Source organism: Heterodontus francisci, chromosome 1, assembly GCF_036365525.1.
Source record: "Heterodontus francisci isolate sHetFra1 chromosome 1, sHetFra1.hap1, whole genome shotgun sequence".
Taxonomy (NCBI): Eukaryota; Metazoa; Chordata; class Chondrichthyes; order Heterodontiformes; family Heterodontidae; genus Heterodontus; species Heterodontus francisci.
The window spans coordinates 209,874,244-210,162,601 of record NC_090371.1 but is presented as its reverse complement, the minus strand read 5'-3'; the positions used below and the strand labels follow the sequence as shown (position 1 = coordinate 210,162,601).

At 44.4% G+C, this 288,358-nt stretch overlaps 1 protein-coding gene and 1 pseudogene across 1 annotated transcript; both read right to left on the bottom strand.

Annotated features, from left to right (window-relative positions):
- Positions 1-55,523: 55,523 nt before the first annotated feature.
- On the bottom strand, positions 55,524-55,644 carry LOC137377799 (U2 spliceosomal RNA; annotated as a pseudogene).
- A 40,888-nt stretch (positions 55,645-96,532) lies between these two features.
- Positions 96,533-281,414, bottom strand: LOC137370988 (uncharacterized). Its single transcript, XM_068032923.1, has 7 exons — positions 281,329-281,414; positions 266,802-266,859; positions 265,345-265,442; positions 242,625-242,696; positions 182,039-182,120; positions 98,560-98,655; positions 96,533-96,739 (listed from the first exon to the last, which is right to left on the bottom strand). Exons 2-7 carry the CDS (start codon positions 266,856-266,858, stop codon positions 96,533-96,535), a joined length of 612 nt encoding a protein of 203 aa, XP_067889024.1. The 5' UTR covers position 266,859; positions 281,329-281,414.
- Between the last annotated feature and the right edge of the window lie 6,944 nt (positions 281,415-288,358).

Sequence of the window (288,358 nt, the reverse complement as noted above, 5' to 3'; positions counted from 1 at the left end):
CCAGAATAGCCAGGCCTCCTCCTAACACAGAGTGTTAAAATCCTGTTCCAATATTGTTGACATCCCCCCTGCCCTTTGGGTGAATGCCCAGGAAGTGTCATACATGGCATGGTTCCCACCCCCCGCCCGCACTATCTTTATGTAAATGATTCCTTCCCCAGGTTTTAGTACTGGATTACTACGGAGGTAATTTGGCAACCAGAGGTTCTATTTTGTGGCAGAATGGAATTCAAACCAATTCAGGGCCTGTGGCAGGCTTTTGGACACATTTATATTTCTATTGTTAATGTAAATTTGAAGTAGCAGTGTAGTCAATAGTATGAGTGTCATACTAAACTGACACTATATTACTTGACAGTTGTTCTGGAGAGCTACCATTATTAATTTTGGTTCAAAAGTTGCACAATGAATCAATCATCATATAATTTTGTGACGCCTTTAATACTATCTGAAACATTATTGAACTTTGTACTCTACGTTCTAAGAAACTGAAACTTGCATGTTTTAATTTGTTCATCACAGCAGTAGCGATGGGAACATGGTAACACTTAATACTTAGATCCAATATGTGCAACACTGGTCCTGGTGTTGCTTATAACACACGGCTGGATCCCCTTCCATCCCAATCTGTAGACACTGAGTATTTTTAGGTGTTATATGGACTTGTTATTTGGTGCCTGAGCGTAAAAGAAACCCATGTAGATGGATGGTGTGGGTTGATGCACATCAAATTGCAGTATAAAGTCTAGAGAGCAGCAGAAGGTCTCCAACTGAACCAGAGCCAAACATAAAGTGATTATTTCCTCCTCCAGTTCAATGCAAAGTGAAAACTTTGTGAAGCTCTGTTTTCATTTTGCAGTTAAGGAAATAAAAAAATCCTTTAACCCAACCAAGACTTTGGGTGAGGTAAACTCTAATGAATTGGCGATGCTTGAATGAATACATGGTAGTTTATTCCAGGAGTGAGGACAACTTCACAGGGGTGATTTTCAATTGTTATGCGCAAAGTGGGTGGGGCGTCCACCCAAATCAGATTAGAACATGATTGCTGCCAGGGTGCCCTATTCTGAAATGGTGCTGTGGAGGAGGTAACCAGGAAGAAGTCCTCTTCCCCGCAGACAGACAGAGTGCCCATCAAACAGTGGTTTCAAAGAAAGCCAATGGCAGAAGCATTACAGCTCGGCAGGAATGGCAGAAGAAATTCAATGGCTTGATCAATATTACTAATGTAACCGATCAGAATCTAGAATGACTCCAAGGCATTAAAATTCAGGACTTCATCAGAGCCACAAGCAAGAATGAGCCCAACATGGTGCCAAGCTGCAGTTGCTGTTGAAACAGGTGACTTAGCTCTGCGGCAGTCTCCCCAGTAAAGTGGCATCTGCTCACACACTGCTCCTCATTGAATTGCAGCTATGAAGCCTTTGACCTGTAAACTAGTGGGGTCAGGCCTCCTGTGAAACCCCTTCTCGCCTCATCTTTCAACAGCTTCTGAGGGTTTGGCTGCTACTGTTCCTCCTCCTTCTACCCTTCCAGCCACAATGACTTCCCAATGACCACATGCTTAATGTAAACAAGCTGTTTCAACAGAAGCCTATAGTTAAAATTCCACTCTAGACTCAGCAAAATAACTTTCTGCAAAGTTTAAATTCAGCTGCAACAACCAAAACAGCTCACTAGCAGTCAAAATGTACAAACTAGTGACATACAGGAGAACCACTGAGGATCACTTTAAACAATACAAATACAGCACCCTCCCAATTGGTCCCATCCATAATTTGTGGGTCTGTTGAAAATAACATTGGATGCACTACCTATTGTGAGGTTGTGATCCAATTTTCAGGGTCTTTACACGATTATTTCCATTGTGAAATCACTCAGAGTGAAGAAAGAAACAATTTGGATTTATATAGCACCTTTCAAATCCTCAGAGAATCACAAAGCATTTCATAGCCAATTAATTACTTTTGAAGGATGAACATTTTATTATCAGCAAAGATGGTAGTCCATTTACACACAGTAAAAGGTTCCACAAATATGGCAAATCAGCAGTTAACCTGCATCTTTTGGTGGTGGCCATGAAACCAGGTAACCTCCCCCATTCTTGAAATAGTGCCATGAGATCTTCTGTCTCCCTCTGAACAGGTAGACAGAGCATTTACTTCCCACCCGACAAAGGAACAATCCCTCAGTACTACAATGAACTGCCAGCCCAGATATTGTGCTCAAGCTCTGAGAGCTTCTAACTCAGAGTAACTCAAGTCATGAAGCTCTAATCTTACCCCTTGTGTATTCTGTTCATAAATATTTGAGGGTATTCATAGCTACAAGTAAATAATGAATATCTTACGCACCGATGGTGAAATTCACCTTTGGCAGCAGCACCGAATGGGCGATAGCGAACTGTAGCCCACTTTACTCCCCACATGATTTTCTTTTCCATTGGCTTTGATTGAAAAGAAGATCAGTTAGGCTGTAAGCACTACTGCCTAAATTGAATATCACCTTCATACAGTGGAATTTGTGCACAGTCAGCAAATGTCATGATGAACATTAATCCACCATGATTATGGATTAATCTTCAAACAATAACTTATAGAATTATACAGCACAGAAGGAAGCCATTTAGCCCATCGTGCCTGTGCTGGCTCTGAAAGAACTATCTAATTAGTCCCACTCCCCTGCTCTTTCCACGCAGCCCTGCAAGTTGTTCCCTTCAAGCACTGCTATCTGAGTTTGGATGGCCACATACACAATGCTGCATCATTATTGGTTATATTGTACTGTTGCTACTGTCAGGGTGGTTGACAATTCCTATCCAGTTCTTTATATCACATAACTGTTTTAACCTTGGTCTTCCTCTTGATCTTTGTCCTTTCATTTCAGCCACATGATCACCTTTCAATCTCATTGAAATTGTTAGCCACGCCTTGTTTAACTGAACTCAACTTCCCCGATGCTTTCTTTCCTAGATTTTCCCTCCATAAGCTCCAAACTGTCCAAAACACAAAGCTCCATTATTTGCAGCCTGTTCTGCATTAAGCTCTGCTCATCTTCATCCCCATTCTTCCTGACCTACACTAGTTCCCCCATTCACAATGGTTTGTATTTAAAATTCGAGTCCTTTTCTATAAATACTTCCACCGCCCATCCCATCCTACCCCTGCAACCTTCTCCTGCCTTACGTGGGATCTTGCTTACTTCAGTCCTATGACTGTGGCCTTAGTAAATCCCCCTGCCCTCTACTCCACCTTCAGTGGCAAATCTTTCTGTGTATGCATCCTCAAAATCCTTTGCATCTCTATCTTCCTTGATTCCTATTGAAAGCTATCTCAAAACTCATCTCTTTGACCATGTTTGAGGTTAGTTATCCGAAACTACAGCAAAGCATAATAGCTATTTATTTTCTCCCATGTTTCGTGTCTTAGAACAATTTCCACACCATCCGCCGTGGTCCATAATTCTTAATACTCTTGCCCAACAAAAATCTGTTAACCTCACTTTTTAAATTTTTAATATACCTAGCCTCAACAGCTTTTAGGGGAGAGTTCCAGATTTCTGTTACTCTTTGGGTGACATAACTCCTGCATGGTCCAGTTCTAAATTTAAGGTTATGCTCCCTTGTTCTGGACTCCCCCACCAGAGGAAATAGTTTTTCTCCATGTACCCGATGAACTCCTTTGATCATCTTAAACACCTCAGCTAAATTGCCCCTTAATCTTTTATATTCAATGGCATATAAACCTCATCCATGCAACCTGCCCCTTTAGGCCCAATAACATGCTAGTGAATGCACCCACTCCATGCCAATATATCCATCCTGAGGTACATGCCCAGAACTGAATGCAGTACTCTAAATGGGATCTAACCAATGCTCTGTACAACTATAACATAACTTTCACCCCTTTGTATTTCAGCTCCCATGAGATAAAGGTCGTATTGGTAGGAGTGACCACCACACAGTCCTTGTGGAGATGAAGTCCCGCCTTCACATTGAGGATACCATACATCGTGTTGTGTGGCACTACCACCGTGCTAAATGGGATAGATTTCGAACAGATCTAGCAAGGCAAAACTCGGCATCTATGAGGCGCTGTGGGCCATCAGCAGCAGCAGAATTGTACTCAACCACAACCTGTGACCTCATGGCCCGGCATATCCCCCACTCTACCATTACCATCAAGCCAGGAGACCAACCCTGGTTCAATGAAGAGTGCAGGAGGGCATCCCAGGAGCAGCACCACACATACCTCAAAATGAGGTGTCAACCTGGTGAAGCGACAACACAGGACTATCTGCATGCCAAACTGCATAAGCAGCATGCAATAGACAGAGCTAAGCAATCCCATAACCAATGGATCGGATCTAAGCTCTGCAGTCCTGCCACATCCAGTCGTGAATGGTGGTCGACAATTAAACAAATAACTGGAGGGGGTGGCTCCACAAATATCCCCATCCTCAATGATGGGGAGTCCAGCACATCAGTGCGAAAGGTAAGGCTGAAGCATTTGCAACAATCTTCAGCCAGAAGTGTCGAGTTGATGATCCATCTCGGCCCCCTCCTGAAGTCCCCAGCATTACAGATGCCAGACTTCAGCCAATTCAATTCACTCCACGTGATATCAAGAAACGACTGAAGGCACTGGATACTGCAAAGGCTATGGCTCCTGACAATATTCCAGCAATAGTACTGAAGACCTGGACTCCAGAACTTGCCGCATCCCTAGACAAGCTGTTCCAGTATAGCTACAGCACTGGCATCTACCCGGCAATGTGGAAAATTGCCCAGGTATGTCCTGTACACAAAAAGCAGGACAAGTCCAACCCGGCCAATTACTGCTCCATCAGTCTACTCTTAATCATCAGTAAAGTGATGGAAAGTGTCATCAACAGTGTCATCAAGCAGCACTTGCTTAGCAATAACCTGCTCAGTGATGCTCAGTTTGGGTTCCGCCAGGGCCACTCAGCTCCAGACCTCATTACAGCCTTGGTCCAAACATGGACAAAACAGCTGAACTCCAGATGTGAGGTGAGAGTGACTGCCCTTGACATCAAGGCAGCATTTGACTGAGTATGGCATCAAGGAGCCCGAGCAAAACTGGAGTCAATGGGAATCAGGGGGAAAACTCTCTGCTGGTTGGAATCATACCTAGCACCAAAGGAAGATGGTTGTGGTTGTTGGAGGTCAACCATCTGAGCTCCAGGACATCACTGCAGGAGTTCTTCAGGGTAGTGTCCTAGGCCCAACCATCTTCAGCTGCTTCATCAATGACTTTCCTTCAATCATAAGGTCAGAAGTGGGGATGTTCGCTGATGATTGCACAGTGTTCAGCACCATTCTCAACTCCCCAAATACTGAAGCTGTCCATGTAGAAATGCAGCAAGACCTGGACAATATCCAGGCTCGGGCTGATAAGTGGCAAGTAACATTTGCACCACACAAGTGCCAGGCAATGACCATCTCCAACAAGAGAGAATCTAACCATCTCCCCATGACATTCAATGGCATTACCATCGCTGAATCCCCCACTATCAACATCCTAGGGGCTACCATGAACCAGAAACTGAACTGGAGTAGTCATATAAATACTGTGGCTAAAAGAGCAGGTCAGAGGCTAGGAATCCTGCGGCAAGTAACTCACCTCCTGATTCCCCAAAGCCTGTCCACCATCTACAAGGCACAAGTCAGGAGTGTGATGGAATACTCTCCACTTGCCTGGATGGGTGCAGCTCCAACAACACTCAAGAAGCTCGACACCATCCAGGACAAAGCAGCCCGTTTGATTGGCACACCATCCACAAACATTCACTCCCTCCACCACCGACGCACAGTAGCAGCAGTGTGTACCATCTACAAGATGCACTGCAGCAATGCACCACAGCTCCTTAGACAGCACCTTCCAAACCCGTGACCTCTACCACCTCGAAGGACAATAGCAGCAGCATGGGATCACCACCACCTGCAAGTTCTCGTCCAAGTCACACACCATCCTGACTTGGAACTATATCGCCATTCCTTCACTGTCGCTGGGTCAAAATCCTGGAACTCCCTTCCTAACAGCTCTGTGGGTGTACCTACCTCACATGGACTGCAGCGGTTCAAGAAGGCAGCTCCCCACCACCTTCTCACGGGCAGTTAGGGATGGGCAATAAATGCTGTCCTCGCCAGTGATGCCCACATCCCATGAATGAATAAAAAAAAAAATTCCATTAGAATTTTGAATTATTTTTTGTATCTGATCACCAGCTTTGAGTGATTTCTGTTCTTGAACCCCTAAATTTCTTTACTCATCCATAGTTCCTTGTTTCTCACCATTAGGAAATACTCTGATTGACCTTTCCTAGATCTAAAGTGGATGACCTCATACTTACCCATATTAAACGCCATCTGCCACACTTTTGCCTACATACTTAATCTATCAATATCCTTTGCAACTTTCTGCTCTCATCTACACTATTTACTGTGCCACCTTAGTGTTATCAGCAAACTTAGATAAATGGCTCTCTATTCCTTCATCCAAGACATTTATAAATATAGTGAGCAGTTGAGGCCCGAGTACAGATTCCAGACACCACTATTTACATCCTGCCAACCTGAGTACATATACATTACCCCTACTCTCTGTCTCTCCTACCTCATAACCAATTCCCTATACAAGCCAATAGGTTGCCTCCAATTCCATCTGCTCTCATTTTTATTAAGAGTCTCTTATGTGGAACCTTGACAAATGCCTTTTGGAAGTCCATATAAGTAACATCCATAGACATTCTCTTTCATACCACATTTGTTACCTCCTCAAAAATTCAATTAGGTTTGTTAGACATTACTTAACCTTTACAAATTCATGCTAGCTCTCTCCGATCAGCTCATATTTGTCCAAATGCTCAGTCATTCTGTCCCTAATAACAAATTCTAAAAACTCTCCACAACTGATGTTAGACTAATAGACCTATAACTTCCTAGTTTATCTCGTCTATGCTTCCTAAATAATGGAGTGACATTGGTAGTTTTGCAAACCAAGGCAAAACTTCCTGAATCAAAAGAGTTTTGGAAGATTATAGCTAAAGCATGACTAACGTACCAACAATTTCCTCAACTACTTCTTTTAATACTGTCACGCGTACAAGAAGTGCAAAGATGAAAAATTATGGACTAAAACTGAAGAGTTATAAAAATGGACAATGCCCTCCAAAATGGCCACTGAAGGTTAAAAGACTTGGCCTTTGTATATTCAAACTGTCTGACAGGAACAAAGGAATATCTTCAAAGATAAGAGGTGTCAATTGCACCCATCTAACATTCATCCTGAAATATTCCCAAATTGAATGGACTCTTCTGAAACAAAGAAGGTGTAAAGTGGAAACAGCATAACTGGATTATTCTCATCCTGAAACCATCAAGAAACGCTTTTGAATTGAATGGGTTCTTCTGAAACAAAGGTGGTGTGAAATAGCCATATCCTAGGCCATTGTCGGACACTACAGGGAAAAAAATACTTGTCCTCCAGCAGAAATGAGATGTAACAAATTTTTTACCTTTAGAGAGTGAGAGATATCCAGAAAGAGAGAGAGGGGAGGGGCAGAGAAAGAGAAAAAGGGAGAGAGAATGATCAAGATCACTCCTGACAGATGGACATCTATCCGGAATACTCCGCATCGCTTCAAGAAAGTAGCGCCTACTTGTGCAAGCAATAAAATGCCAGGGTATATCACTAAATCAGTGTCCAACATAGGGATGAGAAAGTAAGTCAATAAATTAATCTTCTCATTTAAAGCTGCTTCACAAAAATGCACATTTGTTGTTTTGATTAATAGATAAATTTTTAATGCCTTTCTCTTTCTGAAATTGTCTCACTGGCCTCCTACATAAGCCAAAAATTGTAATGTGGCCCCCCACACACAAAAAGGTTGGACAACCCTGTGTTAAACCCTCAGCAGGACCTTTTCCCTATTCTTTCCTATGTTTTTCATCCTGACAAGGACCACAACAATTGGATTTTTTCTTTTGTTCATGAGATGAGGGTGTCGAAGGCAAGGCCAGTATTTATTACCAATCCCTAATTTCCCTTGAGAAGCTGGGGGTGAGCTGCCTTCCTGAACTGCGGCAGTCCTTGTGGTGTTAAGTGGAGAGTTCCAGGAATTTGACCAAGCGACAACAAAGGAACGGCGATATATTTCCAAGTTAGAATAGCATGAGACTTGGAGGGAAACTTATAGGTGATGGAGTTCCCATGTGCCTACCGCTCTTGTTCTTTTAGGCGGTTGAGGTTGCAGATTTGGAAGGTGCTTCTGGTGAGTTCTTGCAGTGCATCTTGTCGATGGTACACAATGTAGCCTTAGTGCGCTGGTAGTGAAAGGAATCAATGTTCAAAGTGGTGAATATTTTGCCAATCAAGTGGGCTGCTTTATCCTGGATGGTGTCGAGCTTCTTGAGTGTTGTTGGAGTTACACTCATCCAGGAAAGTGGCGAGTAGGTCATTCACTCCTGACTTGTGCCTTGTAGAGGGTCGACAGGCTTTGGGGAGTCATGAGGTGAGTTACTTGCTGCAAAGTACCCAGCCTCTGACCTGCTCTTGAAGTCACAGTATTTATGTGACTGGTCCATTTAAGTTTCAGGTCAATGATGACCCCCAGGATGTTGATGATGGGGGGATTCAGCAATGGTAACATTATTGCATATCAAGAGGGGAATGGTTAGAGGCACTCTTGTTGGAGGTGGTCATTGCCTGGCACTTGTGTGACACGAATGTTGCTTGCCACTTATCAGCCCAAGCCTGAATGTTGCCCAGGTCTTGCGGCATGCAGGCACTGACTCATTATCCGAGGAGTTGAAAATGGAACTGAACATTACGCAATCATCAGCAAACATCCCCACTTCTGACCTTATGATGAAGGGAAGGTCATTGATGAATCTGTTGAAGATGGTTGGTCCCTGTGGAACACCTACAGCAAGGTTCTGGGGCAGAGATGATTGGTCTCCAACAACCACAACCATTTTCCTTTGTGCTAGGTATGACTCCAGCTAGTGGAGAATTTTCCCTGATTTCCATTGATTTCAATATCACTGGGGCTCCTTCTCCATCAAATGCTGCATTAATGTCAAGGGTAGTCACTCTCACCTCACCTCTGGAATTCAGCTCTTTGTCCATATTTGCACCAAAGCTGTAATGAGTTTGGAATTGAGTGATCCTGGCAAAACCCAAGCTGAGCATCAGTAAACAAGTTATTGGTGAGTAAGTGCCACTTGTTAGCACTGTCATCAACACATTCCATTGTACTGAAAGGTATTGCAGGCTCAAGGGGCCATATGGTGTACTCTTGCTCCTATTTCTTATGTTCTCGCGTTCCATCACTTTGCTGATGATTCCTCTTCCCTTTTCAAATTCTTTTCCAGCCACATCGAGATATCCCTTAGCCTGGCACCAGGTAGGCAACATTCAGGGTTCTCATTTGTGGCTGCAGAGAATGTTATCTATCTCCCAATTATTGAATCCCCTATAACTACTGCATCGCTATTCTGCTTTTCTCACCTTTGCACAACCCTCGGTGCACAGGTCAGCATTGTGGTTGTCCACCCCACAGTTTTTCTCCTTATCCTCACAGGTATTAAGTGCATTGTACCTGTTGGACAGGACCAATATCTGCAGGATCTCCTCCTCTATCGCCCCTTGGTTCACTTACCCTGCTGACTGACAGTCACATCCACACCTTTCTGCTTTTCTCTGGCATGTGACTGTCCTCTGAACTAAATTGTCCAGAAATTTCTCCCCCTCCCTTATGTATCACAGTGTCTCTAACTCACATTCCAGTCAATGACTCTGAACCGTACTGTCTCAAGGTACAGACATTTCCTGCAGATGTGGAAATGTGGGACAGTACTGCTGTCCATAAACTCCCTCACAGTACAATCCTGACACTGTGCCTGTGCTGCCGTTTCTATTTATTCATTTATTGTTCATAGTAATTTAATTCTAGATATGATAATTCTATTTAGTAGATAGAGTTAGCTTGATTTCATTTAATTTGAAATTCATTAGTCTTTTTTTTTACTTAATTATTTAAGGTTGATTGATTAGTTTATAGTTAAAATTGGATTGTGTAAATTAGGATTGATTAGTTTATAGTTAAATGTGTAACTTAAGCATCTATCTCAAATTCCTTGGGTTATACAAGGTCAAGGTCTGATGGCCTGATTATCTATTGCTCATCAAAGTCAAGCTACATCTTTTGAAGTTATAACTCCAGATGCAAGAAGCAATTAGAAGTCAAAGCTTTGATTTTAATTAACTCCTAGGTGTGCTACCAAAAGCTAATCTCGGTTTTGAGGCAATGATAGACATTTTCAATGGTAGTTGAAACTTGCCCATGAGTGTGATCCAAGATCCAAGAATGAAAATAATCTAGATTAAGACGGGTAGATAAGACCCAAAATGTAATAACACTATATAAATGAAGATTGTTACATTTGAAAGTATAGTTGGTTTTGGTAAGCATTGTCCTCAAGGCTAGCCTTTTAAAGGCCCAATCATGGCTCCTTTTTACAGTCCATGAGACTCAGAATATGTTTCTGTACCTTCATCTACCAAAGATTTGCAGCATTTCCGTCTCCCTTTTTTAATGCTGTGCTTTGCTTAAATGGTGAGATACAGGTCAGTTTTTCAGCAATCCCGTCTTCATTTTACAAGACATATTTAATTCTTTCAAATCTGATGAAACATTTCAGCTGTCTTGTTTGCTAGCCCAATCTATTTCTTCTGAACATGTGCTCTATGATCCAGGATCCCAAATAGCAGAAACCATCAACTTGTTCTATCCTCTTCACATTTATTTGCAATAACTCCTGGTAATCCCTCATCATATGCAACTGTACAAGGTATTAGTGAGACCGCACCTGGAGTACTGCGTACAGTTTTGGTCCGCTTACTTGAGGAGAGATGTAGTTGCATTGGAGGCAGTTCAGAGGTGGTTCATTAGATTGATTCCAGAGATGAGGGGTTTGTCTTATGAAGAGAGATTGAGCAGTTTAGGCCTTTACTCTCTAGAGTTTAGAAGAATGAGAGGAGATCTAATTGAGGAATATAAGATGATTAAGGGGATTGACAAAGTAGACGTAGGAGGATGTTTCCTCGAGTGGGGCAATCTAGAATGAGAGGTCATAGTTTTAGGATAAGGGGTAGCATATTTAAAACCGAGATGAGGAGAAATTACTTCTCACAAAGAGTCATGAGTCTCTGGAATTCACCACTCCAGAGTGCGGTGGATGCTGAGACATTGAGTAAATTTAAGGAGGAGATAGACAGATTTTTAATTAGTAATGGGTTGAAGGGTTATGGAGAATGGGCAGGAAAGTGGAGTTGAGAGCGAGATGAGATCAGCCATGATAGTATTGAATGGCGGAGCAGGCTTGAGGGGCTGAATTGCCTACTCCTGTTCCTAGTTCTTCTGTTCCTATATATCAATTTTGTTTACTAAAACTTAACTGATAACCCTGGGCAACTGCCCTTGACATCAAGGCAGCATTTGGCCAAGTGTGGCTTTAAGGAGCCCTTGCAAAACTGGAGTCAATGGGAATCAGGGGGAAAACTCTCCACTGGTTGGAGTCATACCTAGCACAAAGGAAGATGGTTGTGGTTGTGGTTGTTCGAGGTCAATCATCTCAGTCCCAGGACATCACTGCAGGAGCTCCTCAGTTCTCAGCCCAACCATCTTCATCTGCTCCAGCAATGGCCTTCTCCCCGTCGTAATGTCAGAAGTGGGGATGTTGTCCATGTCCATATGCAGAAGACCTGGACAACAATCAGGCTTGGGCAGATAAGTAGCAAGTTACATTTGCACCACACAAGTGCCACCAATGACCATATCCAACTAGAGAGAATCCAACCATCTCCCCCTGACATTCAATGGAATTACCATCGCTGAATCCCCCACTATTAACATCCTGGGGGGGTTACCATTGACCACAAACTGAACTGGACCAGCCATATAAGTACTGTGGCTAAAAGAGTAGGCCAGAGGTTGGGAATTCTGTGACTCACTTCTTGAGTCCCAAAGCCTGTCCACCATCTACAAGGCACAAGTCAGGAGTGCAATGGAATACTCTCCACATGCCTGGATGTGTGCAGCTCCAACAACACTCAAGAAGCTCGACACCATCCAGGACAAAGCAGCCCACTTGAGTGGCACCTCATCCACCACCTTCTTCACTCCCTCCATCACCAACGCACAGTGGCAGCAGTGTGTACCATCTGCAAGATGCACTGCAGCAACTCACCAAGGCTCCTTGGACAGTACCTTCCAAACATGTGACCTCTACCACCTAGTAGAACAAGGGCAGCAAATGCATGGGAACAACAACACCTGCAAGTTCCTCTCTAATTCACACACCATCCTGACTTGGAACTATATCACCATTCCTTTACTGTCACTGAGTCAGAATCCTGGAACTCCCTTCCTAACAACACTGTGGGTGTAGCTACCTCACATGGACTGCAGCTATTCAAGTAGGTGGCTCACCACCACCTTCTCAAGGGCAATTAGGGATGGGCAATAAATGATGGCCTAGGCAGTGACACCCACATCCCATGAAAGAATTTAAAAAAGCTATTTATGGTTGCCAGGTTTGTCTATTAATCTTAGTTCATTTTCAGTTATGACTACATCGTCTACTTAATTCAAATTATCAAACTTTCTGTTTTGAGGGCTAACCTTTTCTCTATCCTAAATTCGGTGCATGTCCTCTGGGTATTGTCACAGTCAGATTCTCGTACAGACTGAGAAATCTTATGATGTGTTTGGGGAATCCCATAGTTTCCAGGACCTCCTTTGGTACCTTGTGTTTAACCAATTATAATAATCACCATGTTCATTCAGTGTTGGTCAATAATTGATAGCTTCGAAAAAACACTAGAGGAAAAACGGACAGCTGGGTTGATGCCAAGGAAAACCTGATCAATGAGCTCAAACTATATTATAAATCACAAGAGCAAAGCTCCAGTAGCTTATTTCTTAGCTGTAAATGACTCTATGACTCTATCTGGTCCCCTAAATTAGATCAAAATACTGTCACTGCTGGAACTCTGAAATAAAAATAGAAAATTTAGATTTGCAATTTTTTTGCTTTTCAAACTCTCAGCACATCAGGTACATCTGTGGGCAGATGATGGGGTCGGGGTTGGGGTGGGGGGGTGGGGGGGAGATGTGGTGTGGCATACAAAGAACAAATGCTGGTGATAAGGGGACAGCAGGAATGATTAAATAACAAAAAAAGATTATGGTATAATGATAAAGGATTAGTAATGGTGCTAGTAAAGAAACAAAAGATGGGCCTAGAGGAGATGTAAATGGTTACAACAGAATAGTGGAGAGGAAAAGAGGCATGAAAAATCTGTCAAAGAGGAGAAGACTCCCATGCTCCAAGAATGTGATGGGAGAGGTAGGTAGACCATAAAGATACAGACCATCCCAACAGCCATGTAACAATGGGAAATTCCCACCCCACACCTCCATAACGTCCCTGGCACTGGTGCAACTGTCCTCCATTACCAACATCTGCTTTCTGAGAGGAAATGGGAGAGGTGGTTAAGAGCTTAAGTTGTTAACCTCAATGTTAGGGCCAAAAAGCAATAAAGTGTCTGATAGAAAGATGAAGTGCTTACATTGAACTTCATTAGAACAGTGTAGGAGGCCAATGACAAAGAGGTCAGAGTGGGAGCAGGATGGAGAGTTCAAGTGGCAAGCAACCAGAAGCTCAAGGGTCACGCTAACAGAAAGAACAGGGCTGCTCAGCAAAGTGATTACCCATTTGTTACAACCAGGTGAGAAAGAGGTCTAGGGTTCCCTTTCGGCCTTCACCTGGTCTTACTGTAACAGGGTTTAATTTTAAACACACCGTGTTTTAGCTCCTCCCTGCTGAATCCTTGTTCACCGCTTTCCAATTATAAGGCAAAGAAACCAGCACAAACAGGCTTTCTTAGGTTTAAAGAAGAAAAGTTGAAATTTCTTAAACTTAAACTCTAATTCGGTTGATGCCTACGTACGGATACACGACACGCCCACGCTAGCATGCATATGCGATACACACATGCAAATAGAGACAGAAAAGAGCTGAAGAAAAATAAAGTGGAAAAGTTTGAGGCAATATCTGAAGAGTTGTTGTTACAGTTCTTCGAGCTCACTGTAGAGTCCTTGATTGTAGGTAGAGCTTGCTTTTCGTTGGGGCCCAGTATTCGTCTTAAACCTCGTTCGCTACAGGAGACTTTTCTCTCTTGGGGTTCATGTGACTTTGGTGGATTCAGAAGCTTATAAGAGATAGGAGCAGACAGAAGAGATCTTCTCAGTCCAGGAGCAAACAGACACTCTGCCTTCAAACTCTCTGTGGCCAGTTCAAAAGAAAACCCTGGAACAGCCAGGTAGTCATATGACCAGCTGGTCTAACCAGTCCTGGCCCTTGTGGATTGTATCCTCCTTAGCAGTCCCTGGAATGCTCTTCCTCACCTTCGATGTCTGTTAGTATGTAAATGTTATTTTCCAGCCACGGCTGATCTGTTTAACAAGCCATTTCCTCACTCCAACAATAGTTAAAAATCAATGTTCATGATAAAATTGATGTGCCTCATTCTTGGCAGGTGGGGGCCTACCAATTTTCATTTGGTCTCCAGAACATAGAGATGATTGCAGCGTGAGCAGCAAATATAAAAGATTACGTTGAAAGAAGTACAAGTTAATGTCACTGGAGTGGCCTAGTGATCCGAGTAAAAGTGATCCAAGTAGAGAGCCTGCAAGAAGGTAATAATGAGATCTGCTAAAACTCATTGGTCTGGATTTTCTTCTTGGAGGACATCTTCAGCAGAAATAGGACCGAGCATGAATCACATTCAGCTATTGTCGAGTGAAGCAAAGCAGAATGTACTCTGACGCACAAAACATGATTGAGTAGGAGCAGTTGGTGATGAAAAATTAGGGAAAATATGTTGTCGACAGAAAGTCAGGATAAGTTGCCTGTTGGCTGAAGAACCTTGAATTCCAGATCTCACAGGTACTGCTTTTAAAAGGATTTGTGCAGAGCATCAAATCAATGTGCCAACACTGGGAACCTTATCAAACAATCTGTTGAAAGTGATGGCTCACATGTAGGAGCTGTCCATTACCCACAAGTTCCATTTGCAGTACAGCGTTGGAGTTCACTCTGGAGCACAAAACAACTTCAGAGACAGCTGCAGGGGAGGGCTTCACAACAAAGGCATTAAGGCATCCTGTGCTTATTCCACGGATGCTAAGTCTGCTGCCATAGAACGTCATGTATCAGAGCAGTACCTTCCAACCTCCAAACAATTGGGACTGAGATACAGACAATTTTCTCAAGTAGGCCCACTGATCTTATTGCTACCGTTTGATCTGTTTTCCTACAGATCATTACATATGTATAGACTGCCCACTACTTGAGACATGGCAGAAACAAGCATGTATGGTGCTTTCTTTCTTTCAGGGTGGCAGAATGTTCAGGCTGTTCCACCAGCAGACTCTAATATCAGTATATGTAACTAAAAAAATTCAGGGCTCGGCAGCTCATACACTAGTTTTCGACAGGTTCACCTCAGGACTCTGCTCATGTGAGACGACGGCTACCACAATTCCCAAAAAGCTCCTTCTGACAGATGCAGCCAGCTGTCTCATACACTCCTACCACTCTGATAGTACTTAAGAAAAATAAGAGGTTAGGTTTAAGTGTTTACACATCACACATTTCCACCAAGGGGAAGCACGGTGTTAAGAAGCACTAGGTACACATAAATTAGATTGTCATTAAAATTATGATGACACTAATGTTGTTGGGTATGGAATCTTTGTTCCTGGCCAATTTGTAAATTTCATTCATCAGGTCAGGTGTTTAGGAACTATGTGAATTGATGCATGCAGAGAAGGGTGACGTATGATGACATAGTTGTGATGGGATAGGGAAAATGTACCACCGACTGTTCATGCAGCAGTCCAATACAATAATCAAGAGGAGATTTCCCATATCAAATGGCATGAGTGTCTCTTGCAGCTGACAATGGTTTGTCCTTCACATATTCTTAAGAAGGATACTCTTGTTAATCACTTTCCTTTTAGGGACCATCATCCTCCAGACCTCCATAAGGAGATCTGGTGTAAGGTCAAGTTATGCAGCATGCAGCATATCAACATAATTCTTAAGTCCCTTGCCAGACTAAACTGCAGGATGCCTCCAGATCAGTCCAGACACCTGAAATGCAGGTTTAACATTCTTATAGTATGGTCAGTAATGACTCTGGTACATTATAATGTTGTTCAGCTGAGATCCTGAGAAAGTACACAGGTGTCACCAGCAATGGCTGTGGAGAAAAACCTTGATTTTTTGACATCCACACGAAGGCATGTCTTTCTGGGTTAAAGAGTTGTGGTTACTTTAAAATAAAGGTATTGTGGCAGCTGCCAGGGAAGTGAGCATTCACTTGTGTGGCGGTGTGCTGCTGCTCACAAACAAGCTGCGTATTATAAGGGCTGGATTTTGTTCTCTCCCAGGCGTCGGGTTCCGTGGTGAGGGGCGCCTGAAGATGGCTCTGGACTTGGTCTGCCATGAGGGCTTGACCCGATCCTGCCAGCGGAGTCAAGGCTCCGTGGCAGCACCCCTGCTGCTGGGCGACGAGATCACAATTAAAATGTTCAAATCAATAAAATGAATACATTTAAATATTTACCTGCGATCTTGAGGGCCCGCTGTGATCTTTGGAGCGGTGACTGGCTCTCCCGCGCCTTCAATCCCCGTCTGGGGAAATGCAGTACCATACTGGTGGAGAGGGGGAGCAGGTAGGACTTTCAACGTGGGTTGGGGGACAAATAAACGTAATTGATGTAGGGGATGGTGGGAAGAGTTGACCGTTAAACTTTGTGCAGTTTGTGGGGAAGAAAGTCAGATGTAAAAGGTGTTTTGGGGAAGGAAAGGGCAAATAGTTACTCTAATTATTACTGGGGAGTGGGAAAGCTGTATTATAAATTTATTTCTTTAATTTTGGGGGGTTACTTTAAAAATTTAAATGTGCCAGCAGGGCTGGCTGCCATTTAATAATGGTGCCACGATGCTGATTATCCTCAATGTGAAGACGGGACTTCGTCTTCACAAGGACAGTGCGATGGTCATTCCTCCTAATACTGTCATGGACAGATGTATCTATGACAGGTAGATTGGTGAGGTTGAGGTCAAGAAGTTTTTTTCCCTCTTGTTGGCTCTGTCACCACCTGCCGCAGGCCCAGTCTGGCAGCTATGTCCTTTAGGACTCGACCGGCTTGGTCAGTTATGGTGCTACTGAGCCACTCTTTGTGATGGACATTGAAATCCCCCACCCAGAGTACATTCTGTGCCATTGCTACTCTCAGTGCTTCTTCCAAATGGCATTCAACATGGAGAAGCACTGATTCATCAGCCTTGGGGCACTGGGGGGTAGGTGCGGTAGGTGATAATCAGCAGGAGGGTTCCTTTCCCATGTTTGACTTGATGCCATGAGACTTATGGGGTCTGGAATCAATGCTGAGGACTCCCTCCAAACTGTATACCACTGTGCCGCCACCTCTGCTGGGTCTGTCCTGCTGGTGCGACAGGGCATACCCAGGGATGATGATGGTGGTGTCTGGGACATTGTCTGTAAGGTATGATTCTGTGAATATGACTATATCAGGCTGTTGCTTGACTAGGCTGTGGGACAGCTCTCCATACATTGGCACAAGCCCTTAGATGTTAATAAGGAGGACTTTGCAAGGTCGAAAGGGCTGGGTTTGCCATTGTCGTTTCCAGTGCCTAGGTCGATGCCATGAGGTCCCTCTGGTTTCATTCCTTTTCTTAGACACAGGAAAATGGGACAAACCACCATTATACCATATCTCCATTCATTTTTAAGCCTGACCCATTTTCTAGGTTCACCAATGGGATTTTCCCTAGTTGAGGTATTTGAAAAAAGCGAATCAATGGAGGGTGATTAGGTAGGCCAGGCTGCACGTCAAGTGTTGTGTGTCCACCGACTGGCCCCCACACACCCACACATCAGTAGGCAGAAATCATTATACCTCACTTTGGCAGATTACTTACACAGGCACATGTCTCCATTCCCAAAGAAGGCTGAGATAGCAAAGCCAATGGTACCGATAGGATATGTGATTGCCTGACATGTGGAAATGTTGGATGCTTCCTTGTAAGCCCTCCGATCTCGTGACACAAACGGTAGGATGACATCATATGATTTTTTTTCTCAACTGCACTTTAGCAACACTGGACATCGAGAGCGCTAGTGTGTTTCAATAAGAACTGTAAGAGGTAAAATAGTTACATTGTAAAGGCTGCTGAGGCAGTTGATCGCAAAAAGGTTCATAGTTCCAGCTAAAGGGCTGGGATAAATCCAGCAAGCCAGAAGGGATACTCCCTGCTATAGAATTCTACATCTATGCTTATACAGCAGTGAATTAGAATAGATCCACTGTAAAGGTCTGCTCAAGTCACAAAAAAAAACCCAACCCAAACCCAACAGAACCACATCGGACCCGAGCCCGACCCAGCCCGAGTCCCTTCATTTTCTCCCCGAGCCCGACCCAACCCGACCCGACCACCGCAATGTTCCCTTTACTTACCTTCCGACTCCCAATCTTCAGGAAGCTGCAGCATGAGCCTGATGACGTCATAGAGATGCTCACTGCGCAGACTCAGAGTTTCCCTGCTTGATGCCCCGGACTCGCAGACCAGATAAGTTTTTAACTTTTAACACTTACCTGCAATTCTTGCTGTGTGTCCCTGACCCAGACCCGGTCCGACCCAGACCTGGCCCAACTTGGACCCGGCCCGGCCCCACCCGAGCCCGAAGGCCAGACCCGGAAAAGCGGCTCGACCTGACCCAAACCCAACACATGTTGTCAGGTCCCATCAGATTCGGGTAGGGTGGCAGGCCTTTAATTCACTGTCTTTAACTGAACTTTCAACCAAGAGAGAAACCTACAAACATCTCAGGCCTGCATTCAATGAGAACTTGACTTCTGAGAGAATTCAACAGGTTTACTGTGACCCCTGAAACCCACCCCTGCTTACAACCGCTTACCCCTTTTCCTCTCTATCTGTCTCTTCTTGTGTGTGTGTGTATGTGTGTGTGCGCGAGTGAATGAGTGAGTGGATACTATTACATAAACATAGAAAATAGGAGCAGGAGTAGGCCATTCGGCCCTTCCTTGCTCCTGTACTCAAATCCTCTTGCAATGAAGGCCAACATATCATTCGCCTTCCTAATTGCTTGCAGCACCTGAATGCTTGCTTTTGGCGACTGGTATACAAGGACACCCAGGTCTCATTGCACCTCTCCCTTTCCCATCTATCACCAGACCAGGTTATGACCAGGTGTGAAGGGGTCTAGGGCTTCCCTCTCAGCCTTTGCCTGGCTTAACCGTAACAGGGTTTAATTTTAGAAACACCATGTTTTTAGCTCCCCCTTAGTGAACTGCTCCAATTGTAAGGAAAAGAAATCAAACAGGTTTCCTTAGATTTAAAAGAGAAAGGTAGAAGTTTATTAATCTTAAACTCTAATCCGGTTAACGACTACGAATATGCAACATGACTATGCTAGCATGCATATGCGATAAACACACATGCAGTTAGAGACAGAAAAAGTAGAAAGAATAAAGGGGAAAAGTTTGAGGTAATATTTGGTAGTTACAGTCCATTAAGTTCAATGTGGAATCTTTGGTTGCCAGTAAGTCTTGCAATTCGTTGGGGCCCAGTGAATGCTTCAACTTGTTGCGATGTAGGAGTCTTTTCTCTCTTGAGGTTTACATGTCTTCGGTGGGTTGCCAAGCAGGTTAGTCATGTGACTCGCTCCTTATTTGGAACAGTCTCTCCTACGAGGTTTGTGGATTGTACCATAGCGGTCTCTGGAATGCGTTTCCTTACACCTTCAATGTCTGCTGAGCAAAATCCATTTGGGTTAATTGGAGCAGGGAATAGTCCTTTATCTCCACAAGCAGCGTCTCTTAGTATGCAAATGTCCATCCGGCCCAGTGATCTTCAAACAAGTCATTTCTTCACTCCAGCAACAGTTTAAAATCAATGTTCATATGACAAAATTAATATGCCTCAATCTTGGCAGGTGGGGATCTGCATGACAATACGGTTGCAACAATTTTTGATAAAGCATATTGATCAATAAATAATTGATTTTCTCTTTTAAAACTACAAGAAAAACCTACCGCTGTGACAAATAAAACATAGAAGGGATAAACCCTAATAACAAAAAACTTGCTGCGGTCAAGTGGGCGTTGAACAGTGGGAACCACCCAAACCCCTCACCACATGGTTGTAATAATAGAGAGCACCATATGTAACAACGCACATACCCGCAAAAATGTTCCAATTCACTGCCCTATAAACGCTCCAAATGATACTAATGTTTGGCAATGCAACAAGAATCATTCTGAATTTATATAGCAGGATATCCCCAAGGGCTTCACTCAATAAAATACTTTTTAAAGTGCAGTCACAGTTATTTTGCAGATAATCGCTGTGGTCAATTTGTACACAATGTCCCACAAATAGTATTAAGATGAAGGACTGATTAATCTGTTTTGGTAGTGTTGCTTGAATGTTCGCCAGCACACCAGAACACCCTGCATTTTTTCAAATAATTCCATTTGAACTATCATCTAACCAGTAACTTTGGAGTGTAGATAACAGATTAAAACCATGAAAATGACATCCAGTGCAGACCTTTGTAAGAGATCATATTTATCCATCTTATGAAAAGATTTTTGAATAATAAACTTCTAATATGTCTCCCATGTTGGTTAATTAAAAAGTTCTCATCACTAAAATGCATGGTGACTGACTGGCACATTGGCAGCCCCACCGGCCGAGGTGGGAGTTGCCGATGCAGGTGAAAGAGAGAGGGTGCCACAACATGGAGGCACCCCCTGAAGATAAGGTAGTTTTTTAAAATAAAAAAGGTCACAGCTGCCTAGCTTTGATTGTGGAGGGGCAACCCCTCGACGCGACGGCCAGCGGACACAGCTATGGCCCGGTGGCCATGAACAATATAGGAGGGGTTTCCCTCATGGGATTAATCAGGCCGCCCCACCCCCACGAGACTGCCTTGTTGCACTGGCTGTGTTTCGGCCACTACAGCCACTATACATAGCCTATCTGCTGAGTGGAAAATCCCAGTTGGCATGGAAAAGGGGCCTAATTGGTCTCAATTGGCTACCCTCTGCCTGCGGAAGGGCAGCCGTTCCATAGCCAACCTGGCCATTTTAAAAATGGCTTGGGGTCAGGATCTTGGTGCCAATTTGGCACAATGGTTGGTAGCATGAGCTTCTGGGCCCGCCTGGCTCCGATCCCGACATTGTTGGGATTTAAAAATTCAGCCCCACTATTTCATTGTGTTCCCTTTTTTACTTTCAATGTTGTATGGTATGACAGAACCAGGGACCTTACAGCATAAAGTACAAGCCCTAATTGGCAACGGTGAAATTAAGTTGTACTAACAGTGTAAATCCAGTCATTTCATGACACACAATGGAGAGGCTCAAGGTGAAATGGTAATATTATCAGTTTTGGCAAGGGTAATAGTGGAGCAGCGCAAATTTTCCAGCAATTTATGGTGAATTGGAACTCATGGCATATCTCTTCTCCACCACAAATTGCTGGGTTTTTTTACACAATAATAATGCTGGAAGCCAGGAACTCGCCATTATTCTTCCCGCAATTTCCGGACTAATATGCTTTGTTTAGTGAGTTACATCAGTCCCGCCAAAGATTAGCGTGAACACTGAGTAAAAACCTTTAGAAAGGCAATGAAACGAGTTTGATCTTTTGATTTTTTAATATTTTCAATGCATCCAACTTCATTGTAGTCCTGGACACATTGGTGAAACTGACAGACTTGAAGCCACAGCAAGCACAATGACATTGAAGAATCAAGATCACTTCAGCTACTCATCTTAGCACTTTGTACCACCACTGATTTTACCTCTGCCAGACATCAAAAGAAGGCTTGTTACTTCATCAAGTTTTCTCTCTGAGAGAGTCCATGTTTATGTGGCATTTTTCATTTGTAATAATTTTAAAAAATTAAATAAGGAAATGAGATAAATCCTTAACATTTCAAAGTATGTACAATTTTAGATGATTTGGTACTTAACATGATCAGTCACTGAATCAATGAAACAAAATCCTGCTTTGTATTAAAAGGTCAGTAGCTTCACAACAACAATTTGCATTTACATAACACTCTTAACATAGAAAAGCATCCCAAGTTGCTTTACAAAAGTACCAATTGGCAAAAGTCAATGCTGAGCCAAAGAAGGAAATATTAGAAAGTGTGACTAAAAGCTTGGTCAGAGGTGGATTTAGGAGGCAAGGTGGAGAGGTTTAGGTCTGGAATTTCAAAGTGTTCAGTCTGCACAGCTGAAGGTACAGCTGACAATAGAGGGGCAAAGGATGGGGGCTGTACAAGAGGCCAGAGCTAGAGGAATTCAGAGTTCTTGCAGGAATGTAGGGCTGGAGTTAGGAAAGGGTAAGGTTAGAATTTTAAATTTATGGTGTTGGGTGACCAGGAGCCAATGTAGGTCAGCAAGTACAGAAGTGATGGGTGAGTGGGGGACTTGGTGTCAAATAAGATACAACCAACAGTGTTCTGGATGACCTGAAATTTATAGAAAATGGAGGATGGGAGGCTGGTCAGGAGAACATTGGGGAACAGATGAGTCTGGAGGGGACAAAGGTATTGATCAATGTTTTGTCAGAAGACCGGCTGATACAGGGGCGGAGGTGGGTGATGTTACAGAGAGATTATGGAGTCAGGAGCTCAGATCAGTGTCAAATAGGATAGGGGTTCCCCCCCACCTCACATTATAAAAATTCCACAAACGCCTGTGACTGAGCACAAGTATTTTTACTGTATAAAAATTCTCTCAGTGCTGCTCCCACGCACTGTTACTGCTGCTGCTATCCCTGCACCACAGAGAATGCTGATCCGCACGCCCACCTCACTCCTTTTTCCCTCCACATAAGCCCCAAACACATGGCACCCAGTCTCCCTTTTTCCCCCTCAACCGCAACTCCCTCACTGACTGTTCTCGGCACATTATCTGATTCCTGTTCTCTGCTTGATTGTCATTCAAACAACCTTTCTCCCCCATCTCCAATACTATTAGACAAATCAACAAAAATGTACAATGAAAATGAAAAAAAGCACATTGTTAGGGCACATATGAGTTCACCCCAAATTGCTCACAGTGGCATACCAATTAAGTTTTCATTCCTGCCGACTCCAGCACAATCCTAGATGATTGAAATCCCAGCTGGAGGCCGACATTGCCTGTAAACAATCCAGTCTACCTGTGATGCCTTCTTGGTACAGCAAGACTGCTAATGTTCAAGTTTAGGCTCACAGGTAAAGAATGCATGAGGTTAGGCACCAAAGGGCAACCAGCACCCTTGAACTACAGTGTGACTCAAGACTTTGAAGACAGCAGCAGAGGAAATTGGGGGGGGGGGGGGGAATTAGACAGTGCAGAATATTTAAAGAAGTTTGCAAACTGTTTCAGTTTTGCTGGTAGTCAATCCTAATAGTTTCCTAATGTTGTCATACTCCATTCTTCTTCCTCCATGAAGGATTGACCCCAGGAGCTCCTTTTTTCCTTGCAGCTACTGCCTATTTGCTTGTCTCTTCTTCATTTGATTGACAATCTCAACAGCGCAAATAAGAAAAATAGGATCAAATAAATTCAAATCTGAAACAGGACTGAAATATATGTACATGTGTGTGTGTGGAGTCGCCATTGACCGATTTCAATAATCACGGGATACTTGAAATGAATAGGTTACAGCTGCTGCTGGTATGGCAGGGAGAGGATTCAGGTACCGAGAGGTGAAAGTAGAAGAGCAACAGCCCAATCAACTGCAGGAGGGGAAACCATACCAATACACAAAGTGTGGCATTGGGACAAATGTGGGAGACAGAATATACAGCTGCTCCTGGCAAGAGAAGAGCGGAGGATGGAAAGCTTGAGACAGGAGGTCTACGTTCAGCAACCAACCTTGTGGGGGAATTGGTTTAGCATTGGGAAACCCAGAACAAGAGTTTCCCAAAGGTCCTTCTGAATTAAACGGCAGGACCTGATTAGCAATTTTTATCTCTGTTTACCAGCCACAGCCAGCCGAGGAGGCCTTCAGCACCAGGCCACAACAGGGGAGGCCAGAGCATGGGGGGAGATTGAGGCATGCAGCCAGGGAGATCGAGGAGGGGGAAAGATCTGGGTACTGAAACAGGGAAGATCAGGGAGGCCAAAGTTGAAGAGGAGTGTGGGGGGGGGGGGGGAAGAGGTAAATCAGAATACAGTGCCGGTGAAGGTAAGGGAAGCTGGAGCCAGGATTGATTGGAGAATGGAGTCAGGAAACATAAGGGAGGCCAGAATCAGAGGGGTCAAAGGCCTGAGGCAGATAGGAAGCCTAGGTTGCAGAGATCTAAAGGGTTGTGGGGAGGGGGGAGTTGGAGACCTCTTGGAGGAGATTCGGAGGCAGACACTATGGGCTTGATTTTATGCTCTCCCCCATGGCGAGTTTGAAGGCAGGGAAAGCATTTAATTGGGCAGGATGATGGCGAGTGGGGGCCCCCACCCCAATTAGGTCCATGGCAGGAAGGCCCGTGGACGGCCTTCCCACCCCATCGCTAACTGAGTCCCTTAAATGGGAAATTAATTCCCAATTAAGGACCTCACCCCACTGCCGTCACCGATATTATCCTAGCAGCAGGCGGGCCTATCACCACACGGGGAGCACGTCAAGCAAACCCTTGCAGGTTGCTTGCCGGCTCCTGGGAGGCGGGGAGTGGGTCCCTCGTTCAAAGGTGCTTAGTGCCTGATTTTAGGGACCCAGCATCGCAAAGGGGGACCCACAGAAAGCCACCCCCCCCTGCCCTTGCTGCTGACCCCCCACATGCCCCCCCTCTGCGACCCCTATCCCACGAAACCCCTCTCGCGATGACTCATCTGTGATGTAGGATCCTTGATGATCCTAGGCCTCTGGTGGGCACTCTACTGGCAGCGGTCACCGCCTCTGCGGTGGCGCTGCTCAGTAAAAGAGCTGGCAGCCAATCAGGGGGCAGGACTTCTGTCGCCAGTGTCCTTAATCCTGGGGAAGGCCTGCTCTTGCCCAGTTAAGAGTCTGATTGACACGTGTTGTGGCAGGCCTTCCCAAAAAGAGGTGTCACGGGGCTCTCACCGGCTCTTCAGCTGGTGGCCAAGAATCCGATTCTGAAATAAAATAATGCCCAGTTAGTTTAAGGACGGTATCTGATTGTAGGGGTTTGGTAAAGCAGGTATACTGGATCTAGCAGGTTAGTGGAAAGGCACTTACCTCCTTGGTCCAGAAGTCCCCGCCTCCCTTTATCTACCTTGTTTCCCGAGGCCTGAAAAACTTGGCTGGCCAGGGTTAAATTTCAAACCGTGGTTAAATAGGAGGCGCATAGACTCATTATAATATTTAAATTGCCTACCAGCTTCCTGCGAGCAGATTGGTTGGATTGCCTGCCCCCATCCCGTCTCCATTAAAACCAGAAGTATTCAGGTTGGAGGTAGGTTGGGGTACAGATTCAGCTTTTTAACATTTTAACTTTCCACCCAATCCAAACCTGCCCATTTTCGGAAGTTAAAACTCCCCCGATGAGTTTGTCTTTCCAATATTTAACTGGAGGTAACTGAGGTGTTCCAGGATTGGATATCGGACAATCAGTCTGACAACAAAGAATTGGGTTGAGAGCTGGTGGAGAGGTAGAGCTGGATGTCATCCGCGTGTATGTGAAACCTGACACCATTTCTTTGCATGATATCACCACAGTGAGATATGTACATGAGGAAGAGGAAGGGTGCAAGGATAGATTTTTGTGGGGACTCCAGGTGTAAGAGTGCAGGGGTGGGATGAGAAGCCATAGCTGGAGATGTGATGGGATAGGCACAAGTGAAGCCAAGAGAGGGCAGTTCCACTCAGCTGGGGAACAGAGGAGAGATGTTGGAGGAGAATAGTATGGTTAACCATGTCAAAGGATAAAAAGCAGTGCACTATGGTTATAGTCATAGAGAATATCATTTGTGACTTTGACTAGGGTCATCAGAGGATGCAGAAACTGTACAATGCCTTATTCAGACTGCCCTTGGCTATACCCAGTTTTTGATATTCAAACAGAAATATCCAAGCTCTGGAGACAGTACAGAAAAGAGCCATCAAACTTATCCCCAGATAAGAGGATAAGGTTATGAGAAAGGACTTTATAGAGGTAAATGAGATGATAAGTTGTATACAAAACACAAAACTGTCACAGGTTCAACCTTGTCAAATGTAAATTTAGAACTGATCGTAGGAGGTCCTTCACGCAAAGAGTGATTGCCATATGATGTGGATGTCCAGGTTGAATAATGGAGCCAAACCCTTGGAAACATTTGAGAAACAATTGGATGCTACAGTGGGGACTGAACTTTTGTTTTCTAATATGCTGAAATGGCCTTCCTCATCTATATTTATCTTGTGATTTTGTGAAATGGAACTTTGCCACTTTTTGCCTCCCTCTCTCCTATTCAACCCTTTGGTTTACATCCAATGCATTTTTTCTTACCTGTAGTAGAATGAGGTACAGTTTTTCGTTGAGGATTTTTTTCATTAACCTTTGCTACAACTCGAGACTGGTAAGGAGGTACGCTTAAAAACATTAAAATAGAACATTTCAATTAAAGAAATGAAACACTCTGGTCTGGCATAATTTGTTTCACTTATTTTTCATTTATCCATTTTCATCTTAAAATCTTTTTTTAAATTTCAAAATCTATGATATATAGTATTTATATAGCATATATACCATACTTATGTAGTACATTTAGCATTTTGAGGTATGAAGGAAGAAGTATCTTAACATGTGGAGCAAAACAGAACATAGAGATTCTTTTGTTTTATATCCAGTTAATCAGTTCATTACTATGCAGAAAACAGCCTTTTTTTTCATGACTGTCTCTGAGTTTGAAACAAAGTATTGAAAATATTTTGCCATTTACCTCTGTGCTCGTTTTTCTCTTGCTAGTTCAATTTGTGTACTGATGGCATTGGCTGCACTTAACACATCACCTAAATTTAGAGTACCTGCATAAAATGGATATTAAATTTTTAAAAAGTTGAACGAATTGTTAAGTAAAAGCTAACCTTGAATTGTATCTGGTGAAACAGATCATTTTTGGCTTCAATAACTATGTAGATTAATATATCCAATTGATCAAATCAGTTGGGAGGCTAAAGCTGCAGACATAGTTCAGGATTACAGATGCACAACTGAAAATGCAATCTCAGCTCCCTTAATGGCTTAGATGATTCGATGAGTAAGCCAATGAGTAGCTGAGCCATATAGAGCATGAAGTACCAAGTTCATATTCTGGTCTACAGTGGGCCAGGGTTCCCTTTCCTGATAATTATCTGATAATACTGGCTGGAAGTATATGGAGGTAGACATTGGGTGAGGCTAGGATCAGGATAAAGAAGTCATGGCCAAAATCCAACCTCAGGCCACTTGATGTCTGATTTTTTTCTACATCTTTGTTGGGAAGGATCTGGCATCAATTTTCTCGCTGCCGCAAAAGAATTTATAATTCATAATGAGATGAATTATGAGCTCTCAACTGATGAATTTGATACTTCAAGCAAGTAATGTATGCACCAAAAATAAATAAATTAAAACAAACATACTTTAGAATGTTCAGTGTTTAAATTGTGTTACGACCAGGTGAGAAAGGTGTCCAGGGGTCCCTCTCAGCCTTCATCTGGTCTTACTGTAACAGGGTTTAATTTTTAAACACACTGTTTTTAGCTCCCCCTTGGTGAATCCTTATTCACCGCTTTTCAATTATAAGGCACAGAAACCAGCACAAACAGGTTTTCTTAGGTTTAAAGAAGAAAAGTTGAAATTTATTAAACTTGAACTTAAACTCTAATTCGGTTAACGCCTACGGATACACGATGCACCCAGCTAGCATGCACACACGATACATACATGCAAACAGAGACAGAAAAGAGAAGAAAAATAAAGTGAAAAATTTTGAGGCAATATCTGAAGTGTTTTTGTTACGGTTCTTCAAGCTCACAATAGAGTCCTTGATTGGCGGTAGATCTTGCTTTTCTTTGGGGCCCAGTATTCTTCTTAAACCTTGTTCGCTGTAGGAAACGTTTCTCTCTTGGGGTTCATGTGTCCTCAGTGGATTCAGAGGCTTGTGAGAAAGAGATGGGAGCAGACAAGGGAGACCTTCTCAGTTCCGGGGCAAACAGTCTTTCTCAGTTCAAACTCTCTGTGGATAGTTCAAAAGACTCTGGAACAGCCGGTTAGTCGTGTGACCAGCTGGTCCAACCAGTCCTGGCCCCTGTGGATTGCATCACCCCAGCAGGCCCTGGAATGCGCTTCCCCACCCACCTCACTGTCTGGTGGTCAACATCCATTGTGGGTTGAATGTGTCAGGGAATGGTCCTTTGTCTACACAAGCACCATCTGTTAGTATGCAAATGTTTTCCATCCAAGTCTGGCAGCCCCTGTAACAGGTCTTCTCTTCTTCCCAGCAACAATTTGAAATGTAATGTCCATATGGCGAAATTAATATGCCTCATTCATGACAGGTGGGGGCCCAGCATGACAATTGATACAATAGTTTGAACCAACTATGGTGCCAACCAATAACACAATCAAATGAACATCCTCCCCCATCATTGGAAATTTCAACTGTAAGCTTAGAACCACTTCCAGTTGTGTGTCAACATTTTGTGACCAACAGAATAACCCAAATTTTCAAGATTTGATAAACAAGCATAAATTCAACAAAGCCAACTACAAAAAGAGTTAGGTTAATTCTGCTATCATTAAGTATACTATCTAATGTTTGCATTTGGAGTTCATTTTGCAGCTGGTTTGCAGATTGAAATTTTAAAATATGACTACAATGATACTTGTGTAGTTTCTTAATGTAACTGCCAGAATATCGTTGATTCATATCTGCTCATATAAAAAGGACATCCAGGGAGGGCAGTGGCTTTACAGAGACTTATGTGAATATTATTATGAGCATCATGAACTATTATTTTGCTCTTAACTAGCCTGGTAAGTTTGCAGCAATTATTGAGTCATTGCCTTTTTTCACCTTGAAAGTAATAGTACTGCAATAGGTTTTTCGATGGAAATCCTCCTGTAGTTGTCTTTTTTGGAGCAGGAAGAGGAGAGCCAGGCTGGGCAGACTGCAACAGAGGCTTTCTGTGTCCACCCACCATCCTTGCGCTTGAATCTACAGGCAGAGGTGTATTTACTTGTTTTGACAAATCATCAGACCCTGCAGAAGTGGCCCCTCAGATGAAGAATGGCCTCACCTAGATATTTTGCACGTGAGGATCTGCACTGAGAGCTGCTGAGTCTGGTAAGTCTGCTGAGAAGGTGTTTTAAGGGTTAATTTCTATCAAAAGTCTAGTTTTTTCTTCAATTTATCAGTTCACTTAAATTACTTCTTAAATTAAGAGAAGTTAAGTTTTATTCCAGCCTTAAAACAGGGGTATACAAGCTCTCTGGGAGCAGCTGCTGCTAGTTAATTAGGTCGCTGGCTTAAATTCGTTTTCAGAAGGTTAAATCAGTTTCTATTCAGAAAGTAGAAAATCTACCTCAGTGCGGCTTCGTCTGCATGGAGTGCTACTTTGAGTGCAGAGTGTAAAGTGGGATTTCGTGAGGGAGGGGTTCCTTTCTTTCTTTTTCTACCTATTTTCAGCCTCTAGTAGCTGGCTCTTACTTCAGTACAGGGGAAGAAGCTGATTGTTGAGTACCTGGTAAGTTAATCTTCTTATTCTAATTGTAATAGTTTTTAAAGCTATGGTATGGCAGGTCAGTTCCGCCAAGTGGAATGTCCATCCTGCGGTATGTGGTAAGTCATGGATGCACCACTTGTCCTAGACAAACACATCTGCAGGAAGTGTCACCGGTTGCAGAAGCTTGAGCTCCGTATTTTGGAACTCGAGCGGCAGCTGGAGTCACTGTTGTGCATCCGCGAGGCGGAGGACTACGTGGATAGCACATTTAGGGAGGTGGTCACACCGCAGGTTATGAGCATGCAGGCAAAGTGGGAATAGGTGACTGCCAGGCAGTCTAAGAGAACCAGGCAAGCAGGGCAGGAGTCGCCTGAGTCTAACTTGCTTGCTAATCGGTTTTCCATTTTGGATACTGGTGAGGGCAATGGTTCCTCAGGGGAGTGCAGCCAGAGTAAAGTCTGTGGCACCACGGGTGGCTCAGCTGCACAGGAGGGGAGGAAGAAGAGTGAAAGAGCAATAGTGATAGGGGATTCAATAGTCAGGGGATCAGACAGGCACTTCTGCGGCAGTAAACGTGACTCAAGGATGGTGTGTTGTCTCTCTGGTGCCATGGTCAAGGATGTCACGGAACGGCTAGAGGACATACTTCTGGGAGAGGGTAAACAGCCAGAGTCTACGTTGATACCAGTGACATAGGTAGGAAGAGGGATGAGGTCCTGAAAGCAAATTTTAGGGAGTTAGGAAGAAAATTAAAAAGCAGGACCTCAAGAGCAGTAATCCCAAAATTACTCCCAATGCCTCGCGCTAATGAGCACAGGAATAGGAGAATTGATCGATTGAACACGTGGCTGGAGAATTTGAGTAGGAGAGAGGGCATCGGATTTCTGGGACCGGTTCTGCGGCAGGTGGGACCTGTACAAAATGGACGGGCTACACCTTAACAGGACCGGAACTAATATCCTCGCAGGGAGATTTGCTAGTGCTGTTGGGGAGGGTTTAAACCAGCTTGACAGGGGGATGGGAACCTGAGGGGTCGCTCAAATTGGAAGGAAGTAAAGCTGGTACCAGGAGGTAGAAAAGTAGCAAGCGATATTAGAAGGCAAGCGAAACGAAGCATCAACTAGGCTTAGAATGCAGAATAATGTCAAGAAGGCAAAGTTAAGGGCACTCTACCTGAATGCATGCAGCATTTGCAACAAGGCCGATGATTTAAAGGCAAAATAGAGGTAAATGGATATGATCTAATTGCCATTATGGAAACATGGCTACAGGGTGACCATCCATTACCGAACGCATCTTCCCCTCCCCTGCCCTGTCAGGGAACTCAAGGGAACGTTCTCTCCGTAACACCCTGGTCCACTCCTCCATTACCCCCAACACCTTGTCCCCTTCCCACAGCACCTTGCCATGCAATCGCAGGAGGTGTAATCCCTGCATTTTTACCTCCTCTTTCCTCACTGTCCAAGGCCCCAAACACTCCTTTCAGGTGAAGCAGCGATTTACTTGTACTTCTTTCAAATTAGTATACTGTATTCGTTGCTCACTATGTGGTCTCCTCCACAATGGGGAGACCAAACGCAGATTGGGTGACCGCTTTGCGAAACATCTCCGCTCAGTCCGAAAGCATGACCCCGAGCTTCCAGTTGCTTGCCATTTCAACACACACCCCATGCTCTCAGGTCCACACATCTGTTCTGGGCTTGCTGCAGTGTTCCAGTGAACATCAACGCAAGCTCGAGGAACAGCATCTCATTTACCAATTAGGCACGCTACAGCCTGCCGGACTGAACATTGAGTTCAATAATTTCAGAGCATGACAGGCCTCCCTTTTTATTTTCAGTTATTTTTTTCTTTTTTCTTTTTATTTTATTTTATTTTAGTTTGTTTCATCATTCATTTTTCTTATAATCTGCCTGCCCACTGTTTTTTTTCATGTTTGTGCATTGAGCCAGGGCTGTTCATGTTTCTGCCCATTAACACCTTCTCTGCACTAAAGCTTTGTCTTTCAACACACTATTAACATACCGTTTGCCTTTGCTCCATGACCTTCTGGTCAGTTATGCTCTGTGACCTTGTCCTATCAACACATTGCCTTTTGTTACTCTTGCCTCACCCCCACTTTATTTGCTTAAAACCTATTACATTTCTAACCTTTGCCAGTTCTGATGAAGAGTCACTGACCTGAAACATTAACTCTGCTTCTCTTTCCACAGATGCTGCTGGACCTGCTGAGTATTTCCAGCATTTCTTGTTTTTGTTACAGGGTGACCAAGACTGGGAACTGAATATTCAAGGATATTCAACATTTAGGAATGACAGGCAAAAAGGAAAAGGAGGTGGTGTTGTGCAGATAATAAGGGATGGGATCAGTACATTAGGAAAGGAGGATCTCAGATCAGAAGAACAAAATGTGCAATATGTTTAGGTGGAGCTAAGAAACAGCAAGGGGCAACAAATATTTGTAGGAGTTGTTTATAGGCCACCAAACAGTAGTGGTAGTGTGAGGCATGGTATTAATCAGAAGATTAGAGAAGCATGTAGCATGGGTAATACAGTAATTACGGGTGACTTCAATCTGCATATAGACTGCTAAACCTAATGAGCCCTAATGCTGTGGAGGACGAGTTTCTGGAATGTGTTAGGGATGGTTTTCCAGAGCAGTATGTCGAAGAACCGATTAGAGAACAGGCTATTTTAGATCGAGTATTATGTAATGAAAAAGGGTTAATTAATAATCTCGTTGTAAAAGAACCTTTAGGGATGAATGACCATGATATGATAGAATTTTACATTATGTTTGAAAGTGAGGTAGTTCAATCCGAAACCAGGGTGTTAAATTTGAACAAAGGAAATTATGAAGATATGAGGGGCAAATTGGCTGAGGTGGATTGGGGAAATACATTCAAAGGTATGACAGTACATAGGCAATGGATAGTCTTCAAAGAATTTTTACATAGGTTACAGCAACTATACATTCCTTCAAGGCACAAAAACCCCAAAAGAAAAGACAGTCAACCGTGGCTGACAAAGGAAGTTAAGGATTGTATAGGATTAAAAGAAAAGGCCTATAAAGTTGCCAGAAAGAGGAGTAAACCTGAGGATTGAGAAGACTTTAGAATACAGCAAAGGAGGATCAAGAAACTGATAAAGAAAGGGAGAATAGAATATGAATGCAAACTAGCAAATAACATAAACAAAGTAATTCTTGACAACGCAGCCGGCGGGGACGTCATCCGACTGCGCCAACCTTCGCCCATGCGCAATCGGGCTCCTGCTTTCTGCGCGTGCACTGCGTTCTGTATTGCCAGGACCAGTTGGCACATGCGCGGATGATGTCATCACGTAAATTGCCAGGACTGGTACACGCATGCCCAAATGATGTCATTGCATAACGTGGGAGAGAGAACAAGCGGAGAAGTGGGGAGAGAGCAGGGGGTAGAAGCGGCGGTGGGGGGGGGGGGTGGAGAGAGAGTGGAGGAGGAGCAGACAAAGACCTTGGTGGCGGCAGGTATGCTCTCCTCCTGTCCCCCACCCACTCTCTCCAGCAAATCCCCCCACTCTCCCGCCCGGTCTCCGGACATTCCCCCTCCACCCGCTCTCTCCGGCCATTGGGTGCTGCCATGTGTTTACGTTGCCTTTGTGTGATTATTTGAGCAGCACCATCTTTAGTCCTGGCAGCTTACAGAATGTCGCAGACTGTGACATTTTAGTTGAATAGGCTGCACTGCGCATGTGCCAGTGCAGCGCCACCTAGTGGCTGCATTGTCAGCAAACGCAGCGTAACATAAAAACACACTTTAAAAGCTTCTATACGTATGTAAAAAGGAAACGTTTGGCTAAGCTAAATATGGGTCCATTACTGGCAGAGTCAGGAGAATTAATAATGGGGGATAGAGAAATGGCAGAGAAGCTAAATGTTTACTTTGTGTCTGTCTTCACTGAGGAAAATACAAGAAATCTCCCAGAATTAGAGATCCAAGGGACTAGGAGGAATGAGGGATTTAAGGAAATTAGCATTAGTAAGAAGGTTGTATTGGAGAAATTAATGAGGTTGAAGGTTGATAAGTCCCCAGGAGCTGATACTCTACATCCCAGAGTATTGAAAGACACAGCTATGGAGATTGTGGATGCACTGGTGATCATCTTCCTAAATTCTATAGATTCTGGAACAGTTCCTGCAGATTGAAAGGTAGCAAATGTCACCCCACTATTTAAAAAGGGAAGGAGAGAGAAAATAGGTAACTACAGACCTGTTAGCCTTACATTAGTAGTAGGAGAAATGCTAGAATCTATTCTAAAGGGTGTGATTAATGATCTGATTAGGCAAAGTCAACATGGATTTATGAATGGGAAATCATGTTTGACGAACCTGTTGATGTTTTTTGAAGATGTTACTAACAGATGTATACTTGGATTTGCAGAAGGCTTTTGATAAAGTCCCCTACAGGAGGTTGGTTAGCAAAATTAAAGCACATGGGATAGGAGGTAATATACCGGTAGGGATTAAGGATTGGTTAACAGGCAGAAAACAGAGAGCAGGAATAAACGGGTCATTCTCACATTGGCAGGCTGTGACTAATGGGGTACTGCAGGGATCAGTACTTGGGTCTCAGCTGTTCACAATATATATCAATGATCTGGATGTGAGGTCCAAATGTAATATTTCCAAATTTACGGATGACACAAATCTAGGTGGCTGATCTCATCTCGGCCTCAACTCCACTTTCCTGCCCGTTCTCCATAACCCTTCAACCCATTACAAATTAAAAATCTGTCTTTCTCATCCTTAAATTTACTCAATGTCCTGGCATCCACCGCACTCTGGGGTAGTGAATTCCACAGACTCACGACCCTTTGAGAGAACTAATTTCTCCTCATCTCTGTTTTAAATCTGCTACCCCTTATCCTAAAACTATGACTTCCCATTCTAGATTGCCCCACAAGAGGAAACATCCTCTCTACGTCTACTTTGCTAATTAGATCTCCTCTCATTCTTCTAGACTCCAGAGAGTAAAGGACTAAACTGCTCAATCTCTCTTCATAAGTCAAACCCCTCTTCTCTGGAATCAATCTAGTGAACCTCCTCTGAACTGCCTCCAGTGCAACTACATCCTTCCTCAAGTAAGGGGACTAAAACTGTACACAATACTCCAGGTGCGGTCTCATTAATGCCTTGTACAGTTGCAGCAACACTTCCCTACTTTTATACTCTATTCCTTCAGCAATAAATGCCAACATTCCATTTGCCTTCCTTATTACCTGCTGTACCTGCATACTAGTTTTCAGCGAATCATGCACGAGGACACCCAGATCCCTCTGCACTGAAACACTCTGAAGTTTCTCTCCAGTTAAATAATAATTTGCCTTTCTGTTCTTCCGACCAAAATGGATAACCTCACATTTATCCACGTTAAACTGCATCTGCCAAATTTTGGCCCATTCACCTAACCTATCCATATCCATTTATAAATTTCTTAATTCTTTATTGCAACTTACAATCCCACCTATTTTAGTATCATCTGCAAATTTGGCTATAGTACCTTCCATCCCTGCATCCAAGTCATTAATATAGATTGTAAATAGTTGGGTCCCGAGGACTGAACCCTGTGGCACCCCACTAGTTACATCTTGCCATCCAGAAAAGGACCCATTTATCCCGACTTTCTGTTTTCTGTTGGTTAGCCAATCCTCTATCCAAGCTAATAAATTGCCCCTAACCCCATGGGATCTTACCTTGTGTATTCACCTTTTGTGCGGCACCTTATCAAATGCCTTCTGGAAGTCCAGATATACTACATCTACAGGATCCCCATTATCCACTCTGTTTGTTACAGCTTCGAAGAACTCTAGCAAATTAGTCATACACTATTTACCCTTCATAAAACCATGCTGAGTCTGATGGATTGCGTTTTAACTTTCTAAATGTCCTGTTATTACTTCCTTAATAATGGATTCTAACAATTTCCCAACGACAAATGTTAAACTAACTGGTCTATAATTTCCCACTTTCTGCCTCCCTCCCTTTTTGAATAAGGGTGTTATATTAACTGTTCTCCAATCCACTAGAACCTTTCCCGCATCCAGGGAATTTTGGAATATTATAACCAATGGATCCACTATCTCCGCTGCCACTTCCTTTCAGACCCTAGGATGTAGGCCATCAGGCCCTGGGGACTTGTCTGCCTTCAATCCCAATAGTTTGCTCAGTACTTTTTCCCAGTCATGATGATTGTTCTAAGTTCCTCCCTTTCTTTAACCTCTGCATTTCCTGTTACTATTGGGATGGTACTGGTGTCCTCCACCGTGAAAACTGAGGCAAAATACTGATTTAGTGCCTCTGCGATTTCTGTGTTCCCCTCTAGTAACTCCCCTGTCTCCAAAGGACCAACATTCACTTTAGCTACTCTCTTCCCTTTCATATACTTATAGCAGCTTTTGCTATCCATTTTTATATTTTGCGCTAGTTTTCTTTCATAATTTACTTTTTCTCATTTTATTACTTTTTTAGTAATCCTTTGTTGATCTTTAAAAGTTTCCCAATCTTCCAGCCCGCCACTAGCCTTTGCAATACGTTATGCCTTAGTTTTTGTCTTTATGTTATCCTTAACTTCCTTGTTTAGCCATGGATGTTTTTTCCCACTCTTACAATCTTCCTCTCTGGAATATATTTTAGTTGGGAGGAATTGAATATCTCCTTAAACATCTGCCTCTGTTCATCAACTGTCCTACCTTTTAGTCTTCCTGCCCAGTCCACTCGGGCCAAATCTGTCCTCATGCCTATGTAATCACCTTTGTTTAACTCCAGAAAGCTAGTGTGGGACTCCAGTTTCTGCCCTCAAACTGAATTTGAAATTCTAGCATGCTATGATCACTCTTCCCTAGAGGATCCTTAACTATGAGATCATTAATCAATCCCACCTCATTTCACAATACCAAATCTAGAATAGCCTGTTCCCTGGTTCGTTCCACAACATATTGCTCCAAAAAGCAATCTCTAATACATTCAATGAACTCTTCCTCTAGGCTACCCTTGCCAATTTGATTAATCCAGTCTATATGCATATTAAAATCACCCATGATTATTGCTGTACCTTTCTTACGTGCCCCCAGTATTTCCTGGTTTATACTGTGCCCCACTGCGAAACTACTGTTTGCGAACCTATAGATTACTCCCACCAGGGACTTCTTTCCCTTGCTATTTCTTATTTCTGCCCAGACTTATTCTACGTCTTGATCTCCAGTGCCTCTATCATTTCTCACTACAGCACTGATCTCTTCCTTTACTAACAAAGCTACACCACCTCCTTTTCCTTCCTGCCTATCCTTCCGAAATACTGAGTACCCTTGGATATTCAATTCCCAAACCTGGTTTCCCTGCAACCACGTCTCAGTAATCGCCACTAAATATCATACCCATTCCTCTCTATTTGCGCTGTTAACTCATTTGTTTTATTCCGAATGCTTCGTGCGTTCAGATACAAAGCCTTTAAGTTTGTTCTATTACCAAATTTCCCGACTCTTGTACGATTTCTTGGTGCAATATGATGTTCACACGTTCTGTCCCTACCTTTTATTTTCTGGTAACAATCAGCCTCATCACTAACCTGCACTCCTACTTTCTCCTTTAACTTTGACTTCCCAATTTTCCATGCAACTGAACCATCCCCCCAACTATTTAGTTTAAAGCCCTATCTACAGCCCTAGTTATGCGATTCACCAGGACTCTGGTCCCAGCATGATTTAGGTGGAGCCCGTCTCATCGGAACAGCTCCCTCCTTCCCCAGTACTGGTGCCAATGTCCCATGAATTCAAACCCATTTCTCCCACACCAATCTTTGAGCCACGCATTTACCTCTTTAATCTTATTGACCCTGTGCCAATTTGCTCGTGGCTCAGGTAGTAATCCAGAGATTATTACCTTTTTGGTTCTGCTTTTTACCTATATCGTTGGTACCTACGTGGACCACGACAACTGGATCTTTTCCCTCCCACTCCAAGTTCCTCTGCAGCCCAGATGAGATATCCTGAACCCTGGCACCAGGTAGGCAACACAGCCTTTTGGACTCTCGATCCTGGCCACAGAGAACAGTGTCTATGCCCCTAACAATACCATCCCCGATTACGACTACATTTCTCTTTTCTCCCCCCACCACCTGAATGGCTCCCTGTACCACGGTGCTATGGTCAGTTTGCTCATCCTCCCTATAGTCCCTGCTCTCACCTACACAGGGAGCAAGAACCTAGGAACCTGTTGGACAAGGTCAAGGGCTGAGGCTCCTGAACACTACCTCCTGGATCCCTCTACCTGCCTCACTCATAGTTACACCCTCCTGCCCCTGACCATTGGCCGAATTCAAGGTAGTTAATCTAAGGGGTGTGACTGTCTCCTGAAACACAGCATCCAGGTGACTCTCCCCCTCCTTGCTGTGTCGCAGTATCTGAAGCTCCGACTCCAGCTCATCAACTCTGAGCCTGAGTTCCTCGAACAACCAACATTTGCTACCGATGTGGTCACTAGGAACCACAATGGGGTCCACCAGCTCCCACATCATGCAGGTATAACACATTGCCTGGCCCTGCATCTCTATTTTATTTAATTAGATTTTAATTTGTTTTTTAAATTTCCTACTGGTCTTTAGTTCTTTAATCTACTTTAGTTTTTAGTTCATATACTAATAAATCGATTAAGTCTTACTCTATATTTGATTTCAATTTAAATTAAAAGCTTACCTGAATACTCACCCCAGCTCCTCAGGCTGCACTCCTCTCTCTGTCTCTCCGACTGCGGTTTGGCGCGCTTTTTGAACCCTCCGCTCCTCGGGCAGCGCTCCTCTCTCTCTGTCTCTCCGACTGGTTTTGTGCGCATTTTGAACCCTCCACTCCTCGGGCTGTGCTCCTCTCTCTCTGTCTCTCTGACTGTGGTTTGGCGCGCTTTTTGAACCCTCCGCTCCTCGGGCTGCACTCCTCTCTCTCTTTCTCTGAATGTGTGTTGTGAGGAAGATGCAAAGCGGCTTCAAGGGAATTTGGACAGTCTTCTGAGTGGGCAAGAACATGCCAGATGGAATATAATGTGGAAAAATGTGAAGTTATCCCCATTGGTAGGAGGAACAGATGTGCAGAGTATTTCTTAAATGGTATGAGATTAGAAAGTATAGATGTACAAAAGGACCTGGGTGCCCTCGTCAATAAGTAATTTGAAAGCTAACATGCAGGTGTAGCAAGCGATTAGAAAGGCTAATGGTATGTTAGCCTTATCTCAAGAGGATTTGAGTACAGGAGTAGTGAAGTCTTGCTTCAAGTGTATAGAATCTTGGTTAGATTGCACCTGGAGTACTGTGTGCAATTTTGGTCCCCTTACCTTAGGAAGGATATTATTGCCATAGAGGGAGTGCAACAAAGGTTCATCAGACTTGTTCCCGGACTGGCAGGACTGTCCTAAGAAGAGAGATTGGGGAAATTCAGTCTGTATTCTCTCGAGTTTCGAAGAATGAGAGGTGATCTCATTGAAACCTACAAAATACTTAAAGGGATACACAGGGTAGATGCAGGTAAGATGTTTCCCCTGCTTGGGGAGTCTAGAACCAGGGGACACAATTTCAACATAAGGGGGAAGCCATTTAGGACCAAGATGAGGAGAAATTTCTTTACTCACAGGGTTGTGAATCTTTGGAATTCTCTACCCCAGAGGGCTGTGGAAGCTCAGTCATAGAGTATGTTTAAAGCAGAGATTGACAGATTTCTAAATGCCAATAAAGGGATATGAGGATAGTGTGGGAAAAAGGCATTGTTGTGGATGATCAACCATGATTGTATTGAATGGCCTACTCCTGCTCCTATGTTCCTATGTTGCGAGCAGGGAATCAACAGTTGTCGGCAGGTAATTGCCAAGATCTGAGCCACAATATTAGCTTATGGCCATGGAATTGGATAGGAACCTGTTGCCAAAAACCAGTAATGCTGTCCTCAACCCTCTATCACCATATGCCTTACTGCACATAATATTGCCTTTAATTAAGAATAAAAACATCGAAGGGGAACGTGGCTAAACATTCGAACATACGAATTAGGAGCAGGAGTAGGCCCATCAGCCCTTCAAGCCTGCTCCACCATTCAATAAGTTCATGGCTGAACTGATTACTCCACATTTCCACCTACCCCCAATAACCTTTCATCCCCTTGCTTATCAAGAATCTATCTACCTCTGCCTTAAAAATATTCAAAGACTCTGCTTCCACCACCTTTTGAGGAAGAAAATTCCAAAGACTCATGACCCTCTGAGAGAAAAAATTTCTCCTGATCTCTCTCTTAAATGGGCGACCCCTTATGCACCTTTGCATAATGCATTTACTTGGACTCTTTCAAACATATTGTGTTAGATTACAAAATAAAAATGTTAAGGTTGGATTGGAATTCCACTGGAAGGGCCTGTAGCCAATGGCAACATCCAAAGCAGTCTCCCATCAGCAATTTAGAGCAGCTGCCTGGCACACTTCATTGGCCAGCCAGCTTGAAAACCAAGGGAAAACCTACCCCCATATCTGTAATCTCCTCCAACCCTACAGTGCCTTCTATGTGCTCTGTTCATCTGATTGACTTTCAGTTCATTCACCCACCAATAGTAGCAGAATATTGAGTCATCTCAGCACTATGGAATTCCCTCCCTACATAGCTCCCTTTGCGCCTTCACAAATCCTCTCAAAACCTTGATTTTAAATCAAGCTTTTGGTCACCCTTCTTAATGGATCATTGAACAATTGCCCTTTCCCTTAATTAACTCTCTGTGAAGTGCCTCATGGCCTTTTGTACACTGGAAGGTGCCATATAAATTCAAGTTGCTGTTATGCCAATGTTTATATGCTGAAAGCCACTGAGCATTAATCGACAATAAATTGCCAACTTTGGGCCAGATATTGCTGGAGTGGGCAGTAGACATTTTTTGAACCCTTCTGCTCAAAATTTATTTGCATCATACATTGCTGCAAGTGCGAGCTGCTAACCGTGTGGCGAGGTCAATGGGGAATTGGGACCTCACTGTACAATGGGACTAACAGTGCATTTGCTTAACCAATGAGTTTTAAGGATTAAGAAAGAAATAGGGTCAATGGAGGAGAGTGAACTGGTCAAATCAGGTACAAAAGCGGGAAAAAAGATGATTGCAACAATAGAAAAAAAAGACAGAAAGGAAAAGGAAAAAAATGACATTTTTAAATCTCTAACAACAATTGGCTCCAATGAGATTGAAACAGTATAAATTATTCCTTTTCTGGATCAGCGAGTTTGATTGGCATTTCATTAGCAATTATCACATTGTTAAAAAGGTTGTCAGACAAACCCCCCACCTGCCAAGACTGAGGCACACATTATTTCGCCACATGAACATTAAAACTTAAAAATTGCAAGTTCCTGACTGCATAGTGCCAGACATTGTGGAAACAAAGGGAGCCAGTCCCTGCCCCCAATGCACAGAAAGAGACCTGGTCAAACCAGTAGGTCACGTGACCACCTGCTGGCCAACTAGGGGAGTTTTAAACTGGAAAAACTGATTCTGAACTCAGAAGGCAGTGCTCCTGGAACTGAAGCAGAACCCTCTCTGCCTTCCTCCATCTCTTTCCCACGGAACTGAATCTTGTGAAGACACGTAAACTCAGAGAGAGAAAAATCTCCTAATTGAACAAGGTTTACGAAGAACACTGGGCCCCAACAAAACGCAAGACCATATCTTTAATCAAGGACTACAGAGAGTTTGAGAAACAGTAACAAGATATTGCCTCAAATCTTTTCTTCTGCTCTTTTCTGTCCCTATTTGCACGTGTGTATCGCGTGTGCATGCTGGTGTGGGCACGTTGTATATCCAAAGGCGTGAACCGTATTAGAGTTTAAGTTTAAGGTTTAATAAATTTCATCTTTCTTCTTTGAACCACAGAAAGCCTGTTTGTGCTCATTTCTTTGCCTTACAATTGGAAAGTTGTGAACAAGGATTCACAAAGGGGAGTTCAAAACACAGTATGTTTAAAATTAAACCATGTTACAATAAGACCAGGTGAAGATAGTAACAGACCCCGAGACACCTTTCGCAACTGGCCGTAACAAAGTACTTAGGCTTTTAAGCTCCAGCCCTAACTTTCTGTGGTGACTTTAATGTGCAATTAATGTGCAAATCCAGCAAATTCTTAAAAGCAACAGGAAGGCTAAGGGTGAGATGTTGTTTGTGTGAAGAAAATAGTGGAGCTGCATATATCAACAGCAAGTTTTAGAGATTCCCATCCCATGGTATAGCTCTTAATCTCCTGAACCTTGCTGGCCGATTTGCACATTAATAACAGTATGCGTCATTAACACACTGTCATTGTTGCAGCAAGATCCAGCCTATTATGGAATGCTGGTCTTCTGAGAACTGATCAGAGTATGCTGTAGCACGCATAGTGGCAAATTAGAAGCAGAACAGCCAATGCCCAATTCGGGGACAGCGGCGGTAAAACGAAGATGGCCTCACATGTCTCTTTGATGCTTCTTGTTCACTACATAACTTTATGCATTTGTATCCAGGCTGTCATGAAAACGTGCTAGGTCGAATGATGATTTTTTTTAATCCACCAACTGGAAACCTGAATATTAAATTAGTGGAGATGAACCACTCAAACCTTGCAAGCTTCAAACTCTGTCAGCTGATCATGAGCAACAAGGCATATTCCCTGCTGCAGGTGGTAATGTTCAGTGGTTTAACTGATCTGTGTTTGACAGTGTTAGTCTGTTCACTGATCGATGCTCACTATGCTTAATGACTTAAGCTTGATGGGGGAGATAGAGAGTAGAGAACTTTCCGGAAAGAACAGACAGAGATCTCCCTTGAAAGAATTCAGTCATGTTGTTGTCTCCCGGAGAACCACTGAATCAGTGTCTACCTCTTCAAACCAGAAAGCGAAAGACCACCAAATCAGCATCCACAACTTCAAACCAGAAGCCTCAGGACCATCAAAGCAAAGTCGAGCGACCACCAAATTCAGCCTGAAGCTAGCCAAGTCACCAACCTCCACAGACTGTATATCTTTCTTATTTCTCTGGACTCTAATTCAACCAAACTATCGTTCCCCACTCTGTAACCTGTGTGTGTGTGCGTGTGAAAGTTGAAACGTATTTTGTTATTTTTACTTAGATCAGTTTCAGTTCAATAAAGTTAACCTCTTTCTTTGGTTAAACACAAGAAAAACTGTTATTTTATGATCACAGCACATAAACAAGTAAACACTCACTGAATTGGCAAATATATCCACTTAAAAAAGAAATAAATCTGTGGTCAAACAAGGAGAAGGAAAAGAGGGGAAACATTCAACCCCTCCTCACTTGATCATAACAAGCCCCACAAAAAAATAAGTTAAGTGATGTGCTTTGAAGAGATAGTTAAGCTTCAAGTTGTTAAAAAAAAGTACAATGTGACTTTGCATATGTCAACATCAAGGCTAACTGAGCATTGTTGAAGTAGAGAAATATATAAAGTATAGATAACTCCCACCTTTTTACATTTTTAAACTGTCAATTATATTTAATAATGTTGAATGTTGTAAAATTTCATAACAATATTCAGAGTTATTAAAATAATATAACATAAAAGGTTGAAATAAAAGGTACATTATCCCTTTTACTGCTAGCGGATTGTTTACATCACTGCCAAGAACTGGATGTTGCTAATTCTGAATTTGTCTTATGCCTTGTATATATCGTTCTTACTTTTCTCTGAAATAATGCAACATATATCTACATCATGAAAAGATATGCCTTTAAATATACCATTTTCATTTAGACAAAATTTAAATTTCACAAAACAATTATGTGTTTAAAAACATTGCTGCTAGTCATGTCTTTTTTTAAAGCAGAAACTTTTAATTTTAAATTGGCCAACTCAGCAAGGCTGGCAGGGAGGATAAAAGAGCAGCCCAGAGAGCAAGAGTACAGCCAGACCAGTGAGGAGGATAAAAGAGCAGCCCAGACAGCGAGAGCACAGCTAGACGGGCGGGGAGAATAAAAGAGTAGCCCAGACTGCGCGAGCACAGTCAGACCAGCGGGGAGGATAAAAGAGCAGCCCAGAGAGTGAGAGCACAGCCAGATCGGCAGAGAGAATAAAACCGCAGCCCAGAGAGCAAGAGTACAGTCAGACCAGTGGGGAGGATAAAAGAGTATTTCTCTTCTCTCCCTAAAATAGGACTTCCTTTCAAATTAGGAGCTGGGAAATTAATAACCTCAATCAGGGTGAGTATAACAGTGACTGAATTAATAAGACAAGTACCACAGAGCAGGTTTAGAGGCATTGATTAAAATTAATAGTTTAAACAAAATACCAAATACATTCTAAAAGAGGGAATAAAGTTTTTTTATATTATGGATGGGCAGCTGCGACCTGGTGTTTGCAGTTCCTGCTTTTTATGTCTTGGGTGATCACATCTGTAGGAAGTGTTTTCAGCTCCTTTCGCTCGAGCTCAGGATTTCCGAACTTAAGGGGCTGCTGCAGTCACCACAAAGCATTAGGGAGTAGGAGAGTTTACTGGATCATACATTTCAGGAGGTGGTCATCCCACAGGCAGTAAGAGTTCAGGATAGTATATGGGTGGCCATCTGGATGAGTAGAAAGAGGCAAGAAATACAGAGGTCTTCAGGGTGTGTGTCACTCTCAAACTGGCACACAGCTTTGGAGACCGCTGGGAGTGACGACATCTTGAAGGAGTGCAGTTCACATCACGGCACAAATAGGTAAGGGACTGCACAGGAGGAAGCAGCAAAGAGTAGAAATGCATTCGTTATAGGAGATTCCATAGTTCGAGGGACAGACAGGCATTTCTGTAACCGTCATCATGTGTCCTGCATGTGGCATGTTGCCTCCTCATGCCAGGATAAAGGACTTCACTGAGAGGGTGTTGAATATTCTGCAGGGGGAAGGGAGGGAGCCAGAAGTTGTTGTACACATCGGTACCAACGATAAAGCAAGGGCAGGTATTGAGATCCTATGGTCAGTTTTCAGAAGTTAGGGAGGAATTTAAAAAGTAGGACCTCGAAGGTAGTAATCTCTGGATTACTCTCAGTGCTGTGTGCTAATGAAAGTAGAAATAGGAAGATAGGGAGGATCAATGCGTGGCTTGAGGCGTGCTGTAGGAGAGAGAGTTTCAAATTCTTGGGGCATTGGGACTAGTTTTGGTGCAGAAGGCAACTATTCAAAAGAAACGGGATGCACCTCAACAAGACTGGGACCATTGCCCTCACGAGGAGGTTCATGAGTGTGGTTCGGGAGGATTTAGACTAAATTGGAGGCAGGATGGGAACCAACATAAAAAAAAGAGGAATAAGCTGCACAAAGTGGGCTGAATCTAGTCATACCGGCGGGACTCCCAGCACCAGGCTGAAACGACTGTGCCTGGCGCTGGGATCCCCATCCCTTGAAGGACGGTGTTACGACCGAAGCGGGAAGAGTGCACTGTTTATTCTAATTCCATTCTCCACAGGCCACAACATATATTTAAATTTTCCCACTTACCAAGATAGTCAATCATATACTCCATTTTCCCTGAAATAAAGCACACCAACCAGTTTTCTTTAATGAACAACAAAATTATCAGTTTATTATAAACCAATTTTTAACCAATAATGAAGTAAAACATACACAGATTGAAATAGTAAAGCCCCTTATTTATCCTAGACCTTCACACACACACACATACATACACAACCAGTTAACCAGGGAAAAAAATAAAAAGGATTTGTGTTTACAGCTGTTACAAAGAAACAGAAGAAATAAAAAAACACACGCTGAAAAGAAGGTATGGAAAGATGTCCACTGTGTTGGTTAGGTGTCCCCAAAGTGAATAGGTGGCTGTCACTAGGATCTTCCCAGAACAGTTCCTTCCAGGCGATGTTGAAGATCAGTTTGGATAGGCTTTCCAATATATGTAGCGACAGAGGCCAAATAGGTCTTATAGCAGGAATGCAGCAACAAGGTTTTAATTCCCACACAATCGACCTGCAAAGTTCCTTCAACATGCAGGATTTCTTCAAATACTGGAGGAAACAGAACACTGCCACACAGGAAATATAGCGTTTCTTTTCAAGAGAAAAATATGAGCTGTCTTATCGTGGCAGTCAGGAACCAACAGGCTTTATTCCAACAGTTCAAATTGAAACTAATACTTTGTCCAGAAACAAATCTCTTGACAACCATAAATCTTGGTTTGTCACTTCTTGATCAACATCTCCCCAAGTCAAAAACATCCCCTGCTGCGTTATTTGAAAGCAGGTGTTTTTCAGTAACTGTTTACACTTCAAACTCAGTCCAAACCTTCTGGTGACCTTCCTTAAAAAAAAACAAAATTCCAGCATTTATGGAATCCCTTTTTCAGTTTTAAAACCCAAATTCTCAAAATTTAACAAAAAAATGGAAACACTCATAACAGGGATCCCGCCTCCAAGAGCTGCCAGCCTATCAGATAGCCGGCAGCTCAGTAATATTGGCAACACCACTGGGAGCGGTGGTCACTGCAGATACTGCACCAGGCCTGGGAGCAGGCCCAGAGCTGGAGACCTGGACTTGACATAGGTGAGGTGGGGTTGCCGGGGCCAGTTCGGTAGGCCCCAGTGATGTGGGGGGAGGGGGAGGTGGTGACAGCAGGGAGGGGGGTGTCACACAAGGGAGGCTGTTTGGCGCCGGGGGCCCTTCTCTGTGAGCCACTAATTGCCTAGCCCACCCACCCCCCCACCCAAGCCCACAGTCCGGTCACCTCATTTCACTGGGTAACCTCCTCGCTTGGGGGAGGCCCACCCACCACTGCTTAATTCCAGCGGTGACAAGAAGAGGGCCGTAAGTGGCTAATAATAGGCCAGTTAAGGGCCTCAACTGGCCTCTGGGTGGGAAGGTGACAGGAAAGAGACAGGCCTCCGACCTCACCTCCCGTCACAATTCTATGGCCCCTCCCCCTCTCTGCTGGCCTGTCTCCAGCGGGTCTATTAAATCCAGCCCAGTGAGCACTGGAAAGTACTACAGAAGGGGGTAGTACCATATTAGACAGCAGCAGACTAAGAAGGAATTCTAGGAATACAAAGACAGGCTTACAATGCATGTATGTAAACACACAAAGTGTGGTGAATATGGCTGGTGAGCAACATGCACAAATAACAATGTGGGAATATGATGTAGTGGTAAGAATGGAAACATGCCTTAAAAATGATGAGGCCTGGGTGCTTAATATTCAAGGAGGCAAAGTTCAGAAAAGATAGAGAAGGAAAAAAGGAAGGTGAGTTGCAGTACTGGTTAGGGAAGACATTGTGGTGTTGGAAAGAGCAGATGTCCTTGAGGGGGCAAGGACAGAATCCACTTGGTTAGAGTTGAGAAGCAAAAAAGGGATAATCATGTTTCTGGGGGCATTCTATAGTCCTCCAAATAGTGAGAGAGAGAGAGGAGCTAATATGCAGGGAAATCACAGAGATGTGCAAGTACTATAGAGTGGCGATATTGGGGGACTTTAATTACCCAAATATCGTTTGGGATAATTTTTGAGTAAAGGGAAAGAAGGAGAAGGAGTTTCTGCAATGTGTTCAAGAGAACTTCCTTGACCAGTATGTTCTCAGTCCAACTAGGAAGGAGGCATTGCTGGATCTAGTGCTGGGGAACGAGGTGGGCCAAGGCGAACAAGTGTCTGTGGGGGAACACTTGGGTAAGAGTATTCATCGTATCATAAGGTTTAGACTAGTAATGCAGAAAAGCAAGGAACAATCTAAATTAGAACATCTAAATTAGAAGAGGGCTAACTTCAATGGGATGAGAAGGGATCTAAGTCAGGGTAAAATGAAACCAAAGACTGACAGGAAAAACTGTAATGGGACAATGGGTGATCTTTAAGGAGGAGATGCTTCAAATATAGGCAAGGTACATTTCAACAAGGGTGAAAGGTAAATGAACCAGAGCCAGGGCTTCTTAGATGAGGGAAATAGAGAATATGATGAAACAATAAAATATGATGGATGTCAGGTGAATTCTTCAAGTGAGAACCAGGTCAAATGTAATAAGTTGAGAGGGAAGGTGAAGAGGAAAATAAGTCTGGCAAAGAGAGAATATAAGAATAGAATGGCAGTCAACATAAAAGGGAACGCAAAAATCTTCTACCAGCATGTAAATAGTAAGCGGGTAGAGTAAGAGGCTGGGTGAGGCATATTAGGGGAAAAGTGGGTGATATATACTTAGAGGTGCAAGACAGGGCGAGAATAATAAGTACTTTGTATAGGTGTTTACAAAGAAAGAGTTTGCTGACAAAGTATCGGTAGAAGCGGAGATGGTAGAGGTAATGGATGGGGTGAAAATTGAAAGGCACGGGATACTGGGAAGGCTGGCTATGCTTGGAGTAGATAAGTCACCTGGTCTGGATGGCCTACATCCAAGATTGCTAAAGGAAGCGGGGGTGGAGATAGCGGAAGGACTTACTATAAGCTTCCAGTCATTGCTAGAGATAGGGGACGTGCCAGAGGATAGGAGAGTGGCAAATGTGACCCCTTTATTCAAGACAATCTTAGTAACTACAGACCAGTCAGTTTAACATCAGTGATGGGAAAGGTTTTAGAAACAATGACCGGAATTTAACAAAACCCAGTGAGGTCACGGGCACAGAAATGGAAGCGGGCGGCAAAGGCCCTGCTGCTCCGATCTCTGCTCCCGCCGCGATAGCGTGCCAGCCAGCCAATTAGCGCACAGCCAGCGGAGTTGACAACGAAAAGACATGCGGGGCGGGAGGGTCAGCAGCAGTGGGGGTGCGAAGAAGGTGCTGGCCTGTTTACAGGTCTGCCATCACTCAAAATGGCTCTGAGACTTGGCATGTCATGACTGGATAGTTTTATACATGAATGTCAAACACCTTTGAGCACCAATCATCACTTAAAACAACCCTCCAACCTACTTGGACCACACATTCATTTGCCAGTGACCACATGGGTGCCCCACCAGATCCACAGCATCCCACAGGAAGACGTTGAAGCCTGTGTAACCCGTTTGTGGCATGGTACAGACAAGAGCCCAGGTGGCCTCACAGTTCAGCGATGACTCCCTGCATGTCCTCCTCCAGGCTGCTGAAGCAAGGTGGAAGCTCTACTTCCCTTGAGACCAAAGAAGGAAACCTCCTCAGACCTGGATGAAGATGGCAGAGAAGGTCAGCAGCCGTGTGGGGTCGTACAGAGAAAGTGGACCCAGTGCCACAAGCAGGTCAACGACCTTCTCTGCTTTGCCATGGTGATTGGCAAACTTCAGTCTACCTTGGGTTGGAATCAAATGGGTGGGTGTGTGGGTGCAGATGTTAGAACATGGAACCCCACCAGATGGAATGGCTGCAGCTCTGTCAGGGGATGGGTGCCTGGCACAGCTACCTGCACAAGGGTGTAGCCGAGTGTCAGACTAACACTTGCACGACACTGGCCCCGAGGCTGCAGCAAGCGTGCAGAGCGGGTGGTCTCTAAAGTATGAGCATTTAAATGGTTCTCATGTGTCTGCACAGGAGATGAGGGCCCAGAATGCCAGAGAATAGGCACATGCAGGTGCTGGTGTACCCCTATTGGCCATTTTGATGCCAATGGAGGAAGAGGCGCTGCAACTGGCTGGTGACCAGGAACGCCAATCCATCGCAGATGGTGACGCCAGAGCACCTGTTGATGACAGTGAGTCAGGTGATGAGTTTGGGGGGAGTAACAGACGAGCATGAGGAATGCTCATGCATTCTAAGTTATAGACATGCAACCAAGCTGCAGCCAACTCTGTATGCTTCCATCTGGATTGTCGCATGGGCCTGATTTTTCTGTTTTCTCCCACAGTGAATCCGAACAACTGCCAGGCAACATCTCTGGGGAATCATCCGTCCACCTCTGAGAAGGAGCAGTGGGGGACCTCAAAGGATGCAGTGACACATCCTTGCCCCCTACCCTCCACCAGCTCAGACTATTTCACCTTGGTGAGCCAACACACATATAGAGATTCAGGGTCACAACCTGGTAGTAGCATCGCAAAAGTGCCGGACCAGCTGTCATAACCTGTGACAACTGAGGCCTCTGACACTTGGAGGACTGTGGAAGACCAGGCCCATGCTGAGACCCAGGCTGATGATGGGCCTCTTGAGTCATCCACAAGGCAGCAGATGCTGCAAGTGCAGCGTGAGGCGCATGAAGATATAGTGGAGGTTCCAGAGGGTAAGAGGATATGAGCACCCTGGCTTGGGCAGTGGGGGAGTCCATCAAGACCATCAGTGTTGTCTTTTCCCTCTCATCTGCGGTGTGGCCTCCGCCATCAAGAGATTGGCGACGCTCATGGAGAGCCAGATCCAGCAGACCAATCAGTGGCTGCCGGAGTTGCACGCAGACCTGCATACCATCGCATTGTCCATGAGCTCTATGCAGCTTTGCCAAGGAAAGAGGGGGATGAGGCACCTGGAGTCTCCGCCAGGTTCTTTTTTTTAATTTCCAAAATATACTTTATTCATAAAAATCTGTAAAAAAATACATTACCAAACAGTTTCAAACAGCACCAAGTCAAAAAATACGAACAGTGCAAAGGAGATCAGTTTCCTTCAATACAGGAGTACAGGAGTGAGTTGCCTCACAGCCCTTCCATTTCATTTGTCATGCCATATACATTTTTACATTTTAAAGCAAACGAAAATTTTCCCGATACAGTTCGAGGGGTTTTCCATGGATCCAGCCCCTCCGTTCAGCCTGATGGGGGGACCTTACACAGTGGTCTTTCCCCATTAAGCCTTTGCTGCGATGCCCCAAGCTTTAGCACGTCCCTCAGCACATAGTCCTGGACCTTGGAATGTGCCAGTCTGCAACATTCGGTCGTGGACAACTCATTGCGCTGGAAGACCAGCAAGTTTCGGGAAGACCAAAGGGCGTCTTTCACCGAATTGATAGTCCTCCAGCAGCAGGTGATGTTTATCTCAGTGTGCGTCCCTGGGAACAGCCCGTAGAGCACAGACTCCTGTGTTACAGAGCTGCTTGGGATGAACCTCGACAAAAACCACTGCATCTCTTTCCACACCTGCTTTGCAAAGACACATTCCAGAAGGAGGTGGGCAACCATCTCTTCCCCACCACAGCAACCGCGAGGGCATTGCGCGGAGGGGATGAGACTTCGGGCGTGCAGGAAGGATCTGACGGGGAGGGCTCTTCTCACCACGAGCCAAGCTACATCTTGGTGCTTGTTTGAAAGTTCTGGTGGAGGCATTCCACCAAATGACTTTGGCGGTCTGCTCGGGGAACCATCCGACAGGATCTGCCATCTACTTTTCCCGCAGGGCCTTGAGGACATTCTGTGCAGACCACTGCCTGATGGATCGGTGGTCAAAGGTGTTTTTCCGCAGAAACTGCTCCATGAAGGATAGGTGGTACGGCACAGTCCAACTGGATGGAGCATTCCGCGACAATGTGACCAGGCCCATCCTTCGCAACACCGGGGACAGATAGAACCTCAGCACGTAGTGACACTTGGAGTTTGCGTACTGGAGGTCTACACACAGCTTGATGCAGCCGCACACGAAGGTGGTCATCAGGATGAGGGCGACGTTGGGTACATTTTTCCCGCCCTTATTCAGAGGTTTGAACATCGTGTCCCTCCAGACCCGGTCCATTTTGGATCCCCGGATGAAGCGGAAAATGGCTCGGGTGACCGCCAAAGCGGAGTGCAGGAGTGGGTTATGGGCCAAATCTGCGCCATGTACAGCAACAACGTGAGCGCCTCGCACCTGATGACCAGGTTCTTACCCACAATGGAGAGAGATCGCTGCCCCCACATGCTCATCTGGTGTTGTACCTTGGCTACTTGCTCCTCCCAGGTTTTGGTGCACGCCCCAGCCCTTCCGAACCATATCCCCAGCACCTTCAGGTAGTCTGACCTGACGGTGAAGGGAACAAAGGATCGGTCAGCTCAGTTCCCAAAGAACATGGCCTCGCTCTTGCCGTGGTTAACTTTGGCTCCCGAGGCCAGTTCGAACTGGTCGCAGATGCTCATCAGTCTGCGCACAGACAGCGGATCCAAGCAGAAGACGGCGACGTCATCCATGTACAGGGAGGTTTTAACCTGCGTGCCTCCACTGCCTGGGATTGTCACCCCTCTTATGCTCGCATCCTTCCTAACAGACTCAGCAAAGGGTTCAATACGGCAAACAAACAAGACCGGGGAGAGAGGACAGCCCTGTCTGACTCCAGATTGGATCGGGAAACTTTCCAATTCCCACCCATTGATTGAGACTGCGCTACTGATGTTTGTGTAGAGCAGTTTGATCCAATTGCAGATTTCCTCCCCAGACCCCATTTTGGAAAGCACGTCCATCATGTAGGCGTGCGATATCCTGTCGAAAGCCTTCTCCTGGTCCAGGCTGATGAGGCAGGTGTCCACCCTCCTGTCCCGTACATAGGCGATTGTACCCCTGAGTAGCGCGAGGCTATCGGAGATCTTCATGCCGGGTACAGTACAGGTCTGATCAGGGTGGATCACCAACTCCAGGGCAGACTTGACTCGACTGGCTATGACTTTGGATAGAATCTTGTAGTCAACATTAAGCAGTGAGATGAGCCGCCAATTTCTGATTTCTGCCCTCTCCCCCTTCCGCTTGTAGATGAGGGTAATGATGCCTTTCCTCATGGATTCTGACATGCTGCCGGCCAGGAACATACTCTCGTATACTTCCAGCAGGTCCGGGCTGACCCAGTCCCACAGGGCCGAATACAACTCAACCGGTAAGCCATCACTTCCGGGAGTTTTACTCGCCTCGAAGGACTCGACGGCCTTTGTCAGCTCGTCCAGAGTTAGCGGCTTCTCCCTCGTGCTGTCATCTAAGACCTCTGTGATAGATGACAGGAAGGACTGGGAGGGTCTGCTGTCTGTGAGCTTCGCGTCATACAACCCAGCATAAAAGGATTTGCTGATCCTTAGTATGTCGGACTGCGAAGATGTTACCGAGCCATCCTCTTCCTTCAGGCTGCTGATAACAGAGCTCTCTGTGTACCTTTTGGAAGAAGTAACGCGAACACATCTCATCCTGCTCAATGGAGCGGACTCTGGACCGGAAGATGATCTTGGAGTCCTCCGTGGCAAAGATCGAGGCCTGCTGGCTCTTCATCTCTTGGAGGTCCTCCTTAACCTCGACCCCCATCGGCTGCAGCCAGAGCAGATTTTGCATACTTTTCTGGAGTCGGGACATTTCCCTCTGTCTCTCTCTCGCCCTCTGAACACCTTTGAGGATAAAGAACCTCTTGATGATCTCCTTGGTCGCTTCCCACCAGTGAACTGGAGAGTCAAAGAGGGGTTTCACGGTCCTCCAACCTTTGTAATCCCTTTTGAGTTCCTCAACGTTCTCTGGGTTAGCAGTGTAGCATTGAGCTTCCATGTCCCCCTGCCAACCCGCTGGTCGTCCTGTAAATGACAGTCAGCCAGTAAGAGGCAGTGGTTGGAGAAGAACACCGGCTTGACGTCGGTGGATCCGACCGTGACAGCATGGGACACAAACAGGAAGTCAATCCTGGAACGGGCAGACCCGTCCGATCTTGACCATGTGTATCTACGCTGCGCTCCATCTGCAGGTTTGCTGAAGACATCGTGCAGTTTGGCATCTTTAACTGTTTCTATTAGGAATCTGGATGTAGCGTCCAGTTTGCTGTCGTCTTTGCCGGATCATCCAGCTGCATCGATGATGCAGTTGAAGTCAACACCTAGGATGACCAGCCTGGACATCGCCAGCAGCAGTGGGAGCTGCTGGAAGACGGTCAGCCGCTCGCTGCATTGAACTGGGGCGTACACGTTGATCAACCGGAGCGGAGCGTTGTTGTACATTACATCTGCTACGAGGTGGCGATCGCCCACCACCTCCTTAACTTCGGAGATGGTGAAGTTACCTCCCCGCAGCAGAATACCCAGGCTGGAGGAACGGCAATCATTACCCCCTGACCAGATCGATGGCCCGTGGGACCACCATCGCAACCACTGCCTGCAGGTGCTGAGATGTGGTATTCCACACTCCTGCAGAAACAGTAGGTCGGCTTTGACCTTGGCGAGGTAATCCAAGGTTGAAACACATCACGTAGTGGATTCAATGCTACGCACATTAATTGAAGCAATTCTTATACCCATTTTTAAAAAGTTAGTTGTTGCTTCCCATACCATTTGTCCTTGCTAGTCCCAGTTCTTCGGGATGTTCCTGCATACCCATAGTGTGCGCAAGCTGTTTCACGTTCGTTGAGCTCAGAAACACCTCCTGGTTTGTCATGCAGGGTTTGTTCCTCTGGTGTGACATCGGGGGGAGGGGGGGGGGTCTTGTAGGCAGCAAGGATTGGGTTGTCCTCTGCTGTTCCCCTCTGTTCCTCCTCGAAAACATCACTGCTCCCGGCTTCCCGGAGCTGAGGTGCGCCAGACGTGTCTTTGCTCTCGGTGTCCCGGAGCTGGGATGCGCTGGCCATGTCGTTAGGTATGGCGCTTTGGGGTTGGGGCACGCCGGGCCCCTCACAGCTTCCAGTGCCCAGGGGCTGGGGGGTTTATCTTCCAGCTCCTTTGAGTTCTGCCGCCTCTTTTGAAGGGGCATCGTTCCAGGACTTCCTCGTCCAGTGAAGAGGAGCTGCTGTAGGCTGTCTCAGATGGTAGCCTCCTCTTGCCACTGGTTTGGGTGGTGGCCTGTTCCGCTTTTGGAGGTCTTTTCTTTGTGGTTTTCCTTTGTACCACTTGCCACTGACCTGTTTGTCTATCTGCTGCCTCCTCCTCCATTGATTCTGTCTGTGGAGGAGGGGTTTCCGAATGCAGGGTAGGTGCTGGGTCGCTGGTTTCAGCTGCCTCCCCTTTATTCTCCTTCTCAGGTATACTTTCTTCGCTGCGGAGAAGGTTGCTTGTCTCCTTTCGAGCACCAGACGCCTTCGTCATACCTTCTCCCAGCCTTTCCTTGGACCTTGCCGCCTGAGCATAACTGAGGCAGCGTTTGGGGCAGGTTTTGTAGAGGTGGCCTGCCACACCGCACAAGTTGCAACACTTAGTCTGCTTATAGTCCTTGGTATGATGGCCTTCCTCCTTGCAGTTCTTGCAGACAACCGTGCTGCAGTTAGCTGCCACGTGACCAGATTTGCCACAGGTGCGACAAACTCTGGGCTGCCTAGCGTAGACCAAGAAGCCTCGACTTCCCCCCGATAGCGAAGCTGGAGGGAGGGTGGATAATGGCTCCATTGGCATCGACCTTCAAGGTCACTTTGACCTGCCGCTTGCTGGTCCAAATCCCAAAGGGGTCCTTGACATCAGTGCTGCTGCCGGCCACCTCGACGTACCTGGCGAGAAAGGTGAGTACATCCACCACAGGGACATGGGGGTTGTAGAGGTGAATTGTCACCACCCGGTCACGTTGTGACAGAAGCGTGAAGAGTGGCTCCACTCTGAGGATCGACAGCAGCGCCCGGTCCCCTTTCTCCTTGAACGCCTTCAGGAACTTGATGCATCCCGCCACATTCTTGAATGTCACGTCGAAATATCCACTGCTGGGGAAATCCTGCAGGCAGAAGATGTCCATAACTTGAAATCCACAGCAATCGATGAGGATTTTCTTGATGAAGTAGGTGCGATCGACCGGTGCATCTCCTTCCTTGTCCTTCACGACCACCCCAACGGTGTTCCGCACTGCCTGGCCTGAAGCTCGAAGATTGGTTATAGCCATTTCACTCAAAACCTACCCAGGATCATGGTTTCTCCTCTTGCAAGTAAGTACTGATAAGAACAGATACTACACTTGATCTTAACCAAAAGGCCGAGAAGCGATCTTGTCCTCCTCAAATCAGCAGGGAGGTATATGTGTGCCTCACGATGGCAGAGGAGAAACAGCAGTTTGCATCTGGGGGCTCCTCTCAGAGTGCACCTGATGCGAATAGTGGCTTCTCAGCCCCTCTGCTGGTGGCACTGGTACCTCAAGTTGCCAGTGGACAGAGGAGGCTCTTGCAACTCTTCAGGAACCCCTCAGTGTGCCAGGGACCTCTCTGCCTCTGGCAACTAGAGAATGGCCATCAAGGTCACTCCAAGTCACGGGGCAGATTGGTCAGCAGCCTGCCTCCACCACAGCCGGTTGCGAAGGAGCAACAACTTGTAGGAGCACTCGATAAAAGATTTAAGAAATCACTATAACTGCACTTTGGCTTCATGGGTGTGAGTTCAATTTATATGGCATGTTGAATGGCGTAGTGAACCTTTATTAAATGTCACTTTTTGCTTATGACTGTCTCAATGCAGTGATGGTGGTCATGGTTTTATTTATTCATTTATGGGATGTGGGCGTCGCTGGCCAGGCCAGCATTTATTGCCCATTCCTAATTGCCCTTGAGAAAGTGGTGGTGAGCTGCCTTTTTGAACCGCTGCAGTCCATGTGAGGTAGGTACACCAACAGTGCTGTTAGGAAGGGAGTTCCAGGATTTTGACCCAGCGACAGTGAAGAAACAGCGATATAGTTCCAAGTCAGGATGGTGTGTGACTTGGAGGGGAACTTGCAGATGGTGGTGTTCCCATGCATTTGCTGCCCTTGTCCTTCTAGTTGGTAGAGGTCGCGGGTTTGGAAGGTGCTGTCTAAGGAGCCTTGGTGCATTGCTGCAGTGCATCTTGTAGATGGTACACACTGCTGCTACTGTGCGTCAGTGGTGGAGGGAGTGAATGTTTGTAGATGGGGTGCCAATCAAGCAGGCTGCTTTGTCCTGGATGGTGTCGAGCTTCTTGATTGTTGTTGGAGCTGCACCCATCCAGGCAAGTGGAGAGATTCCATCACACTCCTGACTTGTGCCTTATATGGTGGACAGGCTTTGGGGAGTCAGGAGTTACTCACCGCAGGAGTCCTAGTCTCTGATATGCATGTGATGAGGTGGCAACTCAGGGGCTGGTTGGGGTTGACCATGGTGTGTGTGCTGATCAGATGGATCATCGCCAAAGCGCTATGCGCTGATGAGAGAGTGGTTCTGGGCTTCCAGCACACGAGTAGCTGCAGTGAGCCTGGGATGTGTCTTCTTGGTGGACTAGATGATTGACGTGCTGCAGTTCAGGAGAAACACCTGAGTATTAGAGCTTCCCAAGCCACCCTGGCAACCAACTCTTGACACCCTCCAAGTGGTCCCTCAGGCCGGTCAGGTTGCTGCGGTTCCTCTTCAGCAACCCCCTCCTCCGCCTCATCTGAGGATACCTCGTGCTCTACCATGTCTTCAGCAGCCAGGGCCTCCCCCCTCTGCTGTGCCAGGTTGTGCAAGGTGCCGCAGACAATCTCCATTCCGGGAGACCCTTGCTGGGGCATACTGAAGAGTGCCACCCGATCGGTCCAGCCACCCAAATCTCAATTTGAGCAGATGGTCTGCCCAGTATTCACTCTAGTCATTGCGTGGCTTGCGTTGTAGTATTCCTCTGCCTCGGTCCATGGGTTTCTGACTGGTGTTATCAGTCATTTTTCAGCGAGTAACCCCTTTCGCCAAGTGTCCATTCCTGCAGGTGCACAGCTGGGAGTGCAGGAGAATGTAAGCATCGTGACTGTTCCCAGGATAGCATGCAACCCTCTTGTGGTGTTCACAGATGAGTTGGACGTTGAGGGAGTGAAATTCCTTCTGAAGGCCCTGGCTGGCCTGCGGGAGCCCTAATACCCATATGCGTACAGTCAATGACCCCTTGAACTGGGCGAATCCAACCATGGTGCTGAAGCCTCGGGCTCTCTCAGCCTGACTGTCCAGATCAGTTGAAAACTTGATGAATTGATTGGCCCTCTTGAAGAGGGCATCAAACAAACCTTCATGCCTTAATGTGTAGTTGATTGGGAGATATCACAGTCACAGTTTGTCGGGACAGGTGCAGTCGTCGAAGACACTGGCACTCTGACATCACGAGGAAGGACATCTGTTGCTGGTACACCCTACCTACCGGGTAGCCTTGTCTCCCTGCAGGGCGGCACAGTGGTGCAGTGGTTAGCACCGCAGCCCCACAGCTCCAGCGACCCGGGTTCAATTCTGGGTACTGCCTGTGTGGAGTTTGCAAGTTCTCCCTGTGTGTGCGTGGGTTTCCTCCGGGTGCTCCGGTTTCCTCCCACAGCCAAAAGACTTGCAGGTTGATAGGTAAATTGGCCATTATAAATTGCCGCTAGTATAGATAGGTGGTAGGGGAATATAGGGACAGGTGAGGATGTGGTAGGAACATGGGATTAGTGTAAGATTAGTATAAATGGGTGGTTAATGGTCGGCACAGACTCGGTGGGCTGAAGGGCCTGTTTCAGTGCTGTATCTCTCAATCAAATCAAATCAAGGTCTTTGTACGCAGTCCACTCTGTAGCCTTCTGCCCCTTGCACATCAGGAGCCTGTACCTGCAGGTGCCAACAGGTCACTGTTGTCATTGGCTGCCTGTCTGCCTCTTTCTCCTTCTCCAGATCACCTCCTCACTGGAGGAGCATCCTCTGGAGTGGACGATGCCCATGGGACCTGCACGCTGAATATATCATGGGGGCACCTTTCCAGTGATTGCTGAGAGGAACTGCAATCCCAACCTCCTTTTCGAAATCTCCAAGATGGTCCTGCCAGGAGGATCACTTGCTCAAGTAGGCCTTAGTGAGCCAACGATTTCTGCCCATCAACTTTCACTCCCCTTTAACTTGAAGCCGCAACTTCACTAGCCCGAGTCTTTCAGTCCCTTCATCTGCCGTCCCCTTGCCGCTGATTTAAAGCTGCCAAGGCTCTAACCAACCTCCCCCACCACCACCCCCCCCCCCACCCCTGTTGCCTGTGTGCATCCCAAAAATTCAGTGGAAGTCAAATAGATTTCCAATTATCTCAATTGACTTTAATTGGCTTTTATCGGATGGCAAGCGGAGTCCCCATCTTGTTTGCCATCCACCACACGTAAAACGGCGTTCAAATGTCATGCCATCGGGGGCCCAAGCTGGCGTCATGACATGCCATTTTTTGTTCCCCCCGCCTCCAACAACATCTGCATTTCAAAGGTAAAATTCCAGCCAATAATCAGGGAAAAAAATCAACTCGCATTTGAGCTAATTAAGGATAGCCAGCACAGATTTGTGAAAGGCAGATCATCCTTGACTAATCTAATTAAATTTTGTCGTGAAGTAACAGAGAAGGTTGCTGAGGGAAAAGCAATAAATGTTGCCGATATGGATTTTAAGAAAGTGTTTGACAAAATACCATATAAAAGGCTGGTTAACAAAATTGAGGCTCATGGAATAGGAGGGTCAGTGATATATTGGATTAAAAATTGGCTTAAGGACAGAAAACAGCAAGTTGTGGTAAATGGTTGTTTTTCAGACTGGAGGGTGGTCGACAGTGGTGTTCCTCAAGGGTCAGTGCTAAGGCCACTGCTATTTTTGATATGTATAAATGAATTGGATTTTGGACTCGGGAGCAATATTTCAAAATGTGCCCATGATACCAAACTTGGAGGAGTGGCAAACAGTGAGTATGATACAAATCGACTGCAACAGGACATAAAGAGGCCAGCAGAATATACAGACATCTGGCAAATGGAATTTAACACAGAGAAATGTGAGATGATGTATTTTGGCAGAAGGGATGGGGAGAGGTCATATAGACTTAATGTCACAGTTCCAAAGAGTGTGCAAGAGAGCGAGTTGGGGGTGCATATGCATCGATCTTTGAAGGTGGCAAGACATATTGAGTGAATGGTCAGCAATGCATATAGGATCTTGAGCTTCACAAATAGAGGTATTCAGTACAAAAGCCGGAACATTGTACTGAACATTTATAAAGATCTGGTTAGGCCACAACTAGAGTACTGCGTCCAGTTCCGGTCACCTCACTTTAGGAAGGATGTGAGGGTCCTTGAGTGGGTGCAGAGGTTTACCAAAATGGCGCCAGAGATGAGGGATTTTAACTACAAGGTTCGGTTGGAGAAGCTGGGTTGTTCTCCTTGGAGCAAAGGAGATTGAGGGGAGATTTGATAGAGGTGTATAAGATTATGACAGGTTTAGATAAGGTATTCAAAGAAATTAAGCCAGTTAATTCAAATGTAGGTATATTTACATAACCAATATTCTACATTTCAAAACCAAAATGTTCATGATGTTTCCTATTCTTGTGATTATATCGAACATAATGAGCCCACCAGCGCCATTCTGTGATGGTCTAAGTTGCAACGGCAATCAAAGTAGCATTAATTTAGCAAATCTGTGATCGCCAGTAATTTTAATAGGGCAAAGCTACTGTAATTAGCTTTCAATTGTATGGCCAAGGGTCTTGGCATAGCAGCTCAGAAGGTGCAGGAAATTATAGTCTGGCACAAATTACTTGCAGCATGATTTGCTGTGAATTTTATGCCATAAAATGGATCCAGAACATAGATGAACGATTGCAATGGTATAAGTCTACAGGAAATCCTGGGCAACCTCATCACAAATGCACTTCCCAGCAAGTCATGAGATCAAAAGTGGAAGTCTGGGTCATTTCTTGCTCCTCGCCAGCCCAGGACACCAAGGCTATTCATATTAGAAAAAGCAAAATACTGCAAATGCTGGAAATCTGAAATAAAAACAAGAAATGCTGGAAATACTCAGCGGGTCAGGCAGCATCTGTGGAGAGAGAAGTAGAGTTAACGTTTCGGGTCAGTGACCCTTCATTAGAACAGTTCTGATGGAGGATCACTGACCTGAAACATTAACGCTGCTTCTCTCTCCACAGATGCTGCCAGACCTGCTGAGTATTTCCAGAATTTCTTGTTTTTATTTATTATTATTCACATTAGTGCATTGCCACCTCATCTGAAATCAGCTTACAGCACAGAGCAAATCAGTATCACCCCGTGTGATAAAGTTAACAACAGGAACATTTTATTTGGCTCAAGAAAGTAGACGAAATAACAAAGTGATACTTCATTCACACAGTTCTCCTCAAAAAACTGAGTGCAGCAACTAGCTGGGTGGTACGGTGCAGTTCCAAACCCACATCTGTATTTGCGCACAATGCAGCAGCCACAATGATCATTCATTGATGTACCTTTATTTGTACATGTATGGAATATGCATTAGAAATGGTAAAAGTGATTTTTTAGCATTTAAATATATAATTATCAAGGAATATTTCAATATAAGACTGAACTCTTGCATCAATGAAATTACAGGACATCAAATATATATCTTACCTTTTCTTTTGAAAGATGGATTCTGTAGACACTTCTGCAGTGATGCTTCTTGGAGATTCAAGTTCCTCTCACAGAATGATCTAAAGCTCTCTGTGCGTTGGCGGACAAGAGGCTTGTATTGTTGAGTTAGCTGGTAAAACGCATTCAGAGACTTCATGTTTTCCAAAGCAAAATGAATTCTGTTCTGTAAATTCCAACATTCTACTACAGGATGACTTTTGCTTTTTATCTGACTTGTCTTATTGTACGTAACAGAATATTCAGGAGTATCTGTTCCTTGATGCTAAATCAATGTATTGGTTAGCCTCTATCAATTAAATTACATTATAATAAATAATATATTTATATGCTATTAAATGATTTGTGCATGACATGGACTTCCTGTCAACATAACCTTACCTCCTGTGCTCAATTGAAAATTCGAGATGATGGTGTTTTAATCTCATACTGAATTCCAGTGCTGGACCTCAGGGGGAGGCTCTTTTTGGTAGAATTTCAGGAGATTTTTGTCTAATATTACATTATTTCCAATAACTGACTTTTATATTTTAAACAATCCACAGTTTTAATTTTACAGCACTTGTTCAATTCCAATTCTACTGTCATGTTATGGTAAGTTAAGATAAACCAAGCATGTGGCAAGTGTGAAGATGGCAATAGTGACTTATTGAAAGTTAAAGTTTATTGAAAAATAAGCAAAATGTTATCACATTTTGATAACGTGATATCAAGAAACAGCTGAAGGCACGGGATACAGCAAGGGCTATAGGCCCTAACAACATCTTGGCTGTAGTACTGAAGACTTGTGCTCCAGAATTAGCCATGCCCCTAACCAAGCTGTTCCAGTAGAGCTACAAATCTGGCATCTACCTTCCAGTACAGCTACAATACTGGCATCTACCCTACAATGTGGAAAAGTACCCAAGTATGTCCTGTTCACAAGAAGCAGGACAAGTCCAACGCAACCAATTACTGCCCCATCAGTCTACTCTCAATCATTAGGTGAGGTGCGAGTGACTGCCCTTGACATCAAGGCAGTACTTGACTGAGTATGGCATCAAGGAGCCCTAGCAAAACTGAGGTCAATGGGAATCAGGGGGAAAACCCTCCACTGGCTGGAGTCATACCTAGTGCAAAGGAAGATGGTTGTGGTTGTTGGAGGTCAATCATCTGAGCTCCAGGACATCACTGCAGGAGTTCCTCAGGGTAGTGTCCTAGGCCCAACTATCTTCAGCTGCTTCATCAATGACCTACCATCAATCATAAGGTCAGAAGTGGGGATGTTCGCTGATGATTGCACAGTGTTCAGCACCATTCGTGACTCCTCAGATACTGAAGCAGTCCGTGTAAAAATGCAGCAAGACCTAGACAATATCCAGGCTTGGGCTGATAAGTGGCAAGCAACATTCGTGCCACACAAGTGCCAAGCAATGACCATCTCCAACATCTCCCCTTGACATTCAATGGCATTACCATCGCTGAACCCCCCTACTATCAACATCCTAGGGGCTACCATTGACCAGAAACTGAACTGGATTAGCCATATAAATACCGTGGCTACAAGAGCAGGTCAAAGGCTAGGAATCCTGAGGCGAGTAACTCACCTCCTGACTCCCCAAAGCCTGTCCACCACCTACAAGGCACAAGTCAGGAGTGCAATGGAATACTCTCCACTTGCCTGGATGGGTGCAGCTCCAACAATACTCAAGAAGCTCGACACCATCCAGGACGAAGCAGCCCGCTTGATTGGCACCCCATCTACAAATATTCACTCCCTCCACCACCGATGCACAGTGGCAGCAGTGTGTACCATCTACAAGATGCACTGCAGCAATGCACCAAGGCTCCTTAGACAGCACCTTCCAAACCCGCGACCTCTACCAACTAGAAGGACAAGGGCAGCAAATGCATGGGAACACCGCCACCTGCAAGTTCCCCTCCAAGTCACACACCATCCTGACTTGGAACTATATCGCCGTTCCTTCACTGTCGCTGGGTCAAAATCCTGGAACTCCCTTCCTAACAGCACTGTGGGTATACCTACCCCAAATGGACTGCAGCGGTTCAAGAAGGCAGCTCACCACCACCTTCTCAAGAGCAATTAGGAATGGGCAATAAATGCTGGCCTAGCCAACGACGCCCACATCCCTGAATGAATTTTTAAAAATTAGAAAAGTGATGGGAGATGTCATCGACAATGCAATCAAGTGGCACTTGCTCAGCAACAACCTGCTCACCAATGCTTAATTTGGGTTTTGCCAGGGCCACTCGGCTCCAGACATGATTACAGCTTAGTCCAAACATGAGCAGAGGAGCTGAGCTCCAGAGGTGAGGTGAGAGTGACTGTCCTTGACATCAAGGCAGCATTTGACCGAATGTGCCATCAAGGAGCCCTGGCAAAACTGAAGGCTATGGAAATCAAGAGGAACGCTCTCCACTGGTTGGAGTCATGCCTAGCACAAAGGAAGGTGGTTGTGGTTGTTGGAGGCCAATCATCTCAGTCCCAGGACATCACTGCAGGAGTTCCTCAGAGTCGTGTCCTTAGCCCAATCATCTTTTCAGATGCTTCATCAATGACCTTCGCTCTATCATAAGGTCAGGAGTGGGGAAAGTGTGTATCAAAATTCAGGCATGCACTGTGCATGATGTTTCAAACATTAGAAAACCATGAGAAGCGTGCACTGGATTTTCAAAACGTAGCACAAGTGGGCTCAATCTTCACTTCCTTCACTTAGCCTCAAAATGAGGTCAGAAGCCTATCCCATTCGTTTACACTGGCGATGTGGACGGATCTATTTTGAAACAGACCCACACATGGGAATCCCAAGCGCCCACCTGTTTCAAGCAAAGACCCCCTTTTAATATAGATGTCAGGATCCTTTGTCATAAATAGGGCCCGACTGTCAATTCAGGCAGCAATTGATCACAGCTTCCATTGTGCACACTCTGAGCAGTTCCATGAGTGATGGAATCGCAGAAGCATAACAAAGTTGAAGTGCTGAATTATTTTTGTGGGCCCCAGAGGTGCAGAATTGCTTATGCAAAGCTCACAAAAATTTGGGCCACTGCCACCGTGGGACCGCACCCCACCCCCCCATCACCCCTCTCCCCATCATGACCACAACTTACCTTATCATATTGGCAGATATTCCAGCCGCATCTTGAAGCCTCAATGCAGTATGCTATATCAGGTCATAAGAGCAAAATACTGTGGATGCTGGAACTCTGAAATGAGAGCAGGAAGTGCCGGAAATACTCAGCCAGTCACAGACCTGAAACGTTATCTCTGTTTCTCTCTCCAGAGATGCTGCCAGACCTGCTGAGCATTTCCGCACTTTCTTCTCATGCTATATCAGGTTGCCTGTTTTATACCTTTGGACCTATAAACGTAGGCGCACATACTAGAATCCCTAGGTCAATAGGGGCGGCACAGTGGCGCAGTGGTTAGCACCGCAGCCTCACAGCTCCAGCGACTCTGGGTTCGATTCTGGGTGTACTGCCTGTGCAGAGTTTACAAGTTCTCCCTGTGACCATGTGGGTTTTCGCCGGGTGCTCCGGTTTCCTCCCACAGCCAAAGACTTGCAGGTTGATAGGGAAATTGGCCATTATAAATTGCCCCGAGTATAGGTAGGTGGTAGGGGAAGGTGGGGATGTGAGAGGGTAATGGGATTAATGTAGGATTAGTATAAATGGGTGGTTGATGGTCGGCACAGACTCGAAGGGTCTGTTTCAGTGCTGTATCTCTAAATAAATATATCTGAAAACTCATCTTCAAAGGTTTGTGGTAACTGTTGATCGGTAGTGGCTGGAAACATGATATTGTAACCAGAATAGCATCTCAAGTGACATCACAGAGCAGTTTCAACTGATCTTTCTTGGGCTACAAAAATGGGGAGAAATTCAATATCATTGCGCCCATTTCAGTGTTCAAATGGGGTTCCTGCTCCAGTTTCAGGACCCTTTTGTGAAACTCGGGAAGACTAGTTGAAGCTTACATTATGTAAACTCAGACTTGTTTTTCCAGAACTACAGCGGCCTAACTAGCACTTTTGGTCACATAACTGGCAATGTGTTTTTGGTGCACACCTGAACTGTGAGGCCCAAGATGCAATAGAAATTGGGCCTCCAGCTTTATTGTAATAATTGTATCAAGATGGTGCTGCCTGTTACGCCTTCAGAGGCAGCTCAACTGTAAAATGAACACAAGATTGTATTTCTCCCCCAAAATTGCTTCAAAAATGTATTACCAAGGTCATAAAACAAAAATTGAGAGGTCAATTTTCAACACTGTCTTCTGATTTATCAGAAAAATAACTGATAAATGTGCAATGCAAGCAGACACACTCAAGCTGTGCATTCTAAGGGCCTGGAAAATCATGCTTGCATGGGGGACAGCAAGAGACTAAGAGGCAGAGGAACACTCAGGTTCCACATATGTGACAACCTGAAAAGTATGAGACCTAGGGTCCAGCTGAATGATCCAAGAACAGGAACAGAGGCAAAGAAAAACCTGAAGCCCCAGAACATGGAAAAGCCTGTGAGTTGAAAAAATTGTTCTACTGGAAGATGGAATTGAGTTTGTTGCTAACTGTAGGGCTTTTTGCCATTATTGTTGAACTCCTTATGCATTTTTGTTAGTAATTTATTTCAGGAGAACATAGGATATGATTCCACAGGTGCCAGGAGTCCTTTGGTACTTTATCCAAGCATTAAATATTCATAAGTGAGCTTTACAAATGTGTTTGTAGGCTGTTAAACCACAGGGTAGCTCTGTGGCTTTGCGTGACCCTGTCCTTATCCATCAGCCAGACAAGCACATTTCCGACAAGCCAGCAAACAGGAGTAAGAACCCTGGCAATTTTCCCCTATTTAACCCAGTAATGTCCAGGCCACCTACAGCACGTCTACCACTGTTCCAGCTGAAATCAGCCAACTTAACATAAGGCCAAGAGTGAGTCTAGGGTCCTCCTGGACTCTATAGCTCAACTGCTCAGTTTAAATAAGGGATCTTGTCTGTGGCCAGTTGCCTAACATTTCCAACTTCAATGATCCATTTAAATTTGCTCTGCCAGATTGGTCATTATCTGTATTGAATAGAATATGTTAGTAGCATAATATACCTGGCATATGTTAATGTGTTCATGTAGGTGAATGTGTGTACATTTGGGGAGGAAGGATTTATTTGCTGTGTGATAGTTAAAGCAGCTTTCATTAGCTGAAACCATCTGCAACTATTCTGGCAAATATTTTGAGGAGAAAAAAATGTTGGTGTTATAGTCACACACTAACAAACCTGACTATCATCACACACTGGCAAAGTGTTGTTCTTACATCAAAAGCATGCAGATACGTTCTATTTTCATGCTGTTGTCAAAGTACGGTATTGAAGTATTTTGGCATTGATCTCCTTAGTTTCATACTTCATCAAATTGGATTTTATCAATTCACATTACTTTCACCATTAATTATTCCCAGTCCATTTTAAGACAATTCTCATAGTCTATAAATATCACTGATATTGCATATTGTGATAATTTCTTCCGCATATACCTAAATAATTACAGATGTGATGTATAACAACTTAAATGCACAAGTTTTTATAATACTTGTATAAATTCCTTCAAAAAAAAAAACTCCCAAGTAACATTTAAGATCAAAGTTGCTATTAGAATTACATACCAACCATAAAGCATAGCAAAATATTGTTCTTACAGCAGTTAAGTTAGCTTAACCCACATGCAGTATCATTTTCTTTTCTGCATTAAGGCTGGCAGCTAGCTATGATTTGAGCATGCTGGCACCAGGTCTCAACTGGAGCTGCCTGGTTACACATACAATGGTTACGCATAGGGGGCAAAATTGGACTGCGCACGAAAATTAGCATGGAGATCACGAAGAGCAATTAATCTGTGTCTGTTGCTTCCAATGCAGGCAGCACACAAACTTTATGTTGTCTGCTCATTTAATTGATCATAGCATGCAGCTCTGTGCTAAACATGTTGTTGAGTGGCTGCATGCCTCAGCAGGGGTCCTAAGTTCGGAAGAGGCTTGTATCACTTAAAACTGCCCTGTACAACTTATAGCCAGCCTACACCTCTTTAAAGGGTAGGTGCATTCTGCCTGGAGCAAGTATTGGAATAGGCTTGGGAAGAAAGTCTGCGCTGCAAGAAAAGTGACTAAGGGCAGAGCAGGAGACAGAGTGGGCTCCAAGGTTCTCAGACACTATACAGGAGACCTTAATGCAGGAGGCGGATAGGACGGGTGATGTCCTCCAGGAGGCCCTCCAGACAGACATAGCTAATGGAGTGGGACCAGATAGCTGGCGCAGTCAATGCCAGCAGTACAGCCCCAAGAACCTGGACTGCCACAAGAAGTTCAATGACCTCACACAAGTGGTTAAGATCAGTGAATGCATCGTCAAATGCCACATCCTACCAACTGCACCACCAGCCTCACATACTGCTCAATTCACCACACTCGCATCACTCACCTACCAACAATCTCTAACAATCAAGACTCATACCTAACATTCATAGCTTCACCCTCACACAAATAACATTGAGGCAAGCCTCACAGCTTGTGCACACTGCCAACTATTCAACCATGACAGCCACATCACCCAAACACATTGCACCACACTCACTGACACCCTTACCTCTCTCTTGCAGGACAAAGTGGCACATAACTGGAGGCAGCAGCACCTGACCAGCGGGGTAAGGCACGGCTGCACGTCTTTACTCCCCTGGAGAAGACAGTGTTCACCATTATTGGACCGACCATTACTGAGGCCATGGTCAGTGGTGGGGCTGAAACTATTGAAGATGACAGGATACTCATACGAACATACGAATTAGGAGCAGGAGTAGGCCACTCAGCCCCTCGAGCCTGCTCCGCCATTCAATAAGTTCATAGCTGAACTGATTACTCCACATTTCCACCTACCCCCAATAAGCTTTCACCCCCTTGCTTATAAAGAATCTATCTACCTCTGCCGTAAAAATATTTGAGGAAGAGAATTCCAAAGACTCACGACCCTCTGAGAGAAAAAACTTCTCCTCATCTCTGTCTTAAATGGGCGACCCTTTATTTTTAAACAGTGACCCCTAGTTCGAGATTCTCCGACAAGGGAAACATCCTTTCCACATCCACCCTGTCAAGACCCCTCAGGATCTTATATGTTTCAATCAAGTTGCCTCTTACTCTTCAAAATTCCAACGGATACAAGCCTGTCTAATCTTTCCTCGTAAGACAGCCCACCCATTCCAGGTATTAGTCCAGTAAACCTTTTCTGTACTAACTCCAACGCAATTACATACTTAATCCTCCTTCTCACTTCCTCGCCATCCCACAATCTCTTCTGATTTATCAGCTGTAAATGGTGTAATCATGCGCTTCTTGCTTAACCCCTTCCCTCACCACAATTCTAATCCTTGTGCTTTTCTCCTTTCAGGTACCCAAGACCAACAATCTGGCCAGGCAGTGATGGAAGAGAAAGAGATTCAAGAGCAGAATGACAGTGATGAAGAAAAAACAGCACCACTCGCTCCCCACACTCACTGCTACCAGCTCAGATACTATCACTGCATCTACATCAGAAAATAGTTTAGATCGGCAAAATCTGCATGAGGTGAGACAACGGGCACAAGTGGCCTGCAGCTGCGTCAGATGACAAGGGTAGCACAAGTGCCAGCTTGCCGGAAGGTGAGGTCACATGGGTTCTACTGCAGGGGACTCTGATGCGGACTTTGATGGGCAGCATATAGAAGATGGCTGATGGGTATGCACACTGAAATGCTATGTGCATTGGCATGCCTGTCAGAAAGCCTATGGTCAATGTAGGGGGCATGCAGAAATCCAGCATCAGCTTCACACAGGGTTCCTCCACAGCAGTCCAGGCAGCAGAAGCATTGCTTAATCACCCCAATGATCTGCTCAATCAAATTTTGTGTGGCGGCATGCCTTTTATTATAGACATGCTGCCCACATGTGCATGGGCTGCACACCAGTGCCTTAATTGCCTGGCAGAACAACCCAAGGTTGCAACTCAAGAAGGCAGTATGCCAACAGTTCAAGGATCACGTCTAAAAGTAAATCTGGAAGATAAAGGGCATGTGGTGGGAAGAGAAAGCCGGAGAGATCCAACAGTATGCTGATCATCACAACATGCAAAGCTTTTCTGAAGCCACCAGGGCCATCTGGACACCGAAGTCAAGTGGACAAAATGTCCTTTGTTTACAGGATGGCATTTCTCTAACAATGTTATCCGTAAATGCTGGAAAGAACATTTTGAACAACTCCTCAACCATGACTCGACATTGTGATAGCCTCCAGGCTATCCCCTTATGCCCTGTGTTAGAATCCATGGGTGAATCACCATCGATGGGAGAGCTGCAACAAGCAATCGAACAGATGGAAAACAACAAAACAAAACATGATATTCCAGCTGAGGTCTTCAAAGCCGGCGGACTTTTGCTCACATCAAGACTCCATGTCCTCCTCATCCTACAGATTTGGGAGGTGTTACAACCAGATGTGAAAGGTGTTGAGGGGTCTGTTACGATCTTCATCTGGTCTTATTGTAACAGCGTTTAATTTTAAACACGCTGTGTTTTGAGCTCCCCTTTTTGTGAACCCTTGTTCACAGTTTTCCAATTATAAGACAAAGAAACCAATTCACACAGGCTTTCTCAGGTTGAAAGAAGAAAGATGAAATTTTACGAAAAAAAACTCTAATGCGGTTCACGCCTTCGGATATATGACACGGCCACGCTAGCATGCACACGCGATATCACATGCAGATAGGGACAGAAAAAAGAAGAAAATATAGTAGAGAGGTGTTTGAGGCAATATCTTGATACGGTGCTTCGAGCTCACTGTAGTCCTTTTGTAAGTAGTCTTGCTTTTCATTGGGGCCCAGTAGTCTTCTTAAAACCTTGTTCATGTAGGAAACCTTTCTCTCTTTGAGTTTCATGTGTTTTCACAAGATTCAGTTCCATGGGAAGGAGATGGAAGCAAGCAGACAGGAGAGACTGTAATTCTTGCTTCAGTTCCAGGAGAGATCTTTACTCCATGATCACACAGCTTTGTCTCTTTTCAAAATCTGCTTTTCCAGTTTAAAACTCTCCTAGTTGGCCAGCAGGTGGTCACGTGACTGACTGGTTTGACCAGGACTCTTCTGTGTATTATATTCTGTTCCCTTTGTTTCCACATTGTCGGGTACGATGCAAAAATATCTTTCCAGTCAGAGGCTTGCAATTTTTAAGTTTTAATGTTCATATGGTGAAATAATGTGTGCCTCAGTCTTGGCAGGTGGGGGGTTTGCCTGACAGGGGAAAAAGAACTCCACCCCCAACTTTAGCAATGTGACAATTATACCTATCTTCAAGAAGGGAGATAAATCATGCTGTGGAAACAATCAAGGGACTTACCTCTTGTCCATAATAGGGAAAATCCTGACACGCATTCTCCTGAATTGCATACTTCGTGCGGCTGAGGAAATCCTCCCAGACGAACAATGTAGCTTTAGGCCTACCAGAAGAACATCTGACATGGGGCTGGATTTAGGCCTGTCGTTGGGGATCCCGGTACTGGGCCAAAACGGCGAGGGGAACTCCACCTTGGTCTATCGGAGCACCCCCTCCCCCCTATCACCACCCCCCTACCCCCAGCGCCCTGGCGTGATTCAATGGTGCTCAGGCACTTAAGTGTCCAGCGCTGGGATCCCCATCCCTTTAAAGACAGGGATCCTGCCTCCAAGAGCAGCTGGCCAATCAGAGGGATCGTGGCCAGTATTGCAGGAGGCCTGGGAGCAGGCCCAGTGCTGGAAACCAGGACAGGTGGTAAGTGAGGTACTGATGCCGCGGCCAGTACAACAGGCCCTGGCGATGTGCGGGGAGGGGAATGGGGACAAAGGGTGTGCAATGAGTCCGGGATGGGGTGTGTTAGGAAAGGTGGGGTGTTTGCCCATTGGAACACTCCGTGGGCCACAGATTGCCCATTGAGGGCACCCCCCCCACCCTTCCAACACCCCTAGCCTGCAGAGAAGTTACCTCGTTTCACTGGGCGACCTCCCGGCATGGGGGAGGAACCCGCCACTGGCTTAATTCCAGTGGTGGCAGGAAGAGGCCTTAAGTGGCTACAGAGTGGCCACTTAAGGGCCTCAACTGACCTCTGGGCGCGAAGGCCATCATCGGCCTTTTCCGTCCCGGACTTTATCACGGTGAAAGGGGAAGACAATGGGCCCTCCGCCCCCTGCTGCAATTCTATAGCCCCCCCGCCCCACCTCCTAGCCTATTTCTGGGGGGGTATTGACATGTGTGAAGTCAATGGCACCCTACACAATGGGGGAGCATGCAATCATCGTGAAGCAGTGTGCAATCTTCGTGAAGCAGCCTGCTTGCTCCATACAAAGCGTCAGTGACCTCTCTTTTGCAACAATGGGTTGTTACGCCAATATGTTTTGTTGAATGATCATTTTTTTCGTCCACTGACTGGAGATCTGAATTTATGTTTTTTTAAAAGATGTTTTTTAAAAGACAAGCTGCCAGCAAAGTCATCCTTTCAGTTTAAGATGATCACCTAATTTGCAGCACTGTATCCTACACTGGAGAGAGACGAAATGTCTGCTAATTTCCCAGCAAGAACCAAGACCCAGGAAGTTTAAACGAACGATCCATTCTTTCAGCAAGTAGAGAAATACTGTTAACTGCTATGTTTTGAATCACTGAGTGACTGTTAAGTAACAAGTCCCTCTCCATCTATAGTTTTAAGCTGTTTTTTGCAGGGTACTTGCAGGTGGTGGTGTTCCCTTACATTTGCTGCCCTTGTTCTTCTAGCTGGTAAGAGGTCGTGGGTTTGGAAGGTGCTGTCTAAGGAGCCTTGGCGCGTTGCTGCAGTGCATCTTGTAGATGGTACACACTGCTGCCATTGTGCAGCGCTAGTGGAGGAAGTGAATGTTTGTCAATGGGGCGCCAATCAAGCGGGCTGCTTTGTCCTGGATGGTGTCAAGCTTCTTGAGTGTTGTTGGAGCTGCCAACCATCCAGGCAAGTGGAGAGTATTCCATCACACTCCTGACTTGTGCCTTGTAGATGGTAGACAGGATTTGAGGAGTCAGGAGGTGAGTTACTCACCGCAGGATTCCTAGCCTCTGATATGCTTATGTAGCCATGGTATTTATATGGCTACTCCAGTTCAGTTTCTGGTCAATGGTAATCCCGAGGATGTTGATATTGGGAGATTCAACGATTGTAATGCCATTGAATGTCAAGGGGAGATGGTTAGATTGTCTCTTGTTGGAGATGGTCATTGCCTGGCACTTGTGTGGCACGAATGTTACTTGCCAATTATCAACCCAAGCCTGAATACTGTTCCAGGTCTTGCTGCATTTCTACAGGGACTGCTTCAATATCTGTGGAATCGCGAATGGTGCTGAACATTGTGCAATCATCAGCGAACATCCCTACCTCTGACCTTATGATTGAAGGAACGTCATTGATGAAGCAGCAGTTGGGCCTAGGACACTACACGGAGGAACTCCTGCAGTGATGTGCTGGAGCTCAGATGATTGACCTCCAACAACCATCTTCCTTTGCGCTAGGTATGACTCCAATCAGCAGAGAGTTTTCCCCAGATTCCCATTGACTTCAGTTTTACTAGGGCTCCTTGATGCCAAAATCGCTCAAATGCTGCTTTGATGTCACGAGCAGTCACTCTCACCTCACCTCTGGAGTTCAGCTCTTTTGTCCATGTTTGAACCAAGGCTGTAATGAAGTCAGGAGCTGAGTGGCTCTGGCGGAACTCAAACTGAGCATCACTGAGCAGGTTACTGCTAAGCAAGTGCCGCTTGATAGCACTGTCGACGACACTTTCCATCACTTTACTGATGATTGAAAGTCGACTGATGGGGCGGTAATTGGCCGGGTTGAATTTCTCCTGCTTTTTGTGTCCAGGACATACCTAGACAATTTTCCACATTGCCGGGTAGATGCCGGTGTTGTAGCTGTACTGGAACAGCATGGCTAGGGGCGCGGCAAGTTCTGGAGCACAGGTCGTCAGTACTATTGCCGGAATATGGTCAGGGCCCATAGCCTTTGTAGTATCCAGTGCCTTCAGTCGTTTCTTGATACCTCGCTAGTGAATCGAATTGGCTGAAGTCTGGCATCTGTGATGCTGGGGACTTCAGGAGGATGCTGAGATGGATCATCAACTCAGCACTTCTCGCTGAAGATTGTTGCAAATGCTTCAGTCTTATCTTTCGCACTGATGTGCTGGGTTCCCCCATCATTGAGGATGGGGATATTTGTGGAGCCACCTCCTCCAATTAGTTGTTTAATTGTCGACCACCATTTACGACTGGATGTGGCAGGACTGCAGAGCTTAGATCTGATCCGTTGTTTGTGGGATTGCTGAGCTCTGTCTATTGCATGCTGCTTACGCAGTTTGGCACGCATGTAGTCCTGTGCTGTAGTTTCACTAGGTTGACACCTCATTTTGAGGTATGCCTGATGCTGCTCTTGGCATGCCCTCCCGCACTCTTCATTGAACCAGGGTTGGTCTCCAGGCTTGATTGTAGCGATAGAGTGGGGAATATGCCGGGCCATGAGGTTACAGAGATTGTGGTTGAGTACAATTTTGCTGCTGCTGAAGGCCCACAGCATCTCTTGGATGCCCAGTTTTGCATTGCTAGATCTTTTCAAAGTCTATCCCATTTAGCATGGTGGTAGTGCCACAAAACACGATGGAGGGTATCCTCAATGTGAAGGCAGGACTTTGTCTCCACAAGGACTGTGCGGTGGTCACTCCTACCAATATTGCGACAGGCAGATTGGTGAGGACGAGGTCAAGTATGTTTTTCCCTCTTGTTGGTTCCCTCATCATCTGCCGCAGACCCAGTCTAGCAGCTATGTCCTTTAGGACTCGGCCAGCTCGGTCAGTAGTAGTGCTACCGAGCCACTCTTGGTGATGGACATTGAAGTCCCCCACCCAGAGTACATTCTGCACCCTTGCCACCCTCAGTGCTTCCTCCGTGGTGATCAACATGGAGGAGTACTGATTCATCAGCTGAGGGAGGATGGTAGGTGGTAATTAGCAGGAGGTTTCCTTGCCCATGTTTGATCTGATGCCATGAGACTTCATGGGTCCAGAGTCGATGTTGAGGACTCCCAGGTTAACTCCTTCCTGCCTGTATACCACTGTGCCACCGCCTCTGGTGGGTCTGTCCTGCTGATGGGAGAGGACATACCCGGGCATGGTGATGGCAGTGTCTGGGACATTGTCTGTAAGGTATGATTCCATGAGTATGACTATGTCAGGCTGTTGCTTGACTAGTCCATGGGACAGCTCTCTCAACTTTGGCACAAGCCCCCAGATGTTAGTCAGGAGGACTTTGCAGGATCAACAGGGCTGGGTTTGCAGTTGTCATTTTCGGTGCCTAGGTCGATGCCAGGTGGTCCGTCCGGTTTCATTCTGTTTTATTGACTTCGTAGCAGTTAGATACAACTGAGTGGCCATTTCAGAGGGCACTTAAGAGTCAACCACATTGCTATGGGTCTGGAGTCACATGTAGGCCAGACCAGGTAAGGACAGCAGATTTCTGTCCCTAAAGGACATTAGTGAACCAGATAGGTTTTTACAACAATCGACAGTGGTTTCACGGACATCATTAGACTAGCTTTTAATTCCAGATTTATTAATTGAATTCAAATTCCACCTTCTGCTGTGGTAGGATTCGAACCCATGTCCCCAGAGAAATACCCTGGGTCTCTGGGTTACTAGTCCAGTAACAATACCACTACACCACCACCTCCCATGCTCCCTGAATGGCCTGGGTGAATATGGCCTCCTGTTTAGAGCCCTTTTCCTCTTCCGTCATCTTCCAGCAGCTTGTCCCCCTCTGTGTAGCCTCTGCTTATTTGCCCTGTCATGCTGTAGTCCAAGGAGATGCAAGCTATTGTACCCATCAGTTTTGTGCAGAACCCTTGAAGTCAGGACTACGTCCTTCAGCAAGAGCAAAATACTGCGGATGCTGGAAATCTGAAATGAAGACAGAAAATGCTGGAAAGACTGGCGAGAGAAACAGAATTAACATTTCAGGTTGATGACCTTTGATCAGAGGGAAGATAATATTTGGGACTGTCGGTGAGGGGGATCTGGGGTTGCGCTTACTGGTACTGCAGTTGGCTGAGTCAATCACAGACAGAAAAGGGATGTGTTCATTGACTCCTCCCTGCGTCCTCAGAATGTTTCTGATGCAAGGTTATCGACATGAAACATTAACTTCCTTTCTCTCTCCACAGATGCTGCCAGACCTCATAAATATTTCCCGCATTTTCTGTATTTATTTCAGAGTCCTTCAGCACATGCCACACCCTTCCCTGTAGACTTCAGCAATCATGGTTTTCAAAAGGGTATTGAATAACTATCTGTAGAAAAAAAAATTGCAGGGTTATCGGGAAAAGGTATGGGAGTGGGACTAGCTGCATTGGTTCTGCAGAGAGCTGGCATGGGCAAAATGGCCTCCTTCTGTGCTGTAACCATTCTATGATTCTATTTATAACAGTACAAACCACCAAACACTTCTACAGACCTAGCAACCGTGAGTAGAAAGCAATCAGCAACGAACCTGTCAGAAGCTCCATCGAAAGAGGGGTGATGAGGTGGTGATGGATTCCTTCGTGCTGCTTTTTTTTCTTTCATGAGATGTGAGTGTCACTGGCAAGATCAGCATTTGTTGCCCATCCCTAATTGCCCTCGAAAGGGTGGTGGTGAGCTGCATTCTCGAACTGTTGCAGTCCATGTGGTGTAGGTACACCCATAGTGCTGTCAGGAAGGGAGTTCCAGGATTTTGACCCAGTGACGGTTAAGGAACAGCAGGGGAATCGATCCAAGTCAGGATGCTGTGTGAGTTGGAGGGGAACTTGCAGGTGCTGGTCTTCCCCTGCATCTGTTGCCCTTTTCCTTGTAGTGCAATCGGCCATTTCTTGATATCACGTGGAGTGAATTGAATTGGCTTAAGACATCTGTGATGCTGGGGACCCCAGGAAGATGGCTTGCTCAGCCATATCAGAGGGCAGTTAAAAGTCAACCACATTGCTATGGGTCTGGAGTCACACATAGGTCAGACCAGGTAAGGATGGCAGCTTTCCTTCCCTAAAGAACATTAGTAAACCACATGGGCTTTTATGACAATCAGATAGTTTCATGGTCACCATTAGTGAGACTAGTTTCTTATTCCACCAGCTGCAGTGGTGGGATTTGAACTCGTGTCCCCAGAGCTGAACACATGTTTCGCTGTGCAAGGTTAGGAGAGGGCATTAGCTGGAGTGGTGAGCTCTGATATGGTATCGATGGCATCAAATCAGCTTTATATGCTGATTGACATCACAATCTGTCTACTCTATATGCCTTCATCAAAATGGCATCCAGCGTGGCTGGCACCAGTCATGTGCAAGCATGCACTCGCCATGGATGCCATTCTGGAATAAAAATGGCACCCATACTGTGATAATTGGGATGTTATGCAAACAAATTTCATGGCCATATTGTGCACACTGTGTATGTTTGCTTATTAGATATCATGGGCTGGATTTTACAAGCCCTCTGGGGACCAGCTGGGAGGCGGGGTCCAATAAAATGGAACAGGAAGGCAAGGGGTGGCATGCCTGTCTTCTTCCCACTGCCATGCCATCTAGCTAGTGGAGGGGAAGGTGCCAGTCGGTCCTCCGACCACAGGTCAATTGAGCCACTAAATTGGCCAATTAAGGACCTATTCCCACCACTGCTGGCATTTTAAAAGCAGCAGGGGGCCCTCCATTGTGTGGGGAGACCACCAGGTAAACCATGGTGGCCTTCCAGCAGGTTCGGGGGGTGGAGGCCCTCCCATTCAGGAACTCTTTGGCTCATGGAGGGGCCCCCAGCAGCAATGGCCACACCCGCGGCAACCACACCACCTGCCCTCACCAACCGGCCTCCTCCCCTTGTCTGGATCTGCCTGACTGGCCCTGAGCCACCAGACTCCACTTACCTGATAGTGAGGGCACCATCCATTCCATTGTATCCTCTTCTTCCAGGTGCTGTCCCAACAGAGACAACTGCTCCCGGTGGCTCCAATTGGCCTGCAGCTGCTGGAGTGGGTGGCCGCCCCAGTCTGCCACCGGGCAAGATGCAGCCCAGAGTTCCACAAATCACCAAAGATAGGTCGCCCCCATCCCTACAACCCACCACCTGCTTTCAGGCCGATTGGCAGGCCCCACTCCACGATGACTAAATCGAGCCCCATGTGTATGACACTTTTGGCCATTTATTTTACATTTTTACACATTTGTTATGTTAAAGCAGTAATAAGCAGGCTGAAGAAAAGTGGATCTAAGACTAGTATTTTAAACTTAAATAAGGGCAACTATGTGGGCATGAAAGCTGAGCTAGCTGAAGTGAACTAGGTTACCAGGCTAGGAGATAGATTAATAGAGAAGCAGTGACAGACATTTAAGGGGATATTTCAGAATACTCAGAATAAGTATATTCCTCCTATAAAGAAAATTTCTAAGGGGAGGACCCACCATCATTGGTTAACTAAAGAAGTTAAGGAAAGCATCAAACTTAAGGAAAAAGCATATAATTGCGCAAAGATGAGTGGCAGGTCAGACGATTGGTCGGAATACAAAGAACAGGAGAGAATGACCAAAAGGTTAATCAGGAGAAAGAAATTAGAGTACGAGAGGAAGCTAGCTAGAAATGTAAAAACAGATAGCAAGAGTTTCTACAGGTATTTAAAAAGAAGAGTAAGTAAAGTGAGTGTTGGTCCTCTACAGAGTGAGAATGGGGAGTCAATAGTAGATAATAAGGAAATGATGGATGAAATTAACAAATATTCTGCTTCTGTCTTCACTATAGAGGACACAAAAACATTCCAGTGATAGCTGTAAATCAGGAGGTGGAAGGAAGAGAGGAACTTGGCGAAATTACAATCACCAAAGAAGCAGTACTGAGCAAACTCATGGAGCTGCAGGCTGACAAGTCCCTGGGTCCTGATGGACATCATCCTAGGGTCTTGAAAGAGGTGGCTAATGAGGCAGTAGATACATTGGTGTTAATTTTTCAAAATTCACTAGATTCTGGAAAGGTTCTATCAGACTGAAAGTAGCAAATATAACCCCTCTATTCAAGAAGGGGGGGAGGCAGAAAACATGTAACGAGGGGCCAGTTAGCTTGATGTCTGTCGTGGGGAAGATGTTAGAATCGATCATTAAGGCAGTTATAGCTGGGCACTTAGAAAACCTCAATGTAATTGGGAATAGTCAGCATGGCTTTGTGAAAGGGAAATCATGTTTCACCACTTTATTTGAGTTCTTTGAAGAGTAACATGCGCTGTGAATAAAGGGGACCGTACTGTACTTGGATTTCCAGAAGGCATTTGACAAGCTGCCACATAAAAGGTTATTGCACAAAGTAGAAGCTCATGGTGTAAGGGGTAACAAAGCATGGATAGAAGATTGGCTGCCTGGCAGAAAACAGAGTATAAATGGGTCCTTTTCTGATTGGCAGAATGTGACGAGTGGCATCCCGCAGGGGTCTGTGCTGGAGCCCCAATTTTTTACAACTTATATCAATGACTTCGATGAGGGGAGCGATGGCATGGTAGCTAAATTTGCAGATGACACAAAGTTAGGTAGGAAAGTACGTTGTGAAGAGGAAATAAGGAGGTTGTAGATGATATAGGTAGGTTGAGTGAGTGGGCTAAAATCTGGCAGATGGAGTACAATGTGGGAAAATGTGAAGTTTTTCACTTTGGTAGGAAGAATAAAAAAGCAGAGTATTACTTAAACGGAGAACAACTGCAGAATTCCGAGGTGTAGAGGGATCTAGATGTTCTAGTGCATGAGTCACAAAAAATTAGTATGCAGGTACAGCAAGTAATAAAGAAGGCTAATGGAATGCTATCCCTTATTACAAGAGGAATTGAAAATAAAAGTAAGGATGTTATGCTTCAGTTACACAGGGCATTGGTGAGACCACATCTCAAATACTGTGTGCAGTTTTGGTCTCCTTATTTAAGGAAGGATGTAAATGTGTTGGAGGCAGTTCAGAGGAGGTTTACTAAATTGATGCCTGGAATGAACGCATTGTCTTATGAGGAAAGGTTGGACAGACTGGGTTTGTTTACACTGGAGTTTCGGAGAGTGAGGGGAGACTTGATTGAAGTATATAAGATCCTGAACGGTCGTTACAAGGTGGATGTGGAAAGGATGTTTCCTCTTGTGGGTGAGTCCATAACTAGGGGGCACTGTTTTAAAATTAGGGTCACCCTTTTAGGATAGAGATGAGGAGAATTTTTTTCTCTCAAGAGGGTTGTGCGACTTTGGAACTCTCTGCCTCAGAAAGTGGTAGAGGGTTATTGAATATTTTTAAGGCGGAGGTAGATAGATTCTTGTTAGGCAAGGGAATCAAAGGTTACTGCAGGTAGATGGGAATCTGGAATTCAAAACACAAACAGATCGGCCATGGTCTTATTGAATGGCAGAGCGGGCTCGAGGGACCGAATGGCCTACTTCTATTCCTAATTTGTATATTCGTATGTTTATATGTTTGGTTAAAAAAAAAATCTGAGTGACTTGAGGTTTTTATTGATAGTTTTACTCATGCTTAGTTATAGAATTTGATTTGCTGCTGCTTTTGAAATATGAAATTTGAGCCAAAGGGGTGAAAGTGTGACACAGAAAGTTGGATATATCCATGTAATAGGAATAGTGTGAGGGCTAAAGTGTGGCAGATAAAATGTATATCAAACATAGCACTATTATAATCTTATTAGCACAACCCTCTTCCTGTCAGCTCCAGGTCATAAGCATCCAGCCTTAATTATGCTGATGTGTCATTTTAGATGTAAACCATGGCTCAGTGGTAACACTCTCACTTCTGAGTCAGAGGCTGTGCTTTCTAGTCCCACCCCAAAGACTGGAGCGCATAATCTAGACTGACATTTCAGTACAGTGCTAAGGATTGCTTTTCTGTCACAAGTATCATCTTTCAGACGGCATGTTAAACTGACACCCTGTCAGCCCTCTCATGTGGCTAGAAAAGATCTCATGGCACTATTTCAAAGAAAAGCATGTGAATTTTCCCAGTGTCTTGGTCAATATTTATTCCTCAATCAACATCACTAAAAAACAGATTATCTGGCCATTTGTTTCATTGCTGTTTGTGAGACCTTGCTATGTGCAAGTTGGCTGCCGCGTTTCCTACATTACGACAGTGACTAAACTTCAAAAGCACTGAATTGACTGTGAAGCGCTTTGAGGCTTCCGAGGTCATGGAAGGTACTATATATGCAAGCTCTTTGCCATTATTTTTAATGTATTCATACTGGATCTCTTGTGATATTGCTCATAGAAAGTCAGGTAATGCAGTTCTATACCATCCAATGCACAATGTATTAATCTGCTGGTAAGGTGCAACTGTAATATAGAATGATACAGCACAGGAAGAGGCCATTTGACCCATCATGCAAGTTCCGGTTCTTTTAAGAGCTATACAACTAGCCCCAAATTTCCCACTGCCCTGCAAATTTTTCCTGTTCAAGTGTATACCCATTTCAATCTTGAAAGTTACAATTGATTGTCCTGCCGCACCCTTTCGGGTAGTGCATTCCAGATCATAACAACTCGCTACATAAAAATATTCTCCTCAGCTCTCCTCAGATTCTTTTGCTAATTACCTGCCAGTGGAAATAATTTCTCCTTATTTACTTTATCAAAACACTTCATAATTTTGAACACCTCTATTAAATCTGCCCTTAATCTTTTCTTCTATAAGGAGAACCAACCCAGATTCTCTAGTTTCTCCACATAACTGAAGCCCCTCATCCCTTTAAGGTTACAAAATCTTACGTTAAACAAAAAAGTCCTAGCTCGTTCAGAGGTTAATTGTTATTTGGTTGAGGAACTTTGAAAATTGGGATATGCTTATCAGTTTTAGGTTTCTGCTCAGATGAATGCAACATTTTAAGGTATTTTGCATCTGTAATAAAGTGTGCTCTCTGCGGTGTACCATTCCCATGTGCAGACTTACATTTTATTTGAATGTGCTAGCTGATAACCTATGGTACTGCTCATGGAAAGTCAGAGATGATAATCTTTTGTCCACTCATCCAACAGTTTGTGGTATTAAACCCTCTCTCTATTACTTTTATCTTGTACATCACTTTGTGTTGTTCCAATCCTCCATGTTCTGACTTCTCCCTAATCACCTGTGCATGACTGGGTATGTCACAGGCTAAATGAGTGTAGGAAATGGTGAGTACTGGCAACACACCAGGACAAAGCTGTGTTGTCAGAAGCTTTAGGCCCCAAATTTGAATGGGGCAACTAAGTGCATGTGTCAGGCAAGCCTCCACCTGCCAAGACTGAGGCACACATTATTTGCCACATGAACATCAAAACTTAAAATTGCAAGCCCCTGACTGGGAATACATTTGCATAGTAACAGACAGTGCTGGAACAATGGGGACCCAGTCGTTGCTTCCCCAATACACAAAAGAAGTAGTCAGACCAGTTTTGGTCACATAACTGACTGATTGTTGGAATGTTTGAATTTGAACTTCCAACAAAAGATTTGAACTGAGAAAGCGTGTGCTCCTGGAACTGAAGCAGAACTTCCTCTCCTGCCTGCCTACTTCTATCTTTTTTCTCACGAAACTGAAGAATCTTGTGAAGAAACGTGAACCTCAAAGACAGAAAAGTCTCCTACGTGGAACAAGGTTTAAGAAGAATACTGGGCCCCAACGAAAAGCAAGACTATTTACAAAAGGACTACAGTGAGCTCGAAGCACAGTGAACACGAAACTCTTCTGATATTGCCTCAAACCCCTCTCTACTATATTTTCCTCTCTTCTTTTCTGTCCCTATTTGCATGTGTGTATCGCGTGTGCATGCTAGCATGGGCATTAACCCTATTAGAGTTTAAGGTTTAATAAATTTCATTTTTCTTCTTTAAACCGAAGAAAGCCTGTTTATGCTCATTTCTTTGTCTTATTATTGGAAAGCTGTGAACAAGGATTCACAAAGGGGGAGCTCAAAACATAGTGTGTTTAAAATTAAATCCTGTTATAACAAGACCAGGTGAAGACAGCAAAAGACCCCTAGACACCTTTCTCACCTGGTCGTAACAGAAATTTGGGTGCTAGCATCCGGATTTTTACCCACAGACGAACTGCTACCTCTAATGGTTTACACAGGGATGCTGCAGATGTAGACTAGTGCACAGCAGGTGAGCGAGGGTGATGTGTTGCTTGCAGAGCTCATGTCGGTTCCTATGGAGCAGACAGCCTTTGTCTGATAAGCCACTTCCGTACGACCCTAGCTCACTGCTAGCCCTATGTGCATAGCCTGGGTGCCATCTGCCCTCCCATGCATCTTTCATGTTGTAGGTCTTCAGCGTCCTCATATTCCGAGGAGGAATCTTGTTGACGTCTCTCCTCATCATGCCAGGCCTGGCCCCTATTTGTGCAAAGCAGCAAAGAAAGGAGCTGGCCTTTTCGTCCCGTAGTACAGGGCACCACCCTATCCATACAAGCACTGGAGACGCTCTGTCAGCATGCCGATCTCCTGCTCAATGGTGGCTCATGTAGCTCAGTGGCTGACATTGTATCTCTCCTCTGCAGCAGTGGTGAAGTCTCTCATTGGTGTCGGGAGCCATGTCTGCAAAGGATAGCCCTTATCTCCAAGAAGCCACCCCTCCGTCTGAGCCAGTTCAGTGAACAGCGGTGGCAGCCGGGACTGGCACAAGACCCAGGTGGCATGGCAGCTGCCTGAGAAGTGGTCACACATTCGCTGCAAGCAGCCGCGGTGTTCACATACCAGCTTCACCTAGATTGAGAGAGCTCCTTTAATGGTGATGTCTGTAGGTGGTAGCCTGGCAGTAGGCCTGATGGACACATGAGTGCAATCTATGAACATTATAACCTATGGTTCTCCGGCAATGGTGCCAGAACCACTGGCCCTCTTGGCCTGGCTGTGAGAGTCCGTCCTGAAGCAGACATCCTTATTGGCCCTCCGGTGCAAGGCACTGGTGACCTCCCTGATGCAGCGGTGCACTGCTGACTGTGTGACCGCACAAAGGTCTCTGGTGGGCCCCTAGAAGGCTGCAGAGGCATCAGGCGTGAGAACCGCAACTACTAAGAGGAACAAAGGTATGGGATGTCCACCGGAGCTCATGGGCTGCAGGTCATCCTTGAGCAGGGGAGAGATACGTTAGAGGCCTGCTACCTGACCCGAACCTAGTGGGACCCGACACATGGTTCGGGTTGGGTCGGGCCCATCTTCAGGGTACGACGTTCGGGCTTGGGTCGGGTCGGGCCGAGTCCAAGTCGAGTCGGGTTGGGTCGGGCCGGACACACATGGTAAGTGCTCTGCCGGTAAGTATTGAAATTAAAAAAACTTACCTGAGCTGGGAGTCCAGGACGAAACTGAGTCTGCGCAGTGAGCGAGTGACATCATGATGATGTCATCGCGCAGGCGCTGCAGGGTCGTGGAGATTCCGAGTTTGAAGCTAAGTAAAGGGATGGTCGGGTCGGGCTCAGGTCGGGTCGAGTCGGGGCAGGTTTGGGTCGGGGTGGGCTTGGGGCAAAATCAGAGGGATTCAGGCTGGGTTGGGCTCAGGTCTGTGGTGTTTCGATCGGGTTCAGGTTGGGTTCTTTTTTCCCGAGCTGAGCGGGCCTCTAAGATAAGTGTCACCACCTTCTCTATATGCGCAATCTCCTCTAACACTGGTGCTTTAACATCCGATGGCATGTCATGTGGGGCCTGTAGATGCACGGCAACCGTAATGGCGGACTCCCTTTGGGGGCTGCTGTTTGCAACCGGGGGCCTCTACATGGATCGCACCTGCCTGTTGGGATTGCCTCTGGCACATACGGATCTTCACATGCAGAGGATCACACAATGTAGGATGAGCAATACCTATTTCCATGTGATAAGGAAAGTTGAACCCTGCATGTAGTCGACGGGTACATCAGCTGCTTTCCTGGATCAACAATGTGGCGTGCCATGGCATTGCCCATCTTGGCCAACATTCAGTGGCACAGCATGACCACATCAAGATCCTATCAGCTGAATCGACTGCCCCACCATCCATAAAACCTTAATGCTCCTGCCCTTTCTGGCACCCTCCCCACACAGGGTGCCGAGTGTGCTATTGCCCCCTCACAAACACAAAGCGTACACTGTTGACGGAGGGATGGTACACGGTACCTCCCTTCATGCCAGCACAGTTTTCCCTCCAGTAATCCCAGACCCCCTACCTTTCAGAATGCAGAGTGAGACCTTTGTATATCCCCCCTCCCTCCTCCCTTCCAGAATGCAGAGTTAGACCCCTGTGTATCCCCTCTCCCTCTTCCCTTTAAGAAAGCAGAGTTAGACCCCTGTGTATCCCCTCTCCCTCTTCCCTTTAAGAAAGCAGAGTTAGACCCCTGTGTATCCCCCCTCCCCCCTCCCTTCCATAACGCAGAGTGAGGACCTTTCAGATCGTGAATGGGACGGCACATAACGGCCGCCCGTTCAACGAAAAATCCGGCAGTGTTGGTGGAGAGGCGGAGGGGTGCATAATCAGCATAAGCATTACCATATGCTAATTGTGGTGCCGCCGGCGTGCGGCGGGGGCGCACCAAGGTCCCGCCGCCGCCAGTAAAATGCGGCGGGCCCATCTTGATGCCGCGGGTCGAGGCGGGCCTCTCCCTGCAGTATTCTACCGGTCCCCACGCCGCGATCCGTGGCGTTGAGGGGCCAGTAAAATTCAGCCCAGTGTGTTTCAAATTAAACCCTGTTACAATAAGATCAGGTGAAGACAGCAAAAAACCCCGAGACAGCTTTATCACCTGGTCATAACAGAGAGTCACTGGGTATCAACCAACAAGAAGCAGCTAACTTAAATGGCAGGTTACAGCGCAGAAAACAAAAATGGTGCATGAACCCATAAGATTTGGGAGAATGCTATCTTGACCATCCAGCCAATTAGAAGTATAAGTAATGCAGTACTCCCACAGTACTATCGAGCTTGGAGATTCAACAGGTGGACTAAATATCACAATCAATAAGCACCACTGAAATTAACACTAAAATTTAAGCATTACAACAAAAGCATGATGGAAATAGACTGCCACTATGGTACAACAAAATATAACAATGTCATGCCACAGGAAGGGTGACGTAAATAGGAAGTGCATGAGATGCGCAAAACTTTTAAAATACTTTAAAATATAGGATAGATATATCGATAGATAATTACAGTTCTTGATTCTGGAGAGGTTTTTGGCCTTGCAGCACTTTCAGGTATTACAGGTTTTTTCCTCTGATTAGACTCTATGGCTGCAAAACAATAATAAACAAAAATTAAAAGCAATTTCTTCTTATCCCAGGTAGGTTGTCACAAGGTGTTTATAATGGACATGAATGTTCCACTAACGACACAATTTTAAAAAAACCAAAATGGGTAGTTGAAAGGGTAATGTCATTTTCACTCAATCCTTTCAAACATATATTTATTCACTCATTCGCATGCATACACTCACTCTGCGCTACACAATGAAATAAACTGTATATGTTCAGGATAATATTTTCATAGCTTACAAACATGTAAAGAGATAACAGTTATTTTGACACAACTTTCAAAAAATATTTACAAGTCTTCCAACCCCCTGTGGCACTGAACCATACAGTCCTGGAAAGTCCCAGGTTTGATCCCTATTCTGTGGCAAGTTAGGTGATTTCAGCCAAGTCTGGAGAGACGATTAATGGACTTAGCACATTCAAGTGAATCACAGAATCATGGAGCATAGAAGGAGGCCATTCAGTCCCGCCTGCCTACGCCGATTCTTTGATAGAGCTGTGCAAGTTAGCCGCACACCGCACCTTTATCTGCATAATCCTGCAACTTAGTCCTCTTTGAAATTTTCTATAGAATCTGCTTCCAACACCCTTTCAGATAGTGCTCGCCATTGTTAACAACCCTCTCTGTGATGAAAAAAAAACTCTCCTCATTTTCCCTCTACTTCTTTTGCCAATTATTTTAAAGCTATAACCTCTGGTTGCTGACCCACTTTCCAGAGAAAACAGTTTCTCCCTACTTAATCTTTCTAAACCCCTCATGATTACAATATTAGAACTCCCCTTAACCTTCTCTGCTCAAAGCAGAACAATTCCAGCTTCTCTAATCTCTCCATGTAACTTAAGTCCCTCATCCCTGGTATCATCCTGGTAATCCTCCTTATCAGCACCCTCTCAAGACGCTGACATCCTTTCAAAAGTGTGGCACCCAGAATTGTAGACAATATTCCAGCTAAGGCCTAACCAGTAATTTGTGCAGGTTTAACATGACAACTTTGTTTGTGTATTCAAAATGGCACTTTCTTGAGCACCTTTTCAACTTTGCCCTTCCACCTTCAAAGAAATGTGAATATGCCCAAGTCCCTCTGTTCTTGCACTGACCTCAAAAAAGTACCATTTAGATTATACTGCTACTCCTTGCTGTTCCTCCCAAAGTGCATAATTTAACACTTCTTCGCATCTGCATTTTTCACCAGTCTTTCTATGCACTCCTGAAATCTGCTACTATCATGTTCACTATATACTACACTGCCGAAGAACATCTGCAAACTGCAAAATTGTACTCCCTTTTTGTAAGTCCTGGTCATTTGTTTTGTATATATAAAAACAAACGCTGGTCCTAATACTGACCCCTGGGGAACCCCTCTGCATGACTTTTTTCAGTCAGAAAAACATCTGTACACCACTAGTCTCTGACTCCTATCTCTTAGTCAATTATGCACCCAAGTTACCACCATCCCTTTAGTACCATGTGCTTCTATTTTCCAATTAAATCTGTTATGTGGTACTTTAGCCAATGCCTTTTGTAGTTCTAAAATAAAAGCAAACTACTCTGAATGCAGGAATTCTGAAATAAAAACAGAAAGTGCTGGAAATGCTCAGCAGGTCTGGCAGCATCTGTGCAGAGAGAAACAGAGTTAACGTTTCAGGTCGATGACCTTTCACCAGAACTGGCAAAGGTTAGAAATGTAATAGTTTTGAGCAAGTGAAAGGGGGGAGGGTTTGAAGAAGAACAAAAGGGAAGGTCTGTGATAGGACAGAGGGCAGGAGAGAGTAAATGATAAAGATGTCATGGCGAAAAGACAAAGGGAGCAGCAATGTGGTTGAATTTTAAATGGCTTCTGAAATGGCATAGCAAGCCACTCAGTTGTATCAAACTGCGAGAAAAAAGTCTAAAAGGAAAGAAACCAGATGGACCACCCGACATCGCCCTAGGGCACCGGAATTGACAACGGCAAACCCAGCACTGTCAATCCTGCAAAATCCTCCTTATTAACGTCTGGGGGCTTGTGCCAAAATTGGGAGCGCTGTCCCATAGACTAGTCAAGCAACAGCCTGACATAGTCATACTCATGGAATCATATCTTACAGCCAATGCCCCTGAAACCACAATCATCCTCCCTGGGTATGTCTTGACCTACCGACAGGACTGACCCAGCAGAGGAGGAAGCACAGTGGTATAAAGTCGGGAGGGAGTGGCCCTTGGAATCCTCAACATTGACTCCAGACCCCACGAAGTCTCTTGGCATCAGGTCAAACATGGGCAAGGAAACCTCCTGCTGATTACCACCTACTGTCCTCCCTCAGCTGATGAATCAGTACTCCTCCATGTTGAACACCAACTGGAAGAAGCATTGAGGGTGGCAAGGGCACAGCATGTACTCTGGGTGGGGACTTCAATTGTCCATCACCAAGAGTGGCTCGGCAGCACCACAACTGACAGAGCTGGCCGAGTCCAAAAGGTCATAGCTGCCAGACTGGGCCTGCAGCAGGTGGTGACAGAGCCAACAAGAGGGAAAAACCTACTTGACCTCGCCCTCACCAACTTACCTGTCGCAGATGCATCTGTCCATGACAGTATTGGTAGGAGTGACCATCGCACAGTCCTTGTGAAGACGAAATCCTGTCTTCCCATTGAGGTAACCCACCATCATGTTGTGAACCACTACCACCATGCTAAATGGGATAGATTTTGAATATACCTAGCAACTTAAAACTGGCATCCATGAAGCGCTGTGGGCCATCAGCAGTAGAATTGTATCAGCACTATTTCCTTCCTTGTTAGGCCAGAAACATACCGGTTGAGGAAATTCTCTTGTGCACATTTTAGAGATTCTTCAACCTCCTTGCCCTTTACTGTTTTATCCCCAGTCTAATTGAAGTTCCTTGCTATTACATTTACATTTCCCTGAAATTGCCTACAGATTTGTTCCTCTATCCCCTTCTCACAATGTGGGGGTCTGTAGTAAACATCCAGCAATGTAACAATTCCTTTTCTGTTCCATAACTCTAGCCAAATAGATTCAGTCTTTAAACCCTCGAGTTACTTGTTGTTCTGTAGAACTGTACCCCCACACCCCCTCCCTCACCTCAACTCCTTTCTTTATTTCCTTTCTTATCCATCCTGAATACATTGCAACCAGGAATGTTTAGTTCTCATTCATGCTCATGACTCTCATAGCCTCTATATCAAAACCCCTAGTGGCAACGTGTGCCTGCAGCTCAATCAACCTTATTTTGTTACACTACTCACATTAACACACATGACTTCCAATATCATGTTAGTCAGCTTTGCTTTTCTCCTCCATCTAATTTCTGCTATTTCTACATTATTCCTTATAAGAACATAAGAAATAGGAGCAGCAGTAGGCAATTCAGCCCCTCGAGCCTGCTCCGCCATTCAATACGATCATGGCTGATCTCATTTCAGCCTTAACTCCACTTTCCTACCCGTTCTCCATAACCCTTCAACCCATTACTAATTAAAAATCTGTCTATCTCCTCCTTAAATTTACTCAATGTCCCGGCATCCTCCGCACTCTGGGGTAGTGAATTCCACAGACTCACGACCATTTGAGAGAAGTAATTTCTCTTCATCTCTGTTTTAAATCTGCTACCCCTTATCCTAAAACTATGACCTCTCGCTCTAGATTGCCCCACCAGAGGAAACATCCACTTTATGTCTACTTAGTCAATCCCCTTAACCTCAATTAGATCTCCTCTCATTCTTCTAAACTCCAGAGAGTAAAGGCCTAAACTGCTCAATCTCTCTTCATAAGACAAACCCCTCATCTCTGGAATCAATCGAGTGAACCTCCTCTGAACTGCCTCCAATGCAACTACATCCCTCCTCAAGTAAGGAGACCAAAACTGAATGCAATACTCCAGGTGCGGTCTCACTAATGCTTTGTACAGTTGCAGCAACACTTCCCTACTTTTATACTCTATTCCTTTAGCAATAAATACCAAAATTCCATTTGCCTTCCTTATTACTTGCTGCACCTGCATAGTAGTTTTCTGCGATTCATACACGAGGACACCCAGATCCCTCTGCACCAAAGAACTCTGAGGTTTCTCTCCATTTAGATAATAATTTGCCTTTCTGTTCTTCCGACCAAAATGGATAACCTCACACTTATCCACGTTAAACTCCATCTGCCAAATTTTGGCCCATTCACCTAACCTATCCATATCCATTTGTAAATTTCTTAATTCTTTATTGCAACTTACTATCCCACCTATTTTAGTGTCATCTGCAAATTTGGCTATAATACCTCTATCCCTGCATCCAAGTCATTAATAGGTTGTAAACAGTTGGGGCCCGAGGACTGAACCCTGTGGCACCCCACTAGTTACATCTTGCCAACCAGAAAAGGACCCATTTATCCCAACTCTCTGTTTTCTGTTGGTTAGCCAATCCTCTATCCAAGCTAATAAATTGCCCTTAACCCCAAGTGATCTTACCATGTGTATTCACCTTTTGTGCAGCATCTTATCAAATGCCTTCTGGAAGTCCAGATATACTACATCTACAGGATCCCCATTATCCACTTTGCTTGTTACAGCTTCGAAGAACTCTAGCAAATTAGTCAAACACGATTTACCCTTCATAAAACCATGCTGACTCTGATGGTTTGCATTTTAACTTCATAAATGTCCTGTTATTACTTCCTTAATAGTGGATTCTAACAATGACAGATGTTAAACTAACTGGTCTATAGTTTCCCACTTTCTGCCTCCCTCCCTTTTTGAATAAGGGCGTTATATTAACTGTTCTCCAATCCACTGGAACCTTTCCCACATCCAGGGAATTTTGGAATATTATAACCAATGGATCCACTATCTCCACTGCCACTTCCTTTCAGACCCTAGGATGCAGGCCATCAGGCCCTGGGGACTTGTCTGCCTTCAATCCCAATAGTTTGCTCAGTACTTTTTCCCAGTGATGATGACTGTTCTAAGTTCCTCCCTTTCTATAACCTCTGTGTTACCTGTTACTATTGGGATGGTACTGGTGTCCTCCACCGTGAAAACTGAGGCAAAATACTGATTTAGTGTCTCTGCCATTTCTCGTAACTCCCCAGTCACATCCTCCAAAGGACCAACATTCACTTTAGCTACTCTCTTCCCTTTTATATACTTATAGAAGCTTTTTTGTCCCTCCTAGTTTTCTATGCACCTTGGCTCTCTTCTCTGCTGCTGTGTACTACAAAATAGGAGAAAATTGATCAAGACTTCTGCTATTTGGTAGTTCCTATTGGAAAGTGCCCACTTGTGCCTTGGGCGAGAACAGAATCAGGACTGGCTGTTGTTGTCATCATGAGAAAACAGCCTGCTCACTCTACTGGTCCTCACTTGCACATAAAGAATTCCCCTGATCAAGATACAGGAGCAGCCCAACCTGCTCTTGCACTGCAGCCATGAGTTAACACTGGAAGAGGAGGGGAAAAAATTGAAGGATAAACAAAAACACTATTGGTCCTTAAGATCCTACTAACACAAATATTTATTTGATAAAAATATATTCGGAAGGGTTAAATACAGAAAACTGTTCTGCTCAGATATTATGAAGGAGGGAAAAGGGAGAGATGGAGGGATGGATTGATAGAGAGATAGGAAGGAAGGAAGAGAGACAGACTTGCATTTATATATCACTTTTTACCTCCACTGGACGTTTCAAAGCGTTTTCCAGTCATCAAAGTACATTTTCTTTTGGAAGTGTAGTCACTGTTACAATGTAAGTAACATGGCAGCCACTTTGCAGATAGCAAGCTCCCACAAACAGGAATGTGATAATGACCAGATAATATGTTTTTTGTGATGTTGATTGAGGGATAAATATTGGTCAGGACACCCCTATTCAAGAAAGGAGGAAGACAGAAAGCAGGAATCTATAGGCCAGTTAGCCTAACATCTGCCATTGGGTAAGTACTAGAATCCATTATTAAGGAGGTAGTAGCAGGACATTAAGAAAACAATAATACAATCAGGCAGAGTTAATGTTTTATGAAAGGCAAATCGTGTTTGACAAATTTATTAGTGTTCTTTGAGGATGTTACAAGCACGATGGATAGAGGGGAACCAGTCGATGTTGTGTATTTGGTTTTCCAAAAAGCATTCAATAAGATGCCACAATCAGATCAGCCATGATCTTATTGAATGGTGGGGAGCAGGCTCGAGTAGCCATATGTCCGACTCTTGCTCCTATTTCTATGATCTTCAAAATAATGCCATGAGATCTTTTACATCCACTGATCATCACATCTGATCCGTACAACGACACCTTCAACAGTGCAGCGCTCCTTCCATACTGCACTGGAGTGTCAGCCTTGATTTTTGTGCTCAAGTCCTGGAGTGGAGCTTGAACTCAGAACCTTGTGGCTCAGAGGCGAGAGAGTGCTACCAACTGAACCATGGCTGACAAATAGATTAAAAACTCTGATCTCTCCATTGAAAAGGAATATTGAGCACAGCACAGTTTTGCCAGGATCAATTTATTCAGTTCAAGTCTTCAAAATATGAAGTAATAAATGGCTGATATTGTAGTTCCATTTGGCTTCAGTGGAAGTCTATAAATTGTAGGTTAACTATTGTAGTGCCTTTTTGAAATTGCTCTTTTTATATTGCCTTGGCTAGTAATGAGCAAATGTATTAGTGTAATGAGAAAAGTTCTGGAGAAATGAATGAAGGATTCAATCCTGCTTATCATTCCATATAAAGTGCGTCAAAAATGTGTTACATAAAATTGAATTTTTTTTCTATGTACCCAAATTGCACAAAATCAGCTGATGGGTTTTATCTGAAATTAAGTAGGAAATTATTTTCCTGCTCTTCCAACTCCATAATGAGCCAAATGCTGTTAGGGGCAAGTTTGAGAATCCTATCTTCTACTACAGGCTCACTATATAATTATTGGACCAAACACACAGTGGCGCAGTGGTTAGCACCGCAGCCTCACAGCTCCAGCGACCTGGGTTCAATTCTGGGTACTGCCTGTGTGGAGTTTGCAAGTTCTCCCTGTGTCTGCGTGGGTTTCCTCCGGGTGCTCCGGTTTCCTCCCACATGCCAAAGACTTGCAGGTTGATAGGTTAATTGGCCATTATAAATTGCCCCTAGTATAGGTAGGTGGTAGGGAAATATAGGGACAGGGTGGGGATGTGGTAGGAATATGGAATTAGTGTAGGATTAGAACAAATGGGTGGTTGATGGTCGGCACAGACTCGGTGGGCCGAAGGGCCTGTTTCAGTGCTGTATCTCTAAACTAAACTAAACAGTCTATGCACAGAAGTTGGCAAATCGATAGACACCTGAACCAGAAAACAGGTACACAGGGATATTCTCCACTGGGAAAAATAGAGGGATTATCCACCAACACAGCAAGTGTAAAATTTGGGGAATCTGAAGATTTAAACCATGTTTGCTGGGAGAAAATTCTCCAAGCACATATTGCAAACACCTGTGAAGTACAGAAAATGCTGTGTACATGCACAACCATATAGGCCAAGGTCTTTACAAAGTAAGTAAACTTGGTGACATTGCCTTTATTTCTTTATAAATGGGACTCATTTTATTAGCCTATTCAAAATTATATTAAAATGGAAAACCTAAAAAGGTGAATCCCTTCAAAAATAACTCATTTTACCATCATTATCATCAGAGTAAAGGTCTTAGTTTTCAGGAAGTTAAAATGGAGCATCAAAAAATAATGATATGGAAGGAATTGTCTCTCAAAAACATGGAAAGCTTAGGCCATAACTGCTTATTAAGTTGCTGGTTTTAACTGATGTTGGATGGAGAATATTTAAACCAGGCAACAGAAGGAAACAACTGCACTCAGAAAATAATTGTGTCATTGTTGACTTGGGAAGACATTATTTGGCCTCAGCAGATAAGACACTATTGTGTCAATTATGGGCAATAAGAAGGAAAGTGGGCAAGACTAATAGTATAAAAGCAAAATACTGCGGATGCTGGAAATCTGAAACAAAAACAAGAAATGCTGGATTCACTCAGCAGGTCTGGCAGCATCTGTGGAAAGAGAAGCAGAGTTAACGTTTCGGGTCAGTGACCCTTCGACTAATAGTGGATTGTGTCATGTATTGATAAGGAAACCTGATGTAATAATAATCCTTATAATTACCTTAAACGTTACAGTTTTGAAGTATATTTTCGGACAAGATTAATGGTTTGTGCTATCACTTTTTCTACTTCTACAGAACTAATTGTGGACAGTTTCATATATTTTCCCATTAGACTGATATTTTCTTCTCCTGGAACAAGTTATATTTTTTCCACCATTGATTTGGAACAAAAATGCTTCAAACATGTACTTACATTTCAGTGTAGTAATTGATGGACAGGCTGCATTTTCATCAGTACAAATGTGATCAGAAGACTGTAATGTACTAACTTCTCCACCAGAACTTTTATGATCACTTGCACTGCCCTTTAAAATGGCAAAAATGATAATTTCAACAAACCTATTCTCACAAATGTAGATTAATGTACCAAAAATGTTACTATAAATAGTCGGACTCAATAAAATAAAAAATGCACTCAATGTACTCTTTTACCTAACTTTCGAATGAAAGCCTCCTCATGGGGAAATAAGTACTACTTCATTGTAAGTGTTATTACTTTAATGAATAGGGGTTTTAAATTATGGTTTCTAATTAATATTCTCCAATTTCAGTTAATCAGTTCCAAAAACAAATACTTGGCTACAACTATAATGTATTGTTTTCCTTTAATGTTAAAAACATGTTTCATTTACAAACTCAATTAATTGTACGGATCCTCACAATATTATTCTGAAATAACATGATGGACCCTCACTACACATCACTTTCCCAAGAAAGCTCACAATTATCATGTTTGATAAATTTGAATAGTTTTTTGAAGAAGTGACCAATTGGAGAGATAGAGGAAATGTTGTAGATTGTAATGCTTATGGATTTCCAGAAGGCATTCAATAAGATGTCTCACAAAAGGCTTGTTAGATAATTCAAGTGCATGGTGCAAGAGGAAATGTAGCATCATGAACAGAAAGTAGGTAGTCAAAAACAGCATGAGAAATTCCAACATTTTAGGTTTTATAAAAAGAGTACATGTGCAATCAATTGATCATCAATTTCTACAAATCAAAGTTCAGGCCATGGTTTTAGAGTACTATGTGTGCTTAGACCATCTCACTATAGAAAGGACACAACATATGTTCACCAGGATGCTGACAGGGATGGGAAACTATATTTACCCATATTTGAGCTACCTTGACTATTCCCACGAGAGAAGGCTAAGAAGAGAAATAAAAACAGAAAATGTTGAAAATACTCAGCAGGTTAGGCACCATCTGTGGAGAGAGAAACGAAGTTAACAGGCAAAATTTTCAAGTCTCAGTCCCTGGAGAAACAGCAGCACCTGTAGTGGATCAGAAACCTGTTTGCCGCTGGAGCAAACTTTGCCGTGGCTCTTTAGCTCAGTCGTAGCAGGAGAGATTAAGTGACAAAAGGGATGATGGTGCACAGCAAAAGGAGATGATAATGGAACAAGTAAAGAAACAAAAGATGAGTCTACAGGAGTTTTAAATGGGAATAGTAGAAGCATCACCAATAGCTACCGCCCATTTGCTGCCAATTTTCCCCCCATTCCTCGCCTTCATATGGCCCATTTTCAACTCTTCCCTTCCCTTCCTCAACTTCTCTGTCTCCATTTCTGGGGACAGGCTATTGAGTAACATCCACTAAAAGCCCACTGACACCCACAGATAACATGACTACACTTCCTCCCACTCCGCTTCCTGTAAGGACTCTATTCCATTCTCCTTGGTTCGTTATCTCTGTTGCATCTGTTCTGATAATGCCACCTTGCATACCAGTGCTTCCGAAATGTCTTGCTTTTTCCTTACCTGATGATTCCCCTCCACCGTAGTTGACAAGGCCCTCGACCTTGTCCATCCCATTTACTGCACTTCTGCTTGTGCCCCTGCCTCTCCCTCCCAGAATGATAGGGTTCCCCTTATCTTCAGCTTCCACCTCACCGGCATCCACATTCAATGGATCATCCTCTACCATTTTTGCCACGTCCAGCATGATGCTGCCACCAAACACATCTTCCCCTCCCCTCTCCATTTAGCATGCTGAAGGGACTGTTCACTCTGCGTCACCATGGTCCACTCCTCAATAACCCTTCCGTGCAGGAGATGCAACACCTTCCCTTTCATCGCCTCCCTTCTCACCATACAGGACCCCAAACAATCCTTCCAGATGAAACAGTGATTTACTTGTACTTCTTTCAATTTAGTATACTGTATTCACTGCTCAGGATGCAGTCTTTTCTACATTGGGGAGGCCAAATGCAGATTGTGTGACTGCTTTATGGTTCACCTTCATTCAGTCCACAACTGTGACCCTGAGCTTCCAGTCACCTGTCATTTTAATTCTCCACCCGATACCACTTGATCGCTCTGTCCTCAGCCTGTTTTAGTGAAGCTCAATGTCATCTTGAGGAACAGCATCTCATCTTTCAATTAGACATTTTACAGCTTTCCCGGCTCAACGTGGAGATCAACGATTTCACATCATAGCCTCTGCCCCCATTTTTCAGTTGGCAGCTGTTGGTGGTGATTCTGCTATTCCGATTTAAACCTCCTCTAGACTCATCTTTTGTTTCTCTACTTGCCCCATTACCATTTCCTTTTGCTTTGCACCATCATCCCTTTTGTCATTTAATCTCTCCTGCCTTCCACCCTATCACAGACCTTACCTTTTGTTCTTTCCCCCCTCCCCTTTCCTTGCCTCTGTACTTGCTTAAAACCTATTACATCTCTAACTTTTTCTAGTTCTGTTGAAAGATAAACGACCTGAAACGTTAACCTGTTTCTCTCTACAGATGCTGCCAGACCTGCTGAGAATTTCCAGTATTTTTTTTCAGATTTCCAGCAATCGCAGTATTTTGCTTTTATTTTAGACTAAGAGATCAATTTAAATTTTTAAAGCTACAAAGCGTTTTGAAAGATTGAACAGGGAAAGATTATAGCCCTGAAATTGACAGGGGCAGGTTTAGGAGGTGGGGAGCAAAGTTTCTGTCAGGAAACCTGGAAGTCCTGGTTTACCCATATGCTGTAGAATTCTAACCCATAGCATGCATATTGTTTTTTTTAAGCAGCATGACCTCCCAGAAGTTGGTCTGATTGACAGGCTTGGCTTCCAGTCGGACAAGGAGCAATGCGGAGCAGACCGTAGCAGATGGCAAGGAGCCTGGGAAACACTAGTAGAAGGATGATATGAGTCCAATCCGTGATCCCAGGGGTTGGGGAGTCCAATTTCCAATCCCGGAAGGAGGCAGGTCCAATCCCAGAGGAAATCTGGGGGGGGAAAATCGATGGGATGTATGGGGCCCAATCTGCAGGAGGAGGTGGGGTGGAGGATCTGATCCCAAGGAAGGAGATACGATTGGGGAAGCACTCCTGCTCGTCCTGTCCATAAGCAGTGCTGTAAGGGTGCTCACCTTTACTCCAGATCTGCCCTTACCTCCCTTGAGTTGCTCAGTTTCCCGAGGCCGAAACCAAGCTGGCGCCACACTTTCGGAAAGATGTGAAAGCATTGGAGAGAGTGCAGAAAAGGTTCCCAAGAATGGTTCCAGGGATGAGAAACTTCAGTTATGTGGATAGAATGGAGAAGTTGAGACTGTTTTCTTTGGAGAAGAGAAGGTTGGGAGGAGATTTGATAGAGGCATTCAAAATCATGAGCGGTCTAGACAGGGTAGATAGGGAAAAGCTGTTCCCATTGGCGGAGGGATCGAGAACAAGAGGGCACAGATATAAGGTAGTTCGTAAAAGAAGCAATAGCGACATGAGGAAAATCTTTTTCATGCAGCGAACGGTTAGGTTCTGGAATGCACTACCTGAGAGTGTGGTGGAGGCAGGTTCAATCGAGGCATTCAAGAGGGAATTGGATTGTTATCTGAAAAGGAAGAAAGGCCGGGGAGTGGCACTAGGTAAACTGCTCTTTTGGAGAGCTAGTGCAGATACGAAGGGCTGAATGGCCTCCTTCTGTGCTGTAGCAATTCTGTGATTCTGAGCTGCCATGGTGGGATTTGAACTTGTGTCACTGCAGCATTAGTCCAGGCCTCTGTATTACTAGTCCAGTAACATTCCACTACCATTCCCTGCACAGAAACAATGGCCTGTGAGGGGCAGGAGCATCTATCTCAATGAAAGGTAGCAGCATCTCTGTGATCAGTCGGAGCCTCCTGGAGGTGGTTTTAGAGATAGGAAGCAGCAAAACCGTGGTGGGATTTAAAAACAAGGCTGAGACTTTTAAATTCAAGACTTTATTAGGAGCTAATGCAGGTCAGCAAGTACAGGGATAATAAGTGAATGGAACTTTGTGTGAATTAGGATGCGACCAGAGGAGATTTGGATGACCTCAAGCCTATGGCGGGTTGAACATAGGCCAGCCAGGAGTACTTTGGAATAATCAAGTCTGGGGCTAACAAAGGCATGGATGAGGCTTTCAGCAATAGATGAGCTGAGGCAGGGGCGGAGTTGGGTGATGCTACTGAGGTAGAAATAGACGGTCTTAGTGATGGATCCAAGATATCAGTGCTCCTCCAATTCTGGAGTATTGAGCATCCCCAATTTGAATTTCTGAACCACTAGCAGCCATGTCTTCATCTGTCAAGGTCCTAAGCTCTGGAATTCTCTCCCAAAACCTCTCTGTCTCTCTTTCCTCCTCTAAGACGCTCCCAAAAACCTATCCAAACACGTTTTGGCCATTTCCCTTAATATCCTTATGTGGCTTGGTGCCAAATTTTGTTTGATAATGCTCCTGTGAAGTGCATTGGGATGTTTTAGCATTTTAAAGATACTATATTAAGGAAAACTGTTGTTGAAGGGAAAGATTGTCTTTGATGGGAAGGAGCATCTGTGAAGGGAAAGAGCATCTGTGAAGGGAAAGAGCATCTGTGAAGGGAAAGAGCATCTGTGAAGGGAAGGAGTGTTTCAGTGCAGGGAAAGAGGGTCTGTGTGAAGGGACAGAGTGTCTATGTGAGCTGAGAGAACTTATTATAATTTAGTCAATCATGGGCACATTACTGTTATGGGGAAAAGGAAGCAGCAACATTATTTAAATTTGCAAAAGTGTTCCCAATTTAAAGTCTATTTGTTATTTATCTAATACTTACTTTTGGACTAACCTCATCCCTTTGTTGAATGACTTGCTGTATATTTTTACATTCCAATAACTGAGCAACAGAATTTCCTTTAGGGGCTTCATTCCTCTATAAAACAGAGAAATGCAAGAGATTAACAGAATTTTATTTGAAATACATTAAAAGTAGGATAACAGTGTATCTTTAAAGTCAGTAATGATTAGACTAAATTCCAGGTCAAAATATGCTGTTTGGTATTTTGTAACACAGAATACATTGGGTAGAGTTTGAAATGGTCACATGTTCCATACTTGCTTCAAATGGTAAACCTTTTCCTTGAATATGCACATTTTAAATGCATGTAACTAAGCTATTTGATCCAAAAAACAATCTGTTCACAGAAGCTACATTCATTCCCCAGTCTTTGCTCCAATGGACTAAATGAAGGAACACAAGTCCCAGTTTTTTAAGTCTTTAAAAATCATAACCGCACACACCCACACCGAGGAGAGACTAGCCTAGATAGATTTTCAATTTCATTTAAATGGGTTTTTGCATATAGGAAATATGCAGAGAGTAAGGCCTCAGGGTTGTAGGCTGTCACAAGAGTGGGCCAGCCAGCAGCTCTTAAAGGACTGCTGCTGACTCTTACAGGGGAGTTCACAGCTTTGTTCCTTATAGAAGTTGGAATGAGAGAACAGTGGTCCAAATTTGTGCTAGGATGCCTATGGAGAGGTCTTGATGAGGGCAGTACACAAGGAGGTTATTCCTCTTCGGGACAGAAGGCCAGCCTGTTATGAAACTGGAAACTCAGCTACAGGGGACCATCTGTAAGTAATTGCTGTCTCCCAGGTCTGTAGAACAAACAAAGAACAAACAAAGAACAGTACAGCACAGGAACAGGCCATTCAGCCCTCCAAGCCTGCGCCGATCTTGATGCCCGCCTAAACTAACACCTTCTGCACTTCCAGGGCCCATATCCCTCTATTCCCTTCCTATTCATATATTTGTCAAGATATCTCTTAAACGTCACTATCATATCTGCTTCCACCACCTCCCCTGGCAGCAAGTTCCAGGCACTCACCACCCTCTGTGTAAAAAACTTGCCTCGCACATCCCCTCTAAACTTTGCCCCTCTCACCTTAAACCTATGTCCCCTAGTAACTGACTCTTCCACCCTCGGAAAAAGCTTCTGACTATCCACTCTGTCCATGCTGCACATAACTTTGTAAACCTCTATCATGTCGCCCCTCCACCTCCGTCGTTCCAGTGAAAACAATTAGCTATGGCTAATGCCCTCCAGACCAGGCAACATCCTGGTTAACCTCCTCTGTATCCTCTCCAAAGCCTCCACGTCCTTCTGGTAGTGTGGCGACCAGAACTGCACGCAATATTTTAAGTGTGGCCTAACTAAGGTTCTGTACAGCTGCAACATGACTTGCCAATTTTTATACTCTATGCCCCGACCGATGAAGGCAAGCATGCCGTATGCCTTCTTAACTACATTATCCACCTGCGTTGCCACTTTCAGTGACCTGTGGACCTGTACGCCCAGATCTCTCTGCCTGTCAATACTCCTAAGGGTTCTGCCATTTACTGTATACCTCCCACCTGCATTAGACCTTCCAAAATGCATTACCTCACATTTGTCCGGATTAAACTCCATCTGCCATTTCTCCGCCCAAGTCTCCAACCGATCTATATCCTGCTGTATCCTCTGACAATCCTCATCATTATCCGCAACTCCACCAACCTTTGTGCTGTCCGCAAACTTACTAATCAGACCAGCTACATTTTCCTCCAAATCATTTATATATACTCCAAACAGCAAAGGTCCCAGCGCTGATCCCTGCGGAACACCACTAGTCACATTCCTCCATTCAGAAAAACACCCATCCACTGTTACCCTCTGTCTTCTATGACCGAGCCAGTTCTGTATCCATCTTGCCAGCTCACCTCAGATCCCGTGTGACTTCACCTTTTGCACCAGTCTGCCATGCGGGACCTTGTCAAAGGCTTTACTAAAGTCCATATAGACAACATCCACCGCCCTTCCCTCATCAATCATCTTCGTCACTTCCTCAAAAAACTCAATCAAATTAGTAAGACACGACCTCCCCTTCACAAAACCATGCTGTCCCTTGCTAATAAGTTTGTTTGTTTCCAAATGGGAGTAAATCCTGTCCCGAATAATCCTCTGTAATAGTTTCCCTACCACTGATGTAAGGCTCACCGGCCTATAATTTCCTGGATTATTCTTGAAGTTGGAGAAAAATGGAAGAAAAAGATCTGCTGCATCAGAAGAAATACTAAGGTACGTGTACTCACTTTAGTATACATGTGTACTCTCTTCCATCATACAATATGACCCTAATGTAACTGGCAATTTACAGTTCCTGAGAGAGAGCCGCTGCAAAAATGTCACACTGCATTATCCTCAAGTACTTACATACCTTGGGGGTTATTTTGGCCAAGAAGTGAAAACAGGTGCTAAATGAGTGCAGTGTCAATCAAACTAGCCTGTTTGAAAGTCTGGATTTAGCACACAATTTTGCTCCTAATTGCTGATTATTGTAACTTAAACTTGCCTGGAAGAGCTAAACTAGAAATCGACAGGTTTCGCACTTAAGAGCTAATTAGACACAATTTTCGTAGAGCAGTATACATGGGCTCCTTGCACCAACTTCCACTGAAGGCATAGAGTGCTCTGGCTTGCACACAGCACACGTTGCTGGATGGCTCAGGGACTGAGGGAGAGGATGCACAGGTTCTTGTATGCAGCACTGGGGATCCTCGTGGATGTCTTCCACAGGAGGAGGGATATCCTTCTGTCCCTCTCTCCTGCAGCAGCTGATGATGCTCTGCCTGGACTCATGTCCATGTCCAATTTCTCATTCAGACTAAGTGGGACCCCTAGCAAGATGCCAATGACCAAGCTCTCCCTTTCGCTTGGTGACTCCTATAAGGTGTCCAATAAGGTAGAGCAGAATAGCACTTACCCTTTTTAAGTGTAATCCTCAACGAATTTCCAGAATAAATGTTGCTCAGGTGTTGGTGAAGTCTTGACAAAGTGTGCTCCAGAGATCTTCTTTACCGCTCCAATTGCAACAAACATGAAATGGTGATAATCCTTTAAAAAGCGTTTGAAATCGACATTAACGCTGTGTATACTACCAGTTGGCCACTGTTATGACAGGGCATTAATATATGTGCTCACCCCTAAAATGCGCCAGCAGGCATTTTAAATGGCAAATTAACTGTTTAAGGAGCATCCAGGCAGATGTCCCGAACACAGGTTTCAGCTCCTTTACCAAGATGGCATCTTGCATTAAGCACTGGATAAACTGGTGTTGCAGCTTAAGACCTCATCTTGGTCGCCTTGGAGGGTCTACAGCACCTAAAGTTTTCAGCAAAAATCATCCCCCTCCTTATTTCTGCAGACGCTGCGTGGCACAAACTTTTTGCAAACCATCCATACAAAAGATGATGGCAGGAAACATAGCATGGTCATTAATGAGCAAGGTCTAGAGCCACAAGAATTGATATCCTACTGAACCTACCCTCAGAAAGGAGTTAGTGCAGGAATAAAAGGCTTACGGAGCCTCCTGTTGGTCAACTATAAGCAGTTTGCAGCAGCTGTTACAGAGTATGCAGAACACCCATGACATTCATTCAGTTCTGCAGGTTGAATTTATTGAAATACATAGTACCATGAAGCAAATGGCACCCTTGTGGCACTCTCTAGGGGAGCCTCCAAAGGAGCAAGGGAGTAAACATGGCAAAGAGTTCTCATACAGACAACATGATTGATGTCTATGAGGCCATGTGCACCTCGTTACAGCGCCTGTCACTGGCAGCTTTGATAATCTTTGTCATTGTTTGGAAAGAGCAGTGATGCCAGGCTTCACCCATATCAGAGAAAGCCTACTGGCTGCTCTCACACAGATTGTGGAGATACTATCTGAGAGGCTCATCACTGAGAGCATGGCAGGGACGGGTCTCAAAGCAACTTTCCCTCAAGGAGACAACTTAAAAATCATTTAGGCCATTTATGCCAGACCCCATTTGGATTGGCCATATTCTAAGGCATGAGAACTTGCTGAAGGAGGGGATTGAAGGAAGATTAGATGATGTAGACCAAGAGGAAGAAAGAGAATGAAGATGGTAGACAACCTGAAAGCGAAAATGGCAGGCTTCTATGAGCAACTGAAGAGAAAAGAGCAAGACCGCAAGGCTTGGAGATATGAACAGAGGAATTGCCCTTTGGCAGATGACTATAGCACATGCCAACCCCTCAAAGAATTAAGGAACTGTCAGAAAGTAGGCACACGTTGGCAGCAAATGTCTCCACCTATTGCAGGGATACCTGCATCCAGAAAACCCAGACTACCACCATCTAAAGAGGGTCACAGCTCACCACACCAACAGTTGCTCCTTCCACTCAGGGAGCATTGCGTCAATGTTGTTGGCTAACCAATAAGACAGCATACTCCCCTGAGCAACACCTGGGGGAAGCAGGGGCATTACTGCATGTAGGAGTATGCAGCAAACATCCAATAAATCTATTCCCTTTGGTTTCTCTCTTTGTACATGGTGTAACTTTTGGGTAATGTGTTTGGAGTGTTACGACTATGTGGGAAAGGTGTCTAAGGGTCCCTTTTAGCCTTCACAAGGGCTTATTGTAACAGGGTTTTAATTTTTAAATACACTGTGTTTTGAGCTCCCCCTTGGTGAATCCTTGCTCCCAACTTTCCAATTATAAGGGAAAGAAATGAGCACAACCAGGTTTTCTCAGGTTTAAAGAAGAAACGTGAAATTTATTAAATTTTAAACTTAAACTCTAATACGGTAAACGCCTACGGATACACACCACGCCCCACGCTAGCATGTATACGTGATACGCACAAGAAAATAGGGACAGAAAAGAGAAGAAAAAAAAACTTTGAGGCAATCTCTGAAGAGGGGTTTTTACTGTGCTTCGAGCTCGCTGTAGTCCTTGATTGTAGGCAGTCTTGCTTTTCGTTGGGACCCAGTATTCTTCTTAAATCTTGTTCACTGTAGGAGACTTTTCTCTCTTGGGGTTCATGTGTCTTCAATTCCATGAGAAAGAGATGAGCGCAGACAGGAGAAAGGTGTTCTCAGTCCAGGAGAAAGCAGCTTTCTGAGTTTCTTTCTCTCAGCAAGTTCAAATTCAAAAAACTCCAACAGTCAGTTAATCATGTGACTAAACTGGTCTGACCACTTCTTCTGTGTTTTGGGGAAGCAAGGAATGGGACCCTTGTTCCAACACAGTCTGCTAGCATGCAAATGTCTTTCCAGTCAGTGGATTGGCAATTCCTTGTGATAGGCCCTCTTTTCCTCCCAGCCACAATCTTAAGTTTTAATGTTCATGTGGCAAAATAATGTGTGCCTCATTTTTGGCAGGTGGGGGCCTGCATGACAGGAGGTTCTATGTTACAGTGTCGGTCAATTCGGGTTCAGTAAATAAAATATGTGCCATCTTCAAGAGGGGGGGTCACAATCTGTGCTTTTACTGATGAAACACAGTGGCAAAAAGATTTCCTTTACTGAAAGCTTCTAGAATTTAGGGAATTTTGCAGCAGCTCCCTCTACAAGGCTTCATTGTCTTCCTGGAAGCGTGCAGGCCTCTAGTCGTCCTTGGCTTGCTGCATGCTCACATCGTAAAGTGATTGCATGACTTAACTGGAGTCCGGAACGGCAGCAGACGGACCTAGGAGGAGGCTGATCCGGAGCGGGACCTGAAAAAGAGAGCGCGGGGCTCGAGGCCCTCACTTACCTGGAGACCGGAGCGGCAGCTGGCAGACCTGGGAGGAGGCTGATCCGGAGGAGGACCTGAAAAGGAGAGCACAGGGCTTGAGGCCCTCACTTACCTGGAGACCAGAGCGGCGGCTGGCAAACCTGGGAGGAGGCTGATCCAGAGCAGGACATGAAAAATAGAGTGCGGGGCTCGAGGCCCTCACTTACCTGTCGACCGGAGTGGCAGCTGGCTCTCTCACTCTCTCTGTTTCTCCGCATGCTGAGATTTGAAAGAGGGGAAAATAAACTTACAATGACATCATGGGAAATCTGCAAGGTGATTGGTTGGGTAAGTAACAGCTGTTAGTGCATTTAAATAGCTTAAAAAAGGGGAAAGTTTTTTTTTGAAAAAAAACCTTGTGATATGTTGAGTACTACTAAAGGAGGTGGAGTAGCGTTGTTAGTAAAAGAGGAAATCAATACAATAGTGAGGAAGGATATTAGCTCAGAGAATCCTGATGTGGAATCTGTATGGGTGAAGCTAAGAAAAACCAAGGGGCAGAAAACGTTGGTGGGGGTTATATATAGACCACCAAACAGCAGTGGTGATGTAGAAGATAGCATTAAACAAGAAATTAGAGATGCATGCAATAAGGGTGCAACTGTAATTATGGGTGACATTCATCGACATATAGATTGGGCAAACCAAATTTAAAAAGTAAAAAAACTGTAGAGAAGGAATTCCTGGAGTGCGTACGTGATGGTTTTTTGGACCAATACATTGAGGAACCAACTACAGAACAGGCCATCCTAGACTGGGTATTGTGTAATGAGAAAGGATTAGTTAACAATCTTGTGTGCGGGGTTCCTCGGGAAGAGCAACCATAAAATGATAGAATTCTTCATTAAGATGGAGAGTGAGAGAGTTGATTCCGAGACTAGGGTCCTGAATCTAAATAAAGGAAACTATGAAGGTATGAGGCGCGGGTTGGCTATGATAGATTGGGGAACCTTACTTAAAGGGTTGACAGTGGATAGGCAATGGCTAGCAATTAAAGAGCACATGGATGAATTACAATTGTTCATTCCTGTCTGGCGCAAAAATAAAACAGGAAGGGTGGCTCAACCCTGGTTTACAAAAGAAATTAGGGATAGTATTAGATCCAAGGAGGAGAAATATAAAATGGCCAGAACAAGCAGCAAACCTGAGGATTGGGAGCAGTTTAGAATTCAGCAAAGGGGGGCCAAAGGGATTGATTAAGAAGGGGAAAATAGAGTATGAGAGTAAGCTTGCAGAGAACATAAAAACTGACTGTAAAAGCTTCCATAGATATGTGAAGAGAAAAAGATTAATGAAGACAAATGTGGGTCCCTTACAGTCAGAAACGGGGGAAATTATAATGGGGAACAAAAAAATGGCAAACCAATTAAATACATACTTTGGTTCTGTCTTCACAAAGGAGGACACAAATTACCTCCCAGAAATGTTGGGGAACATAGGGTCTAGTGAGGAAGAACTGTATTAAGTCAGTATTAGTAGGGAAATGGTGTTAGGGAAATTGATGGGATTGAAGGCCGATAAATCCCCAGGGCCTGATAATCTACATCCCAGAGTACTTAAGGAAGTGGCCCTTGAAATAGTAGATGCATTGTTGGTCATTTTTCAAAATTCTATAGACTCTGGAACAGTTCCAACGGATTGGAGGGTAGCTAATGTAACCCCACTATTTGAAAAAGGAGGCAGAGAGACAACAGAATTATAGACTGGGTAGCCTGACATCTGTAGTGGGGGAAATGCTGGAGTCCATTATAAAAGATGTAATAGCAGAGCACTTGGAAAACAATGACATGATCGGACCAAGTCAACATGATTTACGAAAGGGAAATCATGCTTGACAAATCTACTGGAATTTTTTGAGGATGTAACTGGTAGAATAGATAAGGGAGAACCAGTGGATGTGGTGTATTTGGACTTTCAGAAGGCTTTCGATAAGATCCCACATAAGAGATCAGTGTGCAAAATTAAAGGGATTGGGGGTAAGGTATTGACATGGATAGAGAACTGGTTGGCAGACAGGAAACAAAGACTAGGAATAAATGGGTCTTTTTCCGAGTGGCATGGCAGTGACCAGTGGGGTACCGTACGGATCAGTGCTAGGACCCCAGCTACTCACCATATATATTAATGATATAGATGAGGGAATTACATGTAATATATCCAAGTTTTCAGATGACACAAAGCTGGGTGGGTGTGTGAGCTGTGAGGAGGATGCAGAGAAGCTCCAGTGTGATTTGGACAGGTTGAGTGGGTGAATATATGGCAGATGCAGTATAATGTGGATAAATGTGAGATTATCCACGTTGGTGGCAAAAACAGAAAGGCATATTTTCTGAACTGCGATAGATTGGGAAAGGGGGAGGTGCAGCAAGACCTGGGTGTCCTTGTGCACCAGTCGCTGAAAGTAAGCATGCAGGTGCAGCAGGCAGTTAAGAAGGCAAATGGTATGTTGGCCTTCATAGCGAGAGGATTCAAGTACAGGAGAAAGGATGTCTTGCTGCAATTATACAAGGCCTTAGTGAGGCCACATCTGGAGTATTGTGTGCAGTTTTGGTCTCCTTATCTGAGGAAGGATGTTCTTGCTATGGAGGGAGTGCAGTGAAGGTTCACCAGACTGATTCCTGGGATGGCAGGACTGACATGAAGAGAGATTGGGTCGATTAGGCTTGTATTCGCTCGAGTTTAGAAGAATGAGAGAGGATCTCATAGAAACCTACAAAATTCTAACAGGACTGGACAGACTAGATGCAAGAAGGATGTTCCCAATGGCGGGACAGTCCAGGACCAGGGGTCACAATCTAAGGATATGGGGCTAGCCATTTAGGACTGAGATGAGGAGGGATTTCTTCACCCAGAGAGTGGTGAACCTGTGGAATTCTCGACCACAGAAAGCAGTTGAGGTCAAATCATTAAATATATTCAAGAAAGAGTTAGATATAGCTCTTAGGGCTAAAGGAATCAAGGGATACTGGGAGAAAGCAGGAACAGGGTACTGAGTTTGTACGATCAGCCATGATCGTACTGAAAGGCGGTGCAGGCTCGAAGGGCCGAATGGCCTACTCCTGCTCCTATTTTCTATGTTTCTAAAACTACGTAGCCTGTAGCACAAAACAATGATCTTGCTTGCCTTGGCTGGACTGTATGCAGCAGCCCTGCTGAGTGTTCCAAACAGTGGAAATGGTGCGTTGTCATGCCTATGGTACATTCAACAGTAATTCTGGCAGTGCAGTGGACCTCACTATGGCTCCACTCAGCTGCTGATTCAAGGTTCCTGATGGATATTGTGAACCAGTGCTCCAAAAGTTAAGCCTGGTCTCCAAAATCCAACCGTTCATTCTGGTGGGCCCTTCAAAATTGCTACAGCATAGTGGGCCATGGTTAGTCTCTGAGTAACAGCTATTGACGTGCAGGATTATATTTTAATAGTCACATTTATGAGTGGAGATATTGGAGTTCTCAATTGGAAACCTGATAACGACATGGATTCCACCAATAATGCCCTTCGCTCATGGTAAGACTGCCAATCAAAAAGAGATATTAACACTCTTGAGGAGCCTGGTCCTTTCCATTTGGAAAGTTAGAACTTGGTGCCTCTGGAGAACACGTCACCTAAGTTTTGCATCTGTGTACAGCGGTGACCCCAAAGGATATCTGGGCCACCAAAAGTTAAAGCCGTTATCACCCTCACAGCCACAGGTAGTGCTACAGTATTCATCAATTAGCCTGCATGCGTGCCAGTAGCAGGTGGCATACTTTGATCACTATCTCTCTGTGAAGCAGCAGCACCAAGGAAAGGTGGGATGGCATCTCTAGGTATGACTGCTGCCATCTGTACATCTGAGTTCTGGAGTACCAGCAAGGTTTACAAAGATCCTGTAAAGCCTTTGAACTTGACTTGGTGTGGCTTCATAAACCCATCCTCCTCATCCAGGTCATACAGCATGCACTGGAATCTGCAGGGGATTCCCATCCTCCTACCTTACATGGTTGCACTTAGAATAACAGCCAAGATTGTAGGTAAGTGTGTCATGCAGAAAATTACATTTCAGCAAAAATGGCACAATGTGGAAGAAGTCCAATGAAGCTACCCAAAAATGCTCATTCTAAAAATAAGCCTTCACAATCACTAGAAAAATCACCATAAGCCAACTTCAAGAGAAGCTTTGAACTAGGCCACTATAAACAGATGCACATTTGCCAGAGGGAGGCATCAAGATCGGCGCAGGCTTGGAGGGCCGAATGGCCTGATCCTGTGCTGCACTGTTCTTTGTTCTTTTGTTCTTTATATGGAGAAGGAGCTTACTGTGGGTGCAATCTCCACTGAAGTTGAAATATCTGGGACATCATTATCAAAGTAATACCTGAAAATTGCACGTGGCAGCAGTGGAGTACAAGTTAGCAGGCCCAATTTTCAGAACTATGCACATCACTTGTAAGACTTTACGCATGTATGGAACTTTGGAAACCATCCCACACTACAGATGGTTAGTAGATTCATATTATTTATCTGATTTCACAATGGTATTAGTATGAACATGCTTACATTGTGTGAAGGGAGCAATTCTCTTAAGAGTTAAAGATATTACATTTGCATTATTGGTTGGCCAGTCATGTACTGTATGAAAATTCAATGAAAGTCAAATATAAATGAACTGTGCAAGAAGATACAGAAGAATTTCAAAGAGTCAGACTTGCATGAATATGTCTGACAATGCCAATAAAGGTAGCAGTGATCATGTTCTGCCTTAACAACATATTTTAGAACCATACCAAAGCAACTGTGGGCTTGGTCAGCCACATCCCAAATGGTTTTATTAGCTATCACTTTGCACTGCCAGTTTTTCAAATCCCCATAACAATAGCAGAGAACCAGAGCTTTTTTTAAAAATCACTTTTAAATTAAATAATGTGGGTACTTTTAATCTAATATGCCCAGTGGGATCCAGGATTCTACTTTGCATTAACTTTGATAAAAAGTAAAATTGGATGGGGTATAAACCAGGCAGCCAATCCAATACAGTTTTTCGCCAGATGGGTTAAATTAAATTTCCTCCCAAGGTGCGGGATTGAAGCAATTGGGCCCCCTTCAAATATGATATATCTGTATGGGTTGAGAATGTACTTGCCAGTTGTTGTAGGAAGACCTTGCATTCTATTATGTATGGATGGAATGTAATATCAGGAATACAGAAAAGGATGCATTACAATTTCTCTGATGACACTAAACTCATTTGTCCTCATCAACCTTGGAGTATTTTGAAACTCTGAGGCTAATTTTCAACTTCACCCCTTGGGCTATTATGTGACAGGGCCATCTGTGATAGAACTTGCCGATTTTCACCCCACTGAAATCGTAATCCATGGCTTCACCACCTAGTAGCTGGATTTCTCCAATATTCTCCTTGCTGATCTGCTGCTTCTACCATTCACAGACTATATAAATATTAGTTCTGAGTGTAAATAATGAACAAACCAAAGAACCAAATTTACCGAACAACCCTAATAAAAAGAACAAATGGACCAGATTTCATTTCTATAACTTTTACTTTAACAGTCAAACCAAAAACAACATAAATTAAACATGAATTAACAGACAAATCATATATATATATCACAAATTACACATTAACTATCAGATACAACAAAGATAGACCTCACAGAATTACTGGGCAGTCCACTCAGCATATGAAGCACCAATTATAGCCACAAAGTTTCTTCAAAGCTCTGAACTTCCTCAGGTAGATTTCCAACTTCTTTCTTACAAGTTGCAGCCACCAATTCTCACCCGACAGCAGTTCCCTTTCAACCTGAACTCCACAGGTACGGTCCTCACCCAAAACAGCACACTTTTCCAAAACCTCCACAGCTCTTCTCACGACACAGTCCTGATGGTGTGGATCCACCAGTATTCCTTTATCCGAGCCCTTCAGTGATAACGCTATGCACAGTGGGCTACATTTTATGAGTGCACGCAGTTCGCGGCGGCACACTCTAAAAACAACGTGCATTCTGCGCAGATGTGCTGTCCCTGAGCCCTGACAATATTCTGTGCGGGGGCTCATTTAAATAGAGGGGGCGTAGCGGCCACCCCCAATGATGTAAGGGGGCGGCCGTCACGTCCCCAGCAATGGTGTCCGGCGCCACCACCATTTTCAAAGGGCTTTAAGCCCTTAACACACATTTAAATTTTTAAAGATGAATTGCACTTAAAATGTTTTTAATAAATAATTAGAAGATGGAGGCCCTTCCCCAAAGCCCCAATGGTCATTTCAATGCCCAAAATGACCATCCATTGATTTTACAAAGACCCAAACTTGCCCCCCCAACCTTCAATCTTTGGCCCTTCAACCCCTTCCCATCATCCCCACATCCAATTAAAATTGATTTCCCCGCTCCTTCACCCCTCCCGCCCTGAAAATTCTATTGCTCCCCCCTCCCCACCAGGTTCACGCCCGGAATTCCATGCGGAGTTCTACAGGCGCGCGGAGCACGAACAGCGGCCAAAATATCGTAGTGGAAACATAGAAAATAGGAGCAGGAGTAGGCCATTCGGCCCTTCGAGTCTGCTCCGTCATTCATTATGATCATGGCTGATCATCCAACTCAGTAACCTGTTACCACTTTCGCCCGCTATCCTTTGATCCCTTTCGTCCCAAGAGCTATATCTAACTCCTTCTTGAAAACATACAATGTTTTGGCCTCAACTGCTTTCTGTAGTAGCGAATTCCACAGGCTCACCACTCTCTGGGTGAAGAAATTTCCCCTCATCTCAGTGCTGAAAGGTTTACCCTATATCCTTAGACTTTGGCCCCTGGTTCTGGACTCCCCCACCATCGGGAATATCCTTCCTGCACCTACCCTGTCAAGTCTTGTTAGAATTTTATAGGTTTCTATGAGATCCCTCCTCACTCACGGCTGCCGCCTACAGGTAAATTAACTTGAATGTCATTCGGGCTCATTTTAATATGGAGATGAAGGGCCCGCTGCTTGGCGGCCGGGGGTGGGGAGTGGGTGCGCACCGAGGTCCCCCCACCGCCGGTAATATGCAGCAGGCCCTTCTCGACGTCACGGGTCGAGGCAGGCCTCTCCCCACAGCATTTTACCGGCCCCCGCGCCACGGCCCGCAGCATCGAGGGGCCAGTAAAATTCAGCACATTATGGCCGAGACTTGTTAATCAGTTACTTTAAGTAACAGAAACAACTCCTGGATCCAGCCTTCTCTTTTTTCAGCTTGCCAGCACTCCACTCCTTCGTGATTGAAGCTTGGATGGCTCTGTGTCCCTTTTATATGGTTCCAATCAGTTTCAGTTTCCCCAGAAACCGAAGTTTTAGTTTCAGTTTCTGCTTCAATTTTAGTTTCCCTTTCAGTTGTCTGTCTCAGAAAAAAAAAGCTTTGAAACCAAACAGAGCATTTGACAAGTCATCTGTTCAGACAACGCTCGCACACGCTTTCCCCACTGGTCTCTCAAACCGCCAACTCCATCACAATAAAAGATATGGTTAAATGTTTGTGGAAGCAAAATTTATTTTTATTTGGATGTCCAGTGTCTACCATATACTCAGTGCAGTTCATTACCATCTTTACAATAATAGGTCCCCACAGTTACTAGAAGACCAGAGACTGGATACTTGGATAAAGTGTGGGATTTCAAGAATATACAATAGTGCAAGGCATTAAGCATTAATTGGAAGAGCTGGCTATGGGCAGAGAGGTAAAGGAAAAGACATAAATAAAGCAGCTAATTGCTTTGAAGCTACTGATAAGGATCAAAGAGGTACTCCAGAACATTAGCACCATCCGAATCAACGTGTGATGTTTTCCTTAGCAAGTTCCACGCTAGCTTTCATGCAATGTTATAATAGTATCAAGCTGCTGGCTTGACCTAGTAATTCCACGAGTGAAAGAAATTCTAATCTGCAAGATACATGCAGCTTTCTAAGGTACATTGACATGAAAAATGCATCAAATATACATATAAATTGTCGAAGACAAAATGTATCAGCAAAACCTAAAGGGCTAAATTAGAGAGGAGCCCATTGAAATATTTTTCCTAGATTTTAAAAGCAGCTGTACAATCTTGATAACATTTGCTAAAATAAAATTACCTGTAAAATTAATCTTTTTTTTCTACAAGACAGAATATTCCAACCCTATCCCAAAGAGTAGCAAAATATTTCAGTTTGTAAAGCTTACAAATAACACTTTGCTCAGTAAATCCCAGAAATGCAGTGTTGATGCAACTTCAATTTACAAGGGGCACAGGACATGTTTACTCACAGCCTTGAAGAGAGCATGGAGGAGGATTTCCGGACAGAAAACCTGGCAGTAAAGGTTTCCCAGACATCCTGCAGAAATTAACTACAAGATATTTTTTGAATTTTTTCAGCTGGTTTCCTAGCCAACAACTAGCCTGATAGACAGGAAATCAGCCAGCAGGGAAGCAGATGCCAGGTAAGTAGGAAATTGCAGGAGGAAGGGTGGGTAGGGGAGTAGGAGATCGCAGGGTGGGGGAGAAGGCGATTGCAGGGTAGGGAAGTCGTCCTTCAGGGTTAAAATTCCCCCCACTTATTTCAGTGTCTAGAGGATTAATAAAGGAGACAGAATGGAAAAAGGGCATTTGACCCATCTAGCGTGAACATTTCACAGGAGCTGGTGCTGTTTTCCCTATTAAGCTCTCTAATTTAGTTAAGTTTCAAAGGGAAGTCAGAACCTCATTTAGCAGCTCCACAAAGAGAAAATCAAATACAAAAACCACAGTAAATCAATGTTAATATTGGGGAAAACATACATGCTAAAAATTCATTCATGTAACATTGTTTCAAAGCAATGGTACACAGACTATATTGATTCCACAAGACCAGTCAGCAATGCCAGCCGGGATGTACATGAGTAGGTATCAATGAGGAAAGTCGTGAGGCCCTGCGGCGCTGTCTGCCCGGGGGAATTGATGTAATCTACATAACACTGCTTTGACTCAGCATTACACAAACAAATTTTTAGCCCACCTTCCCTGAATTTTCACGGCAGTTCTCCCAAGCTTGCACCATGACTTCGGTAGTTCTGTGGAACCCCCAGAGAAATGGTAAAAATGTTTGTTTTCAGTCAAAGTTCCATCAGGAGATCTGGACAACTCCCCTGGAAATTAAAGGCCACTTTTTTATTTGGCTGCATTTGCTGACAACGCAACCACTAAGTGGCGCAGTACTTGCACATGCGCAAATGGAGCCTCATGCACTGAAACGTCACCATCTGCGAAGTTTTTGGCAACTGGCAGTAGAAAAGATGCACTGCTCAATTTATCACAAAAACAAAAACAAATGAAACCCAAATGCCCACAGTAGCTGCAATCGCCGCCTCCATCCCACCCCCATCTGCCATCGCACTCTCTTCGCCGCTGCCTCCCACACCCATCTGCCCGCCGCTTGCTCCAAGCCTCGCCACTTCTCTCCCCTCGGCCACTCGTTCCCCGCTTCACCACCACCCCCTCCCAACATATGGGCCACTCACTCCCAGCCTCACCACTTCATCTCCTCTACTCTGCCTCTGCTCCCTGCTCCCTCCCGCTTCTGCCCCCTGCTCCGTCTCGCTCGCAGTCTCCCTCCCTTCCCGTTCCTATCTTGTCACTCTCTCTCTCTCTCCCCCATTTCCCCCGTGCGGGGAAGAAAGGCGGCGATTGCGGGAGGGACCGGGACCTGAAGGGGGAGGGAGCAGAGAAGCAGAGGCACAGCAGAGGGGAGGAGTGGCGAGGACAGGAGCAAGTGGCCACAGGCAGGTAGTGGGGTGAGCGGGGAGCACGTGGCTGAGGATTGAGAAGTGGCAAGACTGGGAGCAAGTGGCCCACAGGTAGGTGGGGGGGTGAAGCGGAGAGCGAGTGGCCGAGGGGACAGAAGTGGCGTGGCGGGGAGCAACTGGCCCACAGGTAGGTACGGGGTGGTGAAGCAGGGAGCGAGCGGCCGAGGGGGGGGAGAAGTGATGAGGTGGGGTCCGAGCGGTGAGCAGATGTTGCAGTACACAATGACGTTTTCACGCACATGCGCGAATTAGTCCTGGCAAGCTGGGTGCTGACGTCGGCTGCGCATGTGCAGCACCATACTGACAGCAAGGGTCCGTTCTGCGCATGTGCGAATCTCGGAGTGCTCTGATGACAGCAGCGCTGGACTGCGTGTCAGGAGTCAGTTTTATATCAATGTTGTAATAAGCAACTGGTAGGGCATCAATTCTCTTCACAATGCCCCATACCACAGGTTCATGATCTCAAATCTTGACATTGAACAGAAGCACGAAGCAGGGGCCAAATATTTTCCAACAGGCGGGAAGAGAAAAACCAAAGGGCCAACTACCTCAGGCTATTTTCACGCAGCACTGAGTGCCCAGCTACTACTGCAGGCCTTAAGGCAGATCTCCAGACTATCCTTTTAGTCATGGATAGTGTGTGGTATGCAAAGATGAGAAAATAAATTGGAAAAATATTAGACATGACAAAGTGGCATATTTTGCTGTGCACAAAGTAAAAACAAAATCTTTTCACTGATTTATGACAGGAAAATGAATCTGTACAATTAATTCAGTGATTTGAGCTGTTCCAAAAGATTTGCCAGACATCCTGCAGAAATTAACTACAAAATTTTTTTGAACTTTTTCAGCTGGTTTCCTAGCCAACAACTAGCCTAATAGACAGGGATAGGTCAACAGAGCTGCAGTGGCAGACATTTAAGGGGATATTTCAGAATACTCAGAATAGATACATTTCAACAAGAAAAATTCCAAAGGTGGGACCCGTGGTTAACTAAAACAGTTAAAGATAGTATCAAACTGAAAGAAAAAGCATAGAATTGCACAAAGATGGGTGGCAGGTCAGAAGATTGGACAGAATATAAAAAACAGCAAAGAATGACTAAAAGATTGATAAGGAAGGTAAAATTAGAGTACAAGAGAAAGCTAGCTAGAAATATAGACAGATAGTAAGAGTTTCTATAGATATTTAAAAGAGTTAACGAAGTGAGAGCTGGTCCTATAGAAAGTAAATCTGGGCAATTAATAATGGATAATAAGGAGATGACAGCTGAACTGAACAGGTATTTTGCATCGGTCTTCACTATTGAGGATACAAGTAACATCCTAGTATTAGCTGTAAGTCAGGAAATGGAAGGAAGGAACTCAAGAAAATTACAATCACCAGGGAAGTGGTACTGAACAAATTGTTGGAGCTGTGAGCTGACAAATCCCTGGGTCCTGATGGACTTCATCCTTGGGTGTTAAAAGAAGTGGCTAGTGAGACAGTTTTAATTTTCCAAAATTCCCTAGATTTGGGGAATATTCTGCAAGATTGGAAAATAGCGAATGTAACTCCTTTATTTAAAAAAGGAGGGAGACAGAAAGCAGGAAACTACAGGCCAGTTAGCTTAACACCTGTCTCAGGGAAAATATTAGAAGCCATTATTAAAGACGTTATAGCAGGGCACTTAGAAAAATTCAAGGTAATCAGGCAGAGTCAACATGGTCTTGTGAAAGGGAAATCAAGTTTAACCAATTTATTGGAGTTCTTTGAGGGACTTACATATGCCATGGATAAAGAGAAACAATGGATGTATTGTACTTAGATTTCCAGAAGGCACTTGATTAGGTGCCACATCAAACGTTATTGTAGAAAATAAAAGCTCATGGTGTAGGGGGTAACATATTGGCATAGATAGAAGATTGGCTAGCTAACAGGAAACAGAGAGTAAGCATAAATGGGTCATTTTCTGGTTGGCAAGATGTAACGAGTGGTGTGCCACAGGGATCTGTGCTGGCGCCTCAACTTTTTACAATTTCTATAAATGACTTAGATGAAGGGACTGAAGGTATGGTTGTTAAATTTGCTAATGACACAAAGATAGGTAGGAAAGTAACTTGTGAGGAGGACATAAGGGGGTTACAAAGGGATATAGATAGGTTAAGTGAGTGGGCAAAGACCTGGCAAATGGAGCATAATGTGGGAAAGTGTGAAATTGTCCACTTTGGCAGGAAGAATAAAAATGAAGCATATTATCTAAATGGTGAGACATTGCAGAGCTCTGCGATGCAGAGGGATCTGGGTGTCCTAGTGCACAAATCGCAAAAGATTAGTATGCAGGTACAGCACGTAATTAGGAAAGCTAATGGAATGTTATCGTTTATCGCGAGGGGAATTGAATACAAAAGTAGGGAGGTTATGCTTCAGCTATATATATGGGCATTGGTGAGACCACATCTGGAGCACTGTGTCCAGTACTGGTCTCATTTAATTAAGGATGTAAATGCATTGGAGGCAGTACAGAGAAGGTTTATTAGACTAATAGCTGGAATGGACAGGCTGTCTTACGAGGAAAGATTGGACAGACTAGGCTTGTATCTGCATGAATTTAGAAGAGTAAGAGGCGACTTGATTGAAACATATAAGATCCTGAGGGGTCTTGACAGAGTAGATGTGGAAAGGATATTACCCCTTGTGGAAGAATCTAGAACTAGGGGGTCACTGTTTAAAAATAAGGGGTCGCCCATTTAAGACAAGAGATGAGAATTTTTTTCTCTCAGAGGGTCGTGAGTCTTTGGAATTCTCTTCCTCAAAAGGTGGTGGAAGCAGTTTTTGAATATTTTTAAGGCAGAGCTAGATAGTTAAGCAAGGGGGTGAAAGGTTATCGGGGGTAGGTGGAAATATGGAGTAATCAGTTCAGCCATAAACTTACTGAATGGCGGAGCAGGCTCGAAGGGCCGAGTGACCTACTCCTGCTCCTAATACATATGTTCGTATTTCACTGAAACTTACATTGGTCCTAGCATCATCTTCTTATGTGGCTCAGTGTCAAATCTTGTTTGATAATGAAAGAAAAATACTGCAGATGCTGGAAATCTGAAATAAAAACAAGAAATGTTGGAAATACTGAGCAGGTCTGGCAGCATCTGTGGAGAGAGAAGCAGAGTTAACGTTCCAGGTCAACGACCCTTCTTCAGAACTGGCAAATATTAGAAATGTGAAAGGTTTTAAGCAAGTAAAGCAGGGTGGGGCAAGGGATAACAAAGGAGAAGGTGTAGATAGGACAAGGTCACAGAGAATAACCAACCAGGTCATGGAACGAAGGCAAACAATATGTTAATGGTGTGTTGAAAGACAAAGCATTAGTACAGATAGGGTGTTAACGGACTGAATACCAAACAACTGTGGGAACAGAATAATATGGGGACATTTCAGGTGAAATAATTGATCAATTATGTACTACTAACAAACTAACCTCGGAGCTGCAGAGACAGCTTATCAGAAATAACTTCATAGCTTCAGGGCTGCACAGACAGCTTATCAGTAGAAGTAGACTAACAAGCAGAAACTAACAGGACAGCTGCAGGCTGCTTAATAGTAGCCTATTGTACAACAATCAGCGTAATGGTCCAAGGAGATAGGGGGATGAGAAACTGCTAGAGGAGAAGGTGACAAGGCAGTACCCCAATCAGGCCCTGACACCAAGAAACTGCAAAGTTTGTAAACCAATTGGGAACATAAAGGGGGTGTCACTGATTTGTATGAAGAACTATAAGAAAGGCTTGATTTCCCTCCTCAGGTAGGAGGAAGAGTGAGGAGAGCCCAGGTATTGTTGTTGTTCGCTTTGCTGATGATGTAACCACTAAGTACTACAATAAAGTTTCTTAAAGCTACAGTCAGACTTCGTCTCTCTTTGTGCAACTAATGAGATCCTACAACTGAGATCCAACAAGCCACAAGTACAAACATGAAAAAAAACAGTGGGTAAGCAAACTGAACAAACTAAGATAAAATAAAATAAAATAAACACAAAAAATATAAAAAAGAAAAAAGGAAAATAACTAAAAATAAAAGTAAAATTGGGGGCCCGTCATGCTCTGAAATTATTGAACTCAATGTTCAGTCCAGCAGGCTGTAGTGTGCCTAATCGGTAAATGAGATGCTGTTCCTCGAACTTGCATTGATGTTCACTGGAACACTGCAGCAATCCCAGGACAGAGATGTGAGCATGAGAGCATACAATCAACCGGAAGCTCGGGGTCATGCTTTCAGACTGAGCGGATGTGTTCCGCAAAGCGGTCACCCATCTGCGTTTGGTCTTCCCAATGTAGAGGAAATTGATAATGCTCCTGTGAAACACCTTGGGAGGTTTTACTTATATCTTAGGTGACATGGAAATGCAAGTTGCAGTTATGTTAAACTGCAACTTTTATTATTCATACCTGCTGTCTAGTTTCTATCTAGTATTTATCTGCTGTCCAGTTATTTGTTTTGCTTAGCATAGGGATGGTCCCTGGCAGTTAGTGAAGGGTCTGGTTGGGATCAGGTGGGAGGGAAGGGGAGTAGCCAGTTCAAGCGAGGCCCAAGGCTTCCTTATGAGACCCACAGGAGCATGCTGGCCCATGACAAAACCTGAAAAATAAATTTAAAACTTACCCAACTTAGCTTCTGGGCCTCTTCTGGCCCAGGATCTGGCTCCAGTTCAGATTTGTCTGATGGGGGAGCTGAAACTGCACTCCTTGCCCCTTCAGATCTCAGGCTGAAATTGCAGATCAGGTTCTGATGATATCAGACCAGATCTGCACATTAAAAGTAGGACTTGTTTCCTTCCTGCATGCCTGCTCAAAATAGCAGGTCAATATGGGAACAGAGCGGGAAGAAAGTGGGATCAGAGGAAGTAAAGGGCTCCCATTATTTAAACTGACCTTCTGCCCAGTTTCCACCCAGGTAAGGACTTTTAAAATCAAGGCTGTCACATATATAAAAAATACAATTGTCATGACTCCTTTCAACTTGCTGAAATCTCCCATCTCAGCTTCATGCTTGAAAAACAAATGTAGCGACCATGTCAGCTCTCTAACCAACTGAAGATTGAAATGGAACCTCAGTCCATACAAATCTATGAGCAACTCCACAGATGTATCAGTTTTAAATAGTAGCCGATGGCCAAGCAGTTATATAAGCAGCAGTTTTAAAATTAATGTAATAGAGAGCCTACAGCAGCTAATTTTGTCAGAAACGATTGAGAGCTGACTGTTTTTAAGTAACAAATGATATCCAAATACTGAAAAAATATAGGATGAAGATCTTTCGTGGTTCTAAAAATCAACCTCAAGTCTGAGAATATAAGGAAATGAGAAAAAATGCTCATAGGTTTGGACTGCAGTATCTTCCTCCGCATTTCTACCATTCTCACAAAGAAGCATAGTTTTTCTTACACATATACAGCGACAGTAGAGGAGAAGTGTAGAAATGTCCCTGACGACATCACAGATTTGTCATGGCATATTACATTTCTCGGGTAATATTTTACTTCAAAGATGTGAAAAATCATCAATTCTTTGTAAGAACAGCCCACATCTCTCCTCTCTACCCGATATGCCCCATTCCTCAGAATCTTCAGCAAACGTTTCAGTCTCCAAGATATTACTCCAAGCTTCTCTACTTGACTACGATAACCTTAAAGAAAAGGGAAGTTCCGATCCAAGGTTTCAGTACAAAAATGATACCGTCATCTTCAAACTCTTGCCGCTCACAGTGAAGTGAGACGAGGTAGAAACCGAACTCAGTCAATCAGAGGCTAAATTAGATTACAAGTGAGATGTTTTGTTGAAGTCACCACATTTTATTGCAACATTTAAACCTGTCTACTAAAAGTCAACCTTCTACAGCTATGCATCACTTTTTTACTGAGACAGGCAATATTACACCAAGACTGTCTCTCTCCATTGTCAATCAAGATGGAAGGATAGATGTGCCCCTGAGGTAACAGACCAAAGCTAAAAGGGAGCAGCAGCAGCTTGCAACCACAGAGGGAAGAGTAACAGCAGGTTGGAGGGGTTTAAAAGGAGGGAAGGGCCAAAGCTCACATCGACCGAGTGAGTGGTTCTTAGGGTTAAGAGATAACAACATTAAGTGGGAATTCAGGAACAACAGGAAATATGATTATGTAACTGGTACAAAGATGTGTTGCAGAATTTGAGAGTAGTTGATTATTTCTGACATGCAGTATAGAGGAGACAACATGAAGGATGATTTTGTGACTTACTCACCCACTAGAAGCCCATATGGAAAATTTGAGTGACTGCTCTAGATGATTTTCCAGCGGCAGTGCAAAGGTGCAAAATTACCTTTGCAATGTTAAAAAGGATAGTCTTTGATAGAGATTACCAGATATCAATTCTGTCTACATAACAGTCACTGCCCATAAAATTAACCAATTGTAGATGTGTGGTTTGAAGTGTTCTTGAGAAATATAAGGCATACTATAAATGCAAGTCTCTTTTTATTTCGCCGTATCACTTTTACACTCAAATGTGTGCTGCAGTTTAAAGCAGCAATTCTCAATTTTTTGTCAATGTCTTCCAAACAGGAGATGGCAAGTAAATATTGTTAACTGAAATGGCTTGAAAATACTCATCCCAGATTAAAAATAAACAGAACTCATTGTATGCAAAAATGAGATTTTTTGAACAGCACGACATTAAAAATTCTCATCCTTGTTTTGGAAATTGCTTCATGGCCTCGACCCCTCCCTATCTCTGTAACCTCCTCAAGCCCCACAACCTTCCGAGATCTCTGCGCTCCTCAAATTCTGGCCTCTGGCATATCCCAGATTTTTTTCACACACCATGCCTTCAGCTGCCTAGACCCTAAGTTCTGGAATTCCCATTCTAAACCTCTTTACCTCTTTCTCCTCCTTAAAGATGCTTTTAAAAACCTAATTCTTTGACCAAGGTTTTGATCACCAGTCCTGACATCTCATGTGGCTCTGCGTCAAATTTTGTTTGCCTATTGCTCCTGTGAAGTGCCTTGGGACGTTGCACAACATTACACAATATAAATTCAAGTTGTTGCTATAGCTTGTGCATGTGGGACAATATGCAATGATGGCTTCGCAAACCATCTTCCCTTAGATTTATATAATTTTGCAACACTGAAGGAATCCATTGAATTTCTCACACCTATGCCAGCTTTTAAACAGTCATCCCCTCAATTTCATTCCCGTTTTAAAGAATTGTATATCTGACCCCTGAGGGCAAGAATTTCATTTGTGCAGTACCGCATCTAGTGGTGCTATGCAGACGTACCTTGATTCCCTGGGGGCAACAGGCGCTACCTGAACAGCCCACATGGTGTTCATCAATGATATGGGCACACCCAGCTACATCCTCTGCCTGCACCAAATATGTGGAAATAGCACGATCCTGACATCACACAGCCTAACCAGCTGATTTGATGCAGGTGCTGGCAATGCCTGCACTGTCCACTCTTAAAGAAGCATAAAGTAGGAAGATGGGCCCAACATTAGCATTATTTAAAGACCCAGGCACCCTGATTACAGGTAAGTAAAATTTATGGAACATTTTCCACCAGAAAATACACAGGAGTATTTTTGGAAGTGTTCTGGTTTATTTGCCTCAGAGCATTACTGCGTCTTCACAGGGATAGCAGATGAGTAGGTGACCTGTCCACACAAAGACTGCAACAGGTAGGGGGGCAGCAATGTCAGTGGCTCTGGGTCCACAGCACTACTGGGAGGTGGAGCAGAGGCTGCACAGATAACAAGCGCTGTGCCACGCCCTCTGCCAACTTGGAGCCGGACTCCTCCATGCTCCTTGACAGTGACAGCAGCCTGTCTGGCAGGCAAGCAAATGCACCCTGCATCTTGGTGTGCAAGCCCAACAGTGCTCTCCTGTAAGTCAACCCATTGAGGTCCTCATTTGAGTCCTCTGCAGCAGAACTCATCTGCAACCTCACCCCTCCAGACAACTGGCAAACCAAATATCCTTTACCCCTGGCCTGGCTGCAGCCCACTTGTGCCCAGATGATTCAATATGTGCTGATCCCAACTCTATACTAACCTCCAAGTTAAGTGTATCACCAGTATCTGTGCTGCTGGCTGTGAGTGTTCATCAGTGCCATGCTGTTACTGTCTCTCTTCCTCCTCATACTGCTGCAGCTGGGAGGCAGAGGTTCTTGGATGTCTGAAAGTAGGAAATCAGAAAGGGGAAGGTTGAGATGAGGGAAGGGGGTTCGGATGTAAGGCAAGATGTCTATGGTCACACCAGCTGAGCTTGTTCCTCATGCCATCCAACATGATGAGGGTGTGCTGCGAGTTGAGAAGGGGCACAAGGCAGGAAGATGTAACAGCACACGGAGATATGACAGCTGCCCTGCGTGAGAAGGACAGTGGTGGCAGGAGATAAAAAATGGTGGCAGAGAAGGAGGCGCAGCACACAGAGAGCAGATTTGCGTGAGAAGGGCAGCGGCGGCATGGGATAAAAACCGGCAGCAGAGAGCCCCTTCTACCTGTTTCTACCTGTCAGAGCCGAAGTGTGACGTAACAGGAAAACAGGTAAGTGATTGGTGGGTATCTCTTCCGTGTCTCTTTTGATTGGCCAAGTGGTTTAAATCAAGAGACGTTATTACAGCTGAAGAGTGCAGTTAAGAAATTCACTTTTAAAATATTTAACATCCAAATTAATTAATTAAATAGAATAGAGATGGCTGGGCAGGCGATGTGTTGCAGTTGTAGTATGTGGGAGCTGGTGGACGCCGGTGCGATCCACGGTGACCACATCTGCAGCAAGTGTTGGCTGCTCGAGGACTATCGGCTCAGAGTTGATGAGCTGGAATCCAAGCTGTGGACACTGCGACATATCAGGGAGAGGGAGAGTTACCTGGACACTGTTTCAGGAGACAGTCACATCCCTTGGATTAATTACATCAAATTTGGACCGTGGTCAGGGACAGGAGGCTGTGGCTGTGAGTGAGGCAGGTATGGGGATCCAGAATTTAGCTTTGGAGGAGCCTCAGCCAGTGCCCTTATCCAATAGGTAAAAGGTTCTTGCTCCCAGTATGGACGAGGGCACAGAGTGCAGAGAGGATGAGCGAACTGTCCAGAGCACCGTAGTTCAGAGTGCCATTCAAATGAGGGGAGAAAAGAGAAATGTAGTAGTAATAGGGGATAGCAGAGTTAGGAGAATAGATACTGTTCTCTGCAGCAAATACAGGGAGTCCCGACGGCTGTGTTGCCTACCTGGTGCCAAGGTTAAGGACATCTCTTCTGGGGTGGAGAGGAACTTGAAGTAAGAGTGGAAGGATCCAGTTGTCATGGTCCACGTAGGTATCAATGACATAGGTAGGACTAGGAAAGAGGTTCTGCTGAGGGACTATGAGCAGCTCGGGGCTAAATTAAAAAGCAGAACCACAAAGGTAATAATCTCCGGATTACTACCTGAGCCACATGGAAATTGGCGGAGGGTAAATAAGATTAGAGAGGTAAATGCGTGGCTCAAAGATTGTTGTGGGAGAAATGGGTTCCGATTCATGAGGCACCAGTACTGGGAAAGGAGAGAGCTGTTCCATTGGGACAGGCTTCATTTGAACCATGCTGGGACCAATGTCCTGGCGAATCATATAACTAGGGTTATAGATTGGACTTTAAACTAATTAGTGGGGGAGGTGGGGGAGGTTTCAACTGAAGGGAAGTTTAAAAAATCAAAAAGAAACGACAGAGCAGAGGTGCAGGGTAGTGAAGAGGCGAACGGTAATCAAAGTGTGACAGGAAGGGGCAGAAAATATAAGCAGAAGAGTGCAGCAAAAATTAGAACCCGAATGAATAATAATGGTAAAAAGTCAAAGCTTAAGGCTCTTTATCTGAATACACACAGCATGTGTAACAAGATAGATGAGTTGATGGCACAAAAAGAAATAAATGAATATGACTTGATAGCTATTACAGAGACGTGGTTGCAGGGTGACCAAGACTGGGAACTCAATATTCAAGGGTATTCGACATTCCAGAAAAATAGGCAAAAAGGAAAAGGAGGTGGGGTAGCTTTGTTAATAAAGGAAGGTATCAGTGCGGTGGTGAATAGTGATAATAGGTGCAATAGATCGTGATGTTGAATCAGTTTGGGTGGAAATAAGGAATAGCAAGATGAAGATGTCATGGGTGGGAGTCGTCTATAGGCGTCCGAAGAGTTGCCTAACTGTAGGACAAAGTATAAATTGGGAAATAATGGAGGCGTGTAAGAAGGGTGTTACAATTGTCATGGGTGATTTTAATCTGCACATTGACTGGACAAATCAGATAGACAGAGGTAACATGGAAGACAAATTTGTAGAGTGCATCAGGGATTGTTACTTAGAGCAATACGTTGCAGAACCTACCCGGGAACAGGCTATTTTAGATCTAGTAATGTGTAATGAGATAGGATTAATAAGAGATATCGTAGCTAAGGATCCTCTAGGGGGTAAAGATCACAACACAGTAGAATTTCAAATTCAGTTTGAGGGCGAGCAACTCGGGTCTCAAACCAATGTCCTCAACTGAAACAAGGGCAATTACAGAGGTATGAAGAAACAGTTGTCTAAAGCGGGCTGGGATAATAGACTAAGGGGAAGGTCAGTGGATGAGCAGTGGCAGACATTTAAGCAGATATTTCATAAAACTCAGCAAAAATTTATCCCGGTCAAAAAGAAGGACTCGATGAGAAGGATGTACCACCTGTGGTTAACAAAGGCGGTCAAGGAGAGTATCCAATCAAAAAGTAAGGCATACAAAGCGGCAAAAACTAGTGGTAGGCCAGAGGATTGAGAATTTTTTAGGAACCAGCAGTGGATGACTAAAAAGCTAATAAAGAGGGAGAAAATTGATTACGAAAGTAAATTGGCAAGAAATATAAAAACAAACAGCAAGAGCTTCAATGGGTATATAAAAAGAAAGAGAATAGCTAAAGTGAGCGTGGGACCCTTGGAGGATGTGACTGGAGAATTGATAACGGGGAACAGGGAAGATAATTTAAACCAATATTTTGCATCGGTCTTCAGAGTGGAGGACACTATAAACATCTCACAGATATCATATAAGCAAGGAGCTAATGGGAGGAAAGATCTTGTAACAGTCTCTATCACGAGGGACAAAGTATTTGAAAAACTAATGGGACTAAAGGCAGACAAGTCGCCAGGACATGATGGCCTGCATCCAAGGGTTTTAAAGGAGCTGGTTGCAGAGATAGTGGAGGCATTGGTGGAAATATTCCAGAACTCACTGGAAAATCGCTTATGTGACACCCCTGTTCAAGAAGGGAAGGAGACAAAAAGCAGGAAACTATAGGCCAGTCAGCCTAACATTGGTCGTTGGGAAAATGCTAGAGTCCATTATTAAGGAAGAAATAGCAGGACATTTAGAAAATCTTAACGCAATCAAACAGAGTCAACATGGTTTTGGGAAAGGGAAATCGTGTTTGACAAATTTGCTAGAGTTCTTTGAGGATATAACAAGCAGAGTTGATAAAGGGGAACCGGTAGATGTAGTTTATTTGGATTTCCAGAAGGCATTCGATAAGGTGCCACATAAAAGATTATTGCACAAGATAGGAGCTCACGGTATTGGGGGTAATGTATTAGCATGGATTGAGGATTGGTTAACACAGAAGACAGAGAGTCTGGATTAATGGGTCTTTTCAGGTTGGAAAGACGTAACTAGTGAAGTGCCACAAGGATCAGTCCTAGGGCCTCAATTATTTACTATCTATATTAATGACTTGGAGGAGGGTGCAGAGTGTAATATATCCAGATTTGCTGATGATACAAAAACAGGTGGGAGGGCATGTTGTGATGAGGACATAAGGAATCTGCAAGGGGATATAATAGGTTGAGTGAGTGGGCAAAAACTTGGCAGATGGAGTTTAGTGTAGGAAAGTGTGAGGTCATGCACTTCGGTAGGAAGAATCATAAGGCAGACTATAATTTAAATGGAGAAAAACTCCAAAAAAGTGCAGCACAGAGGGATCTGGGTATTCTTGTGCATGAAACACAAAAAGTTAGCATGCAGGTGCAGCAAGTAATTAAGAAGACAAATGAAAATTTGGCCTTTATTGCGAGGGGGTTGGAGTTTAAAAATAGGGAAGTCTTGTTACAACTGTACAGGGTGTTGGTAAGGCTGCACCTGGAGTACTCTGTACAGTTTTGGTCTCCGTATTTAAGAAAGGATATACTGGCATTGGAGGCAGTTCAAAAGAGATTCACTAGGCTGATTCCTAGTGGATGAAGGAGTTGACTTATCAAAAACAGCTAAACAGGTTAGGCCTTTATTCATTAGAGTTTAGAAGAATGAGGAGTGATCTTATTGAAATATACAAGATTCTGAGGGGGCTTGACAGGGTAGATGTTGAGATGTTTCCACTAGTGGGGGAATCTCAAACTAGGGGATATAGTTATAGAATAAGCGGACACTCATTTAAAACTGATATGCGAAGGAATTTCTTCTCTCAGAGGGCAGTGATTGTCTGGCATTTTCTACCGCAGAGAGTTGTGGATGCTAGATCACTGAAAGTATTTAAAGAGGAGGTAGATAGATTTTGAAATATTGGGGAGTTGAGGGCTATGAGGAGCTGGCATGAAAGAGGAGTTCAGGTCTGGGCCATGATCTTATTGAATGGCAGGGCAGGCTTGAGGGGCCGAATGGCCTACTCCTGCACCTATTTCTTATGTGCTTATGTTCTCATTATTATCCTCATTTTTCTCAGCAACATTGGATGCTATCGGCTCCGTCTCAACCAGCCACATGATACAGAGAACCATCTCCTCCATAGAACGCTCAGGAGATGTTCGTGTCCTTGTCCTCCAGCAGTTCTGCTCTTCTCCCTTCTATTCTGTGCCATTTTGTCCTGCAAGAAATCAGGCAGAATATCAGTAGTTGAGTAGCACTGTGTTTGGGTGATGTGTCTGACACAGATGAATAGCTGGCAGCATTGGCACTGGTAAGGTCGGGTATCCATATGTTAGGAGTGAGTCATGAGTGCCAGAAAGTACTGCTGGGTAAGTGCTGGTGATGTGATGCATTGAAAATCATGAGAAGCTGGTGGTGTGGTGGGTTTGAGATGTCATGTGCAGATGCAGTCACTGACATTGACCGCCCACACAAGGTCATTAGACATCCTGTGACACTGCTGCCAGGTCCTCGGGTCCAGACTCCAGGAGTTGACCTTCCTGGCCATCTGCTCGCACTCGCATCTGAGGGTGGTTCTTGAGGGTCTCCTGGCCTCTGTCATACCATGGCATCTCTCCTCCTGCCCATATGTATCATTAATCCCTTCAGCGCTGCATCTGTCAGTCTGGATCCTACTGTAAACCCAGCAAAAACTGTAGACCCAGCAAAAACACTGAAGAACTTAGTTGAGACGAAGGGGCTAGTTATAAATAATTACATAGTGTGTTGAAACACAGGGTGGTTGGGTAGAAAAGGGGAACAAGACACAGATGTCCAAGGAGTTGCAGACAATAACAGGAAAATAGGATGACAGAGTGTCCTTGCCCGTATCAGACAAAGAAGTCACCTTGGATACAAGACATAATTAGACTTACATTTAGACATTAGTATTGAAAAAGGGGAAGTGCTGAACAGGCTCTCACTGAACCAAATAAGGAATTATCATTGTACCAGACCCCAATGGGTAAGTAAGAGGGGAGGGTCTTGGAAACAAGATTTAACCCCTGGCCGAAACTAGGGACGGCACGAGAACCCTCAGAACAACACTCGAGAAGGTACCCCTGAGTCAGGGAGGCAGAGAACGTAGGAGAGCAGCTGCAAGTCTGAGACTGATCACCTCGTGCCTTGATGGGTAGTATACTGTGCAAGTTAGTGAGAGCTTGAATTTGATGATTTAGTGCGTAAATAAAATATTGATATAACCTTCACCAATCGGTGTTCGCGAGTTCATTAAGAGTAAGTGCGCATTAGACACAACACTTCTGTGTGCTCTGGTACTCATTTTCAAGAATTTCTGTTGCAGCAATCTTTTTTCTATCTTCCCTTTAAGAGGCAGCCTAGTCTGCCTTTAATAAAAAGCAGGCTGCCTGGACCGCATGATCGGCAGGCAATGCTGCCAGCGCCTCCTGCTATGTGCAGACCACGCCAGCAGTGTGGAGGAGAGGAGACCAGCGCTAGAGGCACCCTGAAATCATGCAGGTGAGATGGGTACACCAATTTTGTGTCTGACCCACTTTGATCTGAACAGGTGAAGGCACACTGCAAATCATGGTTCCCACCATCAAAAAGCAGAGCACATGAATTTTGCACCCTAAGTTTCTTTGCCCCTTTTCAGTGTACATGTCTTCTCCTTATTCTTCCTCCCACAATGCATCACCTCGCATTTCTCTACATTCGTCTCCATCTAACATCTCTCTGTCCAATCTATTCATCTGTGTCCTTCTGAACTCAATGGATTGTTAATCCTGCATTCAAATATATACAAACACACAGAAGTTACAACACAGAAACGAACTATTTGGCCCAATCATTCCATGTTGGCATTTATCTTCCACATGAGCAAACTTTTACCTGCTTCTGTTGCCATATTCGTTTGCCCTCTTTTCTTTATCCACGATCTAATGAATGTTGAATCCTGAATGTTGACATAGTTTCTGTCTCAACCACCAACGCTGGTAGTGAATTCTACAGCCTCACAACTCTTTGAGTAAAGACATTTTTCTTGCTCTCAGCTTTACTTCCCTTACATTTAATTATATATCTAAAGATCCTTGTTCTAGGCCCTCAAAACTGTAAAAGGTCTGCTTCTTTCAGAATTGTAAACATTTCGAGAATATCTTCCCTTAATCTGTGTCCTTCTAACAAAAAAAGACTATCTTTTTATTTGTATTTCTTCATACCAGGCAGAATCCTAAAGAATACGTGTCATATGCTTCCTAATGCCGCAATATCCTTTCTATCATGTGCGCCCAATTCTCCATACTGAGGTTTTGTTAAAGTTTTATACGGGCTTTTGACTTTTATATTCTACACTTCTTGTGATAAACCGAGAATTGCATTGGTGTCTTTTATGGCTTTATCAATCTGAGGGACTGCCTTTCAGAGCCCCCAAAATCCTCTGCTCTTCCACAGCACAGAGCCTGCTTTGATTCAGCAGATAATTTCTGTTGTTATTTCCTTTACCAAAATGCATCACTTGACTTACTGACATGAATCAAATTTTCCACCTTTGAGTCTATTTCCCATCTTCTTAATGTTCCTTTATAGTTTCCTTTGGTATTCTAAAGAATTAGCAATACATCCTATCATCTGGAGTGCTGACTCACTTTTGGACTTCTTTACATAGAGTGGTTAGAATGCGGAACTCACTATCACAAGGAGTAGTTCAGGCAAACAGCATAGATGCATTTAAGGGGAAACTAGATATACACATAGGTAGAAAGGAATAGAAGGTTTGCTGATAGGATGAGATGAATAGGGGTGGAAGGAGGCTTGTGTGGAGCATAAATACCGACATAGACCTATTTGACTGAATGGACTGTCTCTGTGCTAAACATTCTACTTAATTCCATTATCAGGGGAGGATGTGGCGCAGTGGTATTGTGATTGGAATAGTAATCCAGAGACCCAGGATATTGCTTTGGGGACATGGGTTCATTTCCCACCACAGCAGAAGGTGGAATTTGAATTCAATTAATAAATCTGGAATTTAAAAAAAGCTAGTCTAATGATGGCCATGAAACCATTGTCAATTGTTGTAAAAACCTATCTGGTTCACTAATGTCCTTTAGGGAAGGAAATGCTGTCCTTACCCGGTCTGGTGGTTGACTCTTACATGCCCTCTGAAATGGCCTAGCAAACCACTCAGTTGTATCTAACCGCTACGAAGTCAATAAAAAGGAATGAAACCGGACAGACCACCCTGCATCGGCCTAGGCACCGGAAAAGACAACGGCAAACCCAGTCCTGTCGACCCTGCAAAGTCCTCCTTACTAACATCTGGGGGCTTGTGCCAAAGTTGGGAGAGCTGTCCCACAGACTAGTCAAGCAAAAGCCTGACATAGTCATACTCACAGAATTATACCTGACAATATCCCAGACTCTGCCATCACCATCCCCGGGTATGTCCTGTCCCACCGGCAGGACAGACCCAGCAGAGGTGGTGGTACAGTAGTATACAGTAGGGAGGGAGTTGCCCTGGGAGTCCTCAACATTGACTCTGGACCCCATGAAGTCTCATGGCATCAGGTCAAACATAGACAAGGAAACCTGCTGATTACCACCTACCGCCCTCCCTTGAGGTATGCCAGGAGCAGCACCAGGCATACCTCAAAATGAGGTGTCAACCTGCTGAAGCTACAACACAGGACTATCTGCATGCCAAACTGCATAAGCAGCATGCGATAGACAGAGCTAAGTGATCCCATAACCAACGGATCAGATCTAAGCTCTGTAGTCCTGCCACATCCAGTCATGAATGGTGGTGGACAATTAAACAACTAACTGGAGGAGGTGGCTCCACAGATATCCCCATCCTCAATGATGGGGGAGCCCAGCACATCAGTGCGAAAGATAAGGTTGGAGCATTTGCAGCAATCTTCAGCCAGAAGTGCCAAGTTGATGATCCATCTCGGCCTCCTCCTAAAGTCCCCAGCATCACAGATGCCAGACTTCAGCCAATTCGATTCACTCCGCGTGATATCAAGAAACGACTGAAGGCACTGGATACTGCAACAGCTAAGGGCCCTGACAATATTCCGGCAATAGTACTGAAGACCTGAGCTCAGAACTTGCCGCGCCCCTAGCCAAGCTGTTCCAGTACAGCTACAACACTGGCATCTACCCTGCAATGTGGAAAATTGCCCAGGTATGTCCTGTACACAAAAAGCAGGACAAGTCCAAGCCGGCCAATTACCGCCCCATCAGCCTACTCACAAGCATCAATAAAGTGATGGAAGGTGTCATTAACAGTGCCATCAAGTGGCACTTGCTTAGTAATAACCTGCTCAGTGACGCTCAGTTTAGGTTCTGCCAGGGCCACTCAGCTCCTGACCTCATTACAGCCTTGGTTCAAACATGGACAAAAGAGCTGAACTCAAGAGGTGAGATGAGAGTGACTGCCCTTGACATCAAGGCAGCATTTGACCGAGTATGGCATCAAGGAGCCCTCGTAAAACTGAGGTCAATGGGAATCAGGGGGAAAGCCCTCCACTGGCTGGAATCATACCTAGTGCAAAGGAAGATGGTTGTGGCTGTTGGAGGTCAATCATCTGAGCTCCAGGACATCACTGCAGGAGTTCCTCAGGGTAGTGTCCTCGGCCCAACCATCTTCAGCTGCCTCACCAATGATCTTCCTTCAATCATAAGGTCAGAAGTGGGGATGTTCGCTGATGATTGCACAATGTTCAGCACCATTCGTGACTCCTCACATACTGAAGCAGTCCGTGTAGAAATGCAGCAAGACCTGGACAATATCCAGGCATGGGCTGATAAGTGGCAAGTAACATTGTGTCACACAAGTGCCAGGCAATGACCATCTCCAACAAGAGAGAATCTAACCATCTCCCCTTGACATTCAATGGCATTACCATCGCTGAATCCCCCATAATCAACATCCTAGGGGCTACCATTAACCAGAAACTGAACTGGAGTAGCCATATAAAGACCGTGGCTACAAGAGCAGGTCAGAGGCTAGGAATCCTGAGGTGAGTAACTCACCTCCTGACTCCGCAAAGCCTGTCCACCATCCACAAGGCACAAGTCAGGAGTGTGATGGAATACTCTCCACTTGCCTGGATGGGTGCAGCTCCAACAACACTCAAGAAGCTCGTCACCATCCAGGACGAAGCAGCCCGCTTGATTGGCACCCCATCTACAAACATTCACTCCCTTCACCACCGATGCACAGTGGCAGCAGTGCGTACCATCTACAAGATGCACTGCAGCAACGCACCAAGGCTCCTTAGACAGCACCTTCCAAACCCGCGACCTCTACCAAGGGCAGCAAATGCATGGGAACACCGCCACCTGCAAGTTCCCCTCCAAGTCACACACTATCCTGACTTGGAACTATATCACCGTTCCTTCACTGTTGCTGGGTCAAAATCCTGGAACTCCCTTCCTAACAGCACTGTGGGTGTACCTACCCCACATGGACTGCAGCGGTTCAAGAAGGCAGCTCACCAACACCTTCTCAAGGGCAATTGGGGATGGGCAATAAATGCTCGCCCGGCCAGCGATGCCCACATCCCATGAATGAATAATAAAAATAAAAATGTATTCACCATTTACCTATGGAATGTAATAAATCACTGAGGTGAACCAGATCACAGACTGGACATCTTCAAATTCGCCCATGAATAAAATCAGGAGTGTTGTGAATCAGGTGCCCAGATCTTCACATGCAATTTCCCATTCGGGTCTCCTGCTGAGTGAAATTCCACATGCGACTGATCTTGTGTCAACTCATTCTAGTCTGGATGGTTCTACTGTGAGAGGGTGCCTGTCATTGATAAATGGGGCAACTCTCTTTTCACCCGCTTTATGATAGCAGTAGCTCCAAGGTTGCATCAGGAACTAGAGAGGGTCTCTGGGTGTGCTGAATCACTTTTGAACAAATATTGTACTGCAATATACTCCCTTTTATTGCACAGCTGTGACTGATTAAAAGCTGCAGCTAAGCAGTATCTCCCAAAGCCACCAAGCTCCAGGCTGCACACCCAGTCCAGGCCAGAAGCTTTCAATATAGATGAGATTAGACCAAAGATCTGGTGAGGTTGATCTTTTGCAATTTGTACAATTGCAAAGTTCACAGTACTCAGGATACATTGTCTCAGTGCTTGGACCAGACATAATTCATTTACATTTCTTGTTTCAGCCCTACCTCACTGCCACCTCTCTCAACATCACTCCCCATGCCCCGCCTCTGATTTGTTATGCTGCTTGTCTAGCATCCAGTATTGGGTGAGAAAAATTTCCTCCAATTAGATATCGGAAAGACCGAAGCCATTATCTTCAGTCCCCACCACAAACTCTGTTCCCCAGTCACTGACTCCATCCCTCTCCCCAACCAGTCTAAAACTGACTCAGACCATTTGCAATCTTGGCATTCTATTTGACCATAAGCTGAGTTCCTGACCACCTATCATCTCCGTTACCAAGACCACCTATGACCACCTCTGAAACATCGCCCGTCTCAGTTCATCTGCTGCTGAAACTCTCATCCATGCCTTTGTTACCTCTAGACTTGACTATTCCAATGCACTTCTGACCGGTCTCCCACCTTCCACCTTCCGTAAACTTGAGCTCATCCAAAACGTTGCTGCCCTTATCCTAACTTGCACCTAGTACCATTTACCCATCACCTCTGTGCTCACTGACCTACATTGTCTCCCAGTCCAGCAACCCGTAAATTAAAAAATTCTCATCCTTGTTTTCAAATTTGTCCATGACCTTGCTCCTCCCTATCTCTGTAACCTCATCCAGCCCTACAACCCTACTCTAGGTATCCTGGCAGCCATCACAACAAGATATGGCGCTGTGTCATGGAGAAGCACAGAGAAACTCTTTAACAGATGAGAAAAGATATCTGGTTGGCTGACAGCAGCATTGTTTTGGCTGTCCCATATATTACAACTACAGAAACTAAAAGAGAACAAAACACCAGGTCATGTGCCAGTTAACTTTCAGACTGTTCTCACATGTCAGTCTTCTAAATATAAGCAGACAGATTACATAACAGTTTCCAACCAATAATCTTGCTTGATTTGTTGCCACATAAAGTTCAATTGCCCTACCTCTGAGCTAGCTTCAGTGAAAAAAAGCAGAATACAAATTGTCTTCAACATATTTGCAATTTTAAACACCAAATTATTATTTTTCACATTTAAATTCTAACAATACACAAGTATTTTTAAACAACACAGCTTATTATCAGGACTACTGATGTGTGTTGATTGAAAGAATAAAGATTTTGTTTCTATCAAAAGGTATTACGGGAATGTTAACAGTATTTTTAGATTCAAATTATGTGACAGTCTCCATGTTGCTGTGGAGACTGTAAATCAGTGACCTGGATTATTATGTCTGTTTTACCTGTGTGGGGCGACAGTGATTAGATGGTGGTCTTGCGTTATGGATACAAAGAGATCATTGCAGCAATCCCTATAGCTATGTCCCAACTGTGACTCAAGAACTGGCTTTAAATTATTCAAGAGAAGACTGTGCTTTTGCTAAGATACTTAAAGCTAGTTTCCAGGTCGTGGCAAGAAATATGGCTGCAGGTTTTCCACAATGAAGGTGAAAGCAATGGTACTAACATTGGCACTGGTCAGATCTGAGAGGCCTTAGGCAGGTGGAGCTGTGGAAAACAGCACCACATATTATGAAGATGAATCTGGCAGGAGGCTTGAACCCATCAGAGCTATGTATGGCTAGGTAATAAATTCTGCTGTCCCTGCTCTAATGGTGAAGTGGAACTCACAGTTGTCTGTTCCGGAGGATATAGACTCCATTCCAAATTGAGCGGACAAGGTCATTTCCATAGGCGGAGAGGGCGGTCTGTCCTTGTGAACATGCAATGACATGCCTGCCCCACTGTGATCAGAAGTCAACAAAGGGAATGCCGAGGCTCAGCAAGGGCCAAAGAACAAAGCTAACAATGGTTTTTAACTGGAGCAAGCAGGCATCTTTTTTAAAAAAATGTAACTGATCCCCTCTCAGAATCTAGGTTCCTCCCCGATTCCAGCTTCCCTCCTCTCCCCTGCAGTGGATCCATTCACTTTGCATCCACCCACTCCCCAGGAATTTTGTCTCCGAAATTCTTAATGTTGACAGAAGTAGCTTAATGCATATAGCGTTACAGGGAAGTTTCACAGGAAATGCACCATATATGCAGGGCTTAACGTAAAACATTATGGTGCACATGATATGTTACTTAAAAAGTACTACTGTAAATTGTTTGAACAGAAAAATCGAAGAAAGAAAATGCACATGACAAATACAATGATATCAAGGTCTGTTTGATTAATCTGCAGTGATTCCACCTGGTCTCCTTGCATTGTTCATAGAATATTATATTTGGTTAAGTAATGCCAACAAGCTATCAAGAGTCATTAGTGATGCTGTAGGCAAAATGGCAGCAATTAACCTGACCTGTTTAAAAGTTTGCATTTCAATTCACCTGCTGTCCAGCTTGCAGCTTAAATACCATGAATGAAATTAAACACAATACGATATGCACACAGATGCAATGTTTTGTTCAAGAAAAATACCGAACAAAATAGCCAACACTTGTGGACTATCAGAAAAGAGTAGGGGACTGGGACTAACTAGAAGCTATTATTAAAGACATTATAGCAGGGCACTTAGAAAAATTAAAGGTAATAAGGCAGAGTCAACATGGAGTTTTTTGAAGAATTAACGTGCTGTGGATAAAGAGGAACCGGTGGATGCACGGTACTTAGATTTCCAGAAGGCATTTGATAAGGTGCCACATCAATTGTTATTGCAGAAAATAAAAGTTCATGGTATAGGGGGTAACATTTTGGCATGGATAGAAGATTGGCGAGTGAACAGGAAACAGAGAACAGGCATAAATGGGTCATTTCTGGTTGGCAAGATGTAACGAGTGGTATGCTACAGGGATCTGTGCTGGGGCCTCAACTGCTTACAATTTATATAAATGACTTGGATGAAGGTATGGTTGCTAAATTTTCTGATGACACAAAAAGAGGTAGGAAAGTAAGTTGTGAAGAGGATATGAGGAGGCTACAAAGGGATATAGATAGGTTAAGTGAGTGGGCAAAGATCTGGCAAATGGAGTATAATGTGGGAAAATGTGAAATTGTCCATTTTGGCAGGAAGAATAAAAAGGAAGCATGTTATCTAAATGGTGAGAGATTGCTGAGCTCTGAGATGCAGAGGGATCTGGGTGTCCGAGTGCATGAATCACAAAAGGTTAGTACGCAGGTACAACAAGTAATTAGGAAAATCGAGGAGAATTGAATACAAAGGTAGGGAGGTTATGCTTCAGCATTGGTGAGACCATATCTGGGGTACTGTGCACAGTATTGGTCTCCATATTTAAGGAAGGATGTAAATGATTTGGAAGCAGTTCAGAGAAGGTTTACTGGACTAATACCTGGAATGGGCAGGTTGTCTTATGAGGGAAGGTTGGACAGGCAAGGCTTGAATGCACTGGAATTTAGAAGAGTAAGAGGCAACTTGATTGAAACATATAAGATTATGAGGGGTCTTGACAGGGTGGATGTTGAAAGGATGTTTCCTCTTATGAGGGAATCTAGAACTAGGGAAGGTAGTGATATTATCACTGCACTACAGACACAGGATTTTGCTCTGGGGACATGGTTTCGAATACCATCATGACAGAAGGTGGAATTTGAATTAAATTAATAAATCTGGAATTAAAAAAGCTAGTCTAATGATGACCATGAAACTATTGTCAATTGTTCTAAAAACCCATCTGGTTCACTAATGTCCTTTCGAGAAGGAAATCTGCTGTCCTTACCTAGTCTGGCCTACATGTGACTCCAGACCCACAGCAATGTCATTGACTCTTAAATGCCCTCTGAAATGGCCTAGCAAGCCACTCAGTTGTATCTAACCGCTACAAATTCAATAAGGAAAGAAACCAGATGGACCACCCAGCAATGACCTAGACACTGGAAATGACCATGGCAAACCCAACCCTGTTGAGCCTGCAAAGTCCTCCTTACTAACTTTTTACTAATGGGATGTTTTGCAAGTGCTGTTGGGGAAGGTTTAAACTAGTTTGGCAGGGTGATGGAGACCTGAGGGCAGACTCAGTTGTGACAAAATCAAAAATGAAAATGGAAGACAGCAAATTAATGGGTGAGTCTGGAAGACAGAGGAAACAAAGGTTAGAAAATAAAAAAAAGAGCTTGGCAGTGCTCAAGGGTATCATTTCAATGCTAGAAGTATAGCAAATCAAGCAGATGAGCTGAGGGCACAGATAGACACGCGGCAGTATGGCATTATAGCTATTACAGAAACACGGCTTAAGGAGGGACAGGAACAGCAGCTCAACGTTCCTGGTTACAGGGTTTTCTAACGTGATAGGGAGGAGGATAAGAAAGGAGGGGGAGTGACAATTTTGGTCAAGGAAACTATTACAGCTGTGAGGAGGGATGATATGTTGGAAGGTTCATCAAATGAGGCCATATGGATTGAGCTAAGGAACAAAAAGGGGCAATCATACTGCTGGGAGTGTACTGTAGACCCCCAAACAGTCAGAGGGAGATAGAAGAGCAGATACAGTGGCACAGTGGTCAGCACTGCAGCCTCACAGCTCCAGTGACCCGGGTTTAGCTCTGGGTACTACCTGTGCGGAGTTTGCAAGTTCTCCCTGTGACTGTGTGGGTTTCTGCCGGGTGCTCTGGTTTCCTCCCACAGCCAAAGACTTGCAGGTTGATAGGTAAACAGGCCATAGTGTGGGAAGGTGGGGATGTGGTAGGGAATATGGGATTAATGTAGGATTAGACTCAGTGGGCCGAAGGGCCTGTTTCAGTGCTGTATCTCTATGACTCTATATGTAGGCAAACCTCTGAGAAGTGCAAGAACAATAGAGCAGTAATAGTAGAGGATTTAACTACCCCAATATTAACTCAGATAGTTTTAGTGTGAAAGGAATTGAGGGAGCAGAATTCTTGAGGTGCATTCAGGAGAACTGTTTTGGCCAGTTTGGAGCAAGTCCAACCAGAGAGGGTGCAGTCTTAGACTTAGTTTTAGGAAATGAAGATGGGCAGGTGGAAAGGGTGGCAGTGGGAGAGCATTTTTGTGGTAGTTATCATAATTCAGCCAGTTTTAACATAATTATGGAAAAGAACAGAGATAAAACTGGAGTTAGAGTTCTCAATTAGGGTAAGGCAAATTTTAATAAACTGAGGAGTGATTTCGTGAAAGTGTACTGGAAACAGTTACTTTAAGGTAAATCAGTGTCATAACAGTGGGAGGCATTCAAAGGGGAGATTCAAGGGGTTCAGAGTAAAAATGTTCCCACAAAGGAAAAAGGGTGAAACAGCCCCATGGATGTCAAGCAGCTTACAGGGTAAACTAAGGCAGAAAAGGAAAGCTTATGTCCGACACCGAGAACTCAATACTACAGAAAGCCAAGAGGAGTACAGAAAGTGGAGAGGTGAAATCAAAAAGGAAATCAGGGAAGCAAAGAGAGAGCATGAAAGAATACTGGCAAGTAAAATCAAGGTGAACCCAAAGATGTTTTATGAATATATTAAGAGTAAGAGGATAACTAAGGAGAGAGTAGGGCCCATAAAAAACCAAAAAGGTAACCTATGTGTATGGGTGGAAGATGCTGGTATGGCTCTTAATGAGTGCTTTGCGTCTGTCTTCACAAAAGAGGGGGACTACGCAGATATTGAAGTTAAGGAGGAGGAATGTGAAGTATTAGATGTGATAAACATAGGGAGAGAGGAAGTATTAATGGGATTAGCATCCTTGAATGTGGATAAATCACCAAGGCCAGATGAAATGTACCCGAGACTGTTAAAAGAAGCAAAAGAGGAAATAGCAGAAGGTCTGACCATCGTTTTCTGGTCCTCACTGGATGCAGGTGTGGTGCCAGAGGATTAGAGAACTGCTAACTTTGTACCTCTGTTTAAAAAGGGAGCGAGGGATAGACCGAATAATTACAGGCCAGTCAGTCTAACCTCAGTAGTGGGCAAATTATATTGGAATCTATTCTGAGAGACAGGATAAACTGTCACTTAAAAAGGCATGTCAAGGATAGTCAGCATGGATATGTTAAGGGAAGATCTTGTTTGACCAACTTGATTGAATTTTTTGAAGAAGTAACAAGGAAGATAGATGAGCGTAGTGCAGTTGATGTGGTCCACATGGATTTCAGCAAGGCTATTGACATGGCCCCACATGGCAGACTGGTTAAAAAATAAGATCCCATGGGATCCAGGGAAATGCAGCAAGGTGGATACAAAATTGGCTCAGTGGCAGGAATCAAAGGGTAATTGTTGAAGGGTGTTTTAGCGACTGGAGCGCTGTTTCCAATGGCGTTCCGCAGGACTCAGTACTGGATGCCCTGCTTTTTGTGGTATATAATTAACAATTTGGACGTAAATGTAGGGGACATGATCAAGAAGTTTGCAGATGACACAAAGATTGGCCGTGTGGTAGATAGCGAGGAGTATAGCTGTAGGCTGCAGGAAGATATTGATGGTCTGGTCAGATGGGCAGAAAAGTGGCAAATGGAATTCAACCTGAAGAAGTGTGAGGTGATGCACTTGGAGGGTCAAACAAGGTAAAGGAATACATGATTAATGGGAAAATACTGAGAAGTGTAGAGGAAGTGAGGGACCTTGAAGTGAATGTCCACAGATCCCTGAAGGTAACGGGACAGGCCAATAAGGTGTTTAAGAAAGCATGTGGAATCCTTTCCTTCATTAGACGAGGTATAGAATATAAGAGCAGGGAGGTTATGCTGAAACTGTGGTTAGGCCATGACTTGAGTACTGTGTGCAGTTCTGGTCACCTCATCACAGAAAGAATGTAATTGCACGAGAGAGGGTAAGGTACAGAGGAGATTTACGAGATGTTGCCAGGACTGGAAAAATGCAGTTATGAGGAAAGATTGGATAGGCTGGGGTTGTTCTCCTGGGAACAGAGAAGGCTGAAGGGAGATCTGATTGAAATGTACAAAATTTTGAGGGGCCTGGATAGAGTGGAGGTGAAGGGTCTATTCACCTTAGCAAAGAGGTCAGTGACAAGGGGGCATAGACTTAAAGTGATTGGTAGAAAAGTTAGAGGGGAGGTGAGGAAACACTTTTTCACCCAGAGGGTGGTGGGGGTCTGGAACTCACTGTCTGAAAGGGCAGTTGAGGCAGAAACCTTCAACTTATTCAAAAGGAGTCTGGATATGCACCTCAAGTGCCGTAATCTGCAGGGCTACAGACCAAATGCTGGAAGGTGGGATTAGAATAGGGGGATCGTTTTTCAGCCGGCACAGACACGATGGGCCAAGTGGCCTCTTTCTGTGCCTTAAACCTTCTATGATTCTAACTTCTGGGGGCGAGTGCCAAAGTTGTGAGAGCTGTCTCACAGACCAGTCAAGCAACAGCCTGACATAGTCATGCTCACGGAATCATACCTTACAATGTCCCAGACACCGCCAGCACCATCCCCGGGTACGTCCTGTCTCACCAGCAGGACAGACCCAGCAGCAGTGGCGGCACAGAGGTATACAGTTGGGAGGGAGTTGCCCTGGGAGTTCTCAAACATAGAAACATAGAAAATAGGAGCAGGAGTAGGAGTAGGCCATTCGGCCCTTCGAGCCTGCTCCGCCATTCATTATGATCATGGCTGATCATCCAACTCAGTAGCCTGTTCCCGCTTTCCCCCCATACCCTTTGATCCCTTTACACCCAAGAGCTATATCTAACTCCTTCTTGAAAACATACAATGTTTTGGCCTCAACTGCTTTCTGTGGTAGCAAATTCCACAGGCTCACCACTCTCTGGGTGAAGAAATTTCTCCTCATCTCAATCCTGAAAGGTTTACCCCATATCCTTCGACTATGACCCCTGGTTCTGGTCTCCCCCACCATCAGGAACATCCTTCCTGCATCTACCCTGTCAAGTCTTGTTAGAATTTTATAGGTTTCTATGAGATCCCTCCTCACTCTTCTGAACTCCAGCAAATATAATCCTAATCGATTCAATCTTTCCTCATACGTCAGTACGTCAGTCCCACCATCCCAGGAATCAGTCTGGTGAACCTTCGCTGCACTCCCTCGATAGCAAGAACATCCTTCCTCAGATAAGGAGACCAAAACTGCACACAATATTCCAGGTGTGGCCTCACCAAAGCCCTGTATAATTGCAGCAAGACATCCCTACTTCTGCACTCAAATCCTCTCGCTAAGAAGGCCAACATACCATTTGCCATTTTTACCGCCTGTTGCACCTGCATGCTTACCTTCAATGACTGGTGTACGAGAACACCCAGGTCTCGCTGCATATTCCCCTCTCTCAGTTTATAGCCGTTCAGATAATAATCTGCCTTCCTGTTTTTGCTACCAAAGTGGATAACCTCTCATTTATCCACATTATATTGCATCTGCCATGCATTAGCCCACTCACTCAACTTGTCCAAATCACCCTGAAGCCTCTCTTCATCCTCCTCACAACACACCCTCCCACCCAGTTTTGTGTCGTCAGCAAATCTGGAGATATTACATTTAGTTCCCTCATCTAAAATCATTAACGTATATTGTAAATAGCTGGGGTCCTAGCACCGATCCCTGTGGTAACCCACTAGTCACTGTCTGCCATTCGGAAAAAGACCCATTTATCCCTACTCTTCAACATCGACTCCAGACCCCATGAAGTCTCATGGCATCAGGTCAAACATGAGCAAGGAAACCTCCTGCAGATTACCATCTATCGCCCCCTTACCTGCAGCTGATGAATCAGTACTCCTCCATGTTGAACACCACTTGCAGGAAGCACTGAGGGTGGCAAGGATGCAGAATACACTCTAGGTGGGGGACTTCAATGTCCATCACCAAGAGTGGCTTGGTAGCACCAATACTGACCGAGCTGGCCGAGGCCTAAAGGACATAGCTGCTAGACTGGGTCTGCGGCAGGCAGCGAGGATACCAACAAGAGGCAAAAATATACTTGACCTCGTCCTCACCAATCTGCCTGCCGCAGATGCATCAGTCCATGACAGTATTGGTAGGTGTGACCATTGCACAGTCCTTGTGGAGACAAAGTCCCGTCTTCACATTGAGGATACCCTACATCGTGTTGTGTGCCACCACCGTGCTAAATGGGATAGATTTCAAACAGATTTAGCAATGCAAAACTGGGCATCCATGAAGTGCGATGGGCCATCAGTAGCAGCAGAAATGTATTCAAACACAACCTGTAACCTCATGACCCGGCATATCCCGCACTCTGCCATGACCATCAAGCCAGTGGACCAGCCCTGGTTCTATGAAGAGTGCAGGAGGGCATGCCAGGAGCAGCACCAGGCATACCTCAAAATGATGAGTCAACCTGGTGAAACTACAACACAGGACTTCTTGAATGCCGAACAGCATAAGAAGCATGCGATAGACAGAGCTAAGCGATCCCATAACTAACGGATCAGATCTAAGTTCTGCGGTCCTGCCACATTCTGCACGTCCTGCCGATCCAGTCATGAATTGGGGTAGACAATTAAACAACTAACTGGAGGAGGTGGCTCCACAAATATCCTCAACCTCAATGATGGGGGATCCCAGCAGATCAGTGCAAAAGATAAGGCTGTAGCATTTGCTACAATCTTCAGCCATAAGTGCTGAGTGGATGATCCATCTCGGCCTCCTCCTGAAGTCCCCAGCATCACAGATGCCAGTCTTCAGCCAATTCAATTCACTCCGCGTGATATCAAGAAACGGCTGAAGGCACTGGATACTGCAACAGCTAAGGGCCCTGACGACATTCTGGCAATAGTACTGAAGACCTGTGCTCCAGAACTTGCAGCGCCCCTTCGCCAAGCTGTTCCAGTACAGCTAGAACACTGTCAACTAACTGGCAATGTGGAAAATTGCCGAGGTATGCCCTGTACACAAAAATCAGGATATGTCCAACCCAGCTAATTACTGCCCCATCAGTCTACTCTCGATCATCAGTAAAGTGATGGAAGGTGTCGTCGACAGTGCTATCAAGTGGCACCTGCTTAGCAATAACCTGCTTAGTGACGCTCAATTTGGGTTCCGTCAGGGCCACTCCGCTCCTGACCTCTTAACAGCTTTGGTTCAAACATGGATAAAAGAGCTGAACTCAAGAGGTGAGGTGACAGTCATCAAGGCATCATTTGACAGAGTATGACATCAAGGAGCCCGAGCAAAACTGAGATCAATGGGAAACAGGGGGGAAACACTCAGCTGGTTGGAGTGGTACCTAGTGCAAAGGAAGATGGTTGTGGTTGTTGGAGGTCATACATTTCAGCTCCAGAACATCACTGCAGGAGTTCCTCAGGGTAGTGTCCTAGGCCCAACCATCTTCAGCTGCTTCCTCAATGACCTTCCTTCAATCATAAAGTTAGAAGTGGGGATGTTCGCTGATGATTGCACAATGTTCAGCACCATTCGTGACTCCACAAATACTGAAGCAGTCCATGTAGAAATGCAGCAAGAGCTGGACAATATCCAGGCTTGGGCTGATAACTGGCAAGTCACATTCGTGCAATACAAGTGCCAGGCAATGACCATTTCTAACAAGAGAGAATCTAACCATCTCCCCTTGCCATTTAGTGGAACTACGATCACTGAATGCCCCACTATCAACATACTGGGGGTTATCATTGACCAGAAACTGAACTGGAGTAGCCATATAAATACTGTGGCTAAAAGAGCAGGTCCGAAGCTAGGAATCCTGCGGCAAGTAACTCACCTCCTGACTCCCCAAAGTCTGTCCACCAGCTACAAGACACAAGTCAGGAGTTTGTTGGAATACTCTCCACTTGCCTGGATGGGTGCAGCTCCAACAACACTCAAGAAGCTCAACACCATCCAGGACAAAGCAGCCCGCTTGATTGGCACCCTATTCACAAACGTTGTCTCCACCACCGATGCACAGTGGCAGCAGTGTGTACCATCTACAATATGCACTGCAGCAATGCACCAAGGCTCCTTAGCATCTTCCAAACCAGTGACCTCTACCACCTAGATGGACAAGGGTAGCAAATGCATGGGACCTCCAACACCTGCAGGTTCCCCTCCAAGCCATACACCATCCTGACTTGGAACTGGGTCAAAATCCTGGAACACCCTTCCTAACAACACTGTGGGTGTACCACCCCACATGGACTGCAGCGGTTCAAGAAGGTAGCTCATCACCACCTTCTCAACGGCAATTAGGGATGGGAATAAATGCTGGCCTAGCCAGCGACACCCACATCCCATGAACGAATAAAGAAAAACTGTTTAAAAATAAGAGGTCGCCATTTAAGACAGTGATGAGGGGAATTTTTTTCTCTCAAAGGGTCATGAGTCTTTGGAACTCTCTTCCTCAAAAGGCGGTGGAAGCAGTCTTTGAATATTTTCAAGGCAAAGGGAGATAGATTCTTGATAAGCAAGGTGGTGAAAGGTTATTGGGGGTAGGCAGGAATGTGGAGTTGAGGTTACAATCAGATCAGCCAAGATCTTATTGAATGGTGGGGTCAGAGGCAGGGGGGCCACGGAGTATCGCGATGGGTGGCGGGAGGGTGGGGGACCCGTCGCCTCCCCGTCACCAAGCAATCGTCCCTGGCGTGAGATAGGCCAACGATGGCCTTCCTGCCCAAAGACTAACTGAGGCCCTTCAGTTGCTATTAACAGCCAATTAAGAGCCTCTTCCCGCCGCTGCTGGAAACTTACCAGCAGCAGGAGTTGCCTCCACCAAACAGGGAGGTCACCTTGTAAAACAAGGATAAGGAAGACGATCAGGATCATCAGCAAGAACGTGTTGTAGAGGGAGCTGCAGGTGGCCAGCAGAGAAGGGAGCAACAGAGGGGTCGAGGTCGTGGGAAAGACTATCCACTTGACAGTATCTACAGACAGAAGTTCAGCTTCCTTGATCTGTTGGTGGAGCAGTGCTTTTTAAGGATGAAATTGTCATGTCAGGTGGTCGCAGACATCTTCACCCTCCTAGAAAAAGACCTGTTGCCTGTTGGACCTGGTGGTCATGCATTACCAGTGGTTATGAAAGTCACCACCGCCCTCAATTCTTCTGTCTCTGGTTCCTTCTGGGGGCTACTGGAAGCATATCAAAGATCCTACAGTTGGCTGTATGTAAATGGATGGATTGTTTGCCAGAACTGGGAGGTAGGTAAACTTCCTCTGTGATGAAAATAACCAGAATAAGCTAGCATTCGGAATTGTGTCTCTGGTTGGCTTCCCACAAGTGCAGGGTGCCATCGACTACACACGTGGCAATCTGTGCACCCCCAAATAACCAGGAGCACTTGTCAACCAGAGGTGATTTACTTCACTGCTCACCTGCTTTGCAACCACAAGAAAAGTGCCATGCAGGTCTGCACCAGATTCCCTTGGAGCTGCCATGATGCTTTCATATTGCAGCGGTCCAAAATCGCCAACCGGTTCATTCCTGCAACCAGCTTTAAGGGGTGACTGCTGGGCGACAAAGGATACACTCTTCAAAGCTGGTGGCTGACACCTCTTGAGGAACTCACCTATGAGCACCAGGAACACTGCAATGTAAGCCATGTGACAACTAGATGCGTCATTCAGCAAGCCTATCAATATGCTCAAGCTGTACTTAAGGGGCTGGATTTTGTGCTGGAGCCGGGGCTCCCGGCACTGGGCCGAAAAGACTGGGGGAGCCCCACCTCGGCCTTTTCGGCCCCCCGGGGGCACAAGCCGGGATCTCCGTCCCTTTAAAGACGAGGATCTTGCTTCCAAGAGTTGCTAGCCAATCAAAGGGCTGGCAGCTCAGCAGTACTGGCAGCACCACTGGAGCAGTGGCCACTGCCGGTACTGCAAAGGCCACAGACCCAGGCCCATGGCTAGAATCCTGGACCTCAGGTAAGTGAGGCATGGTCGCCGAGGCCAGTCTGGAAGGCCTTGGCGAGGGGAGTGGTCCTGCAGTCCAGTGGGAGGGGGTTCCTGGGGGGCAGTCAAGTGGTTCCCAGTGGGGATCCTCCATGGTCCACAAATTTCCCACGAAGGAGGGATGCTCCCACCCCCCTCCCTCAAGCCCACCCATCCTGATGATTTATGTCACAATGCTCCCAAACTGTATAAATAAGTCTCACACAACAAGTACTCTCACCAAACTATTATCCAGAGGGAACTGAGAAAGCAGCTAAGAGTATTCTTTTATTCAAATCGGGACATATTACCTTTAACCACCCTGATGAAGTGCTGCTCAATCTCGCCTCCATTTCACTAATGGGTTTCCTGATCTCTGGGAAACCTGTGTAGGAGGCATTTATTTCAAATCACTGCCAAAATCTCAAAGATGCGTCATTTAAATATTATAACGACAAACATAGGAACATAGAAATAAAGGAAAAGGAGTGGGCCATTTAGCCCCTTGAGCCTGTTCCACCATTCAATGAGATCATGGCTTATCTGCAACCATACTCAATATACCTGCCTTTGGCTCATATCCCTTGATACCTCTAGTTAACAAAAAATTATCAATCACAGTTTTAAATTTAACAATGATCTAGCATCAATTGCTGTTAGTGGAAGAGAGTTCCAAACTTCTACCCCCCTTTGTGTGTAGAAGTGTTTCCTAATTTCACTCCTGAAAGGTCTGGCTCTCGTCTTTAGACTAGGCCCCCTCGTCCTAAACTTCCCAATCGCGGTAGTAGTTCTCTCTATTGACCCTATCTGTTCCTCTTAATATCTTGAAAACTTTGATCAGATCACCCCTTAACCTTCTAAATTGCAGGGAACACAAACCTAGTTTTTGTAATCTCACCTTGTAATTTAACCCTTGGAGTCTGGATATCATTCTGGTAAATCTGCACACCACTTTCTCCAAGGCTACCCTTCCGAAGGTGCAGTGCCTAGAACTGCTCACAATATTCCAGGTGTAGTCTAATCATGGCTTTGTATAGCTGAAGCATGACTCCTACCCCCTTGTAATCTAGTCTTCTGGATTTCATTAGCATTGTTGATTATTTTCTGTAGATGGGTTCATGACATTTTAATGATCTATGTAGCTAGACCACCCCCCCCCACCCACCACTCACCACCCACTACCAAGTCTCTTTGGACCTCCACCGTTTCTAGTTTTTAAACTCGTTAGAAAGTACCCTACTCTATTTTTTTAGGTCCAAAATGGATGACTTCACATTTGCCAACAGTGAAATCCATTTGCCACAGTTTTGCCCATTCACTTGATCAATTAATATATCTTTGTAATGTTACGCTTCCATCTACACTGCTTCCAACCTCTGGAGTACACATCCTGCGCTATGTGGAGCTCCAGGACACTTTCCGTGAACTAGATAACCATATGTGCAGGAAGTGTCATCAGTTGCAGCAGTTTGAGCTCTGGGTTTTGCAGCTTGAGCTCCAGGTTTTGGAACTTGAGCAGCAGCTGGCACCTCATCTGTGAGGTTGAGAGCTTTGTGGATAGCACATTTATAGATGTAGTCACCCTACAGCTTGAGAGTATGCAGGGAGAGAGGGAATGGGTGACTATCAGACAGTCAAGTAGAAACAGGCAGAGAGTGCAGGAGTCCCGAGTGCATCCCACTTTCCAACCAGTATTCAGTTCTGAATACTGATGAGAGTGATGGTTCATCTGGCGTGTGCAGCCAGAGCCAAGGTGACTCAGCTATACAGAGGGGTACAAGGAAGACTGTAAGTGATAGGTGATTCAACAGTTAGGGGAATAGACAAGCTTTTCTGCGGCCGTAGGTGTGATTCCAGAATGGTGTGTTGCCTCCCTGGTGCCAGAGCCAAGGATGTCACTGAACGGCTGCAGACCACCCTGAGGGGCGAGGGTGAATAGCCAGCAGTCGTGGTATACATTGATACGAATGACACAGGCAAAAAGAAGGATGTGGTCCTGCAGTCAGATTTAGGTAGCTAGGTAGGAAATTAGCAGGCAAGACCACAAAAGTACTAATCTCCAGATTACTGCCAGTAACACGCATCAGTGAGTATAAAAATAGGAAGATAAAGCAGATGAACGCATGGCTGGAAAGATGGTGCAGGAGGGAAGGCTTTAGATTCTTGGGACATTGGGACCAGCTCTGGGGGAGATGGGACCTGTTTAGGCTGGACCGGTTGCACCTAAATAGAGCCGGGACTGAGTTCCTTGCAGGGCAATTTGCTAATGCTATTGGGGAGGATTTAAACTAACTTGGCAGGGGTGTAGGAAGCAGGAGGAAATATCAGAGAGGAATACTGGGAGGGATAAACAGCACTAGAGTAGGGAATCAGGTGGGGTCAGAGTAAGGGGAAAGAAATAAAGTCTAAGTCAGGGTTAATGTGCATGTATGTGAATGCACAGAATGTTGCTAATAAGATTTGGGTTACAGGCGCAGATTGACTTGTGGAAATATGATTCTGGGGCTACAACAGAGACCTGGCTCAAAGAAGGGCAGGACTGGGTGATAAATATTCCTGGATACAAGGTGTTCAAGAAAGATAGGAAAGGAAGAAAAGGGGGAGGAGTCAAGATATTGATTTAGGAGAGCATTGCAGTGCTGGAGAGAGAGGATATCCCAGAGGGGTCAAGGACGGAATCTATTTGGCTAGAGCTAAGGAACAAAAAAGGTGCAACTGCATTGCTTGGTGTAGGCTATACGCCACCAAATAGTGGAAAGGATGTAAAGGAACAAATTTGCAAGGAAAGAGAGATGCAAAAACTATACAGTAGTTATAATGGGGGACTTTAATTATCCGAATATAGACTAGGATAGTAGTAGTGTAAGGGGCAGAGAGGGGCAAGAGTTCCTAGAGTGTGTTCAGCAATTTTTTTTTACGGCAGTATGTTTCCAGTCCAACGAGAGGGGAGGCACTGCTAGACTTAATTCTTAGGAATGAGGTGGGCCAAGTGGATCAAATATCAGTAGAAGAACATTTAGGGAACAGTGATCATTGTATCATAAGGTTTAGGTTGGCTATGGAAACAACCTGGAGTAAGAATAATTGACTGGGGGAAAGCCGACTTCAATGGGATAAGAATGGATCTGGGCCAAATAAATTGGAATCAAAGGTTGGCAGAAAAAATGGTAGCTGAACAATGGGCTAGCTTCAAAGAAGATAGTTCAGATACAGTCAATATATATTCCCATGAAAGGGGAAAGGTAGGGCAAACAAATCTAGAGCTCCCTGGATGAGAAAAGAGATAGAAATTAAGATGAAAAAGAGTGTGCTTATGACAGATGTCAGGTGGATAATACAATGAAGAACTAGGCTCAATATAGAAGGTTCAGAAGGGAAGTGGAAAGGCAAATAAGAGAAGCAAAGAGAGTATGAAAAGACACTGACAACTAAGATAAAAGGGAATCCCAAAGTCTTGTATAGGCATATAAATAGTAAAAAGATGATAAACAATGGAATAGAGCCGATTAGGCACCAAAAGGCGGATTTACTCATGTAGGCAGGGGTAAGAGATGAGGAATTAAATGAATACTTTGCATCTGTCTTTACGAAGGAAGACGATGCTATCCAGGCCACGGTGAAAGAGGAGGTAATTAATACACTAGAAAGATTCAAAATTGATAAGGAGGAGGTATTAAGATAGGCTGTCTATACTTAAAGTTGATAAGATGCATCCAAGGATACCGAGGGAAGTGAGAGTGGAAATTGCGGAGCACAGGCCATAATTTTCCAGTCTTCCTTAGACTCAGGGGTGCTGCCAGAGGACTGGAGAATTGCAAATGTTACACCCTTGTTCAAAAAAGGTTGTAAAGACAAGGTCAGCAATTACAAGCCAGTCAGTGTAACATCAGTGGCAGGGAAAACTTCGAGAAATAATAATTTGGGACAAAATTAAAGTCACATGGACAAATGTGGGTTAATTAAAGAAAGCCAGCATAGTTAAGTGAAAATTGTGTTTAACTAACTTGCTGGAGTTTTTTGAAGAGGTAACAGAAAGGGTTGTTGAGGGCAATGCTGTTGATTTGGTGTACATGGACTTCCAAAAGGCATTTGATACAATGCCACACAACAGACTTGTGAGAAAAGTTATAGCTCATGGAATAAAAGGGACAGGAGCAACATGGATACAAAATTGGCTGAGTGACAGGAAATAGAGAGGAGTGGTTAATGGATGTTTTTGGGTTGGAGGAACGTCTGTAGTGGCGGTCCCCAGGGGTCAGTGTTGGGACTCTTGCTCTTCCTGATATATATTAATGACCTAGACCTTGGTGTACAGGGCACAATTTCAAAGTTTGCAAATGATATGAAACTTGGAAGCATTATGAACTGTGAGGAGGATGGTGTAGAACTTTAAAAGGACATAGACAAGTTGGTGGATTACGCAGACAAGGGGCAGATGAAGTTCAATGCAGAGAAATGTGAACTGATGCATTTTGGTAGGAAGAACATGGAGAGACAACATAAAATGATGGGTACGATTCTAAAGGGGGTGCAGGAGCAGAGGGAGCTGGGTGTATATGTGCATAAGTCATTGAAGGTGCCAGGACAGGTTGAGAGAGCATTTAATAAAGCATACAGTATCCTAGGCTTTATTAATGGGGCATAGAGTACAAGAGCAAGGAGGTTATGTTAAGCTGTATAAGACACTAGTTAGCCTCAGCTGGAGTATTGCGTCTAGTTCTGGGCGCCACACTTTAAAAAAGATGGGAACGCATTGGAAAGAGTGCAGAGAAGATTCACAAGAATGGTTCCAGAGATGAGGAACTTCAGTTATGAAGAGAGATTGGAGAAGTTGAGACTGTTTTCCTTGGAGAAGAGAAGCCTGAGAGGAGATTTGATTGAGGTATTCAAAATCATGAGGGGTCGGGACAGAGCAGATAGGGAGAAACTGTTCCCACGAGTGAAAGGGTCGAGAACGAGAGGATACAGATTTAAAGTAATTGGCAAAAGAAGCAAAAGTGATATGAGGAAAACCTTTTTCATGCAGCGAGTGGTTAAGGTCTGGAATGCACTGCCTGAGAGTGTGGTGGAGGCAGGTTGAATCGAGGCATTCAAAAGGGAATTAGACTGTTACTTGAGAATGAAGAATGTGCAGAGTTGCAGGGGAATGGGATTAACTAAATTGCTCATTCGGAGAGTCAGTGCGGACACAATGGACCAAATGGGCTCCTTTTGCACTGCATCAATGAATGCCATCTATCTCTGTGTTATCGGCAAATTTGAATAGGTGACTTTCTATCCCACCAGCGAATTCATTATTCAATACAGTGAATAGTTAAGTCCCCAGTACAGATCCTTGCAGGACACCACTAGTCACATCCTGCCAATTAGAGTACCTGCACATCATCTCTACTCCTGGTTTCCTGTCACGCAGCCAATTTCCTAACCAGGTCAATAATTTGCCCTCAATTCCTTTTATTTTTATTCATTCACGGGATGTGAGCATCACTGGCAAGGCCAACATTTGTTGCCCATCCACATTTAGAAGGTGATGGTGAGCAGCCTTCTTGAACCGCTGCAGTCCATGTGGTGTAGGTACATCCTCAGTGCTGTTAGGGAGGGAGTTCCAGGATTTTGACCCAGTGACAGTGAAGGAACAGCAATATAGTTCTAAGTCAGGATGGTGTGTACCTTGGAGGGGATTGTGCAGATAGATGGTAATGTTCCCATGCATCTGCTTCCCTTGTCCTTCTAAGTGGTAGAGGTCACAGATTTGGAATGTGTGGCAAAGGAGCCTTGGTCAGTCATTGCAGTCCATCTTTTAGATGGTACACACTGGAGCCACCATGAGCCAGAGGTGGAGGGAGTACACGTTTAAGGTGCTGGATGAAGTGCCAATCAAGCAGGCTGCTTTGTCCTGGATGGGTTTCTTGAGTGTGTTATGGCCAGGTGGGTGATGGCGTGGCTTGTTCCCACTGTTCACCTCCCAACAGACCAAAGCGAGTGATTTTGTTCTGAGGGTTTTAACTCCTTGTGCTTATTTGTCAAATAAACAGACAGTGACAGATTTTCTTGTAGGTTTAAAACAGAAGGTTAACTATTTATTGAACAATATTCAGTCCCAAAATGGTCGCAACCGCACGCGCACACACATTCACTCTCTCACACACACACACTCACACACACACAAGACTAGATAGATAGAGAGGAAAAGGGTAAGTGGTTTGAAGTGAGATAGGTACTCAGGGTTCACGGTAAACCTGTTGAATCTTCTCAGAGGACAGTTTCTATTTTAAAGTTGCAGGCCTGGGTGTTTGTAGTTTTCTGGTGGTTAAGACTTCAGACTGTAGGTGGTGGCCACTTTCAGTTCTCTGCTGCACCACTTTGAAGTGTAGAATTCGCAGCAGGGTTCCTTCTCTGGTTTTTGCTGGGCTACTTTTCACAGCCCTTTGCTAGACTGCTTTTCAGTGATGCTTTTGTAATCTCTCTCTCTCTCTCTTCGGAGAGCTATCTTTCACAGAATCACAGAATAATACAGTGCAGAAGAGGCCCTTTGGCCCATTGAGTCTGCACCGATGCATTAAAACACCTGACCTGTCTACCTAATCCCATTTGCCAGCACTTGGCCCATAGCCTTGAATGTTATGACGTGCCAAGTGCTCATCCAGGTACTTTTTAAAGGATGTGAGGCAACCTGCATCTACCACCCTCCCAGGCAGGGCATTCCAGACCGTCACCACCCTCTGGGTAAAAAGGTTCTTCCTCAAGTCCCCCTTAAACCTCCCACCCCTCACCTTAAACTTGTGACCCCTTGTAACTGACCCTTCAACTAAGGGGAACAGCTGCTCCCTATCCATCCTGTCCATGCCCCTCATAATCTTGTACACCTCGATCAGGTCACCCCTCAGTCTTCTCTGCTCCAGCGAAAACAACCCAAGCCTATCCAACCTCTCTTCATAGCTTAAATGTTCCATCCCAGGCAACATCCCGGTGAATCGCCTCTGCACCCCCTCCAATGCAATCACATCCTTCCTATAATGTGGCGACCAAAATTGCACACAGTACTCCTGTTGTGGCCTTACCAAAGTTCTGTACAACTCAAGGTAAACAATCTCTCACATTAGCTTCTGTTAAGAGAAGCATGACCCTCTCCTTGTGGTGACCACAAAATAACCCAGGATGTGGTTACTTCACACTTTCTTTGTTTCAGAAGAACCCATTCAATTTAGGAATATCTCCTGACAGTTTCAGGATGGGTGTAATTGACACCTCTTAGCTTGGAATGTATCCTTTTGTCCTTAACAGACTGTAAGACAGTTTGAATATAACGGCCAAGTCAGCCTGATCTTCAGCGGCCATTTTGCAGCACACTGTCCACTTTTTAAAGGAAAAAAGTCAATTTTTTATAACTCTTCAGTTTGGTTCTGTATTTTCATTGCTGCACTTCTCGTGAGGATGACAAGTGTTAGTGGAGCTGCACTCATTCAGTTAAGTGGAGAATATTCCATTCACACTCCTGACTTATGCCTTGTAAATGGTGGACAGACATTGGGGAGTCAGGAGATGAATTACGCACTGCAAAATCTCCAGCCTCTGACCTACTCTTGTAGCCACAGCATTTATGTGGCTGGTCCAGTTATGTTTCTAGTCAATGGTAAGCCTAGGATGTTGATGGTGGAGGATTCAGTGATGGTAATGCCGTTGCAAGTAAAGGGGAGCTGCTTAGGTTCTCTCTTGTTGGAGATGGTAATTGCCTGGCACTTGTGTGGCACATATATTACTTGCCACTTAGCAGCTCAAGCCTAAAATGTTGTCCAGGTCTTACTGCATGCGGGCACGGAGTGCTTCAATATCTGAGGAGTCACGAATGGTACTGAACACGATGCAATCATGAGAGAACATCCCCACCTCTGACCTTATGATGGAAGTAAGGTCACTGATGTAGCAGCTGAAGATGGTTGGGCTGAGGACACTACCCTGAAGAATTCCTGCAGCAATGTCCTGGGGCTGAGATTATTGGCCTCCATCAACCACAACCATCTTCCTTTGTGCTAGGTATGATACCATCCAGTGGAGAGTTTTCCCTGATTCCCACTGACATCAATTTTTCTAGGGCTCATTGATTCCACACTCAATTAATGCTGCCTTGATATCAAAGGCAGTCACTCTCACCTCACCTCTGGAATTCAGCTCTTTCGTCCATGTTTGGACCAAGGCTGTAATGAGTGTTGTTATTATCCTGGAACAGCTTGGCCAGGGGCATGGCTAGTTCTGGAGCACAAGTTTTCAGTACTACAGCCAGGATGTTGTCTGGACCCATAGCCTTTGCTGTATTCAGTGCCTCCAGCCATTTCTTGATATCACATGGAGTGAATCAAATTGGCTGAAGCCTGACATCTGTGATGCTGGGGACCTCAGGAGGGGGCCGAGATGAACCTTCTGGCTAAAGATGGCTGCAAATGCTCCAATCTTGTCTTTTGCACTGTCATGCTGGACTCCCCCATCATTGAGGATGGGGATGTTTGTGGAGCCTCATCCTCTGGTTAATTGTTTAACTGTCCACCACCATTCACAAATGGATGTGGCAGGGCTGCAGAGCTTTGATCTGATTCTTTGGTTGTTGGTTCTTTCACTACCTGTCACTGGCCCAATCTGGCAGATATATCCTTCAGGATTCGACCAGCTGGGTCAATAGGGGTGCTACCAAGCCACTTTTGGTCATGGAGATTGAAGTCCCCCACCCAGAGTACATTCTGTGCCCTTGCTACCATTAGTGGTGTTCAACATAGAGGAGCACTGATTCATCAGCTGAGAGAGGGAGGTAGATGGTAACCAGCAGAAGGTTTCCTTGCCCATGTTTGACCTGATGGCATGAGACTACATTGCATCCAGAGTCAATGTTCAGGACTCCTAAGGCCACTCCCTCCTGACTGTATACCACTGTGCCACTACTTCTGGTGAGTCTGTCCTACCGGTGGGACAGGACATACCCAAGGGATGTTGATGGAGGTGTCTGGGATATTGGTTGTAAGGTATGATTCGATGAATATGACTATGTCAAGCTGTTGCTTAACTAGGCTGTGGGACAGCTCTCCCAATCTTGGCACAAGTTCCCAGATGTTAGTGAGGGTTGACTGGGTGGATTGTGCCTTTGTTGTTTCCGGTGCCTAGGTTGATGCTGGGTGGTCTGTCCGGTTTTATTCATTTTTGACTTTTCTGTCGTGGTTTGATACAACTGAGTGGCTTGCTAGGCCATTTCAGAGGGCAGATAAGATTCAACCACATTGCTGTGGGTATCGAGTCACGTGTCGGCCAGACTGGGTAAGGATGGCCGACTTCCTTCCCTAAAGGACACTAGTGAACCAGATGGGTTTTTACGGCAATCTGAGAACTTCACGGTCACCATTACTGAGACTAGTTTTTTATTGGAGATGTATTAATTAATAATATTTAAATTCCACCAGCTGCCGTAATGGGATCTGGACTCAAGTCTCCACAGCAGTAGTCTGGGCCTCTAGGTTACTAGTCCAGTGACATAACCATTACGCTCTCATCCCCACATGAGCTTCAACTTTAGTTAACAGTCTCTTATGAGGGACTTTATCAAATATCTTCTACAAGTCCATATAAATAACATCCCCTGCCCACTACTTTAGTTACCTCTTCAAAAAATTAAATTAGATTGATCAGGTATGACCTACCCTATAACAAATTCATGCCGGTACTCTCTGATTAGCTGAAAATTTTCAAGGTGTTCAGTCACTCTATCCTTAATTCAAGACTCTAGTAATTTCCTGACAGCAGATGTTAGGCTAACTGGAATATAATTCCCTGGTTTTCCTCACTCAGCTTCTTTAAATAGCAGAGTGGTATGTGCAATATTCCAATCTAAAAGAATGGTTCCCAACTTGAGTGAGCTTTGGATGATTATAGTTAGTTAGGGTATCTGGAATGTTCTCACCTAATTCCTTTAAAACCCTGGAATGGAAACCATCTGGTCCTGGGGATCTGTCACTCTCTCGTGCCATTATTTTCTTCATTACTGTTACTTTGCTACGTTAATTTGGGTGAGTCCCTGAGCCTGATTCAATATTAGTATCCTTGGGATGTCTGATATGCTGACTTCTTTCTCTATTGTAAACACTGATGCAAAGTAATTACTCAGCACGTTCGCCATTTCCTTATTTTAATTGATAAGATCACTGGTATCAGTTGTCAGGGGTCCACATTGCTCCTGACCACCCTCTTTTTCCAATGTAATTGTACAGGTTTCATGTGTTGATTTTGATAACCCTTGGAAGTTTCTTTTTGTAGCTCTTATTATCTGTTTTGTCACCCTTTGCTGTTCTTTGTACCTTTCCCATTCACCAGGATCTGTTGTTTTTTTGTATTTTTGAATGCTTTTTCTTTTAGTTTTAAGTTGTCTCACCTCTTTAGTTATCCATGACTGTCTTTTTTGGCAAGTATAGCTCTTGCCCCTTACATGTATAAAATGGTTCTGTATCACAGTAAATTCTTTGTTGATCTTCTGTTGTTTTACCCATTAGCAGCTTTGCCCAGTTTACTGTGGACAGCCTCTGCCTCAATTACATTGAAATCAGCCTTACCTAAGTCGAAAATATGAACATAGAATTAGGAGCATAAGTAGGCCATCCGGCCCCTCAAGCCTGCTCCGCCATTCAATAAGATCATGGCTGATCTGTTTGTGTTTTGAATTCCATACTCCCATCTACCCCGATAACCTTTGATTCTGTTGCCTAACAAGAAATCTAGGATCTTAGTAGCTGTTTCGTGTTTCTCCCTTTCAAACACTACATTGAACTCCATCATATGATTATCGCTATTAGAAAAATGTTCACACAGCATTAGGCTGTTAACTAAATCTGGCTCATTACTCATTACTAAATCTAACATGGCCTGCCCTCTTGTTGCTCTAGGACATATTGCTGCAGAAAGCTATACCCAACACACTCAAGAAATTCACTACCTTTCTTACATGAGCTAGTCTGCTTATCCCAATCTATATGAAAGTTAAAATCCCCCATTAAAACCACGCTGCCTTTGCTACTTGCTTGCCTAATCTCTGCATTTATACAATCTACCACTTCACAGTTGCTACCAGGGGGCCTATACACCACTCCTACTATAGTCTTAAATTCTTTGCTATTTCTTAATTCTACCCGTAAAGTCTCCACTGCCTGCTTACCTCTCGTTATATCCTCTCTTATCATCGAAGTGATTTTCATCCTTATTCATTATGGTTACTCCTCCCCCTCTGCCATTTTCCTCTTTCCTGTAGAACTTATAACCTGGTATATTTAGTTCCCAGTCCTGACTGTCTTGCAGCTATGTCTCAGTAATAGCTACCATGGCATACTCTCCAAGTTGAATTGCACCTGCAATTCATTCAATATGTTCCTTCTAATCCCTACATTTGTATTAAGAACACTTATTTGGGCCAGACTCCCCAACCTGTGCTTCTGCTCTAATGTTTTGCTCACACATTTGGTACTGCTCTCTCCTGGTTTAATTACTTTACATCTTTTAGTTTTCCCTTTACCTGTAGTGCCTAAAGCTCAATTTCTGACTGTTACTCTACTCTCTTCCCTTTTCTTTATCTTTGAACCATTATTTATACTATCTTCTTCACCTGAGCCCTACCCCCCACTTACTAGTTTAAAGTGCTTGTGACCGCCCTATTTGTCCTTTCAACTAGGCCCCTGGCCCCAGCCGAGTTCAGGTGGAGTCCGTCCCATTGGTCCAGTTCCTTCCTTTCCCAGTACTGGTGTCAGACCCACCTCTCCAGAGTGGGACACCTCAAAATCCAACATGGGTTAAACCGAAACAGGTGCGTTCATGGCAGGTTGGGGGGCAAGTTTGCAGAATTGAACCATTTTACCCCCAACCCTCTCCTGTCCATTATTTGGTGACGGGGGTGGGGGACGGGGGTTCAGTTTAGACTACCATCAATCCAAGGTACCTAGAATGAAAACAGTATTTGAAGCCGCTACACCACTTTAAAAAAAAATCTAGCAGTTGAATCCTCTGTTAGTTTCTGTGGGATGTGAGGTCTCATACGTGGACACACACTACGGCTTTCTTTTATGATTCTATAAATGACTTTGGGCATTCCTTTGCTCATACTTTTTCATTAAAATAAGCTTGCAATGAAATCCTGCAAATGTCACATGCACAATGGGCTGAATTTTATCAGCCCAAAGCAGGCACCGGCTGAGGATGGCGTCGCCACCTGTCACGTGTGTGGCTGGGCGACTGAGATCACGCAGCAGCTGGCCCGTGGAATATAGGAGGCGCAAGGCCTGTTTCATTGGAGGATGGGGTAGGCGATAAGACATCGAAGGCGCCGTCAGCTGAAACGAACACAGGTGCTGGTGTCATATTTAAAACACTGCCAGCCCTGCTTGAACTGCTGCTTCACTTGTTGATTTTGATGTTGGCTTGCCTTTGTGCCTCTGTGCTGCAGACCCTCTGGCTGGAGACCCTGTACTGCTGACCCCCTGGCTGTAGACCCTATGCTGCTGGACTTCCCCCCCCCCCCCCCACCTCCACCCACCAGCTAGAGACCCTGTGTTGCTGACCTGCTAACCACCTCCGCCCTCCACCCCGCAACTCCCTGTGTTGCTAACCTGCTAACCAACAGCCCCACCTCCCAGATGGAGACCGTGTGCTGCCTACCCCCATAGCTATAAGCCCTGTGCTACTGACCACCCCCTCCACCCACCCCCCCACACAAGCTGGGATTTCTGCTCCTGATCACTGCCCAGAGGCTCTCACTGGAATGGTGATAACAACAGGAGTTAAACAGCTCACCAATACATTGGCTAAGGTCGTACAAAGATTGGATGCCTGTGCAAGATACAGAACTTACGATTCTCCACTATGATTCAGTGTCTTGAGGAAATGAGAAGAAAAGTGAAAGAGAATTTTTATTTTTTTTAATGTAGAACAGAGCCCCTTGTAACTATTTACTGGTATACAATAGCAGGACTGAACATAATATATCTGACATAACATGGATTAAAATCACAATATTCATGTCCTTCATACTCTCACTTCCTATGTTACAATAGTATTACCAACTTTTTTTTTAACAGCGGTAGCTTACCAGGAATAAACTACACTATTTTAAAAATGATGTTTTCTCTTATTTTATAATTGTTGCTTTAATTTTTTCATTTAAAAAAATCACAAATTAAGTTCACTGTCAGATAAACTGTGTAGATAAAGCAAAGTTTAAATTACTAATCCCAATTCTCAATTGAGACGATTGATCCCCATCATTTCACCAGTGGCCTTTCAGACAGGTGAGGGATATGCTATACATGCTTAATCAAGCTAGCATGTTACCATGGTAACAGGTCTTCCATACATGCAGCTATAATACCCTGTGGCAGAGTCCAGGATACAGCCAATAATCTGCCTGCTATTTTTGGATAGTTTTTGTAACAAAATGGTACATAACAAAAAGAAATAACAACTGCACTGTGAGTTACATCAATGAAGGACTTGCATTTATATAGCACTTTTCACAACCTCAGGGCAGGCCACAGTGATTTTACAGCCAATTAAGTAATTTTGAAATATAGTCAATATTGAAATGTAACAAACAAGGCAGCCAATTTATGCATAGCAAGCTCCCACAAACAGCAATGTGATAATGACTAGATAATATGTTTTAGAAATGTTGTTGAGGAATAACTATCAACCAGAACCTCCCTGCTCTTTTCAAATAGTGCATGGGATTTTTCACATTCATTTGAGAGGGCAGATGTGTTTAATGTCTTACCAAAAGGCAGCACCTCTGCCAATGCACCACTCCCTCTGTACTGCATTGGAGTGTCAGCCCGGATTGTGTGCTTAAGTTTCTGGAGTGGGACTTGAACCCGCAAACTTCAGATTCAGAGGAGAGAGTGCTGTGCTGAGTCATGGCTGACAGAGTCAGGACAGAACCCTCAGTCATTGAGTCCAAGGCACGGCTGCAACTTGTACACTGGAAGTCTAGGTGTGACAGCACCTCACTTGCCTCACGTAATGAGCTGCCTCTGATTACACTGGAGCACTGGGAAGCTATGAACTTGTGACCCCCTTTGCCGCCACCAACCCCCCTCCCCCCACTCCGCCACCAACCTACTAAAAATACAAGTACATAATTGGATTGTTCTACAACTTGCAATCATTCATTCCTTTCTTCATCTTTTCTCCAGCAAGTCAATCTTACACACTACAGCCAAATTCACTTTCAAATCTTAAGTGGCTACAATTCATTGGGCTAGAAATTTGTTTGCCCCAATTTTTGAGCATGAGGATCGCAATTCACAATGTGCCCATACCCATTCAGTTCAAAGTAGGCAACACACAAAATTATGTACCCACTCATTTGAATGATTGTGGCACTAGCTGGTGGCCTCCAACGCTGAGCTGTGCCTCTTAACACTTTTCACATAGCAGGAGGCCCCGGCAGTGCTGTTTGCCAATCATGTGTTACAGTCAGCCTGCTCTTTCTTAAAGGCAGGCTGCCTCATAAAGGGAAGCTGCACAAAAAAATTGCTGAAATGTAAATTCTTGGAAACTTAACACTAGGGCAGACAGAGGGATCCAAAGAGATGGTTGCACCGCTGGAGGCATTAGTGGTGCAGGTGAACAGGGGAACAGATGACATGGTGCCACAAGGGGCCAGAAAACGCTGAAGGACCACCTCAGAAGCGAGTGGGAGCCAGGAAGGTCAACTCCCAGAGTCTGGCAGGACCTGGCAGCAGTGCCACACTATGTCTAATGACCCCATATGGGCATTCAATGTCAGTGAATGCATCTTCACATGGCATCTCCTACCCACCATACCATGAACTTCTCACACTGGTGAATGAAATATACCCCCATCACTCATCCAGCAGCACTTCCTCGCACTCGGGACTCATGCCTAACATCCAGATACTCCATCACAGACACTTACCAATGCTGCCAGCCTCACACCCACATCTCACTGCCTACACAAACCTCCAGCTATTCAGCTATGGCAGGGACATCACCCAAACACAGTGATACACAACCACTGACATTTTGCCCTCTCTCTTGCAGGACATGGTGGCACGCTATAGAAGCAAGCAAAGCAGAGCCGGCAGTGGACAAGGACAACTGCATCTCCTCAGCCCTGCAGAGGAGATGGTTCTCTGCATCATGGTGTCGCCTGCCACAGAGCATGTAGCATCCGAATCGCTAAGAACACTGACAATGAAGATGTGTTCCTATCCTATACCCCTTCTCAACTCCCAGCTCTCCTTCATCCTGCTATCTGGCATGATGAGCAAGCTGCTGATGGTGTGACCATGGACCTCCTGCTTCCCACCCACCCCCTTTCCTCAGACCAACCTGCCCCTTCTAATTTCCTGCTTTCAGACACCCAAACCTGCCCAGCCACAAGTCCTCAGGAGGAGGACAGAGAGCAATAGGACAGCATTAATGAAGAGGCCCCGTCACTTGATCAGACATTCGCAGCCACCAGCTCAGACAGTGGCACTGCACTTACCTTGGAGGCCAATATAGAGTTGGGATCAGCACATGTGAGTCATCGGTTCTTTTGCCAAATCACCGGAGGACAGTGCCAGACAAGTGCTGCTACAGAGGACTCAGATGAGGACCTTGATGGGGCAGCATGCAGGAGAATGCTGAATGGTCATGCACACTGAGATACTGGGTACATTGGCTGACCTGGCAGACAGGCTACTGTCAGTGTCAAGAAGCATGGAGGAGTCCAACTCCAACTTGGCAGAGGGGATTGGACAGAGCAGGCTCTCTCCACAGCCTCTGCTTCACCTCTCTGTCATCCTGCAGAGCCAGGTCAGGATTTTCCCTGTGGGCTTCTAAACCCTGCCATCAGGCTGAAATGTGGATCAGAACTCACCCCCTCCACCGCACCCCCCCCCACCCCACCCCGCCGGGGACACTGTCATTCATTGTGATTTTCCCTTGGTGGCCAATTAATGGCCAGAGGGTGGGCTCGCCATCCAATTAAGGAGGATGGGCAGGCTCTTGAAGCTGCAGGGCCAATCAGAGGCCTTCCAGCTTGAAAGGAGTGGCAGGCTGCAATGGAAGGTAAGTAAGGGGGAGGGTGCTTCAAGATGGAGGCACCCTCTCTCGAAATTTAAATTAAAAAGTAGCCTTTGAGCCGGGCCACCGCTCAAGGGAGTTATATTATGCAGTGGTGCTTCCCTCCCCCAGTCAGGTCTTGCTGGCGCCTGCTATGAAGTATGTTGTCCTGGAAGAGAAAGTGTGGTGATTGTGAATGTGTAATGGCAGATGGGTTTGTTTGTGATACCTCACATGGTTGAAGATCTGTGAGGTGTTAAACTCTAGAAAGCTTGGTATGGAAGGATAATGCTGGAGCCTATCTTTACTCAGTTTCAGATTTATTGTCCAGAGTAAAAGGATTACAAACAGGTAGTGCCTCACTCAAAACCCTTCACCAGTCTCAGTGTCTGCTTATAAGTGCTCAAGTAAAACCCCAATTAACACCCTCCACCAGCATATAATCAAACAACTGATACAAAATTAACAGATTAACATGAGGTGTACCTGAGTTGTGAGTAGCGCCTGTGAAGGATGCAATAGTGAGGGTTGTGTGAATGTTACTGTAGTTAGATGGTGGATGCAGTGTGTGATGTTGGTTGTGGTGGTGCAGTTATAGAGCAGCATGTTTGTGAGATAGGATCTCACTTTGACCACTCGTGTCAAATCGTTTAATTTTTTGCAGCAGTAGAGCCATGGGGGCAGTGCTCCTGGCTGTGATCTCCTTGGTGATCTCCTCCTACATCTGCTGCATTAGTTGCCTCTGCGGTCTCCTTCCCCTCTGTGGGTACAGAACATCCCTCCTCCGCTATACCTCCCCCATCAGGACCGCCAGTGTTGCCTCTAAGAACCTATGTGGCCTCTCCATTGGTCCCTGAGCCATCCTGAAACATACCATTGTCTGTCAACTAGCACACTCCACACCTTCAGTGGAACTGGGTGCATAGAGGCTACGTAGACTTCTTCACAAAAATTGCTCCTAATCAGCACTTGAATGTTAAGCGTACAGGTCTCCGTTTTAGCGCCTCCAGACACATTTAAATCATGGTGATTGTTAATTAACCCCAAAATTGCGGGCGAAAACCAGTCATTTAAACTTTTCTTTGGAAAAGCATGAATTAATCAAGGAGAACCAGCATGGATGTTAAAGGCAAATCATGTCTGACTAATTTCAGTGGCGCAGTGGTTAGCACCGCAGCCTCACAGCTCCAGGGACCCGGGTTCGATTCCGGGTACTGCCTGTGTGGAGTTTGCAAGTTCTCCCTGTGTCTGCGTGGGTTTTCTCCGGGTGCTCCGGTTTCCTCCCACAAGCCAAAAGACTTGCAGGTTGATAGGTAAAATTGGCCATTATAAATTGTCACTAGTATAGGTAGGTGGTAGGGAAATATAGGGACAGGTGGGGATGTTTGGTAGGAATATGGGATTAGTGCAGGATTAGTATAAATGGGTGGTTGATGTTCGGCACAGACTCGGTGGGCCGAAGGGCCTGTTTCAGTGCTGTATCTCTAATCTAATCTAATCTAATTTGATTGAATTCTTTGATGAATTAACAGAGAAAATTGATCAAGGTAGTGCAATAGTTGCATATTTGGATCTTTGGAAGGCATTCAACAAAGTGACACACAGAACGCTTGTTTAGAAGATGGAAACTAATGGAATTAATGGGAAAGTGGCAGTATAGATGCAGAATTTGGCTCAATGATAGGAAGCAATGGGGGGGATGGATGTTTTTCAGACCGGGAGCAGTTGCAGTGGTGTTTTATTAGCACAGCAGCAACTTAGCACCTGTTTTCACCCTTTCCTCAAAATAGCCCCTCTAGATTCTTTATTCCAAGCCTTCCCTATTAGCACAGCTAAACTTGAAAACACTCTGTGCAAGGGACTATAAATTAGTATCCTGCTATAGTGCAGCACAGAACCTCATTACACTAACTCTCTGTGACAGCTTGCTACCAATTTGCCATAGTGTTGAATGTACTGGAGCTGAATTTTGGATCCATGACATCCATACCCAAAGTTTAAATAAACTTGGACTCTAATTACATTGCATTTGTGTTTAATAACTGCTGTATTTTTGGTGCTATGTCATAGCTGAAAAGATCGGAGAAGAGAAAATGTAATTTATATGACTGCCTAAGACACTTACAGCACCGCTGCAAGATTATGCAGACTACCATAGTGTCACGAAAATATTCCCCCATTCTCCACTGCTGCTGGCTGCCAGCCTAGATTTACATCACAAATCCTCCATCACTGTTCCTTGGAAGGTTTTTACATATTCAGTTTGCACCATATTTATGGTGAACTTCATGCACTCTTTACAAAGCACAAACATAAAAAGGCACATCAGTGTTCAAAGGTGTGTTAAAGTCACTAATACATTTGATATCACAACGTAAAGCCTCATTTTATAACAGCATATTCTAGGTGTTTTTTAAACAAGCAGTGTTAGAAAGGAACAGCACTGTCACCTTGCTGAATTTGAGAATCGTTATCTATGAAATACAGTAAAGATATTATGGAAATGTTCCACATTGCAAGCTGCATAGTAAACTTGCTATTGAAGGGATTAAGCAAAAGACTGTACATCATTTAAATGAAATGTTGGGGCTGATAATATGGCCTGCATATTATATGGGCTGGCCTTGCCAGATAGATTTGTATAATTTTCTGGCATTCTGCATGCCTCTCTAATGACTTGCTGGGAACACTATGGCCATACTCTCAGGTGCCAGAAACCAGCAAGTGGCTGCTGACTACCCATTGTGCATTGGGAATATTCCTGATTTCCTGGCATTGAGAGGACAGCCACTAGAGATGTGACGGGGAGTGGAATGAGATACAGTAGGTACAAGGGCACCAGACAAAGGTGGCTCATTTAAAAGAAATGGTGGCCATAGCTTCAATCCCATATTATGGCAGCCATCTAACTACTACAGAAGTTGCAGCCTAATCAATCTTGCGCACAAATTGTGCATCAGCGTTCAGTGCCCTTTATGGTCATCAACAGAAATGGAATGTGCTGGGCTCCTTGTTGAACATCTTGGAGAGTTCGAGGTTAATAATCAAAATGCCTTGATTCTTGGCTTTCCAAAATAAGGAGGATAACAGCATGGTTCCATAGAAGAAAGGACGGCTTATGTTCTGCTCCAAATGCCTGATTATTATCTATACTCGAGTTTAGGTTGTTTATAAAAATTGAAAAGAGTAATGGACTTAAAACTGACCCTTGGAGACCACCATTTCAACTGCCTCCCAGTCTGAAAAACATCTATCCACCCTTTGCTTCCTATCACAGGGCCAATTCTGCATCTATACTGCCACTTTCCCATTAATTCCATTAGCTTCTGAAATACATTGATCAACTTTCTCTATTACCTCATCAAAGAATTCAATCAAGTTAGTCAGATGTGATTTGCCTTTAACTTACATGTTGGCTCTCCTTGATTAACTCATGCCTTTCCAAAGAAAAGTTTATTTTTTCCCTGATAATGGTTTCCTATAACTTTCCCACCACCAATGTTATGCTGACTGGCCTGTCAATTTCTCCCATTTCATGAATAGTGACATAACATTAGCAGCCCTCCTGGCCTCTGATACTACTCCTTTATCCAATGAGGATTGAAAGATTGTGACCAATGTCTCTGTTATTTCTACCTTTTCTTCTTTCAGCAACCTGAGATGCATTCCTTCTGGTCCAGGTCACTTACAACTTTCAATAATGATAAGCTTTTTAATATGTTTACTCTATCTAGTCCCATTCTGTCCATAATTTTCCTCCTCTTTTTGTGGAACATTCACATCATCCATTTCCTTCATGAAGATAGCTGCAAAGTATTCATTTAATATTTTACTCAAGTCCTCTACCCCTACATGAAGATGTCCCTTTGGCTCCTTAATATGGTCAACTTTTCCCTACCTACCGCTTACACTTTATTAAGTTTAGAAAATGTCATAGGGTTCAATTTAATGTTGGCTGATGGTCTTTTTGTGTAATCTCGCTTTGCCTCCCATATTAACTTTTTCAATTCCCTCCTGTACTTTCCATAATCCTACTGGTTATTAACTGAATCTTACTCTTAACATTTGTCATAAGCCTCTTTTTTCTGTTTGATTTTAACTTCTTTTTCCCTCATCACATTAACGTTGGATGCTCTACCTTTTCCCTTCAAGAAAATATGCTTAGTTTGCTTATGAACTATCTCTTATCTGAATGCCCTCCAATCTCCGTTTCTGCTTCACTCTGCAATCACCTTTTACAATCCACCGGTGCTATGTCCCTTCTTTAATCACTGAAATTGGATCTTCCCTACTAGAGCATTTTTATCTTTGATCGTTTCTGGTCTCTTTTCATAATTACTCTAAACTCAATTGTTTTGTGGTCTCTATTAGCTCGATGATCTCCTACTGTAACACTCCCTACTTCATGTCCCAGAACCAAATACAACACTGCTTCATTCCTTGTTGGATTGGAGACATATTGTTTGAGAAAGTTCTCCTGTGCACATATCAGAAATTTTTCTCCTTCCCTACGCATAGCACTATGTTTTACCCAGTCTACATTCGGGTAATTAAAATCATGAATATTATTACCCCATTTTTGTTACATGTCTATGAAATTTGCTGATAAATGTGCTCATCTATCGCCTTCTTACTGTTTGGAACTCTGGAAAAAAAACTCCCAACAACATAACTCCTTTTCTGTTCCTTAACGCCAGTCAAATAGATTCAGTCTGAGAACCATCTAGTATATCCTAGAACCATCCAATATATCTTTTCTATTTAGAACTTTATCATCATCCTTATTCAATACTGCTACACGCCCCCCTCTTTTTTTTTGTCATTCCTGAGTACTTGGTAACCAGGAATGCAAAGAACCCAATTCTGGCCTTAATAAAAGCAATATACTGCAGATACTGGAAATCTGAAATAAAAACAGAAAGTGCTGGAAATACTCAACAGGTCAGGCAGCATCTGTGGAGAGAGAAGCAGCGTTAATGTTTCAGGTCAGTGACTGATAAAAGGTCACAGACCTGAAACGCTAACTCTGCTTCTCTCTCCACAGATGCTGCCTGACCTGCTGAGTATTCCCAGCACTTTCTGTTTTTATTCCATTCCTAGCCTTGTTTGAGCCATGTCTCTGTTAATGCAACCAAGCAATAATCTCATGTAGCAATCTGTACCTGTAGTTCACCAACTTTATTAGGTACACTGGGAAAATTGGCATAAATACAATTTAATACCACTTTTGCTATTTTCTTCAATTCGGCCCCTGCCATTTCTGGGATATTTCTAATTTTATTGCTGTTAATATCTCTCTGTCCCTTGATCTCATTGTTGTTTATTTCTGCTCCCCCACCACACCCCCCAACCCCCCTCAGCTTGCAATTCATTTGCATGCTAAGGGATTCAAGTTAAGATACATATTCTATTAAATTTTCATTTTGATGTAGAATTACTGCTGCAATCCTTAAAAAAGTATTACAAGTCGAGTAATATTCAAGATCACAGGATAAATACAGATGTACAATATTATGCTGATATTCTTTCTAGCTGAAGCTCCCTTTCCACAAGAAGCAATAAAGTTATTGCACCTTGTAAAAATTGCATTTGTTACTTAATTGAACTGTGCGTATGTCAGATCTCCTGACATTTCCCAGGTTGGCTTGGAAGGATCTGGTGTCATGAAAACTTTGGGGTAACCTTCACTTTTCAGGATCTGCTGTCTTGATCCCAATGTGTTCAGATCATTGTGCAGCAGATAGCACAACTCTACTGCAGCCTGTTTTGGTGAAGCAGAGGGAATGAAGACAGGTCTCTTCTGTAATGTCCAGGTTAGGCGTGGAGTGGTCTATCAAAACAGGTCCCAGAAGTGACAGGTGTGGCCAAAATGCCTCAAGTTTTGTTGCAGTTATATTTATTGGCCCCTCACAATTCCCTCTTCCTTATCTTAACCATACAGCATGTTCAGAACTCCCAAAGAAATACACATCCTCTCTTTCTTGTACTGTAGGATTTAAATTCTAGCAGCAACTAATAATAAGAAAGGAACATTTTTCCAGGAAAACTACTCAAGCATAGGAAAAATGTAGGACTATTCAGGCATGGAGGACAAACTTCTGCACCGAGCTAATGCAGCAAGATGTAATTGAAAACAGATTTTCTTTTAAATCATTTACAAACTTTTCTTGAGCAGGCCATGGACTTATCATTTACTCAGTTTTTATGGACAACGTTTGTTTGAAGACATAATATTTGGCACAGGACCTTTTAATGGGTCACTGAAATTTTGGAATGAGGCCATTCATACTGGTAATACAAGCATGCACTTATATTCATCAAAGTAATTCATGACAACGCTACGTTCTGGCATACGTCATCAGGATGCGCCGAGGTGCGCACATGCGCAGACGGCCTCATGCCCCCTGCGCATGCGCTGCGGTCCGGCTTGCCAGGACTGCTGTCCCCGGCCCCCGCGCTGATCTCCCCGGCCCCCGCGCTGCTCTCCCCGGCCCCCGCGCTGATCTCCCCGGCCCCCGCCACTCTCTCACTCCGGCCATTGTATTCTGCCACGTGTTTGTTAGGTTTCATCTCTGTGATTTTTTGAGCAGCGCCATCTTTAGTCCTGGCAGCTGCAACAGTCGCAGGCTGTGACGTTTTCGTGGCACATGCTGTATCTGCGCATGTGCCAAAACAGCGCCATCTACCGATCGCGTTGTCAACAATTGCGGTCTATATTCATAGTAGGATGTGAACCTACAACCTTCTGACTCAGGTGATTGCTACTGACTGAGTAAAGCTGAAACACTAAAACAATAACCTGCAATCATATAAAGCATCTCAGTTGAAGAAAAGATCAGAACATTTTGTAACATGGTGGGAGGGCACTGAGGAAGATTGGAAGAAATTTTAAAGGGATTAGAACAAAGAACAAAGTACAGTACAGCACAGGAGCAAGCCATTCGGCCCTCAAAGCCTGCGCCGATCTTGATGCCTGCCTAAACTAAAACCTTCTGCACTTCCAGGGACCGTATCCCTCTATTCCCATCCTATTCATGTATTTGTCAAGATGCCTCTTAAACGTCGCTATCGTACCTGCTTCCACCACCTCCCCCGGCAGCAAGTTCCAGGCACTCACCATCCTCTGTGTAAAGACCTTACTTCGCACATCCCCTCTAAACTTTGCCCCTCGCACCTTAAACCTATGTCCCCTAGTAACTGACTCTTCCACCCTGGGAAAAAGCTTCTGACTATCCACTCTCTATTCTATCTATTAGGTCGATACTAAAAGAGAAAAAAGACTTGTTTTTATGGAGCACCTTTCAGCTCAGGACGTCCCAAAGCACTTTATAGCCAATGAAGTACTTCTGAAATGTAAACACTGTTGTAGGAAGATTGTGAATGAGCCGAGGATGCACAGCTTAGATTAGATGGGGTGTAGGCCAGAGATGTCAGGGGAGCAAATACTGTTAAGAGTGTTGGCATGACATCTCTTGGGAGGGCCAGGTGTGAGCACATCTAAGTTTGCAGGAGAAAAATCCTTAAGATTTGGAGGAAAATATTTTAAATAAATTTTAAGCCCCTTTTGCTCATGTCTTGCTCAAGTATGTTCATTCTCGACAATAAATATAACTAAAAATAAAACTAATTCAGTTGTATTACATTTATTTGGGTTAAGCCCTACCAACAAACTCTCAGCCTTTTGAGGCCCATTACATAAAAATACTGTTACAGGTGAGTCTGCAAAAATTCTTCTTTCTCCTCCTCCAATTATGTTCTCCTCCATCTCCACTTTTCTCTCTCTCTCAAACCCCCATCCATCTCCACAGCTTGTCCATCACTTCTATTTCTGTTCCTCTTCCATGAATGTTGTCTCTCACTTACCTTCCCCACCCTTTCCCTTCTTTGCTTCATTTCTCACTTTCTTCCTTCAATTTTAACTTTCACTCTCCCCATTTAGTTATCATTCTCTTTCATTCTCCCCCTTTATGCTCAGCTCTTCTTTCCTGTTTTCATTCAATTTTCATTCCCTCTTGCTTTGCTGCTCCAAATTTCACTGAACTTGGCAAGCAAACCAGGAAGCATTCAAAGCAGGCAAGTAAATTGGAAAATCAGAATTTGGGGTACATAGCAGGTTCAGAAACCAATTGGACTAAGCAAAGGAACAGGCAAGCACTCATGGGTGAAAAGGCCTGGAACTATATGGGCTCAGTGAGCAAGCAGGAAGGTAAACCATTTGCAGCAGGACAGGAAGCACTGTGGGCAGGTGAGCAAACAGGTGGCTGGGCCAGGAAATACTAGAGGTGGGCTGGATGAGCAAGCATGCAGTCTGACAAGTATTCAGGGCAGGAAGACAGGCATGCTATTGTGCAGGAATGCTAAGAGGCAATCACAACAGGGCCAGTGTGCCCTGATCTAACCCAAATAATTTTTGATTACCACCCTCAATCAACAATATGAGGACAATGTGTGGGGAAAATTGGCTAACCCCTGAAAACAGACATGGGGGAAATCACGGTACACAATGAACTCATGCCATTCATTGCATTGCGGGCAGCTCATTCAGTTTGTGCTGCCTGCTCTTTTAAATTATTACCGTATGAAGTTGGCACGCCCCACGCTTTTCATTGGCTGCATTAGTAGGAAACCCGATATCATGAGTATCTAGCACTACTTAAAGTTAGCCAGCACCTCTTTACAGGGACGTGGCTGCAAGAAGTGGTGGGAGTTTTTGGGTCAATTTGAGCTGAGATACTTTAAGCAATGGCTGAACAGGTGACAGAGTGAGCACCAAGATTTTCAGACAATACATTGGAGGTCTTGGTGGAAGAATTGGAGATGTCCTTTATCTATAAGGGGGCAGGAGGCTCTCCAGACATATGCTCAGGAGGCAGTGGGAACAAATAGCAGTAGATATCAATGCCAGGAGTGTTGCTACAAGAATATGGATGCACTGCAGAAAGAAGTTTAACAATCTGACACAAGTTGTCTTGGTGAACGAGTTCACGTTCAAATGACATATCCTACAAACTGTACCAGTAGCCTTAATCACTGCTCATTTCACTCTACCCCCATTACCCACCTAACAACAATCACTATCAATCAGTACTCAAGCCTTCAATTCATATTCTTTACCTCATCCTCACCCACTTAGCACTGTTGCAAGCCACGCATCCAAAATTCACAGCTTGCACTTATTTGCAGCTATTCAACCATGAGAGCCACATCACACAAGTATACTGCATAACACTCACTGACATGCTTCTATCTTCCTTGCAGAAGAAGTTGGAGCACAACAGAAGGCAGCTGGAAAGAACTGGAAGAGGAAAAGCACGCCCATGTATTTTAACCTCCATGGAAGAGATAGTGCAGGCCATTATGGGAAAGGGCGTCGCTGAGGTTGTGGCTGAGCAAATGATGATGAGAATACCAGCATACCGAATCCTCCTTCTGTCATCCTACTTTTCCCTTGTTCCTCATTCTTTTCTGATTAAGAAGTTGCAGATGGTGTGAGCACGCACTTCTTACTTTCTCCTCTCCCTCACCACAACCCAACCCTTTGCCCCTTTTTCATTTCAGATACTCAAGAACTTGAACCTTTCCTAGGAAGAAGAGGAAGAATACAGTGAAGACACCATTACTCAATCTTACACTCTCAACCACCAGCTCAGTCATTGACACTCTACGTATTTTAGAGGTTAAGATAGAGGAGGGATCTGCACATAGTGAGACATCAGGAACAACTGCATAGGAACCAGAGCGGGGTGGGGAAAGGATAGCGTAGGTGTCAGCTCACCAGAGGGTGAGATGTTGCTTTTGTCTCCAGGCAGAAGCTTGGAAGGAGGCAGGCACATAGGGCTGACTTTACAGAACCCATCGAGGGTCCCAGCAGTGGACCCGGAAGGGGGCGCCATCACCGCTTATTGTGTGTGGCCGGCCGATTTGAAAGCAGGAGGCGCGGATCCGGTCCCAATTGAAGGATGCGGGACAGGTGCCAAGACACCAATGGCGTCGTGAGCAGAGACAAACACAGGTGCTGGCACCATATTTAAAGCACTGTCAGCCCTGCTTAAACTGCTGCTTCACAGACTGACTTTGATGCTGCTTTGCCTTTGCTGCTGTCGTGTTGCTGACCCCCCGCGCCCCCGCTTGGAGTTCCTCTACTGCTGTGCTGCTGACCGCCCCCGACCTTCTGCCTGGAGTCCCTCTGCTGCTGTGCTGCTGAGGAGTTCCTCAGGGTAGTGTCCTAGGGCCAACCATCTTCAGCTGCTTCATCAATGGCATTCCCTCAATTATAATGACAATGTTCAGCACCATTCACGACTCCTCAGATACTGAAGCAGTCCTTGTAGAATTGCAGCAAGACCTGGACAATATCCAGGCTTGGGCTGATAAGTGGCAAGTAACATTCGTGCCACACAAATGCCAGGCAATGACCATCTCCAAGAGGAGAGAATCTAACCATCTCCCCTTGACATTCAATGGCATTATAATTGCTGAATCCCCCACTATCAACATCCTGGGGGTTACCATTGCCCAGAAACTGAAGTGGACCAGCCATATAAATACCACGGCTACAAGAGCAAGTCAGAGGTTAGGAATCCTGCGGCGAGTAACTCACCTCCTGACTCCCCAAAGCCTGTCCACCATCTACAAGGCACAAGTCAGGAGTGTGATGGAATATTCTCCACCTGCCTGGATGAGTGCAGCTCCAACAACACTCAAGACGTTCGACACCATCCAGGACAAAGCAGCCCGCTTGATTGGCACCCCATCTACAAACATTCACTCCCTCCACCACCGACGCACAGTGGCAGCAGTGTGTACCATCTACAAGATGCACTGCAGCAACGCGCTTAGGCTGCTTAGACAGTACCTTCCAAACCTGTGACCTCTATCACCCAAAAGGACAAGGGCAGCAGATGCATGGGAACACCACCACCTGCAAGTTCCCCTCCAATACACACCATCCTGACTTGGAACTATATCACCGTTCCTTCACTGTCACTGGGTCAAAATCCTGGAACTCCCTTCCTCCCTTCCTAACAGCACTGTTGGTGCACCTACCCCACATGACTGCATCTTCTCATGGGCTATTATGGATGGGCAATAAATGCAGGCCTGGCTAGTGACACTCACATCCCCATATATCGAATTAAAAAAAACCCTGCCTGGAGTCCCTCTGCTGCAGTGCTGCTGTGCTGCTGACCCCCCGCCCCCATGCCTGGAGACCCTCTGCTACTGTGCTGCTGACCCCTCCCCCCCACCCCTTCATGGAGTCCCTCTGCTGCTGTGCTGCTGACCAAGGCCTCAAAAAGCCAGGAGCTCTCTGGAAGCCAAGAGGGACCATGTCAGGCAGAAATCAACGGGTGGCCCCATAGTTCAGCGATGCTTCCCTGGAGATTCTCCTCCAGGCTGCAAGGGAAAGGCAGGAGGCCCTCTATCCAAGGGATGAAAAGAAGAGGTCCTCTCACTTGACCAAGACAGCCTGGCTGGAGATCGCAGAGGAGGTCAGCAGCCATGGGGTCACCCAACGCAACTGGGTCCAGTGCAGGAAGACAGTCAATGACCTCATTCATTCTTCCAAGGTGAGTGCTCCATACCTCACTCCTCTTTGGGGCTTGCATGTAGTTACGCAGGAGGCAGCGCGACATGGGGAGTGTGTCTCCACAAATGCAATGGCAAGGGGAGTAGGCATCACCACATCCTGGCAGATGCATGGATGCAACTCCTAGACAGGCTACCTTCTTTAACAGCTCAGCCCCAAGATGTCCCCAGAGAGCCAACGTGGGGAGGAGCCATAACGTCCCCATCAGGGGACGAGAGGCTGCCACCAGCAGAACTGTTCTGTTGCTCTTCCTGCCAAGTCTTACTATGTCCCTCTTTCCACTTACAGGACAAATGGGCCCATAGCGCCAGGGAGACCATGTCGACTGGCGGAGGAATAGCCAACATCTGGCCTCTTTTCACGGCTGAGCAGGAGGCACTGGAGCTAGCTGGGGACCTAGGCGACCACTCAATAGCGGATGATGAGCCTGTGGTCTCCGCACAAGAGAGTGAGGATTATCTTCATTTGAAATCTACGTATGGTTGGCATGACAAGATCTGCAAAGCCTAACCAACAAATGTTTGTGTTCTCTCATGCAGGCCATCGTCCGCAGGAAGTTCCAGCTGAAGGGGTGCAACCGTCAACCTCCGAGGAGGAGGAGAAGTCAGAGGATGGACTGTCACACGAATCTCCTGCACCTTCCACCAGCGGAGATACTTTTACCTTGGTGGGTTTGCGTTCGTCCTTAGAATCAGGGTCACAAGCTGATGAGAGCACCGCACACGTGCCCGAGCAGCTGGCTGAGGCTGTGTCAGCTGAGGCCACTGACAGTCGGAGGACTATGAGTGGCCAGGCCCAGGTTGAGTCCCATGCTAATGACGAGCCTCTGGTATCGACAGCATAGGGCATGCTGGAGTTGCAGAGAGAGGTAAAGCAACATCTGGCAGAGATGCCAGAGGCCGTGTGCAGCCATGAGCAGACGATGGAGGAGTCCATCCATGCCATGAGTACTGCTATGTCTTAGGCATGTGAGTACATGGCTTCTTCCATTGAGAGGTTGCGACACTCACGGAGAGCCAGATCCCACAAATGTGCACAGACCTGCACACCATCGCCTTGGCCATGAGTTCAATGCAGCAATGGCAAGGCGAGAGAAGGACGAGGCCCCTGGAGTCTTCTCCAGCTTCTCGTCCTTCTTCAGTCAGCAGGGAGGTTCAAGTGAGCCTTGAAAGGGAGGAAGAGAGGCTGACCTCAACAGCTCGGGGCTCCCCTCAGGGCGCTCTGAGTGTGGAAAGTGGTTCCTCAGCCCCTCCACCAGTGAGTCCAGCTCCAGCAGTCGCAATGCCTGAGGAGAGTACTGTACTTACGCAGGAAAACCTCAGGCAGCCGGGGACCTCCAGGCCTCAGGCTGCCAGAGGACAGCTGCCGAAGCTATCGCAGGCCAACAGGCAGCCTGATCAGCAGCATGCTTCCAGCCCAGCTGCTAACGCAGGGGTCACACCTCACAGAAGCACTTGTAAACGTATTAAGAAAAGCAAATGGACACACTTGAGGTTTCACGGGTGTTCGACATTTGCCATTTATTGTGTTATAAAATTCTACTATTACAGTTCACATTCATTGTTGGAAAATGCTTTTTCTTTCATGCCTTAATTGTAAGATGCTGACTTCACCCTTCTCCCTCATTGGGCTACCAGTGTAGGCACAGCCCTCCTTCGATAAGTGTCTCAGATGTGCCAGAGTGCATGGTTAAGCTGGGCACAAGGCACGGAATCCACACAGAAAGGAGGTTACAGACTCAATCCATTGAGATGAGTCTTTATTGAGTTCACTTTGAGAGGCCATCATGGTGGCCGGAAGCAGGTAAGTATGCAATTGTCTCTTGCCTCCCTGGCCCATCGCTCAATGTGCCTGGCCTCCGGTGAAAGGGGTTCAAGATCCAGTACTGCCTGCTCATCAGGCTCCTCCATGTCCTCCTCGTCCGTTGAGGACTGGTGATAAATCACGTCCTCTTCATGTAAGCCTTCCCCCTCTGCAGTGCTGGATTGTACAGAGCACAGCAGACCACCACGATACGCGAGACCCTCGCTGGGGCATACTGAAGGGCTCCACCAGATCGATCCAGGCAAGAGAATCTCATCTTCAGCCTGCTCGATGCTCGCTCAGGTGGAGCAGAGGCAAGTGTTGTACTTCTCCTCTGCTGCAGTGTGAGGGTCCCTCACAGGCGTCAGTCGCCATGTCTTCAACGGGTAGCCCTTGTCCCCAAGAATCCAACCCTGAAGGCGAGCAAGGTCGCTTGAAAAGCTGTGGCACCTGGGACTGTCAAAGTATGTAGGTGTCATGGCTGCTTCCTAGGAAGCGAGCACACACCTGCAGGAAATGCTTTCAGTGGTCACAGACCAGTTGAAAGTTGATGGAATGGAAGCCCTTCCTGTTGATGAAGGCGGCTGGCTGCTCCATTGGAGCCTTGATGGCCACATGCATGCAATTGATGACACCTTGCAACTGGTGGAATTCAGCGATGGCCCCGAATCCGATTGCCCTCTCTGCTTGACTGTCACGGTCGGTCTGGTAGTACAACATAGTTACCAGCCCTCGTGAACAGGGCATTGATAACCTCCTTGATGCAGCAGTGGGCTGCTGCCTGGGAGACACCAGTGGATCCCTGGAAAGATCCAGAGGCGTAAAAGTTTAGTGCCACTGTGATCTTCAGGGCCACTGGCATTGGGTGACCACCAGATCCCATAGGTCGCAACTCGTCCTGCAGAAGGGCGCATAAATCAGTGGCGGCCTCCCCAGAGAGCCACAGTCTTCACCGACAATGCTGCTTGGACATTTGGAGGCAGCTGAGTCGAGTCCGGTATACTCTCTGGCGCAGGTGGGTCCTTCTCGGCAGGGGTGGCTGCTGTCGCTCTTGCCATGGAGCTTCACGGGCAGGCACAGCTGCCTCCATCAGCAGCGCTGCATCATGTCACTTGGTCCACAAAGACAGTGTTTTATGAGATTCATGCCAGCTGATCAGTAGGCCTCCAGAGCGCTGTCTTTGCAAAGACAAAGTTGCCTTAGCATCTTTGCCTTTGCTACTCCCCTCGGCTTACACGCTAACGGCCCTCAGTACCCACCCTAGCTGAGACCCAGTCCAGCACCCAGTACTATAGCCATCAGACCCTCTCACCCAGTAGTATGGACACCTGTCCCTCTCACCCGAGACCAAGCCAACCCAGTCCTCTCACCCGAGACCAAATTCGCCCGGTACTGCCACATGAGGCCAAGTCCACCCAGCACTGCCACCTAAGACCAAGCCCATCCGTGCAGAATGCACAGCACTGTAGGCCAACAATGGCCTCCGCTCTCCCCTCTTCCCCTATCTAGTGCTCATTATGGCTGCCTTCCCATTGCAGCACTGAGGCCCCGTCTTGGTGCTGCCACCTTTCAACAGCCAGGGACCTGAAGGCATGTGAGGGCCGCACGCCATTCACTTAATTCCAAACTGCCTATTAAATAGCAATCAATTGCATGCTAATGTATTACAACAAGCTATGCAGCAATTCAAATGGCAGTCCCATCGTGTCAGGGCAGTGCCGCCGCCTTGAAGCTTTCTTTCCACTGACTAAATCCGGAATTGATGTCACGACGTCGGATTTCAGGGTTGGCACGTCCGACGCTATTCTCTGGCACCACACCCCTCTGCGTGGCTTCTCTTCATTCTCCCAAACAAGGTCAATGGCCAGAGGAAGCCCTACCAGCCCACCCATGTCTGGCAGCAACTTGTTTAAATTAACATTAAATTACTTTAGCACCAGCCAGACCAATCGATGTAGACTATTCCAACTCTAGCCAACCACAGGGAAGCTCCAAAAATGCGTACAATTGTAGCAGCAGTCTACAATTGTAGCAGCAGCCGAAATGATCCAAAAACAAACCTGTAAGTACCTCATGATCCCTTTAATTAATGCTGGGGGGTGCGGGGGAGGGTCCCTTCATATCATTTAACGTTGTATTCAGCTACGAGGTTAAGACAGGGCAGAGGCTGGAACATCGTATTCGAAAATGGCAGCAGGGGCTTTAAATCAGTGTTGCACACTGACTGACATCACAATCTGCCTGCTCTGCAGGTTGCTGGTGGCCATTAGGTGTGTGCATGCAAACCCCTTTACCAAGACAGCATCTGGATCATTTCCTTCCAGAATTGTGTGCGCGCAACTTGAACCTCATTTTCTAGCATTAGCATGTCACACAGTGCCTAAAAACAGACACTACAGAGCCCAATTTCTCCCACTGTGACTGTATAATTCCCCACCCCAGTACAGTGGAGCAGGGGATGGAAAATTACTGACTTGTTCTCTTGCTGATCTAGTTTAGTTAGGATGGTTTGGTGGTGGAAGGAGGGGGCTGTGCAGGATCTCCAGACATCTAAATCAGGGCTTGCACATTCAAAGTAAAAACCAAACTATATTAATATTCCTGAGAGAGAGGCTGAGCAGAGGGACTGGAAAGAGTTTGTCCCTGGAACAGTAAATGAAGATATGGCGGCTTTAATTAACCTAAACACATATGGTAATTTGCATCATTTCCATAGATAAGTCCAAAAATTCATAACTGAAATTGTTTACGTAATTTTAATATAAAAAGGTATAGTTATCAGGTTTCCAGAATGGCTGGGCTTACAAACAGCAAGCCTTAAGATTCACAGTGAATATCTACTGTAGATGTCAACCAAAAAAAATCCTGATGTGTTATGCACCTCACTTCTTTCATTCCAGCTCCAATGCGCAGTGGTGTTAATTAGACTCAGCAGAGAGAGATCTTTAATTGCATTCTAGAGCCAAAATGAAAGGGGGAGTCATCATGAATGATAATGATGACAGGAGAAACCAAGATATTTGTAGAGAAACAGCCAACAAAGTCCAACCCAATAATTCAAACCAACTACTCCAAATTAAACTTCAGGCTCCTAGGACTGAAGGTGGTCTACCAAGGACCTACAACAATATACAAGTAATTTTATGCATTACAGTATGTTGTATTCATTTATTTTAATCATTTATTAATGTTAAAAAATGTTGCTGAAAATTTCAGCTCAGGGAAAAATTCAAGATGATTGTTCAAAACGTCACGAAAGTGTTGCTGTTCAAAATTTTGAGACTGACTGCATTCAGCTGTAGTTCAGTGGACAGCACTCTTGCCTCTCAGTCAGAAGGTTTTTGGGTTCAAGTCCCACTCCAGAAACTGGAGCACAAAAATTTAGGCTGATACAATTGATGGGACTACTACACTGTCAGAGGTGCCATCTTAACGTTAAACCAAGGTGCTGTCTGCTTGCTCAGGTGGATGTAGAAGAGTCCCTGGTACTATTTTGAAGAAAAGCAGAGCAATTCTCCCAGTGCTCTGGCCAATATTTATCCCTCAACCAACATCACTAAAAAACAGATTATCTAGTCATTATCATATTGCTGTTTGTGGGAACTGGCTGTGTGAAAACTGACTACAGTGACACTACTTCAAAGGTACTTTATTGGTTGTAAAGTGCTTTGGAATGTCCTGAGGTCATGAAAGGCATTATAGAAACGTGTGTCTTTTTTTCTGCTGCTTAATCCTTTCTCATTGGAACTTACTGACTGAAATAAACTGATTTTGATTAGTTCACAATTAAGCCAACAGATATTTAATCCGTGGCAGAACCATTGCCATTTACAGCAAACAAGACCATTTGGCCCACGATGCCTATGTTGGCCTTTTGCTAGTAGGCTCCAAAACTAACTCTACTCAATTTAATTTAATCTTCCTTAATTTGCAAAATACTTAGTGGCCGGAATTTTATGGTGGATAGACAGGAGCCGGACTCCGATGTGAAAGTCGGTGGTGAATCTGCTTCCGCCTAGCCTGGGGATCCGTCCCATATTTTCCGGGTCCCCAGGCTTTAATTGTCCCGAGGCGGGACTTCCACCCATTTGAGGGAGGAGGTCCCGCCTCAGTGAGCTGCCGGCCAATCAGCGGGCTGGCAGCTCTTTGTCCCAGCAGTGCCACCGGGAGCGGTGGCCACTGCTGGGACTGCAGCCCAGCCAACGCCATGGATCGAGATGGGAAGGTAAGTAGGGGCATGCCTCACCAGTGTGATCGGTCCTTCCCTGGTGAGGCTGGAGTGGTTGTTTGGGAGTGGGGGGGATGTCTTGGGTCCCAGGGGTGGGTGGGAGGCGGAGGCGGCCCTCAATCGGACACCCTGTGCCCGACTGCCATGCCCCCCTCCCCTCACTGGGGCACAGAAAGGCCGGCAGCTATTGCTGGGCGGCCTTTCACGTCCCCACCACACCCGCTTGCCACGGGTAAAATGTCCGTGGAGGCGGGCGAGGGCCCTTAAGTGGCCATTAAGTGGTCACTTAAGGGCCTTGATTGGCCTCGGGCGGGCAGGCCGTTTCCCACTCTCCGCCCGGCTCTGCAAACTTGTCCAGAGGCAGAAGCGGGGAGGGTAGGCCTCCCGGAACCTGCCGCTCAATTTTACGCTGCCCCCAGGCCACCATCCGACACGCTGGGGCGGCGTAAGATTCCGGCCAGTGTTTCAGCCAATTATTTTTTTTTTTCCTATGGATTTATTACACCCATGGAAAGCATGATTTTACAGACACAAACTAAATGCAAGATTTTTTTAAATATACCAACAGAGCACTGTGGCATTGCTCAAAATGAGTCTGAGGTTTTATAAGATCAATGGTGTTATGGCAAGAAGACTAGCAGGGACCTGACTTACTAGTGTTGGAGGCAACTCTGGGAACATGAGGGAAGAGTTCCCAGACATCGGTACTACTGGGATGGTATCTCAGGTGTTGCAGAATTTTGACGAGAGCACCAGGATCTGGGAATACAGAGGAGGGGTTCCAACAATACTGAAGAAACATAGTCTGAGAATATTTGGGGTATATCCTTGAATCACTGGGAAAAGGATCCTGGAATATGGGAGCAATCAGGAGCAAGGTCTCAAAGCCTGGGAGCAATGTGAGCAGTTCTGGGATGACAGCATAATGAAAATGCAGTTCAAGGATTTGTGGGACGTATTGGGGGCAGCAGGCAGGCAGGGAAGATAGGTCTGTAGTCTAACAAGGGGTTTCAAAGTATGGGGGAGAGCACATTCTGACAGTACTGGGGGGAAGCAGGGTTTAAACAGGTTGTAAAAGAGGGCCACAAAGAATATGTGCCAAATTGCCCTTTGTGCTCTTCAATTAATCATCCACGCAGTCTCTAATGTGTTCCCATCCATTAGCCTCCGTTTGACCTATCCACAGCCCCTTTGCACCTTCAGGTATTTCTCCCCTCCCTGTCATTACTCTATGTTATCAATCAGTTCCTTTCCGGTCCTATATAAAAAGCATTTAAGGGTAAATTTTTTATTTTGTAAAATTAAATTTGGAAAATCACAGGCTGGATATGCACAATTTCCTAATATGTGTTCCCAGTCTTATACCAGGAGTGCTGAAGCAGAAAATGTACCCTTTAGTGTACTATTCACAAGTGTGCCAACTTATATATTTAATAAACATAAAATTTAAAAAATATAAAATGCTCAAAAGTTCATTGTTAATGCAGTTTACAAGTTTTTCTATACAGCCTTATATAAAATTCTTTAAGCCTTAGAAGTGGTTCAGAAGAGATATTTGTTATTATACTGCGGTCAGAAAGTGACCAAACCAGGTTATTTAAGGACTTGGTTATTCCAGTAAAAAGTCTAGGTGGTTATACTGCAGTTGAAACCAGATTTCGAAACTGTTCTTGCATTGAAAATGCAATATTTTGTAAGTGGCAGTGTTGCGTTTATACCTGACTTGTAGCATCAGTTTTGATTACTATGGCTGGCATTCTTTAATTTAATTAAGTTATATGTGCTGCATAAATTATACTGACTGCATGCTCTTGTTTACTCCGAAGGTTGGAGCATCACTGTGCATGTCCAGGCATGGACACACTGCAACGTGTACAAATCACCCATGAATGGTGGTGGTCTGAATTTGAGAAAGCCAAAACATTTGGTGTAACCTGGCTGCCAGTGAATAATCCACTGATTTTAGCAGTTAAATTCAAACCAGCAGGCATGGATAAACAGCATCATTCTCATCAAGACATTGCAATATCATGATTAGTAATGGAAACTCAACTGTTGAAGGTATTGCACTAGAGTCAACTCAAGGCAAATCCACTACAAAGCTGCACAAGTTAAGAATGGTACTGAGCCATTTGGTCTGAGTTTGGTTTTTAGTCTTGCATTTGCTATACACCATTATGAACATAACACAAAAATTAAACAGAACAGGAGCACGAAGACAAGAAAAGCCCCACTACTCTTAGATCCAACTGACCATATGTGCTGGCGCTGGAATAAGGAGTGCAAAACATAAGGGGGGCAGGTAATAATTAAACTAAAAATGTTAAATTGGTGAAATATTTTTAATATTTGTTATTCATTTGTAAAGCTTTGCCCAATAATATAGCATGACCAAAACAATTTCTCTTGTATTAGGAATTATACATTCCTGAAATCATTTAATACTAATGATACAGCTACTTGTAGCCATTGCTCTTGCTTTGGTCCAACTTTAAAAAATATCCATGATGAGACTCTCTTAAAAATAAAAATACCCAAAAGCAATTATTAACAAAACATTTTGCAGCATCAAGATTCATCAATAGACTTGTTTGTTCGGGCCATGCAATATCATATTCCAGTGCCACTTACCGTAAGTTTCAATTTATCTTGATTAGTACGATGCCATTCCAGCACCTTTTCAAGCAACTTGGGTTGTTCATAAGGATCATTCCTACAGAAGAAAGCTATTGATTAAAACTAACAAGCAAATGGATTTCACAAATTAAAGCTGTACTATTATTAAACAGACACTTCTTTGAGAGAAAAAAATAGTCATTTCAGGTTCTCTTTCATATGCAACTTACCATACGTATGTCTGGGTAATGACGATAGATGTGCAAATTGTAATTGATTTATGGCCTCAGCCCCTTCCATAAAATACCCATTCTTAAACCTCTTTCCTCCTGAACTACTCTACAACTCTAACCTCCCCTTTCTCTTCCTCTTCTTGATCTTCAGACTCATTGGGAAAATGATAACCCCTCCAGGATGGGTGGGTGGGGAAGTTAAATTCTAAAAGATGGGAAAGCTGACCCCAACTGGCTGCAAACTTGCCTACTTCTGATTTAAATGAGGCTAGTGAGCAAGCTATTCTTGAAAGCCAGGTCAGTAATTTTACTATGTCAATGAGGCTGCGTGCCTCAAATTTTAGTAGCCATTTGGATTTACTGGCTGCAGACCAGGGTTCCAAGGGCTCGAGTAACCCACCAGCTAAAAGGAGGCAAGAGCTGCCAGACCCAGCAGTTACGTGCCTGCCCAGCACTGCTTATGGGCTAGGAGGAGCAGGAGTGCTTCTCCCCATAGCTCTCCGAGCTAACATGTCATGATCTGTCTCCCTCCTTGTGATCTCCAAACCTCCACTGCACAATCTCCAGATGACCTCCCTGAAATCGTTTTCACCCTCCCTCGAACCTCTCTGATCCTCAGGTGTAGCCTTGAACATCAGGATTTTCCACAGAACAGCCAGCATGCCTCTCAAGCTGGTCAGCTACCTGGCGGGAAACAGAACACAAAAATTTAAATGGGGTCCTGCCATTAAATTCAGCAGGTCCTTCGGCTTTCCCATATTTCCAGGTTTCCCAGCAGCTGACAGTCACCTGCGCTCCCTTCCCGTAAATATAGGAGTGATTAATTACACTTAAATCTGTGTCCACCTGTTCAAATGCCTTCGGTCTGAGTTCCATTCTGCCTACGATGTTGTGTGCTATATTCAGGCTCTATCTGCCTTTCTAACTCTAGATTTTTTTAGCTTCACATTTTAGGCACATGGGAGGAAGTAGACTCCCTGTGGCCTAGAGAGTTTCTTCACTAACTCAGATATTTAGATAAGTTTTGATAATGTACTCAGTTTGTTATTACTTTTGATACTAAATTTATCCCAAGCCTCGTTATTAAAACCAACACAGTGATAGTAAAAAACCTTGGGATGAATTTTATAAGCCCTCCAACGTCACGGGTCGTCATAGGGGGCCTGGAAAATCCTTCTGGGAGAGAGCTGCCACGGGCTTCAACACCAAGAAGGCTCCGTCGCATTTTACCAGCAGCGGCAAGGCCTTGGGGTGGCCCCCCCTGCCACTCAGCGAGGAGCCTACATTTCAATATTTGAATAATTTTAAATACATGCAAAAACACCTACCTTGTTCCAACGGCTGCCCCACGCCGATATTCTGGCCGCTGGCCAGATCTCCCACGCCCTTGGATCTCCGTTTGTAGATCCGAGGCGTGACACTGGTGGGGAGGGGGGAGGAGTGAAATTTTCAGGACGGGGGAGCGGGGAAAAGTTTCTATTGGCTGAGGGGATGGTGGAAAGGGGTTGAAGGGCAAAGATCTGTACATTTGGGGGTGAAAGGTCAGCACTGGCAATACAGTGTTTTCGGGGGATGGTGGGAGAGGGAAATTAAAACCTTGCTAGGTCATTGGGGGGAGTGTGGAAGAGGGGCTTCGCTCGCTTTTTAATGTGAAAACTGACAACAAAGTTACATATCCCTTGAAAAATGTTAATGTCTTCTAAGGGCTTGAAGCCGTTTAAAAATGGCGCCGACGCCAGCACGGTGGCGCCAGATGCTGTTGCCAGGGGCGGAGCGCCTGCCCCAGCTACATCATTGGGGGCAGGCGCTCCCCCTTCATGCTAATGAGCCACCGCGCAAAATATAACGGCGGATCTGTGGCGCACATCTTGTGCGTGCGCCACGCACTTTTTCAAGCTCGCCACCGAATAGTAAGAATGGAGGCGAGCTAATAAAATTCAGCCCCTTATTGAAATGTCAAAATGCATTTAATAAGATAGTAAACAAACAGGCAAATAGGAATATATTTCTAATTACAGTCAATGCTTAGTACACTATTTGCTCCTCATAAGAATACATAATTCACAATAGAATAGATATGAATTTCTAAATAATTTGATACATTGTGTGTTGTTTCAATTTGTTTCACCAACTATGGGAGAGTCTGGTTAACTGTTTCATACTAGATGGTCACTTCTCATAACTACTCTTCACAGTCTCCAGAACACACTCAAAGATTGTTGAACAGTTACATGCCAATAAGCACCCCCACAAAACAATTGTTGGGGCTCAATGGAATTTGAATAACTGTCTCCTAGATTCAAAGGAGTTGCTAAACTTATACATCGTGGTGGGGGGTAGGGAGGGAAAGGCGGAAATACTTCCTCTTCAAGGCAGAATTCTGATGGGACATTATTTCCACCTACCCCTCCATATATGTCCCAACCCGAACTCATTCTACTATGTTTGGGCTCTTTAAGAACACACTGTGGGCCCCTGGCAGGATTTCCAGGGCGACACAGTGGCGCAGTGGTTAGCACCGCAGCCTCACAGCTCCAGCGACCCGGGTTCAATTCTGGGGACTGCCTGTGTGGAGTTTGCAAGTTCTCCCTGTGTCTGCGTGGGTTTTCTCCGGGTGCTCCGGTTTCCTCCCACATGCCAAAGACTTGCTGGTTGATAGGTTAATTGGCCTTTATAAATTGCCCTAGTATAGGTAGGTGGTAGGGAAATATAGAGACAGGTGGGGATGTGGTAGTAATGTGGAATTAGTGTAGGATTAGTATAAAATGGGTGGTTGATGGTCGGCACAGACATGGTGGGCCGAAGGGCCTGTTTCAGTGCTGTATCTCTAAACTAAACTAAACTAAGAAGCAGCATTTCCAGTCCAACAGCAGAGAATCCTGGCCACTGCAGCAATAGAAGATCTAGAAACAGACCTTAAAGGGGAAGCTGTGCCAAAAGATCTAAAATGGCAGAAACTGAGACCTTCAGCAAGTAAGCCTCTGGGGCTGACTGGAGTGTGAGGAGACTACAGAATGACCCACTCCCCACACTGGGTCTTTACCTCCGCTTTCACATGGCAGCCTTGGAAAGCAGTAAGTGGATCAAAAAGGAAAATTCACCAGGGAACCAGGCTCCACAACACTCCACCACTATTTGCACATGCCAAGTGAGAAGAAGCAGCCTGCAACACTCCCAGTGGGCCTCACTGCCTATAGTTTCTGACATTTTCCACCACCACTCTACCATACCTTTCCTCCATCGTGTCTGTAACAGCTCTCTGCTCTAACGAAGCTAAGGATCAGGAAAAGACAGCACATGGAGCCAAATGCCCTCCTTCTTTGCTGTACCTACCCCTCCATATATGTCCCAATGAATATATGTCCCAATGAATAATGTGGCTCAGTTCCTGGCACTCAAGTAGGCCCAGAGGTAGCCAAACAATTATCGCAGCAAAATGCTGCAGGTGCTGGAAATCTGAAATAAAAAGAGGAAATGCTAGAAACACTCAGCAGGTTAGGCAGTATCTCCGAATAGAAACAGAGCTAATGTTTCAGGTTGATGACCTTTAACCAGTTCAAAGGAAAGATCATCAAGAACATGACAACTGACTCAAATTGGAGCCAGTAGTCAGACTGAATGCTATGAAAGCAAATGACCAATGCTAATTAAATCAGTAAGGTTTATACAAACAAAACATTCCTTACCGGGGATAGTACACAAGCCATCAAGTTCACTGAGGGGGCATAAGATGTCCTGCCGAGTCTGGACCAATATGCAACCCTTTATTAACAGAGACGTGAGAAACTAGAGAATAAATGATTGACCTGGCATGTCTACATGCCAGTACTTCATTGCGATGCAGGTGATCAGGGGTACAAACTGGACTGTTTGAGGTGATTGACACCAGAAGGGCTGAAATCTTCTCAATCAGATTGTTCAATAAAACTGAGCAGATTTCTTTGTAATTAAAAATATACAATAGTGCTTTTGACACTAATGTTCAGTCCTCAGTTCTTAATTTAGTTCTGGTTCTTTTAGTAGGTGTAGGAATTCTTTTTACTAATATATGTAAACTGATGTTAGTGTAAAGTTGGAAAATACATCTCAGACAGGGAAAGAGAAAATGGTTAAAGAAGTTATGATTGTATGACTATATCAGACAAATAGAAATGTAACATGTTAATGCACACATTTCCTTGAGATGAAGGAACATGAGACTTAAACCAGCTAAACAAGATAAAGCTACCAGCACGGAAGGTGAATTTACCCAGGAACAAATGATTCAGGAGAAACACATACCACCTCTATAGACAGAGATTCATTACTCTGAGTTTTCAAAAAGTTAATACCAGTTTCCCAGTGGAAGACGAGGCAAACATGCTAGCTCAATAGGAAAAAGTCATACAAGGTCTGGAAACATTGCTAACTACAGCCATATAAACATTAATCTTTTAAGTAGAATGGTTATCTAACATCATTAACTTGTCAGCTCTCTAAGGAGTCTAATTCTAAATGAACTTAATTAATTTATAATATTCTCAAACACTGATATCATCTCTAACTTTATAATTAGCAGGTAATTAATGCTGAATCACGGTGGCATAACTGAACTGCCCTGTAACACATTGGGCTGAATTTTATCGGCCCCTCAACGCTGTAGGTCATGGCAGGGGGCCTGGTAAGATTCTGTGGGGAGTGGCCCACCTCGACGCCCGACGTCAAGAAGGGCCAGCCGTATATTACCGGCTGCGGGGGGAGCTCGGTGCACTCCCCCCCCCACCACCCCCACCCCCGCCCCCGCTGCTTGACGACGGGGCTTTCATCTAAATATTTAAATTAACAAAAATTAGATGCAAATGAACTTACCTGCTGGCGGCAGCCGTGCTATGCTGATTTTACGGCCGCCAAACACAACTTGCGCGCCTTCGGAACCCCATATGGAGTTCCGAGGCGCGAAACTGATGAGGAGGGGGGAGGAATAACACTTTCAGGGCGGGAGGGGTGGGGGAGTGGGGAAAACAATTTTTTATTAGCTGTGGGGATGGTGGGAAGGGTTTGAAGGGCAAATGTGAGATGGTTGGGGTGGAAAGTTCGGGTCAGGATTAAAATAAGTTGTTAGTATAGGGCAATGCAAAGACCATTGGGGGGGGGGGGTTGCGATTGGGCGTCCATCTTTTAAGTATTTATTTATAAAAAAATTAATTCCAATACACCTTTAACAATTTAAATCTTTGCTAAGGGCTTGAAGCCCTTTAAAAATGGAACTGGCGCCTGCGCAGTGGCACCGGACGCCGTTGCAGGGGACCGCAGCAGCCGCCCCCTCTACATCATCGGGGGCAGCCGCTCCGCCCCCTCTATTTAAATGAGCCCCCGCGCATAATATCACGGCGGCTCTTCCGTGTCGGAAGGCTGCTGCTTTCACAGCCATCGCCACGGAGCGTGGCACGCTGATAAAATTCAGCCTATTAATTATATTGTCAATTAGCTGTAATTATTTCTCTACTCAATGTTTAAGTGCTTCTAACTATGTTTCTAAAGTTAGTAAATAATTGTTAGTTCATGAGTTAGTTGTCTGACATCTTTGATCATTGGCAAGAAAGAGATAATTTATTCACTCAGTAGTTTATGCAAATCCAGACAGGAGGTTGGTAGAGTAAATACTAATATAATCTGAACTGGTCAAGGCAAAACAATTCAGTGAGCTTAATTAAAGGAGTCATTAATTCCTAGGCATAGACTGGGTGGTAAATCCCAGAAAGCTCCTTGACAAGTTGAAGGGAAAAGTGAATTGCCTTGTGTCCTTGCTGAATATTCTTGTCAGGATGTTAATCCAAGTGTGTTTACAATGGAACTCATTTAATGTTTCAGTCAAAAGACAGCAATTCTGACAATAAAGTATGAGCTTAGTACTGTAGCAACATGTCGGTCTAGAATACATGCTATATAATATCCCTATAAATAAAATATAAATTCTCAGAATATTTCAGTGTTTTATACAGCTTAAACCATTAAATAAAATTTCTGAGCCAATAAAGTTAATTTGGAATTTATATTTTTTTTGTGTGGTCAGGGATAGGCACCAACATGTTGCACGACAGACAATTGACAAAATTATTGACTCAGCCACGGACTTGGCAGCAATTAATCTGTATATAAAGTGTATAGCCAATCTAATGCCATCAAAACACAGTCCGATTTAAAACACATTTCTCCCTATATATAAAGTAGCTAAAGATGCAAACATCAATGGAGAGCAGCACAACTGTATTAGCTAGCTAGCAAGGAAAACAGTATGCAGTGCCAATGCGGATTACTTTTGTTGACAGAATAGAGTTTGCTACACCATGCCACAGGGTGATAGATGGACCTTATCTGTGGATTCACACTGTGTCAGGAGTGCAAATTCATCCAATAAACCATGAAACTGAAGGAGGGTATTGTTAATGTGGTTATTGAGGTAAGGCAGTAGAAAAACCTGCAATAGGAAGACGGATCATTTCTCACACTGCTGTTGTCACAAGACAATTTAACCTGTGATGGTCAATGTTTGTGTAACTTCTCCACCTGCTTGTAATATGTGTCTGAAGACACAGCAGCCAACAAAAAAGCAGAGATCTCCAAATCAGAAGAATATTATAGGATGGAGCAGATAGTGCTTCAGAAAAGTCATGTAAAACAGAAAAGCAGAGTGGGACAGGAAGGAACAGAGAGATTAACGGTAGATAGCCAAGACTAGTTTATTCATCTTCACAGGCTGTTAAAAATACAGAAACAACAGAATCTCTCGTGGACAAAATGTCAATTGCTCATCAAAGCTAGTGAAAAAATCAGTAAAACACAATTAGAAACAAAGAGCCAACCCTGGAGCAGGCTGGAGAGGGGGGGGTGGGGTGTGGTGTCTGATGAGGTCACCAAGAAACGTTGGAAACATTCAGGCAAGGTCTTTGCACAAAGGAAACCAGGTGTTTGAGTAATGGACCCTTCCTCAGACCCTCCCCCCTGCCCTGACTCTTCTCAATTAATTAATTAATTAATTCAAGGTGCCAGCCATTAAAAACTCAACAATATGAAATGCTTCTTGATACAGCAGTATATCAACAAGAGCTTTACCAAAAACTACAAATCCACCAATGGAAGTAAGCAGGAGAAAAACTATGGCCAGGATTTTATGAGTCCCACGGCGTTTCCAATGGCAGAACCAGATGTGGTTGGCATTTCCGCATCCGCCCTTTTTCCCATTTCACACGCAATTTGACATGCAAGTTAAAGGTGCGACGATGGGCACAGGAGAAATGTGCAATCATGCGGCGGGGACGGACTTACATTGGTGGATGCGACCGTCACTCTCAGAAGCACCAGGATACATACATCTCTCAATGTTTCTGTGTTGCAAGCTTCATGGATCTGCAGCCTTCGTCAGTCTCTGCTAATCACAGCGACTTAGAACTGAGGAACAAAATTTAGTAACTTTTCCTGAATCCTCCTTTTTCACCTTATCACCACCTCCCCTCCCCCCACCCCACTCATAATTTGTTGGCATCCTGCATTAAAGCACTGATGTCAGGCACAAAACAGTGTCCAGTCCCCCAGATCAGTGTGCTTCCCTCCAGGTTCTCCTCCAGGCTGTCAGGGCAAGACGGGAGGTCTTCTTCCATGCTGATGGCATCAGAGGGCTCTCCCACTTGACCAAGGTGGCCTGGATGGAGGTGGCGGAGGAGTCGTCGAACCGTGGGGTGATATGATGTACATGGGTGCAGTGTTGCAGACATTTAAATGAACTGCTCAGATCGGCGAGGTAAGTGCTTTCATTGTAGCTCAATTTATTCTGTCACCTTGGCTCAATGTGCATTTGACAGTGGGCAGACAGGGCATGCATTAGAATACCTGATCAGCCTTGGTGACAGAATTTGCAGAATCCTGACAACTGGTTTTGCATGTTTGGAGCGATGGTGTGAAAGCCACTTCAGAATGATTGATGTTGATGCAGGTATACAATCTGTGTTATGCGTCATTTGACATGTCATGTATTGTATCCTATAGGATAAATGCACCCATAACCAGAGGGACGAGGCAAAGACTGGTGGAGCAGTGCCTGATAATAGAGCCCTTTCAGCAGCTGAGGAGGAGGCAGTGCAGATCGGCAGAGAGGAGGGAGCGAGATCTATGGTTAATGGCGAGGCATAAGGATGAATTGTTCAATGCAGTCGAGCAGCCATATGTGAGCGCAGCAAGAATGCTAGTGAAAATTTCACATTCATATTGAACTGATGCGGAATGATCCTCTTTTTGTGTCTCCACTGCAGGTGGCTGCTCTCTGCCGACGAAACAAAATGAGGGTCTGCAATCCTCCTCTGGGGAGGAAGAAGAAGCCAATGCCCCAGAGGGTGCACGGTCACCTGCCTCTTCTTCCACATCCATCAGCGCAGATACGACCACATGGTCCGCAGGGGATTTAGGATTAGAAGCAGGGTCACAATCTGGTGGGCACAACACAGACATATCCCAGCAGCTGAGAGAACATGTTCCAGCCAGGTCCCCTGACAATCGGAAGACTGCTGGGTCCGGGTCCCTGCTCAGTCCCACATTCATGATGATCCTCTGTTAGTTGCTATGAGAAGTCTGCTGGATGTGCAGCAAAGCCATGTGGAACATATGTCGGAGATGCTGGAGGTCATGCGTGGCTTTACGCAGGCCATGGAGGAGTCCAAGCAAGCCATGATGCCTGCCATGTCCCAGGCATATGAGCGTATGGCTTCCTCAGTCGAGAGTTTGGCCAGCTCCGTGGAAGCTCCATGCCGAGTCTAGTTGAGCACTCAAACCATATGCAATCTGACCTGCATTCCATTGCTTTATCTATGGGCTCAATACAGTGCCTACCAGACAAGGAACCTGGATCTCTCTACAGGTGCTCCTTCCCCTCAGGAAGACAGGCCGGGGCCATCATGCACCCAGATGGAGAACAAGCACGTGCCAGCTGCGCCAGGGACTTCCTCTCAGGCCACCCCCAGGTTAAACAGCATCTCGACCTCCCCCCACCCAACATTGACCCCCTTACCTCCAGCAGGTGAGCACCACTCAAGCACCAGTGCTGCAGAACCCCAGTAGGATGGAGCCATCAAGGCCCCGTAACTCCAGAGGATGCCTGCCACGATCATCCACAGCAATGGGGAAGTGCACTGAGCAGACTGCCTCAACCTCAGCTGCTAATGTCGGGGTTGCACCTAGACGTAGCGGTAGGAAAAGAAAAACTAAACAATTATGAGCACTAAGGTGGCATGGGTGAAGTAAATATTGTCCATCTATAAGCTTTAATTTTGATGCACTCTCCTAAGTCATTCCATTAGTGCTAGATGAGAAGGTACATTTATTTTGCAGGACTATGTCTGGCACCCATTGATGCTTGCAAAGGATTTATGAAAGAGTCCAGTGTGATTTAATCCTTGACATTGTAGCTGCAGTCTCCAATGATGGCTATTTTCTATTTCAGCATTTGTTGCTCGATTCTTTAACAACATGCCTTCCACTTTCAGTTCTATGGTCACCCCCTTACATGAGTTGCATAGGCGCTGTTGTGGGTCTTTCGTTGCCCATAAACAAACAGATATGCCTCTCACATCAAAGTGCTGCAAAGTTGCAGCCTCCTCTGTGTGAGGGTCTCAGCCTTGATGCAGGACACCATTTCCATGGAGACACCCTTTCAATAAGGGTGATAGCAGACAGGCTGTTAGCATCAAGTTAAGCTGCATTGGAGATGTGCCTGTCATAAGAGACCCCCTTTTACAGTAGCTATGAATCAGAACAAAGGCCTCCTTTACCAGATGTAGATTGTTTTCCTTGCATCCAAACAGACTTCATCAAGTGACTCAATGTTGGCTGAAACTTAATATATGAGATTCTCTCTGATGTCCTTTGCATGTCTCGCCATAGCCCTTATATCCATAACGGCATAATGTGTCCTCCTCCTCACACTCTGCATAGTCATCCTCACCCGAGGATGACTGCTGTGCCTCCTGTTCCACAGCATGCAAATCGTGACCCCATCTAATTGCCAGGTTGTGCAATGCACAGCAGAGAGCAATTAATCATGAGACCCTCTGTGGCACAGACTCAAGAGCTGCTCCAGACCGTTCAAGGGAGCGGAATCGCATTTTCAACATGCCAACTGTCTGCTCGATGGCTCTGGTGGATGAGTGAACAGCATTGTATCGATCTTCAGCTGCGCTTTGAGGATTCCACACAGGTGTCATTATCCATGTTCAAAGGGGCAGCCCTGGTCACCCAGGATGCAGCCTTCAAATTCTGCGGTTCCATCAAAACTTTTTCTCAGCTGTGAATTATGCAAGATGTATGAGTTGTGACACCACCCTGGGAATCGCACGCAAACATGCATGATTCTTCTCCTGTGTTTGCAAACCAGCTGTACGTTTAAACAGTGGAAGCCTTTGCGAATGCCAAATGCCTCAGACTGTTGCCATGGAGCTCTAATGGCCACTTGAGTGCACTCGATCACCCCTTGAACTGTAGGGAAACTAGCAATGTAGCCGAAGCTTGCTAACTGGCTGTCCTCATCTACAGGGAAGTAGGTGAAATCACTGGCATGATGGAACAGGGAATTGGTCACCTCTTTGATGCACCTATGGGTAACAGACAGTGAGATGCCACATACGTCGCTTGTTGATCCTCTGATAGCAAATAAATTGAGTGCAATAGTAACTTTGAGGGCAAGTGGCATGGAGTTCCCAATGCAAACAAGTGGCTGCAGGTAATGCTGAAGGATTATACACATTTCTGTCGCTATTGCAAGGCCCATCCTCATGCTTCTCTGGCATTGCCTCTCAGACATCTAAAGGTAATGTGTCCTTGTCCTGAGGATGCAATGACACATCAGCGCCTGCACCCGTCTTCGTTAATGCCTTTCCCAGATAGCTTCATTCTGAACAGCCTGCTGTTCCTGTTGAAGCATCATCCATTGATCACCAAGATCCTTCTTCAGTCTCCCCTCTGCAATTGTTCACGTGTTAGAGGACAAATTGCATGTATGAGACTCATGTCTTTGCAGCTTTTCAACTGTTTAGATGAGGAGAGTGTTGTAAAACCATCCTTCTTCTGCCATTCTGCTGAACCATGGAAGTCATGAGCCTCACAGCTCCAGCGACCCGGGTTCAATTCTGGGTACTGCCTGTGTGGAGTTTGCAAGTTCTCCCTGTGTCTGCGTGGGTTTTCTCCGGGTGCTCCGGTTTCCTCCCACAAGCCAAAAGACTTGCAGGTTGGTAGGTAAATTGGCCATTATAAATTGCCCCTAGTATAGGTAGGTGGTAGGGAAATATAGAGACAGGTGGGGATGTGGTAGGAATATGGGATTAGTGTAGGATTAGTATAAGTGGGTGGTTGATGGTCGGCACAGACTCGGTGGGCCGAAGGGCCTGTTTCAGTGCTGTATCTCTAAACTAAACTAAAGATCACTGTTATGCACCTTACATTTGCATGCAGCAGGTGATCCCTTCCACTATCATTTGTCTCCTCTCAATCATGTGGTTTGCATTCTTCTTCCAGAAAATGTTGCGTTTGCAATACCACAGACGTTTGCCCACTTTCCAACCTCTTCCTGCCACCTTTCAGCCTGCACACATCACCCTTGATCCACCCAACTTAACCTTCAAACTTTCCCCGTTACCACAGAACCTTACCCCCGTTGCTGTGGATCGGCTCATCGTCAATTTATACATGCCATCCCTCTCCCTGTCCCTACTCCTGTCACCGTCCAAATGCCGACTCTCACCCTTGAACCTCCAAGAATCCACCTTGATATGGTTACAGATTCCCAATCCCCTCCCGGTGATGCATTCGAAAACCCAACCCTAAGTCTTGACCTTCCCCCCCTACCATATACAATTGCCCCCTGTGACTGTGATCATACCTTCTGCCAGCCAGTACCCTCAGGCGGAGACACAGGACTCTGACGACAACAGCAATCCTCTCCCCTTTTAGATCACTCATGACCATCAGTTTTCTGACAGGACCATATCAACTCACCACCCCCTGCAACTGCACACAACCAGCCTCATCAGCAAAATCAGCCACTACACACACTGAAATCTGCCTTCTTCCCTCCCCTGATCCTCTACGCACCCAACTACAAACCCTGCACGCTGCTCTCCTCCCTCACCAGCTCCTCTACGCACCCGCAACCCCACCATGTCTGCCCAACTAACCTCCCCTGCTCCTCCATGCACCCATTCCTTCCTTGCCATCACCAGAGAAGAACTGCCCTTGTTGGTGCCAAGCCTGGAGCCAGACATCCATTCCAATGTTGGCAATCATTGTGCTGATGAGTTCAAGACTTGAAACCACCGACCTCAGACACAATTGCTGAAAGCCATGCCACATTTAAACCAACGTGAACCAGGTGGCATGGGGAATACTGTTCGCTGCTAACTTAATCTGGCAGGTAGGACTTAATTGTAACTAAGTCTAGGGTAATGAGTAGTCATGCTACGTAAATGAATGCAAAGCTGCAATCCACCACCGTGCGGGGGGAATCCCAGAACATCACAAGCACGTCGCTGACTTAATTGCAATAAAAAATGCTGCTGTCAGAAATCCGAAAAAATAACTCATGCCTAACTAAATCACCCCACCCACACTAAAGCTGCTCTTGCAGGGCCCATAAAATTTCCCCCTATGTAAATATCTAAGAAATTGAAGGAAGATTTTCTGAAGGAAGGAGGATAGGCAGAAGAATAAATTAATTAATTAAATACTTGTAATTACCGCAAATCCAGCATGGAAGGTAAAGTTAAAAAGTGATAATGGTCCGGATTTAGTGGTCAGCGGCAAAGCAAAGGTATAACGACTGATCTTGGAGAAAGCTATGCTGAGAGATCTAGCGATCTATGTGGTGAGAACTTTAATTCTCTTACCATGTAATTCACTGTAGGACAGTTTAATGGGGGATTCCCAGTATGGAGCTGCAGCAATGTCCAAATTGCCAATCACATGAAAGAATTCTCACAGAAAGACAACCAGGAAATGAAAAGCACTAATAATTTTACAAATTGTATACAGCGAAATAAAGATTGGGATGTACACAGAGGGTTAAGGTAGAAAGTCAAAATATCATGAACAAACATTAAAAAATGTATTCAAAAAATCAAGCAATTAATCATAATGAAGGCATTTAACAATATTCCACAATTGTAAAATTATTTTCTCAGGGCCAGTTCGGTTGCTCAGGCTATTACTCAGGTCACTGCTAAAAACCCAGCTACACTTCAATGAACAAGGCTTAGATTTTACGCAATTTCTAACAATGGAAAAGGGGAAGTTCTCATTAGACCAATTGATTTTGTTGATGGCCGACTTGAAAGTGGGTCCACAGTGTAGCCTATGGCGGAGCAGTGAAAGACAGGCCGCAACTTCAGGACTTCTGTGTTAATCTGTAATTGCACTAAATCCTGTAGTCAGAGATGTAATGATGGTGAACTTCGACAGTTCACTATCAAAAATCCCACAAGTTCTGGGCCAAAATGTAAATAACTGTGGATAAGAGTTTTAGGATGTAAAAACAATGTTGTTTCACTTTAAGCAAGTCGTGTAAAGTAGTAGTAAATAACATTACAAATATAACTGAGGCTGCGTGTAAAACAGGGCTGTCCAACTTACGGCCTGCGGGCCAGGATCCGGCCCGGCAAAGGTATCCATCCAGCCCGCAGCCATTCCTCATCCTTGCCAGGGCTCCATGAGTGGAGATGGGAAATTTTCCTTTGTCTTCCTGCAGAGCAGCCTTTTTAAAAACGTCGCGCTGAGTTTCACAGCTGCCAGCTGCCGAAGCAGGAACGTACTTCCCAACATCGGACAGATTCGGGGTTTTCGACTTCTTTTAAAAGCCCGCTGGAAAACCCCGAATCTGTCCGATGTTGGGAAGCACGCTCCTGCTTTGGCAGCTGGCAGCTGTGAAACTCAGCACGATGTTTTTAAACAACTGACCAACCCACAAAGCTGCTGTGCTGAGCGCTCCTGCTCAGTGCAACTGTCAGAGAGAGAGAGAGAGAGGTGGGCTGGGGAGAAAGAGGGAACAGAAAGAGAGGGGGGAACAAAGAAAGAGAGAGGGTCAGAGAGCAAGGTGAAAGAGAGAGGGGGGAACATAGAGGGGGAACACAAAGAGTGGGGAGAGAGACAGAGAGGGCAGTCAGAGAGAGAGGAGGGAAAACAGAGAGAGGGGACAGAGAGAGAGGGAGGGAAACAGGGAGAGGGAGGAAAAGAGAGAGGGGTGAACAGAGAGAGAGGAAACAGAGACAGAGGGGAAACAGAGAGAGAGGGAGGGAACAGGAAGAGGGGAAACAGAGGGGGGAACAGAGAGGGAGAACACAAAGAGAGAGGGGAGAGAGAGAGGGAGAGGGGGCAGTCAGAGAGAGAGGGGGGGAAACAGAGAGAGGAGGAACAGAGAGGGGGGAACAGAGAAAGAGAGCGGGGGCGAACAGAGAGAGAGAGGGAGGGACAACACAGAAAGGGGGGACACAGGGAGAGAGAGAGACAGAGAGAGAGAGATCTCATTCCTGACAGATGGACATTTATCCAGAATACTCTGCATCGCTGCATCAAGTGTGCAGGCAGAGATTGACTACTTATGCAAGCAAAAACAATGCCAGGTATGTCACTAAATCCGTTTTCAATATACTGACGAGAAAGTAAGTCAATAAATTAATCTTCTCATTTAAAACTTCTTCACAAAAATGCACATTTGTTGTTTTTATAATAAAGTTTTTTTTAATGCCTTTATCTGTCAAAATTTTCTCACCGCACCCACCCCCCCCACCCACCCCCCCCAGGCCGAGCAAAAATGGAAATGCGGCCCTCCACCCAAAAAGGTTGGACAACCCTGGGTAAAAGAATTATCTCATGCCTGTGACTTGATATACTGCTTCAGTACATCTGCTGTATTACAGCGATCAGCAAACCACTTTAGCAGAATGAAGGTAAATATCAGTAACTTGGACTGCCTGTGAGCAATGCCACAGGACATCTACTTGTGCGTTCTCTAATAGAAAGACTTCTTTTTTTTTAAAGTACCTATTTAAATGCTCTCTACATTAGGGAATTGCTGCCCAAACGCAGCTGTTAACAGGAACAATCCTTAACAGTAGTTTTCAATGGTAGAATATAATCTTTGAACTGGAATCCAACTGGCATTAATCAAACACTGTCAGGTGACCTGAGACTGTCAGCAGCATTTTAAAAATGCCCCTGTGTCTCTGCCTGCCTGTGTATTCTTTGGTTCTTAGGACCCTGCCTTTGTATTTTTTTTCAGAGCTGCCTACGTGATATCCATTGAATTGGACTGTATTCTACATTGCTGCACCTAGCTCAGAGAAGGTATAAAATACGTTTAAATTCATGTTTTGATTGGATAGACTGTAAAATATGTTTATGAAAATGGTTTTTATTGGAAGGATTGTTGTATTAGTTTTTAAAGATGTTGTTTTGTGGAAGTTCTGTTGCAAGATGGTGCCATTAAATCTGGGGTGAGACAGGAGAAGCCAATCAGATTAGGAAAAAAGTATAAATTGTTTTACGATCAGGAAGGGCAAGCTGCACAGAATTTGCAATTTGGCACATAGGCAGCTCTGGAAAAAGAATGATACAACAGCAGGGTCCTAAGAACCACAGAACAGGCAGAGACAGAGACACAATAAGAGCCACTGAAGAAGACTCACACAGAAGAAGAAGCCAGAGTAGAAGAAGGCATCAAAGAACGACTAAAAACATTATCACCTGTGTACAAGCAGCTTCGAGGAGCAAGGATTGAAAGCGGTTTGTCTGCTATCACCTATTGTTAAGTATTTGGTTTAAGCATTTATTCTGTTGACTTGTTGCACAAAACCATTGTTTGAATGTAATTAATGTTTAAGCTTTGTATTTTGATTACAACTGTAATTTAATGTTTTTGCACTTTAACTGCTGTGGTTACTTATTTCTTGATTTCTGCACTGTGTTTAATTTAGTTTTGCTATTTAACTGAGTTTTGTGTTTTTCTGCATCACAATAAAATTTGAAACGAACAGTGCAATCAAGAGTGTTTTTTAGCTTCGCTGCATGACTACAGCACACACCATATAGGTAATTTTCACTTGTCAGTGGTACATAACACTTTTCGCAAGTTTATACTCTGGTCTCAAATGGAATGAGTTGAGCCAAAAACCCGTCTAACTGATCACAACTGTAAACAATATGATTTTCAACTAGAACCAGGTTTATGGGTCTCAACTGGAGACAATATAATTTTCAGCTAGAGCCAGGTTCACTGGTCTCAACTGGAGACAATATAATTTTCAACTGGAACAAGGACAAATGGTCAACTGGAACCAGTTGTCCAAATTTCCATGGTCAGCTGGTTCAAGTGGACTAGTTACAACTGGTTTGGATTTATGGGAAAGGGAAACAAATAAAACAAGAAGATTTTTTTTCCAGGCCAATCTAAAAAAGAACACTGTGAACGCTATCCACTGAAAAGCCCTGACAGTGGAATATTTATAGTACTTGAATGTGTGGTCACAAAGGGATTTAAACCCAAGGATCAAAATTTTAAATCTTGGGTACTGGAAGACCAGGAGCCATTGCAATTCAGTGAACACAGGAGTAATGAATGAGCAGGACTTTGTGTGCGATAGGATACTGGCTGTAGAGTTTTGGATGATCTGAATGTTCCAGAGAATAGGAGGATAGGAGGCCAGCCATGAGAGCATTGGAATAGTTCACTGTGGAGCTAACAAAGACATCTATGAGGGTTTCAATAGCTGAGACAGGGATGGAGATGGGCAATTCTACGGAGATGGAAGTAACTGATCTTTGTGATGGATTGGAAGCCAAGTTCGGAGTTCAAGAAGGCAGCTCACCACCATCTTCTCAAGGACAATTAGGGATGGGCAATAAATGCTGGTATAGCCAGCAACGCCCACATCCCCTGAATGAATTTTTTAAAAAGTCAAATAGGTCACAGAAGTTGCAAACAGTCTGGTTCAGCCTGAGACAGTAAGCCAGGGTGGGGGTGGAACTGGTGGCTGGGGACAGACTTTTCGGTGGGGCACAAAGGCAATGGTTTTGTCTTCCCAATTTATAATTGGAGGAAATTTAGGTTCATCCAGGACTGATTGTTGGACAAGCAATCTAGCATCACCGAGGCAGTGGAGGAGTCAAGAGCGATGGTGGTGAGATAGAGCCGGGTGTTTACATGTAGATGGTACAATTTTATAGTGGGTACAGGAATAGAAAGACCTAGGCATTGTATGTATACAAATCTTTGAAAGCAGCTGCCATAAGTTGGGAAGGCTGTCAAAAAGGCATATGGGAGCCTTGGCTTTATAAATAGAGGCATAGAGGACAAAAACGAGGAAGTTATACAAAACTTGTATAAATCACTGGTTAAGCCTCAATTGGATTATTGTGGCCAATCTTGGTCTTTGCACTTAAGAAGTATGTCAAAGCCTTAGAATGGATGCTGAGAAGATTTGCTAGAATGTTACCAGGGACGATGAACTAAGCTAAGTGGATAGACTGGAGAAACTGGAGTTGTTCTCCTTAGAGCAGAGGGTTAAGGGGAGATTTGATGGAGGTGTTAAAAATCCTGCACAGTTTTGATAAAGTAAATAAGGACAAATTGTTTCCAGTGGCAGAAGGGTCAGTAGCCAGAGGACACAGATTTAAGGTAGTTGGCAAAAAAAAAGACGATGTAAGGAAAAATAAAATTATATGGGAGTAATTATGATCTGGAATGCACTGCATGACAAGGTGGTGAAAGCAGATCCAAGAACAACTTTGAAAAGGGAATTAGATAAATACTTTAAGGAGTACGTTTTATATTGCCATGGGGAAAGAACAAGTGAGTGAAACTAATTGGATAGCTCTTTCAAAGAGGCAGCACAGACACAAAATGGGTCAAATGGCCTCTTTTTATGTTGTTCCATGTCTTTATTCTATGTGAAACCTCGTGTCATGTCTGTGGATGATGTTGCCAAGGGGCAGCATGTAGATAAGGTCCAAGCATAGATCGTTGGAAGACATCAGAGGAACAATAATGTACCAGTGTCACAGTTAGTTATAGAGAATGAGAGTTTAGTTTTGAGCATTTTGGCAGCAGAAATGTGATTGAAAACATTCAAAGAGAGTTCCAACAAAGATGGGCACAGATTTGGGAGGCAACAACACATTCAAGGACTTTAGAAAGGAAATGGCAGATTGGTCAGTAATTACAAGGATAGAAGAATCAAAGGTGGATTTTTTGAGGAAGGGGTAATTATAGTGGTTTTAAAAAGGGAGGGGGGCAGTATCTGAGGAGAGAAAACCACTTACAATATCAGTTGTCACGGGTGCCAGGAAGTGAAGTTAGGCAGTCAGCAGTTTAATGGGAATGGGATTAGAGGAGTAGGAAGGTGGCATCTTTAATATTTGAAGGCATCCCGCCAATTTCCTGGGCATACTGCCTGAATCACCTGAGGATGTGTCACTATAGGAACACGGGAACAGGAGTAGGCCATTCAGCCCGTCATGCATACTCTGCCATTCAATTAGATCATGGCTGATCATCTACCTCAGCGTCATTTTCCCATGCTATCTCCATATCCCTTAATGTCATTAGTCTCCAGAAATCTATCGATTTCTGTCTGGAACATTCTCAATGATTCAGCTTCCACAGCCCTCAGGGGTACAAAATTTCAAAGATTCACCACCCCCTGAGTGAAGAAATTCCTCCTCATCTCAGTCTTAAAAGGCCTACTCCTGATTGAGAGGCCATTTAAACTATCTTGTACCTCTCTTTCAAGAGAAACCTATCTAATACCCAGACATTGAGAATGGGACAGAAACTATCAGTTTTCTGAGGGACCAGAAAATAAACTGAGTAAAAACCACAATATGCCTTCATGTGGAACAATTCAGCAAAACTGATGAAGGAGTTCAGGAGGGAAAACTGGTAACTTTCCTAATGCACTGGTGCACTAGAGGTTGCAAGATTCGGTAGGTATCGCCTGCTGTTAATTGACAGAAATCAGTAGCATAAAACATCAAGGCAACAGTTATGTTGACAACCACCAGCTCTCGAGATAAAGCCTACCCTCTGAAGATGTGGCTGATGACACCTGTGAGGAGCCCTAAAAATGATGCAGAGGGAAGGTACAACTAGAGCCACATGAGCACAAGAACGTTCACGGAGGAAGCCATTGGGTTGCCGACGATGTGATTCAGATGCCTGGACAGACAGATCTGGTGGGGAGGCCTTCAGTATGTACCAGCAAGGGTCTCCAGAATGGTAGTGGTCTGCTGAGCCTTGCACAACATTGCACTGCAGAGAAGACTGGAGCTCCGAGGGGAGAAAAGTGATGGCCACTCTGCATCCTTGGAGGTGGAAGAGGTTAATGTGGCCAGGGTGCCTGCAGCCGCTCACCTGGCTGCCAGAGAAGCCCAAACAAACTCATCCAAGCATCATCCAGATACCCTGAGTGTGTGAAGCCTTATAGAACAACAATGCTGAACCCACTGCACCCCAACCCACTCCCCCCCCCCCCCCCCCACCACCACCCACTCACCAACACAAATCATTCCCAAAGTCAAAAATCCTTCCCTCTCATTAACAACCTTTGCTCGTCTTCCACTCTGATCATTCAATTGTGCTTAAGGCTAATATCCATTTGGAATACAGGAGGCAACAATAGAGATGAATGGACAATGTAAACCTAAAATAAAGTGCTTGATTCATTGACATTTTCATAGATATTATAAGATTGACATGGTTATAAACACCCAAGTGATTCCCCTGGTGCAACTAAAAAGCCTTCCTCTTCCATTTTCTATTACTCCCATGTGGTGCTACACCTGTGGCTTCACTAGAGCTAGAGGCAAGCTGCTCGTTCCGCGCTCCGACAGCTGAAATGCCCATAGCGGATGTCTTCTGTGTTTGGGAGCCCATGAGGGGCCCGCCAAAGACTAATCCACCTGCACCTACGCAGGGGCAGACTCGGGCAACGGGACAGGAGGCAGCATGTGGGGCTCTGTCTGAGTGGGAAGGGGCAAGGGATGAGAACTGCCTTTAGAAGAATCCCCACTTCCACGTGCCATTTCTCCATCTTACTTCTCATGGCCCACCTGCATTTGCCTACTAACAAAGAGCTGGCGAGCACTTTGCTGCACTTCACTGAGGCACTAAACACACCAAGGTAAGGTTTTCTTCCATCCTATTTAAAGTGGCAGACTGCGCGTGCAGGCCATTGGTTAGGACCACATGCACTCGTTTGCCTGCTGCATCTAATTCTTCGTGTAGGTGGCCACTCTTGCCATGGAAGTGGACATCAGCACTAATGCCTGAGACATCATGACACTCATGTTTGAGATAGATTCCTCCAATCTCTCTCCAAGGGTGCACAGTTTCTCTGGAAATGCTGACAGAACCACACACATTTTCTGCTGCTGGTCCAGAATTGCCCTCTTCTTGGATAACCCTACCTCCACCCCCAAGGCTCAGCACCTGTGTCCAGCTGAGCAGAGCTTGGAGTGTCCTGCGCCCTCCAACTTGGTCTCTCCACTGTTGTCCCAGTCTTCAACGCCTACTCCTGCTCACGTGATTTGTACTTAGCTAACTGCTTTGGAGTTTCCACCAAGGTGTGTGTATCTTCACTAGTAGAGGGTGCGAATTAGTAGTTTGACAGCGTTTTCTCAGAATGTGTGCCCTCCTTGGAGGACTCTTCAGCCTCCTCCCACTCCAGCTGCTTTGTCACCATTGACGGACCTGTGGGAAATGCAAGACATGAATCGGTGCTGACAATGGAAAGGGTTCAAAGTCAACATTGTGCAGATGTTCACAATTCAATTAGCGGTAACAACAATTCAACGTGAGTGATTGTTATGTGCCATTCGGCAATGTAATATTTAATTCAGTCACCAAGTATCTGTGAGATCCCCAACACTCCACCGGTAATGCCCATGGACTCCAGCACTTGCTGATCTCCAAGGCCTTCTCCTCCGCAGCGATCAAGCTGACTATAATTGGAGGCCATTCCCTGTTCTCTGTCACTCCGTTATTGTGCGCTTCCCTTTGAAAGGTTTAAAATATGAGAAATGGAATCCGTGGAGAGAATAGAATAAGAACATTTGTGGAGGTTGACTGTGAGCGATGGGTGTGAGATGTCAATAAGATGAGTGTGAGTATTAGCTGTTCCGATGGGATGGCAGGAGGTGTCTTGAGGAATGAATGAAGCTACACGATGTGTTGCCTTGATGAATGCTGTACAGGAGAATGCTGAGGAAGTCAGAGTGTGGGGATTGGCACCCTGAAAGTGGGATGCTGCTTAAAGGTCAGCTACCCGAGCCGAACCCAACGGGGCCCAACGACGTATCGGTTTCGGTCGGGTCAGGATGCATTTCCGGGTCCGACATTCGGGCTCAAGTCAGGCCGTGTTGGACACATTCCATCACAGGGTAAGTGGCTCCAATGTTAATTTAATTTTTGGACTAGAAAGGTGGTTTTGTTACAGTTATTTTAAGCTTGTGCAGATCAGCAACAAAGTGAAAAACGGAAGGTAAGTGAACTGACAGTCAGGTTGGGTCGAGCTCGTGAAAAAATGGAAGGACTCGGGCCAGGTCAGGTTTTTTTTTTGCAGACCCGAGCAGACCTTTAATGCTGCTCACCATTCCTGCTCTCATGAGGTCATTGAACCTCTTGTGGTACTGAATCCAGATTCCTGGGCACCACATGCCTTCTGCTCACTGCTTCCTCTACTTCCAGACGTGCTTGCTTGTTCTTTGAGGCTAGCTTCTTCCTCCCATCTGTGGGAAACAAAACTTCTCTGCAGGCCCTTACAGCCCACTGCAGGAGCTTCAGGGAAGAGTCAGAGATCCAGGGGGCAGCCTTCCCACATCTCACTTCCATTCTTGTGCTTTCTGAAGCCTGCAGCCATTCTGGCCCCTGCTGGAGTCCATCTATGTAGAAATCCTGCAATTAACTGGTACAGATCATACAGATTGGTTGGGAAAGCCAGAAGTGGAATGCTAATGTCATGACTGAGTCAAAAAGCCACAGCAAAGCCTGGTTCTCTGAGAAACGTGTCCCTGAGCTGCTGCCGCATCAAGCGTCCGCACCCCCCACTGCCCCCCACCCCCTCCCGCCAACCCCGGTTGCGAGCAGTTCGGTTTCATTAAAATTCTGCCCGTGGCTGCAGGGTGACCAAGGTTGGGAACTAAATATACCAAGGTACCTGACTTTTAGAAAAGATAGGCAAAATGTAAAAGGAGACAGGGTTGCCCTGATAATAAAAGATGACATAAAGGCAGTAGTGAGAATGGTCTTAATCCAGAAAATCAGGATGGAGCAAAAAAATAACATAGGGCGGAAAACCCTGCCGGGAGTAGTTTAAACATCCCCTAACAGTAACCATAGTGTTGTACAGAGCATAAATTAAGAAATTAGAGGAACATATAACAAAGGTAATGCAATAGTTGTGATATAGACAAGGCAAACCAAATTGGCAAAAGTAGCTTAGAGGATGAGATCATGGAAATGCGATCAAGACTGCTCTCTAGAACAATATGGCGAGGAAAGAACTAGGGACAGAGTATGTTAGATCTAGGTGTCTACAAAAGTGCTTCCATTTTTTAAAAATATTTTACTTTTTGAGGACTTGTGTTAAGGCTGAAAGGATTCCAAGGATGTGTTTTTTTTTAAACCAGGTTCACCGGGGAGACACTTGAGATGTTGTTTGAAAGCTACCTGTGCTGGAAGTCCTGTGCTTCGGGCTCAGTAAACAACAGAACCCTTGGTGACCTGGGGAAAAATGGTTCCAGAGAAGCCACATGTCAATAAAGGTCAAGAAGTCAACTCTCTGTATGGGGTTTGGACGTTGTTTTCAGTTTTAGTCAGGTGTGAACTGTTTGAAGACAGTTGGTGTTTTTAATGCCAACAAAAAAGAAACCACCTCTTTCTCTACCTCTTTGCAGTAATCCTGCAAAGATCCAGTGTAGGAGAGCTAAAATCCCTAGTGCTGCATAGCTCCTGAGAAGCTGGAAAATAAAATCCTGCAATTCAAGTGGCAGAAAACCCTGATGCCACATTTCTCCTAGAAAGCCTACTAGAATAATTCTCGACATCGCCAGAACGGACTGCTTCTGAAACGATCCCAGTGACCTGCCTTCATATACCTGGACGCCAGACCAAAAAAGGGACAACTGACAGCCTTCCATATCTTTTTTTTCCATCAAGAAATAACAAGTATTTGGCCAAAATAGCATTTTTTGTCCTTTCTTGTAACAGTTCTCCAAGAGAGAATTTCTTTATTTTTTCCAGTGTGTAATTGGGGAATTTAAAAAGGGAACTTTCATATTTCAATCTGTGCATTAATGCTTTGCTTCATTACTGGTTAAGTCTTTTATTTTTTATTTAGAGATACAGCACTGAAACAGGCCCTTCGGCCCACCGAGTCTGTGCCGACCAACAACCACCCATTTATACTAACCCTACAGTAATCCTATATTCCCTATCACCTACCTACACCAGGGGCAATTTATAACAGCCAATTTACCTATTACCTGCAAGTCTTTGGATGTGGGAGGAAACCGGAGCACCCGGAGAAAACCCACACAGACACAGGGAGAACTTGCAAACTCCGCACAGGCAGTCCCCAGAATCGAACCCGGGTCCCTGGAGCTGTGAGGCTGCAGTGCTAACCACTGCGCCACCCTTGTTTTGTAATAAACTGATAATTTTGTTGTTTATTGAAGAAACCTGGTTGGTATATTTTATTCTGAGATTTTTTTAAAAAGAGTATATGATTGGCTGTGCTGGTAACCAGGTAAACATTTAAATGTATGTCATGACCTATGGAGAAGTGGAACTAGAAAAGACAGTGCACACCTCCCACCTCAGTCGTAATAGTTTCAGGTTTCCACAGATGCTGCCAGACCTGCAGAGTATTTCCAGTACTTTGTTTTTATTTCAGATTTCCAGCATCCATAATATTCTGCTTTTATTTTAGATCTAGTATTGAATAATGAGACAGGATCAATTAGTAACATTTTAATAAAGAATCCTCTGGGAAGAATGATCATAATATGATAGCATTTCATATTAAGCTTGAGAGTGATCTGGTTAAGTCCGAATAAAGAGTCTTAAATTTAAACAAAGCCAATTAGAAAGGTATGAGGGGTGAGTTGGCTGAGGTAGATTGGGAAATCAGATTAAAAGGTATTTCAGTAGATAAGCAATGGCAAACATTTAAAGAAATAATTCATAATTCTAAATAAAGGTACATTTATTTCAGGAATAAAAACTCCACTGGAAAAGTGGCACAGCCATGACTAACTTGAGACTTTAAGGATAGTATAATAATGAGTGTAACAATGTTGCCAAAAAAAGTAGTAGGCCTGAGGACTGGGAGGGTTTTAAAAATCAGCAAAGGATGACCAAGAAATTAACAGATGAAGAAAATAGAATGACAGTAAACTACAAAGGAATATAAGAACAGATTGTAAGAGCTTTTACAAGTAAAAAGGAAGAGAATAATAGAAGTAGACATGGGTTCCTTAGAGGTAGGGACAGGAGAAATTACAATGGGAAATAAGGACATGGCAGAGACATTAAACATATATTTTGTGTCTGTCTTCATAGTAGCCACCTTTGATGTCTATTTGAAGCCAGAAAATCGACTGAATGTTTGTCACAAACAGAACCTGAGATTAGTTATTCTCCATTATTTGTCAAAGGAAGGCATTTAGTTAATACTCCATTCTCAACAAATAATAAACTGATTAATAAAAGTTTAATTTTAAAAGCCACTTATCAACAAAGATGTTCCATCGAAATTATTTAACAAAAAAGGACTTGATTCAGAAACAACTTCAAATTCAATACCCCCCAAACCCCACAAAACAACTGTCATTTTTCCATCACGCACTGAATGCTTTTCCTATACTTTATTATTTTGTGAACATATTTTCAGATTTATTTTCTTTGCCACAGCAATAAAATATCCACAGAATCTTTGAACAAACCCATGTATTGGTCGCCAATTTCGAAGTGCCACTGTGCATTAAAATTTAGAGCAAACGCAGTGTTAGAACATCACAGCCCCTTTGTGAGCTATTTTCACCAGGTTAGCACCACAATCTTGGACACAACACTGGAACAGATTTGTTCATTATGTAAAGACTCTCAAAAAAAACAGCTGTGACTGTTAACAGCTGTGTGGTCTCCCTCAAACAATACCAGCCTCCAATTAGCTGTTAACAGGGTGCATAATAGAATCATACAGCACAGAAGGAGACCATTCGGCCTATCATGTCTGCACCAGCTCTTTGAAAAAGCTATCTAATTAGTCCCACTCCCCTGCTCTTTTTCATTTTTCTTCCCCTGGTTTTGAAAATACCAGCAAATTTCTTGATTCTGAGCAATATATTGCCAATTACAGATATTAAAGAATGAAAAACCGTGACCACAAGAAGGATACTGCTACGAGAGATCAACTTGCAACAGCTGCATCTGAGAAAAAAGGCATCAGTTTGTTGAGAGCTGTAAGAAATCATTACTGCATTACAGTTAACTGACAAAAATGTGTGGCCTAGCCAGAAGCAAACAAGTCTGTTTCCTTTTACATCTGGTATCTACCTCTCTAAGGATTCGTGCAACAATACACAGTTAAAAGCTGGAAAGCAGCAGAGTAAAACCGACGGTAACAGAACAGCTGGTCTATGACAAACAATTGTATGTTATTACATACACTTATTATTCAATCCCAAAGTTGACCTACCCATAGAAGAATTAAAGTATTGCATAAATCATATGCTGCTTAAAACTTTCAATAAAAGGCAGGGGACAATTGGAAGAATGGATTGCTAGCTGGCTTCAAGACAGTGTTACGACCAGGTGAGAAAGGTGTCCAGGGGTCTTTTACTGTCTTCACCTGGTCTTATTGTAACAGGCTTTAATTTTAAACACACGGAGCTGGATTTTATCCTAGGCGAACAGGAATTCGCCGACAGAAAAGTCGATGGCGAAACCGCTTCCGCCTAGCCTGGGGATCCGTCCCGTATTTTACAGATCCCCGGGCTTTAATTGTCCCGAGGCGGGACTTCCACCCGCTTGAGTGAGCTGCCGGCCAACCAGCGGGCCGGCAGCTCTTAGTCCCAGCAGCTCCACCGGGAGCGGTAGCCACTGCTGGGACTGTAGCCCAGCCGACGCAATGGACCCTAGAGAGTGGGGAAGTTAGGAATACCTCACCAGGGTTTAAAGAAAAGTGAAATTTATTAAATCTTAAACTTAAACTCTATTATGGTTAACGCGCACAGCACATGCAAAAAGAGACAGAAAAGAGAAGAAAAATAAAATGGAGCGGTTTGAGGCAATGTCTGAAAAGGGTTTTTTGTTAAACTGTGCTTCAAGCTCGCCGTAGGGTCCTTGATTGTAGGTTGCCTTGCTTTTCTTTGGAGCCCAACATTCTTCTGAAACCTTGTTCACTGTAGGAGACTTTTCCCTCTTAGGGTTCATATGTCTTCAATGGTTTCCGAAGCTGGTGAGAATGAGATGAGAGCAGACAGGAGAAAGGTGTTCTCAGTCCCGAAGCTAACAGCCTTCTGATTTCAAATTCCTTGTTGGAAGCTCAAATTCAAAAAACTCCAATAGTTAGTCAGTCATGTGACCAAACTGGCCCAACCATGTCTGGTGTATTTGGCCATCTTAGTAGTTAACCTGGAATGCTTCAACGTCTGATAATCAAAAGTCCATTGTGGATTAAATTGGAGCAGGGAATAGCTCCTTTGTCCTTTGAAGTCAAAGTGTCACAGGTGAGTGCAGTGAAGTCTGCACAAATACCTGCAGGTAGGAGTGTCCCCGAGAACAAAGAGGGATAACAAAGAATCCTCCCCCACAGTCAGAGGAAAAGGGAACCACCCATCCCCTGAAGTCAAAAGTCTTTGCATGACTCAGAGGGTTCAGGATAGACCCACCCACTACTAACTCTCCTGAGAAGAAAAGGGGAAATTAAAACAGCTCAGCACCCAGAAAAGACCATTTTTAATATGCTTTAAGATTGGTGAATGAATGGAAATGAATGAGAGGAATGCATGTTTTTTCTTTCTGTATCTTATATGGGCGGCACAGTGGCGCAGTGATTAGCACCGCAGCTTCACAGCTCCAGGGAGCTGGGTTCGATTCTGGGTAGTACTGGGTACAAGCCCTGGAACGAAATGCACCGTTTCTTTTTCAAATCACATTTCATTCCCCTGGATGTGGAGGTAGGTGTCAGGCAAACGCCCCACCTGCCAAGAATGAGGAAAATTAATTTTGCGGCATGAACATTGATTTTAATCTGCTGATAGTGAAGAAAGAACTAGCTTTAAAAACAATTAGACACATTGGCCAGAGAGGGGCTTTAGCATATCAACAGACAAGTGAAATTTATTAAATCTTAAACTTAAACTCTATTATGGTTAACGCGCACAGCACATGCAAAAAGAGACCTGATTAACCCTACCGGTTTTCCCTTTAGTTTCCAGCAGTCAGCTTTTAAATGCCCTGCCTTATTACAATGGAAGCACACAGGTCTCCGGGTGTCACTCTTGCTCACAGCACCTTTCTTTTTGGTTGAAGGAGGGACCCCTGTGTCTCCTGTTTTCCTTTCTCTTCCAGGACTGCCTGGGCGGATATCACCTTCCCACCCTTTGTCCTTTTAGGATTTGTGGGGGTGATTAAGAAAGGTTCTTCCCAGGAAACCGACATAAATTAAAGCAAACTCATCTGCAAGAACGGCCACTTGACGTGTTCCCTGAACCCAATGCTCCTCTACATGGGTCTTTATTGAGAATGGGAGTAAGTTTTTAAATTCCTCTAACAGGAGTACTTTCTGAGAGTCTCATAGCTGAGCTGCATTTTTAAAGGCCTCAGCCACTGGTCAAAAGCCAGCTGCTTGCTTCTTTCAAACTCCAGATAAGTTTCATTGGCTTGCTTTTTGAGGGTTCTAAACTTTTGGCAATAGACTTCAGGTACTAATTCAAATGCCCCAAGGATAGCATTATTGGTCAGTTCATAATTTGATGAACTCTCACCTGGCAACAAGGAATGAACCTCATGGGCGTTTCCGGTTAGTTTGCTTTGCAATAAGAGAGATCAGGTCTCAGCTGGCCATTTTAGCTGCCTTGCCAGTTTCTCAAAAGACATAAAAAATTCTTCCACATCTTCCTCATTGAATTTTGGAATTAATTGAGCGCATTTTAGCAATTTCGTACCCAGCCCCCACGTACAGTGATCCCACATTGCTCAACCATTTTTCTCAACTTATCCCAAGTTACTTCACCCTGGCTTGGAGAGCTACTTGCTTCAGTTGCAGACATGTTAGTATTCAAGCACACACAAGAAAACCTGCATTGAAATTTTGCTCTTTTTGATTGGGAACAATTTGGCTTCCCACTTAAAATTTCACTTGTGCGTCTGCGGGTAAAATTCCGGACGCTAGCAGCCAAATTTCGGTTACAACCAGGTGAGAAAGGTGTCTAGGGGTCTTTTGCTGTCTTCACCTGGTCTTATTGTAACAGGGTTTAATTTTAAACACACTGTTTTGAGCTCCCCCTTTGTGAATCCTTGTTCACAGCTCTCCAATTATAAGGCAAGGAAATGAGCACACCAGGTTTTCTTTAGGTTTAAAGAAGAAAAGTGAAATTTATTAAACCTTAAACTTAAACTCTAATACGGTTAACGCCTATGGATATACGACGCGCCCACGCTAGCATGCACACGCGATATGCACATGCGAGGAGAGACAGAAAAGGGAAGAAAAATAAAATGGAGAGGTTTCGGGCAATTTCTGAAGAGGGTTTTTTTTAAACTGTGCTTCGAGCTTGCTGTAGGGTCCTTGATTGCAGGTAGTCTTGCTTTTCGTTGGGGCCCAGTATTCTTCTAAAACCTTGTTCACTGTAGAAGACTTTTCTCTCTTAGGGTTCATATGTCTTCAATGGTTTCCGAAGCTGGTGAGATGATAACAGACAGGACAAAGGTGTTCTTAGTCCAGGAGCTAACAGCCTTCTGATTTCAAATTCCTTGTTGGAAGCTCAAATTCAAAAAACTCCAGTCAGTGAGCCATGTGGCCAAACTGGCCCAACCACGTCTTGTGTATTCGGCCATGTTAGTAGTTAACCTGGAATACTGCAACATCTGGCAATCAAAAGTTCATTGTGGATTAAATTGGAGCAGAGAATAACTCCTTTGTCCTTTGAAGTACTTGTCTGTTGATATGCTAATGCCTCTCTCCAGCCAGTCTCCAATTGTTTTTTAAAGCAAGTTCTTTCTTCACCATCAGCAGTTTAAAATCAATGTTCATGTGCCGAAATTAATTTTTCTCATTCTTGGCAGGTGGGGGGGCTTGCATGACAACAGGAAGCAGAGAGTGGGAGTAAAGAGTACCTATCTAGAGTGGCGGAGGGTGGGTACTGGTGTTCTACAAGGATTAGAGCTGTCACGACTGCTGTTCACAACTTACATTAACGATTTGGACTTTAGAATCAAAAACACAATATCAAATTTTGCAGATTGCATCAAATTGGGAAGGGGATTGTCAATACTGAAGAGGACTGCAACAAATTACAGGAAAACACTAGTAAACTTGCAGAAAAGGCAATACATTGGTAAATGAAGTTCAACACAAATAAATGTGTTCGGTAAGAAGCATAGGGAAGTCACTTATTACTTGGAAGTGCAAGTCTTGGTGGGGTAGAGGAACAAAGGGATCTCGGTGTACAAATACACCAATCGCGAAAAGTTGTGCCACAGGTGCAGTTTTATTGATACAGGAATAAAAAATAAGCACTTTTAATTGGAATGTCTAGTCCACCAACAGAATGTAACCCGATTTTAAATAACTGAAAATGACTTTAAAAAACTATAGAGACTCATTTATTAGTTTCACTCGTGCAGACTAGTCAGTTCCTAGTAAATTAGTTTTTTTAATATTTAAAAGCTTTAAAAAAAGGTGCCTATTAGTGTATTTATGCCTAAAAAATTCAATTTGAAGAGTCTCCTTGAATGGTCATAAATGCGCGCTTTTGGCAGAATGTCGCCATGTTCATTAGGGTCAGCTTTCAGTGCAATTTTTTTTTGTTTAAACCTGCGTACAATATCATGGAAACTCAATTCGCTCAGGGTGTTACTTGCAATTTAAATTTCTTGATCTTTTGCACTGGTTTGGACAATCGGGCAAATAACATCGCAGAAAGTGCAAGGGTCCAAGACAATAACAAATGATCCAATACATTGTTCACGATCAGAATGTATAACAGATGCAACAAGGTCACCAGTGGAATGCTCATGCCAAAAACCATCCTGGCAATCATGGACTAGGCCATAAATTTCAAGATAGTTGGAGAATGAACCACACTTTTCATAATTTTAGTTGATGTCAATGTTCGGGTAAGGCATCTGGCAGCCACTGAGTAGAAAGTACGAAATGTTGTCACCAGCCTTATTGCTCAACCAGAAGCAGGAATTTGAGATGCAAACTCACATCCTACTAATTTCATTTCTGAGATCCCAGTAATGGGAACACATATTTGTCTCCATATATATCATACATATGTATCCACTATCTATAGAGAAAAAAATTTAAAATTACAAATATCTTTTAAACAAAAAGGAAATTTCATGTTCTGAACCAGAAAACAAAAATAGAAATTGAAATTCTGAGCTGTAAACCACAAACAAAGAGCTGAATTTTCAGGCCAAATAACAGCGCCAGCCAACGTAACAGTTCTGCGACACTGGCGAACGTATGAAGATACGAATTAGGAGCAGGAGTAGGCCACTCGGCCCCTCGAGCCTGCTCTGCCATTCAACAAGATCATGGCTGATCTGATTGCAACCTCAACTCCACATTCTCACCTACCCCCAAAAACCTTTCACCCCCTTACTTATCAAGAATCCCCATCTACCTCTGCCTTAAAAATATTCAAAGACTCTGCTTCCACCGCCTTTTGACGAAGCGAATTCCAAAGACTCATCACCCTCAGAGAAAATAATTCTCCTCATCGCTGTCTAAAATGTGCGACCCCTTATTTTTAAATAGTGACCCCCTAGTTCTAGATTCTCCCACAAGGGGAAACATCCTTTCCACATCCACCCTGTCAAGACTCTTCAGGATCTTATGTTTCAATCAAGTCACCTCTTACTTTTTGAAACTCCAGTGGATACAAGCCTAGCCTATTCAACCTTTCCTCATAAGACAACCTGCCCCTTCCAGATATTAATCTAGTAAACCTTCTCTGAACTGCTTCCAACGCATTTACATCCTTCCTTAAATAAGGAGACCAAAACTATACATAGTATTCCAGATGTCGTCTCACCAATGCCCTGTATGCTGAAGCATAACCTCCCTACTTTTGTATTCAATTCCCTCACAATAATTGATAACATTCTATTACCTTTACTAATTAATTGCTGTACCTTTTTCAATTCATGCACTGGGGCACCCAGATACCACTGTATCTCAGAGCTCTGCAATCTCTCACCATTTAGATAAATGCTTCTTTTTTATTCTTCCTGCCAAAATGGACAATTTCACATTTTCCCACATTATACTCCATTTGCCAGATCTTTGCCCACTCACTTAACCTATTTATATCCCTTTGTAACCTTTATATCCTCTTCACAACTTTCGCTGGCCATATTCACGAGGGGAGGGTGGGACAGCAATCCCACCAATCCCCGATGAATGGCAATTAAGTTACTTGAAGAGCTCATTAACAGCTCGTTAATGGGAGAAGTTGACTGTTTCACGAGGGCACACGGGCTACACGCACTGTCTTGTGCAGACCAGGTGAAGGAAGATGGGTACAGAGTGTTATGCCAGTCATGGCCACCCCAGGGAATTACCCCGGAGCCATATAAGTTTCAACGGTGCAGAGGGAGCTCAGCCATCTGATGACAGGTGCGCTTGGCACTGCACAGGTGGTGAGGAGGGTGGGCAGTCAGCGCTTGGGCAGTGCAAGGCGTCATCACCCTCCTGGCATCACAGAGCAGAAGAGCAAGAAGCAAGGCAACCAAGGACAACTGAGCAACCAGCTGAGCACAAGGAAGGCAGCATCTGGCAATGGGGGCACAACTCTCGAATTTTGGGCCCAGTGGCAATGAGGAGCGATGCTCTCTGCAGGAAGGGAGGAACCCCGGGCATCGGGGGAGCCAGAGGAGAGGGACGAGGGCCAAGAAGGCAAAGGAGGCCATACCGTCCGCATAGGATCAACGCTGAAGAAAGAGCTACCTGGAGATGACCGAGACCCAGTACTGCGACTCTCCAGGCAAATGATCACAGACATCTGTGCCCTTGTCACCGAAGACCTTGCACCTTGCAGCACTGGTCGCTATGCCCTGCCAGTAGCCATCAAAGTCACTGCGGCCTTGTACTTCTTTGCATCTGGCTCCTTCCAAAATCTGCTGGGGACCTTGGTGGCAATCGCAAACAGCAGCACACCACTGCATCTTGGACGTCACTGATGCCCTATTTACCAGGGCTGGACAATAAATTAATTTCACGACAGATGAGGCCTCGAAGGGAAAGAGGGCAGTGGGTTTCTCTGCCATCGCTGGATTCCTCCAAGTGCAGGGCATCATGTGCCAATCAAGGCACCCAGTGACCAGCCAATAAGATTCTTCAACAGGAAGAGCTTCCACACCCTCAGCATTCAGCAGGTCTGTGACTACAACAAGAACTTCCTCCATGTGTGATCTTGCTTTCCTGGCAGTTCCTTTATCCTCCAGAAGTCCAAGCTGCCACAGGTCTTCACTCCAACCCTCAAACTAAGTGGATGGATCTTCGGGGACAAGATATATCCCTTGAAGAGACGGCTGTTCATCCCTCTGCATGAAACCGAGACAGAGGCACAAAGGCGATATCATCAATGCCACCAAATATCACCAAAGCAATCTGCTCACTATGACACCTTTTGAGCAGGCAATCGGGCTTCTCAACATGCAATTCCAGTGCCTGGACCAGTCAGGTGGGGCCTTCCAATACACTTCTGCAAGAGTCTTGCTTATTGTAGGCGTCTACCCTGAGGCACAGTGTGGCTTTCGTGCAGAGAGATCGACTATTGACATGCTGTTCTCCCTTCGTCAGATACAGGAGAAATGCCGTGAACAACAGATGCCCCTCTACATTGCTTTCATTGATCTCACCAAAGCCTTTGACCTCGTCAGCAGACGTGGTCTCTTCAGACTACTAGAAAAGATCGGATGTCCACCAAAGCTACTAAGTATCATCACCTCATTCCATGACAATATGAAAGGCACAATTCAACATGGTGGCTCCTCATCAGAGCCCTTTCCTATCCTGAGTGGTGTGAAACAGGGCTGTGTTCTCGCACCCACACTTTTTGGGATTTTCTTCTCCCTGCTGCTTTCACATGCGTTCAAATCCTCTGAAGAAGGAATTTTCCTCCACACAAGATCAGGGGGCAGGTTGTTCAACCTTGCCCGTCTAAGAGCGAAGTCCAAAGTACGGAAAGTCCTCATCAGAGAACTCCTCTTTGCTGACGATGCTGCTTTAACATCTCACACTGAAGAATGCCTGCAGAGTCTCATCGACAGGTTTGCGTCTGCCTGCAATGAATTTGGCCTAACCATCAGCCTCAAGAAAACGAACATCATGGGGCAGGATGTCAGAAATGCTCCATCCATCAATATTGGCGACCACGCTCTGGAAGTGGTTCAAGAGTTCACCTACCTAGGCTCAACTATCACCAGTAACCTGTCTCTAGATGCAGAAATCAACAAGCGCATGGGTAAGGCTTCCACTGCTATGTCCAGACTGGCCAAGAGAGTGTGGGAAAATGGCGCACTGACACGGAACACAAAAGTCCAAGTGTATCAGGCCTGTGTCCTCAGTACCTTGCTCTACGGCAGCGAGGCCTGGACAACGTATGCCAGCCAAGAGCGACGTCTCAATTCATTCCATCTTCGCTGCCTTCGGAGAATACTTGGCATCAGGTGGCAGGACTATATCTCCAACACAGAAGTCCTTGAAGCGGCCAACACCCCCAGCTTATACACACTACTGAGTCAGCGGCGCTTGAGATGGCTTGGCCATGTGAGCCGCATGGAAGATGGCAGGATCCCCAAAGACACATTGTACAGCGAGCTCGCCACTGGTATCAGACCCACCGGCCGTCCATGTCTCCGTTATAAAGACGTCTGCAAACGCGACATGAAATCGTGTGACATTGATCACAAGTCGTGGGAGTCAGTTGCCAGCATTCGCCAGAGCTGGCGGGCAGCCATAAAGACAGGGCTAAATTGTGGCGAGTCGAAGAGACTTAGTAGTTGGCAGGAAAAAAGACAGAGGCGCAAGGGGAGAGCCAACTGTGCAACAGCCCCAACAAACAAATTTCTCTGCAGCACCTGTGGAAGAGCCTGTCACTCCAGAATTGGCCTTTATAGCCACTCCAGGCACTGCTTCACAAACCACTGACCACCTCCAGGCACGTATCCATTGTCTCTCGAGATAAGGAGGCCCAAAAGACAAGCTGCGCTCTTCACAACATGGCCCTCCAGTGAGGTGTGGACCTTAAGGACAGTGAGACCCTGGAACAAGATAGTTAATCGGAGGAAGAGGAGGAGGGACAGGAGGAGGAAGCAGAGGCAAAGGGGTGGAAACAGAATGCTGAGAACCGAATTACCCCAGCTGCACAAGGTGGTGGCCGGGCATGGCGCAGGGCACGAAGTTCTCATCAGAATGCCATGAATGTCAGGGATCATTTGTTTCAGGAGTGTTTCAACTGAGTCCCTCTGACCCAGAATGAAGGGCATGAGATGCAAGTCACCTTGAGGTACCTGTGCTAACACATCCATTGAAGACGCAGGAAACTCTTACCAATGAAAGATACAAATCTGCCCAGAGCCTTTGCCCTCGCCATGTAGGAATCTTGATCTCCTTCACCACTTCATATTACTTTTTTTTGTCACGCAAGCAATAAAAGGAGGCTCAGACGTGTGCCTTGAAGAGTCATTCTTTGTAGTGATAAGAAGGGAAACAATGCAAAGGGACAGTAAGAAGACAGTCGAGTGACCCACTCAGTGCTCTGCTCAAACCCACCTAAGCAATGTTCCCCTTGTGGCCTCAGAAGAGGTGGAGGCAGCCTCCTCACTTGAGTCTGCTGAGAGCTGGGATGCATGCGACAGTCGTCCTTGCCGTGGAGGTGCCCATGGGGGCATCTCCAGAGGCTGCCTGCACCGACATCATTGTAGGGGCAGCCTCCTTCACTTTGCCCTGCTGCACAGAGACTCCCACAGTCAGAGGGGCCAAGGATGATGAAAGTGCCCGGTGAGGGGTAGCATCCTCATCCTCCTCCATGACATCCTCAGTCTTTGGCAGGTGCACAAGATGGCCGGAGGGGGACATCAGCTGGGGTGCAACTGGCATCCACTCCAAACATCTCTACGGTACTGACGGCTCCAGGCTACACAGTGTGGCATGAATCCTGTGCATATCAGTGTGCTGCTCCTGCATCCACTCAGAATGATACCACAAATGGCTCTCCACAAGACTGGCCACTCTCTCTATGGGGGAGCTCATGCTTTCATAGCCCCGAGCCATGGTGACGCACGTGATCTGGATGGACTCCTCCATTCTGTGCCCAGGACCCCGCACTGCCTCAGAGAACTCTGACACGTAGAAGCATATCTTCTGCTGCTGTTCTAGATAAAGCCTCCTTTCTTGTGACTCCCGAGGCCCTGCATCTGTGCCCCGCTGAGCAGGGCTGTGTCCGTCTTCACTCCTCTCCAAGGGGAACAACCCACAGCTGCCTCTGTGTCTGGCACCTCCTGCTGCACACTAGTGCCATGCTCCTCACCCACTGCCACCCTATCTAAACGCATGGCAGGGCCCACCAGTGAGAGTATCTGCGCTGGTGGACAGTGCGCTTGTCAGGTGTGACGCTGCTTCTCAGTTTCGTGCTGCTCCTCTGGGGCTGCAGAGGAGAGGGTCTTCATTGGGACGCCTGCACCTGTCGGAGCCACAAGAGGTCATGGCCGGATTCTTACCAGCCCCCTGGTGACAGGCTGGAAGGTGGGAAGGCTGGCAAAATGGCATGGCGGCAAGTGAGACATCGCTTATACCTTCAATGCCTTCCCGTGCCATTTTGCCAGCCTTCCCACATCCCAGCATTTTGCCAGCAGTGGGAAGGTTGGCAGATCAGCCACCCACTGGGAGGCCAATTGAGCAACTTATATGGCCAATTGTGGACCTCTTCCCACCTCCGCTGACATTTCACCAGCAGCAAGGGGTCCCTCCGCCGCATTGTGGAGACTGTCCAGTTCATCCTGGCAGCCTCCTTTTTTGGGCAACCCATTGCCCAGGGAGGTTCCCCTGGCGGCAATGGCCACCCCCACAGCAAGGACACCGCCTGCCCTCAGCTACCCTACCCGCCACCAGCATCGATCATCGGGGTCTGCTTGCCTGCCTGGCTCCAGCGTCCCAGACCCCACTTACCTGTCTTTGAGGGTGCACAGCCATCAATGCGCCCTCATTCTACAGATGCAGCCTCAGCAATGGCCACCACTAGCACTGGCGCTGCTGAGGCTACTGAGCTGCCAGCCTTCTGATTGGGCCAGCAGCTCTTGAGAAATGGCAGTCCCGGCAGTAACCACTTAATTGGCTACCACCTCTAATATGCCTCCCTGGGTCCCATCGCCAGCCAAAACGGGATCATCTCCCGCTTTCAGCCCCAGCAGCAGGACTTCAGCCACTGCCGTAAATTTCCGCCCCATGCGAGCTCGCCTCGGTAAGCAAAAGCCACTGCAGTACCAAGACTCTGTCGACATGGTATTAGACGGGGTGGCATCCACTGCACCCCATTAATGTGCACTTTGCCCTCTGTAATCACCATCTTCACAATGAGTTCCCATTTCGCCAGGGCTGACTGCCTCCTCATCCAGGATCCCGGCTATCTCCATTAAAGGCCTGCTACCCAACCCAAACTCGACGGGACCCGACATGTGTCGGGTTGGGGTCAGGTCGGGTTGCACTTCCAGGTCCGACATTCGGGCTTGGGTCGAGCCAGGTCGGACACGCTCTATCACAGGTACATGGCTCCACTGTTAATTTAATTTTTGGACTAAAGAGGTGGTTTTGTTACAGTTATTTTAAGTTTGCGCCGATCAGCAACAAAGTGAAAAATGGAAGGTAAGTTAACTGATGATCGGGTCGGGTGCGGGAAAAAGTGGAAGGACTCGGGCCGGGTCGGACGTGGTTCCATCGTGCTTGGGTCGGGTTTTTTTTTTTTTGCAGACCCGAGCAGGCCTTTAATCTCTATCACTTGATCTTCCATGTGACCCTCTGGAGGTATGGCACCTCTCCACCAGTTTGCACCATTTCCCAGGCATCATGTGCCTGTTTCTCCTGCAAGGACAAAAATGAGTGAGATATGGCACTTCTGTTCTCTGTGGTTAATCACATCTGCTGCTATCCATTAAGAGCTGCATGGTTCAGTGGTGACAGGTCCGCAGCAGCACGATGGCTATGAGCCATTCTGAGGGATCAGTAAGTGCCCTGGGCACAAACACCTCTCTTGTTCAGGAGCAGCATGCGCCCTGAGGGTTCACTGGTTGTCTGCCTGCTGGAGGGTGCAGGCCTAGAGACCTGTCCTGAGGGTTGGAGGCTGCATTCACCTTACCAAAGCATATGAGGTTATTGAACCTTTTATGGCACCAAATCCAGGATCTTTTGGTGACACTTCTGCCACTGACAGTGGCTGCTATCTTAGCCCAGGCCTGCTCAGTATGGGTGGGTGGCCTCCTACTGCCTCCCTCCGGGAAGGGGACCTCACTCCCGCCCCTGATTGCCTCAAGCAGCATCTCCAGGCCGTTTTCTAAGAACTGACAGGCTGCCCTGCCCCGGGTGCCAGGCCTCCGGCTCTCCTGCATCATCATGGGACACTGCAATCCAAGACTCAAAGTCAATCCCCTGCTTGCAGTAAAGGCTGCTGTGGGGACTTTAATTCAAGCCCACTCTTCATCTGTCCCACCTCTGTTCCCACCCCAGCGGCCCCTAATTGGCCGCCACACTGACCTCCAATCTAACTAAGGGCTTTCCCCTTTGAAAATCATGACTTTAATCTGCTTCCCCCGTGGGGGCAGGTTTGGGACCTGGAAACAGTCCAGACTTCCGTTTCCCACTCCCAACATGAAAAATCAACTGAAAGTGTTCACTTCAGAAATAAGTTTGGAAGCTAGATTTCACAACATTATATTGGCTGCCCTTTCCATTAAAAATAGAGCAAGAGGCTGTATTTGCATCGTATGCTACGCTTAGCTTAGTTTATCACCAGAAAACAGCAAATGCTTCAAAATGCTATTTAAATACTTTTAATTGCACTTTCACACTGCTATAAATCACCAGTAAACCATAGGTTCTCAGCTTAAATCAGTATGATACAAGTGGCAGAATGCAATTGAGGTGGTCACAGATTACTCAACATAAAATGAGGCATTTGGGAGAAATAGTGTTATAGGCAGCATCTGAAATAGATAGCTGGTAACAGGGAAAAACCAAATTCCATGGTCAGTAACATCGAGTTAAAATTTCAATCTTAGCAACAAAAATCCAATGCCAATGCTCTGGGGAGTAACAAATCTTATTATCTTGGTAGATTGCACTATAAAGTAGTTGCCTGCTAAGTGAAAATTTTCAACTCTGAATTTGGTTTTCAGGCCACAATTTAATTACTATAAAATAAATTAAATTAATGACAGCTCCCAAACATAAAGGGATTTGGCCTGTAATAACATCTATTTATCAGCATGGATTTCTCCTTTTAATAAGAATACTCTGACAGGTACTCCATCTTGTTAACATTTGCAAATTCATTTTACAGATCTGGCACCTAATTGCATGGAGAACTGCAGCCTTGTTTTGGCACAGAACATGAAATAAGCAAATTACAATGTTCACAGGTTACTGCAAATACACATTGTACATTTATATAGAGCCTTAATGTAAAACAACATCTCAAGGCACTTCACACAATTGTAAGAAAAACAGATGACTAGCCAAAAAAGGAAACATTAAGAAGGGCGTGATCAACAGTTTAGTCAAAGATAACAGAAATGCTGGAAACCATCCGGTGAGTACATTCCTGATGTGGATCCTTCTTCAGAACCGAAAAATAAGAGGTGGACAGAAAAAGAGTAAGAGGAAATAAAAACAAATACAGGCATGACATCGCAATCAAATAAGGCAATAAGGAAAGAGAGGAGTCAGTTTTCATGCAAGGTGGGGGTGAATGAGACTACATGCCTGATGTCAGTAGCGAGAGGTCCTGATGGTCAGGCCTCTTTTGCGTCTCATAGGTGATCTGGGAGAACAATAATAGCAGTGATTGGCAGCTGACTGCTTTGGCGGACGGACTTTTCGATGGGGCCAACACCTATTTAAAACAATATTGCATCTCTTAAAGTAAGGTGTAAATTGAAATTGAAAAAGGTGTTGAGATGATTTTTGGAACTATAATAGATGTCTTCTGGCAAGGGCTCCCAAGTTCAACGATGTAGCAGAAGTCCTGGTGAAGCAGGTGAAGGCCAGGAAACAGGTCCTCTTCCCCACAAATGACAGAGGGTGCACTGGATAATCCTGCATCAGTCCTGGAAGGGCTGATGCCAGCGGCATCATTTCAAAGACATGTACGTTGTGCCAGAAGCAGTTCAATTAACTTCCCCAGACAGCAAAGGTGAGAATGATGTCTTGCCAGCTCTTTTCTCAGGATGAGACCTTGTCACAGCACTCCTACCCAAAGATCCACAGATATCCCTCCTGTGCTCCACTTCACTTCACTTCCAATTAGAATGGAACATTGCACCAACACATATTTTCATTCTATCTGACAATAGAGCCACTTTCTTACAGATTATCACCTCCCCATCTTGCTCTTAACTTGTTGCTTTTCCCTCTAGCCTGCACACATATGCACATAATATATGAAATAAAACAAGAAAATTAAAAGTTCAACTCCAGTTTAAAGAGTATGATGTAGTGTCCATCACTGAAACATGGCTACAAACTGGCATGACTGGGAAATAAATATACCAGGTTATGAGGTCCTAAAGAAAGGACAAGGATTAGCAATATCGATAAAAGAGCCATCAATTACTGCATTAGAAAGTATGGATGAACAGATAGTAGAATCACTCTGGATAAAATTGAGGAACAAAAAAAAATGTATGACTACGGTGATAATTGTCGACAGACCTCCTAAAAACAGTGATAAAGTAGCGGAACATATAAATATGGAGATCAGAGAAGAGTGGTATAGTGGGAGACTTTAATTTTCATATCGGAAAAGCAGAATAGCCAAAGACAGTGAATTTCTTGAGTGTATTTGAGACAATTTTCTGGAACATGTTCTTGAACCAACAACAGGGCAAACTACTCTTATTTAGAAAGACACAGATTAATCAAAGACAGTCAGCAAGGATTTGTAAGGGAAAGTTGTGGTCCGACTAACAAAACTGAATTTCTTTGAGGAGATAACAAGGAGGGTCGATGAGGGTAGTGCATTTGATATAGTCAATATGGATTTTAGCAAGGCTTTTTATAAGGTCCCACATGGCAGACTGGTCACGAAAGTAAAAGCCCACGGGACCCTAGGCAAAATGCCAAGTTGGATCCAAAATGGGCTCAGAGACAAGCAAAAAGTAATGGTCAACGGTTGTTCTGTGACTGGAAGGCTGTTTCCAGTGGGGTTCCGCAGAGCTCAGTGCTAGATCCCTTGCTTTTTGTGCTATATATCAATGATTTAGACTTGAATGTAGGGAGTATGATTAAGAAGTTTGCAGGTGATATGAAAATTGGCCACATAGCTGATAATGAAGAAGAAAGCTGTACACTAGTGAGGTATGTGGAACAGTGGCAAATGTAGTTCAATCCGGAGAAGTGTGAGGTAGTGCATTTGGGGATGGCCAACAAGGCCAAGGGAATGCACATTAAATGATAGAATACTGAGAAGTGTAGAGAAACAGAGGGACCTTGGAGCGCATGTCCACAGATCCCTGAAGGTGGCTGGATGGGTAGATAAGGTGGTTAAGAAGGCATACCAAATACTTGCCTGTATTAGTAGGGGCATAGTATATAAGAGATGGGAGGTTATGTTTGGAACTGTACAAAACACTGGATAGGCCACAGCTCAAGTACTGCATGCAGGTCTGGTCACCGCACTATAGGAAAGATGTGATTGCACTAGTAAGGTAGAGAGGAGATTTATGAGGATGTTGCCTAGACTGGAGAATTTTAAGTATGACGAAAGACTAGATATGCTAGTGTTGCTTTCTTTGGAACAGAGGAGGCTGAGGGGAGACCTAATTGAAGTGTACTAGATTGTGAGGGGTCTAGAGTGGATAGGAAGGCCCTATTCCCATTGATTGAAAGATCTATAACCAGAGGGCATAGATTTACAGTAAGTAGGTTTAGAGGGATTGCGTGGGGAAATGTTTTCACCCAAAGGGTGGTAGGGATCTGGAACTCAATGCCTGAAAGGACGGTAGAGACAGAAAACTTCATGACATTTAAAAAGTACTTGGATATGCACTTGCAGTGCCATAGCCGACAAAACTGCAACCAAAAGCTGGAAAGAGGGATTAGGCTGGATGACCTCTTGTTGGCCGGTGCAAACATGTGCTGAAAGGCCTCTTTGCACACTGTAAATTTCTGTGATTCTATGGTTCGACTAGATTTAGTGATGAGTAATGAACCAGAATTAGTCAACAATCTGTGTGGCATTGTTAATTAAGGAGGGTATGACAGCGGCAGAAAGGACGTTTGAGGACTCGTCTACTGAGGTAGTATGGGCCGAGGTTAGAAACAGGGGAGGAGAGGTCACCCTGTTGGGAGTTTTCTATAGACCTCCGAATAGTTCCAGAGATGTAGAGGAAAGGATAGCGAAGATGATTCTCGACAGGAGCGAGAGTAACAGGGTAGTTGTTATGGGGGACTTTAACTTTCCAAATATTGACTGGAAATACTATAGTTCGAGTACTTTAGATGGGTCAGTTTTTGTCCAGTGTGTGCAGGAGGGTTTTCTGACACAGTATGTAGACAGGCCAACCAGGGGCGATGCCACATTGGATTTGGTACTGGGTAATGAACCCGGCCAGATGTTAGATTTAGATGTAGGCGAGCACTTTGGTGATAGTGATCACAATTCGGTTAGGTTTACCTTAGCGATGGGCAGGGACAGGTATATACCGCAGGGCAAGAATTATAGCTGGGGGAAAGGAAATTATGATGCGATTAGGCAAGATTTAGGATGCGTAGGATGGGGAAGGAAACTGCAGGGGATGGGCACAATCGAAATGTGGAGCTTATTCAAGGAGCAGCTACTGCATGTCCTTGATAAGTATGTACCTGTCAGGCAGGGAGGAAGTTGTCGAGCGAGGGAGCCGTGGTTTACTAAAGAAGTTGAAGCGCTTGTCAAGAGGAAGAAGGCTTATGTTAGGATGAGACGTGAAGGCTCAGTTAGGGCGCTTGAGAGTTACAAGCTAGCCAGGGAAGATCTAAAGGGAGAGCTAAGAAGAGCGAGGAGAGGACACGAGAAGTCATTGGCGGATAGGATCAAGGAAAACCCTAAGGCTTTCTATAGGTATATCAGGAATAAAAGAATGACTAGAGTTAGATTAGGGCCAATCAAGGATAGTAGTGGGAAGTTGTGTGTGGAATCAGAGGAGATAGGGGAAGCGTTAAATGAATATTTTTCGTCAGTATTTACAGTAGAGAAAGAAAATGTTGTCGAGGAGAATACCGAGATACAGACTACTAGGCTAGATGGGATTGTGGTTCACAAGGAGGAGGTGTTTGCAATTTTGGAAAGTGTGAAAATAGATAAGTCCCCTGGGCCAGATGGGATTTATCCTAGGATTCTCTGGGAAGCCAGGGAGGAGATTGCAGAGCCTTTGTCCTTGATCTTTATGTCGTCATTGTCGACAGGAATAGTGCCGGAAGACTGGAGGATAGCAAATGTTGTCCCCTTGTTCAAGAAGGGGAGTAGAGACAGCCCTGGTAATTATAGACCTGTGAGCCTTACTTCGGTTGTGGGTAAAATGTTGGAAAAGGTTATAAGAGATAGGATTTATAATCATCTTGAAAAGAATAAGTTCATTAGCGATAGTCAGCACGGTTTTGTGATGGGTAGGTCGTGCCTCACAAACCTTATTGAGTTTTTCGAGAAGGTGACCAAACAGGTGGATAAGGGTAAAGCAGTGGATGTGGTGTATATGGATTTCAGTAAGGCATTTGATAAGGTTCCCCACGGTAGGCTATTGCAGAAAATACAGAAGTATGGGATCGAAGGTGATTTAGAGCTTTGGATCAGAAATTGGCTAGCTGAAAGACAGAGGGTGGTGGTTGATGGCAAATGTTCATCCTGGAGTTTAGTTACTAGTGGTGTACCGCAAGGATCTGTTTTGGGGCCACTGCTGTTTGTCATTTTTATAAATGACCTGGATGAGGGTGTAGAAGGGTGGGTTAGTAAATTTGCGGATGACACGAAGGTCGGTGGAGTTGTGGATAGTGCCAAAGGATGTTGTAGGTTACAGAGGGACATAGATAGGCTGCAGAGCTGGGCTGAGAGATGGCAAATGGAGTTTAATGCGGAAAAGTGTGAGGTGATTCACTTTGGAAGGAGTAACAGGAATGCAGAGTACTGGGCTAATGGGAAGATTCTTGGTAGTGTAGATGAGCAGAGAGATCTTGGTGTCCAAGTACATAAATCCCTGAAAGTTGCCACCCAGGTTAATAGAGCTGTTAAGAAGGCATATGGTGTGTTAGCTTTTATTAGTAGGGGGATCGAGTTTCGGAGCCACGAGGTCATGCTGCAGCTGTACAAAACTCTGGTGCGGCCGCACCTGGAGTATTGCGTGCAGTTCTGGTCACCGCATTATCGGAAGGATGTGGAAGCTTTGGAAAGGGTGCAGAGGAGATTTACTCGGATGTTGCCTGGTATGGAGGGAAGGTCTTACGAGGAAAGGCTGAGGGACTTGAGGTTGTTTTCGTTAGAGAGAAGGAGGAGGAGAGGTGACTTAATAGAGACATATAAGATAATCAGAGGGTTAGATAGGGTGGATAGTGAGAGCCTTTTTCCTCGGATGGTGATGGCAAACACGAGGGGACATAGCTTTAAGTTGAGGGGTGATAGATATAGGACAGATGTGAGAGGTAGTTTCTTTACACAGAGAGTAGTAGAGGCGTGGAACGCCCTGCCTGCAACAGTAGTAGACTCGCCAACTTTAAGGGCATTTAAGTGGTCATTGGATAGACATATGGATGAAAATGGAATAGTGTAGGTCAGATGGTTTCACAGGTCGGCGCAACATCGAGGGCCGAAGGGCCTGTACTGCGCTGTAATGTTCTATGTTCTAATCTAACGGTAAGGGAAGACCTTATGGAGAGCTAATGGCGACCATAAATGATTGAATCCTATATTAGGTTTGAAAAGGAGATGGGTGAGTCATGAATCCAGATGTTAAATTTAGGTAAGGATGACATTGATGGGATGAGGCAGAAAATGACCAGAGCACACTGGGTAGAACTATTAACATATAATTATACGGATGAACAGCAGGACAGGTTCAAAAAGATATTTGGTCTAATACAAGACCTGTACATACCCGTAAAGGGGAAGTGCTCTACTTGTTTAATTAAACAACCTTGGTCAATAACTGAGGTGAGTGATAATACAAAAATAAAAAAGAGCTTATACAAATACAAAGAAGAGTGGAGCTTCCATGGACTGGGAGAAATATAAAGAACATTAAACGGAAATGAAGAAAGCAGTTAGAACTGCAAAAAGGAAATATGAGAAAGAACTTGTGAGGGATAACAAGAACACAAAATGTTTTTATGAGAATATTAAAAGGTGACTAAGAATAATGTGGGTCCTTTAAAGACAGATGCAGGTGATGCTGTAATTGAAAATCAGGAAATGGTAGACTTGCTAAATACTTAGTTTATACCAGTCTGCACATTAGAGGATGAGATAAAGCCACAGAGATAAAAAGAAAATCAAAACTAAATCAAGGGGAGACAATTATTGATTTAATATAAGTAAACAAAAAAGGTAATGGAGAAAGTAGAGAGTAAAGATAGATAAATCTCCAGGATCTGATGGTCCCCACCCATTAAAAGTAGTGAGTAAATTGTAGATGCGGCAGTCATGGTCTTCCAAAACTCTCTTCATTTATGAATTGTCGTCTAGGATCGGAAAATTGCTACAATCACTATTATTTGAGATAAAATAGGAAATTATAGGCCTATGAGTCTAACATATGTTGTGGGGAAGTTATGAGAATCTGTTATTAGGGACAGAGTAACAGAGCACTTAGACAAATATGAACTGATCAGAGAAAGCCAGCATGAATTTGTAAACGTCATGTTTAATAAACGTATTTGAATTTTTTTGAGGAAGTAACTAAAGTGGTAGATAATGGAGTGTCTATGGACTTTATTTATTGTGGATTCCCAGAAGGGATTAGATAAGACAGTGAGTTCCAGATCCTCACCACCCTTTGGGTGAAAAAATTACCCCTCGAAATCCCTCTAAACCTCCTACCTCTTCCACACAAAAGACTATTAACAAAAATGAGAGTGCATGGAACTGGAAAACGACGACAGAGAGTAGAATTGGTATATACACAAATTGTCAGGATCGGGCTAGTGATGTCCCCCTGGGATCTGTGCTGAAGCCTCAACTTTTCATTATACATAGCGTTACGTTCAAGTGAGGAGGGGTCTTTTCCCTCTCCTTGTTTGACGACAACACGTTTAATTCTTTCTTAAAGTGGATGTACTGGCCAATTCTGTATGTGTTTGATTACTTACTTGCTATGATCATAAGAACCAATTGGACAGGTTTTCTTGAGTTAACAAAGAGGTTAACTTTTTTGTACCTAAACCAAACTAATAAAAATAATAAACAATGCACCAACTTTCACTCACACACAGAGGTTTACACACACATGAATAGGTTACAGAGTGGGAAAAGGTAGATTGGTTGAGTTAGAGTCCATAAAAAAAGGTATACAGTCTGTCGAGTTTGGTGATTTGGCTGGCTTCTAGCTGAAGTCAGTGGTCCTGAGGCTTTTTTGTTTGAAGAGGCAGATGACTGGTTTAGTTGCTCTCTTGGAGACCACGATGCGAAAGATTTCCTCCAACAGGGTTTCTGATTGTAGCCGGAGCATGCAAAGATGGTCAGTCAACAGGCAGGATTTGAAAGCTTTCAAACTAGAATGGAGAGGGAGACCCCCACTCAGGTCTGCACGTGTCAGAGTCCAGTTGCTTCTCCTCTCTCTGCTGCAATAAGACACAAACTTAAAAAACAGATGGGATGGGGCATGTCACATGACAGTCAGTCACTCTGATTCAAACATAGCAGTTAGCAGTATTTCTTCTTGCTAAAAGAAAGAGAGCATACAGTTCCCTTAAACTTCCTGGGTCTTGATTCTTGCTGGGAAATTAGCAGACATTTTGTCTCTCTCCTCACAGTCCTTGCATGTAGGATACAGTGATGCAAATTATGTGACTATCCTAAGGGGCTAGCAAAGTCATCTTTTTAAATGTCTTTTTAAAGTGTCTTTTAAAAAAATACAAATTTAGACCTCCACTCCGTAGATTAAAGAAAATTATCATTCAACAAAACATATTGGCATAGCACCTCCCCACCATGCAAAATGAAATGTGACAACAGGAGCATTTCATTATGAGGTCACAAATTTTTAAAAAAATGTGCGCAAACTCTCATCAGTCTCAGTGTCATAGCCATACTCTGGTTGAATTTTTTTATCTGGGATTGGACACAAGCACAAGTGGGGAACTCCAGCTGGTTTGACTGGGCTCGATCAGCTTGTGCTCCAGCATACACTGAATTGCCTCGTATATTTCTACAATACCTTCCTTTTATAGTTTCTCTATATCAGTGAACTCAACCCTGGATTCAAAGTTGTTCATAATTTTGTGAAGATCATCCAGTGCTTATAGTACATGGTTTTTCCTGTGCTCCACCAGGCCAACAGCTTGCTTTGCAGAGCACTTTGCAAACCAAATGTCATCTAGTAAAACAGTGTCTTCATTTGTGTGGTTTAGCTGTCCTGGCATTCATGCAAGTGGGCCAAATGGCACCATACCATCATAAGACACTTTGTCAGGCAAAGTTTTAAGCCTGCCTTGAAGTGCTTCATAGTCATTTTGTACTTTAACCCGATGCTGAATTTTTTTCCTTCAAGCTTGAGACCACCTATCAAATTCATCCTGCATCTCTTCTGTTGTTCCAACTCAACCAGCCTGGCTCACAATTCCTCCTCAGTTAGAATACTTGACTTGCAGTCACGACCACAATCACCACCCTCCAAATCTGCCAGAAAAACCTTTTTGGGCTTAGGGTTTTCCTTTGCCTCATCAGCTTTTCTATGTCTCCCTTCAGATTTTAAATCTTTAATTTCTAGATCTTCAGTCTGTATTTCCTCCAGAACCTGGGTTAGTTTCCTGGGACATAGGCGGGAGGGGTCTCTCCTACATCTACATGGCGTAGGGTTAGGGTTGTGAACCCTGGTTTGTTCCCGCAGATCCCCTTAAACGCTGGGAGCAGCCCTGTTAGGTCTCCTCTCTGTTCTGCATTTAAATAAGATAGTACGGTGTCCAATTTCCTTAAAATTTTAGTGTTAGCTAACTGGATGGTAGGAGATTCAATTTGGGAATGCTTCAGGCCTCCCTCTAACTAATCCTCACTGTCCCTTTCACCCTCCTCTTTCCTGACTGCCTGGCAGACCGGTGTTCGTTTGTCCTCTTCTTGGCTGTGATACTGATGTGGCACAGCCTTTGCTTTTTCCTACGATTTGGGGTGTCAATTATATACTTCACTTGGCTAATTCTCTTTATTACTCTGTACAGGCCACTGAACCAGGCTTTCAATGGTTCTCCCTGCATTGGTAGTAGCACTAACACATGGTCTCTGGGCTGCAATGTTCTGGCCTTGACAAGTTTATCTGCCTGCCTTTTCATAGTTGTCTGGAAGGTTTTTAGATGTTCCTGAGCCACCGCACAGGCTCTCGTGAGCCATTCTCAGAACATGGAGACGTAATCCAACAGGGAAGATTCGTCCCCATGTCCCAAAAACCTCTCCTTGATTAGTTTTGGAGAATCTCTCACCTCGTGTCCACAAACTAATTAAAAGGGACTAAAGCCAGTGGACTCATTGGGTGAGTCGCTTGTAGCAAACAGAAGAAATCCCAGCCCTATGTCCCAGTCATGGGAGTACTCATGGCAGTATGCCCTGATCATTGTCTTTAGGGTCTGGTGGTACCACTCCAAAGCCCCTTGTGACTGTGGGTCATAGACTGAGGACTTTAGCTGGGTTATGTCCAGATTACCCATGACTGTTTAAAAAATACTGGACATAAAAGCTGTGCCCTGATCCAACTGGATGTCAGCAGGCAGAATATCGGGTGAAGAATTGGGTTAGCCCCTCCACCACTACCTTGGCAGAGATAATTCTTAGAGGGATAGCTTCTGGAAATAGAGTAGCCACATCCATAATGGTGAGAAGATACTGGTAGCCCCCTTTTGTTTTGGCAGGGACCTCACACAATCTACCAGCAACTGCTGAATGGTTCCCAAAAATCCTGTATATTGAGTTAGGCATGCAGGTTTTATTGCAGGTTGAGGCTTCCCCACAACCTGGCACATGTGGCAAGTCTTACAGAACTCTACTACATCCTTGTGGAGTTGTGGCCAGTGAAAATGATGTCTGATGCGGTCTTGGGTCTTTCTGATACTGCCATGTCCAGCCATTGGAATCTCATGGGCTATTCGCACTATTTCTCTATGGTACCTTGGGGACAGCACTACCTGGTGAACCACTGTCCACTCTTCATCTGCAGGTCTGTGAGGAGGTCTCCACTTCCTCATCAGCACCTCATCCTTTAAACTCTCTCTGCTTCAGCTTCAGTTTGGGCAGTCTGTGCTAACTTTTTTAATCCCAAGTTGGCTTGCTGAGCCTCGACCAAGGAAGACCTGTTTAACCCATCCTTTGGGCCCTCTAACTTTCCAAAGAAGGTTTCAAATAGCCAGACAGTAGGGACATCTGTCTGCAGTGCCAGTTCGGCCATGGACCAGGTCACCACAGAGTCAGGAAAAATGCTAGGGACCTTTCCCTGTAACTGCTCTGCCTCCCTGACCTCTTTTGTTTTTTCTAAAACCACTGGGGAAGCTACCACCTTCGCCCCCGCCAGATCATTACCCAGGAGCAGGTCAACCCTGCCCACAGGTAAACTAGGGACAAACCCCCACAGTTACCGGTCCTGAAACAAGGTCACACTCCAAGTGCACCCGGGATAAAGGTATCGGCATATACTTTCCTCCAATACAGTTTACTAGCATTCTAGCATAAAGTCAGCTCAGGTCTGCAAATGAATCCCGACCCGAGCCTGACAGAACTACATCTGACCCCGAGCCCGGCCCGGCCCAAGTCCTTTCATTTCATTCCGCGCCCAACCTGACCAAACCATCAGTTAACCTACCTTCTGTTTTTCACTTTGCTGCTCATCTGCACAAGCTTAAATAAACTGTAACAAAACCATCTTTCAAGTCCAAAAAGTACATTAACACACTTACCGGAGCAGGTGATAAAGCGTATCCGACCCGACCAGAGCCGAATGCTGGACCTGGAAGTGCGACCCGACCCCAACATGTCGTCGGGTCCCGTCAGGTTCGGCTCAGGTAGCCATACTCTACTCTAGCATTCAATGCACTCTCTGGGGGAATGCTCATGTCTTTTCACAGCATAAGGGATTGGTTGGCCCCTGTATCCCGAAGTATGACTTTAAGCTTATTCACCTCACTCGAAGGGTATGGAGTCACTTTTCTTCTGGACACAAAATCCTGGCAACTCTCAGGGATTTGGTTAAGATTTCCTGCACTCTCACCAGTAGGTTTACTGGGTTTTACTGCCGCAGTTAAAGCCACAGCCTGGTTTGCTGTGCTTTCCATCAGCGCCCCTTTTCCTGCACTGGTCTGGTGTACCCTGACTAAACTTATGGGTTTTCCCCATAACTTCCAGCAGTCAGCCCGAAGGTGAACTGCCTTGTTACAATGGAAACATACAGGCTTCTGGGCGTCAGTCTGCTTTCAGCACCTTCCGTTTTGGCCTGAGGAGGGACCCCTGGGTTTCCAGCTCTCCCTTCTCGCTCATGGCTGTTCATCCGCCAATCACCCTCCCACCTTCTATCCTTTTCAGATTTTTGGAGGTAGCTAGGGAAGGTTTTCCCTTGGGGCAAGGTCTTGTGAATGAGTGTATAATCAGCCAGGATTGCTGCCTGTCTGACTCTTGGAACCTTCTGTTCCTCCACGTGATTTCTTATGGAAAGGGGAAGCGAGTTTTTGAACTTCAAGGAGGATCACCTCTCTTAGGTTTTCATAGGTTGACTATCTTAAGTGTCCGTATCCACCAGTCAAAAGCAAGTTGCTTAACGCTTTCAAACTGTATGTAAGTTTGTTTCAGTTGCTTTCGGAGAGTTCTGAACTTTTGGCGGCACGCCTCCGGTACTAGCTTGTATGCACTCAGGATAGCATTTTTTGTCATCTCATAATCTGATGAATTCTCATCAGGCAACAGTGAATAAACCTCATGGCTTTTCCTGCTAGTTTGCTTTGCAATAACAGTGTCCAGCTGTCTACTGACCACTTCAACTGTTTTGCAAGCCTTTCAAAAAAATGAAAAATGCTTCAACATCCCCCTCATTGAACTTTGGTATCAACTGGGAGAACTTTAAGAGATCAGCACCTGGCCCCAGAGCTAGGGGTAACTCCCTCACTAGCGGTGCCTTCACTGGTTGTATTGGGTCTTCCCCTAGTTAGTTCGAGCTGCCTTAACTCGCTTTCCTCCTTCTCCTTTTGGAAAGCTCTTTCTTTCTCCCTTTCCTGGAATTCTAATTCTCGTCTCCTCTGTTCTAGTTGTACCTTAGCTAATGTTGCTTTGTCTGTTTCAGATTCTATGCCTGTCACCGGTTCTTCAGTGTCCATTTTAAAATGGTTGGCCACAAGTTTTAAGATTGCAGGCTTCCTAACTTTTGGACAGATAGTAATCTCTAACTCCCCAGCTCCATTCCTCAACTCTTCAACAGATACGGCTTTTAACCTTCATTTTGTTCTAGGAAGGTACTGGCCTCAAATGTGGATATTTTAGTACTCTAGCACTGAAAACCACAAGACAACCTGTATTGAAGTTTTTAAATTATTGCGGGGGATCAATTTGGTTTCCTGCTTCGAATTTCCCATTTGTATTTGGGTTTTATCCCAGATGAGCCTTTGTCTTTTAAAAAAAAATACAAATTCAGATATCCAATCAGTGGATTAAAGAAAATCATCATTCAACAAAGCACATTGGCGTAACTATAATTGTAGTTGAAAGAATAGAGAAACATATATAAAAGTTTGCTGTTGACACTCAGGTGGCACAGTAAACAGTGTAGATTGAAGCAGAAAGTTGCAAAGCGACGTTAATAGATTAAGTGAGTGGGCAAAACTGTGGCAGATGGAATTCATTGTGGGAAAGTGAGAGATCACCCAGCTCGAATCTAAGAAAAATAGATCAGAGTATTTTCCAAATGGTGAGGAGCTAGGAACAGAAAGATTTAGCAGTCCAGGTCCAGAATTCACTAAAACCTAGTGGACAGGTGCGAATCATAATTATAAAGGCAAATGGAATGTTGGCCTTAATTCAAGATGCTGAATACAAAGGCATGGAAGTTATGCCACAGTTATATAAAACACTGGTTAGACCCCAGTAGGAATACTGTGTTCAGTCTGGGTACCACACTTCAGGAAAGATATCTTAGCCTTGGAGGAGGTGCAATGCAAATTCAACGGAATGATACCAGGACTAAAGGGATTAAATTATGAAGACAAGTTGCATATTTTAGGCTTGTATTCCCTTAAGTGTAGAAGATTAAGGAGTCATCTAATCGAAATCTTTAATATGATCAAAATATTTGATAGAGTAGATAGAAACTATTTCCTCTGGTAGGGAGTTCAGAACAAGGGACATAACCTTAAAATTATACCTAGGCTGTTCAGGGCTGATGTCAGGATGCACTGCTTAACACAAAGGATTGTGGAAATCTGGAATTCTCTACCCAAAAGTTGAGGCACAATTAAAAATGTCAAAACTGAGATTGACAGATATTTGTTGGGCAAGGGTATTAATGGTATAAGAGGCGAGGGGAGGGGCACGGAGAATCACAACGGGCGGGGGGGTGCAGCAGGGCAGAGGGCCCATCACCCCCCCACCCCGTCGCCCAGCAATCTTCCCTTTAAGTGGCCTATGAACGTCCAATTAAGGGCCTCTTCCCGCTGCCACTGGGGTCTTACCAGCTGGTGGTGGGGCGGGGCGCGGTTTAGGGGGAGCATGCATTGTAAAATGAGGTGCCCTCCCTGCGGGCTTGGGGGGGCGGGGGGTCTCTCCTCTGTGGGAAAGTTGTGGCCCATGAAGAACCCCCACTGGGAACCAAATCACCCCCCCCCACCCCCGTGCCCCTAGACAACAAGATTACCCCCCAGCCTCACCTCAAGGCCTACCAGACTGGCACCAGCGACGCTGACTCACTTACCTTGGGTCCAGGATTCCCGCTGGGCCTGGGTCCGAGGCCTCTGTAGTACCAGCAGTGGCCACCGCTCCTGGTGGCGCTGCCGATACTGCTGAGCTGCCCACCCTCTGATTGGCTTTAAAGGGACGGGGGTCCCACCTCCTGAAACTTGCATTTAAAAACACCAGAGGATCAGAAAAATGCAGAGGCGGGGTTTCCCCCCCTTTGCGGCCCAGAGTTGGGAGCCCCGCCTCCAGAGCAAAATTCAGCCCAAAGTGTCTGCAAAGGGATAGAGATAGGTTAAGTGAGTGGGCAAAAATTTGGCGGATGGAGTATAATTTGAGAAAATGAGAGGTTGGTGGAAATGAAATAAAAGCAGATTATTTAAATGGAGAGGGAACACAGAATTATGTGGTACAGAGGGTGTCCTTGTACATGAATCACAAAAACTTAGCATACAGTTGCAGCAAGTAATTAGGAAGGCAAACAGAATGTTGGCCTTTATTGCAAGGGGGATGGAGTATAAAAGCAGGGAAGTCTTGCTACAACTGTACAGGGCATTGGTGAGACCAGACCTAGAGAACTGCATACAATTTTGCTCAACTTACTCAAAGAGGGATTTTCTTGCATTGGAATCAGTTCCAAGAAGGTTCACTAGGATGATTCATGGGATGACCGGGTTGCCTTATGAGGAAAGGTTCAGCAGGTTGGACCTTTACGCATTGGAGTTTAGAATAATAAGAAGTGATCCTATTGAAACATATAAGATTCTGAGGGGGCTTGACAGGGTATATGCTGAGAGGATGTTTCCTCTCTTGGGGAAATCTAGAACTAGGGGGCACAGTCTCAAAATAAGGGGTCTCCCTTTAAGATGGAAATGAGGAGGAATTTCTTCTCTCTGAGGGTCATTAATCTTTGGAATTCTCTTCTCCAGAGAGCAGTGGAGACTGGGTCATAGAATATTTTCAAGGCCAAGTTAGACAGGTTTTTGATCTACAAGGGAGCCAAGGGTTATGGGAGGAAGACAGGAAAGTGAAGTTAAGACCACAATCAGACCAGCCATGATCTTATTGAATGGCAAAGCAGGCTTGAGGGGCGGAATGGCCTATTTCTGTATCTATGTTCCGATATGAATCCTGGAGGCCCAGAAAATGGAACAAATAAAGCTGTGGAGTCTCACTCCAGCAGACATCGAACAGTTCCTGGGATTTTTTTTAGAGAACGTTTTTTTAAATTGGCTTTGGCAGTATTTGTGAGCCAGTCTTCCCATCCACGCTCCTGTTAGTGTCGGCAGGCAATAATTTTCAGGATGCAAAGCTGTTTTGACATTCAAAAATGCAAATTAAATAGATTTATTTCAGAAAATAATTGTGGAATACAGTATATGAACAAGAATGTTCGTACATTTTACACTCCTATCCTACTATTCACTCATTACTGACTTAAGAATCATTCGGCAAGATGCCCATGTGGTCCCAGATGCCCTAATGACATCACTGCATCATCAATTTGCATTTCCAGCAATTTGCGGCAGAAATATTGGGGGAATTTTGACCACACAAAATGGGCAGGTTTGAGTCGGGTGGGGGGGGGGGGGATTAAAGTCTTAAAAGTCAGAATCCTGACCCAAATCCATCTCCAACCCACCCACCTCCAGCTTTAACAGAGACAGGAAAATGAGCAGGCGACAAACCTGCCCCAAGGAAGCGGGTTGGCATTTTAAATGCTATAAGGAGTCGATAAACTTTAGGAAACCCAACAGGTACATCCAGGTGAGGGCTGCCGGAGCCAGGAGATAAGTGCCTTTATACTTACTTGCTGGAACCAGCATGCCCGCAATTGGGCACCCACACCCCCCCTCCCCCAAGGCCTCCAATTTCCCCCAACACTGCCCCCCCAGGGTTCCGATTCCTCCTGATCTCCCCATATACCCCCCACCAAGAGACCCCGGAATCAGAAGTCCCTGCCCCCACCGAGATCGTCCCCACTCTTACCCACTCAAACTCTAAGATTAGATCTACTTTATCCTGTGGCCTCTGCCAACCAGCTGCCCGCCCGACTGGATGCCAAGCCTATCAATCATGCTGGCTTCTGGGTGGGGTACTGATTGGTGATATCACACTCATGCTGTGGAGTTAACGTGCAGGGAAATCCTGACTTCTAGATACCCCAGGCCTTACTGATCTCCCCACTCTCAGCGGGCCAGTTAAAATCCAGGGCATTGTACGATCTGGAGGGCGAGAAAAAAGACCAATGCGTGTCGTTCATTGCATGATGCGCCCGCTGCTCCTGCAATATCTGGGCCATTATCATTTAAATAATTAGGCAGAAACAGATATATCTGAAGTCTGCTAGATTATTTAGCAAAAGGTTGGAGAAAACACACAAAGCACACATGTATTGGAAATCAGCAGTAGACAGAAGTACAGTGCTGCTGCTGGTGCATGCACAAGGAGTCAAGAAATACTGAGACTGCAGGAGCAGATAAAAGATACAGAAAGGAAAAGAAGCCTGTAGAAAGATTTGTGTGTATGTATGTAGTGCCTTACTATTCTGGGCTGGTGTAGAGCAACATTTTCACTAAATCTTTTTAAAAATGGCTTTCAATTTTCTGCACCCCTTCACTACAACTCCCAGCATTTCCCATGACATTCCCTACCTCTTCACAACTGACTGTGTCTCCAACGTTACATCTCTCAAATATGTGAATGTAACAGACTAAAATGAACTGCCCTGAAGTCTAGGGCACTGCAAGATCTAACAATCAGCAATGAGATGACCAAATTAATCTGTTATTGGTATTATTGAGACAGAAACATTGAACAGAAGACCAGGTAAACATGCTGTTTTTCATTCAGTACCGTGGGATGCTTGACACCCACCACTCCCCTCCCACCAACCCCGACCAGTAAACAGGCAAAGAGGCCTTAATCTAATGCCTCATCTGGAGAGCTGAATCTCCAACTATGCAGCACTCAGAGTACTGCACTGATAAGGCGTGAAGTTTATGTCCTCAAATCCTGGACTGGGGCTTGAAATCAATCTTCCTTCAGCTTGTAGTGCTCCAACATACCTCCAAATACACTAAAGCTTTTAGGCTATTAGATGAAATGTATAACTTTATTGGTAAATTTGTGATGATTTTTTCCTTAAAAAGTAGAATTTTTTTTAGATGTATGTTAAATGGTAAATTTTATTTGTCAGGTAGATAGTAAAATAGATGAAAAACAACATGGCTGCTAAGGGACTTGCACAAACTGTTGTCAAGTAAGTGTTATTTATTTTTAATGGATCTTGGAAAATTTCACTCATTCAGAATGTTTTGTACCTTATAGACATCGCAAAAGTTTTTGATGGCATACATATTTTCTCAGACATGTGCAAGAAATTTTATACACTGTAGAAAGTTAAGACCATGGAGAAGAAACTGGTTTCAATGCACCCGTTTGCTGGTGGAAAATGAAAACAAAAATGACTAAATTTGCACGGTTCTGACCTGTGCCCAAAAGATGCCTGAAATGCATTCAATGGCTACGGACAGGTCCCAGGCAGTCGCCTTAAAATGTGCTAGGCGGTAATATCGAAATTAGGCCCAGGCCCAATTTCAAGAAAACTTTCTGGCATGCATTGGGACTGTGCCAACCATTCTGTACCTGAAAATGATCCTCAACAAATTTTTAGCCAAAGTACAGTATTCAGGTTAAGCAAGATTAGAAAGAAATGGGGTAACTGAATTGGACGGAAAAGGGGAAGAGGGAAAGACGAATCACGGAATTGTTACAGCACAGAAGGAGGCCACTCAGCCCATTGTGTCTGCACGAGTGCAGATGAGAGTGGGAATTAAGGGAGAGGAAAGAGAAGAGAAAGGGCGGAAAGAGAAGAGAAAGGGCGGAAAGAGAAGAGAAGGGAGACGAGGAGAAGGCAGAGAAAGGATGTGAAGGGAATGGGAGGGAGGATGTGGACGTGGAGTAGGGAGGGGGGAAAAAGGGATGAAAAGTAAAAAGGGGGATCAGCTCCTATTATCCAGGTTCTGTTCAGTGGGAAGGGGAAAATATATTCCCTAACCTGAAATTTTTGTTTGTGGGAGTAGGATCAACCCGAGTCTATGCTCAGTATGGGTAGGCTGCATGTGTTCTTGATTATAGAGTTGAAGAAATTATTACTTTCCAGAAAATGGTTAAGGAGCAAATTGGCCGTTCAGCCACAGAAAGCCTTTACTTATGGAATTCCATTGGCATCAGCCTTTTGATCAGGCAACACAATCAAAAATCTTTTTCTCCATTCAGTTACAGAAACTATCACTAGGCCCCTCTATTTAAGTTTCATAAAATTGTGGCTAACATAACTGTGAAGGTGTTTGTGGCAATCGTGACGTCCTATATCCAGAAGGTACACAATGGCCATAGGGCAGACGAACGACTGTATCTACTGCCATCATTTGTCAAGAGTACTTGGTGAGGAGAGAATTAGTCTTCTTTGGAGATTTCCAGTTTTGTTCCCGTTTTCTTTTAAGTAGGATTTCCTTTTTTTTTTACTTCATTCAGAGTGAACTTAGCTTTAGTCACTATCTGCAGTATTTCCAACGTTAGCCGAGAAGAGATTTGCTTCTGCACCACCCATGGACAAATACAAGAACTGCATCAACATTTCGAAGAAGTGCTTTAAGATTAGTTGATTGAATATCACATCATGTTGGGTGGGGTACCACTTAAGTTAATGAATCACATAACCTTACTCTACCTATGACATGTACATAGGTAACAGCATTAAAATTTGCTTCTTTGAGCTCATGTCTTATCTGCCTGAATTAAGCCTATTGTCTATTTTTCAATTAAATCTTTGAGTTCAAATTATCTTCCTGTTACAGCAACATCTAGGTTTGTAGTGCATGCACCTCCAGATACAGCAACAAGAGGCAGATTTGAAAAGTAGAATTTAATCCATGAGGAAAAATATTACACAACAGCACATACCTAGCCCGCCCCACCAACCTCTCCGGTCTCTCGCCCTACCTCTAAAGCTGTTGATACCACCACACCTTTTGTATGCCCCAAGTTCCTCAGTCTTCAGTATGGTTCCAATGCAGCTCCTCACTACTGTGAGAGAGAGATTCCAAAGGGCTAGAGATTGGACAGACAGAAAATAAATTCATCTGTGGGGGAAAAACGCCAGGCACTCCAGATTCTCTGCTGAGACGGCCATTTATTGTGTTAATAATGACCTTGGGGGTGAATTTCCTCAGAGTTTCGATCAAACTTATGGCAGTGGAGTATGAGAAGTCCTGAAGAAATTCACCCCTAGAGATTGCAAGGCCTGTTTGACAAATGTTCCAAGGTGCACCAGGCACTTGGATGGTATTGGTAGGTTTGCCACTCTTAAAAATTATACTTTGATTTCATCAAAGGGCTCTGTAGCAGAGGTATTCCTTTGCCATGGTAACCAGTCAGACCTCTGCGGGCTCCCATACCAGTATTCCATTATCTACTTCAGCTTGTTGCTTGAAATTGAATAAAATACTCTCCTTTTAACACATGGTAGGAACATTTTACTTTGTGAAAGAAAGTATGAGGATTAAAATGTTACAATAAGTGCATTGTATCTGAACTGGACAATCAGTAATATAAAGTGACAAGTAATGATGAAGTTTCTCTAATTTTACAAATCCCCAGCTTGTTATTGCTCCTCTGTTGCTAACAATATACAGAAGGTTCAAAGTTAAGCTCTGCAGGGAAGTGCTTACAAGGCTTAACTAAACCGCAAAGATCAAACACCAGATATAGTTCAGTAAACTGATGCACTTTACTGTTCTGCTACGCAACACTCAAATGTTAATGTAAGGTAAACAAATCATTCCAAGTGCTATACAAACCTGTGATAGTAATATAGTGGTAACAAAATGACCCAACTCTCTCAACTGTATTAATGTACAGTTTGTTGAGATACCAGTTGTAGAATGGGTTTAATAACCTTTGCAAGTCTATATACACCAATGAATATCTTCAGAAACAATGTCTGCAGCAAAAAAAATTCTGCAGCTGCTGAAACTCAGGAATTGCAGGAAACACTCAGCAGGTAAGACAGACAAGTTAGCATTTCAGGTATGTACCCTTCACCAAAATGTACGGTATTGCAGATGAACAGCATTTAGCAAGGAATGAAACAAGGTGAAGTGGAAGGTAAGAAACATGCACACAACCTATCAAGTGTTTAAGTGGGAAAACAGGAACTGGCTAAACGACAGAAGTAATATTAGCAGTTCTAATGAATGGTTCACACCTGAAGTGTTAATTTGTCTATTTTTTTCCCACAGATGCTGCCTGACCCGCTGAATGTTTCCAGAATTTTCTGCTTCTGTTTTAGATTTCCAGTATCTGCAGTATATTGCCTTGGAGTTTCCACTCGGTTGCACTGGTTTTTCTGGCCCATTTCGCCCAAGATCAGTGTAATCCACATAAAAGATTGTGTAACTTTAAGCACACATTATATTCAGTGCAAAAATCGAGATTTTACGATCTTTTGTGCTAGTTTAAAAAACACAGTGCTCGAAGCCGGCCCTGCTCAAAAATCTGGCCAGGCCGTCAGGATCCATTATTCACTATTGGGGGTTTCTGCTAATTGTGCTCATTTGTGGGCCTTCAAGGAGAATCTAAAAATTAAACTGATTCTTCTGGGCAAGAGGAAATTAACAGGTACATTTTGAAAAGTTTTGATTTTTTTTTTTAATTTGCTAAGAAACCTGACTACCCCAATATAACTTGCAATAGAACTAGCAAACAGTTCTGTAATTTTTTTTAAAGTTACCACTGTTAAATATATCAAGGAATTTTTTTAATCAATTTTTTAAATTCTAAAAGCTGCTAGATTGCACTGGTTCATGCATTAATTTGCTCGGCAATATGCAGTCTAGTTGAATGGAAACAGGAAAAAAAAAAGCACTTCTCAAAACTAATGCAATTTGCATCTGGATCGTTGGATGTGTCTAAAGCAGAAACTCTTGACCCTTTAGTTTTGTTTTTAAAAAAAAGGACCCAACAACAGGCTCAACTATTTTTTGGGGAAAAAAACTAAATATAACCACTCAAATTTTATGCTATATACATTTTTTTTAAATGTCACAGCGTGATTTTATCTCCAAATTCAACTGTCAGTCTTATCAGTAGATCTATGCTTCTGTGTGTTAGCTGTGACTTAGTTAATTACACTCATGCTGAGTCGGAAGGTTGTGGGTTCAAATCCCACTCCAGGGCTTGAGCATAGAAATCAAGACTGACGCTCCAGTTCAGTACTGAGGGAGTGCTGCACTGTTGGAGGTGCTGCCTTTTGGATGAAACTTTAAACTGAGGTCCTGTCTGCTCTATCAGGTGGATGTAAAAGATTCCATGGCACTATTTCATAGAAGAGAAGGGAGTTATCCTTGGTGTCCTGACCAATATTTATCCCTCAACCAACATCACAAAACAGATTATCTGGTCATTATCACATAGCTGTTGGTGGGAGCGTGCTGTCCTATTCCCTACATTACAACAGTGACTACATTTCAAAAGTACTTCATTTGCTGTAATGGGACATCCTTTAGCTGTGAAAGGTGATAAATAAATGTAAGTCTTTTATTTTTGTTTTTTCAGGTTTGATGCATTTTGAACACTTCAGTCAAATTTCACAAATGATGATTTGTAATACCTGCATCTGAGGTACTCATGCAGGTTTTTGTAATAATTATTTATTGATCCTCATCACTTACAAATACAGTTAATGGAAATCTCACCTGTGCACTTCATAGAGTAGTTCCAATAAAATGCTGTAGAAGTCAAACTTGTGATCAAGGACATTTATTTCCCTGAGAAGGAGGAAATGGATGCATTATTATATTCATTTAAAAAACAGAGCTTCACAAAGAAGGAAGAATATCAGATTTAATGAGGGGGAGCATAGTGGTTAGGTTAGTTAACTAGTAATTCAGAGACCTAGACAAATATTTCTGAGACCATGAATTAAAATCCCACCATTCCAGTTTGAGGATTTGAATTCAGTTCAAAAAAACAAGCACTTATAATTTCCAGCATTTAGCGTCCACAGATAAATCAAGCAGTTGCTTACATTGTCCAAAAAGGGATAACCATTATCCATTCGCATTAACATAAATTTCAGAGTTGCCGGTTAAAGTGTCTTATGTGCTCTGTTATTTTGGACAGCAACAGCCATGCCTACTTACTTGATAAGACAAACAGCTTTGTGGAAGAAGGAGGGCATCCGAAAGTTTCTCATGCCATTTTTGAGAGAGGGGTGAGGAAGTCTCAATATGGCAGACATGAGATGCTGTTTTAGGAGGAACTTTACCATTAAAGAAACTTCTTACATTTACTGACCGAGGACAGAGAGGTCAGAGTGGAAATGGGGGTGATAATTAAAATGGCAAGCAACCAGAAGCTCAGGGTCATGCTCGCAGACTTCCCATAGGTGTCCAGCAAAGTGATAACCTAATCTGCCTTTCACACTTCCATTCAATCCGCAAGCATTACCCTGAGCTCCCACTTGCTTGCTTTTTAAAAATTCTCCACCCACTCCAATTCTGACCTCTCTGTCCCGAACCTCTGACACAGGTCCAATGAAATTCAAAGGAATCTCAAAGAACTGCACTTCATCTTTTGATTAGATACTTCACAACCTTCCAGACTCAACAGTGACTTCAACAATTTCAGATCATAGTCACTGCTCTCATTTTATTCAGACAGATGTTGGTAATGTATTCTGCTGTTGCCATTTACAGCTCATCTGAACCTATCTTTTGTTCTTGACTTGTCCCATTACCACCCCCTTTTGCCGTGCACCATCACCCCTATTGTAAATTAATAACTCCTGCCTTCTGACCTATCACATACCTTTCATTTTGTTCTTTCCTCATCGCATCCTTTTTCCTGTCGCTGCACTTGCTTAAAAGCACAAAGTTCATACCTGAAACATTAACAGTTTCTCTCCGACCTGCTGAGTATTTCCAGCATTTTCTGATTGACTCTTAACTGCCCTTTGAAGTAGTCTGGTAAGCTGTTCATTTGTATGAAGGCTGACCAACAACTTCTCAGAGCAATTAGAAATGGACAATAAATGCATCCCAAAAATAAATAAAAAGTAACAATTTTTTAAAAAGGTTAAAATATTCCCATTTTTTAAGCTATCGCAGTAACATTAACACCTCCTGCACATGAATGACAGATGTTTGCTTTTTAATTCATCTCCTGAATCAAGAGCACCCTCATCTGGTGAAACATATTATTGTTCTAAAGATGTGACCAAAGGAATGAATCAACTACGTTAGGAAATAAATACACGAAAAACCATTTTGCATTTGGTTTTACCTAAATCTGTAGCTTTCCTACGGTCATGTTGAGTTTTTCAGACAACGGAGGACAATGATTACGACAGATCCCTTTCTATTTTCAGAAACTTGATCATAATTTCCCTTTTCAAGTCACTTCGCCAGTTAAGTTAAATTCTATTGGTCTGACTTATGACTTCAAAGAATGATACTGCACAGAAGGAGGAGCCTGTGACAAAGAGCTATCCAATTAGCCCCACACCCCTACACTTTCCTTGTAACCCCATAAATATATCCCTTCAAGTATGTGCCCAATTCCCTTTTGAATGTTGCTATAGAATCTGCTTCCACCACCCCTTCAGGCAGTGCATTGCAGATCACAACAACTCGCTGTGAAAAAATGTTTCCTCATGTTATCTCTGGTTATTGGACCAATTAACTCAAATCTGTGTCCTCTGGTTACTAAAACTTCTGCCACTGGAAGCAGTTTTTCCTTATTTACTCTAAGAAAACCATTCATGATTTTGAACATCTCTATCAAATCTCCTCTTAACCTCCTTTGCTGTAAGGGGAATGACGCAAGCTTCCCCATTCTCTCCACAAAACTGAAGTCCCTCAACATTAGTAACATTTTAATCAATCTCCTCTGCACCCTACCTCAGGCCTTGACATGCTTCCTAAAGTGTGATGTCCAGAATTGAACACAATACTCTAGCTGAGGTCTAGCCAGTGTTTGTAAATTTTCTTGCTTTTGTATTCTATTCCTTTATGAATAAAGTCAAGGATCCCATATGCTTTATCATGCTTCTCAACTTGTCCAGCCTTTTACAGATTTGTGTGCATATACCCACAGCTCTGTTCCTGCATCCCTTTTAAAATTGTACCATTGACTTTATATTGCCTCTCCTCATTCTTCCTACTAAAATGTATTGCTTCACATTTCTCTGCATTAAATTTTATCTGCTGCATGTCTGCCCATTTCATAAGTCTGTTTATGTCCAGCTAAAGTCTGTTACTATCCTCCTTATTTTTCACTACATTTCTGAGTTTCGTGTCACTTCCAAACTTTGAAATTATGCTCTGGATACTCAAGTCCAGGTCATTTGTATATCTTAAACAGGAGTGGTCCAAGGAACACAACTGTATACCTCCCTCCAGTCTGAAAAACAACCACTCACCTTCTCTCTGTTTTCTATTCCTTAGCCAATCTTGTATCCATGCTGCCACTGTCTCTATAATTCCATGGATTTTAATTTTGCTATCATTTTGTCAAATGCCTTTGAACGTCCATATGCACATCATCTATCCTCATCAACTCTCTCAATTACTTCAAAGTTACTCAATCAAGTTCATCAAACACAAGTTGTCTTAAATAAATCTGTGATGACTTTCATTAGCCCATATTTTTCCAAATGCCAAATTAGTTTTGTCTCAAAGGGTTTCCACCATTGGCGTTAGGCTGACTGGGTTGTAGTTTCCAGGATCATTCCTTCCTCTTTTGTTAAAATGGGAGTGTAACATTTGGGGCTGAATTTTCACCATGGAGGCAGGAAATGATGATTGACTTTTACATTCAATTTGAGGGAGAGAAAAGTGGATCTAAGACTAGTATTTTAAACTTAAACTTAAATAAGGGCAATAATGAGGGCACAAAAGCAGAGCTAGCAAAAGTGAACTGGCAAAGTAGGTAAAGGGATAAGTCAATAGAGATGCAGTGGCAGACATTTAAGGGGATATTTCAGAATACACAGAATAGATACATTCCAACTAGAAAGAAAAATTCCAAGGGGAGGACCCACCATCCGTGGTTAACTAAATAAGTTAAAGATAGTATCAAACTGAAAGAAAAAGCATATAATTGCACAAAGATAAGTAACAGGTCATAAGATTGGACAGACTATAAAAAGCAGCAAAGAACGACCAAAAGATTAATAAGGAGGGAAAAATTAGAGTAGGAGAGAAAGATGGCGAGAACTATAAAGACAGATAGTAAGAGTTTCTATAGCTATTTTTTTTTTTAAAGTGTTAAAGTGAGCGTTGGTCCTCTAGAAAGTGAGTCAGGGGAATTAATAAGGGAAAATAAGGAGATGGCAGATGAACTGAACAGGTATTTTGCATCGGTCTTTACCACAGAGGATACAAGTAACAGAAATAGCTGTAAATCAGGAAATGGAAGGGAGGAAGGAACTCAAGAAAATTACAATCACCAGGGAAGTGGCACTGAGCAAAATTGTTAGAGCTGTGAACTGACAAGTCCCCAGGTCCTGATGGATTTCAACCTAGGGTCTTAAAAGAAGAGGCTAGTGAGATAGTTGATGCATTGATTTTGATTTTCCAAAATTCCCTAGATTCGGGGAAGATTCCATTAGATTAGGAAATAGTGAATGTAACTCCTTTACTAAAAAAAAAAGAGAGGGAGACAGAAAGCAGGAAACTACAGGCCAGTAGGCTTAACATCTGTCATTAGGAAAATGTTAGAAGATATTATTAAAGACATTATAGCAGGGCATTTAGAAAAATCCAAGGTAATCAGGCAGAGTCAACATGGTTTTGTGAAAGGGAAATCATGTTTAACCAAGTCATTGGAGTTCTTTGAAGTAGTAACATGTGCTGTGGATAAAGGGGAACCGGTGAATGTACTGTACTTCGATTTCTAGAAGGCATCTGATAAGGTGCCACATCAAAGGTTATTGCAGAAAATAAAAGCTCCTGTCCTGGTGTAGGGGGTAACATATTGGCATGAATAGAAGATTGGCTAGCTAACAGGAAAAAGAGAGTAGGCATAAATGGGTCATTTCTGGCTGGCAAGATGTAACGAGTGGTATGCCACAGGGATCAGTGCTGGGGCCTCAACTGCTTACAATTTCTATAAAATGACTTGGATGAAGGGACTGAAGGCATGGTGGCTAAATTTACTGATGACACAAAGATAGGTAGGAAAGTAAGTTGTGAAGAGGACATAAGGAGGCTACAAAGAGATATACGTAAAGATCTGGCAAATGGAGTGTAATGTGGGAAAATGTGAAATTGTCCATTTTGGCAGTAAGAATAAAAAAGAAACATACTATCTAAATGGTGAGAGATTGCAGAGCTCTGAGATGCAGAGGGATCTGGGCATCCTAGTGCATAAATCACAAAAGGTTAGTATGCAGGTTCAGCAAGTAATTAGGAAACCTAATAGAATGTTATCATTTATTGCGAGGGAATTGAATACAAAAGTAGAGAGGTTATGCTTCAGCAATAAAGGGCATTAGAGAGACCACATCTGGAGTACTGTGTACGGTATTGGTTTCCTTATTTAAGGAAGCATGTAACTGCGTTGGAAGCAGTTCAAAGAAGGTTTACTAGACTAATAGCTGGAATGGACGGGTCGTCTTATGATGAAAGGTTGGACACGCTAAGCTTGTATTTTCTGGAATTTAGAAGAGTAAGAGGCGACTTGATTGAAACATATAAGATTCTGAGGGGTCTTGACAGGGTGGATGTGGAAAGGAGGTTTCCTCTTGTGCGAGAATCTAGAAAACTAGGGGTCACTGTTTAAAAATAAGGGGTCGCCCATTTAAGACAGAGATGAGGAGAAATCTTTTCTCTTAGAGCATCATGAGTCTTTGGAACTCTCTTCCTCAAAAGGCAGTGGAAGTAGTCTTTGAATATTTTTAAGGCAGAGGTAGATAGATTCTTGATAAGCAAAGGGGTGAAAGATTTTTGAGGGATAGGCAGGAATGTGGAGTCAAGTTTACAATCAGATCAGCCATGATCTTATTGAATGGCGGAGTAGGCCCAAGGGGCAAAGTGGCCAACTCCTGTTCCTAATTCGTATGTTCGGATGAAACAGGAGTCGGACCTTTTTTCGGGTCTTCTAGGTGGTAAAGGTTGCGGGTTTAGAAGGTGCTGTCCAATTCAATATCGCTACTACATTGGCAGCATTCACTTCTCTCGTGAAGACAGATGCAACGCACTCAATTATTACCTTAGCCCTGCACTCTGCCTCCATAAGAATATCGCCTTTGTGGTCCCTCATTAGTCCCACTTATCTTTGACTACAGTTTTACTATTTGTGGGTTTACAAATGATCTGTGGGTTCTATTTTATGTTAACTGCTAATCTATTCTCATACTATCTCTTTGCCTCTGGTATTATGTTTTTAGATCTTCTTTGTACTTTCTAATTCAGCTTTGTTCTCGGCTGTATTATGAACCTCACATTTGTCATAAGCCTTTTTCTGTCTCATTTTAACCTCTATATCTGTAGTCTTCTCGGGAGCTCTAGATTTGGATGCCCTTCTTTCCACCGCCCTCCCCCCCCCCTCCCCTCATAGGAATGTCTCTACTCTGTAACCAAACCATCTCTACTGTGGAGGCCTCCCATTGTTTAAGTACTGTTTTGTCTGCCAATTTTTGATTCCAATCCATCTGGACTAGATCCCTCTTTAATCCACTGAAGTTAGCCCTTCTCCTGTTAAATATTTTTACATTTGATTGTTCCTTGCCCTTTCCCATAACTATATCCTGCTGATATTACGATTGTTGTTCCCCAAATGCTCTCCCACTGAAACACCCTCCACTTGCCCTACTTTATAACCAGAACTAGATCCAGCATTGCTTCCTTCCTCATTGGGCTGGAAGCATACGAATCAAGAACATTCCCTTGCATACATTTCAGGAATCCTCCCCGTCTTTGTCCTTTACAGTTATGATCCCAGTCTATCTTAGAATAGTTCTTGCATCTTTCTGTAATTTGCTGCGAAGTTGCTGCACATCTTTCTAATTCCCACTATTGTATGCACCCTATTATGTAATAGCTCCTCTGCTGTTTCTTTCAATTCAAACCAGAGTCTGTCTTTGACCACACAACAACATAATCTCTCTTTAGTTCTATAACAGTTTCTTTGATCAATACAGCCCCTTCCTTTACTGAAAAGCACATAGCCAGGAATATTAAGTTCCCATCCTCTCCTTCTTTGAGTCTGGTCTCTGTTATTGCCACTATATCATAGTCTCGTGACAACAGTGCCTGCAGCTCACCAACCTTATTTTGCATGCTATATGAACTTATGCACCTGCACGCCAAACCCATCTTAGAATGCCTCACATTTGCCCCTTGTCTGATCCCTATTTCAGAACTATTAATTACTCCCATGCTATTAGTTTCTCCCAGTCCTCTGTGCACCTTGTGATTGTTTCATCCTAGTGCCAATCGCCCTCCAAAATTAGTTTAAACACTCTCTCACTACTCTAGTGTGTGAGGTCATTGCTATCAGCTGTGCTGAGGTGCAACCCGCTCACCTTGAATAGGTCCCTCCTGTACCAGAACTGCCTCCAGTGGCCCAGGCATCTTAAGTCCTACCTCCTACACCCTTTCTACAGCCAAATGTTAACCTGTCATCCTAATATTCCTATACTCGCTAGCATGTGCCACTAGGAGTGATCCAGAAATAATCATTGAAAATTACCAGTCGCCTTCGCGGCCGTCCCTTGATTCAAGGATGACGTCTACTCAAGCTTCAGCCATGGGTCTTCAGGTGACTGAACAGGCCAATTCTTGACCCGCTGATCTTTAGGCACATGGGACAGGACGTCCCAAGAGGTAATCGGATCCAGAGTGCAGGATTTGCTTCCTTTTCTTCCCTTCTCTGCCGCCGCTCTGCCTTATCATTAAGGCATTTGAACTCAAAGCATGATGCAGCTTGATGGAAAGGCTGACACCATTTTGAACGATTGGTAGCAAGCTTCTCCCAGTCATCAATGTCAATGCTGCTGCACTTCAAAGAGAGCTTCAGAGTGTCTTCGAAGCATTTTCTTGTCCTCCCCTGGAGCACTGGCCATTTGAGAGCTGAGAAAAGAGGACCCAGCAGGGAGACTGTTTTCGGCCATCCGAAAACAATGTCCAGGCCATCGAAGTTGTTTTTTTTTTTAAGGAGTTCTGCCTGAATGCTTGTGGAGCTGGCTTCAAGAAGGATGGCAAAATTTGTTCTATGGACCTCCCATTGAATCCGAAGGATGTGGTGGAGGCATTGCTGATGGAATTTCTCTCACGCTCATGTGTCGCTGATACACAGTCCAGGTCTCACTACAGTACAGGAGTGTGGCTACAACAACTGCTCTGTACACTAGGATTTGTGTGTACTTGGAAGTCTTTATTGTCAAACACTCGGTGCCATAGTTTATAGAAGGCTGAGCTAGCACAGCTGATCCATTGTTGTATCTCCTCGTCAATGGTGGCCTTTTGAGAGAGGTGGCTGCCAAGGCATGGGAAGTGTTCAACATATTCCAAAGTCTCTCCTTCAACATATATGGGAGGTGGAATATTTGTCTGACCAGGTGTGGGTTGATATAGGAGTTTGTTTTGGCAACATTCAAGGACAGGCCAAGTCTCTTGTATGCAGAATTGAAGAGATCGAGAGCGCCTTGCAAATCTGGTGCAGAGTGGGCAACCAACACTGCAGTCATCTGCAAACTGTAGATTATGTATGTCTATGGTGGTCAGTTTAGTTTTGGCACAGAGGCAACTGAGGTTAAAGAGTTTTCCATCTGGGCAGTATTTAACCAAAGGGCAGTTGATCTTTCACGAGGTAAATAGCCACTGTTAGGTAGATTGTAAATAGTATGGGGGCTATTACACAGCCTTGCTTGAACCTGGTCCAGATTTAGAAGGCGTCTGTTTCAGATCTCCAACTCAAGATGGTTACAATCATAACATCATGAAGCAATTGTAGGATTGCGAAGAAGTTTCTTGGACATCCGAATCTTTGCAGCACAATCCACATAGCCTCGCGATTTGCTGAGTCAAATTCTTAGGTCAGCTCGATGAATGCAATGAAGAGTTCCTGGTGTTGTTCTCGACATTTTTCCTGGATATTTCAGGCAACAAATACAATGTCGGAGGTTCCCCTGAAAGATCTAAAGTTACACTGTGTCTCTGGGAGGATTTCCTCAGCCATAGGAAGTATGTCAGGATTTTCCCTACTATGGGCAAGAGGGAAATACCTCAATGGTTTCCAACGCATGATTTATCTCCCTTCTTGAAGATAGTTACAATTGTCGCATTCCAGAGGTCGGGGTGGGGGGGGGGGGTGCGGGGAAATGGGGCGGAAGGAAAGTTCTTTTTCCTCCCAAATCCATAGGATGAGTGTATGGAGTCTAGTGTGAGCAAAAGCCCAGCAGCTTTGAAGACTTCAGCTAGAATACCATCAGGGCCACAGGCTTTGTTGTTTTTCATCCGTTTGATTGCTTGTTACAGCTCTCCCATCGATGGTGGTTCATCCCTGGATTATACCGCAGGATACTGGGGGATAGCCTGAAGAGTATCAGCTGCCACTGTGGATTCACGATTGAGGAGTTGTTGAAAATGCTCTTTCCAGCGTTGACAGATGACATTGTCATCTTTAAGAAGCGAGACACCATCCTGTGAGTGAAGGGGACTTTGTCCATTTGATCTTGGTCTATAGATGGCCCTGGTGGCTTCAAAAAAGCTTCAGCACATCATGATGGTCGGCATATTGTTGGATCTCTTGGGGTTTCTCTTCTCACCACTTGTCCTTTATCTTCCAGATTTGTCTTTGGGTGTCAGCCTTGAGCTGTTGGAACGCTGCCTTCTTGGCTTGCAACTTTGGGTGGTTCTGCCAGGCAATGAAGGCGGCTCGTTTTTGTTCCAGGAAGTCACATATTTCAGCATTATTTTTGTCAAATCAGTCCTGGTGATGACATGCTGTACACAGAAGTTGAGCACAGCTGACTATTTGTTCCCACTGTTCTGAAATTGAGGTGGATGCATGAAGATTTTCCAGATTGGTTGTGAGCTGCACTTGGAATTCTTCCAATATAATAAATAAAAAAAAGAAATGCTGGAAATAGTCAGTAGGTCTGGCAGCATCTGTGGAGAGAGAAGTAGAGTCCTGATGAAGGGTCACTGACCTGAAATGTTAACTCTGCTTCTCTCTCCACAGATGCTGCCAGACCTGCTGAGTATTTTCAGCATTTCTTGTTTTTATTTCAGATTTCCATCATCTGCAGTATTTTGTTTTTATCTTGGAATTCCTCTCTTTGGTCAGGCTGCTTTTGGGCTGAGACACTGATCTTCTTCCTCTTGGACTTTTGGATCTTGCGATGCCTTGATGCTAGGTGAATGTTCATCATCAATTGAAAAGTTGATGATCTGTACAGCAGGCATCAGTTCCCTGCATGGATCGAACAATGACATAATCCAGGAGGTGCCAGTGCTTTGATCTACAATGCCTCCGCGTGGTTTTGTATTTGTCCTTCTGGCGGAAGAGGGTGTTTGTTATAATGAGGCCATGCTGGTTATACTTTGTCAGCAGGAGGACACCATTTGCATTGGCTTTTTTCACAGCCAACCCTGGCATTAAAGTCCCCCAGAAGGATGATCTCTTTTGTGATGGCAGTGAGGACTTCATCAAGGTCAGAATACTCTGGAATGGTACAGTATTGGTCTCCTTATTTAAGGAAGGATGTAAATGCATTGGAAGCAGTTCAGAGAAGGTTTACTAGACTAATACCTGGATGGACGGGTTGACTTATGAGGAAAGTATGGACAGGTTTGTATCCACTGGAATTTAGGACAGTAAGAGGTGACTTGATTGAAACATATAAGATCCTGAGCGGTCTTGACAGGGTGGAGATAGAAAGGATGCTTCCTCTTGTGGGAGAATCTAGAACTAGGGGTCGCCCATTTAAGACAAAGATGAGGAGAAATTTTTTTTCTCAGGAGGATCGTAAGTCTTTGGAACGCTCTTCCTCAAAAAGCAGCGGAGGCAGAGTCTTTAAATATTTTTAAGGCAGAAGTAGATAGATTCTTGATAAGCAAGGGGATGAAAGGTCATCAGGGGTAGGCAGGAATGTGGAGTCGAGGTTACAATCAGATCAGCCATGATCTTATTGAATGACGGAGCAGCCTCTAGGGGCCTACTCTTGCTCCTAATTCGTATATTCGTAACTTTGTCTTAACATTTTCATCGGAGTCAAGGGTCGGGGCATAAGCGCTGATGATGGCGGCATATTAATTATGGCCGAACTGTAGGTGGTGATCTGAGTCTTTCAGTTACATAGTTGGTGAGTTCTGGTAGTGCATCCAAGATCCTATTCTGGATGGCAAAACCAACTCCGTGAATACGAAGATCACTATCAGCCTTTCCTTTCCAGTAGGTGTTTCCCCTGCTCTTCCTTCAGCTACCCCCAACACGCCCCCCACCCCCAGGAAGGCGGGTCTCGCTGAGGGCGGCAATGTCAGTTTGGAGTCTTGATAGCTCACATGATACGATTACAGTTCTTCTTTCTGGATTATCCATGAGTGTTCTGACATTCCAAGTTGCAAAATCTGTGGATCGCCACCTTGACGTGGTGGAGAGGCTTGTGCACTCCGACGATTCTTTGAGTGAAGCAGTCAGGAGCTTCTTGCTCTTGGTAGGGTCACTCATGGCGCAAGGTTGGTGGGAGGTGTCAGACAAAGTGCTGTCCAAAAGGTCCTCAACCGCAGAACAGGCGAAAGACGACTGTGTGCCTCACTGGCTGCGAAAGCGGAAGGCGGCTGCAGCGGCAAGGTGGTCCCGGTCATCGTGGCTTGACACATCACCGAAATCAGACCACCAATCCATCAAGATCGCGTGGACAAAAACGGCGCCCCCAAGGTCCCCACGTTTAACAAACAGTCACATACAGGCTTCTACCATGGTCACTGCCATGTCCTGTGGCGATGCAGAATTGGCAACGGGGACAGAGCTGTGCTCCTGAGAGTCCCTAGTATAGAATCTGCACATAGGCGACAGATGCATGAAGGTCGTTGGACACCTGTGTTGGGACAGAGGTGTCTTTGGGCACCATCATCTGTGACTGAGCAGTTCTCTTCAGGATACCCTCTGCTCACCCCAAACGGGGAGGGGGCTAGAAAAGATGCCCTAAAAATAGGCTGTCCCACTTTCTCCTGGTGGGGAAACACACCCTGCGGGATCAACATCTTCGTGGTCAAAGAAGGAAAATTACTAGTATTGTGTTAGTAGATAACTTATCAAGATTGATCAGCAGAGAACACAAGCCATGAATCACATATATTAAATAACTGTTAAAGTGGATGAAAAATTCATTGCAAAGTTAGCGCTGCCTAATATACTGCGCATTTTACCCATTCCAAGTAGTCAAGATGCTTGTGCCTAGAGCCACAGTGTAGTTTCAGATAATGCAAGTCATATTACAGTAGTAAGACAGATCACATGACAGATGAATAGTATCAAACTATCCTCCATGTTGTATACTGACCATTCCTCTTTTCTGCTATTTTGGTAGCTTATTTTTATTATATGCCAGTTACCTGGGTTGGGGCCGACCATGACTCATGGCCCTCCTGCCTTGGGCGCTATGGCGTTGGAAGGATGAATGAGAACGGGCAGAGACTGCTTGAGTTGTGTACCTATCATAACCTCTGCATCACCAACTCGTTCTTTCACACTAAACCCTGTCACCAGGTTTCATGGAGGCACCCAAGATCACGTCGTTGGCACCAGCTAGACCTCATTGTCACAAGGCGAGCCGCCTTAAACAGTGTTCAAATCACACGCAGCTTCCACAGTGCGGACTGCGACACCGACCACTCCCTGGTGTGCAGCAAGGTTAGACTCAGACCAAAGAAGTTGCATCATTCCAAGCAGAAGGGCCACCCGCGCATCAACACGAGCAGAATTTCTCACCCACAGCGGTTACAAAAATTTCTAAATTCACTTGTAACAGCCCTTCAAAACACTCCCACAGGGGATGCTGAGACCAAGTGGGCCCACATCAGAGACGCCATCTATGAGTCAGCTTTGACCACCTACGGCAAAAGTGCGAAGAGAAATGCAGACTGGTTTCAATCTCATAATGAAGAGCTGGAACCTGTCATAGCCGCTAAGCGCATTGCACTTTTGAACTACAAGAAAGCCCCCAGCGATTTAACATCCGCAGCACTTAAAGCAGCCAGAAGTACTGCACAAAGAACAGCTAGGCGTTGCGCAAACGACTACTGGCAACACCTATGCAGTCATATTCAGCTGGCCTCAGACACCGGAAACATCAGAGGAATGTATGATGGCATGAAGAGAGCTCTTGGGCCAACTATCAAGAAGATCACCCCCCTCAAATCTAAATCGGGGGACATAATCACTGACCAACGCAAACAGATGGACCGCTGGGTTGAGCACTACCTAGAACTGTACTCCAGGGAGAATGCTGTCACTGAGACTGCCCTCAATGCAGCCCAGCCTCTACCAGTCATGGATGAGCTGGACATACAGCCAACCAAATCGGAACTCAGTGATGCCATTGATTCCCTAGCCAGCGGAAAAGCCCCCGGGAAGGACAGCATTACCCCTGAAATAATCAAGAGTGCCAAGCCTGCTATACTCTCAGCACTACATGAACTGCTATGCCTGTGCTGGGACGAGGGAGCAGTACCCCAGGACATGCGCGATGCCAACATCATCACCCTCTATAAAAACAAAGGTGACCGCGGTGACTGCAACAACTACCGTGGAATCTCCCTGCTCAGCATAGTGGGGAAAGTCTTTGCTCGAGTCGCTCTGAACAGGCTCCAGAAGCTGGCCGAGCGCGTCTACCCTGAGGCACAGTGTGGCTTTCGTGCAGAGAGATCGACCGTTGACATGCTGTTCTCCCTTCGTCAGATACAGGAGAAATACCGTGAACAACAGATGCCCCTCTACATTGCTTTCATTGATCTCACCAAAGCCTTTGACCTCGTCAGCAGACGTGGTCTCTTCAGACTACTAGAAAAGATCGGATGTCCACCAAAGCTACTAAGTATCATCACCTCATTCCATGACAATATGAAAGGCACAATTCAACATGGTGGCTCCTCATCAGAGCCCTTTCCTATCCTGAGTGGTGTGAAACAGGGCTGTGTTCTCGCACCCACACTTTTTGGGATTTTCTTCTCCCTGCTGCTTTCACATGCGTTCAAATCCTCTGAAGAAGGAATTTTCCTCCACACAAGATCAGGGGGCAGGTTGTTCAACCTTGCCCGTCTAAGAGCGAAGTCCAAAGTACGGAAAGTCCTCATCAGAGAACTCCTCTTTGCTGACGATGCTGCTTTAACATCTCACACTGAAGAATGCCTGCAGAGTCTCATCGACAGGTTTGCGTCTGCCTGCAATGAATTTGGCCTAACCATCAGCCTCAAGAAAACGAACATCATGGGGCAGGATGTCAGAAATGCTCCATCCATCAATATTGGCGACCACGCTCTGGAAGTGGTTCAAGAGTTCACCTACCTAGGCTCAACTATCACCAGTAACCTGTCTCTAGATGCAGAAATCAACAAGCGCATGGGTAAGGCTTCCACTGCTATGTCCAGACTGGCCAAGAGAGTGTGGGAAAATGGCGCACTGACACGGAACACAAAAGTCCAAGTGTATCAGGCCTGTGTCCTCAGTACCTTGCTCTACGGCAGCGAGGCCTGGACAACGTATGCCAGCCAAGAGCGACGTCTCAATTCATTCCATCTTCGCTGCCTTCGGAGAATACTTGGCATCAGGTGGCAGGACTATATCTCCAACACAGAAGTCCTTGAAGCGGCCAACACCCCCAGCTTATACACACTACTGAGTCAGCGGCGCTTGAGATGGCTTGGCCATGTGAGCCGCATGGAAGATGGCAGGATCCCCAAAGACACATTGTACAGCGAGCTCGCCACTGGTATCAGACCCACCGGCCGTCCATGTCTCCGTTATAAAGACGTCTGCAAACGCGACATGAAATCGTGTGACATTGATCACAAGTCGTGGGAGTCAGTTGCCAGCATTCGCCAGAGCTGGCGGGCAGCCATAAAGACAGGGCTAAATTGTGGCGAGTCGAAGAGACTTAGTAGTTGGCAGGAAAAAAGACAGAGGCGCAAGGGGAGAGCCAACTGTGCAACAGCCCCAACAAACAAATTTCTCTGCAGCACCTGTGGAAGAGCCTGTCACTCCAGAATTGGCCTTTATAGCCACTCCAGGCGCTGCTTCACAAACCACTGACCACCTCCAGGCGCGTATCCATTGTCTCTCGAGATAAGGAGGCCCAAAAGAAGAAAGTTACCTGGTGCACAAACAGACCAGTTATTCAACATGTGCAGCAGGATTGATACAGGGTTCTTCCACATGAATGCATTATCAGAAAATTATTTTATTATTGCTTATGTTTGTCCATCTTTCTTTGAATAGTTATTTAAAATATATTTTTAACCATATAGTGTTAGTGGTGTTTTTAAGAGAAAACTAGAGAACTGCACTGACAAAACAATACGGCACTGATACTGATCAGGTTACCTTCCTGCTATACTGTCTTTCTCACGACAAAGTATACTCAGAATTAGTCGTTCCATTTACTATCATTACAGATGGGCAACGTCCTTTAGCAATGACGATGCACAAACGAGTTTTATATTTATAAAAAATGATTTAGTGGTTTAACTGTAGTGAACAACAAACTAGTACCTGGAAACAATTCTCAGAATGAGTACAGATATCTTTCAGATTACTAAATTAAGTTTAAGAAGTCAAACATTCTGAGTAACCCCCGTACTTAAAAAATCCCAAAAAATCAAAGTTGTCAATATAGGAAGGATTATAGAAATTTATTTCCTCCATTAGAGGAGCTTGGTTGGGTGTGCAGGAATGGTGTACAGTCCCATTTGGACATTTGAGAGAAAGTCACACTGCTTCCCACTTAATTCCTTTTGTAAAAATAAGTACTTCCATCAATTATAATTGCTCTTTTGGGAGGTAATTTCCTGTGAATGATGTACTTCTGTGTACATATCTATGTTCTTGTTACAAATCTAATTAGGGTAATGTACTTTGTCTACCATTGCTGAATTTCAATGCCAGCCATTCATCTGTTATTCATAAGATTGCATAATGAATCAGTTACATTATAAACGTTAACTGCAGAAAAATTACAGAGAAGGTAAATAGAACTTTTCTACATGGGGAGTATGTCTGGATTTACAGAGGGCCATATGATAATTTGACTTGTCAATTACTTTCACATTGGCTAGTGCAGCAGTAATTGTGTACATATTTTTAAATGCAAGTGAGTCTCTGCTTGCTATTGGATTATCTCCGATATATTCCAATATGTCAAATTAAAGGTGAACATAATGAATGAACAGGTAAATTAAATTGAAGTCTTTTATTGAAGCTGACAAAAGAATAGAGGAGCATTAGATTAGAACACCTCACGCTGCCGCTGTGTTGTTAAACTGCTTGTCTGACAAAGTTTTAGATGAACAGAAATCTTCTCCAATTAAACATCAGGAAGACTGAAACCAGTCAAAGGTCCCAGCCATAAACTCCATTTCCTAGCCCCTGATTCCATCCCTCTTCCCAATTACTGTCTCAAGCTGAACCAGACTGTTTACAACCTCGGCATCCTATCCGAACCTGAGCTAAGCTTCTGAACCCATAACCTCTCCATCACAAAGACTGCTTACTTCCAACTCTGTAATATCGCCAATCCCTACCCTTGCCTTAGCCCATTGGCTGCTGAAACCCTCATCCATGCTTTTGTTCCCACTAGACTCGACTATTCCAATGCCTACCCAGCCAACCTCCATAAACTTAAGCTAATCTGAAACTCTGTTGCCCATATCCTGACTCGCACTAAATACCATTCACCAATCACTTGGGTTTACTGACCTACATTGGCTCCTGGTCCAAAAACACCTCGAATTTAAAAGTTTTATCCCTGTGTTAAAGTTCCTCCATGAACTCACTCCTCTCTATCTGTAATCCCCTACAACTTTCCAAGATCACTGTGCATCTCCCCGACTTCCTTCATCCCACCATTAATGGTCATTCCTTCACCTATAGGCCCTAAGCTCTGGAATACCCTCTCTAAACCTCTCCACTTCTCTCTTTTAGGCAGTCTTTAAAATCTACCTCTTTAACCATGCTTTTGGTCACCTGTCCTGATATTACCGGCTTTGCTTCAGTGTCAATTTTTTTGTCTGATTACACTCCTATGAAGCACCTTGGCATGTTTTACAATGTTAAAGATGCTATATTAACACAAGTTGTCGTTGTTTACAATGAGCTCATTAACCACATACAGCAAACTTAAGAGTAATTTTGGGCGGCGCAGTGGTTAGCACCGCAGCCTCACAGCTCCAGCGACCCGGATTCAATTCTGGGTACTGCCTGTGTGGAGTTTGCAAGTTCTCCCTGTGTCTGCGTGGGTTTCCTCCGGGTGCTCCGGTTTCCTCCCACATGCCAAAGACTTGCAGGTTGATAGGTAAATTGGCTATTATAAATTGCCCCTAGTATAGGTAGGTGGTAGGGAAATATAGGGACAGGTGGGGATGTGGTAGGAATATGGAATTAGTGTAGGATTAGTATAAATGGGTGGTTGATGGTCGGCACAGACTTGGTGGGCCGAAGGGCCTGTTTCAGTGCTGTATCTCTAAACTAAACTAAACTAATTTATGAGGTTATCAATCCATTATATTGTGCTTTGCCATTAAATATTACCTATTAAAAATAAACAAAGCATAATATATTGGAGGTCGTTTTCAACCTCACCGCCTGGATTGTAACCTGGCAGACCGAATTGCATGCCCACCCAATTTTTCCAGGCAATCTGTTCCTGCTCAGCAAAAATGAAAATTACACCCATTAAATCTACATTCTTTACTGGCCTAGGAAGTCTGTAGCATCTAAATGCAGACTTGGTGCAGAGTGCAATTGGTTTTGAAGTCTATATTCCATTGGATCTCGTGATTGGAAAACAAAGTTTTTAAGAAGCTAGAATAAAATGCCTTGTGTGATAACAGGATAGAACCAATTTATTGAAAAATGTATGTTTCCATTTCATAGTGACTCAGATGATGTTCTTCTGTAGGAACTTCCACACAGTGGGAGAGGTTGCAGACCTACAGGGCTGGATTTTCCTCAAGACAGTTGCAGTGTAGAGGCAGTCCCGCACACAAAATAAGTAGACAGAACTGCCGATACTCTGACCCAAAACTCTTCTGACTTTTCCACCATTTTTGCGAGAGTAGACTGGCTCCACTGCCTGCACATGAGATCTTTGCCCTAATCATAGATAGTTTATAAACTGTGCCTCTGAGATCTTGGTCTTGGACGTCTCAGCCAAGGACAGCTGTTTCTGCCCACTGTGGAGAAAGAGAGCTGTTTTCTCACCATTGTTAGCTTCTTTGGAATAGATTTTAAACACTCCACCAGCCAGCAGGAGCAGTGCATGGGGAGTGGTTGGGGAAGGGGGTTGGAGGAACTAAAATTAGCCATTCCACACTGTTCCCACCCAACAACATTTTATTTGCGCCAACTTTGAAGTTGTCCGAAGCTCCTTTTTGGGGCCTAATTTAATCCTAAAATACAATTAAGTCATCAGCACCATGATGTGAATTTTGCAACGACTCAAGGGGAGTACCAGCCAGTTCCAAATCAAGCCAAAGAAACCTGGTGGGATGCAGAGTGGCCTGAAGAGGTCAAGATAAGGAAAAATGTTATTTTTTGGTAGGATTTCTTAAGGGCGAGGAAGATCAAGAGTGCTCCTTCAGGCTGTGGAAGGAATCCTTGAGATTCTGCTATCCCAGCAACTGTTTGGAACTGCTTCGCCCAGCACTTACCATGATCATTCCCTTGAGGACCCAGTTGCAGCTGGACCCTGCCCCAATTCCCGTTCCCATCCACCGATCTTGACCTCATTCCTGCTGGGAATTCCACATAACAGACGCTTTGCAAATATTAAAATGAGGCCTAACAGTCAAAATCATCCAGGACCCACTTTCTTCATAACATTCCAGGTACACCTCCTGCTTTGGGCTTCCCACGCACCAAGCCCGCTCTCCAATTAAAGCCTTTCCCCTCTCGTCTCAGTGATGCCCTCGTCTCAAGTGTGTGTATCTGGATTCGTGCATTAGCAAGCACGGTGACACGACAGAGGGGGTGAATCAGTAAGTTCAGATCCGCGAAAGACACAAAAGTCATTTTTCTGAGCAAGGTTCTCTCTAACTGGTGAGCCAGAAGACAAACAGGAAATTACAGAATGTCTAAAAACATTTTAATTGAGTAAGCATCTCATCCCTTACTAATCTCATCCAGACATCTGACCTTCAAATTCTCCATCTCCTGCAACGTTTCCTCGTGCCTGCCCAGGAATTATAGTTTACTCCTCATGTCTTTTGAAGGGTAATGTTAGCCATTCCACCACCAATTTTTTTGAGAATATACAGACCAAGCCACCAAAGTGTGGCAAGGAGATAGAGGAGAAAACTTGCAGGCAAATTACATGAAGATGCAAGAACTATATAGAGTAGCAATAATCAGGAACTTCAATTATTCTAATATAGACTGGGAAGAGTGGGTAGCAGTGTAAAGGGCAAAGAGGGGAGGTATTCTTGAAATGTGTACAAGAGAAATTGTTTCATCATCAGCGTGTTCCCAGCCCATCAAGGAAGGAAGCAATGCTGGATCTAGTTCTGGGGAATGAAGTGAGCACATTTCAGTGGGGGAACATTTGGGTTTAGAATAGTTATGGAAAAGGACAAGGAACAAATAAAACATCAAGACACAACTAGAAGAGGGTGAATTTTCGGCTATTGAAAAGGGACCTGGCCAGCCTGATTGGAATTAAAAGCTGGTAGGCAAAATTGTAATTGAACAATGGGAGGCCTTCAAAGAGGAGATAATTTGGAAATAGAGTAGGCCCATTCCCATAAAGGTGAAAGGAAGGGTATCCAAAGCTTAAAGCTTTCTAGATGACTAAAAATATACGCTAAAAATTCGATCGCAGCTGTTTACAGGCACAGGCAGATTGTGAATCGTGTCATGCTGTGTCTCATTTGAATGAGTTCAACCTGTAGCCGAGCACAACCCACGCTGCTAGCTGGCTGCAGGCTCAACAAGGGACCTAAGAATGTGTTCCTGCTAACCTCCAGCTCCTAAAGGCAGCCTGACCCTCTTAAAGGAACGCCACACTGAATGAAGAGAGACTGCTGCTGACTGTTAGTGCTGCAACTACAGAGAAGGGAAATGGAGCACCAAGGCAAAGAGAGGGCTCTCAGGTTCACATACGCTGTGCTGGTGGTCTTAGTCACGGAGGTGAACAGGAGGAAAGAGGTCATGCTTCCACTGAGGAGCCAAGATGCCCTCAAGAATCGTCTTCAAAGGAATGGGAATAGGTGGCCAAGGTCAACTCCAGGTGTCTGGTCCCAAGGACTTGACAACAGTGGTGGAAGAAAGTTCATGAACTCACGTGGGTGATCAAGGTCAAAGGACATCATACCCACCGCACCACAAACCTCTCATGCTAGTCAATACACAACACCCCCGTCACTCACCCATCAGCAGTCCCTAGCACTCAGGACTCACGCCTAACTTTCAGATACTTCACCTCACCCCCACACATCTTCCCATGATGCCAGCTTCTCACCCACCTCTCACTGCCTCCACGTACCCCTAGCTATTCAGCTATGGCAGGCACGTCATCCAAAAACAGTGCAAAACAATCACTAGCATTCTGCCCTCTCTCTTGCAGAATAAGGCTTCCCACAATAGAAGGGAGCAAAGCCAAAATGGCAGAGGACAGGCACTCTTTCATCTGCTGAGCCTGGTGGAGGAGATGGATGTTAGCATCATGGGGCCAGCTACTACAGAGCCCCTATCATCCGGCATTGCCGAAAGCATTCAGGATGGCTGTATGTTCCTACCTTATGCCCCTTCTCATCGCACCCCACACTCATCCTGCTATCTGGTATGATGGGCAAGCTGGAGATGGTGTGGCTGTGGACCTCATGCTTTACATCTCACCATCAGCACACCACCCTCCCAACCCCAAAACTCCCTTCTGATTTTATGCCTTCAGATAACAGAGAATTGCCACCTGTTCAACCACCATTTTCGCTGGGAAAATGCTAGAATCTATTCTAAAGGATGTGATAAATGGACACTTGGATATTAATGATTTGATTGGGCATAGTCAACATGGATTTATGAACGGGAAATCATGTTTGACGAACCTGTTGGAATTTTGTGAGGATGTTAACAACAGAATTGATAAAGGGAGTCGGTTGACGTGGTATATTTGGATTTTCAAAAGGCCTTTGATAAAGTCCCCCACAGGAGGTTGGTTAGCAAAATTAAAGCACATGGGATAGGAGGTAATATACTGGCATGGATTAAGGATTGGTTAACAGGCAGAAAACAGAGAGTAAGAATAAATGGGTCATTCTCACGTTGGCAGGTTGTGACTAGTGGGGTATCGCAGGGATCAGTGCTTGGACCCCAGCTGTTCACAATATATATCAATGATTTGGATGTGGGGACCAAATGTAGTATTTCCAAGTTCACGGATGACACAAAACTAGGTGGGAACGTGTGTTGTGAGGAAGATGCAAAGTGACTTCAAGGGGATTTGGACAGACTTAGTGAGTGGGCAAGAACATGGCAAATGGAATATAATGTGGAAAAATGTGAGGCTATCCACTTTGGTAGGAGGAATAGATGTGCTGAGTATTTCTTAAATGGTAAGAGATTAGAAAGTGTAGATGTACAAAGGACCTGGGTGCCCTTGTCAATAAGTCACTGACACTAACATGCAGGTGCAGCAAGCAATTAGGAAAGCTAATGGTATGTTAGCCTTTATTGCAAGAGGATTTGAGTACAGGAGTAGTGAAGTCTTGCTTCAATTATGTAGAACCTTGGTTAGACCACACCAGGAGTACTGTGTGCAGTTTTGGTTCCCTTACCTCAGGAACAATATTACTGCCATAGAGGGAGAGCAACAAAGGTGCACCAGACTTGTTCACAGAATGATGGGACTGTCCTGTGAAGAGAGATTGGGGAAACTGGGCCTGTATTCTCTAGAGTTTCGAAGAATGAGAGATGATCTCATTGAAACCTACAAAATACTTCAAGGGTTAGACAGGGTAGATGCAGCGAAGATGTTTCCCCTGGTTGGGGAGTCTAGAACCAGGGGACACAATTTCAAAATAAGGGGGAAGCCACTTAGGACAGAGATGAGGGAAAATGTCTCTATTCAGAGGGTTGTGAATCTTTGGAATTCTCTACCCCAGAGGACTGTGGAAACTCAGTCATTGAGTATGTTTAAAGCAGAGATTGACAGATTTCTAAATACAAATGACATAAGAGGATACGAGGATAGTGTGGGAAAAAGGCATTGAAGTGGATGATTAGCCATGATCATAATGAATGGCAGGACTAAATGGCCTACTCCTGCTCCTATGTTCCACAGCTTCTCCACGAGCAAGAGATAGCACAACACCATAGCATCAACAAAGAAGCACAGTCACTTGATTGGACACACAGCCACCAGCTCAGACACTGGAACGACGCGGACTTTAGAGGCTAGTATAGAGCCGGGATTTGCACCTGGTGAATCACTGAGCACTAGTGGGCTGCAGCCAGATGAGAGGAAAAGATAGCTCATATGCCAACTCTCCCCAAGGTGAGGTCGCAAATATATTCTGCTACAGGGAATACAGATGAGGACATTGATGGGGTGGCAAACAGGAGAATGCTGATGAAGATGCACACAGAGATGCTTGTTCCAACGGCAGGCCTGCCAGACAGCCTCCTGTCACTGTCAAGGGGCTTTGAGGAGTCTGGCTCCAACATGGCAGAGAGCTTGGAGCCCATCGTTTCCACCATGAAAGTGGTGGCTAATCCATGACAGTGCTTCTGGACCCGGCTGTGTTGCATCTTTGGATGGCCACTGTCTCAGATTCCCCTGCAGCACTGGTGGAAGCCACCCAACCTCTCAGTGCTGCAGTGGTAACTCAGAAGGAGGTCGTGAGATCCATGCTTACTGCCACGCCAGTTCAGACTGCTGCCATCATGGGTGTGATCTCAGTACTCAAAGGAGCTAATCCCCTAATCAAGATAGGTTTGTGATTACTCTCAAGGTGCCGCATGTTATGTTTTGACCAGGACTGCTCCTTTCTTGCAATTAATCGTTTTAGGAATGTCTGGAAAGCATACACACTGGAAGGCGTCAATTACATGCGTTCAGGTTATATACGAATTGGACAATTTGGAAATCTGATTATCACAGAAGGAAAAGAAACTATCATCTTACAGTTAAACCTATTCCACACTATAAGAAAGATCATCTGGATAGGCAAGAAAAGAATTTAACCAGGATGGTTGTACCTGTTATGTGTTTTCTTCATCAGTTCATAGAGTTTGTGATCATAGAAAAAGCGGTCTACTTTGGTAACAAGGTTCCGAAATTCTAGCCATTTCATCATCTGAAAGATGGAGATGGTTATCAGACATTATAATGCTATTCTACTTACATTATTAAGATACAGGACTCTAGTCAAATATTGTGTTGTATTTCCAGTTCTTCATCTCATTTTGATCTTTAATACACTGAATATAAATGATTACCCCTGAAGCATTACCCCTGAAATAATCAAGAGTGCCAAGCCTGCTATACTCTCAGCACTACATGAACTGCTATGCCTGTGCTGGGGCGAGGGAGCAGTACACCAGGACATGCGCGATGCCAACATCATCACCCTCTATAAAAACAAAGGTGACCGCGGTGACTGCAACAACTACCGTGGAATCTCCCTGCTCAGCATAGTGGGGAAAGTCTTTGCTCGAGTCGCTCTGAACAGGCTCCAGAAGCTGGCCGAGCGCGTCTACCCTGAGGCACAGTGTGGCTTTCGTGCAGAGAGATCGACCGTTGACATGCTGTTCTCCCTTCGTCAGATACAGGAGAAATGCCGTGAACAACAGATGCCCCTCTACATTGCTTTCACTGATCTCACCAAAGCCTTTGACCTCGTCAGCAGACGTGGTCTCTTCAGACTACTAGAAAAGATCGGATGTCCACCAAAGCTACTAAGTATCATCACCTCATTCCATGACAATATGAAAGGCACAATTCAACATGGTGGCTCCTCATCAGAGCCCTTTCCTATCCTGAGTGGTGTGAAACAGGGCTGTGTTCTCGCACCCACACTTTTTGGGATTTTCTTCTCCCTGCTGCTTTCACATGCGTTCAAATCCTCTGAAGAAGGAATTTTCCTCCACACAAGATCAGGGGGCAGGTTATTCACTTGAATAGTTCCAGAATGAGAGATTACAGCTGCATGGACAGAATACAGAAGCTGGGATTGCTGTTTATAAAGCAGAAAAGGCTAAGAGGAGATTTGATAGAGGTGTTTAAAACACTAAAGGGTTTAGCTGGAGTAAATAAAGAGAAACTTTCCAACAGCAGAGGGTCGATAACCAGAAGGCACAGATTTATGGAGACTGGTAAGACAACCAGTGGCAGCATGAGGAAAAACTTTTTTTTACATAAAAAGTGATTATGATTTGGAATGCACTGCCTAATAGGGTGATGAATACAGATTCAATAGTCGCTTTCAAAAGGAAATTGGGTAGATACTTGAGGGAGAAAAAATTGCACGGTTATGGGGAAAAGAAGAGTGGGGGAGAAGGGCTAACTGTGATGCTCTTCGAAAGAGCCAGCAGACTCAATGCGTTGAATGACCTCCTTCCCTGTTGTACTATTCGATGATTCTATGAAGGCAATGGCTGACAACCAAAACATTGCACACCTTATATATAGTAACTGCAAGGCATTAATTTCTTACCTGCGACCGCAGTAGAGCACTTATTTTTGAATCTGTTGCATTCATTTTCCTGTTCATGCTAAAAAGCAGAAACAACCCTTTAATCTTCTTTGTGTGAATAGAATTAGATACATTTTGTTCATGAGAATATTAATTGCTTTTTGTCTAATGTTCATAAAGGAACAACTGATAAGTGCAGAATTATGGAACATTTTCCCATTTCTAGAACCACCATCTAGCAGTACAGTTAGAGGTTTTTATTGGTCAGATGCAATATAAACTTTCAAACTCTTCCAAAGTAGGTTTATAAGAACCAACACGATATAACACTGTACGTACTCTACATTATACCACTGTGCCTATGAAAATGCCCAACCCTTGAACAGCAATAGCATACATAACTTAATTTGTAAGTTTGAGAAGTACAAAAGTGTGTCAGAATGCCAAATTAATGGCAAATATATAGAAAAGTTTTGTACTGAGTGTTTTTGTCCAACGGAACCAGAGCTGGCATTCCTTTCAATTATCCTCCTTTCTCCAATGGTTGTTGTGACACGCATCACCCCATCTGTCTGCATTAAATTCCATTTAGTGCAGAGATGAAAAGACACCGTTAAAATAAATTGTACCATTCACTCCACCTTTAGCTACACAATGACAAAAACTGAAGCATTCATCTTTAAAAAGGGATCTCACCATCACTACCCTTTTTCAAGAGAACTCACAGAAGAATGAGTAATTTGAACATTTATTTGTTTGGTTCCATCCCTTCAGAACATTTTGAAGGTTTATATTGAATTAGCGATTGTTGAAATCAGAGAAGTTACTGAACCCAATGCAGCAAAGGAGTACTTCAGCAGCATGCAAACAAAGCTTCTTTCAGAGTGTCAGGCTCAATAGCACTCTAATGCAATCCCCAATACATTATCAGCACTTCATACAAAAATACTGTTTGCAGAAAAGGCCAAAATGGTTAAAAGGATGTTGCTAAAATTTTTTTGCATTAATTTGATTTTCACAGAGGAAGAGAAAGGAATCTGAATAGTAACACTCACTCCAATGTACGATGAAATGTAAAAATTAGGGACACCCAAGGTACTTGCATCAGGTGTCCTTTCTCTGCAGGTGTCCTTATTTTCAAAATGGTCATGGCATGTATAATAAACCAAATGAGGCAAATATCCCAGGATTGGCTGTATCTCCTGCAGCATTCCTCATTTCTTTTTGCCCTCGCCTGGGACTGTGTCTAATTCTGTAGCCCTGCCAGCAGGGTGTGATTTTAGTTCTATTTTTCTGTTCATTGGGTTTCTCAGTTTATTGGGTTTCCCAGTTCATTGCCATCCTGATCCTGGAATCTGCTACTTTGGCAGTCTGCACAGAGTGAATTAGCTGCAGAGGGGAGAGGTGCCTGGGAGATCCCAGCCAAATTGGAGGGATTAACGTCCTGCAGGCCCCTGTCTGTGACCCTCTCTCTCCATGTGCTGCAACTGCTAATGTTTAAGTGCTGTGGGACTGGTAGGGGGCTGTTAGCAGTTCAGCAGCACCTGACATACTAGTGGACTGAGACGTGATCCTCCAATCGCAACTTTACTTTCCTCTGTGCTCCCCAGCCGCTCGCAAGTTTTGGGTTGGGTTTTGAGTGCTTAGCTTGCATGTCGGGCCCGTTGCTCGCACTCTGACCAGAACTTTCACACTCTGCACCCGTTCTCCTCTGCTCTGCACTTAATAATGTTTTAGTGTCAGTTGTAGCTCAGTTGGTAGCACTCTCACCTCTGAGGCAGAAGGTAGTGGGTTCATGTCCCACTCCAGAGACTTGAGCACAAATGCTAAGCTGACACTCCAGCACTATACTCAGTACTGAGGTTGTGCTGCATTGCTGGAGGTGCTGTCTTTCTGATGAAACAGTAAACTGAGGCCCCGTCTACTCTCTCAGGTGGACCTAGAAGATCCCATGACACTATTTTGAAGAAGAACAATATTTTCCTTTAATCAACATCTCTTAAAAAAAAGTTATCTGGTCATTTTGACATTGCTATTTGTGGGAGCTTGCTGTGTGCATATTGGATACCATGTTTCCTACACTGTAACAGTGACTACAATTCAAAAGTACTTCATTGGCTGTAAAGCACTTTGGGACATCCTGAGGTCTTGAAAGACGCTATATAAATGCAAGTTTTTCTTCATTTTTAAATTATTAATACTTGATGGTATTTGACAAGAATAGAAAAAAATGGATTCCGCTCCCTGAATTTGGATGATGCACTGCTCGACAGACTGAAGTTTGAAGAACTACCTGGTTTGGGGAACTCTGGTTGGAGGCATTCCTAGAGTTTTGATCACATGATGTTCCTACCACATGATATCTGACCATGTGATGCATTGAGCACATGGCTATTACAAATGTTACTGCATTTATCTTACAAAAGGTTGAGGTCCCTACACTTGAGTATACTTTGCTCATGGTTTTTTACCAGCAGCTGCTGTGAGAAGTTACAAGAACTAGAAGGCAAAGAGGGGTAACCAAGAAGCTACAGCACAATATAGGAGGCAGTCTAGTACCCCTGGTGCTGTCTCTCCCGTAACCCCATATCCTTTTATGTTCCTTATTTACCTCCTTCTTGTTTATATTAACTATTGGTCGCCACCTCAATAGCCACATGTCTAATAGTGCTCAGTTTAAGAAACTTCCTCCTGCCTTCACCATTGATTCTTCCACATTTACTGGCTGCTCCTCTCTCTGTGCTGCTCCCACTCCATGTTGTTGCTGCTGCTCCTGACTCTGCAAACAACGATGGTGCCCACTACCACCTCATTCTCTTCCCCATCCTCTGCTCGAGACCCTATCTCCTGATTCCTAGTCCCCTTCTCTTCGACTCCCATAGACTATTCCCCAGTATCCAGCTCATTCCATCCCTGATTTCAGAGCCTCCCCCAATTTCAAAAACGCCCAAATGCTGAGAGCCCAAAAATATATTTCGGAGTTCCCTCCCCCATTTCAGAGATGCCCAATTGCTGAGAACCCCATTTCAAAGACCCCTAACGTTGAACCATCGCCCACGATTTCATAGTTCTCCAAATGCTGAGACACCCCATTTCAGAACCACCCCCCCCCCCCCCCCCCACATTTCAGAGATTCCTGATTTCACAGTCCCACCACAAATGCTGAGGCCACCCCCCCAATTTCAGCCTCTCTCCTGAAAGTCAACACCCACGATTCCCGACTCTCCAGACACCTCCTGACTGCGTTTCACACAGTCTCAGATCTCTGCAGCAGTGGTCAGTTGAAAGTGAGTGGGGAGGGCAGAAATGTAATGCAATAATCACCATAAAAAATTCAATGATATCTTAGGCTGCTAGAGGCAGCACCCTGGAAACCCCTGACCCACTTCAGGAGAGTACCAGTCATTCCTGGAGCGTTGGGAAACCTATGCCCAGTGTAGATTGTGTCTTTTTTGGAATGGGGAATTCTTTACCCAGCATCCAAAGTGGTAGCAAAAAAAAAAAATCTATGCCTGGGATCGCGCCATATAAGCATTCAATCCCAGAGGTTTCTGCTGCAATGGATACTAGGTAAAGAGATCCCCATTCCACAAATCTATATCCCTTTGTAGCCTCACGTCCTCTTCACAACTCACTTTCCTACCTACCTTTGTGTCATCAGCAAATTTAACAACCATACCTTCAGTTCCTTCATCCAAGTCATTTATATAAATTGTAAAAAGTTGAGGTCCTAGCACTGATCCCTGTGGCACACCACTCGTTACATCTTGCCAACCAGAAAGTGATCCATTTATGCCTTCTAGAGCATAGAGCATAGAACATTACAGCGTAGTACAGGCCCTTCAGCCCTCGATGTTGCGCCGACCTGTGAAACCATCTGACCCTACACTATTCCATTTTCATCCATATGTCTATCCAATGACCACTTAAATGCCCTTAAAGTTGGCGAGTCTACTACTGTTGCAGGCAGGGCGTTCCACGCCTCTACTACTCTCTGTGTAAAGAAACTACCTCTCACATCTGTCCTATATCTATCACCCCTCAACTTAAAGCTATGTCCCCTCGTGTTTGCCATCACCATCCGAGGAAAAAGGCTCTCACTATCCACCCTGTCCAGCCCTCTGATTATCTTATATGTCTCTATTAAGTCACCTCTTCTCCTCCTTCTCTCTAACGAAAACAACCTCAAGTCCCTCAGCCTTTCCTCGTAAGACCTTCCCTCCATACCAGGCAACATCCTAGTAAATCTCCTCTGCACCTTTTCCAAAGCTTCAACATCCTTCCTATAATGCGGTGACCAGAACTGTACGCAATACTCCAGGTGCGGCCGCACCAGAGTTCTGTACAGCTGCAGCCTTCTGTTTCCTGTTAGCTAGCCAATCATCTATCCATGCCAATATGTTACCTCCAATACCACTAACTTTTATTTTCCGCAATAAACTTTGATGTGGCACCTTATCAAATGCCTCCTGGAAATCTAAGTACAGTACATCCACCGGTTCCCCTTTAGTCACAGCACATGTCACTTCTTCAAAGCACTCCAATAAATTGGTTAAACATGATTTCTCTTTCACAAAACCATGTTGACTCTGCCGGATTACCTAGAAATTTTCTAAAGGACCTGCCATAACATCTTTAATGATAGCTTCTAACATTTCCCTATGACAGATGTTAAGCTAACTGGCCTGTAGTTTCCTGTGTTCTGTCTCCCTCCCTTTTTGATTAAGGAGTTACATTCACTATTTTCCAATCTATTGGAACCTTCCCGAACGTAGGGAATTTTGGAAAATTAAAACCAACGCATCAACTATCTCACAAGCCACTTCTTTTAAGAGCCTAGGATGAATTCCATCAGGACCCGGGGACTTGTCAGCCAGCAGCTCTAAAAATTTGCTCAGTACTACTTCCCTGGTGATTGTAATTTTCTTGAGTTCTTCCCTCCCTTCCATTTCTTGATTTACAGCTATTTCTGGAATGTTACTTGTATCATCTATAGTGAAGACCAATGCAAAATACCTGTTCAATTCATCTGCCATCTCCTTATTATCCATTATTAATTCCCCAGACTCACTTTCTATAGGACCAATGCTCACTTTGTTAACTCTTTTTTTAAATAGCTATAGGAACTCTTACTATCTGTTTTTATATTTCTAGCTAGCTTTCTCTCGTACTCTAACTTTTCCCTCCTTATTAAACTTTGTCATGCTTTGTTTTTTTTTTAATATTCTGTCCAACCTTCTGATCTGCCAGCCATCTTTGTGCAATTATATACTTTTTCTTTAAAGTTTGATATCATCTTTAGTTCACCAAGGATGGCGGGTCCTCCCCTTGTTTTTTCATTCTCATTGGAATGTACCTATTCTGTGTATTCTGAAATGTCCCCTTAAATGTCTGCCACTGCATTTCTATTGACCTACCCCTTAACCTAATTTGCCAGTTCACTTTAGCTGGCTCTGCTTTCATGCCCTCATAATTGCCCTTATGCAACTTTAAAATATTAGTCTCAGACCCACTCTTCTCTCCCTCAAACAGAACGTAAAATTCAATCACATTATGATCGCTGCTGCCCAGGGGCACCTTCACTTTGAGGTCATTAATTAATCCTATCTCATTGCACAATACCAGGTCTAGTATAGCCTGCTCTCTGGTTGGCTCCAGAATGTGCTGTTCCAAAAAACTATCCCAAAAACATTCTATGAACTCATCTAGGCTATCTTTGCACATCTGATTTTTTCCAGTCTATATGTAGATTAAAACCCCCCGATTATCACCATACATTTCTGATAAGCACCCATTATTACTTCCTTTATACCCCATCCTACCATGTTGTTACTGTTACGGGACCTGTACATCACTCCCATAAGTGATTTATTGCCTTTATCATTTCCTATCTCTACCCAAACTGCTTCTACATCCTGGCTTCCTGAACTTAGGTCATCCCTCTCTATTGTGCTAATACCATCATTAAGTAACAGAGCCACCCCTCCACTTGTTCCTAGCTTCCTGTCCATCCTAGATGTCATGTACCCTTCAATATCCAGGTCCAAATCCATGTTATCTTGCAGCCATTTCTCTGTAAAGGCTATCAGATCATAGTTATTTATTTTTATTTGCATTGTCAGTTCATCTGTTTTGTTTCGAATGCTACCTACATTCAGATACAGAGCCTTTAATTTTGTTCTTTTATTTTTGTAACCTCTAACCTTGTCTGCTGATTTACCCTTAGATTTGTACTCAATGTCCCTTCCTGTCATGGTCTGTTTATCTTTTCCTGTATCAATACCTTTCTCTCTTACCTTGTCTCTACTCTTTGATTTACCACACCTTCCCAAATTTGATTCCTTGCCCCCACTATTTAGTTTAAAACACACTCTACTTCCCTAGTTATGCGGCTCGCTAGAACACTGGTCCCAGCACTGGTTCAGGTGTAGACTGTTATATCTCGTTTCAGCCCCCACTTTCCCCAGTACTGGTGCCAGCTAGTGCCCCACGAACTGGAGTCCACTTCTACCACACCAGTCTTTGAGCCATGCATTCATTTCTCTAATCTTATTTGCGCTATGCCAATTTTCATATGGCTCAGGTAATAATTCAGAGACTATTACCTTTGAGGTTTGCTTCTCAATTTGGTGCCTAGCTCCTCATACTGTCTGTGCAGAACCTCTTTCCTTGTCCTATGTCGTTCGTACATGGAACACGACGAGTGGATCCTCCCCCTCCCACCGTAAGTTCCTCTCCAGCCCTGAGCAGATGTCCCTAATCCTGGCACTGGGCAGATAACACAGCTTTCTGGAGTCACGCACTTTGCTGCAGAGAACAGTGTCAATCCCCGTCACTATACTGTCCCCTACTACCACTATTTTCCTTTTGCTCCCCCCCGCTTGAACGGTTTCCTGTACCATGGTCAATCTGCTCATCCACACTACAACCCTCACTCTTGTCCATACAAGCTGCAAGTACCCCAAACTTGTTGTCCAATTGCAAAGGCTGAGGCTGCTCCACTCCCACCTTCCCGATCCCCTTACCTGCCCTGACTCACAGTCACACCCTACTGTCCCTGATCAAATCAGACGACCCTATCCTAAGGGGTGTGGCTGCCTTCTGGAACAAACTGCCCAGTAACTTACCCCTTCCCTGATGCATCGCATTGTCCACAGCTCGGCCTCGAGCTCATCTACTCTGAACCAAAGTTCAAGCCACAGACACTTACCCACAGACATAGTTGCCATGGATTGCCGTGGCATCTAGAAGCTCCCACATACTGCAGTCATGACACATCACTTGTCCTGCCATCTATATTGTGTCAATCAAATTAAATTTATTTTTCTTATTTTATTGTTCCCCTTCTTACTGAACTCTCTCATTTACCAAACTCCCTTCTTCACACACTGGGCACTCCAGCAGCACACAGAGACCCTTGAATTTATACTCTCTGAAAACAATGATGAATCCATTTGCTGGAGCTCAGAAACCAGTTTAAGCTAGCTACCTAATTAACTAGCTACAGCTACTCTCAGAGAGCTTGTATATCCCTGTTTAAAACTGTCAGAAACTTAACTTGCCTCTTAACTTAAAGAGTAATTTTAGTTAATTAATAAATGTATCAATGCAACAGTAGGAATGAAATAATTCTGTAGATGGACCTTTACGATATTGGCACCAAATTATGCACATTGGAGATCTGAGTTTCTAGCAGAGTTACTTGTCATCAACCATTAAGAACTTACAAATTATGCGAGAAGTTTTCTCCCAGCATTCCACCTTTCATCAGGTTAGGCAAACCATTTTGAATCAACCACATAAGAGCAATGATTAGCATTGTTTAGCACCATTATACAGGAAAATAGCTTTTTTCCCTTAAAGGAAACAAACTTTTCAACAATCATTAGTGGAAGCTTCATAGCCTAGAACCAGAAAGGAATATTTAGCTGTTGCAGTGGTGAATTTCTTTCTGCAATAGCATTAATACTCAGCTCTGGCAGATCCACAATCCACATACAGAAAGACACGCCTGGATGAGACCACCAAATGGGACAACATTGCATACAGAAGGCCAAGTAGGAATTGCATGACATAAAGAAAGCAAAATCTAGCTTTTAATTGGGTAGCAAGCAAGACTGCAGAGGTTAAGCTTTCAATATTAACTAAAGACAATGTTGTGGATTTGTTTAGCCTGGAAAGTGTGGAGCAAGTAACAGAAGTCACAAAGTGTGTACTTGACTGAAACTTCAATGTACAAAGCTGGTTTAGAGAGTCAGAAACAGAAGTCCCAGACCTGAAACCAATTTGAAGATGCATAACACTAATTACCCAATATTATGGCCACCGTGCGCACTATGGTGGGTTGGATAGGATTGTGGCATGCATCTTATAAAAGACCTCCACATCTGTACGCACATCAGAGAGACAGGAACTTTCATCTCACATTCATAATATGCTGGGCCAACATTTGGTTTCACTATGAGCTTCACTGACCCAAGGAGTAAACAACAGTTATTGTTCCAAAATACTCTAGGTTCTACAGGGGGGGGTCTACTCTCCTGGAACAGCTTGTGGTTAAAGCTAGGTTTTCTTCAAGAAATAATAGTTAAAAATCGATATAACTCCTCAGAGTTTAAATAAAATCTGTTTTTAAAAAATGAGAAAAAACCTATTAAACCATAAATCTGTGCCATAGTTTTTTTTAATAAAAAAGATACAATTGATGACTCATTCTTTGAGCCCAATAAGGATTTGGCTGTAGCAGATCCTGAATAAGCCCGCAAGCAGTTTCATGCCTTTCTAGCATTCTCCTTGAAAGCAACAATCTGAACTGCCCCAAACTTCTCTCTTATTGGCCTATCCACCCAGCATATCCACTGGACACTAAATTAACCAATCTCCTTCCCATTCCACTATCCCACCCATCACTGCCCTATGGACTCTACCAGCAGATCAACAACCACCATCCCTCTCTGCATTTCCATCCAGAATGCCTGTTCACACATCAATATGGCCCTTGCATATATGATCTTACTATGGGTGTGCATTACCCCTTACTAAAGCCTCCCTGCCTGATTATTCACCATCTACCCAGCCCAAACCACCATAGTGGCAGCATGGCCCTTCTCACGAAGTCGTGCCTTGGTTTCTCCCCTAACTCCTTCAAACATGTTCTCCGCCTTCGAGCACTTCAATTCCTTTAAAGTCTTCATTGTCTGCTACCCATGTCAGGCCAGCCCACAGGTTTTAACTCAATATATCCTCCCTCCTTTCCCCCTCAGCCTCTGCACTGAGAAACTCTTCATCCTCAATTTCAATGTCCATGTATAATACTTTTGCCCCTCTCTTCTGAATTCACTGCCCTCCTGTGTTCCCAAAACCTCTCTTTTCACATGAACTCGACCATCCATATTTATGACCACAATCTCAACCTCACCATCGCCCAAGGAATTTCTAATCATCTGATTTCAATCACTGACAAGGCCATTTTCCAACCATTTTCTTGTATTCCTCACCATCCACATCCCCCGACCCCCTTCCAACCCCACTATCTTGCAGCGTCAGCTGTGGCTCAGTTGATAGCATTCTCACCTTGAGTCAGAAGGTTGTGAGTTCAAGTCTCACTCCAGGAGTTGGAGACAAAAATCAAGACTCCAGTTCAGTACTGAGGGAGTACTGCACTATCGGAGGTGCTGTTTCTCAGATGAGACATTAAAGCTAAGGCCTCCATCTGCCCTCACAGGTGAATGTAGAAGATCCCATGGCACTATTTCGAAGAAGAGCAGGGGAGTTATCCCCTGTGGACCAATATTTACCCTGTCAATTAACATCACAAAAACAGATTATTGGGTCATTATCACATTGTTGGGGTTTGTTGTACACAAATTGGCTGCCATGTTTCCTACAACAGTGCTTATACTTCAGAAGTACTTCATTGGTTGTAAAGTGCTTTGGAATGTCTGGCGGTCATGAAGGGTGCTATAAAAATGCACGACTTTTTTTCCTCCCTGGAAAAACTCTCCCACAACTTCTAACTGTCAAGTCTTTAGCACTCAATTCACCACAACACATCTGCTGTTGTTAATTTGTTCCGCCATTTCTGCACTTCCAATTTTGATCCCATTCTGATTATTCCCCCAGTACTTTCTTTGTCAAGTTCAAGGAACATAGACTTGATGGTATCTGGCACAAAACAAACGTGGCCATCCATCGCCAGATCTGACTTGACCATAACAATCTCAGCTCGGCCACACACTCCTCCAAAACCACTCAGTACTCTAGGATAATCTGGAGAACAAAGATAACCCCTGGCTTTTTTGCTCCATCCACTAGCAACCATCTCCGTAAACGCTTCTCCCATGCCCTCACCACTAACAACAAAAAACTGGGAACTCATGGATTTTTTTTGAGGCTTACTTCGTGGTCTGCAGTGAACACCCTTGCTTCACCACTGACCACAAACTCCGGGCCAATGTTTTTTTAAACTAGCACAAAAGTTCACGGAAACTCAATTTGCATTGGTCTTAATTTGCACTTGAAATTCCTCAATCTTTTGCATTGGTTTGGGAGAATTGTGCTGGAAATACGGGTGCAACCAAGTAGAAACTCTACATGCAAGTCTAATTTGACTCTACTGTTATGTAAGTATTTTGCAATCTCTCTAGTGAGAATTTCACCTTTATCCCCATGCAGTGGTACTATAACTGTAGCATACTTTACTGCTGGGCATTCCCAGCATGGAACTGAAGTGATGTCATCAGGCTGTCCAAGCAGCCAATCGTATTACAGGATTTTCACAGACGCCCAACCAGCAAACAAAAAGCAGTAAAATAAAATCACTTAAAAAATTTACAGAAAGCAAATTAAAGATTGGGACAAATGCATTGGGTGAAGGTGAAAGTTAAAATATTTTGAAAAATGTATTAGATTGTTTTTAAAGCTAGTCTAACAATTCTACTAATTAATCATTTAACAGCACTCCAGGAATATAAAATTATTTTTTCAGGGCCAGTTTCATTGCTCATCAAATTTTATAAATCACACCTCCGTTAAAAACCCAGTTACACCTGACTGAGCAAGGTACAAGTTTTTATGGGGTTTCTGGCAGTGATGTGGGAGTGGGAAAGTTGAAATTCTTGCTGATTTCAATGATTGTCAGCTTGGGGCAGGGGGAGATCCGCAGCACAGCCTGTGGCAGAGCACTGAGTGACAGACCGCAGTTTAAGGATTTTCACACTAATCTGTGCATGCCCGACATTCTGAAGTTTCGGCCAGTTTCACAAAGGTAATGAAAGTAAATGCTGACAGTTCGCTGTCAATGCTTCCCACACCCACAAAATCTGGGCCATTATGCAGGAAGCTGGCCTGGCCCACAAAATCGGCCACACCCCCACATCTGTCTGATAAAAGGTCACAGACCTGAAACGTTAATTCTGCTTCTCTCCTCTACAAATGCTGCCTGACCTGCTGAGTATTTCCAGTACTTTCTGTTTTTATCCCAGATCTAATTAATCGCTATTGGGAGCTTCTGCTAAATGTGCCATTTGCAGGACTTTGAGGAGACACTTAAAGTTAAGTTTTTTGTTTTAGGTACATGTGCACTAATAGGCACCTTTTGAAAGTTTTTAAGTATTAGAAAATGTTTAATTTACTAAGAAACGGAGTAATGTACACCAAGGAAACTAGAAGTAATAACAAGAAATGCTGGAACCACTCAGCAGGTCTGGCAGCATCTGTGGAAAGAGAAGCAGAGTTAACGTTTCGGGTCAGTGATCCTTCTTCGGAACTGACAAATATTAAAAATGTCACAGGTTATAAGCAAGTGAGGTGGGGGTGGGGCAAGAGATAACAAAGGAGAAGGTGTAGATTGGACAAGGCCAAAAGGTCATGGAGCAAAGGCAAACAATATGTTAATGGTGTGTTGAAAGACAAAGCATTAGTACCGAAGAGGTGTTAAGGGACTGAATATTGAACAGCAGCAAGTGCAAACATGAAAAAAAGTGGGTAAGCAAACTGAACAAACTAAGATGAAATGAAATAAATGCAAAAAAAGGTTGTAAAAAATGTAAAAAAGAAAAACAACTAAAAATGAAAGTAAAATGGGGGGGCTATCATGCTCTGAAATTATTGAACTCAATGTTCAGTCCAGCAGGCTGTAGTGTGCCTAATCGGTAGATGAGATACTGTTCCTCGAGCTTGCGTTGATGTTCACTGGAACACTGTAGCAATCCCAGGACAGAGATGTGAGCATGAGAGCAGGGGGAGTGTTGAAATGACAAGCAACCGGAAGCTCAGGGTCCTGCTTGCGGAGGTGTTCCACAAAACGGTCACCCAGTCTGTGCTTGGTCTCCCCAATGTAGAGGAGACCACATTGTGAGCAGCGAATACAGTATACTACATTGAAAGAAGTACAAGTAAATCGCTGCTTCACCTGAAAGGAGTGTTTGGGGCCTTCCCTTCCCTTCCTCGACTTCTCTGTCTCCATCTCTGGGGATAGGTTGTCTACTAATATCCATTATAAGCCCACCGACTCCCACAGCTACCTCGACTACACTTCTTCACACCCTACCTCCTGTAAGGACTCCATTCCATTCTCCCAGTTTCTCCGTCTTCGACGCATCTGCCCTGATGATGCTACCTTCCATGACGGTGCTTCTGGTATGACCTTTTTCCTCAACCGAGGATTCCTCCCCCCACTGTTGTTGACAGGGCCCTCAACCGTGTCCGGCCCATTTCCCGTACCTCTGCTCTCAACCCTTCCCCTCCCTCCCAGAACCGTGACAGGGTTCCCCTTGTCCTCACTTTCCCCATCAGCCTCCATATCCAAAGGATCATCCTCCGCCATTTCCGCCACCTCCAGCGTGATGCCACTACCAAACGCATCATCCCCTCCCATCCCCTGTCAGCATTCCGAAGGGATCGTTCCTCTGCGACACCCTGGTCCACTCCTCCATTACCCCCAACACCTCGTCCCTGTCCCATGGCACCTTCCCCAGCAATCGCAGGAGGTGTAATACCTGCCCATTTACCTCCTCTCTCCTCACTATCCCAGGCCCCAAACATTCCTTTCAGGTGAAGCAGCGATTTACTTGTACTTCTTTCAATGTAGTATACTGTATTCGCTGCTCACAATGTGGTCTCCTCTACATTGGGGAGACCAAGCGCAGACTGGGTGACCGTTTTGTGGAACACCTCCGCTCAGTCCGCAAGCAGGACCCTGAGCTTCCGGTTACTTGCCATTTCAACACTCCCCCCTGCTCTCATGCTCACATCTCTGTCCTGGGATTGCTGCAGTGTTCCAGTGAACATCAACACAAGCTCGAGGAACAGCATCTCATCTACCGATTAGGCACACTGCAGCCTGCTGGACTGAACATTGAGTTCAATAATTTCAGAGCATGTCAGCCCCCCATTTTACTTTCATTTTTAGTTGTTTTTTCTTTACATTTTTTACAACCTTTTTTTGCATTTATTTCATTTCATCTTAGTTTGTTCAGTTTGCTTACCCACTTTTTTTCCATGTTTGCACTTGCTGCTGTTCAATATTCAGTCCCTTTACACCTCTTCTGTACTAATGCTTTGTCTTTCAACACACCATAAACATATTGTTTGCCTTTGCTCCATGTCTTTTTGGCCTTGTCCAATCTACACCTTCTCCTTTGTTATCTCTTGCCCCACCCCCACCTCACTTGCTTATAACCTGTGACATTTTTAATATTTGTCAGTTCCGATGAAGGGTCACTGACCCGAAACGTTAACTCTGCTTCTCTTTCCATAGATGCTGCCAGACCTGCTGAGTGGTTCCAGCATTTCTTGTTTTTATTTCAGATTTCCAGCATCCACAGTATTTTGCTTTTATTTTAAGGAAACTAGAAGGTTGGGTATATTTTTTTAAATTCATTTTCAGTTCTTTAAAAGTCGGTTACTCACAGGTGACGGACTGAACTGATTTTAATGCTTATTTTTTTTGTGATGAGTCCATTTTCAGCTCTATTGATAAAAATGTACCAGGTTACCAGTCTTAAATATATCATCGACTTTAATACATTTTTAAATTACATCTATTGCGCTGGTTCATGGAAAACATTTTACCTTCACTGACATGCAAATGAAGCAGCAGAAACGTGAGGGAAAAAAACCTCTTGAAAGCCAGCACAATTTTGAGCGCAATTTGCACCTAAAGCAGAAACTCCGATATTTTTCTCTCCTTTCTCTTTACTTCGTTTTCCACCCTATCACAGATCATCCCTTTTGTTCGTTCCTCTCCATTTTCCCTGCCCCGGTACTTGTTTAAATCCTGTTCCATCGCTAATTTCTTCCAGTTCTGACCAACGGTCACCGACCTGGAACGTTAACTGTTCCTCGCGCCACGGATGCTGCCTGACCTGCTGAGTATTTTCTGTTTTTACAAAGAAATAACAGCCACGAGCTAGTGGCACAGCTGAAATACGCACGTGTTCATATTCACGCCCCTTTTTTTTTCACGGAAAGGCAGCAATTTAAATGCTCGGATTTTGAGGTTACAACTTTTGTTTTTTTATATTGAGGTCTGCAGCGAAGTGGTTACCTGATGGGCTGTAGTGCGGCCAAATGTATTCGCCCAGTAACTCAACAAGTTGAAAGTGAATGCACGCACTGCACTAAAAGTGATTGGCGATATTGCTGAAAGTTGAAGCAGTGCCACTGCGCGAGCGCTGCTCACTCCGGGTTCCACGCCGCCTGTGCGCTCACAACCGTCGCATAGCAACCGACACGCGAACCCGCTGTCACGAGCTGATGTGCACCTCCCGCCCCCGGCTGCGCCTTCTCACTGTCCGCCCTGCAGATGGTCAATTATTATCACCCGAGAGCCAGCTGATTTGCACAGAGCTGCTGAAACTGTGCCGAGTGTCAACACCAGACCTTCCAAGCTGAGAGTGAAGACTTTCCCAAGTGTTGAAAGCTTGAGCCACAGCCAAATTGTTCAGTTTGTCGGGGCACAGTGACCTGAATGAATTGTGATACATGGGCCTGCAAACAGTAGGTTCAGTATAAACATAATATATGATACAACATCGAAACGCTGGTGAACAGTAAATAAATTTATTTAATTAATGTTCCACATAAAAACCCAGAACGATATATGCCAATAAATATGACGATCGTTACAATAACGTTTGTTTCTAAAGTCAGTCACTGGAAAAATATTTCAGAGCATAAAAATGTGCTCATTTTTGGCTATTTAACTAACTACATGCAGCTGTGAATCATACAAATATTTCCAGGGCAGAGAGATCAGTCAGGGAACTTCCTGAACTTGACTGAAAACAAAACAAGTGGGATACATTTGCACTAATATAACAAAGTAAAATCTTCTAGATTAGGATTGTCCTGGTGTCTCTGGGAATTAAATATTAATCCCCTGGTTACAGCTGACATCAACCCAGGTGAAAATTCATAGTGACATTAAAGAAAATGTATTTTCAATTTGTTTAAACACTTCATTTTATCATTTATAAAATATAGGCGATGGGATAAAAGCATGTTTGACAGTTTGAGTGGAGATAGGAACTTACGCATTGAAACTTCCAGGAAATCATCCAACCATTGTTGGTAAGCCTATCCCAAGTTCCTTCACAAAGTCAATGGGACACCTCCTCTTCCCCCCACCCCCCAACTCCCAACAGAAATTGGAAGATGACCAAAGGCATGCCCGAAGAGGTAGGTTTTCAAGAACCTTTGAAGATCAGAGACATTCAGTTTAAAAGACAATTATCGAATGCAACAATAATTTGTATTTATATAGCACCTTTGATGTAGCAAAATGTCCCAAGGTACTTCACAGAAGCTTATCAAACAAAATTTGACACCTAGCCACCTAAGAAAGTTTACGAACAAGAAACTTGGTGAAAGAGGTAAGCTTTAAGCAGTGTCTTAAATAGGGAGAGAGAGCTGGAGAGACAGAGAGGTTTAGGGAGGGAATTCCAGATCTTAGGGCCTAGGCAACTGCCATCAGTAGTGGACCAATTAGAATTGGGGATGCGGAATAAATCAGAATTGGAGGAACACCGAGATCTCGGAGGGGCGAACGGGACTTGGTATGAGTTAGGATATAGGCGGCAGAATTTTGGTTGAGCTCAAATTAAAAAGGATGGAAAATGGTCTGTGCAGTGTTGGAATAGTCAAGTCCAGAGGTAACAAAGGCATGGATGAGAGTTTCAGCAGTAGATGAGCTCAGGTAGGATGATGTTACAGAGGTGGAAATAGGCAGTTTTAATGTTGAGGCCGATATGTGCTCAGAAGTTCACCTCGGGATCAAATAGGATGCCAAGATTGCGAACAGTCTGGTTCAGTCTCATACTGTAGTCAGGACCAGGGTTGGAGTTGGTGGCTAGGCAATAGATTTTGTGACAGGGACATTGGCTTTGGTCTGACCAATATTTAGTTGGAGGAAATTTCTTTTCATCCAGTACTGGATGTTAGACAAGCATTGTGACTAATCAGAGACAGTGGAGGGGCCAAGAGAAGTGGTGTTGAGGTACAACTGGGAGACATCACATATATGTGGAACCTAACATGTTTTCTGATGTTACTAAAGGGCAGCATATTGATATGAAATAAGAGGAACCAAGGACAGATCCTCAGTGGATTCCAGAGGTAACTGTATGGGAGAAGAAAGAGAATCCAACAGTGGACAAGAGTCAGAAGAGTGAGGGCTAATTACCGGGACATAGAGCTGGAGGAGATTGCAGATGGTAGGGTACAGTACAAACATGAATGTATTGTAAACAAAATGAGGATTTCTAAATCAATGTGCTGAAGGAAAAAGTATCAGGGAAGGTCAGTAAGAACAAGGTTAACAAATAAGTAGAACCTAGTGCTGGAGACAATGGACATTATTTAATGAAGGCAACGGGAGTCTCGGTCACCGGCTGAAGAACCAGCGAGAGCCCCATGTCACCTCTTCTCAGTAAGGGCCACCTCATCACGTGCCATTCAGGCACTTAACTGGGCAGCAGCCGGCCTTCCCCAGTATTAAGAACCCCAGTGACACAGGTCCCACCCGCTGAGAGCTGCCAGCCGATCAGAGGCCATCATGGAGGCAGTGGCTGCTGCCAGTGAAGCACTCACCCGAGGCCCAGGATTGTCGATGGACAGAAGCCACTGGTGAGTGATGGTGGGAGGGGTTTCACAGGGTGGGTGGCAAGAGCAAGGGCAGAGGTGTGGCTCTCAGAGGGCACCCCCTTCCCAATGCCGGGTCCCTCGATCGGGCACTAAATGACTTTGAAAGAGGGACCCCCTCCCGGGAGCCGGCAAGCAACCTGCAGGGGTTTGCTTGTCGTGCTGCTTGTATGGCAAGAGGCCTGCCCGTAACCGGGCTAATATCGGCAATGGCAGAATGAGGCTCTTGGGCATTAATTGCCCACTTAAGGGCCTCAATTAGTGTGGGGCGGAAAGGCCATCCACGGACTTAATTGGGTTGGAGGTGGGGTGCCCATCTGCCACCATCCTGCCCAGGTAAATGCCCTCCCTGCCTCCAAACATGCCACAGGGGAGAGCATAAAATCCAGGCCAATGTGTGTAGGCGAGGTCTGAATGAATTGGGTGGAGATTGGGATACTGGCAAGGATATCATTGAGAAAGTTTATCCAGGAAAGGATGAAGGCTTGGATGAGAGTTTTTGCTATTTCGGGCATGAGGTAGTCAGCTGATACTATCTGGATGTAATTAGAAAATTTTACTGATGGGTAGAATGTAGAGTTTGAAATAAATAAATGTGATGCTTTTTATTTCAATTTGCTGTGGAAATCAATGATAAATTTAGGAATGCATTACAACTGGCAAGAAGAATCTAAAACCAAAATTAAATGCTTATTTACCAACTAGTTATTACTTGATACTCCCTATGGGTGAAGTCCTTCTTCATTCTTTGCATTTGAACTTTAAACAGCAGTCTGCTTTGCTATCAAACCCATCCTATTCTCCAGACTGTCTCATGAGCTGATTGGTGAATAAATCCTCTGTGTATCTCTTCTATGCTGTTAGGTTTTGTGCCAAGTTTCTGACAAGACCACTCTAGCACTCCTGCCAGAATGATTGGATGGTTCACAAGGTAACTGGGAACAGGCATGAACTTGTATATGCGGCTCACAAGCACAAAAAAGCCAGTGATTCATTCATACTCTAGGGGGAGCCATGGTACCTAAAAATTGCATATTTCATTCCATTTCAATGTTCCAGTTTCCTAAAAACTGGGTCAGCATATTTGAATATTCCTGGGGGAACTGTTCAAGTGTCTGTTACTTGCTGCTTTCATTAAAATGTTTGGGCATAGATTTATGTTTGAACAGTGATCAAGAATTTAAATTGTAATAGTAAGTATATAGGCATTAATATAAATAAAGAATCTGAAATAAACAATAATAATTAAAGGTTGCTTGATAATTTGGCATTAATAATGCAGTAAAAGAGCTCAAGAAGATATAAAGAACACTTTCAATTTATTTTTATTCAGTATTTACTTTCATATGGATCTTATTCTAAGAACATTTTCACTTAAATAATGAAACAAAGGGGATGATGACTACGTATAAGCCATGAGGCATTATTGAAGATGGAGTTTTTTTACCTTCTGTGTGCAAGGTGAGAACTTGTTACAGGATTTTTGAGCAACCCCTGAAACAGAACTGACCCCCACAGGGGACTGAGAGGTGTGGTGGATTAAACACAGTCCGAGACCTGAGTCCAAACCATTGGGATGAAATACTTTTCTGTCTGTTGATTTTGAAGGTTCTGCAAGAAATTACTTTGGACACACTCAATCCAGCTCTTCATGGGTTTGGGCTCAAAGTACAAACTACACCTAATTTGATACTATTATTGGTACCATCCAGAGCAACATATGATATGGGGAATAGCAAAGTGGCACTCTAGTGCAATAGATGGTTATTTTTGGACTTTGAAACTGAGATACATTTTTGGACCAAAGTAGAGGGAGGAAGGGAATACTATAATTTAGTGTGATGTACCAGACCTATGACTTTGATTCAGGTTACAAAAAGAGAATTGTTCCTTTATATCCCTTACTTTGAAAAGCCTTTAATTCATAAAAAATATAAATTACTCAGTTTCTATCAATTGTCATGGATATGGGGTGCATGTCATAGTACACTATATTGATGCAGATCTCTGATACTATCTTTATGTAATTTCAATTGTCACTCCCAACTCAACTGAATCTGAAATTAGCATTTCTCTTTATTTCATCAGCATTTGTTTTCCAAGGACTCTCATCTTACCTAATAATAGCCCTTGCACTCAAAATCATTCTTTGTCTGAAAGATTGAGATTTTTTCAAGTGATAAGACCCTATATAAAGGCAAATATTATTTATTATCCTAAGATTGTCTGTTTCAGATGAAAAAGGTCAACAGGCCATGGATTTCTCCATGATTTCAACATTAATGTCGTGGCTTGAAACTAACCCCAGCCTGTCAGTCCAATTTAGCAATGGCCTCATCCAAGAGACTGCTCCAGTAGACCATAAAACATAATCTGATTGGAATACATGCTCAATGAACTGCATATATGCACACAAGGGACTTCCTACACAGACATTTTCCTTACCTTCAAAGGTTTCCTACAAGTACAAGTAAAGGTCATTTGAGATAATGTTGCTGGATCAGTATTGTGAAGAGCAAAGGCACTTGTCAGCTTCTGCACCTCTGCCAAAGGTATCCTGGGATGTCATTTTAGGATAAGCTGACTGGAAACGTGTACAGTGGAAGGCAGTGTCATTTATGTCCTTTACTAGTCATAAACTAATTAAACTCATTACATATGGAAAGCATCAGTCAGTAAAATGATGTTGTTAAAGTTATGTTGGCATGTACAGCCAACATAATATTATCAATGTAAATACTAATAAATTATCAATATCAGTTTAAAATGGTACCTCATACAAATATATTGCATTGACCTATGGCCAATGAGTGTTTTAAGTTGTTCTATTCTACATATTCTGCAAGTAATTAAATTATTAGTTTCTAGTAAGATAACAAGGGTATAATTAATTTCTAATTAAAAAGGGCAGTAGAGCATATTGTATAGTGACATTCAAAAGGGAATTGGATATCTGCTTGAAAAGGAGAAATTTGCAGAGCTCTGGGAAAAGGGCAAGTGGATGACTCTTTCCGAGCTGGCGCAGGCATGCCGGGCTGAAAGGACACCTCCTCTGTTGTCTGATTCTATGCTTTAGATATTATTTTTACAATAACCTTACTTGAGTTATCAGTAGAGAGGATGATAGGTGGTGAAGTGGTAATATTACTAGACCAGGAATTTGATGCTTTGGGGATATAGGTTCAAATCCCATTGTGGCAGATGGTGAAATTTGCATTAAATTAGTATCTCTGGAACTTTTTTTTAAAAAGCTAATCTATTGATGACCATGAAACCAATGTCGATTGTTGTAAAAACCCATCTGGTTCACTAATGTCCTTTAGGGAAGGAAATCTGCTGTCCTTACCTGGTCTGGCCAACATGTGACTCCAGACCCACAGCAATGTAGTTGACTCTTAAAATGTCCTCTGAAATGGCCTAGCAAGCCACTCAGGTCAAGGGCAATTAGGGATGGGCAATAAATGCTGGCTTAGCCAGCGGCGTCCACAAACGAATAAAAAAAAATCAGCCATAGATAGTGCAAGTGTTTTATATTTACTGCTGAACTCTTGGTTTGTATTCATTCCAGCAATAAAATTCTAAAAGTTGTGTATTTGAAAATTGTGGTAATTTTTGTTTAATCTTTAGTACGCTTTCTGTTCATCATGGTAAGAGATCTCTCCCAAACCAAAGAAAAAGAAAATATCATTTACATGTTTCAACAATAGGAGGTTCAAATTGCTGCTTAGGTTTTAGGGATTGGCCCAGATTGGTGGCATGTATCTTATGCTTAAGGTGCAGGTTTGTTATATTTTATTCAGGAGATAGGGTTTTTATCCAAAGAAATTAGTCTTAACTGAATACATGGACTAACCTTAATTTTTTTATTTACATTTTTTGTCTCCAATCAATTGTTGATGCAGCCCAGTCAATACTATCATTATGGAGGATAAGGATGGCTATGTAATCATTATTAACCAACTTGCATTATCCTTTATTTTGAAAAGATCATACTCTGAATCCTTGAATTTTTGCAAGCATTGTACTTTTGTTACTTAAAATGCATTTATTGCTTTGGGAATTCAATGCACTTTTGGGAACTTAATTCCACAAACTGTACTACCACTATATGCCTGCTTGTGGTGCTGATGAACTATTAGATGTCTGCATTTTTTTTAACTGCAAATGCTGGAAAACTGAAATAAAACAGAAAATGCTGCAAATACACAGCAGATTTATCACCATCTGAAGAAAGATTAATGTTGTGGGGAAGACCAAGTTGATTCTGACAAGTAATCTCCATGCAAAACATTAACGTGTCTTTTCCCTTTTTCAAAATTTATGGTCCAGTTGTATGTTTCCACATTTTTTGTTTTATATGATTTTATAATTTCAGTAATGCCCAGAAGTGACACTAATTTGATTTCTTCTTTCATCCCTTTGTGTGTCTTTGGCCT

Bases quoted from the DNA above. Each gene is read 5' to 3' on its own strand.
- LOC137370988 (XM_068032923.1), bottom strand. From the start codon at position 266,858: ATGAACAGGAAAATGAATGCAACAGATTCAAAAATAAGTGCTCTACTG. The intron at 98,656-182,038 runs GTAAGTGGCACT...TCTGTTTTATAG, and splicing joins AAGATAAATTGAAACTTACG to AGGAATGAAGCCCCTAAAGG. The intron at 96,740-98,559 runs GTAAGTATTAGA...TTCCCCCCCCAG, and splicing joins GGGATGAGGTTAGTCCAAAA to ATTTCCTCTGGGATTGGACC.